A 224,025-nucleotide genomic window follows, 5' to 3' on the forward strand; every position below is an offset into this window, starting at 1 on the left:
GTGGAGAGATAAGCAGGATAGAAATGAAGTCAATAAATAAAATAAAATACATTATTTCAATGAAGACATTTATTTATTTATTTATTTATTTTAAAGTTTTCTATACCGAGCTTCTCACCTCTTAGAGGGACTCAGCCCGGTTTACAACCATAAAAACATACAATTAGTAAAATATCATAGTTCATAATTACAATAACACATTTAAAATAACAACTATATTTAAAACTATGGTGGTCAGTCGTCATATTAAAAACAAGTATACCTCATCTTCCATCCACAATCCTAGGGTGTTGTCTCATTCATCGAAAGCCTGTCTCCACAACCACGTCTTCACTCGTTTCCTGAATGTCAGGATAGACGGGGCGGTTCTGACCTCCAGTGGGAGAGAGTTCCAGAGTCGTGGGGCCACCGCCGAGAAGGTCCTGTCCCTCGTCCCCACCAGGCGTGCTTGTGAGGCCGGTGGGACCGAGAGCAGGGCCCCTCCAGATTATCTTAGTAATCTTGATGGTACATAGGGGAGAATACGTTCGGAGAGGTAAACAGGGCCGGAGACGTGCCATCTGCTGGACGTCAAAGCAACACACGCTATACTACATATTTTATGATCCTATTCCAATGTCTCTGAAAGCACTGTTAAATCTTACCTACTTTGGGAGTGTGTTCCATAGGCAGGGGGGCACAGCCAAGAAGGCCCTGCTCGTCCCCGCCAGCCGCATTTGTCCTGTTGACGGGAGCAAGAGCAGGGCCTCCCCAGATGATCTTAAATTGCGAGGTGGGACGTAGGGGCAGATGCATTTAGACAAGTAAGCTGGGCCAGAACTGTATAGAGCTTTATAGGTCAAAACCAACACTTTGAATTGGGTTCGGAGATGGACCGGCAGCCAGTGGAGCTGGCATAACAGGGGGGTGGTATGCTCCCTGTATGCTGCCCCGGTTAGTAATCTGGTTGCCGCCCATTGAACTAACTGAAGTTTCTAAATCATCTTCAAAGGCAGCCCCATGTAGAGCGCGTTGCAGTAATCTATTTGGGATGTAACCAGAGCGTGGGCCACCATGGCCAGTTCAGACTTCCCAAGGTACGGGTGCCATCCCCGCCCTCACAACTGCCGTTGTCTATTATGAACTTGATTGGGGCTCCTTTGGGTGCCCTGTGCCTTTCTTTTAAGCCCCTTCCACACAGCTTTATACGATCCACATTGAACTGGGTTACATGGCAATCTGGATTCAGATAACCCAGTTCAAAGCAGACATTGTGGGTGATCTGCCTTGATGTTCTGGGTTATATGGCTGTAAAGAAGGGTCCTAAGTCTACACTCACATATAATCCAGTACAAAGCAGACACTGTGGATTATCTACCTTGATATTCTGGGTTGAAGATATGCTCATCCCTTGCATTCCCATGATTCCAATGGATATGCCATTTCAATGTAAGAGATTGCAATTCCCAATTCGACTGCCGTTTACAATTACCAACAACAATCTTTAAAATTCTGGAGTTCAGATCTAGACACGGATTGTTCTCACATGGACAATTATATGTTGTGTGTTCTAGAGTCGGCAAACTAGACTATCTCTATATCTGCACAGACAATGGAACAACAACAAATATTATATACCCACAATCATTGTGAAATTAAATTTATTAGAAACCTACTCTTTCACTTTTCTTTCTTTTCCATTTAATCAGACTCGGCCACAGCAATTTATACAGTTATTTAATATTTCACTGAATTATTGTATATTTCAGTGAACTGTAGATCTTTACTACCTAAGTGTTTCATGTTCCAAAGCTGATGAGGGGAATCTCAATGTGGCTGTGAATGAAGATTAATTTTCTTATGTTCATTATATTTCAGTTCTAGACCCAGAAAAATAAACACCAGGACTGTGGCGCAGCTGGCTGGGAGTCAGCAGCATTAGGATCACTACTGACCAAAAGGTAATGAGTTTGAAGCCAGCCCGGGTCGGAGTAAGCTTCCGAGCAATTTGTATAGCTTGCTGTTGAGCTTTGCAGCCCGAAAGACAGTTGCATCTGTCGAGTAGGAAATTTAGTTACTGCTTATGCGAGGAGGCTAATTTACAACGCCATAAAAATCACCAGCAACTATGCAAAGAATGAGGAAGTACTTAATCAGTGTCACAAATGGACAGTGAAGCGAGAGCTCCCCTGGTGGCCAGAATACCCTAATGAAAAAGCTGGAATGTAAATAGCCTCTGTGTGTCTGTCTATATATGTTGTGTGTCTATGGCATTGAATGTTTGCCATGTATATGTACATTGTAATCCACCCTGAATCCCCTGCAGGGTAAGAAGGGCGGAATATAAATACTGTAAATAAATAAATAAAATTAGTTATTCCATCATTTACATGTTACTGTCACATCATGGAAACACCTTTGCTGTGCCACAGATTGTAAAAGTGGCCAGAATGGGCCTTTCTTCAATATTTAAGCCCATCAGTAATTTTTACCAACATCTGAGAGAAAGCTGTGATAAGCCTGAGCAAAACATTACAAAAATGTAAACGTGTTCCTTTCTAACTTTCCTTTTTAACTTTCCTTTTTAACTTGTCACACCTGTGACACTTTTTAATCAGAACTCTTTGATATTTGGCACGGTTGTGGGACTATTAAATACAAGCAAAGTGGGTTGTCACTTTTATAAGCAACAAAATGCCAGCTTATACTGGAAAAAAATATTTCTTTTGGAAACCACCTTAATTCAAGGGGAAGTCTGTGTTGGAGTAATGAAAATCACACATAGTTCATGTTTTATCAGTCCACACACTGTCTTGCCAGTCAAAGAAAATATGCCAAGCAGATAATCAATAAAGAACAAGTAGTTTGCTCCTTGTAATGCAGACCAACATATTTACAATCATGAGATCAATTGCATTGACTCACACAATGTCCTTTAAGGGAGATATTGAAATGGTTTTTCAGTGTCCATGTGGAAAATCTTCTTCCAGCAGCTCATGAAGCAAGAACTGTCTCTCTCTCTCTCTGCAAGCACTTGCACAGCTCAAGCCTAAATATGAAACTGTTGCCAAAACTCCCAGGCTCAGCTAGCTCTCCGGATGTGGCCCAACCTTTGCATTTTACACTTAACACACTGTAAAATGGGTGGGGTACAAATAAAGTGGCAGGGTACAAATAAAGCTTGTTGTTGCTGTTCATTCGTTCAGTCGTCTCCGACTCTTCGTGACCTCATGGACCAGCCCACGCCAGAGCTCCCTGTCAGCCGTCACCACCCCCAGCTCCTTCAAGGTCAGTCCAGTCACTTCAAGGATGCCATCCATCCATCTTGCCCTTGGTTGGCCCCTCTTCCTTTTGCCTTCCACTTTCCCCAGCATAATTGTCTTCTCCAGGCTTTGCTGTCTCCTCATGATGTGGCCAAAGTACTTCAACTTTGTCTCTAGTATCCTTCCCTCCAATGAGCAGTCGGGCTTCATTTCCTGGAGGATGGACTGGTTGGATCTTCTCGCAGTCCAAGGCACTCTCGGAACTTTCCTCCAACACCTTATCATTGTATTATTATTATTATTATTATCATTATTATCATTATGTATTAAGAGGAAAATCAGACCAAGACATGCTAGTCCATCATTCCTCAAGGCTTCTGATGTGATCATGGGCTAGGCATTTTTCCTCCAGTGTACAATGAATTTGTATTATATTTGCATCCTGTTACTATTACATTTGTAGTTTCCTAGAAACTCAATACAAATTGGCAACCAATGTTTATAGGAATAGCATGAATCCACAAACTTTGAGTAGCCCCATCTAGTCAACCTTTCTTTTTACATTTGCTAACACGAGATGTTTTCAGGACATCTTTGACTAGAGTTTGCCAGCAGCAGAGCTCTCCTAATGCAAAAGGCATTCAGCATTAAAAGACATACAATTGGCCCTCCATATCCACAGATTCTGCATCCATAGATTCCACCACTCACAACTTGTAGTTTATTCCTTCTATGAATTAGCTTGGTTAAGAGGAGGCCTCTCTGAGATAAAGTAGGACTACATCTAAGAGTTTGAAGTTATAGGTTGCAATTGCACATTAGAAGGAACTTCTAGACCAGGGGTCCTCAAACTAAGGCCCAGGGCCGGATACGGCCCTCCAAGGTAATTTACCTGGCCCTCGCTCAGGGCCAACCTAAGTCTGAGATGACTTGAAAGCAAACAACAACAACAACCCTATCTCATCAGCCAAAAGCAGATCCACACTTCCCATTGAAATACTAATAAGTTTATATTTGTTGAAATTGTTCTTCATTTTAATTATTGTATTGTTTTTAAGTGTTTTTTGCACTACAAATAAGATATGTGCAGTGTGCATAGGAATTCATTCAAGTTTTTTTCAAATTATAATCCGGTCCTCCAATAGTTTGAGGGATTGTGACCTGGCCCTCTGTTTAAAAGGTTTGAGGACCCCTGTTCTAGACCAATGCTTCTTAAACTGTGGGTCCTGATCCCAACTAAATGGGGTGATGAAAAATGTGGCAACAGTAAAAGGTTTCTGAATGCCACCTAGTGGCTGTTTTAGACATTTACACAGATTGGTTGTGCAGAGTTTGCAGTGGACTCTGCGGAAGATGCTTCAACCAAAGTAAGTAAAAAAACAAATAAATAAAAGTATCACAATAAAAACAATTTATTTATTTATTTATTTACTTTGCTTCTATACCGCTGTTCTCAGCCCGAAGGCGACTCACAACGGTTCACAAGACACAGGACACAGCAGAATTCAAACACCAATATAAACAATTAATACCCTAATCTAATACACAATACACGATTACTATGATAACCATTCACTAGCGTCTCGTCACTAAAAACATGATCCAAATGTGTTATCCATTGTTCCATTCCTATGTCATTACCAGTCTTGCACTAATTATTCGAACGCCTGCACAAATAACCAGGTCTTTACTTTTTTGCGGAAGACCATTAGAGATGGTGCTAATCTAATATCTGTGGGAAGGGCGCTCCACAGCCGGGGGGCCACCACCGAGAAGGCTCTGTCTCTCGTCCCCGCCAGCCGTGCTTGTGAAGCTGGCGGGATCGAGAGCAGGGCCTCCCTGGAAGATCTCAAAGTCCTGGTGGGTTCATAGGCCGAGATGCGGTCGGAAAGGTAGCTTGGGCCGGAACCGTTTAGGGCTTTAAAGGTCAACACCAGCACTTTGAATTGAGCCCGGTAGCAAGTCGGCAGCCAGTGGAGTTGGCGCAATAATAATAACAGATAAAAGTATAATAAAATAAAAATATAATAAATATAAAAATAATAGTGTCACAATTAAAATAATTTTTAAAATCGTTGTTGTTGTTTATTCGTTCAGTCACCTCTGACTCTTTGTGACCTCATGGACCAGCCCACGCCAGAGCTCCCTGATGGCTGTGGCCACCCCCAGCTCCTTCAAGGTCAAGCCAGTCACATAAAATAATATAATGTAATAAAAATAATTGCATTGTGTCATGTTTGCTATCTGCAGCTTTGAGTCCGTAAATTGGGAGCAAGGCTGGACAATATCAAAGTATGTAAGTCAATCAATGAAAACAAGCATAATAATAAAAATAAGAAGGATAATAATAAAAAATAAAAAGTATAAAATAAAGATTAAAAATGAAAGTATCCTAAGACTAACTATAAGAATATTTTTAAATTAAAAAATCAAACAGATACTCAGTATAAAACATTATAATAAAACTAAATGCATTTGTATAAAAATAAGAAAAATGAAAAAGTATAAATAAAAAAACAAAATATAAAATATAACAAAACCAAAAGTATTTTATCAATAGAAAAAATGAAATTTAATGTACTGGAATAAAAATGAAAGCAGTATAAAGATAAAAATAAAGATATAATAAAACAAAGGTATTTCAATTATAAAACCAAAAACAACATGAAGATCAAAATGAAAGCATTCTAATATAATAATAATAATAATAATAATAATAGTAATAATACCTTTATTTGTAGACTGCCCTCTCTCCCTGAAGGGATTCAGGGAGGTTTCCACCATATATGGCAAACACTGAATGCCAATAAAAAGACATAAAAACAAATTACATCAAAACAGGATACATCAAACAATATAAGACAGCGTAACTATAAACTTAATACTAAATAAAAATTGACCAAAAATAAAACTTAAATAACTTAAAACTTAAATAAGTATCATCATAAAAATAAGAGTATTATTAAATGAAAGACAAAAACAAAAGATAATAAATAAAATATTATCATAAAAATAAAATTATTCCAATAAAAATAAGAACAATGAAAATAAAAAGATTATAAAGTTAATAAAATAAAAGTACCCTAATATCCCAATATAAAAGTATCCTAATATAGAAGTATCATAAAAGAAAAAAGAAAAGAAAAACTAAACATAATAAACAAAAATTATAATAAGCATAAAAGTATTCCAATAACAATAAGAAGAACAAAGAAAATATTATAAAATCAAAAATAAAGCTTAAAAAGTACCCTAACATATAAGCATCATAATAAAAATAAAAGCATTACAAAATCTCAGACAGAATAAAAACTAAATATAATAAATAATAAAAAATATTACCATAAAAGCAAAAAATGACTTAACACATTATCCATAAATTACCAATAATTGTGCATTGTAATTGCTTATTGGTAATTTATGGATAATGTGTTAAGTCAATTGTTATATGTTGTATGGAATCACTGCTGTTTCTACTGTTTTTACTGTTTGTGAACCGCCGTGAGTCGCCTTCGGGCTTGAGATACAGCGGTATATAAGCAAAGTAAATAAATAAATAAATAAATAAAAGTGTTACAAATAACAACAGGAAGAACAATGAAAACAAAAGTATTCAGAAGTAAAGATAAAAGTATCCTAACAGAAAAGTATTTCGTTGTTGTTGTTTATTCACCCAGTCGCTTCCAACTCTTCGTGACCTCACGGACCGGCCCACGCCAGAGCTCCCTGTCGGCTGTCACCACCCCCAGCTCCTTCAGAGTCAAGCCAGTCCCTTCAAGGATACCATTATTTGTATATTTATTAACTTTATTTGTATACCGCTCTTCTCAGCCCTTAGGCGATTCAGAGCGGTTTACAACAATTTAGGTATTTGTTGTTGTTCATTCGTTCAGTCGCCTCCGACTCTTCGTGACCTCATGGACCAGCCCACGCCAGAGCTCCCTGTCGGCCGTCACCACCCCCAGCTCCTTCAGAGTCAAGTCAGTCACTTCAAGGATGCCATTCATCCATCTTGCCCTTGGTCGGCCCCTCTTCCTTTTGCCTTCCACTTTCCCCAGCATAATTGTCTTCTCTAGGCTTTGCTGTCTCCTCATGATGTGGCACAATACAAAATCATTAAGCATTTAAAAGCAATAGCATCACAAATCATTAAACATCAATATCAATACATCACTACATCAATATAACAAATCCATCAGGTCTCCTCAATGAAATCAGAATCCAAACTCGTTATCCGATATTCCGTGTTCCGATAGTCAGTCAATCAATCACAGTGCTTAGTTGAATGCCTGTTCAAACAGCCAGGTCTTTACTTTCCTCTGGAATGCCAGCAAGGAGGGGGTCGATCTAATATCTGCAGGAAGGGCGTTCCACAGCCGAGGGGCCACCACTGAGAAGGCCCTGTCTCTCGTCCCCGCCAGGCGTGCTTGTGAAGCCGGCGGGGACGTTTTGCTGTTGTAATTTTTGCGTTTTTTTTTTAAATACTCAATCAAAGGATTGTAATTTTTTAAAAAAAAAGATGGGGAAAAAAGAGGAGGAAAAAAAATGAAAGTATGGTAATAAAAAAATTAGCATCCTAATATAAAGGTATTTAGAAAATAATAAAATAAAATAAACCTAAATATAAAATATTCTTAAAAGTGTTTTTTAAAAAGTGAAAATAAGAAAAACGAAAGGATTGTAATAAAAAAAAGTTGGGGAAAAAAGAAAAATAAGAAAAAACAAAGGTATTGTAATAAAAAATAGTATCCTAATATCAAAGTATTGAAAAAAATCATAAAATACAAAACTAAATCTAACATATTCTTAAATGAGGGTGTTTTTTTTAAAAAATGTGAAAATAAGCAAAATGAAAGGATTGTAATTTTAAAAAGATGGGAAAAAGAGAAAAATAAGAAAAATAAGTATTGTAATAAAAAATTAGTATCCTAATATAAAAGTATTTAGAAAATAATAAAATAAAAAAACTAAATATAAAATATTCTTCAAAGCGGTTTGTTTTTGTTTTTTTTTAAGTGAAAATAAGAAAAATGAAAGGATTGTAATTAAAAAACAAAAAAGGATGGGAATAAGAGGAGGAAAGAACAGGCGGGCGTTAGGACCGCGCGGACGCCGTCGGGGGGCGGGTGGAAGAGGGAGACACGCAGACACACTCACCCAGGGCGCGAGTGAGTCAAAGGAGGGAAGCGGGAGGAACTGGGATCCGCCGCAGGAGCCAAGGCGGCAGAGGCAACAAGAAGGAGGAGAAGAGCGGCAGCAGCAGCAGCAGAGACCCGCAGCGCGCGCCGCCTGCCTGCTTCCTTTGCTGCCTCCCTCTCTTGGCTGCTCTGCTCTGCTTTCCATGGGCTGATCCCTCGCGCCGGAGCCGCAACTGCAGCAGCAGCAGAAGGAAAGGACGAAGAGGAGGAGGAGGAGGAGGTTGCAGCCCTTCCTTCCTTCCTTCCCTCCTTCCTTCGTTCCTAGGCCTCAGCTCCTCTTCTCCTCCTCCCTCGGCGGCATGTAAGTGGGCCCGGGCCTCCCTCCCTCCCTCCCTCGGGGTGATTCCTTTGGCTCCCTCCCTTCCTATTTTGGTGTCCCTTTGGTGCATTCATTGTCCAGGAGGAGGGCTGGATGCAAAGCTTCGGGGGAAAGGCCTAGATGCTTGGAGATGGGTGTGTACACACACACACACACACACAGACACAGAGGCATGCTTTTCTATATATATATATGCATGCACCTTTAGACACAAACATGCATGCACATGCATACACACAAGGCATCTCTCTCTCTCTCTCTCTGTGTATATACTCTCACAAAAACAATGCACAAGCATGCATAGATCTGTACACACATGCATGCACGTATACACAATGCATATATATCTCTGTAAATATATATACTCACACAAACACACAATGCACAAGCATGCATAAATCTATACACATGCATACACACAATGCATCTCTATATATATACTCACAAACACCATGCATGCACATACATCTCTCTCTGTATATATATATATATACTCACACAAACACACAATGCACAAGCATGCATAGATCTATACACGTGCATGCACATACATACACACAATGCATTTCTCTGTATGTATATATATATATACACACTCAAACACAATGCACAAGCATGCATAGATCTATACACACATGCATGCACATACATATACACAATGCATATCTCTCTCTCTGTAAATAATATATACTCACACACAATGCACAAACATGCATAAATCTGTACACGTGCATGCACATACATACATACACACAATGCATCTCTATATATATACTCACAAACACCATGCACATGCATGCACATACATCTCTCTGTATATATATATATACTCACACAAACACACAATGCACAAGCATGCATAGATCTATACACAGATGCATGCACATACATATACACAATGCATCTCTCTCTCTCTGTAAATAATATATACTCACACACAATGCACAAGCATGCATAAATCTGTACACATGCATGCACATACATACATACACACAATGCATCTCTATATATATACTCACAAACACCATGCACATGCATGCACATACATCTCTCTGTATATATATATACTCACACAAACACACAATGCACAAGCATGCATAGATCTATACACAGATGCATGCACATACATACAATGCATCTCTCTCTGTATATATATACTCACACAAACACAATGCACAAGCATTCATAGATCTATACACACATGCATGCACATATACACAATGCATCTCTCTCTGATATATATATATATATACTCACACAAACACAATGCACAAGCATGCATAGATCTATACACACATGCAAGCACATACATACAATGCATCTCTCTCTGATATATATATACTCACACAAAAACAGAATGCACAAGCATGCATAGATCTATACACTCGGGCATGCACATAGATACAATGCATCTCTCTATATATATATACTCACAAACACAGTGCACACCCATTGTATGCACATGTCTTTAGGCATAAGCTATATACACATGCATGCATGCGCATAGATACAAACAATAGACACATACACAATGCATATATACTCAGAAAACAAAACACACACAATGCACGCACATTGTATGCATATGCCTTGAAATACAAGCTATATGTGCATGCATGCACATAGATACAAATAATGCGCACATACACTACACATGCATTGTATGCACATGCCTTTGGATACAAACGTGCATAAATCTATACACACAATGCATATATACTCAGAATGCAAACACACAATGCACATGCATTGTATTCACATTACTCACATGCCTTTGGACACAAACATGCATACATCTATACATATAATGCATATATATAGACTCATAATGCACACACATTGTATGCACATGCCTTTAGACACAAACATACATGGATATATACACACATGCATACATGCACATAGATACACACAATGCATATATTATATATACTCACACAAACACAATGCACATGCATTGTATTCACATACATTTAGACACATACATGCATACATCTACAGTATATATATATAATGTATATCTCTCTTACACACAATGCACACACATTTTATGCACACGACTTTAGACACAAACATGCATGGATCTATACACACATGCATGCACATAAACACAATGCATATATCAACATACATATTCTCACACAATGCACACACATTGTATGTACATGCCTTTAGACACAAACATACATAGAACTATACACACATGCATACATCCACATAGATACACACAATGCATATATATATATACTCACACAAACACAATGCACATGCATTGTATTCACATACTTTTAGACACAAACATGCATACATCTACAGTATACATATAATGCATATCTCTCTCACACACAATGCACACACATTTTATGCACACGACTTTAGACACAAACATTCATGGATCTATACACACATGCATGCACATAAACAATGCATATATATATATATTCACACAAACACAATGCACATGCATTGTATGTGCATGTCTTTAGACACAAACATGCATAGATCTATACATACAATGCGCGTGCGCACACACACATATATATCTCACACATGCATTGTATACACATGCATTATTTCTTTATTTATATACCACTTTTCTCCCATGGGCATACAGTAGTTGGAAGCAACAAACATTACATAACATACACAGTCAAAGAAATTAAATTAAAAACATCACAAACTTAATAAATAACTTGCCCCTACATAAATCATAGATAACTTACAACCTATCAAATTAAAATTCACTGAACCTCAGGTCACTGGGGTTGTGGCCTTTAGACACAAACATGCATAGATCTAAGCACACAGGCATGCACATACACACAATGCATATACACACATACTCACACATATATACACACAATGAACACTCACATATATGCACATGCCCTTAATATACAAACATGCATAGATCTATACGCACATAGATGTATGTATTAGTGGAGTATAAATATACATCTGTCTTTAGACACAACATGCATAGATCTATACAACACATATGCATGTACATATATTCATACAATGTATATGTGTGTGTGCACAGACATGCGCATATATATATATATATATATACATACACATACACACAGAATGCCTTTATACACATGTATATACACACAATGCCAGTATATACACAGTCACATGCATATATGTATATACACAGACATGCATATACACATAGATGTATATATACAGTCATATGTACATATACACACAGATACATATGGGCATGTATGTATATACACAGATGCATGCATGCATATACATACATCTATAGAGATAAAGGATAGGTCAAAAGTCACAAAGGGATTTCAATATTTAGTAACTCCTTTACTTTTTGTTTTTAATTTAGCATCATATATATGTATAGGAAATAAAATTACACTAGATATTTATATACGTACACAATGCACATATATTCACATGATGCACACACATTCATACATATATATATACGGATGTATGCATATATACACACATACGCATGCATATATACACATACACGCACACTTGTCTCTTTATATGTACACACACACACACATATACAGAGTGGGTCAGAAGTCACAAAGGGATTTCAATATTCAATAATCCCTTTCTCTTTTTTGTTTTGTTTTTGATTTACAGAACCGTAGTACGATATAAAGTATATCTAGGAAATAAAATTACATTGCATTACATGTAAAATCTTTCCAAAACAAACTTCAAAAATTCAGACACCTTTGTGACTTTTGACCCACCTTGAATATGTGTATAGTGTGTGTGTTTGTGTTTAATACACACCCACATGCATGCATATAAATATGCACATAATTCATATGTATACATTCAGACACATGTATATATATAAATATATATACACATACACACACTTATACACACAATATTGATTTACACACACACACACACACCCTTTAGTGCATTGCAGTGTGCCTTTTGCTCCGCAGATGTAAGCTCAGGTTGAGAGAGAGAGAAGGGGCAAAACCAAACAAAAACAATGCTGACGCTGATACTGGAAGGGGGGGTGTTGGGGGTGGATTTTACTGGCTCGCTGTATCTCTGTGATGAGGAAAACGCCCCTCCGCTACCATCTTCAATGGGTTGTTTTCATCGCAGCTTGAAAGTTGGCATCCTTTGGGCTGTTGTTGTTGTTGCTGCCCTTTCTCTCTTGCCACTGTGGCAGCGGTGGTCTGAAGGGGCGAAATTTGAAATAAAACCCACACCTATTTGCCTGGCAGGGGTGCTCAGGGTGTTTGCAACATTGGGGAGCCAAATATTGCCATGACCCTCTTCCTCTTCTTCTTCCTCCTCCTCCTTTTCTTCCCGGCTGCCTTGTTTGTTTACCTCCAGCGGCTTCCCCTTTTGCTGCCCGCAGCTGCTGGAGAAGGAAGAAAGAAGGCAAGCTGGAGTTCGGCTTGCTTTACTTGTTTACTTCCTAGGTAGCCAGATCCCATTCTTGCTTGCCCCCCATTAAATTAAATCCAGAAAGGGTACTTTAAAGTAACATCCAGCCTTCTTCTTCTTCCACCCCAAATCCTCCCAACTCCGTGCAATGGCTCCTCTTTTCTGTTTGGATATGCCAACCAGTTATTTCATTGATTTTATGTCCTAGTGCATTATTGTTTTGGGTTGGGAACCTCATCACAGGGTGAGTGACGGAGATAATACTGTGTGTTTAATAACAACAACAACAACAACAACAACAATAATTCAGGCTGAGAAAGGTGGGATATTTGTTGTTGTTCATTCGTTCAGTCGTCTCGGACTCTTCGTGACCTCATGGATATAAATACTGTAAATAAATAGTAACAACAACAACAATTTGGGCTGAGAAAGGCAGGATTTAAATACCGCAAATAAATAGTAGTAGTAGTAGTAGTAGTCCTTGAAGGAACGGGGTGGTGGTGACGGCCGACAGGGAGCTCTGGCATGGGCTGGTCCGTGAGGTCACGAAGAATCGGAGACGACTGAATGAATGAACAACAACAGTAGTATTAGTAGTAGTAGTAGTAATAATAATAATAATAATAATAATAATGGACCACAAACAGAGGCACAACTCTGTGGCCCAAATGATTCATTGGAGCTTATGTCACAAGTCCCACCTGACAGTAGTAAACGACTAGTGGGATCATAAACCTGCAAAGGTAGTAGAAAAGAAACACACAAAAATACTGTGGGACTTTCAAACCCAGACTGACAAAGTTTTGGAACGCAATACACCAAACATCATGATTGTGGAAAAGGAAAAAAGTTTGAATTATTGATGTCACCATACCAAGTGACAGCTGAATTGAAAAAAAACAACAGGAAAAACTCAGCCATTATTAGGATCTCAAAATCGAACTGCAAAGGTGGTCCCAGTGGTCATCGGCACATTGGGTGTCGTGCCCAAAAGGCCTTAGCTAGCATTTGGAAACAATAAACATTGACAAAATCACAATCTGTCATCTGCAAAAGGCCACCTTACTTGGATCTGTGCACATCATTGGGAAGTGTTCGACTTGTGATTTTGAGATACGAAATCCAGCATATATATCTAATTTGCTGTGCCATACTGTGTTTTTGTGTCAGTAAAATAATAATAATATGTAGTAGTTGTAAAAATAATAATGGCACTCCACGTAGTCAAGCCGGCCACATGACTTAAAAGGCTTCTGCGGACAACGCCGGCTCTCCAGCTTTACCTTTACCTTAGTAGTAGTAGTTGTAGTTGTTGTTGTTATTATTATTATTATTATTATTATTATTATTTAGAACATTTGTATCTCATCCTTCTCAACCACCGAAGGGGGACTCAGGACGGCTTTCCATTGGCAGTCACCGACAAAGAAACAGAGCACAACAATTAACATAAACAGGTCAACAGCAGTAAAAAAATACATTAAAAAAGCAATAAAATCATTAAAAATATTGGCCCTTAAAATATTAACACAACCAAGCCTGAGTCCATAAATCCATATCATAGTCCAGAGCTCCAGCTCTCTATGTTCCTTTTGAAATCCTCTAAGGATGCATCTACACTGTAGGATTGATGTGATTTGACACAACTTTGACTCTCGTGCTTCAGTTCTATGAAATCATAGGAGTTGTCGTTTTTCATAGATAGACTTCTCTGCCAAAAAGTGCTGGTGACTCACCAAACTGAAACTCCTATGATTCCATAGCATTGAACCAAGGCAGCTAAAGGTGGTATCAAACTTCATTAGCTTTACAGGAAAGAGGCACCTTTAAAGGGTTACAGAAGTGGTGACAATTATAGTAGAGTCCTGTATATCCAACATAAATGGGCCGGTAGAACGTTGGATAAGCAAAACTGTTGGATAATAAGGAGGGATTAAGGAAAAGCCTATTAAACGTCAAATTACGTTATGATTTTACAAATTAAGCACCAAAATACCATGTTTTATAACAAATCAACCGAAAAAGCAGTTCAACGCACGGTAACATTATGTACTAATTACTGCGTTTACGAATTTAGCACAAAAACTTCTCAGTGTATCAAAACAGCTATAGATCTGGGTGGGAGGCAGACTGCATTGGATAATACAGAACGTTGGATGAGCCAAGATTGGATAAGCAAAACGCTACTGTAATCCAGATTATCAAAGTAAATAATCCTGCTATGAATTGTATTATATGAGTCTACTAGCTGTCCCCTGCCACGCGTTGCTGTGGCCCAGTCTGGTGATAGGGAAAATAAAGTAACGAGAAAGTGTTGGTTTCTAATATATGTAATTTCTTTATGCTTGTGGGTAAACAGTATTTCTTATTGTTTCTTTGTCAGTGTTGATGTGGAGAGTGTCTGGTTTGCCTAGTCTGGAATATGCAACATATAGTCCTTCTTCAGGGGCCCCTTTCAAATCTATGATACTATATCTGTGTGTATGTGTGAATCATATCTATCTATCTGTATCTATGGCTGGATGGCTCTTTGTCAGGAGGGCTCTGATTACATTTTCTTGCCCTGGTGAAGAGAGTTGGATAGGATGGCCTTAAGTATTTTCTGTTGGTCATGGGGGTTCTGTGTGGGAAATTTGCCCCCAATTCTGTCGTTTGTGGGATTCAGAATACTCTGTGATTGTAGGTGAACTATAAATCCTAGTAACTACAAATCCGAAATGTCAAGGTCTATTTCCCCCAAACTCCACCAGTGTTCATATTTGGGCATATGGAATATTTGTGCCAAGTTTGGTCCAGATCCATCATTGTTTGAGTCCAGAGTGCTCTCTGGATGTAGGTGAACTACAACTCCCAAACTCAAGGTCAATGCCCACCAAACCCTTCTAGTGTTTTCTGTTGGTCATGGGAGTCCTGTGTGCCAAGACTGGTTCAATTCCATTGTTGTTGGAATTCAGAATGCTCTTTGATTGTAGGTGAACTATACATCCCAGCAACTACAACTCCCAAATAACAACATAAAAAAATTGACTGAAGGACATACATTTGGTTGTTAGGTGTATGCTACCCAAATTTGGTGTCAATTGGCCCACTGGTTTTGAGTTCTGTTAATCCCACAAACGAACATTACGTTTTTATTTATATAGATGCTGCCATATAATGCAGTTCAGAGCAGATAATCTGAATTTTATATGATACTGTTTTCAGTTTAAGATTTCTTTTCAGTCTTACTTGGAATTACTGAGAAAGTCTACATGGAAAGTAGACTCAGTATGGCCACTTTAAAAGTTTGCATGACCACTTCAAAAAGTGCCCTTTACAATTCAATGTTGATAAGCTATCTAATGTTTTCCATACTGTGACTATCTTAACCGGATAAACAGAATGTGCACCAAAACATCGCAGTGTATGGGAGGGAGGCTGCGTTGGACAATACAAAACGTTGGATGAGCAAGGCTTGGTTAAGCGAGACTCTACTGTATTTCTGTTCTCTCCAGAATCCACTTAAGGGTACAACTACACTGCAGTATGACACGACTTTAATTGCCCTGACTTAATTATATGCAATCTTGGAATGTGTAGTATGATTGAGGCACCAACACTCTTTGACAAAGCATGGAACCATGAAGGTTAGACTGCAGGGTAGATGCACCTTTAAGTAGTTGTGCAGCGAACTACTGTCAAACTTTATTTTGTATGTTTTTGTTTTAATTTTTTTACTTTATTACATTTCCACAATATATTCACCATCACAGCATAGCAAGAAATCATAATCTAAAATCTTGCCTTATCCCTCCCTCCCCTCATCAAGTCACAGACATACTCAAATTGCTTCCCTATTATCCTCTTATTAGTAAATTATCTTCTACTGCATTATCTAATTTTACTAATAACATCATATCTGATTTTACTAATAATGCCATAACTATTATTTTATCCAAAAACTCAATACATCTGAGAGAGGCTTAAATTTATCATTAATTAGGCACATATGACTGATAAAGGGTTTCTCTATAACCTAAAACAATCCTTCCTTAGGCGATCCCTCATTTTCCGAGGATGATTGTCTTCCAGTGTTCTTGTGGGTCCGTATGTGGCTGTGGATCCCTTGTTGTCCGGGTAGGATTGTCTTCCAAGATTGGTGTACTGGCGGTGGGTCCGTAGGTGACTGTGGAGCCCTATTCTTGATCTGCATGTTCTCGCGCAGTGAGGGCATTGGTTTCCAGGTGGAAGGCGGTCCCGGTCGAGGTTGGCTTGACATGCCATCATCTTGGCACGTTTTTCCCTTTCACCCTCTATTCGTGCCTCTTCAAATTCTGCAGCACTGCTGGTCACAGCTGACCTCCAGCTGGAGCGCTCAAAGGCCAGAACTTCCCAGTTCTCAGTGTCTATGCCAGAGTTCTTAAGGTTGGCTTTGAGCCCATCTTTAAATCTCTTTTCCTGTCCACCAACATTCCTTTTTCCATTCTTGAGTTTGGAATAGAGCAACATATACATACACACACCAGTGGAGTAGAGCAACTGCTTTGGGAGACCGTGGTCGGGCATCCGAACAACATGGCCGGTCCAGCGGAGTTGATGGTGGAGGACTATCATTTCAATGCTGGTGGATCTTTGCTTCTTCCAGCATGCTGACACTTGTTTTCCCAAGAGATTTGCAGGATTTTTCGGAGGCAGCGCTGATGGAATCGTTCTAGGAGTTACATGTGACGTCTGTAGATAGTACCCGTCTCGCAGGCATATAGCAGGGTTGGGAGGACCATAGCTTTATAAACAAGCACCTTGTTATCCCTATGGATGTCCCGGTCCTCAAACACTCTGTGCTTCATTAGGAAGAATGCTGCACTCGCAGAGCTCAGGCAGTGTTGTATTTCAGTGTCAGTGTTGACTTTTGTGGAGAGGTGGCTACCGAGGTAGCAGAACCTCAAACAATATTGCTTATATTTCTCCTGAAAACAACAATAAACTAAGATTGGTCTTTGCTTCTTCCACACGCTGACATTTGTCCGCTTGTCTTCCCAAGAGATTTTCGGAGGCAACACTGATGGAATCATTCTAGGAGTTGCATGTGACGTCTGTAGATAGTCCACGTCTTGCAGGCATATAGCAGGATTGGGAGGACCATAGCTTTATAAACAAGCACCTTGGTATCCCTACGGATGTCCTGGTCCTCAAACACTCTCTGCTTCATTTGGAAGAATGCTGCACTCGCAGAGCTCAGGCAGTGTTGTATTTCAGTGTAAATGTTGACTTTTGTGGAGAGGTGGCTACCGAGGTAGCGGAACCTCAAACAATATTGCTTATATTTCTCCTGAAAACAACAATAAACTAAGATTAGAAAATATTTTCATATTTTCAAGTACTAATGATTATCAGTTGGCGGTTTGCAGTTCAACCAGCACAAGAGTTTAATGCATTGCATCACTGGGTGTTCCAAGAAACAAACATGCAAACACTATAGTATAGTATAGTGAAGTACAGCAGGAAGCAGAGGATGTGTCTATAGCAGGCATGGGCAAACTTCGGCCCTCCAGATGTTTTGGACTTCAACTCCCACAATTCCTAACTGGTTAGGAATTGTGTAACTGGTTAGGAATTGTGGAAGTTGAAGTCCAAACTTCCTATAGTGTAGCTTTAAAGCAGTTTGGCACCACTTTGACCCCCATTGCTCAGTGCTATGGAATTGTGGGAGTTGTAGTTTTACAAGACCTTCTCTGGCAGAGAGTGCTGGTGTCTCACCAGACTACAACTCCAAAGATTCCATAGCATGGAGCCATGGTAGTTAAATTGGCGTCAAATTGCATTCATTCTATGGTGTAGATGCACCCAAGTGCTCATAATTTTGCTTCAGGTGATTTTGGGCCAGCTGCTATTTCTTTAAAAGGATAAACAGCAGTGGAAGGGGGAGAAAGAGCTTTGTTTGTTGTCCTTTTGTTCATGTGGAAAGGAAACAGATTTGCCCATGCCTGCCTGAAGTTGATCTGCTTTGTTTTTGTGGAGGATAACCTAACTTTGCAAACAGGGTAGGATTGCTTTCAGATGCTTTCTAATGCTTTTGTTTAGGTAAGGTATATTGGTTTGGTCTCCTGGTTTCCTCTGGCTTGAACATTTAGAAGATAAACCTCTGACTATTAAAGACATGGAGCCCTTTCATACTATGAAATTATAGTGCTGTGTGGGTGTCAGAGGGGTCACCAAAGACCATCAGAAAACACAGTATTTTCTGTTGGTCATGGAGGCTCTGTATGGAAGTTTGACCCAATTCTATCATTGGTGGGGTTCAGAATGCTCTTTGATTGTAGGTGAACTATAAATCCCAGCAACTACAACTCCCAAATGGCAAAATCAATCCCTCCTCCACCTCACCAGTGTTCACATTTGGGCATATTGAGTATTCGTGACAAGTTTGGTTCAGAGCCATCATTGTTTGAGTCCACAGTGCTCTCTGGGTATAGGTGAACTACAACTCCAAAACTCAAGGTCAATGCCACCAAACCCTTCCAGTATTTTCTGTTGGCCATGGGAGTTCTGTGTGCCAAGTTTTGTTCAATTCTATCATTAGTGGGGTTCAGAATGCTCTTTGATTGTAGGTGAAGTATAAATCCGAGCAACTACAACTCTCAAATGTCAAGGTTTATTTTCCCCAAACTCCACCAGTGTTCACATTTGGGCATATTGAGTATTTGTGACAAGTTTGGTTCAGAGCCATCATTGTTTGAGTCCACAGTGCTCTCTGGGTATAGGTGAACTACAACTCCAAAACTCAAGGTCAATGCCACCAAACCCTTCCAGTATTTTCTGTTGGCCATGGGAGTTCTGTGTGCCAAGTTTTGTTCAATTCTATCATTGGTGGGGTTCCGAATGCTCTTTGATTGTAGATGAACTAGAAATCCCAACAACTACAAATCCCAAATGTCAAGGTCTATTTTCCCCAAACTCCACTAGTGTTCACATTTGGGCATATTGAGTATTCGTGACAAGTTTGGTTTAGAGCCATCATTGTTTGAGTCCACAGTGCTCTCTGGGTATAGGTGAACTACAACTCCAAACTCAAGGTCAATGCCACCAAACCCTTCCAGTATTTTTTGTTGACCATGGAAGTTCTGTGTGCCAAGTTTTGTTCAATTCTATTGTTGGTGGGGTTCAGAATGCTCTTTGATTGTAGGTGAACTATAAATCCCAGCAACTACAACTCCCAAATGACAAAATCAATCCCTCCTCGACCTCACCAGTGTTCAAATTTGGCCATAGCAGGTATTTGTGCCAAATTTGGTCCAGTGAATGGAAATACATCCAGCATATCAGATATTTACATAACAGTAGCAAAATTACAGTTATGAAGTAGCAACAAAAATAATTTTATGGTTGGGTCACTACAACATGAGGAACTGTATTAAGGGGTCGCGGCATTAGGAAGGTTGAGAACCACTGTTATAGTTCTGAGATTACACTTGAACAGCTGTGGAATCCTGGGATTTGTAGTTTTAGAGCCAGAAAGCTCTAGATTGCAAATTCCAGAGAAACTCCCAAACTCTAGGATCCCATAGGCTGCAACCGTGGAAGTTACTATGCTGTCATTCCTAGCTTTGAGTAGTAGTAGTAATAATAATAATAATAATAATAATATCATAGCGTTCTAACTCTGTGATACAACAGGTCCCATCATGCATCTGTATATTAAATATATCTTAATGCTGTAGTGTTTAATATTTACAGTCTTTCAGTTTTCTTTACAAACACTCGGCAAGTTAATGCCGTGTTTGTTTACAGGTAAATGTGTTTGCCACTTAGCTTCTTACTCCAAGTGTTCAACTATTTGGTTATCATGAGTGGATTGTGTTTTGTAAGTACAAAACTTGGGTGTCAGAGTACATTAATTGCTTCCAAAATGATATGAACAGGAATGGCAGTATTTAAATTAGAAGTGACCAACACATGACCCTCTGTGTTGATGAATTGAGATCTCTGTAGGATTATGGGAGTTAAAGGTCCAGCAGCACCTTTCAAGCCAAAAGCACTCCCCCTTGTTGAAATCAAAGGAAGGTATGTCAGTCTGCTCTACTAGTATTGAACTTTTATTCTGCCAGCTTTCAATAGCACCAATTAAAATATATCAAAATATTTCTCAGTTGTATTTTTGCCCTTTAAGATGAGCCATGCAGAGAACATATCTGGCCCAGCTGAGCTTCGACTTAAGCAAAGCTAAGGGACCTTCCACACAGCCCTATATCCCAGAATATCAAGACAGAAAATCCCACATTATATGTGTGTGGACTCAGATAACCCAACTCGAAGCAAATATTATGGGATTTTCTGCCTTGATATTCTGGGGGCCCTTCCACACAGCCCTATATCCCGGAATATCAAGACAGAAAATCCCACATTATCTGAGTGTGGACTGAGACAACCCAGTTCAAAGCAGATATTGTGAGATTTTCTGCCTTGATATTCTGGGATACAGGGCTATGTGGAAGGGCCCTAGGACTCTCTGTGAGCCCTTCCACACTGCCCTATATCAAAGCAAAAAATCCCACAATGTCTGCTTTGAACTGGGTTGTCTCAGTCCATACTCAGATAATGGGGGATTTTCTGCCTTGATATTCTGGGATATAGGGCTGCAGTTCCCAACCTTTGTTTGACCAGGGACTACTTGAACAGGGACCCCTCTTCAACATCTGTACCAAAAGCTATTCATGGAAAATGTTGTGTCAACATGCATTTCATTGCCATAATTTATGTATGTGTCCATATCTCTGATAAGAGGTTAAATAAATTATTATTATTATTATTATTATTATTATTATTATTATTATTTGAAGCACAAGATGAGTCCACAGCAGACACTCTGCTGGCTGTTATATTGGATCACACGTCGGACACTTCCCAAGTGCCTAGGACTGTGTGATGTATCAGCGAATAATGCGTGCAGATCCCAGTAAGGTGGCAGCTGGGAGATGGTAATTTTGTCAGCGCTGATTGTGTTTAAGTGCCGGCCAAGGTCTTTAGGCACTGCACCCAGTGTGCCGATCACCACTGGGACCACCTTGACTGGCTTGTGCCAGAGTCTTTGCAGTTCAGTCTTTAAATCCTCATATCGTGTCAGCTTTTCCTGTTGTTTCTCTTCAATCCTGCTGTCACCTGGTATTGCAACATCGACAATCCATACTTTGTTTTTTAACACGATCTTTAGATCGGGAGTATTGTGCTCCACTCTGTCTGTCTGAATTCGGAAGTCCCAGAGTAGTTTGACGTGTTTATTCTCTGTAACTCCTCCTCCTCCTCCTCCTCCTCATTTGTTGTTGTTGTTATTGTTATTATTATTATTATTATTATTATTATTATTATTATTATTGGTTTAACTCAGTGGTTCGCAACATTTTTGACCAGGGACCACTTTGACCAGGGACCACTCTCCAACATTAGTACCAAAAGGGTTACGAATCAGTTTTTGGTCAACTTTAGATTTGGTTTGGTTATTTGGGGTGCTGATTCAAAAAATTGCATTGGATAGACCACATCAGCTCTAGTTTCTGATACAGAACATATGCCATCCAATAGTCACCATCTGCTTGCCCACAGAAAACCGTATTTAATAATCCAGAGGTGATGTGGTAGTAGTAATCTTCTGTGGGTACTCAGCCTCTCCCTTCCCGACATCCCTGCTGTCTTGGCACTATAAGAGGGTTTCGCGAGACCAGTTGCTCTCATTGCCGTGTGGTTTCAAGGCAACGGTGTAGTAATGGTGAGGTTGTGGGAACCACTGTCTTAAACAAATTCAATTTTTTCTCCTTTGTTATTCTTACTTTGTGTTAATTTTTCAAATAAAGCTGTAGCCCACATTCTGTTTATCCAATTTAGATAGTCAAAATATGGAAAACATTAGTTTATCAGCATTGAATTATAATGGGCACCTTTTGAAGTGGTCATGCAAACTCTTAAAGTGGCCATATCGAGTCTACTTTCCAGGTCCTAGGTTCAGTTCTCGATATTTCCAAGTAGGACTGAAAAGGAATCTTAAACTGAAACAGTACCGTATAAAATTCAGATTATCTGCTCTGGACTGCATTATATGGCAGCATAGACTCATATAATTCAATTCAAAGCAAGATTATCTGTGTTATAAAACATGATGTTTTGGTGCTTAATTTGTAAAATCATAACATTATTTGATGTTTAACGGGCTTTTCCTTAATCCTTATTATTATCCAACATTTTCGCTTATTCAACGGTCTGCCAGCCCGTTTATGTTGAATAAGTGAGACTCTACTACAGAGGTCCTCAAACTAAGGCCCGGGGGCCGAAGACGGCCGTCCATGGTCATTTACCCGGCCTTCGCTCAGGGTCAACCTAAGTCTGAAACTACTTGAAAGCGCACAACAACAACAACAACCCTATCTCATCAGCCAAAAGCAGGCCCACAGTTCCCACTGAAATACTAATAAGTTTATATTTGTTTAAATTGTTCTTCATTTTAATTATTGTATTGTTTTAAGTGTTTTTTGTACTACAAATAAGATATGTGCAGTGTGCATAGGAATTCATTCATGGTTTTTCCCCCCAAATTATAATCTGGCCCTCCAACAGTTTGAGGGACTGTGACCTGGCCCTCTGTTTAAAAAGTTTGAGGACTCCTGCTCAGTTTGAGGACTGGATCTACAGCAATGTAGATCCAGTCCTAGGAGATGGATCACTATTCCGGTTCCATATAAAGCTTTTAGGCTGCTGTTTTTCATGTGGGTTCCCTGGTGGCGCAGTGGGTTAAACCGCAGAGCTGCTGAACTTGCTGACCGAAAGATTGGCAGTTCGAATCTGGAGAGTGGGGTGAGCTCCCACTGTTAGGCCCAGCTTCTGTCAACCTAGCAGTTTGAAAACATCCCGATGTGAGTAGATTAATAGGTACCGCTTCTGCAGGAAGGTAACAGCGCTCCATGCAGTCATGCTGGCTACATGACCTTAGAGGTGTATATGGACAACGCTCTTTGGCTTAGAAATGGAGATGAGCATCATCCTCCAGAGTCGGACATGGCTAGACTTAATGTTAGGGGAAACCTTTCCCTTTATTTTACCTTGATCTGCTGGTTTTTGTGGTTCTGAGATTGTTAGAGTGGCACAGTGTGATTTCTGAAAATCTGCCCTGGCGTCTCTGCAACACCTCCAGAAGGCCACTGCAGTGCTGGCGTCGTGCCGTGATCTGTGATGTGCTGGAGCATCGTTTGCTTCCCTCCCTCTTTTGCGTGGGGAAGTTCATCGTGACTGTACGCAATTGCATGGTGGTACGCATAGTGAAGTGGACAGCGTATTCTCACACGTAGATTTGTTTTGGATGGTGGCAGCCTCTTTTAACTTCTTTTTCCAGCTTCTTTTAACTTCTAATCTCTTTTTAAAATGCCTGCGTGAGGCGTCTCGATGTTGAGCCAGTTTGCGCTCTTCAAGTCCTCCCACTCTGTACTCACGTCTCTGTCCGTAACTACTCATTGCTGGTCTCTGCCCCCTGTTTTTCTTGTCACTGAATGAAGAGATATTCCAGAAAGCCTTCCCTGCCCACACAACAGAACGAACATAAGTGGGAATAAAGTGACAGATAATGTTCTCGAGTCTGCGGGTGTCGTACCTGAAAATATACCTTTGTGTTAAAAAGCACTGTACATGTACTAAAATGAAGGTCGCAGGTAATGTACAGGTTGAACACCCCTTATCCCGAAATACATAATAATGCTTTTACCAGGCTTGTTGTAATATATTTTGCATTGACTGTCATGGACATGTGCCAGGGTGTGTTTGTGTGTGTTTATTTGTTTGTTTGTTTGGTGGCAAGGAAATTGCATTAATTGCAAGGCTCAGCTGATGGGATTTTGATTAAAATGGGCAGAAGACCAATCTAGTGGTTTCAATTAGGTTTGGTTTCCTTAAAAGCAGGCCCCGTGAGGCTCATATTATGCTCCACTCAGATAGAAACATCAGCTCTTGGTGGTTAATATTCACTCAGCTATGGAAGCTTGCACAAATTATAGTGCCAAGAGGAAGGTGTTGAGTTGTCCTTTCCTTCCAGAATATTTTGGAACTCAGGAGACCTCTAATTTTTGTGAGCAGTAAGTCAGGTTTCCTTAAAATACAATGCTCCCCCCCCCCCCAAAAGTCCGAATTATATGAAAGATTTGGGTGTTAACTCTTCCCTATGCTATCCAAAGGAGATAGATAGATAGATAGATAGACAGACAGATAGACAGATAGACAAATAGATAGATAGATAGATAGATAGATGGAGTTGCACTTAAAATGTACCTCTTCCAACTTACATGCACATTCAGCTTTAGAACAAACCTACAGAACCTAAGTAGTTCATAACTTGGGGACTGCCTGTAGAAGAAATGTTGGTTGTTATCAGAAATTGAGAGAGTAGAAATAGGTTAAGTAGAATCCTAATGCTATAATGATACAGTTTGAATCTTCCCTTAGATCAGTGTTTCTCAACCTGGGGTTGAGACCCCTGGGGGGGGGAGGTTGTGAGGGGGTTTCAGAGGGGTTACCAAAGACCATCAGAAAACATATATTTCTGATGGTCTTAGGAACCCCTTTGGCAAAGAAGGTTGAAGATCCCTCCACCTGTCCTTCTCTTCCTTTATGGAAACAGACAGCGAATCCTGAGACTCCCAAGTGGGTAGGGGAGAGCAGGCGTGGTGTGAATATGCGGGCAAGGGAAGAGGGTGTGAGGCTAGAGGGAAGTTCGTGCCAGCGAGTCCCTTCAAGGCATGGGGGTTCTGTGTGGGAAGTTTGGCCCAATTCTATCATTGATAGAATTCAGAATGCTCTTTGATTGAAGGCAAACTATAAATCCCAGCAACTAAAACTCCCAAATGTCAATATCTATTTTCCCTAAACTCTATCAGTGTTTACGTTTGGGCATATTGAGGATTTGTGCCAAGTTTGGTTCAAATCCATTGTTAGTGGAGTTCAGATTGCTCTTTGATGGTAGATTAACTATAAATCACAGCAACTGTGGGGGTCACCACAACATGAGGAACTGTATTGAGTGGTTGTGACATTAGGAAGGTTGAGAACCACTGCCTTAGATGTTTGGGCGCATGTGACAGAAAACTCCCATGTCCCCCTACCAGTGTTAGTAAACATAGACATAGCACATCTCCTATAGGCCCTATAACATTCGTAGAGAGGCTAATTTTATTGGACATAGGTAGCATTATCTGTATTCAATAAAATATGTCTCTACAAATGTAATAGGTCTTCCAGGTCATACTATGGTATGCTTTCATTGAACGTTACCATAGACTTGCACTGGAGGACCAAACAAATTTCAGGAGAACATAACTATGAATGTTTAGGTCCTGCAGGGTGATTCTGTGGCAGTTGTTCATTTCAAAAGGGTTCATGATTTCTTGTTTCCATGTTCAGAACTGTATCTCCTGCAGATATGTGGGTTGTATTGTGTTATGTTAATTATTTGCTACTTGAAGTTTCATTCACACAGCTTGTCTAATGGTAGTACAGGCTAGATATTGAGTCAGATGGCTAGATATCTGGACATGGTGTAAAGCATCTCCTTTATAAGTGACTGACACATGGGAAGCGCAGTGTCTGTTCAGTCCTCCCCATCACCTATTCCTGTGTCATTATTTCAGTTCCACCGGCTTCTCAGGTATGTGGATGCAAATAAAAGGTCCTTTGGTGAAGGTTACTTCTAGACTTTGGGACTCCCCATGGAGGTTAGGATGGATCCTTTCTTGTTTTTGTTCCCCAAGCCAGTGAAAACTTTCTTGTTCCAACAGACGTTCAGTGATTAACTACAATGGGCATTTCTTTCGTGCCACGCAGTCTTGTTTTCGTCTTCTTGAGTTTGCATATGGTTCTAATTTTATAGATTGTCTAATTGCTTTTTGAAATCACACCCTTTTTAATTACTTTAACGGTCCTTAAATCCCATCTTGGGAGAAAGATGGGATATAAATTCAAGAGTTAGATAGCTAGATGGATGGCTTTGGTCTGCTTTGGTTTTAATGTTTTGCGAGCTGTCTTGATGGAACCAGCGTGGTGTAGAGGTTTGAGTATTAAAATACAACTATGCAGACCAGGGATTGGATCTTCACTCAGCCAGTTATATATATATATATATATATATATATATATATATATTTGTCGTGTCAGGAGCGACTTGAGAAACTGCAAGTCGCTTCTGGTGTGAGAGAATTGGCCGTCTGCAAGGACGTTGCCCAGGGGACGGCCAGATGTTTTGATGTTTATCATTTTTGTGGGAGGCTTCTCTCATGTCCCCGCATGAGGAGCTGGAGCTGGTAGAGGAAGCTCCTCCGCTCTCCCCGGATTTGAACCAGCGACCTGTCGGTCTTCAGTCCTGCCGGCACAGGGGTTTAACCCACTGTTCCACTGGGGTCTCCAACAACAAGAACAACAAGAACAACAATAACAAAACTTTAATAATAATAATAATAATAATACTTTATTTATAACCAGCTCTCTCTCCCCGAAGGGACTCAAAGTGGTATACAAAAAATTACAAAATGGGAAGGAAACATTCAATGCCCAAAAACAAATAGACAATCAAAGCAAAATATAAAATAACATCAACTCAGTACAACTTAACAAGCTAACTTTGTATATACTTTGTATATACTTTGTGTGTGTGTGTGTGTGTGTGTGTGTGTGTGTGTCATTGTCAAATACTGTCCGGAAGTATGGTCTGAGATTCTTGCCCACAATATCGCATAAGGGAACTTTTCCAATGTTGGAGAGATCTTCTACATCCCGAATTTCTGGCATGTTGCAGCCAGGATTAGGTCTCTTTAGGCAGTAGAAATCTTCTAAAATGTAATAATTCATCCCCATCTTTACCAATTCCCTTGGTTTTCCACTATACATGGAATAAACTGTCTTCGTTCTTGCCCGTAAACCTGCATCTTCATAATGAGGCTGATTCACAATAGGTCGAAGAGTAGACACTTTTACACTTGCCATTGTAGGCATTACACAAGCAAAAACAGCATCTTGTTTAGTAGGCCTGGGTAACAACGCAAAAATTTGTTTCTAAAATCGATTTGTAATTCGGGGTTTTTTTTGTTTCGATATTTAAAATAATTACAAAACTTTCCCCAAAAAAAGTTTCGGTATTTACGAAATTTCGTAAATATTTACAAAACATTTTGTAAAGATGGCGCCCTTTTTTTTCCAATATTTTTTTAAATATTTTTTAAATTTAATTATTAATTTAGTAGAATAGGGATTAATTATTATTAATTATTATTAAGGAGGGAAGGCAGGCACTCACTCTGGCGGGCCCTCTCGCTCGCCGCTCGCTCGCCCCTCTCGCTCCAGCAGACAAGAGTTCTTCCTCCCACCCTGAACATTATTCCACAGATATATCAACCCCACTTGCCTAGTTTCCAACAGACCTCACAACCTCTGAGGATGCCTGCCATAGATGTGGGTGAAATGTCAGGAGGGAGTGCTTCCGCCCCTCTCGCTCGCCGCTCGCTATTATTATTAATAGGCAATGCTAAGCAAGCTGGCCAATTGCAACATTCAGGCAGGAAGCAGCCAGACCATGAAGCTGCAAGGCCATTCGATGCTCATCAAGCTGGCCAGCTGCAACATTCACGCTTGCCTCCAGCAGACAAGAGTTCTTCTTCCCACCCTGAACATTATTCCACAGATATATCAACCCCACTTGCCTAGTTTCCAACAGACCTCACAACCTCTGAGGATGCCTGCCATAGATGTGGGTGAAATGTCAGGAGAGAGTGCTTCCGCCCCTCTCGATCGCTGCTCGCTCACCCCTCTCGCTCGCCGCTCGCTATTATTATTAATAGGCATTGGCAATGCTAAGCAAGCTGGCCAATTGCAACATTCAGGCAGGAAGCAGCCAGACCATGAAGCTGCAAGGCCATTCGATGCTCATCAAGCTGGCCAGCTGCAACATTCACGCTTGCCTCCAGCAGACAAGAGTTCTTCCTCCCACCCTGAACATTATTCCACAGATATATCAACCCCACTTGCCTAGTTTCCAACAGACCTCACAACCTCTGAGGATGCCTGCCATAGATGTGGGTGAAATGTCAGGAGAGAGTGCTTCCGCCCCTCTCGCTCGCTGCTCGCTCACCCCTCTCGCTCGCCGCTCGCTATTATTATTAATAGGCATTGGCAATGCTTAGCAAGCTGGCCAATTGCAACATTCAGGCAGGAAGCAGCCAGACCATGAAGCTGCAAGGCCATTCGATGCTCATCAAGCTGGCCAGCTGCAACATTCACGCTTGCCTCCAGCAGACAAGAGTTCTTCCTCCCACCCTGAACATTATTCCACAGATATATCAACCCCACTTGCCTAGTTTCCAACAGACCTCACAACCTCTGAGGATGCCTGCCATAGATGTGGGTGAAATGTCAGGAGAGAGTGCTTCCGCCCCTCTCGCTCGCCTCTCGCTCGCCGCTCGCTCGCCCCTCTCGCTCGCCCCTCTCAGCAAGCATCGGCAGGCGGCCATCTTACGTATTTCCGAAATGGACGGAAATACAAAATTTTTTGGCGCCTGCCGTTTCGATATTTAAAAACACTTCCAGGTTAAAAAAAATGTTTTGTAATCGTTTCGTAATTCAAAAATTAACGAATTTTTTAACGAATTACGAATTAACGAAACTAATTGACCAGCCCTATTGTTTAGTGTTCCCTTGTTGAGTCATCTCACCCATCTTCAGCCCCAGAAAACCCTGTTCGGATTTCCATAAATCAGAAATGATTTGAAGGCACACAACAACATAGTTGCCTTGAACCCCAGTACTGGGAAGAAAGATAAGGTTTTCCCCTGACATTAAGTCCAGTCGTGTCCAACTCTGAGGGTTGGTGCTCATCTCAATTTCTAAGCTGAAGAGCCAGTGTTGTCCGTAGACAACTCCAAGGTCACGTGGCCAGCATGACTGCATGGAGTGCCGTTACCTTCCCACCGGAGTGGTACCTATTGATCTACTCACGTTTTTGAACTGCTAGGTTGGCAGAAGATGGGTCTAACAGCGGGAGCACACCCCAGTCCCCGGATTCGAACCTTTGACCTTTCGGTCAGCAAGTTCAGCAGCTCAGTGGTCTAACCCATTCAGGTTAGAAGGCTAGGGTGAATCTCCCCTTGCAATCGTAGAAAGCTGCTTTCTCTCAGGATGGATAGATCGGCAGTCTGTCTTGATGTACATCTATTATTTTATTGCATAGTTATTCTTTCTGGTTGGAAGTAGAAGGGTTTCTTTATATAAAAAGCCTTTAAAATCAATTTATAGCTCTTAAAAAGCAGCCTTGTGTAAGTGCCATATAGCATAATGGGCACAGTGGAAGGAATAGGTATTTTGGAAAATTCAATTATTGTGGCTCGCATTTTGAGGGAAACCTCATGACAACCTATTTGCTTATTCGACAGTGATAACTTCATTATGGTATCAGTGTACAGTGGGCCCTCCAGATTCATGGGATCCTGATCCATGATTTCCAGTAATTGTGGATCATTACATCCCGTATTATTGATTGGCAGCAGCATGAATGCGGATCCTCTGAAGCTTGAATGCTCACCTCACCACCATTTAATAATATGTCATGATTGTGTCATATTTATTTATTTATTTACTGTGTTTTTACAGTATGCGTTCGGACAGATAAGCTGGACCGGAACCGTTTAGGGTTTTTATAGGCTAAAGCCAGCACTTTGAATTGTACACAGTAGCAGACTGGCAGCCAGCGGAGCTGACACAGCATGGAGATTATATACTCCCTGTATGCCATTCCAGTAAGGAACCTGGCTGCCGCACGTTGGATTACTGGAAGCTTCTGAACAGTCTTCAAAGGGTTGTTGTGGGTTTTTCCAGGCTATATGGCCATGTTCTAGAGGCATTTTCTCCTGACATTTCGCCTGCATCTATGGCAAGCATCCTAAGAGGTAGTGAGGTCTGTTGGAACTAGGAAAAAGGGTTTATATATCTGTGGAATGACCAGGGTGGGACAAAGGACTTTTGTCTGCTAGAGCTAGGTGTGAATGTTTCAACTGACCACCCTGATTAGCATTTAATGGCTTGGAAGTGCCTGGGGGAATCTTTTGTTGAGAGGTGATTTGATGTGTCTGATTGTTTACTCTCTCTTGTTTTGCTGCTGTATTTCTGAGTTTTTTAATACTTTCCTTTCTGTTGAAATTGTCCACATGCTTGTGGATTTCAATGGCTTCTCTGTGTAGTCTGACATGGTGGTTGTGAGAGTGGTCCAGCATTTCTGTGTTCTCAAATAATGCTGTGTCCAGGTTGATTCATCAGGTGCTCTGCTATGGCTGACTTCTCTGGTTGGAGTAGTCTGCAGTGCCTTTCATGTTCCTTGAGTTGTGTTTGGGCAATTCTGCGTTTGGTGGTCCGTATGTAGACTTGTCCACATGGAATACAGTAGACTCCTGCGTGGGTGAGAGGATCCTTCTTGTCCTTTGCTTAACATAGCATTTGTTGGATTTTCTTGGTGGGTCTGTAGGTGGTTTGTATGTTGTGTTTCCTTATCAGCTTCCCTATGCTGTCAGTGGTTCCCTTGATGTATGGCAAGATCACTTTTTCTCTGGGTGGATCTTTGTCTTTACGCTCGTGGCTTGTTCTCAGTCTTGCAGCTCTTCTGATGTCTGAGGTGGCGTATCCATTGGCCTGTAGAGCCCAGTTTAGGTGGTTCAGTTCATCTTGGAGGAGGTGGGGTTCTTTAAACCCAGTGGGAAGCAGATTCTTTTTGCACGGTCTGCCAAGGCTTTAATGGTGCTTCTTTTTTGACTTGGGTGATGGTTGGAGTTTTTATGTAGATATCTATCTGTGTCTTCTATAGTCTATCTATAGTCTTCAAAGGCAACCCCACGTAGAATGCATTGCAGTAGTCTATTTGAGATGTAACAAGAGTGTGGACCACCGTGGCCAAGTCTGGCTTCTCAAGGTATCTGCAGCAGGTTCCAGAATGGAGCTCTCATGGATATGATGGGTCTGTGGTATATCCCCTCTAAAACTGGTTCACAAACTGTTAGTCCAGAGTAATGTTTGAATGTGTTGGAATGGATGGCCAAAATATGTTACAGACAAAGTTGAGAACCCCACCTCTATCAAGGTGGCCAACGGTCAGACGATGGTTTCAGAAAAGTTCTCGGAAGCCTGCATTCCTTTATAAGTGGGCCAAAGGCAAAAAAGGGGTGGTTTGACATATTTGAGCTCTTATTGCCAGTAACTCAGCCTTAGGAAAGAAATATCTAGCCTTTTAAAAATAGGGACAAAATGTACCTATAAAAGCTGTAATAGGGACAACATGCACCTATAAAAGGGAAGCATCCTAGATTTGATGTGTTTGATCTCATGTCCTGAGGTTCCCTCCCCTGTTTTACAAGAGCCTGGCCATCTTGTAAGGACAGGACTCAAGGTTCTCAGAAGTATAGAATAAATAGCCTCCTGAAAATACAAAAGCTTGTTTTGTAGAATACAGTTGGCCCTCCACGTTCGTGGATGCCCTTGAAAGTAAAATATATATATACTACTAGCTTTCCCTGCCACGCGTTCCTGTGGCCCACCTTACCTCCCTCTTTCTCTCCTTCTTTCCCCCATTCCCTTTTCTTCTTTCCTTCCTTCCTTCCTTCCTTCCTTCCTTCCTTCTCTTCCTCTTTGCTTTTCTTTCCCTTTCCCTTTCCCTTTCTTCCTTCTCTGCCTCTTTCCTTCCTTCCTTCCTTTGGTTTTTGTTTCCATTCTTCCTTTTGTCTGTCCTTCCTTCCCCCCTCTCTCTCTTTCTCTTTCTTTCTCTTCTTCCTTCACTCATCTTTCCTTCCGTTCTCCAAGAACTCTCAAAGATGATTGCCAGTGGTTCCGAAATGACTTCCGCTAGTTCCTTCAATACTCTTGGGTGTAGTTGATCTGGCCCTGGGGACTTGAACTCATTTAGAACGGCCTGGTATTCCTGGACGACTTGTTTCCCAATTTGGGGTTGGATGTCCTCTAATCCCTCATCCACTCAATCTTACTGAGTTTGAAGATGACTCTTTTTGTGAGAAGACCGAGGCAAAGAAGGTATTAAGTAGTTCTGCCTTTTCCCTATCCCCTGCCTGCAAGTATCATGGGGCATGCAAAGATGCTGGGGAAAAAACTGAATTGTGTTACTACTGTATTGTCGAAGGCTTTCATGGCCGGGATCACTGGGTTGTTGTAGGTTTTTCCGGGCTATATGGCCATGTTCTGGAGGCAATTTTTCTCCTGACGTTTCACCTGCATCTATGGCAAGCATCCTCAGAGGTAGTGAGGTCTGTTGGAAGTAGCAGAGCACCTGATGAACCAACCTGGACACAGCATATTATTTGAGAACACAGAAGTGCTGGACCACTCTCACAACCACCATGTCAGACTACACAGAGAAGCCACTGAAATACACAAGCATGTGGACAATTTCAACAGAAAGGAGAAAACCATGAAGATGAACAAAATCTGACTACCAGTATTAAAAAACTCAAAAATTACAACAGCAAAACAACAGAGGGGAAACAAACAGGCAATAAAATCACTCTCAACAAGAGATTCCCCCCAGGCGCTTCCAGGCCATTGAATGCAAATCAGGGTGATCAGCTGAAACATTCACAGCTAGCCCCAGCAGAAAAAAGTCCTTTGTCTCACCCTGGTCATTCCACAGATATATAAACCCATTTTTCCTACTTCCAACAGACCTCACTACCTCTGAGGATGCTTGCCATAGATGCAGGCGAAACATCAGGAGAAAAATTGCCTCCAGAACATGGCCATATAGCCCGGAAAAACCTACAAGAACCCTGTGTTACTACTGTTTCCTTCAAATTTTCAGTCTTAATAATAAAACCCTCTTCCTTGTGAGGATTTAGTTGCTTTACAGAGGTTCTGTTTGGCTGGGCTGTCTTTTCCAAACAACTCTGTTTGATATTATTTGCAGTCTGAAGACTTTGGCCAACTCATGAATACATTAACACAATATAAAACCCACAAGGAGGCCAAAGCAGCACCTTGTTGACAATTGCACTTTATGGAGCTCTAAGGCTGGGGAGAGAACGGTTTCCTTTTTTCCCCCCTTCCTTCTTCCCTGAGCAACCTCTAGTAGAGACTTCTTTTACATCTTTGCACTTTGATTTACTTTGATATCTTTAGCAGGGCTGCGTCACGTGGCCGCTGGCTAGACAAACAGGCCACGCTTACCTTGGGTGCCCCCTATTCACTGGAACTCTAGGAATGGTTCCCAGATGAGGTCATTCGCCCGGCCACTTTTATTTATTCACTTATTATTCACTTATTTTTATAATTTGTGCCGGCCCCCTGCTCCCCTCCCCTTGTGAAAGTGTTCTCTTTTATGCAAAATAAATGACGGCAGAGAATGTTTTCCGGTGGTATGTCCTGCGTGGGAAACGCATGGTGCACTTCTAAGGCCCGGCGTTTTAATTTTGCACGGTTGCATATTAACGAACGTACTCTTTTATAGCCTATTCAGGAGAAAGGATTGCTGTTGGCCAGCGCGTTGCATTGATTCTGCGGCATTGTGGCTCTGAAGCTGTTTCTTCTCCGGGGTGAACTCTGTTGACCCTTGTAAACTATTTAATTTAGAGCAGGGGTTCTCAAAATGTGTTCCTCTCCAGTCTAGAGCAAAGGTTGCTAATACAAACAGAAGGCTAGTGGGACAGTCCAGTGGCTTCGCTTCTTCGAGGTAAGAATCCCTCTAGCTCCTGTGTATCTTCTCCCAAATAAGCGTGCACGAGATTGCGACCTTACAATGAAGACGCGTCGGTTTTTTCCTTGCAGCCTTTCGGATTTATATGAAGTTGAACTCCTAGCACGACCCAATTAAGCAGTGCTTCTCAACCGTCCTAATGCCGTGACCCCTTAACACAGTTCTTCGTGTTGTCGTGACCCCCAACCATAAAATTATTTTTGCTGCTACTTCATAACTGTAACTTTGCTACTGTTTTGAATCATAATGTAAATATCTGATATGCGAGATGTATTTTCATTCACTGGACCAAATTTGGCATAAATACTTGATACATCCAAATCTGAATACTGGTAGGGTTGTGAGGGGGATTGATTTCGTCATTTGGGAGTTGTAGTTGCTGGGATTTATTTATTTATTTGGTTTACTTTTACCCCGCCCTTCTCACCCCGAAGGGGACTCAGGGCGGCTTACACAACCAAGGCACAGTTCGATGCCTGTAACATACAGCAACAATAAAACAGAATAACGCAAATTACAATCAGCAGCAATACATTACATCTATACTCACTAAAAACAATAAAACCAATAAAAAATTCATACAAACTGATATAAACCAATTACTCCTTATTGCTGGTCAATGTTCGCTATCTCTTAGTTCAGAGTTAACTTACAATTGGAGTATTCTGAATTCCACCAACCATGGAATTGAACCAAACTTGGTACACAGAACTCCCATGACCAACGGAAAATACTTACTGGAAGGGTTTGTTGGGCATTGACCTTGAGTTTTGGAGTTGTAGTTCACCTACATTCAGAGAGCACTGTGGACTCAAACAATGATAGCTCTAAACCAAACTTGTCATGAACCCTCAATATGCCCAAATGTGAACACCGGAGTTTGGGGAAAATAGAATCTTGACATTTGGGAGTTGTAGTTGCTGGGATTTCTAGTTCACCTACAATCAAAGAGCATTCTGAACCCCACCAATGATAGAATTGGGCAAAACGTCCCACACAGAACCTCCATGACCAACAGAAAATACTGTGTTTTCTCAAGGTTTTTGGCAACTCCTCTGAAACCCCCTCGTGACGTGCCTCTGGGGTCCCGACCTCCAGGTTGAGAAATGCTATGTTAAAGCAACTGCATATATTTTAAAGGGTTTCTTAGGCAAGGAATACTCAGAGGTAGTTTTGCCAGTTTCTCCTCTGAAATATGGCCTACAGCATATGGTTTTCATTGGAGATCTTCTAATGAAGTACAAACCAGGAATGACCCCTCTGAGCTTCCAAGAGCAGGTGGAATCCTGGTCCCTTTACAGCAATGATTCTCAGCCTGTGGGTCTCCAGATGTTTTGGCCTTCAACTTCCAGAAATTCTAACAGCTGGTATACTGGCTGGGATCTCTGGGAGTTGTAGGCCAAAACAGCTGGGGACCTACAGGTTGAGAACCACTGTTTTACAGCATCATAAGCAAATTACAACCCTCCGGGTGTTTTGGACTTCAGCTCCCACAATTCCATACAGCCGGTTTTGAAGTCCAAAACATCTGGACGGCCGAAGTTTGCCCATTACTTATCTAGTGAGTCACATATCCTTCATCTCTAGGTTTGTCTTCTGTTTCTATGTCAGTGTTTACATCACTTGCAGTTGAGTGATTGTAGCAGGAAAGCATGGGTGGAAGTGTTGCTCTATTTTGCATAGACATGTGTTGATCCGTGTTGCAGTCATGAGCCAATGAATGCTTGGTCATGAGTGAAACAGTGCAACTTTGGAAAGATTTCAGGAATTATGTGGAGTTTTACTGCTTCTTGTCTGTTTGAGATGTATAGTCAGGGAACAAAGCCGTGTTGGCTCTGACAAGTAGAAATTCATTTTTTTAACCATATATGGTGGAGTTTCCCTGAGATGCTGCAATTTTGGAAGAAAATAGTAAACACAATGAAACTTATTTGAGATTGTAACATACCATGAGGTCACTATAACTTAACCTTTTTTTTTTGGATAACATACCCTTTCTGAATCTGAGGAAAGCTGTGGACTTCCTCTCTTGACATACTCTCATAAAATACAGGTTGTGTATCCCTTATTCAAAATGCTTGTGACAGAAGTGTTTAGATTTTGGACTTTTTTTTTAGATTTTGGAATACCGGCATTTGCATATACATACATAATGAGATGTCTTGGAGGCAGGATCCAAGTCTAAACATGAAGTTCATGTATGATTGATTATACACATAGCTTGAAGGTAATTTTCTATACAAGAGTTTAAATAATTTTGTCCATGGAACGAAGTTTGTATTCATTGAACCTCCTGAAAATAAAGGGGTCTCTATCTGAGCCACCCAAAATTGTGTACAATTTTGGTCTGTTTTGGTTACCCAAATTCTGGATAAAGGCTGCTCAAACTGTCACACTTGAAGATGAAAATGTTATTTATTCATTTATTTATTTATTTCGTATCCAAAGAATTGGATAAATAAGCACAAAAATAGAAGGAGCATAAGTGGCTAAATATTTTTTGACAAAAAACGGGCAACAGCGATCGCATTGTCTGTAGCTTTAATCAATTCATCTTCTGTACATGAGGCAGGACATTGTGGACAAGCATAGAGATGCGGAGTTGTTTGTTCTACTCCACAGTTACACAAGGTAGAGGATTCTTCTAGGGAGTGCCATTTAGCCAGGTTGTCTTTTGATCTGCCCACTCCACTTCTGAGTCTGTTCAGGGACTCCCAAGTTGCCCATTCGTGGTTTGCCCCTGGAGACAGACCCTCGTGGGGGATGATCCAATTGCGATTTCCTGGTTTAGCTGCCCAGAGGGATACTTTTGCTGCTACTGGGAAAAAGTTAAGAGGAGTGGAGGTTCTCATGAAGCTTTTCCTTAGTCTGAGTCTGCTGGGAGTAAAGTAAAGGTAAAGGTTTCCCCTTGGCACTAAGTCTAGTCAAGTCCAACTCTGGAGGTTGGTGCTCATCCCCACTTCGAAGTCGAAGACCTGGCATTGTCCATAGATGCCGCCAAGGTCACGTGGCTGTTGTGACTGCATGGAGCACTGTTACCTTCCTGCCGAAGCGGTACCTATTGATTTCTCTTGGGAGGGAGTTCCATAGTTGAGGGGCCACCACTGAGAAGGCCTTGTGTAGCACCTGTGAAGGAGGTGGGATCGAGAGCAGGGCCTCCCTAGAAGATCTTAACCTCAGAGATGGTTTATAGGGGAGATACGTTTGGACAGGTAAGTTGGGCCGGAACCACTTGAAGTTTCCGAACAGTCTTCAAAGGCAATCCCATGTTGAGCACGTTGCAGTTATTATGCTAGTCAAAGGCCATGACAAAGATCCAAAATAGTATACAGAACAAAACATTAAAAAAAATTAAAGTACAGAAGATACACTAACCGAAGTTGTTATCGAGCTCATATAAAGACTAAAAGAATTTCAAGTTACAGATAAATTTCTGACATGAAAATCCAATTAATCTACTTTGAGTCTCCATAGCAATTTGGTATTTGTTTAAAGAAATGATGCAGTGAGTGAAATAAATGTTTTGCACTATTAACATTTGGGAAATCCCGCAGCTTGGAATTTCGTGCTTTGTTTGGGGTGTGTACTCATACAATTCTTGAAAACAGACTTGGTTCTTTTCCTTAGTGGATTTACATTCATTTGCATTCACTTGTGCTAACAAGCACCCGTTGGGAAGTTTCCTTTTATGGAAAGAAGTTACAGCCAGGAATTATTGTTGCTAAGGTGTTGAGATGTGTTTTGTGTCATGTTGTGTGGTTTCTTTAGATTTCTAAAGTAGTAACTATGGGGAAAGAATCCGCTTTCCGTCACATAATGTTTCTTAAAATGACTCTTGTCTTTCTACCAAGTAGTGCAATCACTTTTGGAGACGCTCTTCTATGCCTCTTTGAAGTTTGTCTTATAAAATCTGAAGTTATTTCAAACCTATCAACCATTTTTTTTTGCTGCTACATTACTATAAGTGTTCTCTTCTAGTACAATGTTAAGTCTCACCGTAGTTTTGCCTAGCCCACATTGGGACTGGCAAACTAACTAGTCCAAAGTGGGCTAGATGGATCTGTAGTTGGTTAAATGGACGAACACAGAGAGTGCTCACTAATGCTTCCTCTTCATCTTGGAAAGAAGTGACGAGCGGAGTGCCATCAGCAGGGTTCCGTCCTGGGTCCGGTCCTGTTCAACATCTTTATTAATGACTTAGATGAAGGGCTAGAAGGCATGATCATCAAGTTTGCAGACGATACCAAATTGGGAGGGATAGCCAATAGTCCAGAGGACAGGAGCAGAATTCAAAACGATCTTGACAGATTAGAGAGATGGGCCAAAACTAACAAAATGAAGTTCAACAGTGACAAATGCAAGATACTCCACTTTGGCAGGAAAAACGAAATGCAAAGATACAGAATGGGGGACAATGCCTGGCTCAAGAGCAGTACGTGTGAAAAAGATCTTGGAGTCCTTGTGGACAACATGTTAAACATGAGCCAACAATGTGATGTGGCGGCAAAAAAAGCCAATGGGATTTTGGCCTGCATCAATAGGAGCCTAGTGTCTAGGTCCAGGGAAGTAATGCTACCCCTATATTCTGCTTTGGTTAGGCCATACCTGGAATATTGTGTCCAATTCTGGGCACCACAATTCAAGAGAGATATTGACAAGCTGGAATGTGTCCAGAGGAGGGCGACTAAAATGATCGAGGGTCTGGAGAACAAGCCCTATGAGGAGCGGCTTAAGGAGCTGGACATGTTTAGCCTAAAATGAGAAGGCTGTGAGGAGACATGATAGCCATGTATAAATATGTGAGAGGAAGCCACAGGGAGGAGGGAGCAAGCTTGTTTTCTGCTTCTCTGGAGACTAGGACTCGGAACAATGGCTTCAAACTACAAGAAAGGAGATTCCATCTGAACATGTGGAAGAACTTCCTGACTGTGAGAGCCATTCAGCAGTGGAACTCTCTGCCCCGGAGTGTGGTGGGGGCTCCTTCTTTTGAAGCTTTTAAACAGAGGCTGGATGGCCATCTGTCAGGGATGATTTGAATGCAATATTCCTGCTGCTCGGCAGGGGGTTGGACTGGATGGCCCATGAGGTCTCTTCTAACTCTTTGATTCTATGATTCTATGAATGTTAAGTCTCTTGTTTTGGAAAATCCCCATACTATATTTCTCCTTTGGTCTCACTTCATCGTGTGATTTTAGGTAAGCCAGTTAGTGCTGCTTGGCCTGAGCCCTCCAGGTATATTACAGGAAAAATAAGGCTCACCCGTATGTTTAGGACCACTGCTTAGCAGACTTAATAACTTAACAACATTGAAGACAGTTCATTCTGTTATTGCTGTCCCCGCCGAGATCTTGCCAGTAGGTCTCCTGGTAGTGAATGGGACTATTATTACCCAAGCATTTCATAACTTTGGTTAGAAGTTCATGCCATCTGAATTTATGAAGACAGCTTTTCCACTGAGGACTGGATTTTGGAGGCAAACAGTAGTGAAAGTATGAATACCAGCAAATCCCAGCCCTTTTTACTAAGCTTATCCCTTTAAACAGAGCAGTTTAAAGTGTGATAGAAATTAATATGGGTTGTTGTAGGTTTTTTGGGGCTGTATGGCCATGTTCTAGAGGCATTCTTTCCTGATGTTGCTCCTGCATCTATGGTGGAGGCTCCTTCTTTGGAAGCTTTTAAACAGAGGCTGGATGGCCATCTGTCAGGGGTGCTTTGAATGCAATATTCCTGCTTCTTGGCAGAGGGTTGGACTGGATGGCCCATGAGGTCTCTTCCAACTCTATGATTCTATGATAGCATTTGTGCTTCTAGAGAAGACGTTCTTTCATTTGGTCATTGGATCTCTGTGACTTAGAAGGCTGAAAATATGGAAGAAGAACAGAATTTTGATGTGGCCTGTCCTGTGTTAACGCTTCACACTTAGGGCAATTTGCTTAGAGAATCTCAAGCTAGAAATGGTAGAGAGTGTAGAAGAATTGGGCAATGTATCTAAGATTTGTGGGGTTTGAATATTTGTATACAGATTTCAGAATCTAGTTCATGGCACAGAAGTCAAATTACATTACTCTAGAATTGTCAGGGATCCCTTCTCCATAAACCAGTGCATACAAATCAAATGTTTTCCAAACCTGTCTTCTGCCTTTGGTCTTCTATGTCTTCTTTTGCCTCCTGTTGGGTTCTACCGCTCAATTTATGCCAGAACAAGACATTGCTTTTTGAGTATGTGGCTCTAGGAAGCTGGATGGGTGGGTGGAATGTACTAAAAGTAAACATGTGCCTTTCTAATTTGCATGTACCAGGCTGCTTTGGAGCAGAGTCCAGGCAGCTCTCTGCTTAAGTCCTGATGTGCTTGTTTACCAAGTGACTCATAACTTGGTATTTGCCTAACTTGGGATGGCAGGTGAGATAGCTCAAAATTCAGTTTTCAGGTGAAGCCAATTTCAGTAGTTTCATAATAAGGAGCTTTTGGGACAAGATCTTAAATTGACAACAGCTATGGAAGTTTCAGCCAAATTGTTCATCACACAAGTCTTGTGTACGGTCATTTGAATGTTGGAACCAGGGCTCTTTTGTACTGTCTATGGAAGGGGTTGGACTGGGGACTGGATGGCCCACAAGGTCTCTTCCAACTCTATGATTCTATGTATACCACTATGATTCCACTTTAGCTGCCATGGCTCCATCCTTTGGAATCCTAGGGGGATTTGTAGTTTGAAGAAGGGCTAGAGATATCTGGCAGGGAATTCTAAATATAGAATCACAGAGTTGCTGTAAAGTTTTTTGGGCTCTATGGTCATGTTCCAGAAGTATTCTCTCCTGATGTTTTACCTGCATCTATGGCAGGCATCCTCAAAGGTGGTGAGGTCCTTACAGACCTCACAACCTCTGAGGATGCCTGCCATAGATGCAGGTAAAACGTCAGGAGAGAATTCTTCTGGAACATGGCCATACAGCCCAAAAAAAAAAACCCAGAGTGATTCCGGCCATGAAAGCCTTCGACAATACATAGAATCATAGAGTTGGAAGAAACCACAAGAGCCGTCTAGTCCAGTATCTTCTCTAGATCTGCAAATTCTGGGATTCTGTAGGACATTGCCATAATTGTCTATGTGGAATCATAGTTCAGGTTGAGCATCCCATATCTGGGATTCTGAAATCAAAAATATTTGAGCAGTGCAAGAAGGGTCAGCAAGTTAAGTAAGAGAGGATTGGCTTCTTCTAAAATTGCTTCTCTGAAGGTTTCCAAGAGAGGAAAATGGCTCCTTGTTTTGGATCCAGACAAAGGATGGTTCGGGATGTTTGGAGAGCCCCAAATCCCGTGTTTACTCAGGCTATATGCAGTCTTACGAGTTAAGCTTTGCTCACCCAAGACATGTTTTCTTACAGAAGATTCAATCACTGTATCTTCAGGTTCATGTAGTTGCAAATGTCGGGAATTCTTGCCATGTGTTATGACCACCATTTGGCTTGTTGGTATTCAAATACGTGATTTAAAGGTTTTTACTGGAGAGACTATCTAGAACAGTGGTTTTCAACCTGTGGATCCCCAGATGTTTTGGCCTTCAACTCCCAGAAAGCCTCCCAGCTGGTAAAGATGTAGATCAGGTTGAGAACCACTGATCTAGATCTGGTTCTCAATGAAGCAGTCTCTCTTTGTGATGCAGCTTGTACAATTAAAATATTTCAACCTTTTGAAATCCCCAAATAATTATATTTTTTCTTTATAGTCTTGCTCTCTGCATTTGTGTGGTCGTAGTGGTATCTCAAATACCAAAAGAACTTCTGCTATAACTGAATTTAATGCTACCTGTAAAATTGCTAAGTGTTGTCCTTCTTTCTCCATATCTTTCTCTTTAGGAGGAGCTGAAAAAGGGGAAGGAGGAGGAAGGGGAGAAGAACTACTTTCTGTGGGGATCAAGGAGTGATCTGTAGTCATTGAACGCTCGCTGAAGAGACATTTTCGCCATTATGAATGAAGTAGCAATAGTGAAGGAAGGCTGGCTCCACAAACGAGGTAAGTGCCTTCTTCTCCCATATCTAGAGAAATACCATAAATGTCTTTTTGTCTCTCTGTTTGCATTTTGGAGGAGTGCATGTTGGGCATTATGCAACATAGAAATGCTGTGTAAATTTCACAAAAAAAGAATGAAACCGCTGAACTGTACTCCAGTAACCCAGTGAAATAGTAGAACACTAATATTCAATGGCTTGAATGCTTTATTACTCATGCAGTTCCTGTATTCCATGGGTCGGAAGTCATGTGGCCCACCAGATGTTGTTGTTGGACTGCAAAACCCAGCATTCCTTGTTGTTACCAGCATTGGCTAGGCTGCTGGTAGTTGTAGCATATAGACATTTCTACGATTGCTAGGTTTACTGTTAATGCACTTCTGTGCAATGACAGATAGCTGTAGTAGGATAGAAAGGGCAGTTATCTCTTTTTCTTTACACTGGAGGGGAACTCTGATCTTGCTGCTACTTCAGTAAATTGGTCACATTTCTAAGAACTGGCAACCACAAATAAACAACAGAGGTTTCAAAGCTCACAGCAGGATTCCTCTGAAAAGCAAAACAAAAAACCCCTGCTGAAATGGTAATGTGTAAACTCTGGCCTTATGGAGAAAGCAAACTCATAACATCAAGAGTACTGTTACTGCTTCTTAATGAATTTGCAGTAAAATAATTTCAGTGTCAGAAAGTTTAGAAGAGAGAAGTGTTTATACCACTGGTCCCAGGTAGGCTCTGGTCATGGACTTAAACTATAAGTAGTGGGAGATGGGCTACATTTTGGTTTTAGGTATGACTAATTCTGTTTTAAACTGTACTTAAACTGTATAGTTTTTAAGGTTATGAGATGCTTTGGGTCCCAATATTGGGAGAAATTTTTTTACACTATAGTTTTCAAGGTTGTGGGTTTTTAAATTATATAGTTTTTAGGATTATAAGTTTCTAAATTGTGTTGTTTTTAAGTTTGTGAACCGCTTTGGGTCCCAGGCCTGGGAGAAAAGTAGGGCACAAGTACATGATGATGATGATGGTGATGATGATGATGATGATGATGATGATGATGGCGATGGTGGCAAGAGAACAAGACCAAAAATTATAGCACCAAATTCCCCAGAAACCTAGGGTTCTTTTATCCCATGCCTTTGCTCATTAGCTACAACTTGCGCTATCCTATTCCTTTGTTCTTGTTTACAGTTGGCCATGTTTTACAATAGGGTCCACTTTGTCTAGGGACCACTTTGTCCAGGGACCACCTTGACCAGGGACCACTTTGACCAGGGACCACTCTCCAACATTAATACCAAAATCAGTGGGACTGGCCATCTCTGTGAAAAGGAACAGAAATAAAATAAAATAAAGATGAAGGAGGTTTGCAGACCGGATTTCAGCTCTCGCAGCCCACTTCTGGTTTGGAATAACAGACAGACAGACAGATAGATAAATAATCTGTGCGTGGTTGAATCCATAGATTTGGAGGGTTGACAGATTCCCCTTTCCTGAGAAAATAAAGTGGAATTCATAGGGTTGCCATATGTCAATCGATGGGTGATTTGAAGGCACACAAACATACATATAGTGCAGCCCAGAGTGCGGAGAAGAGCAAGCCACTGACCACCTGCTGCAATGCACCCTGAGCCCTGCCACATGCACAATGGAGGACCTTCTTGCGGCAACACCAGAGGCACTCCAAGTGGCCAGATACTGGTCAAAGGACATTTAACCAACTACCAAGTTTGCAAAATCTGTGTTTTTTTTAAAAAATCTGTGTGTTTGTTTTGTTCTGTTAGAATTGTAACACAATGGTATGGTTGCTGATGACACGATAAATAAATAAGCCCAGAAATGTTATTTCCAGAGCAAGACTCCATTGCATTGCATTTGCCACCCCCTGTCCAGATGTCAGATTTCTTGAAATTCCTCAGTAACCCAATATTTCCCCAATATAATGTGACCTTTGTGATGTGAAATGTTCCTCTTCTGGAATGCAGTGTTCCTCTGAAGCAGTGGTTCTCAAGCTTTGGCTGTCCAGATGTTTGGGGCCATAAAACTCAGAAGCCCCAACCTAGCATGATAGATAGGAATTCTGAGAGCTGAAGTCCAAAAGAGAGGTGAGGAGAGGAATCGCTTGTTGGCTATAATTTATGGCTGGAGTAGATAAGGGTTGGAGTCCAGACACATCTGGAAGGCGAGACTTACTTTGTCCCGGCTGTTAGCAGCTTAGGGATGATGCACACGGGTTCATCCCATTTTGTCTTTTTATAACTAAATTCCCGTGAGGCAAGTTTGGCTGAGTTTTATGAGCTTCATAATTGAGGAGATATTTGAACTCAGGCTTTCCTGGTCCCAGTCCAAAGAACTCTGTGTTATACAACTCCAGTTTTTCTCAGCTTGGCTGCCTAGGAGACCACACTTGTGTTGCTCTATTCTCTTTCTGGTTTGGCTTTGTAACGTGATTTTAATTATTGTGCTAACAGTGTCCAGGATTGTGAGCCATGTCCCGTCCCCCCATCCCCCTTTGTATTTCTGTGAGTGTGCTCTTTTTTTTAATGTCTCTTTCTGTTCACAACAATAGCTGTTCAAAAATATACTGTACTCCGAAAGAGTGGAAGAAAGAGAGAGAAGAAAGAGTGGGTTTGAAAAGGCATCAAGGTTTTAAGTACATCGACCACAGGATGTTTCTAAAACCAGTGTCTGATATTCTGAGCTTGTGAACAAGTTCAGGCTATAATTACAACAAGGGCGGCTTACAGAAAGAAATCTCTTTCTTGGAATCTCTGAATTTCTCAGAATCTCTTCCCCCTTTTTTTTTTAAAGTCAAGAAAAGAAAACCAGTAGTTTAAAAGTTAACATTTCAAAAAGGACAATACCCTATTATTATTTATTATTTTTATATTAATTTCTATCCCCCCCCCTTTTTTTCCCCTAAGTATTGCAACTCAAAGGGATTCCAAAATTGTGGCTGCTCAAGTCCCACTGTGTAGTAAAGTATATAAAGTATAGTAAAGTATATATATATATTTATATAAAAATACAAAATGGCAAAAGTTTGCTGTTTGGAATAACAACGACAATAATAATGCATTTTATTTGTTATCAGTCTCTTTATTGCTCGAGGTAGTAAATGATCAAGGGTCCGGAGAACAAACCCTATGAGGAGCAGCTTAAAGACATAATGAGTTCCTTAAAAACAAAAGAACCAATGAACGAAATCACACCAAATTTGGCAACAAAACGTCTCACAACACAAGGAGTGACCATCACTCAAAAAATTATGATTTTGTTATTTGGGAGTTGTAGTTGCTGGGATTTATAGTTCACCTACAATGTTTAACCTGCAGAAAAGATGGCAGAGTAGAGACCTGATGGCTATGTATCAATATTTAAGAGGAGGTCATGGGGAGAAGGGAGCAAGCATGTTTTCCGCTGCCCTGGAAACTAGGATGTGGAACAATAATAAAATAATAAAACTTTATTTATATACCACCCAATCTCCCCAAGGGAACTCATGCGGTTTCCACAAACAATAGCTTAAAACTACAGGAAAGGAGATTCCATCTGAACATTAGGAAGAACTTCCTGATTGTGAGAGCTGTTCAGCAGTGGAACTCTCTGCCCCGGAATGTGACAGAGGCTCCTTCTTTGGGGGCTTTTAAACAGAGGTTGAATGGCCGCGCCTCACATAAGCACCTTACTTACTTACTTAGGCGATCCCTCGTTGGACGAGTAAGATGGTCTTCCTTGATGACTATTTTTGTGGGTTTGTGGGTGGCTGTGGAGCCCTATTCTTGACCCACAGTGAAGGCATTGGTTTCCAGGTGGAAGGCGGTCCCAGTCGGGGTTGGCTTGACGTGCCTTCCTCCTGGCACGTTTCTCTCTTTCACCCTCCACTCGTGCCTCCTCGAATTCTGCAGCACTGCTGGTCACAGCTGACCTCCAGCTGGAGCGGTCAAGGGCCAGGGCTTCTGAGTTCTCAGTGTCTATGCCAGAGTTTTTAAGGTTGGCTTTGAGCCCATCTTTATGAGACATAAGCACCATACAATGCTATCATCATACAAGAATAAACAATTACATTAAAACATTAAAACAGTTCATTAAAACAGTAACTTAGTTACACCAGTTAAAACCAATTCCAAGTCTGGGGATTAAATCAATGTTGCAGTATCCAATTCATCTTTCGAATTACCGCTATCCACTAATTGAACACCTAACTGAACGCCTGGACACAAAGCCAAGTCTTCAATTTTCTTCCAAATGACAGGAGGGAGGTGGCCAACCTAATGTCCCTGGGGAGAGAGTTCCACAGATTGGGGGCCATTGCCGAGAAGGCCCTGTCTCTTGTCCCCACCAATCGTGTTTGCGATGGTGATGGGATCGAGAGCAGGGCCTTTCCTGAAGATCTTAAACTTCGTGATGGTGCATAACAGGAGATATGTTCGGACAGGTAGTCTGGGCCGGAATTCAATAAATAACACATTTTGATTTTTCAATAAATATTGACTGGGCTTGGAACTCCACATAACTGTTCATTAAGATCATTCCAGTTAATTTAGGATTTGATTGATGATTAGATTTATCTGCTGTTTGTGGTAACCCTAAGATATTTGACTAAGCAGAAGATACCCGGGGCAGTGGAGATGTACCCTTTTCATAGTTGTTGTATCTTAACTTCCTTTATATCCAGATTTTTCCAACAGTGGCTTGCACATTAAAGAGTTAAAAGAGTTAAAAACATAATAAAATTAATATTGAATCCAAATTGAACTTTTAACCACAGTTTTACCAAAGTTAAGCCACATTGGAAGCCAGGGTTTGAGTCCCTACGGGGCCATGGAAACACATTGGGTGACTCTGGACAAGTCATATAAGTGACATAAATCATTATTAACTTGAATTCCCTTATGAACCTGTTAGGACTTTAAGATCGTCTGGGGAGGCCCTGCTCTCGATCCCGCCTGTGTCACAAACACGTTTGGTGGGGATGAGAGACAGGGCCTTCTCGGTGGTGGCCCCTCGGCTTTGGAACGGCCTTCCTGGGGACATTAGATCGGCCCCCTCTCTCTTAACATTTTGGAAAAGAGTCAAAACTTGGTTGTTTGAACAAGCATTTGAAAGTGCAAGGTAAATGAAATAGGAATTGAAACGACTGGATGACGAAATTGGACAACGTTTTTATTAGGAGTAATTGATGTATGTTTTTAATACTATTGTTATGGTTTTATATTATGTTTTCATGCTTTTAAATGCATGAACATGTGTATTGGGCATCAAATTGTTGCGTCTGTAAACCGCCCTGAGTCACCTGTGGGCTGAGAAGGGCAGTATACAAATACAGTAAATAAATAAATACTTCCAAACTCTTAAAAGTTTTCCATTCAAAAATCTCACCTGAATGAAAAAGTATTTGCATGCTGATGGAGAGAAAACAAGGAGGGGCCCATATTAGCCTCCCTGCAGAAAGGAGTTCCAAAGTTTTGGAACAACCAATGAGAAGACTCTTTCTCATCTTCCCACAAACCGTAAATGTGAAGGAGATGGAACTAAAAGAAGAGCCCCTCTTGTGGATTTCGTGGTCTGGACCGGCTCATGTCAGATAGCCTTGGCCTAAGCCACACAGGACTTTCTATAGTTGGGTTGTTGTAGGTTTTTTCGGGCTATATGGCCATGTTCTAGAGGCATTCTCTCCTGACGTTTCACCTGCATCTATGGCAAGCATCCTCAGAGGTAGTGAGGTCTGTTGGAACTAGGAAAAAGGGTTTATATATCTGTGGAATGACCAGGGTGGGACAAAGGACTCTTGTCTGCTGGAGCTTGGTGTGAATGTTTCAACTGACCACCTTGATTAGCATACAATGGCCTGACTGTGCCTGGAGCAAACTTTTGTTGAGAGGTGATTAGATGTCCTTGTTTGTTGTGCTGTTGCAGTTTTAGAGTTTTTTTTATTACTGGTAGCCAGATTTTGTTCATTTTCATGGTTTCCTCCTTTCTGTTGAAATTGTCCAGATGCCTGTGTATTTCAATGGCTTCTCTGTGTAGTCTGACATGGTGGTTGTGAGAGTGGTCCAGCATTTCTGTGTTCTCAAATAAAATGCTGTGTCCAGATTGGTTCATCAGGTGCTCTGCTATGGCTGACTTCTCTGGTTGAAGTAGTTTGCAGTGCCTTTCATATTCCTTGATTCGTGTTTGGGCAATGCTGCTGCGTTTGGTGGTCCTTATGTAGACTTGCCCACAGCTGCATGGTATCCGGTAGACTCCTGCAGAGGTGAGAGGATCCCTCTTGTCCTTTGCTGAACAGAGCATTTGTTGGATTTTCTTGCTGGGTCTGTAGATATATAGTTCATAAGCAGGACTTTTTAGGTTTTGACCGGCAGCCAGTAGATCTGTTGGAGCAAAGGAGTTCTGTGATAGTTCTGTAACACTCCAGCTGGAGCTCTTTATTGAAACATTTTAAATATATTGCGAGACTTTGCTTTCAAGTGTGACTGCAGCAGAAGTTTCCACTGTGGCCTTCTGTGTGCCTTTCGCCAGCGCCAAATGGAGAAATGAAATGAGACTCCTTCCTCCATGTGTGTGTGTGTGTGTCTTGGTCGTTCCTGGCAAGGCTGTGAGTCAGTCGCTTAAAGGAAGTGCGACTTCCAGGACAGCAGATGTTTTGTTTGTGGAAAGACCAGTCATCTCCCTGACCTCAAGCCCTGCAGCTTGCAGATCTTTATGAATGAACGCTTCAGCTCTCAATGGGCGCTGCGTAGCCCTGTGACCCTGGCTGCAATTTCGTCATCGAATGATACAGCAGCACCAGTTACAAATCACTTCCTCCTCTTCTCTTGCCAAATCCGTAGCACATGAAAGCAGGCATGCAGCAAAAGCTGAGGCAGAGGGAAGTAAAAAAGTGAGCAGGAATATTCCCGGGGCTGTTAAGTGTGGGAAATGCTGGGTTTTGATGGATTCAGGCAGTTTCACTCTCCTGCCCCTGGATGCTTATCAACAAATATCTCATGTGTGTTTAAGGACAGCACATTTGATTTTTGCCTTTTGTGCGCTATAATCAATGCTGTAATCATTAGAGCATCATTAAAATCATTAAAAACAGTCAGATGTCTTTTATGGGGAGAATGGCAAACTGACTCAAAATGCAGATATTGATTAGTACATGCCACATAGAGCATTTTACACCAACTTTGTAGCAACTTCACATGACCTTTAGTTAGATTGGAGGGGTCCCCTGTTTGAATATTTGAAAGCCAGCTAGTACTCAGTTTTGGGGAGAGGAAAAGATGTCGCAGGTTCGATTCCGGGGAGCGGCGTGAGCTTCCGCTGTCAGCCCTAGCTTCTGCCAACCTAGCAGTTCGAAAACATGCAAATGTGAGTAGATCAATAGGTACTGCTCCGGCGGGAAGGTAACGGCACTCCATGCAGTCATGCCGGCCACATGACCTTGGAGGTGTCTATGGACAACGCTGGCTCTTCGGCTTAGAAATGGAGATGAGCACCACACCCCAGAGTCAGACATGACTGGACTTAATGTCAGGGGACTACCTTTACCTTTACCTTTAAAGATGTCACTGAAATAATAATTATATGGTATTAATGCAATTTTTGCGGTCCCCTGGTCTTAGGCTTCCAATTTAGACAACTCAAAAGAAATAGAAATGGGGAAGGAGGAGGAAATTGCTCCAACACCATAGCAATAAAGTACAGTAGGATCACCATTGGCCAAAAGCAACGTCTAGACACACAACAAGAACAACAACAACAACAACAAAGTGCCTTCACATCACCAGTAAATGTATGATGACTCTCATGAATTTCATATGTTTTAATTGTGTTTTGCAAGGCCTTCTTTTAAATATAGCCTATATCACTTGGTATTCTCAACTGTTCCTATTGATCCAAAATTGCGGCCAACTGTATTCAGGAGTAGTTATACAACCTCTGTGATGGGGTTTGAGGGGCAGCAAACTCTTATTTATTTATTTATCCTATTTATACCCTGCCTTTCGGCAGCCTACATGTATAGGCAACGATTCAATGCCATATATAGTAAAATTAACAGATATATTGAAATGATCATTAAAAAAACTTTAAAACACTATTTAAAATCACATCCAAAACCATAGTCCATGGCCCTTCCAAATTGTCATTGCACTATTCCATAGTTTTCTAATGGGTTACTAACTGAACACTAGATCCCACATCCACGTCTTTAGCCTTTTCCTGAAGGTCAGGAGGGAGGGAGCTAATCAATTTTTGTTAGGGAGGGAGTTCCATAATCGAGGGGCCACCACTGAGAAGGCCCTGTCTTTCATCCCCACCAGCTGCACCTGAGAAGGCAGCAGGAATTAGAGCAGGGCCTTCCCAGACTATCTTAACCACCTAGCTCTTCCCACATCAAGGGTATTGCCTGCTTCTGCCCTAAACGAACTAGACATGGGAGTATCCTCCCATGTGAACCCCTCTATACTTCCTCTTTGTGCTTCCCACAGTCTAAAGTCTGTTGGGAAGGGCAAGTGTAGCCCCATAACCGTGGAACACTCTATAAGTGGTGGTTTCATTGCTCTCTTTCCATGTTGCCATTTAATTTCCTGACTGAGGTAACTCGTCTCCATGAGACTTTTTGGCGTGTGTTGACTGAACTCATCCAGAAAGTGGTGGTAGCAGGTGTTTCATTTCTTACTGAAAATATTTCTTACTGATATTTGTCTCGCTTCAAACAAACAAACAAACAAAAATAATTGTGGTGGGGGGTGTTCTATGAGTTTACATAAATATGCAAAACTTTGGTAATTGTCAGTCCTACTGAATGAACAACAGCTCTCTGGACATTGTATTGTCGAAGGCTTTCACGGCCGGAATCACTGGGTTGTTGTAGGTTTTTTCGGGCTATATGGCCATGTTCTAGAGGCATTCTCTCCTGATGTTTAGTCTGCATCTATGGCAAGCATCCTTAGAGGTAGTGAGGTCTATTGGAACTAGGAAAAAGGGTTTATATATCTGTGGAATGACCAGGGTGGGGCAAAGGACTCTTGTCTGCTGGAGCTAGGTGTGAATGTCTCAACTGACCACCTTGATTAGCATTTGATGGCCTGGCAGTGCCTGGGGCAATCTTTTGTTGAGAGGTGATTAGATGTCCCAGAATGTTTCCTCTCTGTTGTTTTGCTGTTGTAATTTTTGAGTTTTTTTAAAATACTGGTAGCCAGATTTTGTTCATTTTCATGGTTTCCTCCTTTCTGTTGAACTTGTCCACATGCTTGTGGATTTCTCTGGACATTGTTAGGTCCTCTAGCATGACTCTATGGTCATCCTCCAGTAGAAACATGAAGGATTTAGAAAAAGCCTAGAAAGGACATAGCTTGTCAGATAAAGTAAACGAAACTGCAGGTACTGGTTCAGTAAATATGGGATAGTAGTGTGTACATAAGTAAACCTACCATTTCACAAACTTTGTGCAGACTACATACTTGGGTTAGGTCCTGACTTGGTTAGGGAAGCACTAAGCTGAAAGGCATGTCTGGAAAGTGTCAGAGGAAATCTAAAGTGGTGGGCAAGGGAGGTGGACTAAGATATAAAGGTCAAATTAACTGCAAAGGAATGTGACCTTTTTATAACAAAAGGGTTTAAGGAAATTGAGCCATTACTCAGACGGTGGCAGCTCCAACGGAACCTCAGATAAACTGGCTAACCACCCAAAGGGCTTGTGGCCACAATGACTCACTAAAGGACTGCTGGACAGGCTCTCTGATACTTGATGTGAAAGTGGGTTGTCCTTCTGTTGGTCTGTGAGATAGCAGAGTTTGTATGCAGGTTGTTTGATAGCGAGAATGAAGAGAGTTATTGCAACCATTTCACTGGGAAAGTAAGAAGCTTGTGGTTTCCTTGCCTTGTTATTTCAAAGACTAAAACAGAGTTCTGGAAACTGGGGCAAGATTTTGGAAATATTAAGTGAGGATGTGGTCATCAGAAAGATGACCTGATAATGGCCAGACTTGACAACTCATCTCCATGTTGGAAAGGTCAAAGCTTGCTTCAGATGTTCAGTTTAACGGACACCTTCATTCATAGGCATATCTCAGGTGGATTAAGCCAGTGTTTCTCAACCTTCCTAACGCTGCAACCCCTTAATACAGTTCCTCATGTGTGGTGACCCCCAACCATAACATTATTTTCGTTACTATTTCAAAACTGTAATTTTGCTAGTTATGAATCATAATATGTGATATGCAGTCTGTATTTTCATTCACTAGACTAAATTTGGCACAAATGTCTGATACAACCACCAGTTCACCAGTTCAGAAAGATAGGACACCTCTCTTAAGGCAAAGTTATTGCCAATTGAAGTTTTAAGCTTAAAAAGTTGGCATTTTGGTCTCCCCACCCCAAACAGTTTGAGTGCCCCCCCCCCCCACAACTAGAATGTAGTTTCTGTGTTAAATTGTGGTCGTGTGTCCTTTGTGTTTTTTCTTTAAGAGTTTATTTTATTCACTTCCATCTATATTTTATGTTTTACCAAAATTACTCAAATCTGTACAAGCAAATCATAGTTTCCCAGAATAATGCTGTGCCTAAAAGCACACAATCACAGACTAATATGAGAAACTGGCTTCCCCCCTTCCTGATGTGCAAGGGGCTGTTGCCATATTTATGCCCATTGGCTCCATCTGTGTCTTCCTTTCCTGGAAACTTGCTGCCGACTGGGAGTTCATGGATTGTGGATTGGCACTTGTCCACAGACCACCACATAAGCTGTACTTGCTTTAAAAAAACACCACACTCATGTATTTCATTCTGCCTTTCAGTAATAGTTTATACTTAATTACAGGGAAGACTAACAAGACAAATTAAGGCTGATGACTTGCAAAGCTGACTCACAAAACACAGAGGGAAGGCTTTTTGCCCCTTAAAATATTTCAATATTTCCACAAACTTTGAATTCTCTTTTCCTCTGATGTTTATATTTGCATGCATTCAGAGAATGAGTTTGATAGTAATATGTAGGAAGTGCAGTAGTAAATAAATGCATAGTATGTGTATGTGCCATCAAATTGGCTATAGACTTACGGTGACTCCATAATTTTGTGGGATTTTTTTTAAAGGCATGGAATACAAAGGAATTTGTTGGTGGTCTCCCATCCAAGTACTTATCAAGGATCACCCCATTTCACTTCCAAGATCACACCAGATCTGGGGCAGAGCATTCCGAAGTGCGTGTCGCAACATGTTAGTTTGTCTGTGTGTCACATCAATATAATGAGAAATGACAAAAAGTAGGAAATGCAAGCTATTGTCTTACATATCGTATATTTTAAAAATATAAATGAAAGGTTGTTATGAGCTATGTTGTACCCCCATACATTTTGTTGTTGCAAATTATGTATGTGTCTGCATCTCTTATAAGGGGTTGGTTTAATCTATGGTTTGCTAATAAAACGGAATTACTGTGTTGCGAAATGATGCTGTCCGAACGTATCTCCTCCTATGAACCACCTCGGAGATTAAGATCGTCTGAGGGGGCCCTGCTCTCGGTCCCACCTCCTTTGCAGGTGCATCTGGTGGAAACGAGAGACAGAGCCTTCTCAGTGGTGGCCCCTTGGCTGTGGAACTCTCTCCCCAGTGACATTAGAGCAGCTGTCTCCATCCTGGCTATGGGGTCAAACCTTTGGAGATTAACTACAGTGTAGTGATAACTACGAAATATGTGCAATGATTTTTGGATCTGCCCCGGATTACAGTTGTGGATGGCATGATTTTATTAGTGATTGCAATACTTTATATGTTTTAATGTGCATTTAATTTTAATTTTAAAATTTTAACTTAAATGCATTTTAACTGTTTGTTGTCCAAAGGCATTGAATAGTTGCCATATGTAAAGCCGCCTTGAGTCCCCTTCGGAGTAGAGAAAGGTGGGATACGAATAGAGTAAATAAATAAATAAACGTAAGCGTAAAAAGTGTGTCACCAACATGAGATGTTTGAAAGCTTTGATCTGGTATAAATATCTAATTGCTCTTTAGTATTATCATACTAAACTGTGATACACATAAACATATGAGAGAAATTTAATAGCATATGTTTGTTTGGTAACAGTTGTTCAGAAAGTGGAAACTGGCATCTTGTTTTGGAAACAGCAGTATCATCGTCAAAGACATGCAAGTGGTTTCAAAGCTCAACGCTGATCAAGAATGGCTTGTGATTCCCATGTTAGAGGGGTGGTGAATCCGCTCTGGGTTTTAGTCCAAACTTTCAATAAACTATCTTAAGCCATGTGGAAACCTAGATGGATTCACTTTTCTTCTGCTCTTATCAGAAGGACTTGGGACTGATTTCTAGGCCTGGCAACATGTTGGCAGCAAACATGGTAATTCGTTACTTTGGGCTCTGTAAATCAACATTGATTGTAAATATTAAGTGTGAGAGAGAGAGAGAAAGCAAGAGAGATAATATCCTTGTTTGCATGCTGCAGTCCTATGTAGATAATATACAACAAATAAGTAGCAGAATTCCTAACAAAATGTAAATTGATTAAGAGAAATATTTTTGGCTTTGTTCTGTTTTTGTTGTCACATTTTGAATGTGTTTGAATAGACCTACTCCTTTAGGCAGGATTAGAAATAGATGGCAGTCCAATTGCTGAAGATTTTTCAGGTCTGCCAAAAGGTTATATCACAGTCATTATTTTTAATGTTATTTTATATCTTCAAGTTTTTGCAACATTCAATTTTACTAGCAAACTAGTTAAACCAGTGGTTCCCAACCTGTGATTCGTGGACCACCAGTGGTCCGCAAGAACTAAAATATGGTCCGCGGTCCAACCGTTACTACACCGTTGCAACAAGAGTTACTGGTCTCTCAAAACCCTCTTACTGGTCTCGCAAAAACAGGGTCTTCTCGGTGGTGGCCCCACGGCTGTGGCACTCCCTCCCTAAAGAAATCAGATCTGCCCCTTTCCTCATGACCTTCCAGAAGAAGCTCAAATCTTGGTTATTCTGTGTTTGCAGAATAGATTGTTTTAATTGTAAGATTGTTTTTAGCGGATGGCAATGGATTGATTTGGAAGACAACTTGAAATGGTGAACTGTTTTTAATGTACACATATTTACAATTGTTTTTAATGTATGCTAAGCATATTTTATGATTGTTATTTATTGTTCGGCACAAATGGTGCCTGTTGGTAGTCGTCCTGAGTCCCTCTTCGGACGTGAGAAGGACGGGATAGAAATGCTCCTAAAAAATAAATAATAAATACATAAATTATAGCGCCAAGGCTTATTAAATGTGGTTTTCTGCGGACAAGCAGATGGCGTCTCCTGGATGGCATATGTTCTGTATCAGAAGCTAGAGCTGATGTGGTCTATCCAATGCAATTTTATGAATCAGCACCCCAAATAGCCAAACTGAATCTAAAGTTGACCAAAAACTGATTTGTAACCCTTTTGGTACTAATGTTGGAGAGTGGTCCCTGGTCAAAAAAAAGGTTGGGAACCACTGAGTTAAACCAACCCCTTAAAAGAGATACGGGCACATAATAAATTATTATAATGAAATGTATGTTGACACAACATTTTCCATGAAAACCTTTCATTTATACTTTTCAAAATATATGATTTGTAAGATAATAATATTTCCAAGATTTTTGTCATTTCTCACTATGTTTGCGTGATCGTTAAGGAAGTAGTATGCAAACACTTAGAAACGAATGCGGTCATAGATAATAGTCAACACATATTTATCAAAATCAAGTCATGCCAAACTAATCTGATCTCTTTTTTGGTAGAGTTACAAGCTGGGTAGATGTGGGGAATGCCGTGGATGTAGCGTATCTTGATTTCAGTAAGGCCTTTGAAAAGGTTCCCCATAACCTTCTGGAAAACAAACTAGTCCAATGTGGGCTAGGCAAAACTACGGTGAGGTGGATCAGTAATTGGTTAAATGGACGAACCCAGAGGGTGCTCACCAATGCTTCCTCTTCATCCTGGAAAGAAGTGACGAGCGGAGTGCCATAAGCAGGGTTCCGTCCTGGGCCCGGTCCTGTTCAACATCTTTATTAATGACTTAGATGAAGGGTTAGAAGGCAGGATCATCAAGTTTGCAGACGACACCAAATTGGGAGGGATAGCCAATACTCCAGAAGACAGGAGCAGGATTCAGAATGATCTTAACAGATTAGAGAGATGGGCCAAAACTAACAAAATGAAGTTCAACAGGGACAAATGCAAAATACTTCACTTAGGCAGAAAAAATGAAATGCAAAGACACAGAATGGGGGACGTGTGGCTTGACAGCAGTACGCGTGAAAAAGATCTTGGAGTCCTCGTGGACAGGAAGATGAACATGAGCCAACAATATCATGCGGCGACAAAAAAACCAATGGGATTTTGGCCTGCCTAAATAGGAGTATAGTGTCTAGATCTAGGGAAGACATGCTACCCCTCTATTTTGCCTTGGCCAGACCACACCCTGGAATACTGTGTCTAATTCTGGGCTCCGCAATTTAAGGGAGATGTTGACAAGCTGGAATGTGTCCAGAAGAGGGGGACTAAAATGATCAAGGGCCTGGAGAACAAGCCCAATGAGGAGCGGCTTAAGGAGCTGGGCATGTTTAGCCTGCAGAAGAGAAGGCTGAGAGGAGACATGATGAGAGCCATGTATAAAAATGTGAGAAGAAGTCATAGGGAGGAGGAAGCAAGCTTGTTTTCTGCTTCCCTGGAGACTAGGATGTCAAACAAAACAATGGCTTCAAACTACAGGAAAGGATATTCCACCCGAACATTAGGAAGAACTTCCTAATTGTGAGAGCTGTTCAGCAGTGGAACTCTCTGCCCCGAAGTGTGGCGGTGGCTCCTTCTTTGGGGGCTTTTAAAGAGAGGCTGGATGGCCATCTGTCAGGGGTGCTTTGAATGTGATTTTCCTGCTTCTTGGACTGGGTGGCCCATGAGGTCTCTTCCAACTTTAGGATTCTTTGTACCTACACGCTGCAACTGAGGGGCATTTTTGGTTTTAAAAACTACTGAAAAGTTTTGTAGGGTGCTAATTGGTTCTGACTTAGATATACAGAGATGAGCCCACACATTGAGTCTCTTAGCTGTAGAGCAGAGTTTGGGTCCCACATGTATAATAAACTCTTAATTAATTAAAAAAACTTGCAAAACCAAACTTTGTAGCAATGGGTGGTTTTGGAGAAAAAAAGTGCTCCCTCTATAAGAGGAAATCGTGAGTAAGCTTACAACATAATGGTCTTTTGTGACACTAGAGCAGTGTACTGTGCCAAAGTTATGGTAAGAATTTTGTAGGTTTTCTGGCTGCTGGGAACAGTTCCTTCCTCTGTTGCAAGTTTTTCCAGTGTTAAAACACATCCGAGTAGAATAGCTTATTTTTCTTTGGAATAAGAAAGAAACATGCCCAATGCAACCAAACAGTGCAAACATTCATTTCTGAAATGAATCTGGGCATACATGGCTGGCTGGTCTTGGTTTTTGCATAAGGATTCTTTGGATTCCTTACACCATTCAGAAAGGAATCCCACTAGAATGGTCTTAGAACGGTAGAATAAGTGAAGGCTGGGTGAAGAAAACATAGCATTTAAACTATATTTGCTCAAGGGTCTTTCCTGGCTAATTTTGTAAGTGAAGAACTGCCTGGAATACTGTGTCCAATTCTGGGCACCATAATTGAAGGGAGATGTTGACAAGCTGGAATGTTTCCAGAGGAAGGTAACTAAAATGATTGAGGGTCTGGAGAACAAGCCCTATGAGGAGCGGCTTAAAGAGCTGGGCATATTTAGTCTGCAGGAGAGGAGACATGATGAGGACCATGTATAAATATGTGAGGGAGGAGTGAGCAAGCTTGTTTTCTGCTTCCTTGGAGACCAGGACATGGAACAATGGCTTCAAACTACAGGAAAGGAGATTCCACCTGAACATTAGGAGGAACTTGCTAACTGTGAGACCTGTTCAGCAGTGGAACTCTCTGCCCAGAGTGTGGTGGAGGCTCCTTCTATGGAGGCTTTTAAACAGAGGCTGGATGGACATCTGTTGGGGTGCTATGAATACAATTGTCCTGCTTCTTGGCAGGGAGTTGGACTGGATGACCCACGAGGTCTATTCCAACTCCTATGATCCATACCTGTGACAAGGAGTAAAACATCCTCAAACTGGTCACCATGGATATTATTTAGATGTGGTTTTAATATCAATAACATATCGGTATTCTGCATTATATTAACATTCCCATCCCCTTTGTAGAATTCTTCTTCGGTTCTTGCTCCATCAACCGCAAGAGGATCCCAGGGACAGAAAATGGGCTTGTGCATCATCTGCAGTTGTCTCTGTTGGAAATAGCAACCTTCTACAAGCCTCTTATACTAGTTTTTTTGTTATGTATATAATTCAGATTGCTTTCTTTGTTATATATGTGTGTGTTGGTATGTAGTTTTCCATAACTCTGTGTTGTGGGAGCAACTACAGGCCATGTGACCATCCCAAAACAATGTTGGCACAACTGCGTGGAAACCGGAACATACACTCACATGTGGTGGGATTGTGAAAAAATACAAAAGTTCCATAAAATAGTGAAGAAAGAAATGGAGGAACTATTAGGGATAAAAATAGATTGGAACAAGACACAGTTTTTCCTCCTGAAAATTGCCGCCGAAGGAGAATCTAAAGAATGAGCGGGATTAATAAATTACATTTTTGATGCAATTAAAGCCGTGGTATCTTTAGGCTAGAAGGTCCAAAAGAAATGGGACACAAAAAATTGGTATACACTATTCCCTCCATTCCAGGACCACCCACAATAAGTGAAAATCCGCAAAGTAGGGACGCCATATTAATTTCAATATTTATACATTATTTTGTATATTTTATATATTATTTTCTTACCTGCATTTCCTTATCCACCTCCCGACTCATCCCAAGGGCACCTACCTGGCCTCCACTAGACATAAATATTTAATATTTTTATTAATATTTTCAAAAAACCGCAAAACAGCGAGTCCACTAAAAGCTAACTGCGAAGTAGCGAGGGAACAGTGGAAATATTTACTAGACTACCTCCTCCAAGACTGCATTAGCTAAAGGACAAGTTACTACAGGATGGGCCAAATTAGAAAGTCATGGGAGGCAAAATGGAAAGGCTTAATTTACAGAATAAAGGGGAAAATAAATATAAAGAATTAAACAAGATTATCCTCATGATCAAACAATCGTAATTAGTACAGCAAAATTTGTAAACTGTTCCCGGGGACTGTAACTGGATTGACAAGTTGTATAACTGTATCCGCCTAGTCAAAGCCATGGTATTCCCTGTAGTCACCTACGGATGTGAGAGCTGGACCTTAGGGAAGGCTGAGCGAAGGAAGATCGATGCTTTTGAGCTGTGGTGTTGGAGGAAAGTTCTGAGAGTGCCTTGGACTGCGAGAAGATCCAACCAGTCCATCCTCCAGGAAATAAAGCCCGACTGCTCACTGGAGGGAAAGATACTAGAGACAAAGCTGAAGTACTTTGGCCACATCATGAGGAGACAGGAAAGCCTAGAGAAGACAATTATGCTGGGGAAAGTGGAAGGCAAAAGGAAGAGGGGCCGACCAAGGGCAAGATGGATGGATGGCATCCTTGAAGTGACTGGACTGACCTTGAGGGAGCTGGGGGTGGTAACGGCCGACAGGGAGCTCTGGCGTGGGCTGGTCCATGAGGTCATGAAGAGTCGGGGACGACTGAACGAATGAACAACAACATAACTGTATGCTGACTACATGAAGGTTGTGAGTAAACCAGATATGTTACTTTTAATGAAGACTACTTATTTTTGTCTCTTGAGGGCATGATTTAAAACCAAATATATTTTATGGGAGAAGAGATGTTTTGGGGCACTGAAAATAACACTTTTGAAACTCTGCTGTTTTTGCTCATTGGCATAACCTTTTTTCCTAACAGTTCAAAGATATAATCAGGTATATCATCTAACAACCGTGGAGGCCGTGACAGACTTTGTATTTCTAGGTGCAAAGATTACTGCAGATGCAGACTGTAGCCAGGAAATCAGAAGACGCTTACTTCTTGGGAGGAGAGCAATGTCCAGTCTCGATAAAATAGTGAAGAGTAGAGACATCAGACTGGCAACAAAGATCCGCCTAGTCAAAGCCATGGTATTCCCTGTAGTCACCTACGGATGTGAGAGCTGAACCTTAGGGAAGGCTGAGCGAAGGAAGATCAATGCTTTTGAGCTGTGGTGTTGGAGGAAAGTTCTGAGAGTGCCTTGGACTGCGAGAAGATCCAACCAGTCCATCCTCCAGGAAATAAAGCCCGACTGCTCACTGGAGGGAAAGATACTAGAGACAAAGCTGAAGTACTTTGGCCACATCATGAGGAGACAGGAAAGCCTAGAGAAGACAATTATGCTGGGGAAAGTGGAAGGCAAAAGGAAGAGGGGCCGACCAAGGGCAAGATGGATGGATGGCATCCTTGAAGTGACTGGACTGACCTTGAGGGAGCTGGGGGTGGTAACGGCCGACAGGGAGCTCTGGCGTGGGCTGGTCCATGAGGTCATGAAGAGTCGGGGACGACTGAACGAATGAACAACAACATAACTGTATGCTGACTACATGAAGGTTGTGAGTAAACCAGATATGTTACTTTTAATGAAGACTACTTATTTTTGTCTCTTGAGGGCATGATTTAAAACCAAATATATTTTATGGGAGAAGAGATGTTTTGGGGCACTGAAAATAACACTTTTGAAACTCTGCTGTTTTTGCTCATTGGCATAACCTTTTTTCCTAACAGTTCAAAGATATAATCAGGTATATCATCTAACAACCGTGGAGGCCGTGACAGACTTTGTATTTCTAGGTGCAAAGATTACTGCAGATGCAGACTGTAGCCAGGAAATCAGAAGACGCTTACTTCTTGGGAGGAGAGCAATGTCCAGTCTCGATAAAATAGTGAAGAGTAGAGACATCAGACTGGCAACAAAGATCCGCCTAGTCAAAGCCATGGTATTCCCTGTAGTCACCTACGGATGTGAGAGCTGGACCTTAGGGAAGGCTGAGCGAAGGAAGATCGATGCTTTTGAGCTGTGGTGCTGGAGGAAAGTTCTGAGAGTGCCTTGGACTGCGAGAAGATCCAACCAGTCCATCCTCCAGGAAATAAAGCCCGACTGCTCACTGGAGGGAAAGATACTAGAGACAAAGTTGAAGTACTTTGGCCACATCATGAGGAGACAGGAAAGCCTAGAGAAGACAATTATGCTGGGGAAAGTGGAAGGCAAAAGGAAGAGGGGCCGACCAAGGGCAAGATGGATGGATGGCATCCTTGAAGTGACTGGACTGACCTTGAGGGAGCTGGGGGTGGTAACGGCCGACAGGGAGCTCTGGCGTAGGCTGGTCCATGAGGTCACGAAGAGTCGGAGACGACTGAACGAATGAACAACAACAATCATCTAACAGCTGAGAAACCTAATTTGCCTTTTATGAATACTAGTGGATATATACCACTAAAGAGAAGATTTTACTCAAATGAGATTTTGGCTCTTGTCTGGAAGATCATACTTTACAAAAGGGTTATGATTTTCCAAATGGTGTGAATGCCAATTAATCTCCAAAAGATTATGATTCCAAAAGGCTTTGGAGATTCTGGTTTTCCAAAAGGTTATGATCTCTAAAAGGCCATGCCTTTCCAAAAGTCTCCCCTCTTCATAATCTAGTGATCGCAACAATAAGTAAAACCTGTTTGATCTCCACTAAAGCCAAATCCCAGCAAATGGAAAAGCATGGAACTCTTCCATGGCACTTTGCACTGCTGACAGCTCTTATCAATCCTGTGATGGAGTTTGTATTAGTGTGAAATGTCACAGCTTGTATTCATTCCCCCATCTTTGTCCCAATGAATGTGAAGCACCTAAGTTGCCATGCCTTTCTTGGTCTTTATCTATTTCCTTTCCTTCTAGCGTACTTGGTGAGCAACTAGCCAGGTGAAGCTATCAGGTGAAAGGGGTAGAAGGAGAAGCAAGACATTGAGAAGGATCTGTTTGAGACGATTTGGATTCATATGCAGTGCCAAACCATAGTATTCCTGCTTTTATGCCAAACCACAGGTTACATTTTTTATTAGAAGGGACAAACTTCCTCTTAGGCTTGTCTCAAAGGCTGGGGTTGTAACTGGGATAATAACTTGGTTAACAGCATAAACTACAGTTGGATGGTTCAGCTGAAGTTTGCTGAAGAACAACAACTACAATATTGGGTTGTAACATTTTAGATGTGTCAAAATGATGAGGGAATCTGAGGAGAGACAAACAAATGGATCCCAATCAGAAGAAACCTTTGCCTTTTATCATGTTCAGTTTGATGAGAACTCTTCAAACAGAGAAATAAGGTTGAACACTGTGAAAGCCACTCACTGCATGGCTATCAGCCTCCTCCCAGTAGACTCAAATAAAGGGAAAGTCTCATGAGAACCACCACTCCTCTTAACTTTCCTCCAGCAACAGCAAGGGTATCCCTCTGGGCAACAAACCAGGAAATCCCAACTGGATCCCCCCCCCCCCTCCCCAAGGGTCTGCCTTCAGGGGCAAACCAAGAATGGGCAACTTGGAAGTCCCTGAACAGACCCAGAAGTGGAGTTGGTAGATCAAAAGACAAGCTGGCAAAATGGCACTACCTAGAAGAATCCTCCACCTCCAACTGAGATTCGAATTCAAATCCGAGTACTTTTTGCTTGGGATCACAGACTTTGAAATGAATAAAAATTAAATGAGATCTTCTTCTATCTAATAACGGTAGCCAGAATAACTCTGGCGCAACTATGGAAAAACACCAAAAGTACCCACAATGGAAAAATGGATCCTGAAAGTGATGGATATCAGGAATATGGACCTGCTCACCCAAAAACTTCCGCAGAACAATATGCAACACCAGGAAGCAGACTGAGGAAAATCTGTGGAAATTTTTTAGAAAAGGAATAAAGAGGAAACGATAGAAAAGAAAATTAAAAGAAACTCAAAGGACAGGGTGGAAAATAAGAAACAGATGCTACAAGGACTGAAAGACCGCAAAATTGAACCTGGAAGCAAATGCACTGTGAAACCTACCTCTTTTTTCACCTTTTCTTTTTCTTTTCTTTTTCTCCTGTTCCTTGCCTTTTCTTATTCAATTTTGTAACTTTTCCTTGATTTCAATGTTCTCCCATTTTAGATGTATCCTTTATGAATCTATTTTTTTATTTTATGCCCAACTTTCATTAAAAATTATTTTAAAAAAAGAATCCCCCACCTTGTGCAATTGTGAAGCAGAACAAACAATGCCACATCTGTATGCTTGTCCACAATGCCCTGCCTCATGTACAGAGGAAGAATTGTTTAAAGCTGTTGCTCTTTTTGGCTCAAAACATATTTAGCCGCTTGTGCTCCTTCTATTTTTATCAGTTTTACACTTATTTATGCAATGCTTTTGACATGAAATATATAAAAAGTTTGATGAGAACAGAAAATCGTGGCTTTGCTTGCTTTTGGAACAGACGTTGTAAGAAGAAGGTGTTTTTCTCCTCTGTTTCTGTAATTGAATTTTATTTGGTGGATAGTCCCGGTAGGTTAGTTTGTTGACAAAGATAAGGAGCCAATATAATAGATGAATTTATTAGAGGTGGGATTGTGATGCTTATTGTTCCTTATGTAAGGTATTTGCTGGCACATTTTTATAGATTGTCAGATGGGTGGGCTGGAAATAGGGTGAGCAAGAAATGGTGGCAGATATTCATGTCTCTTTGGCGGCTGCTTTCTGCTGGTTTGTTTCACTGGGAATGGCTGGTCCATGAGTACCAAAGAATGCTCTTGTTGACTTGCATGGAAGAATGCTCAGGAATTGTTACCAAGAATGTTTGCAGGAGTTTACACCCCCATTTTCCTTTCATGTGGTGGCCATAAAACAAAGAAGCTCTTGAAGGACATTAATTATTTTACAGTGCAAACAAAAACAACAAGGGCTTTGAAACATTTGGAAGAAGAGGCAGGCATTAAAACAACTTTGTCTTCTCACCATTCTCACTAGGAACCTCTGGTAGTACAATGGGTTAACCCTTGTGCCGGCAGGACTGAAGACTGACAGGTCAGAGGTTCAAATCTGGAGAGAGCACGGATGAGCTTCTTCTGTCAGCTCCAGCTCTGCATGCAGGGACATGGGAGAAGCCTCCCACAAGGATGGTAGAGCATCAAAACATCTGTGCATCCCCTGGGCAACGTCCTTGCAGATGGTCAATTCTCTGACACCAGAAGCGACTTGCAGTTTCTCAAGTTGCTCCTCACACACACACAGAACCAAAAATGAAAAACCTCCCCACTGAAATGCTCCAAGGCATCATGTAATCTTTTTCATACTTTTGAACTTCAGCGAGAATGCAGAGGGAAGCCAGGATGCCTCATCAACATCTGCTTTTTCTGCCGATTGCATCAACCCTGCTCTCTTCCAAACTGTAATTTTCACTGTACTGATGGATTAAATTTGTCATATTTCACAGAAATCTGGCCTGCATGTTAGTTTTTTCTCCCATTTTTCCTCTCTCCAGACCAAACTTCCACCCTCCCAACCCAGCCACAATTCCAAGGTTGGTTTGTTTTCTTTCTTTCTTTCTTTCTTTCTTTCTTTCTTTCTTTCTTCCTAAAACATTGCAATGGGATTCTCTTACTTACGACTTCAGAAAGTCAAATAAATCTGAAACGAAAGCTCAACTCGGGCAAGAAAAACTGCTCTTTAATTTTGTGATTGTCTGATGGGACCTGGCATCTTAGCGATTTATTTGTTGTTCCTTCCCTTTTAACGATGCCGCAGTCAAGAAGCGCGCTGTTTTGCTAAATGTTGTGTAAAAAGTAAATCGTGGCATAGCAGATGTTGGTATTTGGATGGATGTCTGTACAACGGGGGACGGCCACAGTCGTCTCTGTCAGCTGTCTCCCAACTCCACAGGCCTGCTGCGTGGTTACTTTGGTGTGTAAAAACAGCTCATTTTCGCAACTGGGGAAGTTTGGCATTACGTTTGGCACCGAGCCATCCTGCCTTGGTTTAACACAAGCGTTTATCCAGCAATTTTCTTAACGCTGGTAGCTCCATGATAATGTGTATTAAACTTCAATAAGGAAGAGAAGAGAATTAGAGCAAAAGGCTGTTCGGTTTTTGTTTGTTTGTTTGCTGCCTGCTTATTTGTGTATTTTTCCTCTCTCTTCCTTGTTTAAATGGCCCATCAAGAGCATTTGTCGCAATACAACGTTCTTGCTCTCTTTGGTGGTTCTTTTATGGCCAAACTTTCATGTAGATAGATCACAACTCTCTCTCTATCTCTCTTGCTTGAAAGGATTGTGTATTTTTGCATGGCAAGGGGGTTGGACTGGATAGCTGTTCTGATCTCTTCCGATTCCATGATTGAAAGAAAGAAAGAAAGAAAGAAAGAAAGAAAGAAAGAAAGAAAAGGCCTGGTGGTCTGTTTGGTCCGGCATATTATTGACAGAATGGTCAGCTAGTTGACTTTGGGAAGCACACCAAAGAAACATGAGTACAACTTTGCACTCAAGATACGCAACTGGTACTTTACTTTACTTAGGTGATCCCTTGTTGTCTGAGTATGATGGCCTTCCAAGCCAATCTTATTGACTATTCTAAAGCCTTTGACTGTGTGGATCATAATAAATTGTGGCAAGTTCTTGGTGGTATGGGGATACCAAGTCACCTTGCCTGTCTCCTGAGGAATCTGTATGAGAACCAAGTAGCAACAGTAAGAACAGACCACAAAACAACAGATTGGTTTGAGATTGGAAAAGGACTATGGCAGGGATGTATACTCTCACCCTACCTATTCAACTTATATGCAGAAAACAACATGTGACGTACAGGGCTTGATGAATCCAAGGCTGGGGTTAAAATTGCCGGAAGAAACATAACAACCTTAGATGATATTACTTTGATGGTTGAAAGTGAGGAGGAGCTGAGGAGCCTTCTAACCAAGGTGAAAGAAGAAAGTCCCAAAGCTGAGTTGCAGTTAAACATTAAAAACCCCAAAATTATGGCAACAAGAGTGTGTGATAACTGGCAAATAGAGGGAGAAAGCGTAGAGGCAGTGACAGACTTCGTATTTCTAGGCGCAAAGATTACTGCAGACACAGACAGCTGCTAGGAAATCAGAAGACATTTACTTCTTGGGAGGAGAGCAATGTCCAATCTTGATAAAATAGTGAAGAGTAGGCATCACACTGGCAACAAAGATCTGCATAGTCAAAGCAATGGTATTCCCCGTAGTAACCTATGGATGCGAGAGGTGGACCATAAGGGAGGCTGAGCGAAGGAAGATAGATGCTTTTGAACTGTGGTGTTGGAGGAAAGTTCTGAGAGTGCTTTGGACCGCGAGAAGATCAAACCAGTCCATACTCCAGGAAATAATACCCGGCTGCTCACTGGAGGGAAGGTATTAGAGGCAAAGATGAAGTACTTTGGCCACATAATGAGAAGATAGGAAAGCTTGGAGAAGATAATGATGCTGGGGAAAATGAAAGGAAAAAGGAAGAGGGGCCTACCAAGGGCAAGACCACACCTGGAATATTGTGTCCAATTCTGGGCACCACAATTGTAGAGAGATATTGTCAAGCTGGAATGTGTCCAGAGGAGGGCGACTAAAATGATCAAGGGTCTGGAGAAGAAGCCCTATGAGGAGCGGCTTAAGGAGCTGGGCATGTTTAGCCTGAAGAAGAGAAGGCTGAGAGGAGATATGATAGCCATGTATAAATATGTGAGAGGAAGTCACAGGGAGGAGAGAGCAAGCTTGTTTTCTGCTTCCCTGACTAGGACGTGGAACAATGGCTTCAAACTACAAGAAAGGAGATTCCATCTGAACATGAGGAAGAACTTCTTGACTGTGAGAACCATTCAGCAGTGGAACTCTCTGCCCCGGAGTGTGGTGGAGGCTCCTTCTTTGGAGGCTTTTAAACAGAGGCTGGATGGCCATCTGTCAGTGGTGCTTTGAATGCAATATTCCTGCTTCTTGGCAGGGGGTTGGACTGGATGGCCCATGAGGTCTCTTCCGACTCTATGATTCTAAGATGGATGGATATCCTTGAAGTGGTTGACTCGACCGTGAAGGAACTGGGGGTGGTCACAGCCGATAGTAAGCTCTGGTGTGGGTTGGTCCAGGAGGTCACGTAGAGCCGGAAACAACTGAATGAATAATTAACCCTGGTACATTGTGAGTTGTAGTTGGCCTTACTCTCTGCTTTATGAACAGAATCAAGTTCATTTTGAAGATCTCAGTTAATTTCTACTGTTCTTGTGGGTTTTTTCGGGCTATATGGCCATGTTCTAGAGGCATTTCTCCTGACGTTTCGCCTGCATCTATGGCAAGCATCCTCAGAGGTGAGGTCTGCTGGAACTGGGGAAAAAAGGGGTTTATATATCTGTGGAATGGCCAGGGTGAGACAAAGGGCTTTTGTAAGTTGGACTAGGTGTGAATCTTTCAACTGACCACCTTGATTAGCATACAATGGGCTGACTGTGCCTGGAGCAAACTCTTCTTGAAAGGTGATTAGATGTCCCTGCCTGTTTTTCTCTCTGCTGTTTTTGCTGTTGCAATTTTAGAATTTTTTAATACTGATAGCCAGATTTTGTTCATTTTCAGGGTTTCTTCCTTTCTGTTGAAATTGTCCCCATGTTTGTGGATTTCGACAATACAATTTCTACTGTCTTTTTTGAGAAACGAGTGTGTTCTGTGTTCATCTGAATTAATGTCCCACATTTTACACAACCAAGTCTCTAAATAAGTTGTTTATGCTCCTGCCTTGTGTGCTTCTGCTAGCAAAATCCATGCTGCGGTCAGCAAGCCGGTAGCGGTTAACCTTCTGGTTTTCCCTCACTTTCCTCTGTAAAGCATCCCAGAAGTGCAGCTGACAGAGTCAAAGGGCTGGAGTTCCAAAGACAGCAGATTAAATATCTTGTGCTTCTGGGCAGCAGCTGCAGTCAAAAAGACATCTTTTTTTTGGAAGCAGGGAGATTGCACTTTGTCTGAGAGGTCTCTCTGTCTCTCCCTTTTCACTCATTCCTTGTTATCTTTTGTCTGGCTGCAAAAGCAGGCATCCTGGTGCAGCCCATCCCAGCTGAAGAAGCCACAGCAGCAGTGGGAATATCGTAGTCTTGTGTGGCTTCTTTTTTCTCAGTCTCTCCCCACCTTCTGCCTCTGAAATTTCTGGCACAAGGAAGATCCTTCAGGGTGGCCTCTGTCAACTTGACCCCTGAAGCAGCGGCAGCAGGAAAACCTGTGAGCAGCTGCAAATGAGGAATGTGGGGAACAGATGCTGAGATATTGATAAGAGGAGGACATTGGGCCTACGTGACAATTATAAATAGCCTTTCATTGCGATCGATTCAGCTATTCACAACTTGAAGATATGTTAAATATCCAAAAAAGAAAACCTTGATTTGATTTAAGAGATGTGTTATTTTACTCTGCACCATTACACACTGGGTCTTTTGAAATGACACACGCAATTTCAAAGCAGTATATTTCACGATGGCAACATGTTACAACTACACAAAAAATTACAAGCCATTTAGCAATTTATAATGTTTTACTAACTATTTTACTAGCCTAAAGTGACCCATTTAAGGTAGAATCAGGTGTCAAACAAGGATGTGTTATTGTCCCAACCTTATTCTCCATCTTCATCGCTATGATACTTCATCTTGTTGATGGGAAGCTTCCAAGCAGAGTGGAAATCATCTATCGGACAAATGGCAAGCTGTTGAACCTCAGCAGACTGAAAGCCAAAACCAAGGTTACAACATCTGTTATAGAACTCCAGTATGCTGATGACAATGTCATCTGTGCGTATTCAGAAGAAGACCTACAAGCCACTCTAAACACCTTCACAGAAGCATACGAGAAGCTCTGCCTGACATTGAACATCGAGAAAACCAAAGTTCTGTTCCAGCAGTCCCCATCCAATCCCTCTCCAATGCCAGATAAAGCTTAATGGTATCACATTAGAAAATATGGGAATGATGAGGTTTTCTTAGGAAATCATTCCATCTATATAAACCTTTGGGCTTGACTCAAAATAGGCCCCAATTTTTGGGGCATGTGGAATACCTGTGTACTCTGTTTATTTTAGCTTTGTAATCTTTTGATATTTCCCAATTCTGTATACCACAGGCAAGCATAACACCTGCATGTGTGTTTTGAAAAGGACAAAAAAAATCACAGCTCCTGATATCCTGAAGAAGGGAAATGAAAGAGAAGTCCTCATTTTAGCAGTTAACGAGCTTCATTTGCATATTTTCCCATTGGAGGTTAAGGAGTAGTCTGAGTAAGCTGTGTGAAAGGGAAGCGTCAGGAGTTTTGTATGCTGATTAATTCTCTTTCGCTCCTTTGGGGATATCTTGTGTTGGTGAAAATTGATTGCTGTGAGCAATATGGCACAGGTTGGAGGTGTTGTTATTTTTTTCTGACCTTCTAAGCCAAAACACTGCAGAAAAACAACACACACACACATATCCCTAGATGTAGTGTTTATCAATTGACTGGAAAACAGAATGACTTACCTTGAAGTTGAAATGGATCCTGACAGTTTGTTGGAGTTTGATATTTGTTCATTCTCTCCATGCCCCAAATATTCAGAGTTTTGGGGGGGGGGGTTTCCATGTCAGGAGCAAGTTGAGAAACTGCAAGTCGCTTCTGGTGTAAGAGAATTGGCCGCCTGCAATGACGTTGCCTAGGGGACGCCAGGATGTTTTGGTGTTTTACCATCCTTGTGGGAGGCTTCCCTCATGTCCCTGCATTGGGAGCTAAACCTGACACGAGCTCATCTGGACTTTACTGGATTCGAACCTCCAACCTATAGGTCTTCAGTCCTACCATCACAGGGGCGGCTTGTCCATTACGCGAAGTAAGCGGTCGCAGAACACTTTTTTTGCCAGGGGCGCAGAGGCGCCTCTGTAAATGCCCTCGACCGCCACTTGAGGAGCGCCCCCTCAGCTCACAACAGCCCCAGCAGTCCGGGGGGAGCCTCGGCTTTCTTGCCTTTCTGCCGGGCGATCCTCTTCCCAAAGGGGCCGGGCCCTTGAGCCTCGCCTCGCCCCTCTCGTTCCTGATCCACCTGGCCACCGGGTGCGCAAGCAGAGCCAGCACTCAATCGTTCTCCGCGTTCGATCCCTTCCCCCATTACCGGCTCCCTTTCCCAATCCCCCGGCGGTCCACCCGCCTCCTCTCCTCTCCCCAATCCGCGGGTGGGTCAAGGGGCGGAACCGCCGTGCCTGGCCCGCTTTGGGTCTGGAGGCGTGTCTGAAGACCCCAGCGTGCGCACCAAAAGTCGCCTCTTCTCCTGACTTTCTCTTCAGCCATTGGGAGCAAGAGAGAGAGAGAGAGAGAGAGCCCCTCCGGCTGGAGGTATCTCCCACCTCCGCTCCCTCCTTTGTTTTTGTGCCTACCTTCAGGAAAGGTGGGCATTTCCACCTCTCTCTCTCTCTCTCTCTCTCTCTCTCTCTCTCTCTCTCTCGGTCCCAATGGCTGAGGAGAAAGTCAGGAGAAGAGGTGACTTTTGGTGCACATGCTGGGGTCTTCAGGCATGCCTCTGGACCCAAAGCGAGCCAGGCAAGGGAGCAAGTGCGGCAAGTGTAGTTACTGGGATGTATAGTTCACCTACAATCAAAGAGCATACTGAACTCCACCAATGATGGAATTGAACCAAATATGGCACACAGAACTCCCACGACAAACAGAAAATATATATCAATGATTGGGTGGGTGGGGGGCAAAATACTGTTTGCTTACCATTGAAAATTACCTAGGGCCGCCTCTGTACCAGCACAAGGGTTTAATCCACTGTGCCACTGAAGGCTCAGATTCAGAGTTGAGTTCTGGAAGTAAATGACACCAGTTATGTCTTGTTTTTGCCTGGACGCTGCTCACCTGGCTCTCTAGTTCTCGATGATAGCTGCAGATCCATGAAGCATTAGGACAGTGGTTCTTAACCTGTCCCCAAGTGTTTTGGCCTACAACTCCCAGAAATCTCAGCCAGTTTATCAGCTGTTAGGATTTCTAGGAGTTGAAGGCCAAAACATCTGGAACCCACAGGTTGTGAACCTCTGCTCTAGGGTTCCTGATCAGTAGAAGCATAATTCAAAATGATCTTAACAGATTAGAAAGATGGACCAAAACTAACAAAATGAAGTTCAGTAGTGACAAATGCAAAATACTCCACTTAGGCAGAAAAAATGAAATGCAAAAATACAGAATGGGGGTGTGGTGGGGGACTTTTTCAACCTTAAAAAAGTGCTGAAAAACTAGGCTTATACTTGAGTATATACAGTACATTTAGATTAATTCTGTGCTTAGATTCCTTGGTGTTGGTGTTTAACCTGGCATTTTTGGATTACTTCTTTCAAACCCTGGTTTCTTTGGTGTATTGTATTTTATATCCTGACTGTATATTTTGGATTTGCCCTTTTCCCCTTTTTATATACTTTAATAATCATTCTCTTATTGGATCACTGGACTCAGGTGTGGTGCTGGGTGAAAGGGTGTTCCAGTACTAGGGTGCAACACTCAGTCAGAATGGTTATCAGGGATTATGGGAACTGCAGTCCAGTGCATGCATTCCCCAATTCTAATACAACGGGGCAGCTAGCACGATCCTTAAATGCAGATGTCAGCTGATGCCAGATGGGTTGTGTCCCCTGTTTTTTAATGAGTTCCTTTCTGAATAAAGTTGCCCCCCCCCCCCACCTGCCCTTTTTGTTAACACTGCTCTGAACTTGAGACCATTTAATCATCCCGCTAGTCCTAACCCTCCTCGCAGCCCCTTCACCCCCTGCCCTCAAATTCCCGGATGGTATGATAATGAAGCAGGTGCCAACTATATTGTTAGCCTTGCACAGTCTGGGCCGTGAGAAATAGCGGTGGGTTCACTATCTCCAGTGCAGACACGAGGTGGAGGTTGTTGTCCTTCTTAACCTGTGGCCATTGCTGTCAATCACGGCCACGTGGGGTTGGCATCTCAGCTGTATTACAACCATTGCCCCTTTATAGATTGTGCAGGAATCATATAAAGAAAAGGAAAGAAAGAAAGAAAGAAAGAAGGCAAAGGATTGGGAATGTTTGACCAAACCACTTGTATTTGTAGCCAATGTCAGGTGGAAGACATTGTGTATCACATGCTAAATTGTATAGTTACCCCAGAGATACATTTCTGAAATTCTCCATGATAGATGGAAGTGGGAACTCTCTTGTAGAATCAGTTTGGGTTTTTTTTCCCCTGAGTGATTCTCAAAATTATGTAACACCTAAACTGTCCGTTTTTGCTTTGGCCTGAAAAAAAAAATATCAGAAAGAGAGAGCTAGATAAAATTGCAATGAAGACTAAAATATTAATTTGATTTTCTGTTGACAACTTAGACATTCTGTCTTGCAATATTTTTGTTCTTTATATGAGTTTGGTAATAACTTGGGTGATTGTCTTTTGTAGTTTTTATTTTTATTTTGAATGGCCTGTATGTTTTAAAGCTCATTGTCATGGCCTTCATTTTATTTATTTTATTTATTTACAGCTTTTATATTCCGCCTTTCTCACCCCGCAGGGGACTCAGGGCGGATTACAGTATACACATATATGGCAAACATTCAATGCCAATTTTTGACATACAAACATATACAGACATAGACAGAGGCTATTTAACTTTTTCTGGCCACCAGGGGAGCTGTCGCTTTCATCATCCATCTGCAATGCTGATGAAGTACTTCCGCATTCCCCACATGCTTCCCCGCTGGAATGCTTTGCTGGAATCTTCTTTATGGCCTCATAAATCATTTAATTTAGCCTCCCCACACTTTAAAGTGGTACCTTATTTTCCTACTTGACAGATGCAACTGTTTTTCGGGTTGCAAAGGTCAACAACAGGCTACACACAGATGGAAACCCATTCCAACCTGGACTGGCTTCAAACTCATGACCTTTTTGGTCAGAGTGATCTTAATGCAGCTGACACTCAGCCAGCTGCGCCACAATCCCTTTGGCTAGCACAATGGCTCTCAAGCTTCCTAATGCCGTGACTTATGTTGTGGTGACTCCCAACCATAAAATTATTTTCGTTGATACTTCATAACTATAATTTTGCTACTGTTGTGAATCGTAATGTAAATATCTGTTATGCAGGATGTATTTTCATTCACTGGACCAAATTTGGCATACTGGTGTGGTTGGGGGAGGATTTATTGTAGTTGCTGGGATTTATAGTTCACCTACAATCCAAGAGCATTCTGAACTCCACCAACAATGGAATTGAGCCAAACTTGGCACACAGATCTCACATGACCAACAGAAAATATTGGAAGGGTTTGGTGAGTATTGGTCTTGCATTTTGGAGTTCACTTACATCCAGAGAGCACTGTAGACTCAAACAAACTTGGCAAACTTGATGGATCTGGACGAGACTTGGCACAAATACTCAAAAAAGCCCAAATGGAAACACTGGTGGAGTTTGGGCAAAATAGAGCTTGACATTTGGGAGTTGTAGTTGCTGAGATTTATAGTTCACCTACAATCAAAGAGCATTCTGAACCCCACCAATGATGGAATTGGGCCAAACATCCCACACAGAACCCACATGACCAACAGAAAATACTGTGTTGTAGGTTTTTCCAGGCTATATGGCCATGTTCTAGAGGCATTTTCTCCTGACGTTTCGCCTGCATCTATGGCAAGCATCCTCAGAGGTAGTGAGGTCTGTTGAAACTCACTACCTCTGAGGATGCTTGCCATAGATGCAGGCGAAACGTCAGGAAAAAATGCCTCTAGAACATGGCCATATAGCCCGGAAAAAACTACAACAACCCAGTGATTCCGGCCGTGAAAGCCTTCGACAATACAGAAAATACTATGTTTTCTGATGGTCTTTGGTGACCCCTCTGAAACCCCCTCCTGGCCCCCACAGGGGTCCTGATCCCCAGGTTGAAAAATGCTGGGTTAGCACAACCAACGTACTGAACATGATTTTAAAAACACTTGAAAATAAAAGTATAATGGCAAAGTCTACACATCAACTTCAGTAAAAGACAGCCAGACTTCCAGATGAATATCCGTACAATCCACATGCCGCACATTCAAAAAATTGAAAGAGTTTGAAAGTTGACCATTTTTTTGGAGAAGACGTGGACATCTGTCTTTCCAGCATTGCAGTTTAGATTTTTATCTAGTGGTATGTAGAAAGAGTGGACAAAAATGTGTCTGTATTAATTAAGATACAACAGAAAAGTCTACACATCAACTTTAGTAAAAGACAGCCAGATGTCCAGATGAATATCCATACTTGATCTGTCTGCACGCCACACATTCAGAATATTGAAAACGTTGAAGATTTCTCAGTTTTTTGGAGGAGAAGAGGCGGACGTCTGTATAATATGAGCTGTATCCATAGTGGGATGTAGAAAGAGTGAATAAAACTATGTGTCCATATTCTTTTGCTGTTGCGCTGAGTTAGTCTGTGGGAACAAGAGTCTCCCATATATGGTCCTTGAAAGGCAAAGAGACAAGTTAAGCTTACTGTGGGTAGGAGGTGGGAAGAGGAGGGCCGCTTTGGGGGCAGACAATGGGCTGGCTTGGGCTTGACCTCCCCTTTTTGGGGGGCACCCTCGACTGCCGTCCGTCCGTCTGGAGGGGCTCATTGAAATGCGGAGCACACCAGCCAAGGCGTCCGCAGCTGTCTGCTGGAGGCTAAATCCGTACGGGCATCCGAAGGGGGACAAACCACAGCAGGAATAACAATGATGATAATGATAATAATCTTAACAACAAACACAAAAATATAGTCATGATATTGTCATCATCTTAGTGCCGTCACTTTTGCTTGCCCCTTTTTGATTAAGTAGCCCCGAGCTCTTCATCTCTTCAAAAGCCTATGTGGATCAATATTAGCATGTTTTGGTCTCTCCCCTCGTGCCCCCACCCCTTCCTCTCCCCATTTCCAGCTGCCAAGACAAAACAAGTCTGAATAGTTGTGCAGATTGGGATTTTTCTCTCTCCAGCCACTCATGTTATATCAGCAAGGGTGGGGTGGAATGTGACGGGGGAAGAAGCGAACATCCCTGTAGTCTGGGTGAAAGCAAAATGCAAATGCGAACAAATCTTTGGAAAGGAAGTGGTTTACTTTTACTGAGTGAAGATAATCTGATCTGGGAACCAAGGAGTCCCCCGTTCTGGACTTGTGTCTCTTTGGATAAAGAGGAGTCTAGAGCAGAGCTTTCCAAGCTTTGTGTTGCAACGCTTTTGTGTGTCTACTGCAGTGTATAAGTGTGTCTTGCAAATGTAACAAGAAACCTCATTCAATGTAAAATAAGCAATAAATCATATAGTTTTAAAAGTATGTGCCGTCACATCCAGACACTATGAAGTTAAAACTAAGATGTGCTTTTCTCTTTATCTGGGTGAACTGCGGGTGCCTTTCTTAGAAGCTCAAAATTCTCAGCAACTGAGGCCAGTCCAGAATTAAACATCAATAAAACATTTATTTTTCAAAGTCCATGACAAACTTGGCACAGCTTGATGAAGTTACAAACGCAAATAGTCAACTTGTGAAACCATATAGATGTTCTTTCTTTTCTTTTTCCTTCAGTTACTGAGTTAACTTATCCCCAACGGTAGAAAAATCCTGGGACCTTTCACCCTAACCCTGAGCTGTTATCTTCCAGAAAGAGCAGGACTTCCCCTATCTAAGCTCAAGATTTGTTTTGGAGATGAAGTAATGGAGCCTTTCTCAATGACAGAGAAATCCAGATATATCCCCTGTCCCGGCACTGAACTACTGTCCTTTAGAAAGAGCAGGTCTTTCTCTATTTGAGCACAGCGCCAGTTTCTAAGGTGAGAGGGTGACTTTAACCTTAACCTCAACTCTCAATCGTACTCACAATGGCTTGTCCGAGCTGCCTAGCTTGGCCACCAGCATATCTGAGGCTTTTTCTATACTAAAGAAAGCAGGAGAGCCTTTCCAAAATGGAAATCTCATCCCCAGGAAAAAGGGCGGTCTCTAAACCAAAAGGATACTTTTTAAACCAATAGCTGCAAAAGGCTTGCAGACTGGCTTCCAGCCTCTGTTAACGTTTGATTATTAGGGTGCTGCTAAGACTGTAGCAACCCTCGGGAAATGCAAAGGGATGCTATTTCAAGCAACTAAAGGGCAATGCAAACCAAACTCCTGGAAGACGGAACAAAGTATAAGTGAAAGGTTGTCACAAAATGTGTTGTCTCCCCATACATTTCTTTGTATGTATTCATATCTCTTATGAGAAGCTGGGTTAACCTATGGTTTGCTAGTAAAACTGAATTCCTGTGCCGTGGAATGATGCATGTCTCAAAAGTGTGTCAACAACATGAAAAGTCTGAAATGCTCTGGTCTAGAGGTTACAGTGGTGATTCGTTTTATTTATTTATGTACTTGCTGTATTTAGATACTGCCTTTCTCACCCCTGGGGGGACTCAAGGTGGTTTACAGCATACTAATGGCAAAAATTTAATGCCAACATACAGTAAACAAAGAAATCATAATAACGAATTACTACATATAACTATGACTTGAAATCATTAAAACCATTAAATATGAGACATATCGTATATACTCGATTATAAGCCGACCCGAATATAAGCCGAGGCACCTAATTTTACCATAAAAAACTAGGAAAACTTATTGACTTGAGTATAAGCCGAGAGTAGGAAATGCAGGAGTTACTGATAAATTTCAAAATAAAAATAGATACCAATAAAATTACATAAATTGAGGCATCAGTAGGTTAAATGTTTTTGAATATTTACATAAAACTGTAATTTAAGATAAGACTGTCCAGCGCTGATTGAATCATTATTATAATCTTCAGTGTAAATGTGCTTATGTATCCTTCCAATAATAATAAAGATAGTAAAATAATAATAATAATAATAATAATAATAATAATGAAATCCAGCATATATACCTCATTTGCTGTGTCATACTGTGTTTTGTGACAGGATAATAATAATAATAATAATAATAATAATAATAATAATAGAGTAAAATAATGGAAAGGTAATAACAGTGATAACAGAGTAAAATTATAAATGCATAACAATATAAATAAAGTAAAATAATAAAAGTAATAATAATAAAGAGTAAATAATAATACTAATAATAAATAGAGTAAAATAATAAATGTAATAAAATAATAGAGTAAAGTAATGTAAATACATCATGCGATGTGCGGGGCTGGATGAATGCAAAGCTGGGGTGAAAATTGCTGGAAGAAACATTAACAACCTCAGATATGCAGATGACACCACCCTGATGGCCAAAAGCGAGGAGGAGCTGAGGAGCCTTCTAATCAAGGCGAAAGAAGAAAGCGCAAAAGCCGGGTTGCAGCTAAACGTCAAAAAAACCAAGATTATGGCAACAAGAATGATTGACAACTGGAAAATAGAGGGAGAAACCGTGGAGGCTGTGACAGACTTTGTATTTCTAGGCGCAAAGATTACTGCAGATGCAGACTGTAGCCAGGAAATCAGAAGACGCTTACTTCTTGGGAGGAGAGCAATGTCCAGTCTCGATAAAATAGTGAAGAGTAGAGACATCAGACTGGCAACAAAGATCCGCCTAGTCAAAGCCATGGTATTCCCTGTAGTCACCTACGGATGTGAGAGCTGGACCTTAGGGAAGGCTGAGCGAAGGAAGATAGATGCTTTTGAGCTGTGGTGTTGGAGGAAAGTTCTGAGAGTGCCTTGGACTGCGAGAAGATCCAACCAGTCCATCCTCCAGGAAATAAAGCCTGACTGCTCACTGGAGGGAAGGAGACTAGAGACAAAGTTGAAGTACTTTGGCCACATCATGAGGAGACAGGAAAGCCTAGAGAAGACAATTATGTTGGGGAAAGTGGAAGGCAAAAGGAAGAGGGGCCGACCAAGGGCAAGATGGATGGATGGCATCCTTGAAGTGAAGGAGCTGGGGGTGGTGACGGGCCGACAGGGAGCTCTGGCGTGGGCTGGTCCATGAGGTCATGAAGAGTCGGAGACGACTGAATGAATGAACAACAACAAAAATGTAAATATAATAATAATAATTAATATGTTAAAACAATTCATATAATAAAATGATATTAATAACAAAGTAAAATAATAAATAACCTTGACTCGAGTATAAGCCGAGGGGAACTTTTTCAGCCTAAAAAAGGGGCTGAAAAACTAGGCTTATACTCGAGTATATACAGTAAACAAAATTGAGCCCTGCCATGCACAGTGGAGGACTTTCTCACAGTGACACCAGAGGTACTCCAAGTGGCCAGCTTCTGGTCAAAGGACATTTCGCATAATGTCAAGTTTTTCAACTTCGTTTGTGTTTTCAATGCATTTTAACTGTACTCAATAAATGAATAAATAAACCCTGATGTGCAAGCTGTGCTTGGGACTAGAGACCCACCATCAGGACAGAATAATTAGTGCATTTAGTTATTGCTCAAAAATAGTGATAACAATGTCTAGCCCCCTGCCCCAATCATCAGCAAAGGAAGCAAGTTATTGTTAAGTAGCTTCCTGTGGCTGATATTATCCCTCTAAATCAGTTGCTGGGGAACACAAATCTAGACTGATGTTTTGTTTTTATTCATATCTTTCTCTTGGACATGCTCTCTTAATCTGGTTCACTGTCATATGAATTGTAGAGTAGTGTAAATTGATATTTGATCTGCTATCATAGAGTTATGATTATGTTTGTGTATGTATAGATTTTTATGTTCTGAATATGTGGAGCTCCTTAGAAACTCATTCTAATTTCCCTGTTTTTGTTTAAGTAGCCGTCAAAAGTATTAATTCTTTCCTGTGGGATTGGTAAAGAATATGTGCCAGAGTAGAACTCTTAACAAAGTTTGATACCCAAGTTTTACATCGCTATGAAGGTTGAATGAAAAGTAATGCCTCCATCTTCGTAACTCCTCAACAGATGGCAGTACTGGTATGTGGCAGGTACTGGCTTGTTCAGTAGACTCTCCTCTACAGTTCCATTTTGGCGGGAAGCCTTAGCATTGGACAGTTGTGTTGTTAAAGTGCAAAGTATGGAACACTGTGCAGATGGTCGGTCAATGCGACTTAAGCAACGTGCAGTCATTGAATTCTTGACAGCAGAAGGTGTCACCCCAAAGGAGATTCATCAGAGAATGCAAGCTGTTTATGATGATTGTGTTGATGTGAGTACTGTGTGTCATGGGCGAGTAAGTTTAAAGATGTTGAGGTGGGAACATCTGACTTGCGTTACAAACAAAGAGTTGGACGTCCTGTGTCAGCAACCACCAAGTTTCACAAGCAGAAGGTTGATAGATTGATTCAGGACAATCGTCGTATCACTCAGAGAGAAATTTCAAGCATAATCGGCATTTCATAGGAACGTGTAGGTCACATTATTGTTTTGCTTGGCTATTGGAAGATCTGTGCACGATGGGTTGCGGAAACAGTGTCGACTTCTTCCATGATGGCTTCATTAGACTTGTTCATCGTTGGCAGAAATTTATCCAATTGTCTGGTGATTATGTGGAAAAGTGAATAGTGGTAGTTAAAGAGCATATTCTAAGTATTTATTAAAATATTCCTATCCAAACCTAAGTAACGAAGGTGGAGGCATTACTTTTCATTCAACCCTCATATGTAACTTGTACCATTTGAATAAAGAAAGACATAGAAGTGCTTGAGAAACAGCACAGAAACCCTTGCCCTAAGCATTCCTGCCTTAGTGGGATTTGTGAATGGGTGTGTCTGTGGAGTTGTAAACAAGCAAAAAGGATCCAAATTCATAATAAAAAACATGAACTTGATGCCAGGCTTTGTTAGAAAAGTACTTAACATCTTACCACTTCTCAGCTGTAGGATCTGTAGATTAATTTCCTTGATATGAGCTAACCTTAAGTATGGAAAGTTTACAAACATTTTAATTAATCTGAAGTTTAAATAACTGTCAGTGCACACAGCCTGGGGAGGCAGGATTAGGAGGGGAAGTCAGTTATTCAACTTCATAGTGTGGATGGATTTCTGTTGTCTCTGTCAGGCAATTGTGAGTGGAGATCCAGTAGAGAAAAAATATCGGAATCAGCACTCACATTTTGACATTTCTACTTTTCTCTTGAGCTTAGTATTTATTTATATAACAGTTTGCAAAGGTCTTAATGTGATTTTCATGTGTTCTGCAAAAAATCCTTAACAATGACTTTATAAGATAGGTAGGTTTTATTTATTTTGTGTCAAAAGCATTGCATAAATAAGTAGAAAATGCGACCCGCTTATTGTTATGTTATGTTGTGTTATTTTACTGTGTATGATTTTGCTTTATCGTCTTTGCACTCATATGTTGTATGTATTTTACTGTGTTGTTATTGTGTTTTGGTTTTACTTTATTGTAATATTCTGTTGGGCTTGGCCTCATGTAAGCCGCCCTGAGTCCCCATTGGTTAGTCAGTGGTTCTTAACCTGGGGTCCCCAGATTTTTTGGCCTACAACTCCCAGAAATCCTAACAGCTGATAAACTGGCTGAGATTTCTGGGAGTTGTAGGCCAAAAACATCTGGGGACCCCAGGTTGAGAACCACTGGGTTAAATGGTGGCAGGGTATTTAAAAAGGTTCATATTATTATTATTATTATTATTATTAGGTTCTTGTGGGTTTTTTCGGGCTATAGAGCCATGTTCTAGAGGCATTTCTCCTGACGTTCCGCCTGCATCTATGGCAAGCATCCTCAGAGGTAGTGAGGTTATGACCTCACAATCTCTGAGGATGCTTGCCATAGATGCAGGCGAAACGTCAGGAGAAATGCCTCTAGAACATGGCTCTATAGCCCGAAAAAACCCACAAGAACCTAGTGATTCCAGCTATGAAAGCCTTCGACAATACATTATTATTATTATTATTATTATTATTATTATTATTATTATTATGCAGTATGCCATTGCCATCCACACTGAGGCTGAGAGAGTGTGACGTGTCCAAAGTTACCTAGTGTGTCTTGAGGCCAATTGGAGATTTGAATCCTGGTCTACATCCAAGGTTGTAGTTCAGCATTCAGACCACTACATTCCCTGAAAGTAAGTTAAGGCAGTACATTTTCAAATAGCAGAATCCTTGGTGGTTTAAATGTACTTTTCTGCAGAGTTTTCTTGTTCAAGATCATGGTCGTAGTATGGATAAGCGTCTATTTCTTAAATGCTCTCTGCTTTGAATTGGAGCGTGTGGGTTTGGGGCTTTGAAGTTGTCTTGATGCTACAACAAGCTTGCAGCAGTTGGTAAATAAAGATGGATTTGCTTTTGTTCTGCTGGTGCTTTGCTGTTCATTATTCTCTACTTACTTCCCAGGGAGTGGCAGCTGTTTCCGATGTTCAGCACTCCATCAGTTGTAGACAGCTCCCAATTTGGTTAATACACTTGTGGTGGAAAGTTGGGTGCGAGAGACCGTGATACAACCCGGCGATATTACCCAATCCTCTCCAGAATTAACTTTTCATGGAACAGAAAGAGTTTCCTGTTCTTGAAATATTTAAGCGCATGTGTACATTCTCATGCATAGATAGCACATGTTATTATGTTTTCCCTTTTAGTTTACTAAGACTGGCAGAAAGCATGCGTTTGAAAATTTAATGTGCAGCACTTAGAGGATGAATGCGAGAGTGGAAACAGAGTTATTGTGTGTATGTGAACGTATTCCTGGAAATGCATATTTTCAAATATGTTTAGTAAATCACAAATGGCTTCAGGCAAACTGCAGCAATTTTAAATCTTCTCTTTAAAAGCAGGCAGGTTGGGAGAGTACATTTCAAACAAGCGTTTTATCATCTACACATTATAATCCGTCCTCTCTGTTGGTTTCTTTGCATGGTTAGCATTTTGCTTGTGAAAACAAGCCAAGACATTACAAAACCATGAATCATAGAGAAAAATGTATTTTATTTAGTAAACAGTTCAGCTTTTTGTAGTCGTTCGCGAATAATATGATTGCCTTTGTTTTACAGATGCTGTTCAAAATAGTTTCTTGACTACTTTTTTTCTGCTTCAGATCCACCCCCCACATGTGGGTCCATTTCCACATGGCCTCTGACTTATTTGTCACTTTAATACTTCAGTTCTCAACCTTCCTAATGCTCCGACCCCTTAATACAGTTCCTCATGTTGTGTTGACCTCCAACCATAAAATTATTTTTGTTGCTACTTCACAACTGTAATTTTCCTACTGTTATGAATAGTAATGTAAATATCTGATACGCAGGATGTATTTTCATTCACTGGACCAAATTTGGCACAAATTCTTGATATGCTCAAATTTCAACACTGGCGGGGTTGAGAAGGATTGATTGTGTCATTTGGGAATTGTAGTTTCAGGGATTTAGAGTTCACCTACAATCAGAGAGCATTCTGAACTCCACGACTCTGGAATTGAACCAAACTTTGACACTCAGAACTCCCATGACCAACGGAAAATACTGGTAAGAATTGGCGGTCATTGACCTTGAGTTTTGGAGTTGTAGTTCACCTGCATCTAGAAAGTACTGTGGACTCAATTATGGATCTGGACCAAACTTGGAACAAACACTCAATATGCCCAAATGTGAACACCAGTAGAGTTTGGGGGAAATAGATCTTGACTTTTGGGAGTTGTAGTTGCTGTGATTTATAGTTCACCTACAATCAAAAGTATTTTGAACGACACCAAGGATAGAACCAGGCCAAACTTCCCACACATAACCCCCATGACCAACAGAAAATACTGTGTTTCTGATGGTCTTTGGTGACCCTTCTGACACCCCTCACAACCACCCCCACAAGGGTCCTGACCTCCAGGTTGAGAAACACTGCTTTAATACTTATTACTAACTGAAATCGAATTTTAAAAACTCATGACTGTTTGCCTATATTTACCTTTGTCACTATTTAGACTGGATCTATACTGCCATATAAAGAAGTGTGGGACTGGCCTATACGGTCAGTGTAGGCCCATATTATGCACCGTTACAGCACTGAATTTATTTATTTTTTCATTTGCGACATTTATATGCCACCCTTCTCACCCCGAAGGGGACTCAGAGCAGCTTACAATATATATATATATACACACACACACACACACACACACACACACACAATATGTTATATTATATTATTATTTTATTATTTATTTATTTCCAGTATTTGTATACCGCTTTGAGCCCCCCTCACCCCGAGGGGGGCTCAAAGCGGTAGTATAATATCAGTATTATATATTACTATATTGTACTATATCATTATATTCTAATATTATTAGTAATATTACATGTAATATAAAATATATAATTATAATATTGCATTAATATTATTAGTATTATATTGTATTACATTATAATATTAAAAATATTATATGAACTGCATTTTATGGGCCTACAGCAGGCATGGGCAAACTTGGGCCCTCCAGATGTTTTGGAGTTCAACTCTCACAATTGCTATCATCCGGTAGGCTGTTAGGAATTGTGGGAGTTGAAGTCCAAAACACCTGGAGGGTCCAAGTTTGCCCATGCCTTGTCTACAGTATCCAAGCTGCATTATATGGCATCGTAGAGCCAGCTTTCGATTGCATTTAGTTTTGGGAAACAGCAAAAACTCTTTAAGGATCCAAATACTCTTTTTCCTCATTGGGCTATTTGGAACTATGTCTGCCTTTTCTTTCTACCACACTATATTTCTCTTGATAAGTATTAACTGTATTAAGAAAAACATAGACTCATTGTGATTTCGTTCCAAGAGAACAGGGAAGCTTTGAATCATTTTGCAATTCAGAAAAGAGCTCTGTCTCCAAGCACACCTTGGCAAATTCACCTCCATGGTCTTGGGCGGAGGCGTTCTCTCTTACCTGATCCATTTTCATTGGAGATTCAGGAGATGGTGTCTGGGATTTCCTGAGTACAAAGCATGTGGTCTACAAGCGACCTCGGGTCCTTCCCTTAATGCAAACTCAGCTTTGAGTCATTTCCTCAGATGAGAACATTTTTTAGCTGTATCATGCTTAGGCTACATTTAAAACAAAGCAAAATAAACATTGCCTTGGCCCATGCTGCAGTTTTGTGTTTTTCAGGTAGAGTGAAGGTGAAGTTACTTTGTGAGGTTGGATGACACTAAACCAAAGTTACATACGTCCCATATATGATTACAATGCAGTGGCTGGGATCAAAAGTTGCTGCATTTTGGCATGGGGAGGAATTAATCCTTGCAACTAAATGGATGTATTTTAAAATACCAGTTTTCTCTTATAAGACGGAAGAGTCTCAGGGTGGTTTCCAACACATATGGCAAACAGTGAATGCCAGGAAAAGGGGACTCTTTTGGGAGGGAGTTCCAGAGGCCGGGAGCGATTATGGAGAAGGTCCCCTCTCTCATTCCCACCGATTGTACTTGAGACTGTGAAAGTGGGACTGAGAGTTGGGCCTCCTCCACGGATTGCAGTGCTTGAGCTAGATTGTAAACAGAGATGTGGTTCTGCAAACCCTCCTTCCCTTTCTTCTGTGAAAACTGCTGAATAGAAACCAGCAATCAGGTGTCTGGAAATTCTTGGTAGAACATGATCATGATTTGAGATTTTGGCTTATAATATTTATTTATTTATTATTTACAGCATTTTTATCCCAATCTTTTCAGCCCAAAGACAACTCAGGGCAGCATACTGATTGGCAACAATTAGATCCCATAAATATACATACAAACATATCAGTTAAAAACATTTAATATCACATAATAAAAATCCATATAAAAACAATTAAAACTATAATAATTAATGTCTACCAGTTCGACTCCTTATCCATTTGCATCGTCTAAGCCGTATCGTGTTTGTTATTTCATCATATGGTATTTATCCATCTCTGGGAAGACTTCAGATCTTCTTTCTTTGCTGGAACTTCCTTTGCCTAATTTACCCAGTAGATATTGGTGCAAAAGATGTATACTTAGAATTAATTTCTGGAAAAGATACAGACTTAGGCCCCATCTACACTGTCATATCCTGTAATCCTCAGGTTATCTGCTTTGAACAGGATTATATGGCAGTGAAGACTCATATAATACAGTTCAAGACTCATATGATCCAGTTCAAATCAGATAATCTGGATTCAGAAACTGGATTATATAGCAGTGTAGATCCAGATCATGTCTTGCTTCTCCTTCTATCCCTCTCACCTGATAAGTTTCACCAATGTTTTCTGTTGGTTCAATGTACACAAATGTTGCTTCATGTACCAGACATACTAAAAACATCAGGCTGCATGTATAAAGGGCATGTAATTTAACTTCATCATGGTGTATACATATACAAATACAGGTACTCCATAATCCGAGGAGAAAATCCAAAATATTTGGATATCTCCCTCTATGAGCTAGCTAGGTGGTTAAGATCGTCTGGGGAGGCCCTGCTCCCTGTCCCACCTCCTTCATAGGTGCAACTAGAGACAGGGCCTTCGCAGTGGTGGTCCCTCAGCTATGAAACTCCCTCTCTAATAAAATCAGATCAGCCCCCTCCCACCTGATCTTCAGGAAAAGGCTAAAGAGGTGGATGTGGGACCAAGTATTCAGTTAGTAACCCACTAGAGAATTATGAAATAGTGCAGTGACAATTTGGAAAGGCCATGGATTACAATTTTGGATTATGTGATTTTAATAACTGTTTTCAGGTTTGATATGTTTTAATGATTGTTTCAATATATATGTTTATTTTATTATATGTTTACATGGCATTGGATCGTTGCCTGTATATGTAAGCCGCCTTGAGTCCCCTGTGGGGTTGAGAAAAGCGGGGTATTTATTTATTTATCGTGTCAGGAGCAACCAGACATTTGTATTACATTTTTAACAAAACAAGCAAACAAACAGACAAAACACAAAGTTTGCAAGCTTGGTAGTTGATTAAATGTCCTTTGACCAGTATCTGGCCACTTGGAGTGCCTCTGGTGTTGCTGCAAGAAGGTCCTCCAATGTGCATGTGGCAGGGCTCAGGTTGCATTGCAGCAGGTGGTCAGTGGTTTGCTCTTCTCCACACTCGCATGTCGAGGATTCCACTTTGTAGCACAATTTCTGAAGGTTGGCTCTGCATTTCGTGGTGCCAGAGCACAGTCTGTTCAGGACCTTCCAAGTCACCCAGTTTTCTGTGTGCCTAGGGGAGTCTCTCATTTGCTATCAGCCATTGATTGAGATTCTGGGTTTGAGCCTGCCACTTTTGGACTCTCGCTTGCTGGTGTGTTCCAGTGAGTGTCTCTGTAGATCTTAGAAAACTATTTCTTGATTTAAGTCGTTGACGTGCTGGCTGATACCGAAACAAGGGATGAGCTGGAGATGTCACTGCCTTGGTCCTTTCACTATTGGCTACTACTTCCCGCCGGATGTCAGGTGGTGCAATACCGGCTAGACAGTGTAGTTTCTCCAGTGGTGTTGGGCGCAGACACCCCGTGATAATGCGGCATGTCTCATTAAGAGCCACATCCACTGTTGTAGCATGGTGTGATGTGTTCCACACCGGGCATGCATACTCAGCAGCAGAGTAGCATAGCGCAAGGGCAGATGTCTTCACTGTATCTGGTTGTGATCCCCAGGTTGTGCCAGTCAGCTTTCGTATGATATTGTTTCTAGCACCCATCTTTTGCTTGATATTCAGGCAGTGCTTCTTGTAGGTCAGAGCGGGGTATAAATAGGGTAAATAAAATAATAAAATAAATAATATGATAGGTTTGCTTTTTAAAACATGAGTCACAGTAATGTTCATTTCTACTGATGCCACTCACTTTGACCACCCTGTTGAGGGTATTTATTAATCTGGGACAAATATTTGGGCTTCCCAGAAATGTCTCTTAGATTGTTTATGTGTGTGTAAGTAGGCCTTGAATGTGGTTGTTTCTCATTGGTGTCCTGGTAGAAGCCGTGTGCAAGAATTGAGCTCAGTGCAGCGTATTTTAACAAGGCTATGCAAATTGTATCATTCTAATAAAGGAACACACAAATTCTTGAGAGAGACAGTGCCAAGGCTCCCACATCAAGTGTTCTGGTTGAGCAGGTCTTGTTGACTTCTAGTAGGGTTGTGGTTGTGCGTGTATCAGTGATGCAACCAGAATACCCCATTGCTAGAAGTTAATTAACCTGCAGTTCAGATGTGGCCAAAACATAACATGACATAACGGGTTTCTGAGTGTCTCATCTGGTTTTGTTTCCTCATCCTCTGCTCCCCCCCACAGTCAAAACTGATGGCCAGTTTGAAAAATGAAAGGCAACGTTTTTATAGTGCTATTAAAATATTTAAAAGGAAGACAATTTAAAGGGTGAAAAATTGCTGGAATGGGAAGGAAGGGAGGAGTGCTAAGGAAAAACTGCAGTGCTGAGTCTGCAGAAATGACCTCTGCAAGGCTGAACTCTCTTTCAGATCCATAGCAAGCAAAAATACTCGATAGTTAGATGATAAAGTAGAAGATACAGATGTTGTAAGTCAATGCTTCTCAACCTTCCTAATGCTGCGACCACTTAATACAGTTCCTCATGTTGTGGTGACCCTCAACCATAACATTATTTTCATTGCTGCTTCATAACTCTGATTTTGCTACTGTTATGAATCGTAATGTAAATATCTGATATCCAGGATGTATTTTCATTCACTGGACCAAATTTGGCACAAATACGTGACATGTCCAAATTTGAATATTGGTGAGGTTGGGAGGGGATTGATTTTGTCATTTGGGAGTTGTAGTTGCTGGGATTTAGAGTTAACCTGCAATCAAAGAGCATTCTGAACTCCACCAACAATAGAATTGAACCAAACTTGGCTCACAGAACTCCCATGACCAACAGAAAATATTGAAAGAGTTTGGTGGGTATTGGTCTTGAGGTTTGGAGTTCACCTACATCCAGAGAGCACTGTGGACTCAAACAAACTTGGCAAACTTGATGGATCTGGACTAGACTTGGCACAAATACTCAAAAGGCCCAAATGAGAACACTGGTGGAGTTTGGGCAAAACAGAGCTTGACATTTGGGAGTTGTAGTTGCTGGGATTTATAGTTCACCTACAATCAAAGAGTATTCTGAACTCTACCAACGATGGAATTGAACCAAACTTGGCACACAGAACTTCCATGACCAAGAGAAAATATTGGAAGGGTTTGGTGGGCATTGACCTTGAGTTTTGGAGTTGTAGTTCACCTGCATCCAGAAAGTACTGTGGACTCAATTATGGATCTGGACCAAACTTGGCATAAACACTCAATATGGCCAAATGTGAACACTCGTGGAGTTTGGGGTAAATAGATCTTGACATTTGGGAATTGTAGTTGGTGAGATTTATAGTTCACCTACAATCAAAGAGCATTCTGAACTCCACCAACGATAGAATTGGGCCAAACTTCCCACACAGAAACCCCGTGACCAACATACTGTGTTTTCTGATGGTCTTTGGTGACCCTTCTGACACCCCCTGCCCTCCTCCCCAGGGGTCCCGACCCCCAAGTTGAGAAACACTATTGTAAGTGAACTCTTTATATGAGGTAATTTCCTAGGGGAAATATGGGACTGTAATATAAAATGTACCTGATTTAATGTTCCTGGGTGATACTACATATCTTTCTAATTCTCAGACCAGTTTCAAATGTGCACAAAGGGAAATTTCTCTATGTTCTCACACACGTACAGGTGACTTGCTAGGTAGGAATGAATTCATCTGTAGAGTTCAATTTCATCCTTTTTCTGCACCCATTTATGGACATATTACAAAAATATTTACAAAAATTCACGCATTTTATGAGCTAATTTGCTTAGGCGATCTCTCATTGTCCATATATAATGGCCTTCCAAGTGTAGTGTCTTGGCGGTGGATATGTAGGTGACTGTGTAGCCCTATTTTTGACCCGCATGTTCTTCCACTGTGAGGGCATTTGTTTCCAGGTGGAAGGCAGTCCCAGTCAGGCTTGGCTTGACATGCCTTCCTTTTGGCACGTGTCTCCCTTTCATCCATTCATGCTTCTTCGAATGCTGCAGTACTACTGGTCACAGCTGACCTCCAGTTAGAGCACTCAAGTGCCAGGGTTTCCCAGTTCTCAGTGTCTATGTCAGAGTTTTTAAGGTTGGCTTTGAGCCCATCTTTAAATCTCTTTTTTCTGTCCACCAACATTACGTTTTCCGTTCGTGAGTTGGGAGTATAGTAACTGTTCTGGGAGACGGTGATTGGGCATCCGGACAACGTGGCGAGTCCAGTGGAGTTGGAGTAGGAGCTTTGCTTCAATTCTGGTGGTCTTTGCTTCTTCCAGCATGCTGACATTTGTCCGCCTGTCTTCCCAAGAGATTTGCAGGATTTTTTTGGAGGCAATGCTGATGGAATCATTCCAGGAGTTGAGTGTGACATCTGTAGACAGTCCACGTTTCGCTGGCATATAACAGGGTTGGGAGAACAATACCTTAATAAACAAGCATCTTGGTGTCCCTACAGATGTCCCAGTCCTCAAACACTCTCTGATTCATTTGGAAAAATGCTGCACTTGCAGAGCTCAGGTGGTGCTGTATTTCAGTGTCAATGTTGACTTTTGTGGAGAGGTGGCTGCCACTGTAGCGAAAATGGACAACACTTTCTAATGTTACACCATTAAGCTGTATTTCTAGCATCGCAGAAGTAATGGCTGGTGACAGCTGGATTACTTTGGTTTTCTCGATGTTCAATGACCGGCCAAGCTTCTCATGTGCTTCTGCAAAGGTGTTTAGAGTGGCTTGTAGGTCTTCTTCTGAACTCCGATGGTTAAGCCTGCAGGTTCATTAGAACTGGTTCTCAACCTAGGGTCCCCAGATGTTTTTGGCCTTCAACTCCCAGAAATCCTAACAGCTGGTAAACTGGCTGGGATTTCTGAGAGTTGTAGGCCAAAACACCTGGGGACCCACAGGTTGAGAACCACTGCATTAGAACATGCAAACCCCTCACCATGACAAGGGGACAATCCATCAAGGGGGATTTTATGAGCATGTTTCTGTGTTTTAGTGTTGTTTCCTGATCTACTGGGTTTTTTCGGGTTCTCAACAATTTCCTACCCTTTCTGCATTCTGCATTGCAAAGGTTGGGAAGATATTTATTGATAGAATCATAGAGTTGGAAGAGACCTTGTGGGCCATCCTGTCCAATTCCCTGTCAAGAAGCCAGAAAATCACATTCATAGCATCCCCGACTGATGGCCATCCAGCCTCTATTTAAAAGCCTCCAAAGAAGGAGCCTCCACCACACTCTGGGACAGAGAGTTCCACTGCTAAACAGCTCTCCCAGTTAGGAAATTCTTCCTAATGTTCAGGTGGAATATTCTTTCCTGTAGTTTGAAGCCATTGTTCTGCGTCCTAGTCTCCAGGGCAGCAGAAAACAAGCTTGCTCCCTCCTCCCTACGATTTCCCCTCACATACGAGGGGTATTTTTTAAGTAAGGTCCATTTGAACATAAGTACACAACAAAAGTTTATTTCAAAAAAGTAAATTTATTTTCAGAAAGTACATACTTTACTCTATTTTTCGACATAGTTGCCAAGTTTGTTCAAACACTTATCATACCTCTGAACCAATTTTAAAATACCCTCTTCATAAAAACTTGCCGCCTGCTCCGATAACCAAGAGTTCACTGTAATCCAAGAAGGGCGACCGGAGCGGTCCTCATCATGGACGTTGTCACGGTCATCTTTGAATTGTCGTACCCACTTACGCACTTTGCTTTCACTCATAACAGTATCACCGTACACTTCACAAATCTGTCGATGAATTTCTGCAGCAGGCAGGTTCCTTGCTGACAAAAACCGTATCACTGAGCGAACCTCACATGCGGAGGGTGAGTTGATAGTCTTAAACATTTTTAAAGCACAGAACAGAACCGTACAGGTTAGCTACAGAGCGGAAACTGAGCACAGTTGTTCCCGAGGCATGCCGGTACACGATGCACACGCTCATTGCGGTATGCGCGCGAACTATTAGTGTCTACAACAAAACAGACCTTACTTTAAAAATACCCCTCATATTTATACATGGCCCTCATCGTGTCTCCTCTTGGCCTTCTCTTCTGCAGGCTAAACATGCCCAGCTCTTTAAGCTGCTCCTCATAGGGCTTGTTCCCCGGACCCTTGATCAATGGTCGCTCCCCCTTCCAGCTTGTCAACTTCTCCCTTCAATTGCAGTGCCCAGAATTGGACACAGAATTGCATTTTGACGTGTACATTACATTAGTTTGAGAGGTGCAAAATGTGGTTGAATAAGAATGGAACAATTCTCCATCATTGACGGCATGGCTGCTTTTATGTTTTATTTATGTTGTGGCTTTGATCTCACACCTTTGTAGTAATCTGGTGTTTTGTTGACATAACTCTGCTCAAATTCTACCATGTTTGTGCTCATTTGTACCGTTTGTAAAAGAAAACAGTCTATTTAAGTCGGGTTTTGTTTTCATTATTATTTTCCATTTCCTTTGGCTGCTTAATTTCCAAGAAGCAACATAAAGCAGTAGTGGATTGCTTTATTTAACTTTTAGAATGAAAATACTGGTTTTCTTGATCAAATTGTTGCTGCCGGAAAGGCTTCCCACTTCCCTTTCCCCCTAAGAATATTTCTATCTAGAAGAGGAACTTTTGGATAGGTTTGTACTTTATCTTTGCTCCATGGTTCAAAGCTATCCAGTCTCGGTATTTCCCTCATTGCGAAAAAATGAGAGCATATTTTTCCCACACTGCTGGAAGCTGGGGACAAACTGTGAAAAGACTGCACATTTTATTCCTTAAAATAAATGCTTTCCCTTCCTGTATCTTGGATGACAAATAACATGAAAAGTTCAGGAATGCATCCCATGCGGATATTGTAGTCATACTGAATTTGGAATTCTCTTAGTCTTTGCAAATATTTTGGTAAAATGATGCTCACCTAAAAGCATTGAATGTTATATGAATATAACATTGAAACCAAATGTGCTAAATATGATAACACTGTTAAGGAAATTGTCCAGTTCTATTGTCTAGGGCCTTCTCAGCGGTGGCACCACAGCTATGGAACTTCCTCCAACAGCCCCCTCCCTCCTGACGTTCAGAAAAAAACCTAAAAATTTGGATGTAGGACCAAGCTTTTGGTTAGTGACTTATCAGTACAATAAGTGAACAGAATAGAGTAGTGACAACTGACTATGATATTGGACTACATGATTTTAAATAAGCAGTTTTTAATGTTTACATGTTTTTAGTGGTTGGTTTCATGCTTATTTTGTTGGATGTTTGTTTGTGTGGCATCAAATTGCTGCCTATATTTAAGCTGTTCTGAGTCCCCAATGGGGTGAGAAGGGCGGGGTATAAATATGGTAAATAAATAAATATTGTATTTTATGTTTAGTTTTTTTAAATTATATATTGTACTGTTGTAGTGTTGCCCACTTTGGATCTCCTTTTGGAGAGAGAAAGTAGGATATTGCTGTTATTATTATTCTAGCAATGAAGATCTGCATAGTTAAAGCAATAGTATTCCCCGTAGTAACCTATGGATGTGAGAGCTGGACCATAAGGATGGCTGAGTGAAGGAGGATAGACGCTTTTGAACTGTGGTACTGGAGGAAAATTCTGAAGATCCAACCAGTCCATACTCCAGGAAATAAAACCCAACTGCTCATTGGAGGAAAGGATATTAGAGGCCAAGATGAAGTACTTTGGCCACAATATGAGAATACAGGAAAGCTTAGAGAAGACAGTGATGCTGGGGGAAATGGTAAGAAAAAGGAAGAGGAGCCGACCATGGGCAAGACGGATGGATAGTATCCTTGAAGTGACTGGATTGACCTTGAAAGAGCTGGGGGTGGCCAAAGCCGACAGGGAGCTCTAGTGTGGGCTGGTTCATGAGTTCTCGAAGAGTTGGAAGCTACTGAACAAATAATGAGTTGTTGTAGGTTTTTCAGGCTGTATGGCCATGTTCTAGAAGTATTCTCTCCTGACGATGCAGGCGAAACGTCAAGAGAGAATACTTCTAGAACATGGCCATACAGCTCCAAAAAGCCTACAACAACCCAGTGATTCCAGCCATGAAAGTCTTCGACAATACAACAGCAATAATCAGGTGCTCTGCTATGGCTGATTTCTCTGGTTGAAGTAGTCTGCAGTGTCTACCGTGTACCATGCAGCTGTGGACAAGTCTACATAGGGACCACCAAATGCAGCAGCATTGCCCAAACACGAATCAAGGAACATGAAAGGCACCGAAGACTACTTCAACCAGAGAAGTCAACCATTGCAAAGCACCTGATGAACCAACCTGGACACTGGATTTTATTTGGGAACACAGAAATGCTGGACCACTCCAACAACCACCATGTCAGACTACACAGAGAAGCCACTGAAATCCACAAGCATGTGGACAATTTCAACAGAAAGGAGGAAACCATGAAAATGAACAAAATCTGGCTACCAGTATTAAACAACTCTAAAATTGCAACAGGACAACAACAGAGAGGAAGCAGGCAGGGACATCTAATCACCTCTCAACAAAATATTGCTCCAGGCACTGCCAGGCAATCAAATGCTAATCAAGGTGGTCAGTTGAAACATTCACACCTAGCTCCAACAGACAAGAGTCCTTTGTCCCACCCTGGTCATTCCACAGATATATAAACCCTTTTTCCTAGTTCCAACAGACCTCACTACCTCTGAGGATGCTTGCCATAGATGCAGGTGAAACGTCAGGAGAGAATGCCTCTAGACCATGGCCATACAGCCCGAAAAAACCTACAACAACCCAAACAAACACCTTGTTTTGAAACTATTCCATCTTTTGTTTCCTATCTACTATGGGCAGACTTCCTATGTACTTTTGGGTTTTTGTGCAAAGCTCTCCCCAGAGCTTTGCAAACATTTCATGTTGGTGACACACATTTTAGACACACATCATCCCACAACACAATAATTTTTATTTTGTATTAGCTAACAGGAGAGTAAGTTCTTCCTCATCTGAACATGAGGAAGAACTTCCTGACTGTGAGAGCCGTTCAGCAGTGGAACTCTCTGCCCCGGAGTGTGGTGGAGGCTTTTTCTTTGGAAGCTTTTAAACAGAGGCTGGATGGCTGTCAGGGGTGATTTGAATGCAATATTCCTGCTCCTTGGCAGGGGGTTGGACTGGATGGCCCATGAGGTCTCTTCCAACTCTTTGATTCTATGATTCTAAGTAAACCCCTTGTAAAAGATACAGACAATTCATAAAAACAGCCAAGGGGGAAATGCCCCAAAGCATTACTTTGCCCATTACTCCTGCTTTAAAAGCAGCACATCAAATATGCACATTGTTCAGTTTGATAGCCAGAACCTGTGTTTCTATCCTTGTCTTTCTTCCTCCAACTCTCCACTCCAGCTGTTCTATCATCCTCCATGCAAAGCCTCCCCAAGGAACATGGACTCTGCCCTAGACACACCCCTACAGATGGGCCTTCTTCTTCCCGCCCCCCACAGCCTCCCCTCCCTCTGCGGCTCAGTCTGCCACCAATCTTTCCACCTGCTGTAGGGCCATTTCCTCCTCCTTCAATGCTGACCCTCTTTGCTCCTTTCAACGCACATAACCAGCTGGCTTTGGTGTGCTCACTCGAGTAGCACATTACTTTTTTTATTTGCAGCTTTTCTCTCAAATCATAGTTACAAAGAATGCGCACAGCATTCTGTGCGCATTCAGAAGACCTACAAACCACTCTAAACACCTTCGCAGAAGCATACACGAAGCTTGGCCTGTCACTGAACATCGAGAAAACCAAAGTGCTGTTCCAGCAGTCACCAGCCATCCCCTCCCCAATGCCAGAGATACAACTTAATGGTGTAACATTAGAAAATGTTGACCATTTCCGCTACCTTGGCAGCCACCTCTCCACCAAAGTCAGCATTGACACCGAAATACAACAACGCCTGAGCTCTGCGAGTGCAGCATTTTCCCGAATGAAGCAGAGAGTGTTTGAGGACCGGGACATCCGTAGGGATACCAAGGTGCTTGTCTATAAAGCTATTGTCCTCCCAACCCTGCTACATGCCTGCGAAACGTGGACTGTCTACAGACGTCACATGCAACTCCTGGAACGATTCCATCAGCGCTGCCTCCGGAAAATCCTGCAAATATCTTGGGAAGACAAGCGGACAAACGTCAGCGTGCTGGAAGAAGCAAAGACTACCAGCACTGAAGCGATGGTCCTCTGCCATCAACTCCGCTGGACCGGCCACGTTGTCCAGATGCCTGACCACCGTCTCCCAAAGCAGTTGCTCTACTCTGAACTTAAGAATGGAAAATGGAATGTTGGTGGACAGGAAAAGAGATTTAAAGATGGCCTCAAAGCCAACCTTAAAATCTCTGGCATAGACACTGAGAACTGGGAAGCCCTGGCCCTTGACCGCTCCAGCTGGAGGTCAGCTGTGACCAGCAGTGCTGCAGAATTCGAGGAGGCACGAGTGGAGGGTGGAAGAGAGAAACGTGCCAGGAGGAAGGCGCATCAAGCCAACCCCGACCGGGACCGCCTTCCACCTGGAAACCAATGCCTTCACTGTGGGAGAAGATGCAGGTCAAGAATAGGGCTCCACAGCCACCTACAAACCCACAAAAATAGTCATCAAGGAAGACCATCTTACTCGTCCAACGAGGGATCGCCTAAGTTACAAAGAAAAAGGGACACTCTTTCCTGCATCTTCAAGGAATACATTTTGTTAAAAGGATCTTAACAGTACATTATGTTTAGAGGATGATGGACTAGATAAGAGCTTCCAAACTGCGTGTCACAACAACACTAATGTGCCGTGACACACAGTTTGGAAGCTCTGATCTCGTCCATCATAGAATCTATGATTCTATGATGGACTAGAACAGAGCTTTCGTATGATATTGTTTCTAGCACCCATTTTTTGCTTGATATTCAAGCAGTGGTTCTTGTAGGTCAGAGCACAGTCCAGAGTAACTCCTAGGTATTTTGGTGTTCTGCAATGCTCCAGTGGGATTCCTTCCCAGGTAATCCTCAGAGCTCAAGATGCTTGTCTGTTCTTAAGGGAAAAAAACACATGTCTGTGTTTTAGATAGATTAGGAATCAGCTGGTTTTCCATGTAATAGGCAGTAAGAGCATCTAAAGCTTTGAAGAGCTTTTGTTCAACCATTTCGAAGCTCTCTGCTTGAGTGGTGATGGCACAATCGTCAGCATAGATAAAACTTTCTGTACTTTCTGGCAGTGGCTGATCATTTGTGTAAATGTTAAACATTAATGGAGCAAGCACACTCATTGGGAAATCTGACTTGGCCATAGTAGTCCACACTGTGGTTACATCCCGTATAGACTATTGCAACACGCTCTACATGGGGCTGGCTTTGAAGACTGTTCAGAAGCTTCAAATGGTTCAAAGGGTGGCAGCTAGGTTATTAACAGGAGCGGTGCTCAGGGAGCATACAACCCCTCTGTTGCTCCAACTCTACTGGCTGCCAGTTTGCTACCAGACACAATTCAAAGTGCTGGCTTCTGGCCTAGCTTACCTGTCCGAACACATCTTTCCCTTGAACCATCTAAGAACATCTGGGGAGGCCCTGATCTTGGTCCCGCCTCCTTCGCAGATGCGACTGAGAGACAGGGCCTTCTCAGTGGTAGTCCCTCAGCTATGGCACGTCCTCCCTAGGGATATTAGATCGGCCCTCTCCCTCTTAATATTTTGAAAAAGTGTCAAAACCTGGCTTTTTGATCAAGCATTTGCAGATGCAGTGTAACAGGCTATTTTAGACCCATGAAACGATTGGACGATGCAACTGTAAATTGATTTAGTAATGAGACGTTGAGGACTTGTTTTATTGTTTTTATTGTTTCTATTGTTTTTATATGGTTTATATTATATGTTAATGTTTTAATATTGTATGCATTGAATTTTGTAGTTTGTAATCCGCCCTGAGTCGCCTCTGAGCTGAGAAAGCTGGTATATAAATATGGTAAATACATAAATGGTAATAAAATGAGGTCAAAACTGCATCAGTTCTACAGTGTAGGTGCATCCTTGAACTCCCCAGTTTTTCTCACCAAAACAAAGTAATTGCCAATCTTGAGGCACCCCAAGAGTGACATTGCCCCTTTAAAATAGGTTGCAGCTCTATTTTATAACATTAGAAAAGTAGCAGAAAACAGAAGCAGAATTTCATGTGATTTCTTCAGATTTGAAAGGGAATATTTGGACAGTATTGAACCTGCCAGTGTCACCCAAGATAGTCATTGCAAGCAATGCAACATTCAATTCACACAGTGCACATTGGGGTGGAGGGTGAAAGTGTATTTTTGCTTTTTACAGTAAAATAGAAATTGTGTTTGGAACGCAAACATAGCTGGCAAAATAACCAGCATCCCAGAACCTGCATGGGCATGTTATGGGACTGATTGGTTTTCTAATAAAACCTCATTCTGCATGTTATGTTGTGTACACTCCCATATTCATTCCTCTTTGTTCTTCCTTTCCAACATTTAAGGAATGGACTCTTGCCTTTTTGCTGTAAAAAGTACCTGATGCCCTTTTGTTGACCAGGTGTTCTTACTCTCTGGAAGCACCATGGTTTTCTTGCTTAGTTTCTCAGAGAGGGAATTGCAAAGGTCTTTGAGTAAGGAAGTAATTTTGGGTGCTTCCCAGTGGCGCACAAGAACTCCTGATAAACATTGCCCTAGGGAAGTGTGAAGTTAGTATCAATTGCTTTGATTCCATGTGTGAATTATTTGCCCCCTGGTGAATTCACAGCTGCTGCTTCGTTGTTCTTATGCACAAATATATAGAATGAGATACGAAATGGGGACCGAGCAGGCAGCACTTCTATCTAACAGAGCTCACAGATTATTAGTAAATCTCCAGATTGAGCAAGAAGAAAGATGGTGTATATTGACTGCATAAAAGCCATCTCAGATAACACCTGCTTTTCATCTAGTTTTAAAAATGTTTGAGGTTTCATATGTAGGGAACGAAGGTTCAATGTCTGCTCTTACAGGGCTCATTAGGAATGGGAAATTATCTGGAATATTGAGGAGCCAGGGTTGTTTTGTTTTGTTTTGTTTTTTTGACATGTCAGAGAATTGTGAGAGAATTGGCCATCTGCAAGGACGTTGCCCAGGGGACGCCTGGATGTTTTGATGTTTTTACCATCCTTGTGGGAGGCTCCTCTCATGCCCCCGCATGAGGAGCTGGAGCTGACAGAGGGAGCACATCCACGCTTTCCCCGGATTCGAACCTGCGACCTGTCGGTCTTCAGTCCTGCTGGCACAGGGGTTTAACTCACTGCGTCACCAGAGGCTCCATAGGAGCCAGGTTGATTTAGTGGTTAGAGCAGTGGTTCTCAACATGTGGGTCTCCAGATGTTTTGGCCTTCAACTCCCAGAAATCCTAACAGCTGGTAAACTGGCTGAGATTTCTGGGAATTGTAGGCCAAAACACCTGGGGACCCACAGGTTGAGAACCACTGGGTTAGAGCACTGGACTGTGACTCTGAAAACCAGATTCAAATGTCCGCTCTGCCATGAAAGCCACTGGGCGACTTTTGGGCATGCCATACATTGTGGAAAGTACCATTAAGTCAGCTTTGATTTATGATGACCCCATGAATGGGATATCTACAAGTCACCTGATCATCAAGAGCCCCACTCAAGTCTTGCAGACTCAAGATTTGTTGCTTCCTTCATTGATTCTATCCAACTGGAATTCAACCTTCCTCTTTTCTATTCTGTTCTACCATGCCACGTAGTATTGTCTATTCTAGGGAGTCATTTCTTCTCATACATCCAAGTCATTGAACCGTTGTATTCAGGGTTTTGGTCACCTTTTACTTTTTCTTCTCCTCTGTCATTAACTGTGTGAAGAGTTTCATCTGTCATCCATTGAGACTCCTCTTCCTTTTTGGAATTCTTCTTTTACATTTCTCCATGTCCCTGGATTCAGTCTAGATATTTTCAAACTCCCAGTCAAATTGACGTAATAATGTAAATCATATTTTATACATTATCTTTACATCCTATGATATGTCCTTCAGATTGTATTTTGGCATGATGGTTGGTTTACTATTTAGCTTTACTTTGTATTGTTTATTTATTTATTTACAGTATTTATATTCTGCCCTTCTCACCCCAAAGGAGACTAAGGGGAGTTCACAATGCACACATAAACGGCTGACATTCAGTGTCGTTTTTAGACATACAAGACACAGACAGATAGAGGTATTTTGGCATTTCAACTTTGGCGCCTGGAGGTTATGCTCAATTCCGGCCACAGGGGGGTGCTGTCATTTCATCCACTATGATGGCGAGTCATTTTGATCGTTTTTCCTCCTTGCTCTTCGATCGCCAGCATTTTTATCATGTCGTAAAATATCTCCCCGCTTTAAGTGGTCCCTAATTACTCTACTCGCAGCTCAGCTAATTTCAAACTGCATAGGTGGACAGTAAGCTAGGCTTAAAAGTCAGGTGCTCAATCAGACTTGGGATTCGAACTTGCCACCTTCTGATCAGCAGTGATTTGTCACTGCTTGTGATTGATATTTTTAGTACAGATTTTGTGCCACAATCTGCTCCTGGTCTTGTTTTTGCAGAAAGGAATGGAGCTTCTATATTTTCTACTTTTAGTTACATGTGCAGTCTATTTGATTTCTTTTTTATTTTGCCATCAGGTTGATGTCCATGTATAGAGTCATTTCTTTTTTTTCTTTTTTTTAACCAGGCTAAAAAATATTTTATTTGTTCATTTCTTGCACTTGAAGTACTCTTCGATGACTTTTTTAGCCTGAGATTAGAGTCATTTCTTGAGCTGTTTGAAGAATGTGTTTTATGATTTACAGATTGTTGACCTAGCACAATTCAACCAGTTGATCCTCCTGCTTCATTTCTTGTTCCTCGGTTGATTTTTCATAGTCTTTCGGTTTTCTCTGTTTCCTATTTTTGCATTCCAATTGCTTATGCTTACCAAGAAGTCCTGCTTTGGTGTTTGATCATTTTTCTTCTGGACTCTCACATAGAATCTTCCAATGTCTTCTTCTGCCTCAGTAGCTGGAGCATAAACATGGAGTAAGGTTATATAGATAGGCATCCCCTGGAGTCTTGTAGACATGATGCAGTCAGACTTTGCATTAAATTGTGGGGTTTTTTCCCAGACAACCCTCTTGCCCTCTTTGTCTCCAAAGGTGTTGTAAATTGTAAACAATAATTTCAGTAGTAAATTGCTAGGGGATAGAATTATTGCATATGAGGAAGAATTTTTCCCCTTTGGACCTTGGGGAAAATGCTGTTGCCAGAAAAAAAAGAAAAAGAAATGAGCCAACATGGAACATAGGTGTGTTGTTGTTGTTGTTGTTGGTTTTAGATTTAAAAAAAATAATCCTTAACATAATGCACACTGTTGCTCTTCAGAGGTCAGGCTTGCATGTTTCTTACTTGCTTACATTTGACTGTTAACTTGAGAAACCAACGGGCTAATTAATGAAACGAACCATTGTTTTAAAACACTTGCACTGCAAAATGTAAATGTAAAAAAAATCCTCTCCTTGTCAGTATGAAAAATGACAATAGCAGAAAAATAATATGTAGGACATCTGCTGTGACTTCTTTTTCGTTTTTGTTGTTGATTACAAAGGAGAGGGAGGGGAGCTTATACAGGATGTAAAAATGGTGTTCAGGGCAAATCGTGCAGAATTCAGATCTTAGATCACAAGCAGAATCAATAAATAAAAGCTGCTTTGTTAACGTTTCAGAAGATCTGTTTGTTAATTGACACCACTATTATTTATTTATTTATTTATTTATTTTATTTACTTTGCTTATATACCGCTGTATCTCAAGTCCGAAGGCGACTCACGGCGGTTCACAAACAGTAAAAACAGTAGAAACAGCAGTGGTTCCATACAACATATAACAATTGACTTAACACATTATCCATAAATTACCAATAAGCAATTACAATGCACAATTATTACGAAAAACAACCGTACCCAATCTTCTCATTATCCAAGCGTAGTCCAGGTTCGTCGTCCATTGTTCCATTCCTATGTTCCATTACCAGATTGCACTAAATTACTCAAACGCCTGCACAAACATCCAGGTCTTCACCTTTTTGCGGAATACCATTAGAGATGGTGCTAGTCTAATGTCCGTAGGAAGGGCGTTCCACAGCCGAGGAGCCACCACCGAGAAGGCCCTATCTCTCGTCCCCGCCAGCCGAGCTTGAGAAGCAGGCGGGATCGAGAGCAGGGTCTCCCCGGAAGATCTCAAACTCCTGGTGGGTTCATAGGCAGAGATGCGGTCAGATAGGTAGCTTGGGCCGGAACCGTTTAGGGCACTATTAACATCAAAGACGTAACTGATACTGTAACTTATTATAATTATTATTAACTTTATTTATACCCCGCAAAATCTCCCGAAGGACTCGATGCGGTTTACAAAGGCCAAGACCGCCGACAACAACAACATACAATACACAATAAACTCATATGCAAATAATAAACATCAAGCAAAACAATAACACCGTGACACAATTAAAACCAAGGCCGGGCCAAATGTAATGGACAAAATTTAAAAAGTGCTGTCGTGACAGGTAATATGTAGAGGTATTTGGGGTAGGTGCAATGTGCAGATAATCCTAAATCTCTAGCAACATGCATTTGGGACTTGAAACCAGGAGTTTCCTATTCTGGAAAGGCATGCTGGAACAGCCAGGTTTTCAGGCGCTTCCTAAAGACAGCCAACGTTGAGGCTTGTCTGATGTCCTTGGGGAGAGAGTTCCAGAGTCGGGGGGCTACCACAGAGAAGGCCCTGTTCCTCGTCCCCACTATTTTCTTTTTGCAATATGAGAATTATATATGTTTCATCTCATGTTATTTATGCTAAATATTTTTGTTTTTATGTTGTTGGGGGCATTGAATTGTGCCATTTGTAAACCGCCCTGAGACGTGTAGGCATGTAGGCATTGAGAAAAATGACTAAGTAATCTCCCATTTTGACCCTTTTGGATTGCCATATATAGTCATGTACAAGTTGTCCTCATATATAAATCAAGGGCAGGATTTGGGAACAACATTGTGGATTTCACAGAATTGGAAGAGACCTCATGGGCCATCCAGTTCAACCCCCTGCCAAGAAGCAGGAAAATAGCATTCAAAGCACCCCCGACAGATGGCCATCCAGCCTCTGTTTAAAAGCCTCCAAAGAAGGAGCCTCCACTACACTCCATGGTAGAGAGTTCCACTGCTGAACAGCTCACCTAATGTTCAGGTGGAATCTCCTTTCCTGTAGTTTGAAGCCGTTGTTCCTCATCCTAGTCTCCAGGAAAGCAGAAAACAAGCTTGCCCTCACATATTTATACAGTAGAGTCTCACTTATCCAACCTTTGCTCATCCAACGTTCTGTATTATCCAACGCAGTCTGCCTCTCGCCCGGATCCACAGCTGTTTCAATACATTGCGATGTTTTGATGCTAAATTCATAAATACAGTAAGTGCTACATAACATTACCATGTATTGAACTGCTTTCCCTGTAAGTGAGGTTTATTACAAAATCGTAACAAAGACTGGACAGTGTTTGAGCTGAAATAGACTTCATTCAGCTTCATGAATCAACAGGTGTTTGAACTTTAGTGAACGTTATACTATCTTCCCTTTTGATGTTTTGTAATGGATAGGTATTTCAGTATTGGAGGAGGGGCGAAGGGTATTGTTCTTTATTTGCATTGACCATTTTGGCTTTCTATGAAATGTTCCACATGTAGACACTATTTTATAAAAAATATTTCTTTTCATCCCACCAGGAGAATACATTAAAACATGGAGGCCAAGGTATTTCCTACTGAAGAACGATGGAACGTTCATTGGTTACAAGGAACGACCACAAGATGTGGACCAACGGGAGTCCCCCTTGAACAACTTCTCAGTGGCTCGTAAGTACTTTCTGGCAATAACCTTCCAGGTCCCCCACTGAGTAAAACGTTTTCAAGTGTGATTTGTGCTCAGTAGTTTGATAATATGCCATATCCATAATATAGTTGAGTCTCGCTTATCCGACATAAACAGGCCACCAGAACATTGGATATACAAAACTCTCTGATGATTGGGAGGGATATAAAACTGCATTATTTTATGGTGCAGATGTAACCAAGAATGTATAGAACGAGAAATCATGTGATTAGCAATGTAATATGTGTTGTAACATCACCTACAAAAAAGGTTGCAGGTTCTAATCCAGGGAGCGGCGTGAGGTCCTGCTGTCAGCCCCAGCTTCTGTCAACCTAGCAGTTCGAAAACATGCAAATACGAGTAGATCAATAGGTACCGCTCCGGTGGGAAGGTAACTGCACTCCATGCAGTCATGCCAGTGGACACATGACCTTGGAGGTGTCTACGGACAACGCCAGCTCTTCGGCTTAGAAATGGAGATGAGCACCAAACCCCAGAGTCGGACACAAATAGACTTAATGTCAGGGGAAAACGTTTACCTTTACTTATTTTGTGGCTCTTCATCTCTCCTATCAAAATATTGTCGAAGGCTTTCATGGCCGGAATCACTGGGTTGTTGTAGGTTTTTTCGGGCTATATGGCCATGATCTAGAGGCATTTTCTCAAGATGTTTCGCCTGCATCTATGGCAAGCATCCTCAAAAGACCTCACTACCTCTGAGGATGCTTGCCATAGATGCAGGCGAAACGTCAGGAGAGAATGCCTCTAGACCATGGCCATTTAGCCCGAAAAAACCTACAACAACCCATCTCTTATCAAAGTTTCTTACATTCGGGTATCAGTTTGTGAGTCCTGCTAGAAATCTTTCTTATGAGTTCTTGCTCTGGAACTGCCCTCCAGCTTATATTAAGACGGTTTGGACTATTGTTTTTTGATGTAGTTGTAGTAGAGTATTTATGTGATGTTTATAAAAGCAGCCGACGGTAACAAGTGGATTTCACCATTTGCTTGCCGTTTCCAAAGCAGCCGGTAGCAGTGCTTTGTTGCTGCCTTCCGCCACCTCTCTCCGTGTCCTTGAACATCCTCTAGTGACAAATGAAGACTGAAGTTTCCTTTCTCAGCATTATTGATTCATGTCGTGGTGTCATCAGAAGCGGGAGCGGAGTTTGACACCTCCATCCCGTGAAATCCGACTCTCTTCTCGCTTTAAGCGCTTGGAGGAGAGTAAATATTTTGACATTCTAGGAAGTCGCTAGGATAATACTGGATGCCTCTCACCACCACCACAGCCATTTGCATCTGAATGCCTTGGTGTCTGCTCACATCAGAAACGCTTGCACTGTCCTACTTACTTTTGAAAGACCCAAAACAACAAGAGGGAAATGTGAAAAAGGCTCTTTGGAGTTGTTTACAATTTCATGCCTTTCAGATTTATGCTTCCACGCCTTGGCGAGAGAAATATGAAGTGAGGTGGCGATAACCAGGAGTCGTAGTAGTTTATAATAAGCCCATTAAATGTCGCGCTACTTGCTCTTGCAAGAACATTATAAGTTGATACAAAAATAGTATATTTTCATGACTTGGAGCTCTGAGTTGTTTAATGTTTAACGTTTTAACATATTTGGATAGCCGCAGTGGCTTGGGTTTTTAATGATAATGTTATCTGTGATTATTTTGATGTTTATTTATATTTATGTAACATATGTTTTATTTAATGTCTGGATTTACTGTTTACATGTTGGGTGGGTGGGATGATTGGGTGGATGGGATGATTGCTTTTGTATTATGTAGTTGTCTTTTTGCTATTTGTATGCCGCTTTGACTCCCATATGTGGGAGAAAAGTGAAGAAGAGGGGGAGGAGGAAGGAGAAGGAGAAGAAGAAGCAGCAGCAGAGAAGAAGAAGCAGGAGGAGGAGAAGAAGAAGCAGGAGGAGGAGGAGAAGAAGCAGAGAAGAAGAAGCAGGAGGAGGAGGACGAGAAGCAGGAGGAGGAGGAGGAGAAGCAGAAGCAGGAGAAGAAGAAGCAGGAGGAGGAAGAGAAGAAGAAGCAGGAGGAGGAGGAGAAGCAGGAGGAGGAGGAGAAGCAGGAGGAGGAGGAGAAGCAGGAGGAGGAGGAGAAGCAGAAGCAGGAGGAGGAAGAGAAGAAGAAGCAGGAGGAGGAGGAGGAGGAGAAGCAGGAGGAGGAGGAGGAGAAGAAGCAGGAGGAGGATGAGAAGCAGAAGCAGGAGGAGGAAGAGAAGAAGAAGCAGGAGGAGGAGGAGGAGGAGAAGCAGAGAAGAAGAAGCAGGAGGAGGAGGAGGAGGAGAAGCAGGAGGAGGAGGAGGAGAAGAAGCAGGAGGAGGAGGAGGAGAAACAGCAGCAGCAGCAGCTGACAAAAGAAAGTTCTCCATGAACAATTTCTGGAAAAAACTCAGATCCAAATTGACAAGGAAAAAACATGGATGTGGCTCACGGAGGCAGACACAGTGAAAGAAATTGATAAAAGTTATTGGTGATTACCCTAAAGCAGGCATGGGCAAACATCGACCCTCCTGGTGATTTGGACTTCCTCCTGGCTGTTGGGAATTGTGGGAGTTGGGGTCTAAATCACCAGGAGGATCAATGTTTAGGGTAAGTGTCTGAGCATGCAAGATACAATCACTAAGGCAAACCCTAGTGATCACTAGGGCAAGCGGAGCTCCTGGTGGCACCGTGGGTTAAAACCCTGTGCCGGCAGGACTGGTCGAGGTTCAAATCCGGGGAAAGCGCAGATGAGCTCCCCCTATCAGCTCCAGCTCTCCATACGGGAAAGAAGCATCCCACAAGGGTGGTAAAGCATCAAAACATCCAGGTATCCCCTGGGCAACATCGTTGCAAACGGCCAATTCTCTCACACCAGAAGCAACAATTTCTCAAGTCACTCCTGACACAACCAAAAAATAAAAATAAAACCCCAATGGTGCAAAGAACAAGCAGCCATCTGATCATCCCAACTCATTTAGGGGGGCATTTGTGTGCAACCTGCAATCGATGTGTCAGGACGCTAATGGCAGTTTTAAACCAAATGCTACCGATGCATGAATCTAAGGACAAAGAAGTGTCCAAGCTGTTGGAAGGATGACACAGAAACATCTGTTGTTCTAAGAGGCTGCCCCATATTTCTGGGAGTGCCAAAACACTTGATTCCTATGATATTTTGATGTCAATTTGATCAATAGATCAACAGCCAGTAGGAATTGTGGGAGTTAAAGTCCAAATCACCTGGGGGGCCCAAGTTTGCCCATGCCTGTCCTAAAGCCACCAGATTCCACCTGATCTTGGAAGCAGAACAGAGTCACCCTGGTTAGTACTTGGATTATTTTTTTTGTCGTGTCAGGAGCGACTTGAGAAACTGCAAGTCGCTTCTGGTGTGAGATAATTGGCCATCTACAAGGATGTTGCCCAGGGGACACTAGGATGATTTGATGTTTTTATCATCCTTGTGGGAGGCTTCTCTCATGTCCCCGCTTGGGGAGCTGGAGCTGACAGAGGGAGCTCATCCGCCTCTCCCCGGATTCGAACCTGCAACCTGTCGGTCTTCAGTCCTGCCGGCACAGGGGTTTAACCCTCTGCGCAACCGGGGGCTCCATGTACTTGGATGGGAGACTGTCAAGGAATACCAGGTTTTGCTGTCTATATTTCAAGGGAAGGAACTCGCAAAAACATTTCCGAAAATCCGATGCCTAAGGAAAATGTATGAAATCCATGGAGTTGACAGGCGACTCGAAGGAGCATGCACACACATATATTGGTTGAAGCTATTCCTTTGTTTCTGTTAATGAAACCTTGTTCTTTACTTAGTCAAAAGCCATCTATTTCGGTGAGATATGGTTCAGGACGTAACCGGCAGCGCGTGGCAAGACTTTCCTTGCTCTTTGAAGTACTGTACAAGTTTTCCCCCTCCTCAAATGAAGCTTTTCTTCCTTTCTTGATGTGTTTTGCAATGATTGAGCAGGGTAATTAGACAGCATATTGTTCACTAAACAAAACATTTCTGTGTGACACACTTGAATTATAGTGGTTATTAACTGACAAATCTCTTATTATTCATCTTGCTGTGTGCTTTTGAAGATTGCTGGATCAGCAAGCTTAGCAAATATCAACGGGGCTATGCTGATTTAGAGGAAACGTGTCGATTTTAATGGGCCTCATTCCTTTCGTTGTATCGAAAAACAATAATGGAATGTCACACTTGAGGTCAGAGTCATTCCGGGTGTTTGCTCAGTCCCTGCTTATGTCACTCCCTCTTTACTCTCTTAAATTTAGGACTGAGGATCCTACAGCCCTCACAGTCCTTTACTGTTGGCTAGGCTGAGGAAGACTGAAGGCAAACTAGAGTATGCCAAGTATTCTCCACTTCAGTGTGTTGTCGAAGGCTTTCATGGCCGGAATCACTGGGTAGCTGTGAGTTTTCCGGGCTGTATGGCCATGTTCCAGAAGCATTCTTTCCTGATGTTTCATACATATGTGGCAGGCACCCTCAGAGGTTATGTGACCTCACAACCTCTGAGCATGCCTGCCATAGATGTGGGAGAAATGTCAGGAGAGAATGCTTCTGGAACATCACCATACAGCCTGGAAAACTCAACAGCAATCCAGTTCTCCACTTCAGCTTTAGATTATAGCAGTCTCTCCACATTTGCACGTTCATCTTTTATGGGTTTGATTATTTATGTATTCCATGAGTAAATTCTCTGTAGGAACCTTTAGGACTTCCATTGTGGCCTTGTGATCAACTCCTAGTGTAGTCCTAATGGGAAACCTATAGATTCCTAGAGAATACATTTCTGTAGGTTATTGTAGTTCTTCTTGCTTGGTGATAGAAGAACAGCAAGAACTCCCTAGGAAGAGAATTCAAGACGAGATCCTATCTTGTGTTCCTACCAGCCATACCTTGGCAGCCACCTCTCCACAAAAGTAAACATTGACACTGAAATACAACACCGCCTGAGCTCTGCGAGTGTATCGTTTTTCTGAATGAAGCACAAAGTATCCGTAGGGATACCAAGGTGCTTGTTTATAAAGCTATTGTCCTCCCAACCTTGCTATATGCCAGCGAAACGTGGACTGTCTACAGACGTCACATGCAACTCTTGGAACGATTCCATCTGCATTGCCTCCGAAAAATCCTGCAAATCTCCTGGGAAGACAGGTAGACTAATGTCAGTGTGCTGGAAGAAGCAAAGACCACCTGCATTGAAGCGATGGTCCTCCGCCATCAACTCCACTGGACCAGCCACGTTGTCTGAATGCCCGACCATTGTTTCCCAAAGCAGTTGCTCTACTTGGAACTCAAGAATGGAAAATGTTGGTGGACAGGAAAAGAGATTTAAAGATTGGCTCAAAGCCAACCTTAAAAACTCTGGCATAGACACAGAGAATTGGGAAGCCCTGGCCCTTGAGCGCTCCAGCTGGAGGTCAGCTTAGACCAGCAGTTCTGTAGAATTTGAAGAGGCACGAATTGAGGGCGAAAGAGAAAAACGTACCAAGAGGAAGGTGCATCAAGCCAACGCAGACCGAGACTGCCTTCCACCTGGAAACCGATACTGCGGGACAACATGCAGGTCAAGAATAGGCTCCACGGTCACCTACGGACCCGCCACCAGAACACCGAACTTGGGAGACAACGAGGGATCGCCTAAGTAAGTAAGTAAGTACCTGTGAAGATGGTGGAACTGAAAGGAAGGCCTCTTATGAGGATCTCAAGACTCCAGCAGGCTTATACAAGGAGGTTGAAGTTGTCAAATTGGATTTAAGGCGACCGCATGAATGACAGAACTCCCAAGTCACCTGCTTATCAACAGATTCAGGTCTTGCAGATCCAAGACTCTGGTTTCCTTCATTAAGTCCCTCCAGCTATTTTGCAGTTTTCTTCTTTTCCTACCTCGGCATGCATTCTTTTATAGTAAGCAATGCCTTCTTATGATACAACCAACGTATGACAGTCTCCATTTAGTAATCTTTGTTTCTTTTGAAGCCTGATTAGCTCTAGGATGCATTCATTTGTCTTTTTAGCAGTCCTTCGAACAGGCATCCTCATACTCCGACCCTCCAGCTGTTTGAGCCTCCAACTCCCAGAAGCCTTACCCAACTTGTTCAATGGTCAGGAATTCTAGGAGTTAGAGGACTAAACAGCTGGAGGGCCAGAGTTTGAGGCTGCCTACTTGGAGGTCACAAAAGAGCCATGCAACTGCAAGCAACTATGTGAACTAAGGCTACAACAAATGGGATGACAGAATATGCACTTTGCAAGTGCTTCTTACTTATTGATTTCTTATGATGTCCTATTGATTATATGCTTTGTTTTATTGTATCCTTCATGAGCTGTGTGAAATGTTAGGTGTAAATATTTGAGGAAGCCAAATAAATAAAACAAATGATTCACGGCCTAAAAAGAATAAATAAATCTTGATGTCTTGGTTTTTAGGCCTGTTCCAGGGGTTTTTGAAGAGGCACTGATTCAGAAAATTGCATTGGATAGGCTGCACCAGTTCTAGTTTCTTAGACATGGTTATCGTGGTTTTCTATGGGCTGGGCTTTAGCACAGCTGGTAAATCACCAGCAATGATAAGATTTACTAATGAAAAGGTTGCCAGTTTTAAGGCCTGGGTCTGCGTGAGCACCCAGCTGTCAAACCAGATCAGTGTTTACCTAAGCAGTTCGAAAACAGCTTGAGCTGCAAGTAGAAAAATTGGGTACCGTTTATTAGGATTTGAAAAAGGACGCCATAATATGGTGGGTTAACTGGAGGGATATGTGTCAGCAGCCGATTAGCTGAGCGTGCCAGGGGGCAGGGTTCTGATTGGCTGGCTGCTGAGGCCAACGGTTCTAACTGTCATTCTACCTTTTGTTCTCACTTTGGACAGTGAATTGATATTGCGGGCTGCCAATTATCTTAAGGACTGATCATTTTAAGAAGGCATGAGACTTATTTCAAAGACTATTTAAAAAGGGCTATTTTATTCCTCTGATCTCTTCTTGTATTCAAAGAAACCGATGTATATATTGTTACCATGTTTGAACCTTTGAACTACAGTAAAGATGCTGTTATTTGTTTCACAATCCTGAGTGGCATTTTATTATACAGCAGGATATACCTTGGTTTAAATACTGTGGCAAAGCTTCTGCTTTTTCTGCTTATACCGATTTACCAACCCTCACACCACTGAAACAAGTGGGGGAGATATTTTACAACACCATAAAAAAAAGATTTGAAAATGCCCGGCAATCAAAAAGAAGGAAGAAATCCCGATGGCTCTTTGTCATAGAGGATGGAGCGACAGCACCCCCCTGTGACTGAGTTTGAGCACAGTCTCCAAGATACCAAAAAACTGGACATCGACACAACATACCTCCTTTCCGTTCTGTCTGTCTCTGTCCTGTCTGTCCAAAACAGCATTGAAAGTTTGCCGTGTATGTGTACTGTGATCCGCCCTGAGTCCCCTTTGGGAGATAGGGCGGAATATAAATTAAGTGTTGTTGTTAACTAGTATATGGCATACATCCTGTTACATGGCATGTGTTCTGTATCTCAAAAACTAGAACAGCTGGGTGAAAACTGGTGCCATTTTTGGAATCAGCAGGTCAGATAGACTCAGAAGCAGGGCTAATATTTAAGGTACCAAATGTGTGTTGGGCAGTGTTATCTATATCATTGCAAAAGGTAATTGCAGCTTTACTTGGGATTAATGCTTTCAGATGTACTGTTGAAGGTGGATTCATTGTTCCTTAATTCCCCTCGTTCCTGGTGGAGTTGGCATTTGCCTGGCAAGAGGAGAATGCTGTATGATAATCCAGAATTTGGTAGAAAGTTTTTTTAAGACTATAGTTCCCAGATCCCTGTGAGGTTGTAGTCTACTGGGTTGTAGTCTACTGGGGAGGCCCTGCTCTTGATCCCACCAGTGTCTCAAATGCATCTGGTGGGGACAAGGGACACGGCTTTCTCGGTGGTGACCCCCGCTTATGGAATTTGCTCCTCTGCGAGATTAGATCGGCATCCTCCCTCCTTACTTTTAGGAAAAAAACTAAAGACGTGGTTTTGGAGCCAGGTCTTTGGCTAGTGGGCACAACAGCACTTTAGGCACTGAACTTGGACAATAGGATTGTTTGAAAATTGGAAATGGCTTTATGACCTGTGATTATGTAATATTTTCTATGTGGTTATGTAATTTTAATTAATTATGTAATGGATTTTATATTGCTGTTTTATATTGTTGTTTAGATACTGTTAGCATTTAATTGTTGCCTGTATTAGCCGCCCTGAGTCCCCCCTCGAAGTTGAGAAGGGCGGTGTAGAAATGGTCTAAATAAATAAATAGTCTAAGTAGGACGTTAAGATCTTCTGGGGAGACCCTGCTCTCGGTCCCGCCTTCCTCGCAGATATGTTTGGACGAGAGACAGGGCCTTCTCAGTGGTGGCCCCTTGACCGTGGAACGCCCTGCCTAGGGATATAAGATCGGCCTCCTCCCTCCTGACTTTTCGAAGAAAGGTGAAAACCTGTTTTTTTTGAGCAGGCCTTCCCAAATATGGCATAGTTATATGAAATCATGGAACCACTTGACAACACAATTGAATAATGACTTAACATGGAGACGCTCACGATAACATTTTTAAGGCTTTGTATGGTTTTTTATATTCTTACTAGCTGTACCCGCCACGCTTTGCTGTGGCCAACCTTCCCTATTTCTCTCCTTTTCCTCCTTCCTTCACTCCCTCTTTCCTTCCTTCCTTCCTTCCTTCCCGTCTTTCCTTCTCTTCTTCCTTCCTTCTCTATCTCTTTCCTTCCTTCCCCCTTTTTCTTTCTCTTCTGCTGTCTTCTTTTCTTCCTTCTCTCTTTCCTTCTTTCCTTCCCTCCCTCTTTCTCTACATCTTCCCCCCATCCTTTGCTCCCTCTTTCCTTCCTTCCTGCCTTCCCTTTTTTCTTTCCTTTTCTCCTTCCTTCCTTCTCTAACTTTCCTTCTTTCCCCCTTTTTCTTTCCATCCTTCTTTTTCACCTTTCTTCCTTATCTACCTCTTTCCTTCCTATTTTCTCTCTTTGCTTCCATGCTTTCTTCCCCCTTTCCTTCTTTCTTTTTTTCTTTCCCTCCCTCCCTCTTTCTTTTCTTTTCTTTCTTTTCTTTTCTTTCTTTTTTTCCCCCTCCCCTCCCTTTCTTCCCTTTCTCTGTATTGTCATTTAGCTTTTCGCCATTTAGCTTTTGGGGGCTTTTTAAGTCCCTTCTACTGTGTTTTTCAGTGTTTTTATGAGTGAAGGACATACATTGGCCTGTTAGATGTATTGTGTCCAAATTTGGTGTCAATTCCTCTAGCGGTTTTTGAGTTCTGTTAATCCTACAAACGAACATTACGATTTTATTTATATAGATGTTGTATGCTAATGTTTTTAACATTTTTTATGATTGTTTAATTGTTATAATTGTTGAAGCATCAAATTGTTGCCAATTGTGAACCTCTCTGAGTCACCTCTGGGCTGAGGGGCGGTATATAAATATGGTAAATAATCTATATATATAAATCTGTAAGGGGCGTCCAACGGGACAGCAAAACTAAAAAAAAACTCCGATGAAAATTTACCAAAATTCCCATGCACATACCTCAACCCACAAGGTATGCACAAATCTCATCAAAATAGCAAACAACATTTTACCAAACCCACAATTTCCAAAACAAAGGGAGCATGCGCAGGGCCCAATCAAGGAAGAGGAAAAACATCGAAGGAAGGAAACAGAGAAGGAAACATGGAAGCAAAGTGTGAAGGAAAGAAGGAAAGAGGTAGAGAAGGGAGAAAAGAGAGAAAGAGGAAATGAAGAGGGATGGAAAGAAATGGCTAGAGAAAGAAGGAAGGAGATAAGGAAGGAAAGAGGAGTGAAGGAAGAAGAGAAAGAAAGAGAAAGAGGGGGGAAGGAAGGACAGACAAAAGGAAGAATGGAAACAAAAACCAAAGGAAGGAAGAAAGGAAAGAGGCAGAGAAGGAAGAAAGAGAAAGGGAAGGAAAAGAAAAAAGGAAGAAGGAAAGAGGAAGAGAAGGAAGGAAGGAGAGAAGGAAAGAAGAAAAGGGAATGAGGGAAAGAAGGAGAGAAAGAGGGAGGTAAAGGTGGGCCACAGCAACGCGTGGCCAGGTACTGCTAGTAAATAGATAAATAACTTGACAAGCTTCATTTTAAGATCACAGACTTCTTGATTATCTGTAAACGGACCAATGAGCAGAGTCACTCTTTTAGAGTAGAATAATTTTTATGCACCGCTCTTTAGTTTGTGAAGTCGCAACATACTCTTGTAGTATCAACACTTTCTTTATTGTGTCTTTTCTTACTTTCCTTGTGATGCTGGTTTGAACTAAATGGGGGAAGTGAGTTGCTTATCTCATTGCAACTTCTCCTTTTCATTACTTGTTTAATACGCTCTTTAAATCTAATTGTGTTCTTTTAGTAGGATGTGGTATAACCTTGGCGTGCCGTGAATGAAAATCCAGATCTTCTGGATGATTTTTTCTTTTAAAAAGCAGATACAAAAGTAGTCATTGAGAACTTCACAATTTCAGCAGCAAATGAGGCAGAAAGTATGTGCCCCGAATCGCAGTAACTGAGAATGAAAGAGGAGATGAGGGGTGGGAAAGGGACGTGGAGATGAAATCCAGCCAATGGCAATAAATATTTAATCTCGTTGTAAGTATGCAGATTAAAAGCTTTTAGTTTTAAAAGCAAGCATGCTCTTTAAGTTGCCGCACTAATAATGTTACCCTTGACAATGCCAGAGTAGAAGTGGCAAGCGTCCAAAAAGATGTGCGACTGCAAGTCCAAGTGAATTGGATTCTCTTGATAGTGGATCATGTTTATGTCTTCATTAATGCCCTGAGATTTCAAACCTACTGTGTAAGCAGGACTGTTTCCCTGAAGGCCAGGTTAATTTAGCACTTAGTGATAACTCTTTTAAATGAATATTTATTGGCTGAGAGTGATGCAGAGTTATGTGGTATGTGCAATGTTTCTGACGCTACTCACTGTAGGGAAGAGGATAAGTGACCTGGCATGGGCTAGCTTCATATTTCTCATCAAGTCAGCTTTCAATCAGCTAATCATCATAGACTCATAGAATCAAAGAGTTGGAAGAGACCTCATGGGCCATCCAGTCCAACCCCCGCCAAGAAGCATGAATATTGCATTCAAATCACCCCTGACAGATGGCCATCCAGCCTCTGTTTAAAAGCTTCCAAAGAAGGAACCTCCACCACACTCCGGGGCAGAGAATTCCACTGCTGAATGGCTCTCACAGTCAGGAAGTTCTTCCTCGTGTTCAGATGGAATCTCCTCTCTTGTAGTTTGAAGCCATTGTTCCGCATCCTAGTCTCCAAGGAAGCAGAAAACAAGCTTGCTCCCTCCTCCCTGTGGCTTCCTCTCACATATTTATACATGGCTATCATATCTCCTCTCAGCCTTCTCTTCTTCAGGCTAAACATGCCCAGCTCCTTAAGCCGCTCCTCATAGGGCATGTTCTCCAGACTCTTGATCATTTTAGTCGCCCTCCTCTGGATACATCACCAGGCTAGTACTTTGCTACGTTGTCCAAATGCCTGATCACCGTCTCCCAAAGCACTTACTATACTCCCAACTCAAGAATGGGAAATGTAATGTTGGTGGACAGGAAAATAAATATAAAGAAGGGCTTAAAGCTAATCTTAAAAACAATAGCATCGACCACAAGAACTGGGAATCCCTGGCCCTTTTGTGCTCTAACAGGAGGTCAGCTGTGACCATCAGTGCTGCAGAATTTGAAGAGGTACGAATAGAGGGCGAAAGGGAGAAACGTGCCAAGAGGAAGGTGCATCAAGCCAATCCTAACCGGGACCACCATCCACCTGGAAACCAATGTCCTCAGTGCAGGAGAACATGAGGATCAAGAATAGGTCTCCACAGCCACCTATGGACCTACCGCCAAGACGCTACACTTGGAGGAACATCATCCTCAGACTGTGAGGGATCGCCTAAGGAAAAGGAGTACTGGGCCATAAATGAGGGTTTTGTTTGGTTTCCGTATCCGGAGCAACTTGAGATACTGCAAGTCGCTTCTGGTGTAAGAGAGTTGGCTGTCTGCAAGGGCGTTGCTCAGGGAACACCCAGATGTTTTACCATCCTGTTACAGGCTTCTTGCATGGGAAGCTGAAGCTGACAGACAGGAGCTCATCCCGCTCCCCGGATTCGAACTGCCGCCCCAGCACAAGGGTTTAACCCATTGCACCACCAGGGACTCCTCTGAGTTATTGGGATTTGTGTACTTGTTTTTTTGCTCCTCATTGTTGGTGGGATGCTTTCTGATCTCAGGGTCTCACCCTCTGGCACTGTCTTTTGCTTCATTTTGGATTGTCTCATCATAAGATTATCAAGATACATTCAGACTGTGGATTATACATTCCTGGACAGAACCACAAACATGAGCAAATGTCAAATGCCTTGGGATCCTTCAAGTATGGCGATGCATACTTTCAGCAATACCACCTTTCTTAAGCTTTGCTCTACTATTTGAATTTCTTTAAATGGCTATTCCAGCTATTGAAGTTGGAAACTTTTAAACACAAAACGTAAACTCTGCCACTTGATTCTGGCCCAACCCTGTACCAAAAATGCCCTTGCTTTGTTTTCTTCAAGCCGCTACTTCACTTCTTCCTACTTCTTCCTACTCAAGTTAATACAAAACTTATTCAGAGAAAAGTGGGCTATCCTTGCAACAGTTACTTCCTTCTCCACAAGCTTAGTTGCGTAAAACCATCCAGCTGCTTGTGTCTTTCCCCAGGATGACTTTTCCAAAAATCCAGTTTCTTTGTATCTTACTATACTCAGTTTCATGCCCTTTGAGTTGTCAAAAGCAAATTCGAGTGTTTCCATACCCTGCCACCTGAAGAAACAATCTTGCTGTCCAGCAAAAAACTCGGTTTAACAATTAATGCTGCCTGAGTGAAGTCGTGCTAGTAATCCATTGATTTTGAATTGTTTTTCTATCCCTCAACCATGGTCCATGGAATGGATGCTATTTGTTCTCCAGCACAGTAAGCTTGAGATGCACTAATACTTCCTAAGTAGCTGCATCAGTAGGAATACAATATCTAGATCAGGTATGGGTAAACTGAGGTCTGGGTGCTGGAGGAGGCCCCTTGGGTTCTTTTCTCTGGCCCTCCTTTATATTACAATCCTCTCTTTCCTTCCTTCCTTCTTTCTTTCCTTCCTTCTTCCCTCCTTTCTCCTTCTCTTCCACCCTTTCATCCTTCCTTCTCTCTTTCCTTCCTCTTTCCCTTTCTTCATTCCTTTCCACCCTTTCGCCCTTTCTTCCTGCTCTCTTTCCTTCATTCTTCCTTCCCTCTTTCCCCTTCCCTTCCAGCTTGCGTCCTCCCTTCCTTCTCTCCTTCCTTCTTCCTTCCTTTCTTTCCATCCATCCCTTCCATCTTCCCTTCTTCCCTCCCTTCTGTCTTTCCTTCCTCCCTACCTCCCTCCCTTCTCTCTCTTTCTCCTTCCATCCTTCCCTTTCACCCTTTCGTCCTTTCTTCCTTCTCTCTTTCCTTTCTTCTTCCCTCCCTCTTTCTCCTTCCTTTCCACCTTGCGTCCTCCCTTCCTTCTCTCTTTACTTCTTCCTTTCTTATTTATTTATTTACTTACTATGCTTCTATATCGCCATTCTCAGCCCTAGAGCGACTCATGGCGGTTTACAAAACGGCACAATTCGATGCCCACAACAGTACAAAAATAATTTAAACATTAAAAACATTTAATACAGGTAAAAATTCATTACAATTAACATCAATAACACAATAAAAACCATAAGTCCTCTGCATTTCATTACGAGTCATTATCCAGTCACATTGTCCAACTTTCTTTCTTTCCATCCATCCCTTCCATCTTCCCTCCTTCCCTCCCTTTTATCTTTCCTTCTTTCCTCCTCCCTCCCGCCCTACCTTCTCTCTCTCTCTTTCTCCTTCCATCCTCCCTCTCTCCCTCTTTTTCCTTCCTTCCTTTCATCCATCCATCAATTCATCCCTTTCTTCTTTCTCTTTTTATGTCCTCCTTCCTTTCTTTTCTTCCATACTTGCCTTCCACTGTTTCATCCTTCATTCCTTCCCTTTTGTCTTTCCTTCCTTCCCTCTTTCCTCCCTCCTTCCCTCTCTCCCTGGGCCCTTCCACATAGCCATATAACCCAGAATATCTAGGCAGATAATCTAGGCAGACAATATCTGGTTATCTGAGTCCACAGTGCCATATAATCCAGTTCAAAGCAGGTAATGTGGGGTTTTATTCAGCTGCATGGAAGGGGGCCCTCTTTCTCCCTCCATCCATCCTTCCCTTCCTCCCTTTCGTCCTTCCTTTCCTCTCTCTTACCTTCCTCCTAGCAAGGAGTGCTAGCATGCGCCCCCCAAGTTAGAAAGCTTGCCTATGCCGGGTCTAGATCAAGGGAAATAATAGCCCTACTCTATTCTACTTTGGTCAGGCCTCATCTAGAGTAATATTGTGTCCAGTACTGAGCACCTTAATTCAAGAGGGATATTGACAAGCTGGAACGTGTCCAGAGAAGGGCCACCGAAATGATCAGAGGTTTGGAAACCAAGGCTCGTGGGGAATGGATGAGGAAGCCGGGTCTGTTTAGCTTGGAGAAAAGAAGCTGAGAGGACACATGATAGCCAATAAGTTGCCGAGCCAAATTCAAGATGCAGGTTATGACCTATACAGCCCTAAATGGTTCGGGCTCCACCTATCTTCACGATCGCATCTCCCTCTATGAACCAGCATAAACTTTAAGATCTTCCGAGGAGGCCCTACTCTTGCTCCCATCACCGTCACAAGCATGGTTGGTGGGGATGAGAGAGAGGGCCTTCTCAGTGGTGGCCCTCCACCTCTGGAACGCCCTTCCTAGGGAAACAAGACAGACCCTATCCCTCCCCTCATTCCGTAAGAGCTTGAAGACCTGGTGGTTTAAACAAGCCTTTGAGAAGGACTAGTTCTAGCTCAGCCCCAGATGCTGTTGAATATGGCCATATCTTTTTCTACCACTTATCCAGGTCACTTCTTCCTATTAGGCCCCGGAAATGAGCAGCCATAGACTATACTTATTATTGTTGTTGCCTGCTATAGCATTGCACCTAATTTCCTGAGCCCTCTAGAAATTGCACTTGCCTCGGCCTGGCAACGCCTCATCCATAGTTTTTCTTTTTCTGATACGAGAATGCCTTGAACAGGCAGGATTATTTTAAATATATATGTGCTATTGTGATTTTTATGCATATATTGCTTAGTTAATTTTATGTTTATGTTGTTTACTCTGTATGTATTGATGATGTTACTTGGAGAGATAGAGCGGTATATCAATAACGTTTTGTTCTTCTTCTTAAGGCGGGACTGGATGGACATCTATCGAGGCTGCTTTGATTTTTGTGTACCTTCTAGAATATGTTGGTGGCTTGTCAAAGTTGCAGGATTCATGTTTCCTTGTTGCATGATTTACGTTGCAGCAGGCAAGACTGCCTTTATGGGTCAGGGGAGCAAGTTTAGCTTGCTCCCCTGGCCCAAAACTGCCTTTTACTCATGAATACATCTTGGAGCTGCTGGGTAGATACAGGAATTCAATGCAAATTTGTGACCTCTTTAACTTTCCTACACTTCTGTCCTGCAAATAGTGAACTTTATGAAATACACATGTATTGATCTGATGTTTGGGGCCAAGTCTGAAGGGTCTTCCATAACATCAAAGATTCTTCCCTCTAAGTTGCTCTGTTCATCGGCAGCCCCGTTTACCGCCTCTTCTGAAGAGCTACTTATGGAGATTTCCATGCCTGATTAATCGCAACAGTTTGCGAGATAAGAATAAAGACAAATGATTATTTAAACCTGCTTACTTACCATGACTTTCCTCTCTCGATCTGCGCTAGAGTGCCAGCTGATGAAGACAGAGAGACCTAAACCAAACACATTCATCATCAGATGCCTCCAGTGGACCACAGTAATTGAAAGGACGTTTCATGTGGAGACTCCGGAGGAGCGGTATGTTTCCTTCAGATTTAAATACAAGAGCAACTTGCAAAAGCAGATGTAAACGTTCAGCGTTATTAGTGTGCAGCTCCTGCTCAAAGCTTTTTTGTATTGCTTTGGGACTGTGGGCTTGAGAGTCTGGTTTTCTTTGGAGTTCACTTTTGTCTCCCGCTGAGTGGGTGGCAGAAGAGAGGTCCTCATATGAGGAATTGGGGTTTTTTTCTGTGTGCATGTGTGAGTATTTATTTATTTACTAGCTGTACCTGCCATGCGTTGCTGTGGCCAGCCTTCCCTCCCTCTTTCTTTCTCTCCTTCCTTCGTTTTCTTTTTTTCTTTCATTCTCTCCTTCCTTCTTTCTCTTCCTCTTCCTCCCTTCTCTACCTATTTTTGGACTGCAACTCCCAGTAGTCCTTCTGATCTACCTACCTACCTGTCTCGGTCTAATCCAGTGGTTCTCAACCAGAGGGTTCCCATGTGTTTTGGCCTACAACTCCCAGAAATCCTATCCAGTTTACCAGCTGTTAGGATTTCTGAGAGTTGAAGGCAAAAACTTCTGGGGACCCACAGGTTGAGAACCACTGATCTAATCTATCTATCTGGATAATTGCTAGGAGTTGCAGTCCAGGAATAGGGGATTGGAAATATGGAGGAATTGGGATGCTCTCAAAGAAATCCAAAGAGAAGAAAGGTAGCAGCTTGGAACCAGTGCATTTGGATCATCCTCCTCTCCTAAAGGGCCTGGTCTAGGGGATGCTGGGAGCTGTAGTCTGGAAGAGAATGTGGATATGCTATTTTGTGTTTTGGTTGCCATGCGCTATAGCATCTCTTTGGGTTATTTTTTATTTTATTTTTTTGCTTTTAAGTCCTTTCTGCTGTGTTTTTCAGTGTTTTTATGAGTGATGGTTACTCGTTGGCCTGATAGCTGTCTTGTGTCCAAATTTGGTGTCAATTCATCCAGTGGTTTTTGAGTCATGGTAATCCCACAAACGAACATTACATTTTTATTTATATAGTTTTACGATATTTGTTCTCCGCCCTTCTCACCTGAAAGGGGACTCAGAGTGGCCTTACAATAGACAGCAATTCGAGTACACACAAATTTGTATGTACAGTAGAGTCTCACTTATCCAAACTTCACTCATCCAACATTCTATATTATCCAACGCAATCTGCCTCCTGCCTGGATCCACATCTGTTTCAATACATTGCAATGTTTTGGTACTAAATTCGTAAATACAGTAATTACTACACAATGTTACCATGTATTGAACTGTTTTTTCTGTCGATTTGTTGTAAAACATGATGTTTTGGTGCTTAATTTGTAAAATTGTAACATAATTTGACGTTTAATAAGCTTTTCCTTAATCCCTCCTTATGATCCAACATTTTCGCTTATCCATAGCCTCATTTTCTTGCTTTCTCTTTCCTTATTTGAGATTTGTCTATTATTGTCAGTCGCAACAAATGTTTTGTTTTTTTTTTGCTATGACCATCAGATGTTCTTGACCAGGGGTCCTCAAACTTTTTAAACAGAGGGCCAGGTCACAGTCCCTCAAACTGTTGGAGGGCCGGATTATAATTTGAAAAAAACATGAATGAATTCCTATGCACACTGCACATATTTTATTTGTAGTGCAAAAAAACCACTTTAAACAATACAATAATTAAAATGAACAATTTTAACAAATATAAACTTATTAGTATTTCAATGGGAAGTATGGGCCTACTTTTGGCTGATTTTTTTTTTGTCGTGTCAGGTTGTTGTTGTTGTTGTTATTTATTTATTTATTTATTTCAAAGTTTTATATACCGAGCTTCTCACCTCATAAGAAGGACTCAGCCCGGTTTCCAACCATAAAAACACATACAATCGGTAAAGTATCAAAATACACATTACAATAAAACATTAAAAAAGCACATATATTTAAAACTATAGTGGTCAGTCGTCATACTAAAATCGAATATACACCGTCTTCCATCCAGATCATTGTCTCATTCTTCGAAGGCCTGTCTCCATAACCATGACTTCACCTGTTTCCTGAATGTCAGGATTGTTGGGGCGGTTCTAACCTCTGGCGGGAGAGAGTTCCAGAGTCGTGGGGCCACTACCGAGAAGGCCCTGCCCTCGTCCCCACCAGCCGCGCTTGTGAGGCCGGTGGGACCGAGAGCAGGGCCCCTCCAGACAATCTTAGTAATCTTGATGGTTCGTAGGGGAGAATACGTTCGGAGAGGTAAACCGGGCCGGAGTCGTTTAAGGCTTTATAGGTTAACACCAGCACTTTGAATTGTGCTCGAATTGTGCTTGAATTGTGTGTTGTGGTGGTGGTGGTGGTGGTGTGCTTTCAAGCCATTTCAGACTTAGGTTGACCCTGAGTGAGGCCCTTGGAGGGCAGTATCCGGCCCCCGGACCTTAGTTTGAGGACCCTTGTTCTTGAGGGTCTCTGGCAGAAAGGTATGTCACATCACTTGCTAATTGTGCAATTCCTTTTCACAACTACTTCTGGTGCTGTTTGTTTTTCTCAGGGAAGAATGGACAAAAGCCATCCAAACAGTAGCAGACAGCCTTAAAAAGCAAGAGGAGGAAATCATGGACTTTAGATCGGGTTCCCCCAGTGATAACTCGGGTGCCGAAGAAATGGAAATTTCTATGACGAAACCAAAACACAAAGTAGTAAGTATTCGGTTACAGTGAGTGGATGTTTCCCCACTCCTCCCAAAAAGACCTGCTGATTCCCTGGGGCAGCCTTGTCCAACTTGGTGCCTTCCAATGTCACCAAAAACTCCCTCCATCCAGCTGCCATAGCCATTGGCGAAGGATATTGTGCTGCCATACATCTGTGATGTCTTGAGATTCCTTGGAACCTTTGCCGATGTGATACCATCCCAGTGCTACTAGACTTCCTCTCATCTTTCTGGCAACTGGCATGCAGATATTGCATGTTGAGTATTCAAGAACTGAGAACTCATTCCTCATTCCTCTCTCTATATAGGAGTCCCTCCCCACCTTTCAGCTGGCCTGATCAACTATCTTGTTTGCCTTCTCATTTTCTCTCTCTTACAGATGCAATTAACCTTTTGTTTTTGTATCTATTGCCAGCATGACCTTGTTGTTGGCTTGCCCCCCCCTCCCCCCCCCCCCCCCCCCGGTTATGGGACTCCCTTCCTGGCAATATTAGATCAGCCCCCTCCCTCCTGTCCTTCAGAAGGATGGTGAAAACCTGGCTGTGGAACCAAGCCTTTAGGCTAGTTCAGTGAGGCAAAATGGTGTCCTGAGATGGTTTTTAAGCAACTTTTAATGTGAATAAGTGATTTTTAATGTTTCTATATATATTTATGGTATATATTTATGTCCCGGCATTGAATGTTTGCCGTATATAAGTTGTGCTCCGCCCTGAGTCCTCTGCGGGGTGAGAAGGGCGGAATATAAATGTTTTAAATAAATAATAAATAACTCTGGGTCTGCCTGTACAGCTGAAGCATTTTATTCAGAGCACACTGTGAACATTGCACATTGTTGCTAATGGATTTTTGTAAATTGGCGGCATTCTGAAACATTTTGTTGTTGCCAATTTTTTCAGTACCCCAACATTGAGCTAAAACAGTGTTTCTCAACCTGGGGGTCGGGACCCCTGAGGGGGTCGCGAAGGGGTGTCAGAGGGTTCGCCAAAGACCATCAGAAAACACAGTATTTTCTGTTGGCCATGGGGGTTCTATGTGGAAAGTTTGGCCCAATTCTATCATTGGTGGGGTTCAGAATGCTCTTTGATTGGAGGTGAACTATAAATCCCAGCAACTATAACTCCCAAATGTCAAAGTCTATTTTCCCCAAACCCCATCAGTGTTCATATTTGGGCATATTGAGTATCCGTGCCAAGTTTGGTCCAGATCCATCATTGTTTGAGCCCACAGTGCTCTCTGGATGTAGGCGAACTACAACTCCCAAACTCAAGGTCAATGCCCAACAAACCCTTCCAGTATTTTCTGTTGATCATGGGAGTTCTCTGTCCCAACTTTGGTTCAATTCTATTGTTGGTGGGGTTCGGAATGCTCTTTGTTTACATGTTAACTGTAAATCCCAGCAACTACAATTCCCAAATGACAGAAGTAATTTCCCCACCAACCCCACCAGTATTCAAATTTGGGCATACCGGGTATTTGCTCCAGTGAATGAAAATACATCCTGCAGATCATTATTTACATGGCGATTCATAATGTTAGGGTTATGGTTGGGGGTCACCACAACATGAGGAACTGTATTAAGGGGTCACGGCATTAGGAAAGTTGAGAACCACTGAGCTAAAGGGACCCCATGTGGGATCAGGACCCACCATTTATGAAGCAGTGCTCTGTAAGGAACAAGAGCCTAAACTAGTTGGATTTTGGTCTTCACCCAACAAGGCTCTACTTCAGCTCTCATAATCATTTAAACAAGTTTGATTTGTATCTCTAGATTTTGTGATAAGCTCTGTTATGGGGATCCTGCTCTTCCCCGAAAGGACAATTCACAGAATTGGCTTGATCTCAAAGATAACTGGCAATAGCTGGTCTCCTTGTAGTACAGGATCTTCAAGGATATCAATCCTTCTGCTTAGTTTGTATATAGTTTTGAAAGTGTCAGCTGTAACTTCCTTTTAAATTGTGTTTCCAACAGACTATGAATGAATTTGAATACCTTAAGCTACTGGGGAAAGGTACTTTTGGAAAAGTCATCCTGGTGAAAGAAAAAGCCACAGGACGATATTACGCAATGAAAATTCTGAAGAAGGAAGTAATTGTTGCAAAGGTAGGAAGATTTGGAGGAATGTTTTCACTTTGAACTCTGAATATGTTTTAATGGTTTTTAACTGGGAATTTTTGAAATACTGTTTATATTTAATGTTTACATATTTGTATATTTTAAATTGTATGCTGATGCTTTTATTATAAGCTGCTTTGAGTCTCCTGCAGGAAAGCTAAAGCAGGGTATAAATAAATATAATAATTATTTTGTTTATTGTGTCAAAAGCAAATTGAGGATACAGTTATAATGTATAGGAAAACCACAAACAAAGTTAAAAACTTGGCATTATACTAAATGTCCTTGCCACTTGGAGTGCCTCTGGTGTTGCAGTAAGCAGGTCCTCCATTGTGCATGTGGCAGGACTCAGACTACATTGTGGTAAGTGGTCTGTGGATTGGTCTTCTCCACACTCGCATGTCGTGGACTCCACTTTGTAGCCCCATTTCTTAAGATTGGCTCTTCATCTCATGGAGCCAGAGTGCAGTCTGTTCAGCTCCTTCCAAATCGCCAATCTTCTGTGTGCCCAGGACGGAGTTTCTCATTTGGTATCAGCCACTGATTGAGGTTCCGTGTTTTAATCTGCCACTTTTGGACTCTTGCTTGCTGAGGTATTCCTGTGAGTGTCCTGGTAGATCTTAGGAGGCTGTTTCTTGATTTGAGGCATTGGTTTGCTGGCTGGTATCCAAAAAGGGGATGGCCCGGAGATGTCACTTCCTTGGTCCTTTCATTACAGGCTGCTACTTTCTGACGGTTGTCAGGTGGTGCAGTACCAGCTAAGCAGTATAATTTCTCCAGTGGTGTTGGGCGTAGACATCCTGTGATAGTGCAGCATGTCTCATTAAGAGCCACATCCACTGTTTTAACATGGTCAGATGCAGGCCTGTAGCCAGGATTCTGATTTGCTGGGGGGGGGGGGGGGGCTCTGAGGATCTACCCTAGCAAACATTTTGTATCGTTACCCCAATACCCCCATGCATATGGGATATATTGAGCATGGTGATCAGATCATGATATGAATAAACATAACAGTTTAAATAATGTACCAGTAAGGCCTTCTCGCGGACCACCCTGAGAATTTCAGGGGGGGGGGGAACTGAAGCTCCTCAAGCCCCCCCCCCCCCCCCCCCGCTACATGTCAGATGTATTACAGCACTGGGCATGCATATTCAGCAGCAGAGTAGCAAAGCACCAGTGCAGATGTCTTCACTGTATCTGGTTGTGATCCCCAGGTTGTGCCAGTGAGCTTTCATATGATGTTATTTCTAGCACCTGCTTTTTGCTAGATATTTATGCAGTGGTTTTATAAGTCAGAGCACAATCCAGAGTAACTCCAAGGTGTGTTGATGTGCTGCAATGCTCCAGTGGGATTATAGAATCATAGAGTTGGAAGAGACCTCATGTGCCATCCAGTCCAGCTCCCTGCCAAGAAGCAGGAAAATTGCATTCAAAGCAACCCTGACAGATGGCCACCCAGCCTCTGTTTAAAAGGCCACAAAGAAGGAGCTTCCACCACAGAGGGTTCCACTGCTGAACAGCTCTCACAGTCAGGAGGTTCTTCCTAATGTTCAGGTGGAATCTTCTTTCCTATAGTTTGCAGCCATTGTTCCGCATCCTAGTCTCCAGGGCAGCAGAAAACAAGTTTGCTCCCTCCTCCCTATGACTTTCCCTCACATCCCAGGTAATCTCCAGAGCTTGAGTATTATTATTATTATTATTAATAATAATAATAATAATAATAATTGTAGCAGTAGTAGTAGTGGTAATGTCAGCCTTGGTTTCCGTTCAGTTGAGAATGGAGTGAAGGTGGAGGGATACCCTTCAGCAGGCCCTCACCTTCACTGGGGTTTGGGGCACAAGACCCCCACGAAAGTGGGGAAAGCATGAATTGGAAAAGTGTATGTGTGTGTGGGAGGGGTGTTACTCAAGGAAACCCTTCTATACAAATTATAGAAACTGTAGACGCTCCATGACAATTCTGTGATTCCTGCAAGTTCACGTTCTGACATACTTCCAACCTTACTGCCTTTTGAGTGAGAGTTTTATGATGAGAGATACTTTGACTTTATTTTGTAAGACTTCTAGGAATGCTACTACTCATAATGTGATTTGTGAACTTTATTTGTGCCTCTGTCAAAATCCTATCACTCTGGTTGTGGCTATATATAACCCATCACTTTTTTGATTGTGCTGCAGGATGAAGTGGCGCATACCCTGACGGAAAACCGGGTTTTGCAGAACTCTAGGCATCCTTTCTTAACGGTAAGCATCTTACATTTAAGTCTCAAAGAGTGGCTCATCTTGGTTGTTTTCGTTAGCAGAGGTGGGATTCAAGAAATTATGTTCTTTCCAGATTGGATTGTGACGAAGTGAAGTGCAGTTGGTCCTCCACTCTTGCAGGGATCCTGTGAGAAGATTTCTCTATGGACTGCCAAAGGTTGACAATGGAATAGCATTGGAGGACCTACAAATGTCCAGAGAAGAGCTCTCTTTAGGAATCTCTAGGTTCTTCAGCACAAGTCTGTGGCAAACCTTTGCTATAGAGTAGGCATGAGTAAACGTTGGCTCTCCATATGTTTTGGACTTCAACTCCCACACCTCCTTTTGGGAGGAGGCTGACCTTTGAGATCATAACCTTTTGGAAAACCAGATGCTCCATAGCCTTTTAGAAGCATGACCATTTGGAGATGAATTGTCATTCGCTACCATTTGGAATGATCATAACCTTTATGTAAAGTATGATCATTCTGAGAAAAGCTAAAAACTTGTTTGGGTCAGTTTTCTCTTTAGTGGTAGATGATTATAGTATTCATGCAAAGTAAATTAGGTTTCTCAGTTGTTAGACTGATATACCTGGTTGTCTCCTTGAACTGCTAGGAACAAAGATTATGCCAATATACAAAATATATAGCAGATCTTCAGAAGTGTTATTTCAGTTGCCCAAAAACATCTACTCTCCCATAAAAAAATGCTTTCAAGAAACAAAAATAAGTAGTATTCTTTAAAAGAAACATATCTAGTTTACTCACAACCTTCATGTATTCAGCATAGGTAAAAGGTAAAGGTTTCCCTTGACATTAAGTCTAGTTGTGTCCAACTCTGCGGGGTGGTGCTCATCTCCATTTCTAAGTCAAAGAGCCAGCGTTGTCCGTAGACACCATCCTAGGTCAGGGGGCCAGGTTTTGAAGTACTTGGCAGAAGCTGGGCCTAACAGTGGGAGCTTGCCCTGCTCCCCAGATTTGAATCACCGACCTTTCGGTCAGCAAGTTCAGCAGCTCAGCGGTTTAACCTACTGCACCACTAGGGAGCCCTATTCATCATACAGGCGTATTGCTTGTTAATCCAGTTATAGATAGATTTTGAAGTAGTTTTTCTCTACAGATAACACAGAACATCTTTTTTTAGAATCAACAGCAAAATCTTTCCTTTCTGAGTGTCAAATGGAGTCTCAGTCTGAATAGTCCCAGATCTGATCATGTGGTCTGCAGCCCCTCCCACAACCTCAAAAACATAGATAAGAAGCTGCATACCAGAACATACATACACAATACAGTAAGCAACAGGATTATATACAAATTACTAATGCAGGCTTGAAGAAAGTTGCTATTTCCAACAATTCCTAACATCTGGTGGCTGTTAGGAATTGTGGGAGTTGAAGTCCAAAACACCTGAAGGGCCAAAGTTTGCCCAGGGCTGCTATAAAGTCATTGTGGAGTATCTAGAAATTTCCACAGAGAACATATTAATAAAATTTATGACTAACCAAATCAGAGAGTGTTAGACTTGTATATGTGGAGGGTTGACGGTACTTGATAGTTTGATGTTCTCCATTATTCGGAATTGGAACCACTTCATGGAGGAATAATATTTGCTGTGATTAGATTGTGGAGATTAAAAGCCAGTGTTTTGTTTACTGTCCTGATTTTAGAGTTGTTTTTTTTAATTCTGGTTGCCAGATTTTGTTCATTTTCATGCTTTTTCCTTTCTGTTGAAATTGTCCACATGCTTGTGGATTTCAGTTAGGATAAGTACACTCAGGGCTCCATATCAATGTCATATAATTTATAATATTATAATGTAATACAATATAATACTCATAATAATATGATATTATCATTATATATTTATATTACATGTAATATTACTAATAATATTACAATATAATGGTATAATATAATATAGTAATATTTAATATTGATATTGTACTATGCTAATAATATATATTGTGTGTATATATATCTTGTAAGCCACTCTGAGTCCCCTTTGTGGTGAGAAGGGCGGCATATAAATGTCGTAAATAAATAAATAAATAATATCCACAGATCTTAAAACTTTGGATTCCACAGTCCAGTGGATTCCACAAACAGCAACCTGATTAATAACAACTAGTGGATTCCCAATGAGATTTACCAGAGTTGGATAAAGTAAATAAAGTCTTGTTATGAATCCTGAAAACAGTGTCTTCTAAAACTCATTCATACTTTGGGGTGTCATTTATTATCTGAGTCCAAAGCTGTGACTTCTTCTGAATACCCAGCTGAAGCTTTGAGGCTGGTGGCCAAGGCAAACAAGGTGGAGTGTGTCCTAACAAACTGCTGGTTCTCGTGATGTAGGAATGTGTGTGATGTTGGAAACAACCACTTCCTGTAGGGGAGGGGTGGGAGGAAACAAGTAAGAGAGAAATCAACCCCCCCCCCCCCCCACTATCACCTTTCCTAATGTTTCTCTGCACATTCTGTGCTTGCAATTTGAGTGCAAGTTTGTTTTGGTCAAGTGCTTTGGCTGGCTGCCATCCATGAAACTGCAGCAAAGAGCCAGAGGAAAGGGGAGGGCAGTGTGATGTTTTCCTTGATGCCACTGCGTCACATAGGACTGGAAATATCCATTCTAGACCTTGTGGGCTGTGACTTAGGGATTAGTCTTGAAAAAGTTGTTTTTCCAAGCTCTGCAGCTTTCTCCTTGTTTTGATTCCTGGACCCTGCGTGGATACCCAAATCCATGGATGCTCAAGTCCCATTATGTATACAGTGGTGTGATAAAATTGTGTCCCTTATTTAAAATAGAAAAATTGAGGTGTACTTTGAGGAAACCCCCAGTGGTGCAGCAGGTTAACCCGCTGAGCTGCAGAACTTGCTGAATAAAAGGTCAGCGGCTCGAATCTGGGGAGCAGGGTGAGCTCCTGCTGTTAGGCCCAGCTTGGCAGAACTTAGTAGTTCAAAAACATGCAAATGTGAGTAGATCAATAGGTACCGCTCTGATGGGAAGGTAATGGCGCTGCATGCAGTCATGCTGGCCACATGACCTTGGAGGTGTCTACGTACAACACCGGCTCTTTGGCTGAGAAATTTATTTATTTCGTGTACTTCTACCCCGCCCTTCTCAACCCCCCCCCCCCCGAGGGGGGACTCAGGGTGGCTTACAAAAGGCACAATTCGATGCCTGCACAATAATAATGGAGATGAGGAGCACACCACCCCCAGAGCTGGACATGACTAGACTTAATGGTTAAGGAGAAACCTTTACCTTACTTTACTTTTGGGAATTTATTTTATTTTGGGGCATATGTTCAAGCTGTGGATTGTGGAATCCAATGATTCAGGATCTGTGGATATGGAGCACTGACTGTACTTATCCTGGTTGAGGCACTGAGCCCTTCCTCAAACGTAAGCCCTATCCTCCATACTTCACAGATGCCCCATTCTCACCTTCCCTTTAGTACATCTACCTGCGTTCTCCTTGTTGCCTGCTGTTCCCATTCTCTCTCCCCACTTGGCATCCTATATAGCAAATCTACCTGGCCACATCTCTCTCTGGCTATTTTCCATCACTGGTAGCTAGGTGTCATCTGCGCCTTTGTTGATAGATTCAAGTAACTATATTTAATGATAATTGGAACGAGTGGGTTAGAAAACTATCATTGTAGGCATGCCAGAATCAGAATTGCCCATGCCATAGGTAATTTCTGATTTCTATATATGCTTGTGAACGTTGATAGGAAGAGAACTGGTCCATTCTTAAATGTGACACAAGAGGACACAATTTTCCTGCATCTTGGCAAGGGGTTGGACTGGATGGCCCACAAGGTCTCTTCCAACTCTATGATTCTATAGGAGAAGTTTTATAGGTATCATGGACTTCCATAAAGACCAGTTCAATGCATCCTAGAACAAATCAAGGCAGAACTTGTCAGAAATATTTATTTATTTATTTACTGTATTTATACCCCGCTCTTCTCAACCCGGAAGGGGACTCAGAGCGGCTTACAGATTATGGCAACATTCAATGCCGCATCATACAACAAATAATAAATAAAACATATCAAATTATAAAACAATTAAACCATATAAATGCAGTGAGTGCAACATCAAATAATATAACATATCAAATTATAAAACATTCAAAACCTCTAAATTCAATAAAATATATTAAAAATAGTTTTAATGGAGCATATGAAATATTAACTAGGTATTTTTAATTACCAAAATGTGAGTCAATCACTGAAAGAGTTAAATGGATGCAATGACTCAGCAAAAGCTGCAGTTCAATACAAGCAGATGTGTCTGTATCTTAGTAGACCTCAGTCTGGGAGAGGTCTCTGTGGGAGAAGGGCCTCAGTGTGAGGTAGTCCTCAGTGTGAGTTAGTCCCCAGTGTGAGGTAGTCCTTAGTGTTAGTAGGCCTCTGTATTAGGAAGCCTGGTATGAGAAGCTTCGGAAGCTCCAGTGTGAAGGCTGCTGTGTGTAAAAAGCCACTGTGTGAAGCTCCTGTGTAACTTCGTTGTGAGAGAGGCTCTGTGAGAGCAAAGCTGTTTAATATCTGCATGAGAAAGAAGCCCAGCATGGAAGCAAAGAAGGAAGTATAAAGAACTTAGTTCGTGTTATGGAAACCTTGTTTTTGTAAATAGTGAAACCATATTGTAAAGAAATGCCTCCATGGAAGAGATAACATTGGTCTGTGTGTTTTTGTTCTTTTTATCACTTTTGATATGACTTTTGCTGGGTCACGCTGCTACTTAAAAGTTACTCTATATATGGGAAGAAACACCATATATATTACAAACTGTGATGAGCTCTGGGGGGAATGTATTGTCGAAGGCTTTCATGGCTGGAATCACTAGGTTCTTGTGGGTTTTTTCGGGCTATAGGGCCATGTTCTAGAGGCATTTCTCCTGACGTTTCACCTGCTTGCCATAGATGCAGGCGAAATGTCAGGAGAAATGCCTCTAGAACAAGGCCCTATAGCCCGAAAAAACCCACAAGAACCTAGCTCTAGGAGAGTTTACTTGCTCCTCTTGGAAATAGCTTGTCAAATAATATCAAATGGAAGTGTACTTAGTAGATACAACTTCTCTGCTTCCTGGCCATACACAAGGAGATGAGAAGTTGTATTGACTAAGTACACAGCTTGTGTCTCTTCTCTTGAGAATCACATAGATGCTTTCCAAGTTTGAAATGCGCTTCGATAGATGTCCCTGTGCTAGACAAGCCTCTTGGAGAGGACAAACCACATGGAGGATGTCAACCGTTGACAAGCTTCTCCTTGGGTCTGTTCTCTTGGGTTTCTTGGAATTGTTTGGCTTGGTTTTTCGAGAAGTAAGCTGATACATAGACCCTACCCTGATACAACAAGAGTGTTCATCTGCTTTATGACTTTTATTGGGATACACTTTTGCGTAATCTTGGGCGGTTTTTCTTGGTAAAACCACCCAGTGTCCTTGTCACACGCTTGTGTCTTATCTCTTCTTCTCCAGCTTCTGAATGTACTTGGGTTCTCGAAGGTTTTCTCTGAATAGAAATGCCCAAGATAGTATTAGGTCCACTTCATTTTGCTTTTTTATTATATATGTTTGTAGACTACTCTTATTATGGGTTGACCCTCCTTACCTCAGAATCTTAAATGCTTCGAAATTATTGTTTGAGAATATGACGCCTTTTCTTTCTGATGGCTCGGTGCATACAAACTTTGCTTCGTGCTCCAAATTATTTAAAATATTATTTATAAAATTACCCTCAATCTAAAGTACCATATATATTCAAGTATAAGCCGACCCAAATATAAGCCGAGGCACCTAATTTTAACACAAAATACTTGGAAAACATATTGACTTGAGTATAAGATGAGGTTAGGAAATGAATCAGGTAAATTTCAAAATAAAAATAGATCCCAATAAAATTACATTAATTGAGGCATCAGGAGGTTAATTGTTTTTGAGTATTTACATAAAACTGTAATTTAAGATAAGATTGTCCAACTCTGTTTTAACCATTATTCTAACCTTCTTCAATGTAAATGAATTTACGTATCCTTACAATAATAATAAAGGGAGTAAAATAATGAATATAATAATAGAATAAAATAATAAATATAATAATAATAACAATAATAATAAATGTAATAATATTAATAATAAATAGAGCAAAATAATGAATGTAATAAAATAATAATAATAATAGAGTAAAATAATATAAAAGTAATAATAACAATAATAATTAAGTAAAATAATAAATGTAATTGTAAAAATAGAGTAAAATAATAAATGTAATTATAGAGTAAAATAATCCATGTAATAATAAAACAGTAAAGTAATAATGCAATCATAATAATATAGTAAAATAATGTAAATTTAATCATAATAATATTAGAGTACAGTAACAAATGTAATAATAAAAATAAAATAATGAATATAATAATAATAAATAATAAGAGTAAAATAATGTAAATGTATTAATAACAATAATAATTAAGTAATAAATGTAATAATAAAAATAGAGTAAAATAATGAATGTAATAATAATAAGAGTACAATTAATTGTAAAATTAATAGCGTAAAATAATAACTGTAATAAAAATAATAGAGTAAAAGAATGTAAATGTAATAATAATAATAGAGTAAAATAATAAATGTAATATAATAATAATTATAATAATAATAATAACAACAACAACAACAGAGTAAAATAATAAATAACCTTGACTCGAGTATAAGCCAAGAGGGACTTCATCAGCCTTAAAAAAAGGGCTGAAAAATTCGGCTTATACTCGGCTATATCGAGTAAATGAATTTTGTGTTGAGACTTGGATCTCATTTCCCACATACCTCATTATATATATGCAAACATTCCAGTATATATTTTAAAAGTAAAATCCTGTAGTTTGGGGCTGCACCAGCATTTTTTGGCCAAGAAAGCTGAAGAACGTTTAAAACTCGCAACTCCCCCGATTCCATAGCATTGAGCCATGGCAGTTAAAGTATTAATCCTACAATGTAGATGCACCCCTAAATCTACCCCAATATGGGATGCTGGCTGGAAATGGTGGTGAGAGGATTATAGTCTGTCGTATTGTACCATTCAGGGGTTCTGTGACTGATGCTAAAATATATTAGTGTTGAAAGGATCTTCTAATTTTTTTGAAAATAAGTGGGCTAGAGAATCAACTTTATTATTGTTTTTCAGTTCTGATGCCATCAAAATAATTACTGATGATGAAAAAGTCCCAGAGTCCTGTAAATGGAGAGATGTTCTCAGAGTTATAATCTTTCCAAGCCATGCTAATAACTTGTTCTTAGTTATTTTTTTAAAACAAGGATTTCTTTTTTTATGTAGGCTTTGAAGTATTCCTTCCAGACACATGACCGGCTGTGCTTTGTGATGGAGTATGCTAATGGAGGCGAGGTAAGTATCACATGCACTGCAGTCAAACAGCCTTATGTGCTTCTTGATGTGCTATGTCAGTGGGCAGTGGGTTGCATCTCGAGGTCTGAGGATTAGCAGGGAAGGAATCCCAATGGAGCATTGCGGCACACCAAAATACCCGGGAGTCACTCTGGACCATGCTCTGACGTATAAGAAGCACTGCTTGAATATCAAGCAAAAAGTGAGTGCTAGAAATAATATCATATGAAAGCTGACTGGCACAACCTGGGGATCACAACCAGACACAGTGAAGACATCTGCCGTTGCGCTTTGCTACTCTGTTGCTGAACGCATGCCCAGTGTGGATCACATCTCACCACATTAAAGAGTGGATGTGGCTCTTAACGAGACATGCCGCATTATCACAGTATGTGTCTACACTCTACACTGCTGGAGAAATTATACTGTTTAGCCGATATTGAATCACCTGATGTCCGCCGGGAAATAGCAGCCTGTAATGAAAGGACCAAGGCATTGACGTCTCCGGCTCATGCTCTGTTCAGATATCAGCCAGCAAGCCAATGCCTCAAATCAAGAAACAGTCTCCTAAGATCCTAAGCAGACAAAAAAACCCAGCAGAATGGACTTTAAACCCCCCCCCCAAAATAAACCATATATACATATACACATACATTCATATACATATACACATGCACATGTAATACATACAGATACACACATATATATATGCCAGCGCACACAAATATACACATATACGCATATATACATATACCAATACATACACACATATATGCATATACACAAGCACACACATATACACAATATACATATACACATATAAACACAAATATATACACACGTATACACACACATATATAATATAATATATATTATTATTATTATCACACACACACACACACACACATATATATATATATATATATATATACATACATACATACACACAAACACACATATATACACAAATATACACACACATAAACACATGCACAGACTGGGTCACAGCAATGCATGGCAGGAGACAGCTAGTTAAAAATAAGAGTTCTAACAAGTGGCATTAACAAAACAAACTGTATAAGGTAGTATTGCAGAAGGGCTGGTATAAAAAAGCAAATCTATGCCAGTTATTTTATGCTTCATCATTTGCAAAAATGGACTTTTATGAGTGTGTAATTTGAATTACCCTTAAGGCAGAACTGTAATTTCCCTGATGCAGAAAGGACACAGCCTTGCTTGTATATAGCTCTGTATAAATCTATCCAAAATTAAAATGAAGGGGAAAGAACCTGATCGGTGAGTTGTGTTCATATGGTAGAGGATAGTTCAAGATCCCAGACTGAGTCGCACATCTCTCACTGTTATTTTGTGTGAATTGAAGGAGTTTGAAAGAGTATACAGGTAAATGCTTTATGTTAGATCAGATCGTTTTTCGAGCCTAGTGATGTCTGTCCTGATTGGCAGCACCACAGTCTCAGGTCAGAAGACTTTCCTGTTGTTTGCAGATTAAAAAAGAGAGAAACATTCAGGTGTGAAGCTGCATTGTGATCTACTATCGAACAATGATCCCTCTTTAGTTGCACATTTATGGGGGAAATGTGTGCAAACTTGCTGCTAACCAGTGTGTGCCTTTCAGCTGTTTTTCCATCTGCAACGTGAACGTGTCTTTTCTGAAGATCGTGCCCGGTTCTACGGAGCTGAGATAGTATCAGCGTTGGACTACCTACATTCAGAAAAGAATGTGGTTTATAGAGACTTAAAGGTAAGTAGAGATATTATTGCAACTTTGTTATAAGTAGCATATCTGGTTTACTCATAACCTTCATGTATGAGATGTTTTTAAAGCCACTTTTAATGTCAATATAAGTGATTTTAATGTGTGTGTATATTTATGGTTTTATGTCCTGACATTGAATGTTTGCCGTATATATGTTGTCCTCCGCCCTGAGTCCGCTGCGGGGTGAGAAGGGTGGAATATAAATGTTTTAAATAATAAATAATACATAAATATTCAGCATAGGTAAAAGGTAAAGGTTTCCCCTGACATTAAGTCTAGTTGTATCCAACCCAGGGAGGTGGTGCTCATCTCCATTTCCAAAATGAAGAGCCAGCATTGTCTGTAGACACCTCCAAGGTCATGTGGCCAGCATAATAATAATAATAATAATAATAATAATAATACTTTATTTATACCCCGCTACCATTATTATTATTATTATTATTATAATTATTATTATTATTATTATTATTATTATTACGGTCGCTTATACCCCTCCCTTCTTACCCCAGCGGGGACTCAGGGCGGCTTACACAAGCAACACGCAGTTCAATGCCTGCATTACATGACAACAAAAACACAACATCAGTTAACGACAACAATTATAACAGTGATGACAATTAACATAAGCAATAATTATTATCGATAAAACAACCATAAAACCTGTAAAAGCAATAAAACAATAAAAACAATACAAACCTCATTGCTGGTCAGCGTTTAACAGACTCATAGTTTAGGTTCTACTACCACACATTATCGGTCTTATCCATCTGGTTTCCATATCTAATTGTCAGGATGCCCAAAGGCCTGGTCCCATAGCCACGTCTTTACCTTCCTCCTGAAGGCAAGGAGGGATGTAGATGCCCTGATTTCCCCCGGGAGTGAGTTCCACAGGTGGGGGGCCACCACTGAGAAGGCCCTGCTCCTCGTCCCCCACCATCCTCACTTGTGATAGCGGTGGGGTCGAGAGCAGGGCCTCCCCAGATGATCTCAAATTCCGGGATGGGACGTAGAGGGAGATACGTTCGGACAGATACGCTGGACCGGAACCGTAAAGGGTTTTGTAGGTCAAAACCAGCACCTTGAATTGTGCTCAGAACTGAATCGACAGCCAGTGGAGCTGACACAACAAGGGGGTGGTGTGTTCCCTGTATGTCGCTCCGGTAGTCAATCTGGCTGCCGCTCGTTGGACCAGTTGAAGTTTCCGAACAGTCTTCAAGGGCAACCCCACATAGAGTGCGTTGCAGTAGTCTATACGGGATATAACAAGAGCGTGGACCACTGTGGCCAGATCAGACTTCCCGAGGTACGGGCACAACTGGTGCACAAGTTTTAATTGCGCAAAAGCTCTCTCGGTCACCGCTGAGACCTGGGGTTCCAGGCTCAGCGATGAGTCCAGGATCACTCCCAAGCTGTCAGGATCACTCCCAAGCTACCATCTCCCCAAGGGATGCGGTGCGGCTTACATGAGGCCAAGCCCACAATACATCAATAATAAAAACAATAACAACAAGTAATACAAAACAATAAAAATAAAACTCATAACAGAAAATAAGCATGACTGCATGGAGCACCATTACCTTCTTACCTTCCCGCAGAAGCGGTACCTGTTCATCTACTCACACTTGCATGTTTTCGAACTGCTAGGTTGGCAGAAGCTGGGGCTAATAGTGGGAGCTCACACCGCTCCCCGGATTTGAACCGCCAACCTTTGGGTCAGCAAGTTCAGCAGCTCAGCGGTTTAACCCGCTGCCCCACCGGAGGCTCCTATATATATAAACTTCCCACCTTCCTGAATAAAGACTATTCAACAAATATATGTTAAACCTTTCTATAATACATCATTTAAATTGTATCTTCTGAATGAAAGTTTAAAAAAATGTAATCTTTAAATCCTGCAAGAATAATATCCCCCTTTTTTCTTAAAAATAATACAAAAACAAATCCCAATCCGTTAAGAAATTGTCCAATAGGCTTTTCTCCCTCACTAAACAAAGTAGATAATGTGCTCATTTCCACCATTTCAACCTCTTTAAATTTCTTTAAATCAGCATATGCAAATTAGCAGTGGTCAGTTTCATCTCAGCATGGGTGAAAGCCCTTTATGGTGTGCGGAGAAAGCACGCTGAGACATTTTGGATCATTTGTGGTTTTCTGCCAATTAAGGAAATCCCATTTAATCAAAAAATTTCAAGGTGTCAACAAGTTTAGATGAATAATCATTTGCCTTTTAACAACAACAAAAAGTGCATTTGTGAAGTTGTACGTAGGTACTGGGCACCCTGGTAGCGCAGGAAGTTAAACTGTTGAGCTGCTGAACATGCTGATCAAAAGGTTGGCAGTTCGAATCCAGGTAGCAGGGTGAGCTCCCATTATTAGCCCTAGCTTCTGCCAACCTAGCAGTTCGAAAACATGCAAGTGTGAGTAGATCAACAGTTACTGCTTTTGCGGGTGGTAGGAAGGTAACGGTGCACCATGCAGTCATGCTGGCCACATGACCTTGGAGGTGTCTATGGACAAAGCTGGCTCTTCAGCTTGGAAATGGAGATGAGCACCACTTCCCTGGGTTGGACACAACTAGACTTAATGTCAGGGGAAACCTTTACCTTTTAGGGGAGTGGGGTGAGCTCCCATTGTTAGCCCTAGCTTCTGACAACCTAGCAGTTCGAAAACATGCAAGTGTGAGTAGATCAACAGGTACTGCTTCTGCGGAGGGTAAGAAGGTAATGGTGCACCATGCAGTCATGCTGGCCACATGACCTTGGAGGTGTCTATGGACAAAGCTGGCTTTTCAGCTTGGAAATGGAGATGAGCACCATCTCCCTGGGTTGGACACAACTAGACTTAATGTCAGGGGAAACCTTTACCTTTTAGGGGAGCGGGGTGAGCTCCTGTTGTTAGCCCTAGCTTCTGACAACCTAGCCCTTCAAAAACATGCAAATGGGAGTAGATCAATAGGTACCGCCTCTGGCTGAGAAAGGCAGTATACAAATGCGGTAAATAAATAAATACCGCTTCGGTGGGAAGGTAACGGCGCTCCATGCAGTCATTCCAGCCACATGACCTTTGAGGTGTCTATGGATAACGCTGGCTCTTTGGCTTAGAAATGAAGATGAGCACCACACCCTAGAGTTGGATGGGACGGGACGGGACGGGACTTAATGTGAATCATCAGGATACATATATCGATAGAATATGAAATACATGTACCTGAAAATAACTGAACAAGAAAATTTACCTAAATTGGTATGAAAATAAATATGCAAACAAGTTAGGCATTTAAGATTTACGATCCACCACATTTGTGGATATAATTTTAGCTGAATTGATTATTCGTGGATTCAATTAATATGGTCCCTTAAGTCCTCCAATGTAACTTCCACCAGAAGTTGACCATTCCTCGTGAACACCTGAAACTATGGATAATAGAGAACCATATAAACAAGCTAGGCATTTGATATTTGCGGTCCTCCACGTTTGTGGATATAATTTTAGCTGAATTGATTATTCATGGATTCAATCAATATGGTCCTTGTAGAAATCTCTTAAGTCCTCCGGTGTAACTTCCACCAGAAGTTGACCATTCCTCGTGAATACCTGAAACTATGGATAACAGTGAACCATATATTTTGACTATACTTTGGCTGGAAATATGTCATAAAATCACTCTGGAGGACCTAGAGAGGTCCACAAACATTTCAAGTGCTGGAGATATTTTTGGAAGTATGGGTAAGTGAAGCCATGGGTATTGAATGTGTGGATAAGGGGACTGTATTGTCTTCCAAAAGCGCTAAGGCAAGCATGGGCAAACTTCGTCCCTCCAGGTGTTTTGGACTTCAACTCCCACAATTCCTAACAGCCTACCGGCTGTTAGGAATTGTGGGAGTTGAAGTCCAAAACACCTGGAGGGACGAAGTTTGCCCATGCCTGCACTAAGGTATCCAGGAGGAATTGTGTCAACTTTTTGCAGCAAAAAAGCAATACAGAAGCCTTGAAGCCTCTTACTTGGTTTTATTTGGCATGCGCTTCCAAGGTCGCCAGCCCACTTGATCAGATGCGCACTCTTCTTCTCTCCTCCGCCACCCTCTCGCTTTGTGTTTGGCTCCCTCCCGGATAAAGCCAAGCTGTGCTTTTTTTGCTCAGGAAAGACAGGCAGTTGCATTCAACACCTGCGTACGCTGGCATTGTCATCCCTGGCTGCCATGGATACACCTCCTCGGCCTTGGAAAGAAGTGGTGAAGAGGCAGCTCACCCCGCGTACACAAACCCACGCGAACGCTCCCTGTTCTTTCTGCCCACGCAATTATTATTTCCCTTCCTCAAGTGGGGCAGCAGTTGCCATTGCCAGCTAATCTGCTTTCCCTTCTCAGGTCCCTGACTAGGCGACTGATAGTGAAGACATTCATGCATCCATCATCATGTCTTTCTTCGTCAGAGAGAAACCCACTTGGCAAATCAATGATGGTGGGATTCATAAAATCATAGAAACATAGAGTTGGAAGAGACTTCGTGGGCCATCCAGTCCAACCCCCTGCCAAGAAGCAAGAAAATTGCATTCAAAGCACCCCCGACAGATGGCCATCTAGCCTCTGTTTAAAAGCTTCCAAAGAAGGAGCCTCCACCACACTCCAGGGCAGAGAGTTCCACTGCTGAACGGCTCTCACAGTCAGGAATTTCTTCCTAATGTTCAGGTGGAATCTCCTGTCTTGTAGTCTGAAGCCATTGTTGTTGTTGTTGTTGTTGTTGTTATTATTATTAACTGCATTTCTATACCGCTTTTCTCACCCCTGGGGGGACTCAAAGCGGTTAACAACATAATAAATGGCAAATTCAATGCCTCACATACATATAAAAAATATCACATATCTAAATCAATAACCTATAACTCTAGGTAAAAACCATTAAAACTATAAAAACATCAAACATAGATATAAGCAAAAAACATTATTGCTGCAATTAACAATCCCCACACTCCCCAACTCTCTCAAAGCATTTCAGCTCATTTTTATACCCTTGTCCTAGTCTCCAGGGCAGCAGAAAACAAGTTTGCTCCCTTCTCCCTATGACTTCCTCTCTCATAGTTATACATGGTTATCATGTCTCCTCTCAGCCTTCTCTTCTTCAGGCTAAACATGCCCAGCTCTTTAAGCCGCTCTTCATAGGGCTTGTTCTCCAGACCCTTGATAATTTCAGTCACCGTCCTCTGGACACATTCCAGCTTGTCAGTTGTTGCTGTTGTTCATTTGTTCAGTCCTTTCTGACTGTTCGTAACTTCATGGACTCCTTCAAGGTCAATCCAGTCACTTCAAGGATACCATCCATCCATCTTGCCAAGCTTGTCAATATCTCTCTTCAATTGTGGTGCCCAGAATAGGACACAATATTCCAGACGTGGTCTAATCAAGGTGGAATAGAGGGATAGCATGACTTCCTTGGATCTAGACACTAGACTTCTATTGATGCAGGCCAAAATCTCATTGGCTTTTTTGCCACCACATCACATTGTTGACTCATGTTTAACTTCCTGTCCACGAGGACTCCAAGATCTTTTTCACACGTACCGATCTCGAGCCACGCGTCCCTCATTCTGTATCTTTGATTGTTCTGTCATAGATCACAACATCTTCTGATTTCTTGACTTGGAAGAGTGGCTCTCAGTGACCTCTTAGATATGATCCTCTAAGTCTACTTTAAAGCTACATCCCTGAATAACAAAATCAGAAGTGTACATAACATAGAATCATGGAGTTGGAAGAGACCTCGTGGGACATCCAGTCCAACCCCCTGCCAAGATGCAGGAAAATCTCATTCAAAGCACCCCCAACAGATGGCCATTCAGCCTCTGTTTAAAAGCCTCTAAATAAGGAGCCTCCACCACACTCCGGGGCAGAGAGTTCCACTTCTGAACAGATCTGGTCAAGGTTAAGTTCTGTCACAGACAACTGATTTTCGTGTTTTCATGAGTGGAAAGTTTGACCTTTTTTGTAAGATACTAGTGGTCCCCTGCCACATTTTGCTGTGGCCCAGTCTGGTGATCTGGAAAATAAAGCAATGAGAAAGTGTTGGTTTCTAATATATGTAATGTCTTTATGCTTGTGGGTAAACAGTACTTCTTGCTGTTTCTTTGCCAGTGTTGTGGAGAGTGTCTGGTTTGCCCACTCTGGAACATGTAACATATCATTGTCCTTCTTTAGGGGTCCCTTTCAAATCTTTGATACTGCATCTGTCATATACATATATGTGTGTGTGTGTGAATAGCAGGATGGCCCTTTGTCAGGAGGGCTTTATGTTTTCTTGCTCTGGTGAAGGGAGTTGGGCTGGATGGCCTTAAGGCAGCATTTCTCAACCTGGGGTTTGGGACCTCTTGGGGGGGTTGCAAGGAGGTGTCAGAAGGGTTGCCAAAGACCACAAGAAAACACAGTGTTTTCTGTTGGTTATGAGGGTTCTGTGTTGGAAGTTTCCCCCAATTCCGTCATTGGTGGGGTTCAGAATGCTCCTTAATTGTAGGGGAACTATAAATCCCAGTAACTACAACTCCCAAATGTCAAGGTCTATTTCCCCCCAGCTCCATCTGTGTTCACATTTGGGCATATGGCGTATTCATGCCAAGTTTGGTCCAGATCCATCATTGTTTGAGTCCACAGTGCTTTCTGGAGGCAGGTGATCTACAACTCCAAAACTCAAGGTCAATGCCCACCAAACCCTTCTAGTGTTTTCTGTTGGTCATAGGAGTCCTGTGTGCCAAGTTTGGTTCAATTCCATCATTGGTGGAGTCCAGAATGCTCTTTGATTGTAGGTGAACTATAAATCCCAGCAACTACAACTCCCAAATAACAAAATCCTAACTTTTTAAGTGATGGTCACTTTTTGTGTTTTGTGGCAAATTTGGTGTGATTTCGTTCATTGGTTCTTTTTTTTTTTTAAGGTACTCATTACGCACAGAGCATTTTTATATATTCGTATATAGATGAATGAATAAGTGTATTCCCCATTTAAGCAAGCAGCAGAAGTAAACCTGCATGGTTTCAGTACAGATAATCCACAGATTATTGTCGCAGGTGTTTCTTTGCAGGAGAAATACAAGCACTTTGCTGTACAAGGGAAATGTGGCACTTGGGCCAACTTTCCCTGAAGTAGGTTGTTTACTACTACAACTAACTGCTTATATTGGTAAGAGTTCTGAGAGGACTTTAACCTTTATAGAGGTGGAGGACGGGCTGAGATGTTCTTGAACGAGTTCCAAAATCTTCTTTTGTGCAGCTCTGATTCTCTGAAGTGCTGGAAAGTCGGTACAGGTTTAACCAAGAGTTAGCATGAATTGTTCATTGTGCTTTACTGATAGGCTCTTCTGGGCAAATAATTGCTTTCCTTGGTTTGGGTGCCTCCTCGTTCATTGGAAAACGTTTTCTTAAATGTTTATTTACCTCTTATTGCAAATTTCCTGCAAAATCTCTTATTAGCATATTTGGAGTCTACTAGGGTGGTATAGATATTTGATCTGGATCTTGATCCCTTGTTAACAGCTAGTTTATTTTAACTTTCATTGTAATGTGTGTTGTATGTTGTATGTCTACGTTTCAGGTGTGTTTGTCAAGTGTTTTGATACAGCCGCTGGGCTAAGGAGGCATTTTTATGTTTGAACACTCCCTCTCATTAGGTTATTATTATTATTTTTAATTAATTTTTAATCAGAAATAGAGAAAAACAAATTGAAGAAAACGGCAACAACACAAAATGTTTTTTATAATATTTAAAACTAAACTATGACAACTAACACAACTATATTTCACAATAGCACCCTAACAATAGCATTGTTTTTTTTTTAAAAAAAAATAAACTATTACATTTGGCCTGGCCATGTGTGTTATTGTTTACATGTGATTTATATTAATTTGTATTGCATTGTGCTGTCTTGTTTATTGCTTTCTTGTTTTATTCATGTGTTGTTGGGCTTGGCCTCATGTAAGCCGCTTGAGGAGATGGTGGTGGGGTATAAATAAAGTTGTTGTTGTTATTATTATTATTATTATTATTAACATACATTCAAATTTCAATACTGGTGGGGTTGGGGTTGGATTTATTTTGTCATTTGGGAGTTGTAGTTGCTGGGATTTATAGTTCATCTGCAATCAAAGAGCATTCCAAACTCCACCAACAATGGAATTGAACTAAACTTGGCACACTGAACTCCCACGACCAACAGAAAATACTGGAAGGGTTGGTTGGGCATTGACCTTGTGTTTTGGAGTTGTAGTTCACCTCCATCCAGAGAGCACTGTGGACTCAGAACAATGATGACTCTGGACCAAACTTGGCACGAATACTCAATATGCCAAAATGTGAAGACTGGTGGATTTTGGAGAAAATAGATGTTGACATTTGGGGGTTGTAGTTGCAGGAATGTATGGTTCTCCTACAATCAAAGAGCATTCTGAACCCCAACAACAATAGAATTGGGGCAAACTTCCCACACAGAACCCCTATGACCAACAGAAAATACTGTGATTTCTGATGGTCTTTGGCGACCCCTCTGACTCCCCTCACGATCCTCCCAGGGGTGCCAACACCCAGGTTGAGAAACGCGGTTCTGGATACACAATCACTACAACTATTCTACAAAATTCAAGCTCATTGCCTGTTGATTCTTAATTTCTTATTTCCTTTTTGCCCATATTTCTGCTTTTAATAATGCTCCTCTAAATCATAAATCCAGTAGTTTGTTTGTCCCCAATGTTCAAATTTGATACCACTAACTGTTAAGTGATTAAGTGCTATAGGATTCTGGGAGTTCTAGTTTTCCAAGATATTACTATTCCCTGCCGAAAAGCACTAGTGCCTCATTAAACACTAAATCTCAGAATTCCATCAAGTCAGGCCGTGGCAGTTAAAGTGAGGCTGAATTGCCTTAATTCTACAGCAGGGGTCCTCAAACTACAGCCCGGTGCCCGGATATGGCCCTCCAAGGTCATTTACCCAGCCCTTGCTCAGGCTTAACCTAAATCTGAAATGACTTGAATGCACACAACAACAACAACAACAATTATATCTCATCAGCCAAAAGCAGGCCCACACTTCCCATTGAAATACTAATAAGTTTATATTTGTTAAAATTGTTTTTCATTTTAATTATTGTATTGTTTTTAAGTGTTTTTTGCACTACAGATAAGTAAGATATGTGCAGTGTGCATAGGAATTCAGTGTAGATGCATCTAAAGAAATAGGAGGATCCGGTTTTATTTATTTCATGTCAAAAGCATTGCATAAATAAGTGTAATACTGATAAAATAGAGGGAGCCCAAGTAGCTAAATAATTTTAGACCAAAAACGGGTAACAGCAACCCCATTGTCTGTAGCTTTAAGCAATTCTTCCTCTGTGCATGAGGCAGGGCATTGCGGACAAGCGTACAGATGCAGAGTTGTTTGTTCTGCTCTACAGTCACACAAGGTGGAGGATTCTTCTAGGTTGTGCCATTTTGCCAGGTTGTCTTTCGATCTGCCCACTCCACTTCTGAGTTTGTTCAGGGTCTTCCCAGTTGCCCATTCTTGGAGGATCTGGTTATGAGTTTCCTTGGCTTGACTCGTTTAATTCTTGGAGAATGAGCCAGGGCATCCCTGCTGCAGCCTGACTGTTCCAAGGATTCATGCCTTTGCTCCCTCGGCCCCTTAATGCCCCCTGGCTGAAATACAGGGAAATAATTTTGGACTGGCCGACAAGAGTATTGCAAGGCTTCCCATGAATGCAGTGTTTTGTCATTGTTTTTTATTTTATTTCTGTCACTTTATTAGTTCTATTTCTGCAATAAAAACATCAAGAAAGGGAAGGGTTTCGTTTATTTTTCATGTCAGGAGCGACGTGAGAAACTGCAAGTCCCTTCTGGTGTGAGAGAATTGGTTGTTTGCAAGGATGTTGCCCAAGGGATGCCTGGATGTTGTACTTTTCTTGTGGGAGGCTTCTCTCATGTCCACGCATGGGAAGCTGGAGCTGACAGATGGGAGCTCACCCCACTACCCAAATTCGAACTGCTAACCTTTCGATGTGAGAGAATTGGTCGTTTGCAAGGATGTTGCCCAAGGGATGCCTGGATGCTGTACTTTTCTTGTGGGAGGCTTCTCTCATGTCCACGTATGGGAAGCTGGAACTGACAGGTGGGAGCTCACCTCACTCCCCAGATTTGAACTACTGACCTTTCGGTCAGCAGTTCTGCCGGCACATTGTGCGTCCAGGGGAAGGTCAAAGTGTTTGATAGGAATATAATTTTGCAAACGTCTTGAAGATTATGCATGGTAACCAAACCCTCTTTATTTTCTTCTAATTTCAGCTGGAAAACCTAATGCTGGACAAAGATGGGCACATAAAGATAACAGACTTCGGGCTGTGCAAAGAAGGGATCAAGGATGGAGCGACGATGAAGACTTTCTGCGGCACACCGGAATACCTCGCCCCAGAGGTACCTTTGCATTCTCTTTGTTGTGTAAATAATTTATAATACGTGTTGTGGGGTCTTTATTGTACACTAGTTGTACCCGCCACACGTTACTGTAGCCAACCTTCCCATCCTCTTTCCTTCCTCCCTCCCTCCCTTCTTTCCTTCTCTCCTTCCTTCATTCTTTACCTCTTTCCTTCCTTCCCCCTTTTTATTTCCATTCTTTTTCTCTGCTTTCTTCCTTCTCTACCTCTTTTCTTCGTTCCTTCCTTCGCTCTTTGCGTCCATCCTTCCTTCTCTCTTTCCTTCTTTTTCCCCCTCCCTCTTTCTTTCTCTCCTTTTTTCCCTTCTTTCCTTCCTTCCCTTTTTTTCTACCCTTCCTTCCTTCTCTACCTCTTGCCTGGGTGTCGGCAGGAAGGGAGCCTTGCAGGGAGACATTTTCGTGCATGTAATGTCTTTTTGGGTTTTTAAATCTTTTCCACTGTGTGTGTGTGTAATGTCTTTTTGGGTTTTTAAGTCCTTTCCACGGTGTGTTTTTGTTTTGTTTTGTTTTGATGAGTGATGGTCACTTGTTGGCCTGATAGGTATATTTGGTGTCAATTCATCCAGTGGTTTTTGAGTTATGTTAATCCCACAAACATTACATTTTTATTTATATAGACTAGCCGTCCCCTGCCACACTTGCTGTGGCCCAGTCTGTGTATATGTGTTTTGTGTGTGTAAATATATTTTTGTGTATATATGTGTGTTTGTGTATATATATGTGGTTTTGTGCATGTGTTGTAATGTGTGTGTGTATGTATATGTATATATATATATATATATATGGCTTTTTAAGTCTCTTCTGCTGTATTTTTTAGTGTTTTTATGAGTGATGGTCACTTGTTGGCCTGATAGGTGTATTGTGTCCAAATTTGGTGTCAATTCGCCCAGTGGTTTTTGAGTTATGTTAATCCCACAAACAAACATGACATTTTTATTTATATAGACTAGCCGTCCCCTGTTGCTGTGGCCTACATGGGGGTTCTGTGTTGGAGGTTTGGCCCATTTCTATCGTTGGTGGGATTCAGAATGCTCTGTGATTGTAGGTGAACTATAAATCCCAGGAACTACATCTCCCTTTGTCAAGATTCTGTTTCCCCCAAACTCTACCAGTGTTCACATTTGGACATATTGAGTATTCGTGTAGAGTTTGGTCCAGATCAATTATTGTTTGAGTCCACAGTGATCTCGGGATGTAGGTGAACTACAACTCCAAAACCAAAGGACACTGCCCACTAAACCCTTCCAATATTTTCTGTTGGTCATGGGAGTTCAGTGTGCGAAGTTTGGTTCAATTCCATCGTTGGTGGGGTTCAGAATGCACTTTGATTGTAGGTGAACTATAAATCCCAGCAACTACAACTCCCAAATGACAAAATCAATTTTTTTTAGTGAAGGACATACATTGGGTTATTAGGTGTCTTGTGTCCAAATTTGGTGCCAATTCGTCCAGTGGTTTTTGAGTTATGTGAATCCCACAAACGAACATGACATTTTTATTTATATAGCTAAGCAAAATGCTTGTGGGAGCGCAGCTGTATTACCAGGAGTTGGGAGAGTTTCCATTATTACTGCTGAGAAAACTAAGAATACTCAAAGCAACGAGGAACAGGTTTTGCGTTGAATACAATAAAGTTCCTGGATGTTTAGCTTCATTCCTTCCTTTTGAACCATGTCCTTTGTGTGACCTAGGTTTGGCTTAATGGGTAAATTTCACAACTCTTGTGTGGTTGAAGGCTTTCATGGCAGGAATCATTGGGTTGCTGTAAATTTTCCGGGTTGGATGGCCATTCTCCAGAAGCATTCTCTTCTGATGTTTCGCCCAAATCTATGGCAGGCATCCTCAGAGATTGTGAGGTCTGTTGGAAACTAGGCACGTTAGATTTATATATCTGTGGAATGTCCAGAACCCTTGTCTGCTTGAGGCAAGTGTGAATGTTGCAGTTGGCCACCTTCATTAACGTTGAATGACCTTGCAGCTTCAAAGCCTGGCTGGTTGCTGCCTGGGGATCCTTTGTTGGGAGGTGTTAGCTTGATTGTTTCCTGTCTGGAATTCCCCTGTTTTCTGAGTGTTCTTTATTTATTGACTTGATTTTAGAGGGTTTTTTTTAATACTGGTAGCCAGATTTTATTCATTTTCCTCCTTTGTGTTGAAATTGTACACATGCTTGTGGATTTCAATGGCTTCTCTGTGTAGTCTGACATGACTGTTGTTAGAGTGGTCCAGCATTTCATAGAATCATAGAATCACAGAGTTGGAAGAGACCTCATGGGCCATCCAGTCTAACCCCCTGCCAAGAAGCAGGAATATTGCATTCAAATCACTCCTGACAGATGGCCATCCAGCCCCTGTTTAAAAGCTTCCAAAGAAGGAGCCTTCACCACACTCTGGGGCAGAGAGTTCCCCTGCTGAATGACTCTCACATTCAGGAAGTTCTTCCTCATGTTCAGATGGAATCTCCTTTCTGTGTTCTCAAATAGTATGCTACGGCTGGTGGTGAATAACCAGCTGTGTTAAAGCCCGGCCCTATCATCATCATCATCATCATCATCATAGCCCCAACATCCCTATAATTCTGGCTCAAGGGCAGTGGAACTCTCTGCCCCGGAGTGTGGTGGAGGCTCCTTAGAATCATAGAATCAAAGAGTTGGAAGAGACCTCATGGGCCATCCAGTCCCACCCCCTGCCAAGAAGCAGGAATATTGCATTCAAATCACCCCTGACAGATGGCCATCCAGCCTCTGTAGAAAAGCCTCCAAAGAAGGAGCCTCCACCACACTCCGGGACAGAGCTCACTTCTTTGGAGGCTTTTAAACAGAGGCTGGATGGCCATCTGTCGGGCGTGCTTTGAATGCAGTATTCCTGCTTTTTGGCAGGGGGTTGGACTGGATGGCCCACAAGGTCTCTTCCAATTCTGTGATTCTAAGAGAGCGAATGAGCTCTCTCTGTCAGCTCCATCTCCCCATGTGGGGACATAAGAGAAACCTCCCACAAGGATGGTAAAAACATCAAAACATCCAGGCATCCCCTGGGCAACTTCCTTTCAGATGGCCAATTGTCTCACACCAGAAGCAACTTGCAGTTTCTCAAGTCGCTCCTGACACGAAAAAAGAAAGTGTTGGCTGTTATTCCATCCGGAGAGTGCACACAGGGAAACGTCCTCTGTCCCATGAAAAAGAGAAATGGGGAGGAAGGGCCGGGCTTGAGTTCCCGGCATTTGTTTGTAATCGGAACCCGGGCTCGGAGCCTGTTTGTACAGTTGCTGCATAGTTGTTTTAGGGTCATGTTGGAATTCGGTACAGGGATGGCAGGGACTGCACCACGTCAGCTTTGATGTGTCAGATGCATCAGTCACCGAGGTGTTTACAGCTGTTGTGCCCTTCTTGTGTAAATTCCTCTCACACAGCTGTTGACGTTGTTGGCGCTCAACCTGACAAGCCACTTATTTTAAGCAAAATGACCTTCTCCACCCTCCTCTTCCCTTTACTTTGCTTACTGCGGTAAATCACGACTGGAGAACAATTCAGAGTACTAATAATAACTCCTGTGTGTTTTTTCTCCTTCCTTGTTGCCGTGTTCCAAATTAGGGCATGGTTGTGATATGGGGTGTTCTCATTCTAAGGATGGGTCACGGTGACCAGAATCTTTTTGTTCTTTTCCCACCTTTAGCATGAGTCACTCTCTTCCATATAGGGCTGCTCTATAGTCATGACATCATCAGTAAAATTTGGATCCATGTCATAATAAAGACACCAGGGAGACAATGGAAGCTAAAACGAGAAACTACTGTCTGCTTCCTGACTAGCTCATGCTCGTCAGAGTCATATGACTGGTGTCCGCTGTTGGGAACATTACACGGAGTAGAAGGGCACACATTGCCTGAATCAACAGGATTCCTGATGTCATCCTGTGAGAATGTTGTTTGGGGGCATGAAGCCAGGAAGGGTTCAGCGATGTCTCATGGAGCGTGGAGCTGCTGTTCCCTTGCTTCCCAATTATCTCACTCATGGAAGGTCTTCTCCTTTGCACCATCATGTTGTTGTTCATTCGTTCAGTCATCTCCGACTCTTCGTGACCTCATGGACCAGCCCACACCAGAGCTCCCTGTCGGCCGTCACCACCCCCAGCTCCTTCAAGGTCAGTCCAGTCACTTCAAGGATGCCATCCATCTATCTCTCCCTTGGTCGGCCCCTCTTCCTTTTACCTTCAACTTTCCCCAGCATACTTGTTTTCTCTAGGCTTTGCTGTCTCCTCATGATGTGGCCAAAGTACTTCAACTTTGTCTCTAGTATCCCTCCCTCCAATGAGCAGCCGGGCTTTATTTCCTGGAGGATGGACTGGTTGGATCTTCTCGCAGTCCAAGGCACTCTCAGAACTTTCCTCCAACACCACAGCTCAAAAGCATCTATCTTCCTTCGCTCAGCCTTCCCTAAGGTCCAGCTCTCACATCCATAGGTTACTACAAGGAATACCATGGCTTTGACTATGTGGATCTTTGTTGCCAGTCTGGTGTCTCTGCTCTTTACTATTTTATCGAGACTGGACATTGCTCTCCTCCCAAGAAGTAAGCGTCTTGTGATTTCCTGGCCACAGTCTGCATCTGCACTCATCTTCACGCCTAGAAATACAAAGTCTGTCACAGCCTCCACAATTTCTCCCTCTATTTTCCAGTTGTCAATCATTCTTGTTGCCATAATCTTGGTTTTTTTTATGTTTAGCTGCAACCCAGCTTTTGTGCTTTCTTCTTTCACCTTGATTAGAAGGCACCATCATAGCTAGAAGTAAAGTTGGAGGTTGCAGTGCTATTGTCCTGTGTCTCAAACCACACAATGGGAGAGGGAGTTCCACAGCTGAGGGACCACCAGTGAGATGGCCCTGTCTCTCATTCCCTTCAATTGCACCTGTGAAGGAGGTGTGACCAAGAGCAGGGCCTCACTGGATGATCTTAATCTCCGAGATGATTCATAGAGGGATAAACGTTCGGACAAGTAAGCTGGGCCAGAACTGTTTAGGGCAGTGGTTCTCAACCTGGGGTCCCCAGATGTTTTTGGCCTTCAACTCCCAGAAATCCTAACAGCTGGTAAACTGGCTGGGATTTCTGGGAGTTGTAGGCCAAAAACATCTGGGGACCCCAGGTTGAGAACCACTAGGCTATAGGTTCTTGTAGCTAGAGTCCCTGTTAAAGGCAAATTCCCAAGATAATAATCCAGTATGTCCATCGTCCATCTCACTTCTGGGTCCCTAGCTAGAGCACATGTGTCAAACACAAGGTATGTTTACAATAAAGACAACAGGGCAGCGATGCCGAGAGGGACAGGGAGACACTGAGGCACATACACACAGGACAAGACAGTGTGATTCTGCCGCTGTATATTATATATTTCTTTGGTGACACCATTATTTATTACGATTTCTTCTACTGCCACCATTTAATGATTCATAGGCCACCTCCTTCACTAGAATGTTCAGGAAGGCACACACACTCTTCGGGTAAAATGAAACAAGAATACGTTGTTTATTTTGTTCTTGGAATAGTAAAGATGCATAATGGTTTCAATAAATTTGACAAGCTTTACTTGTACTGAGAATGATTCTATAACCTGAGTTCCTTGAAAGCAATGTTCCACACACAGGAATACAAACAGGTTATTTTGAACCCTCTTTCCACACCAGCACTCTTAACACTATAGAGGCCTACTATATTTCTTACTCCTTTTCCCTAAAGATTTAACTATTTTCCTCCAAGAGGTATCTTCCTAAGAAACAGTTCCCAAATCTCTTCCTTTCCCTTCAAATCTCCTAACTAACTCTTCAAAATCCCCAACTGAAAAACTATGGCTCCCTTAGCTCCTTTCGGACATTTCCCAGGTGTTTGGGACTGTGTGATGTATGGGTGAATAATGGGTGGATGGCTTTTTGCAGCTTACAGGTGGTAATGTTGTCAGTGGAAATTGTTTTTATGTGCCAGCCAAGGTCTTTAGGCACTGTACCCAATGTGCCGATCACCACTGGGACCAGCTTTACTGGATTATTATTATTATTATTATTATTGTATTGTATTGTATTGTATTGTATTGTATTGTATTGTATTGTCGAAGGCTTTCATGGCCGGAATCACTGGGTTGTTGTAGGTTTTTTCGGGCTGTATGGCCATGGTCTAGAGGCATTCTCTCCTGACGTTTCGCCTGCATCTATGGCAAGCATCCTCAGAGGTAGTGAGGTCTGTTGGAACTAGGGAAAAGGGTTTATATATCTGTGGAATGACCAGGATGATATAAAGGACTCTTCTCTGCTGGAGCTAGGTGTGAATGTTTCAACTGACTACCTTGATTAGCATACAATGGGCTAACTGTGCCTGGAGCAACCTTTTGTTGAGAGGTAATTAGAAGTCCCTGCCTGCTTCCTCTCTGTTGTTGTGCTGTTGCAATTTTAGAGTTTTTTTAATACTGGTTGTCAGATCTTGTTCATTTTCATGGTTTCCTCCTTTCTGTTGAAATTGTCCACATGCTTGTGTATTTCAGTGGCTTCTCTGTGTAGTCTGACATGGTGGAGTGGTCCAGCATTTCTGTGTTCTCAAATACTATGCTGAGTCCAGGTTGGTTCATCAGGTGCTCTGCTATGGCTGATTTCTCTGGTTGAAGAAGTCTGCAGTGCCTGTCATGTTCCTTGATTCGTGTTTGGGCAATGCTGCTGCGTTTGGTGGTCCCTATGTAGACTTGTCCACAGCTGCATGGTACAAGGTAGACTCCTGCAGAAGTGAGAAGGTCCCTCCTGTCCTTTGCTGAACGTAGCATTTGTTGGATTTTCTTGGTGGGTCTGTAGATAGTTTGTACAACATACAAACTATCTACAGACCCACCAAGAAAATCCAACAAATTCTACATTCAGCAAAGGACAAGCGCTAAAGCATCCTTTTTCTAGCCTGACCTTGGAAGCTAAGCAGGGTCAGCCCTGGTTAGTACTTAGATGAGAGACTTCCAAAGCATAACAGATTCTGTAGGCTATGTTTTGGAGAAACTGGCAAAATCTGTGTATTATTTGGCTAAGAAAACACTATGAAATCCTTAAGTCACCTTAAGTTAGTAGTTAACTTGAAGGCGCATACACACACACACGGTAACTATTTACTCCTGAAATGAACGGCACAGCTGTTAGCATGATGCTTGGGATAGTCTGCCATGATGTATGCACTGCTTCTTTTAGCTTACTGCCAAATGTTTTCACAAATAAAATAGAGAAAAGCATCTCTTGGCTCAAAACCGATCTTATTCCCCATCTCAGGCGAGTCTGTGCGGGTCATCCCAAGAGCACTAAACAAATTTAGGAGGAGTAATATAGCCTCGTAAAAAAAAAGCTTGTAATACAGCCTTGTAAAAAACTTTTGGATACTCTTTAAAGGGAAAGTGGTTTGGATGTTTTCTTGTTGTTTATTAAGCACTGCATCTCTTATGATGGGGAGGGGGGGGGACGGGGACAGGGGCTTTGGAAAGGCCAACTGTTACAGAGCCAAGTGGAAGAGGCTTGGGAATGGGAAGCCAGTGCTCTCCGGAAAAGGGCACAACTGGCTGATAGGCGCAGGCAAGTCTTGGGCACACGGAGCCCCAGCCGTCCCCCGCCTTCCTTCCTTCCCGGTTGCTCATAAAGGAGGATGAGGCTGGCTCCTGGAATCCTGGCAGGCCAGCAGCTGTGTTGGTCTTCTACATATATGGGGCAGCTGCAGAGCCAGCTGTCGCTCGGTGTGCGAATCAAACGGCAGAAGATGCTGGAAATAGACCTGCGTGGGGTAATCCAATACCTGGCAGCCTCTGCCTTTTCACTGTAGGCTGTCTTCCAGGTTCCAGCAGATCCCCCCCTCCTTTCTCCCTCTTTTTTTTCAGATCACTTAATGTACTGACAACATTGGAGAGCAAAATCGTAATATTTGCTACCTTGGCCCTATTTTTCCACATAATCACTATTTAGTTCAATATATTTTGTCATCTGTGGGACGATTTTTGATGCCTGTGTAGTAGAAGTTTCCCTCCGCCTTTTTCAGCCAGTTCATCGCATCGATTTTCACCTTGTCGTCGTTAGAAAAGTGTTTTCTATTGAAGTGTTCCTTCAATTTAGTGAACAGATGATAGTCACTGGGTGCAAGATTCGACTGAGGGAGGGGTGGCTTAAAACATCCCAACCAAAGGAAGTCAACAACTCTTGTGTTGCATGAGCGGTGTGCGGACGTGCATTGTCATGAAGGAGATAGACCCTCACCGTCAGCATCCCACAACGTTTGTTTTGGATGGCTCTGTGAAGTTTCTTCATGGTCTCACAATATATTCTGTACCCATTTTGTCACATGCTGTCTTGACATTATTTCCTCTCCATAAACTGAAACGATTTCGTGATGAGTAGTAGTTAGGTAGCGTATTACAGCGTGAACTTCGCACTTGCAGGGAAATGGAATGAGGATGCTCATCTCTAACCTTGACCACAACACCAGTTGATGAGCTACTGCCGACTGGCACTGCTCGTTCACTTCTGCTACCAACTCCCCCCGAGAAAACTCCGCGAGAGCTACATGCCTTGTAACCTTACTTTCCGGATCACCCTCGTAGTATATTTTCCCCTTTACGGAACAAAGCATAGGCACAACTGGCAAAGGAGAGCTGGCTGATCGATCAAAATAACATAAACGTTAGGACTGACTCTTCCCATTTTTGAATGGAACAAAGCTTCAGTTTTAGGCTTGCATAATTTATTCAATTTGCACCAAAATATTTCTTGTGTGCACTGAAAATCTGGAGACCATAAAAAACATATCTTGCAAGTGGAGGAGCAAAAAATGTGGAATTTATATGGAAGAGTGAGATGTGTGAAAAATGTTATCCACAGGTAGGAGAACAATATACCATATACTTGGAATAGAATCATAGAACCATCTAGTCCAAGCCTCTGCCATGCAGGAAAAGCACAAAGCATCCCCCCAACAGATGGCCACCCAGCCTCTGTTTAAAAGCCCCCAAAGAAGGAGCCTCCACCACACTTCAAAGCAGTGAGTTCCACTGCTGAACATCCCTCACAGTCAAGAAGTTCTTCCTAATGTTCATGTGGAATCTCCATTCCTGTAGTTTGAAGCCATTGATCCGAGTCCTAATCTCTAGGGCATCTGATGTCATTTCATCCAGTGGTTTTTGAATTATTCAAATCCCACAAACAAACATTACATTTTTATTTATATTGATGATGATGATTATTAAATAATTATTTTTATTATTATTATTATTAAAAACCTACAACACCCCAACTTTCTTTTTGTTGTACTTGAATCCCATTGTAGGGGAAAAAGTAGGATATAAATAAAACGAATGATTAATTGATTAAATCTAACGAGTACACTTTTCTCTGTACCACAGGTGGGTTTCAGGCTCAGTTACAAATTAATGACCTGAAGCTCTGACGTTCTGGTTTCTGCAGGTGCTGGAGGACAATGATTATGGCCGCGCCGTGGACTGGTGGGGCTTAGGCGTCGTCATGTATGAAATGATGTGCGGGCGGCTCCCTTTCTACAATTCAGACCACGAGAAGCTGTTTGAACTCATCCTCATGGAAGAGATTAGGTTTCCGCGCACATTGTCGCCTGAAGCGAAATCCCTTCTGTCGGGCTTGCTGAAAAAGGATCCCAAGCAGAGGTGAGGTTTCAGCATTTGATCTTTCTGACACAAGAGCTTTGTGTGTTTATCCTGGAGTGGTGTGCTACGTTACTATGTACAGTCCTAGCATCACTGCTTAAGTATGGACTCTGCTGACCAAACCTACATGTAAAAACCCAAGCTGGATTTCCCAATCCATCCGAGAAAGCCATCCTTTGGGCAGAGCTTAGAAACATCAGTATTGAGGACATACAAGGAACTAGGCTCTACCACACCAAAGTCATATTTAGTCTAACAATCTGTTTCCAAGCCACATGCTCCCAAGCAAGATGGGAATGACATACAGTAGAGTCTTACTTATCCAACATAAACAGGCCGGCAGAACGTTGGATAAGCGAAAATGTTGGATAATAAGGAGGGATTAAGGAAAAGCCTATTGAACATCAAATTACATTATGATTTTACAAATTAAGCACCAAAACATGTTTTACAAGAAAGTGACAGAAAAAAGCATAGAATCATAGAATCAAAGAGTTGTAAGAGACCTCATGGGCCATCCAGTCCAACCCCATTCTGCCAAGAAGCAGGAATATTGCATTCAAATCACCCCTGACAGATGGCCATCCAGCCTCTGTTTAAAAGCTTCCAAAGAAGGAGCCTCCACCACACTCCGGGGCAGAGAGTTCCAGTGCTGAACGGCTCTCACAGTCAGGAAGTTCTTCCTCATGTTCAGCAGTTCAATACATGGTAACATTATGTAGTAATTACTGTATTTACAAATTTAGCACCAAAACATCACAATGTATTGAAACAGCTGTGGATCAGGCGAGAGGCAGACTGCGTTAGATAATACAGAACATTGGATGAGCGGAGGTTGGATAAGTGAGACTCTACTGTAGTAACCTTCCTTTAGAAAGGACAATAAATGCCTATGTATCCAGTGTTTTGCTAACTATATATTTCAGAACTTTGACAGCTCTTTTTGCATACCTTTTCTCACCCTGAAGAGTGGCTCACAAAAAAGGCAAAAATTGATTATTATTTTTTGTTTGTGTCAGGAGCAATTTGAGAAACTGCAAGTCCCTTCTGGTGTGAGAGAATTAGTCATCTGCAAGGACATTGCCCAGGGAATGCCCGGATGTTTTGATGTTTTAACATCCTTATGGGAGGCTTCTCTTATGTCCCCACATGGGGAGCTGGAGCTGACAGAGGGAGCTCAACCCGTTCTCCCCAGATTTGAACCGCTGACATGTTGGTCTTCAGTCCTGCCGGCACAAGGATTTAACCCATTGCACCACCAAGGACTCTGGCACAATTCAATGCCACATATACATACATAGGATAACACCAAACATATACATTAAAGTCAAATAACTTCGAACAAATCAATCTTAAAACAAGTTAATTAAAACCATGCAATCAAATCCATTTTTTTTTCACTTTTGCAGGAGTCCTGCACCTCTTAACCCCCTTAAAAGTGATGAACCCAAACCATGAGGACAAAATAACCATTTTGTACTAAGTGTCGGTCTCTTTTCTCCTAACAGGTTAGGGGGCGGATCGGATGATGCCAAGGAGATCATGCAGCACAAATTTTTCTCCGGCATTGTATGGCAAGATGTATATGAAAAAAAGGTACTTCTTCTCTTAAGTTGCGGCTTTTGGGTAGTTGGCGCAAAAGGTAGCAAAATCTTCTGTCGTCTAACATTCCTATGTCATCTATATCATGTATATTATACAAATGCAGGAGATTTAAAGTTGGTTTCATAGTTGTCACGTCTGTGCGAGATGCCCTGTTGGCATGACCTTGGAGTTAGCAGAATATTTACATTTTTGAACAGACTTAAACCACTGTATTCTTTCAAAATTATTTTTGGTTTGAATATATAAGTTGCATTTCTTCGGCTCCTGGTTTCCTCTTCTTCCTCCTCAATCCACACAGCCATATCTTCCCTACCTCTCAATATTGCATCCAAAGATGTGAAAATTAAAAATAAAAGCCAGTTAGTCTCAAACGATCTATTACTTAACTTTGCTCCCTACCCACCCTGCTTTCTCCCTCTTTCTCGGTTTCTTTACCCTAGTGTGGTTCTCTACTGCCCTCTAGTGTCACCACCTAAAAATATTTATAACTGGTACACTCTGTGTACTGCCTAAATATCCGTAAGGTGCCAGATCCTGTCTAATCTTGGAAGCTTAGCTGGGTCAACTCTGGCTAGTATTTGGATGAGAGACTGCCAGCAAATACCAGGTGTTGTCGAGTATATTTCAAAGGAAGGAACTGGCAAACCCAGCCCTGAGTATTCATTTGAAATTTATAGGGTTGTCATCAGTCTGCATGTGACTTGAAGGCATATAGAATCAAAGAGTTGGAAGACACCTCATGGGCCATCCAGTCCAACCCCATTCTGCCAAGAAGCAGGAATGTTGCATTCAAATCACCCCTGACAGATGGCCATCCAGCCTCTGTTTAAAAGCTTCCAAAGAAAGAGCCTCCACCACACTCCGGGGCAGAGAGTTCCACTGCTGAACGGCTCTCACAGTCAGGAAGTTCTTCCTAATATTCAGATGGAATCTCCTTTCTTGTAGTTTGAAGCCATTGTTCCACGTCCGAGTCTCCAGGGAAGCAGAAAACAAGCTTACTCCCTCCTCCCTGTGGCTTCCTCTCACATATTTATACATGGCTATCATGTCTCCTCTCAGCCTTCTCTTCTTCAGGCTAAACATGCCCAGCTCCTTAAGCCACTCCTCATAGGGCTTGTTCTCCAGACGCTTGATCATTTTAGTCGCCCTCCTCTGGACACATTCAAGCTTGTCAATATCTCTCTTGAATTGTGGTGCCCAGAATTGGACACAATATTCCAGGTGTGGTCTAACCAAAGCAGAATAGAGGGGTAGCATGACTTCCCTGGATCTAGACACTATGCTCCTGTTGATGCAGGCCAAAATCCCATTGGCTTTTTTTGCCACCACATCACATTGTTGGCTCATGTTTAACTTGTTGTCCACAAGGACTCCAAGATCTTTTTCACACGTACTGCTCTCGAGCCAGGCATTGTCCCCCATTTTGTATCTTTGCATTTTGTTTTTTCTGCCTAAGTGGAGTATCTTGCATTTGTTCCCGTTGAACTTCATTTTGTTAGTTTTGGTCCATCTCTCTAAACTGTCAAGATCGTTTTGAATCCTGCGCCTGTCCTCTGGAGTATTGGCTATCCCTCCCAATTTACCACACTGTGTATTGATGGAAGACACATTCTTTTGGCTTCAGTAGCACAGACAATTTCATCTAAAAGGGCTGAGAATGGATTTTCCATTAACATTTCATTGGGTTTTGAGGTCAGCATAAAGTCTTCCAAGTGCATTGCCATTTAGGTAAATTGAATGGGACTTGTAGTGAAATTTAAACACCAATGATGATTTGCATGCCTTTCCCTACACTTTGGAAGTTTGGTTAATCTGATATCAACCAGTTTTATATTGGGAAGTGCAGCAAATGTCATTTGTCATCGCCATTTTTACTGAATCGGTGTGTTCTGTATATGTTTATGTGGCTGAAATCTCCGCAGAATGCCGTCAAATTCACATTGAATCAGGAGGTCAAAAATTACTTTACTTTTACTTAGGCGATCCCTCGTTGGCTGAGTAGGATAGTCTTCCAGGATCAGAATTCTAGTGGGTCCGTAGGTGGCTGTGGAGCCCTCTTCTTGATCTGCATCTTCTTCTGCAGTGAGGGCATTGGTTTCGAGGTGGAAGACGGTCTTGGTCGGGGTTGGCTTGATGCGCCTTCCTCTTGGCACGTTTCTCTCTTTCAGCCTTCATTTGTGTCTCTTCAAATTCTGCAGCACTGCTGGTCACAGCTGACCTCCAGCTGGAGCGCTCAAAGGCCAGGGCTTCCCAGTTCTCAGTGTCTATGCCAGAGTTTTTAAGGTTGACTTTGAGCCCATCTTTAAATCTCTTTTCCTGTCCACCAACATTCTGTTTCAAAAATACCCAGAAACAGGATTAACATTTGAGACATCAAAACATAGGGGCCCCTGGTGGGTTAAACTACTGAACTGCAGAACTTGCCAACCCAAAGATTGGCGGTTCAAATCCAATGCATGGGTAAGCTCCTGCTGTTAGGCCCAGCTTTTGCCAACCTAGCAGTCCGAAAACATGCAAATACGAATAAATCAATAGGTACTGCCTTGGCAGGAAGGTAACGGCGCTCCATGCAGTCATGCTGGCCACATGACCTTGGAGGTGTCTGCGGACAAAGCTGGTTCTTCGGCTTAAAAATGAGGATGAGCACTACTCCCAGTGTTGGACACGACTGGACTTATTGTCAAGGGGAGACCTTTACCTTTAACATCATAACATGCAGTAGCCAGATAACAATTGCCTTTTAGACTTAGGGTTCCCCAAATGGGCTGTTTATCCCCCCCCCTTCCTCGTTTAAATTAGCAAATTGTTACAGGAGGAAACCCTTGGCACAATATGGTCGCATCATTTATTTATTTATTTATTTATTTATTTGCATTATTTTTATCCCGCCCATATCAGCCCGAAGATGACTTAGGGCGGCTTCTGTAAAGGAAGGTGTATCCATTGCTTATCTTCTGGAGAAATCCTTGCCTCCTCTTCAGTTTCAGTTTCCTCCCATTGAAACCGATGTTGTGCCTATGGGCAACTCATCCAGCATATTGGATTTGAGAGCTTACCTCCCTTACCTTCGTCACACCACTGCCTTCCTGTTTCGAATAAGATTTAGCATCCCTGGCGCTCTGGCTGGATTGGGAATTTGCCCAGCATTTTTATGAGTACAGAAAGTACACTGAGTTCATGCAGATACGTTCAATCTGCAGAAGTAGAATGGAAGATTAAGGTAGTTGTGTCCCTCTCGTTGTATTTTTTCCCTTTCAGAGGCCTCATGGTAGTTTGTTTTGGATCTTATACTGCTGTTTCTAGTACTTTTGTTGTAAAGCAGTGGTTCTTAAACCTTTCTAATGCCACGATCCCTTCATACAGTTCCTCATGTTGTGGTGACCCCCAACCATCAAATTATATTCGTTGCTACTTCATAACTGTAGCTGTTACAAAGTAGCAACAAATAACTGCTACTGTTATGAATTCGTAAAGTAAATATCTGATATGCAGAATGTATTTTCATTCACTGGACCAAATTTGGCTCAAATATCCAATACACCCAAATTTGAATACTGGTGGGATTGGTTTTGTCATTTGGGAGTTGTAGTTGCTGGGATTTATAGTTCACCTACAATCAAAGAGCATTCTGAACTCTACCAGTGATGGAATTGAACCAAACTTGGCACACAGAACTCTCATGACCAGTTGTAAATACTGGAAGGGTTTGGTGGGCACTGACCTTGAGTTTTGGAGTTGTAGTTCACCTATATCCTGAGAGCACTGTGGACTCAGACAGTGGTGGATCTGGTGGTGGATGTGGAACAAACTTGACACGAATACTCAGTATGCCGAAATATGAACACTGGTGAATTTTGGGGAAACTAGACCTTGACATTTGGGAGTTGTAGTTTCTGGGATTTATAGTTCACCTACAATGAAAGAGCATTCTGAACTCCACCAATGATGGAATTGAACCAATCTTGGCACACAGAACTCCCATGACCAGTAGAAAATACTGGAAGGGCTTGGTGGACATTGACCTTGAGTTTTGGAGTTGTAGTTCACCTATATCCTGAGAGCACTGTGGACTCAGACAGTGGTGATTCTGGACCAAACTTGACACGAATACTCAATATGCCCAAATATAAACACTGGTGGATTTTGGGGAAACTAGACCTTGACATTTGGGAGTTGTAGTTGATGGGATTTATAGTTCACCTACAATGAAAGAGCATTCTGAACCCCAGCAACGATAGAATTGGGTCAAAATTGCCATACAGAACCCACATGACCAACAAAAAATACTGTTTTTTTCTGATGGCCTTTGGTGACCCCTCTGACACCTCCCTCGCAACCCCTTAAGGCATTGGTTCAACCTGGGGTCCCCAGATGTTTTTAACCTACAACTCCAAGAAATCCTAACAGCAGGTAAAATAGCTGGGATTTCTGGGAGTTGTAGGCCAAAAACATCTGGGGACCTCAGGTTGAGAACCACTGCCTTAAGGGGTCCTGACCCCCAGATTGAGAAATGTTGTTAGAAAGATTTCCTGCCATAGAGCAGAAATGTCAAACTTTTTGACACACCAGACTTTTTCAACTTCAACTCCCAGATGTCCCTGCCAACATCGCCAGTTGCAAAAGCTGGTGGAAACTGCAGTCCAATTTATATAGTCCACCCCCCAAAAAAATGTTACCCACAAAAGAAGCCAGTTTCTTCCCATTGATCTCTCAGAGCCTGAGGCTGTTAGGAATTGTGGGACTTGAAGTCCAAAACATCTGGAGGGCCAAGGTTTGCCCATGCCTGATCTAGATCCTGCCTGCACTTTGTTTCCCATTTTGATTCTGACCTAACTTGGATAGTGCTTTTAAAAAAAATCAGAAGTGGCCAAGATATTTTTGTATTTGTCAGCAGTCTGCTGCCAACCAGTCTGAAGCAAAAGGTTAATGTGTCTGCTCTTTGGGGCCTTGGATTCTGAATCGCCCATAATTCTTTCAACTTCATTGCATCAGACAGTCATTTGCAAAGTCAACAGAGATCAGACCAAATGCCAAAACTGCCATTATGTTAAGTGGAAGCCGCAGAACAAACAAGCTAGATATATAAAGCAGGGAAAAAAGCTCCATGTTTTAGGATGACAAGCTTTAATTAGAATGGAAAGCAAATTGCTTACTGCGGCTTTAAATAATTTTGGTGATCGTGTCATTAGGAGCCAGTGTGATGAAGTGGTTTAAGCATTGGATTATGACTCCAGAGACCAAGGTTTGGATCATGCTCTGCCTTGGAAGCCCATTGGGTTACTTTGGACAAGTCACACTACAGGAAAGGAGATTCCCTCTGAACATTAGGAAGAACTTCCTGACTGTGAGAGCTGTTCAGCAGTGGAACTCTCTGCCCCAGAGTGTGGTGGAGGCTCCTTCTTTGGATGCTTTTAAGCAGAGGCTGGATGGCCATCTGTCAGGGGTGCTTTGAATGCGATTTTCCTGCTTCTTGGCAGGGGGTTGGACTGGATGGCCCATGAGGTCTCTTCCAACTCTTATGATTCTATGACACTCTCTCAGCCTCAGAGGAAGGCAAAGGCAAATCCCCTCTGAACAAATCTTGCCATGAAAACCCCACGATGAGCGTAAATTGGGAATAATAAATATAATAATAATAATAATAATAATAATAATAATAATAATAATAGCTACCTTACTGGGATCTGCACGCATTATTCGCCGATACATCACATAGTCCTAGACACTTGGGAAGTGTCCGACGTGTGATCCAATACAACAGCCAGCAGATGCAGGCGAAACAACAGGAGAAAATGCCTCTAGAACATGGCCATATAGCCCGGAAAAACCTACAACAACCCAGTGATTCCGGCCATGAAAGCCTTCGACAATACATTGAACATTACATTTTTATTTATATAGATTTATTATTTACCACATTTACATACCGCCCCTCTCAGCCCAGAGGCGACTTGGAACGGTTAACAATTGGCAACAATTTGATGCCTCAACAATTATAACAAATAAAACAATCATAAAATAGTTAAAAAATTAGCATACAATATAAGAATATAAAAAAAACATACAAATCCTTAAAAACATTATCGTGAGCATCTCAATGTCAAGTCGTTCTTCAATTGCGTCATCAAGTGGGTTGCATGATTTCGTATAACTTTGCCATATTTGGGAAGGCCTGCTCAAAAAGCCAGGTTTTCACCTTTCTTCAAAAGGTCAGGAGGGAGGGGGCCGATCTTGTATCCCTAGGCAGGGTGTTCCACAGTTGAGGGGCCATCACTGAGAAGGCCCTGTCTCTCGTCCCTGCCAAACGCATCTGTGAGGAAGGCCTCCCCAGAAGATCTTAATGTCCTAGATCAGTGGTTCTCAACCTGGGTCCCCAGATGTCTTAGGCCAACTCCCAGAAATCCCAGCCAGTTTACCAGCTGTTAGGATTTCTGGGAGTTGAAGGTCAAAAACATCTGGGGACCCCAGATTGAGAACCACTGTCCTAGATGATTCATAAGGAGAGATACCTTGCATTAATGGTGGATAGATTGCATTCATGGTGGATAGATTCAGTTGAAGAAGCCATAAACCTGGTCTCTCTTTCATAGGATTACAATAAGCATATATCCATGAATATGTGTGTATATGTGTAGTTAAAAAACGTGTAATTGATTAGTTATAGCATGTATGTTGCTTAAAACCGCTCCCGTTAAATTCACCAGAAGCACCCTGCAAACTCACGCCACGTTTTATTTTTCCTTTCCTTTTTGCAGCTGGTACCTCCCTTTAAACCACAGGTGACATCTGAAACAGATACACGCTACTTTGATGAAGAATTCACAGCCCAGATGATCACAATTACCCCACCTGACCAAGGTAGGCATCACTGTTATGATATTTCTCTGTTTTCACCCAGATTGTCCCAACAACAAACCCTTGAGCCTGACTCTCTTGGGAAACAAAGTAAATCCATTCCTAAGGAGCTGCTGCCTAAAGCCAATTGGAACCCTTTATCACTCTGGATATTAATCCGTGCCAAGCTATTTTTAGTCCTAAAAATGGCCAACTTGACCTCCCAGAAAGCTGCACTTGGCTGTAGTTTGTTTGGGAACGTGGGGCGAGACCTTCATTTGCCCTGAAACGACCCTTTCAAACGAAGGGTGACATCAACAGCTTCCTAGCTCTGCTGTGGGTGGTTTCTCGCCTTCTACCTGATGCCATTAACATTACCACTCTTATCAGTGTTACTCACACAAAAACACAGTATGACACAACAAACGAGATACATATGCTAGATTTCGTATCACAAAATCACAAGTCGAACACTTCCCAAGCATTTAAGACTCTGATGAATTTCCGAATGATGCACACAGATCCAAGTAAGGTGGCCTTTTGCAGTTGACCGATCCTGATTCTGTCAATGTTTATTGTTTCCAAATGCCGGCTCAGATCTTTTGGTACGGCACCCAGTGTACCGATTGCCACTGGGACCACCTGTAGTGGTTTATGCCAGAGCCTTTGCAGTTCAATTTTGAGGTCCTGATAATGGGTTTTTCCTGTTGTTTTTCGTCAATTTGACTGTCACCTGCAATGGCGACATCAAAAATCTCTTAATTTGATGGCCATAGCTCAATGCTGTGCAATCCTAGGATTTGTGGTGTGGTGAGGAAAGTAAGGTTGTTTACCTGTAACCATGTTACTTCGAGTGGTCAACTGTGAAATTCACACCTGTGGTATTTCCTGCATCTACACAGCTGATTCAGATCCTTATTGAAAAGCTTTTGCCAAATCAGGGACTCCAGCCCCGCCCATCCACAGCGGGGCTTGAGGCCTTAAATCTGTACTGCAAAAAAGTCGGAGATAGAAGGCATGACAGAGTGCGGGGAGGATGGGCGAGTTGTGTGAATTTCACAGTTGACCACTCGAAGAAACATGGTTACAGGTAAGCAACCTACTTTCTTCAGCGTGGTCACTGTGAAATCCACACCTGTGGTAGACTAGTGAGCAGTCCCATGGATGGTCATGCTAGTGCAGAAAAAATAATTGCTCTCCCAAAAGCCGCATATTTTTTGGCGGCCAAGTCCAGTTTGTAATGAGAGACAAATGTGCGGTGTTGACCAAATGGTCGCCCAACAGATGTCATCCAGTGGCACACTGTGCAAAAATGCCGTAGAGGCTGCCACTGCTTGAGTGGAATGAGCATGGACTTGAACAAGTAAGTCCAGTCCTGCCATCTGATATGCTAGCCAGATAGCTGCAACTATCCAGGCTGCCAATCTCTGGGTAGAAACCGGAAGGCCTACAGAGTCCTTACAGCACTTGACAAAAAGTCTAACTGGACTCCTTGAGTCAAACCAATGATTGTTTTAGGAGAGTAGAAAACACCGAATTGTTGCTGCTTTCGTGGACAAAAGGAACTAGGGCCTCAAGCCCCGCTGCCTGGCTTTATTACTGAAGTGGATGGGTGGGGCTGGAGTCCCCGATTTGGCAAAAGCTTTTCAATAAGGATCCGAATCAGCTGTGTGGACGCAGGAAATACCACAGGTATGGATTTCACAGTGACCACGCTGAAGAATCAGCATTGTTTGCCAGAGAAGGCTCAAGAACCTTGTAAAACTACGGCCCCATCATTCCATAGCATTGAAACAAAGCAATTAAAGTGGATTCATTCTACAGCATAGATGCATCCAAAGGTTTTCTTTTCGATTGCTGGAAGCTTTGGTGCTCTTAACAGTTTTGTTTTTGAAGGAATCTTAAGCATGCAGCAACTGTAATGCGTAACTTTTGTGGCCAAAATACAAGTGCATTTTTTGCTGCTGTGCATTATGCACAGAAATACTTTATTTTGTTTTGTTTTATTGGTTTCAGGGTTTTGAAAATTGAGGTGCGCATTAGACTCGAGTATATACAGTATTTGACCCTGCAGTTTTTTATTCAGTTTCGATAAATATTTTTACTTCCTTCCCATTTGTTGACACAAGAGACATGTAGATTTGTAAGCTATTTGGGTCAAAGAGCTTTCGTGGTCTCATTTGGGTGTGTTAAAATCTTTGAAACTCTAGCATATTTTTGAATTCTTTCCTTCTTTCTTCTTCCAGATGATAGTATGGATTGTATTGACAACGAACGACGACCGCACTTCCCTCAGTTCTCTTATTCCGCCAGTGGAACGGCTTAATGTTTCGCTTGTTTCATTCACAGCAACCAATCAAGACTGCATATTTGGGGACCTTTAATTTCAACGGACACTAGAGAACTCTCTATGAAACATGAATTACAAACTATGTTTGTACTACGGTTTAGCTGAATTTGTAGGAAGCCTCACAGGCTGTGTATTTAAAAACAATCCTGATGCATTTTTTGAGTCAGAATCTCTGATAAAAAAAAGACATAATTTGGAGAAGGAAGACAAGAAGTCATTCTTTAAAAGCATTAAAAATAAAAAACGCTTTTTTTCTTCTGGGAAAAATGGCATTTTAGGTTTTTAAGAATATGCACCAAAACTGTTTTCTTGCTAGATGTTTTAACATAGCAGCAACATTCACATTTTTTTAAAAAAAGAAATCCTCATTTTTTATTTATTCCATGATTCCTTATGTAAGTAGAATCCCTGCACTCTGAACTATTAGAATTATTTAGGACGAGAAGCAGAGTTATAGGTAGTGCAATAATACGAGCGACACGAAACAAAAAATAAATGAACAAGCCTTGCAGATGTGGCCTCCCATTTGGGCAGAAACATTAATGTTGACATCTTTAAGAAACTGCATCGATAGGAAACGGCATCGATGGCAGAATCAAACACAAGAGTTAACATTAGCAGACTTGCTGCCAGAAAGTGACATATCAGGCGAAAATAGAAGCTAGTATGTTTCTAAATTGCACAGAAGTGTTGCATGTATACCGGTCCATTTAATTATTCCATATTTGAGTAGGTTTGACATAGCCAAAATTTGGCAGGCACCCACTGGTGATTTCTCTTGTGTGGGCAACTAATAGGGGTTGTGCATCTCAGCCTTCCACCACTGTATCCTTGTCCTGGAGAGTCTCCCAATAGTCATGCCTTGAAGAAAATACCATATTTCATCGCAGAATAGTGGTACTATTTTCCACCCAAAAAGAGGGGTGCGACTATTACACAAGGAAAAAAAATGCCGTTGATTCTCGAGGGGTTCTGTTTTCTTTCTTCAAAAAAGGAAATGCCTTACTTCCAAAAGGGAAAGAGGAAGAAGGATGATTTAGCCCCAGATGTTTCTATTTGTGTTTTCAAACTGCAGAGCCACTTGGGGCTGATCCTTCCTTCCTTCCTCCCTCTGAGGCAAGGCAGTTTACAAAATCTGAAATTGAGCTCTTTGGAGAAAGGAGGGAGAATCTGAGTACTAAAGACTTTCATTGTATAGTTTTTAAACTGTCTTCACTTTTAAGAAGAAAAGAAAGGAGAATCAGCCCCAAATGGCTCGGCGACTATTATGCGATGAACACAAAATACCAATGTTGCCACCCCAAAAATGGAGGTGCGACTATTACGTGGTGTTGACTATTATGCGATGAAATACAGTAATCGGTTTTAGCCATTTCAACAGAAAAAGCTTTGCAACTGCAAAATAATAACAACAATGGCCAGGATGGGGAGCATAGATAAACGCACAACACTTTTCAAGAGGTGGCATATCCTACCAAACAATTTGTTTGGCAGTCAGGTATTGTTTTGGCACTGAAGTGACTGGCCTTGTTCATATATGTATAGAAACAACATGTCGTGCACGTTTGAGAATGCATCTATATGTATTTTTTCACTTCAATGTAGATTTTCACCATTATCGAGGCAGGGAGGAGCTAGTCTATGGCGCTGCCTTCAGGTTTAGAGGAGATTCCCATCTGTGGATGCAGCAGCTGTATATAAAAAAAATAAAGAAGAAAATTAGGGTGAAATTTCACATTATCACAAAAAAGATGATGTTAAGTAGTTGATTCCCCCCTCTCCCAGATGTCACACTTCCCCATCACTTTGTTTTGTATTTTCATAGCCAACTCATTCTGGATCTGCCAAACGTTGTGACAGAAATTGTTGATTCGCCTTTTGAGGCGAGCTACGATTTTAAGCTCTCTTGTGCTGCGAATGAGTTTATTCAGTTGTGGCTTTATGTTCTTTTAGATATGCTTTTGTTTCTCTTCTCTTATCTGTATAAAATTGGACTGTACAGCAGTTCCTTAACTTTTTTTTAATTCGAAAGGGAATTTATTTAAAATATTTGCCACTTTCCCTCCACATGAAACCCCATTGTTGTGTGTGTTGTGGTTTTTTTTTTTTTTTACAACATTCATTCTAGTATTTTTACTTATGATATGAAAAGCTTCCCTTAAAAATTACTTCAATAAAATGTGCTTTAACAAGTAGTTTGGTCTTGGTTTTGGTAGAATGTACAGAAGAATCGAAGCTGGTAAGGCCATCTTCTCCCTCCTCCTCCTCTTCCTTTCTCTAATAGAGGATGAGGACAATACATTTGACCTGATGGACATGAACAACCGTCATGGAAAAGGAATGGCAGGAGGCAAGTCGGTGTGCAACTGAATATAAGTTGAAGGTCAGAATGCAGCATTAACCTCTACAGTGCAGTGTCAGAAAAGAATAGTTTACCTGGTGGAATAAAAGGTGTTTAAGGTAGTCTTGTGCATTTGTATCTGTTTCTGTTTGTTTCATTTTGGCCCTGTTTTTGTTTTCAAGCCTCTCTCCCGAAAACGGCCGCCTTTCTGAATGAGCTTTTCATCCCTGGTCTGAAAAATATGAATATTTTCATGCCATTGGTGGACTGCAAGCTACACATGCACTCTCTTTCCAAGGAGGTTGAGGCTGTTGCACACCTCGCCATCTGAATCGGGGTTTGTGGCCAAAAGTTGGCATAAGGAGCTGCCTACAGCTGCGTTGTCTCTCACCTGGACTCTGAATTCACTTTGGCCAAAAGCAGGGGCGTTATCGTTCTTGTCTAGGATGTGGATTTGGACCCGTAGTCAGTCGTTGCGCCTCCCAGGGTCTGCAGCTGAGCGCCGAGGGGCCTCTTACCAGGTGTTTGGTGCTAGGCTGCAGGCCATGGCAGGCACACACACTTTGGGCCTACAAGCCACACATACTCTCCTTGGAAAGAGAGTGCGTGCAGGTCCAAAGCACCAGGGCCTGCAACCAAGTGTCAAAAATCAGGCAACTAAACAGTTACCAGGAAATCAGAAGACGCTTACTTCTTGGGAGGAGAGCAATGTCCAATCTCAATAAAAATAGTAAAGAGTAGAGACATCACACTGACAACCAAGATCCGCCTAGTCAAAGCCATGGTATTCCCTGTAGTCACCTACGTATGTGAGAGCTGGACCTTAGGGAAGGCTGAGCGAAGGAAGATAGATGCTTTTGAACTGTGGTGTTGGAGGAAAGTGCTGAGAGTGCCTTGGACTGCGAGAAGATCCAACCAGTCCATCCTCCAGGAAATAAAGCCCGACTGCTCATTGGAGGGAAGGATACTAGAGACAAAGTTGAAGTATTTTGGCCACATCATGAGGAGACAGCAAAGCCTAGAGAAGACAATTATGCTGGGGAAAGTGGAAGGCAAAAGGAAGAGGGGCCGACCAAGGGCAAGATGGATGGATGGCATCCTTGAAGTGACTGGACTGACCTTGAAGGAGCTGGGGGTGGTGACAGCCAACAGGGAGCTCTGGCGTGGGCTGGTCCATGAGGTCACGAAGAGTCGGAGACGACTGAACGAATTAACAACAACAACAAAACAGTTACCGTTCCCACTTTCCTTTCGTTTCACTGATATTTCCATACCAGAGGGAGGTGTACGATTTTGTGCTATCTGAATGAAACAAACAGTACGAAAATATGAATTAAGCAGCTGAAACGGTTACTGGGCCCATGACTAGTTTGAGGTTATACATTCACACCCAGTACTGCTTTAAAACCTCCAGAGAAGGAGTCTACCACTAGACAGCAGCATATTCTTCTGAACAGCTCTTACCATCAGGAAGTTCTTCCTAATGTTTAGATGTAATTTGACTCCTTTGCTCTGTGTCGTAGTCTCCAGAGCAGCAGAAAACATGTTTGCCCTTCTCTCAATGTGACATTCGTCCAAATATTAAAAAGTGGCTATCCTGGGCCCTCTCAGCCTTCTGTATCTCATGCAGCAACTGGTGAGAGAGCAGAGTTTGGTGGGATAACAAAGATTTTATCTAGGTAAAGATCTTATCTTTCTGTGTGGATGGCTATGCAAAAAGGAAACTACAAAATGGCACTGAATCCTATTTACACTTACTTAATTCCTTTTTAAAAACTCAAAAACATTTTCCCCAACATATCAGCCTGGGGAATACTGCAAGAGTGTGCCTTCAATGTATCGTGCAGAGAAATAAATATATGCATATATCTGCCTTGTAAACGTATATGATGGAGTGCAGGCAAAAACGTGCCGCTTTAAGGAAGAATTCCTTGCCAAGCAGATATTGGGAAGGAGGGGGATGCATTCAGAGAGCCTGGTGGTGGCAACAAAGCTCTCTTGATGGGAGGCTTGTCAGACTCGGTGCGAAAGCCTGGGCAGGGTTAACCGTTGAGGTTAAGCGAGAGAGATTGAAAGAGAAAAGAGTGAAGGAGAAAGCTGTTCAGGGGAAACAGTGCTGGAGCATGAGAAAAAGCCTCTCTCAAAAGAGTTGGTACAAAAGGTTTGCTTATGCAATAAAATCGGTCTTAAAGCCGCAAATCAGAAATGGACAGGATTTACATTCAGAAGGCTGGATATCAAACCCAGAAGTTGCTTTCCATGATAAAATTCTCTTTGCTAGTAAATCACTGCTGAGGTTAAGACTGTTTCAGTTCATGTGTCTTAAAAGGCTGTTTCAATTTAATTTGTGCCAAAATGAAGTGTTTTAATGCAGGTTGAGTGAGATTCCCTGGAGACTAGGACTCGGAACAATGGCTTCAAACTACAAGAGAGGAGATTCCATCTGAACATTAGGAAGAACTTCCTGACTGTGAGAGCTGTTCAGCAGTGGAACTCTCTGCCCCGGAGTGTGGTGGAGGCTCCTTCTTTGGAAGCTTTTAAGCAGAGGCTGGATGGCCATCTGTCAGGGGTGATTTGAATGCAATATTCCTGCTTCTTGGCAGGGGGTTGGACTGGATGGCCCATGAGGTCTCTTCCAACTCTTTGATTCTATGATTCCGTTACATGAAAGATTTGGGATCAAAGGTTTATCAGATTTTGGAATTTTATTGTATTAGCATTTGCAATATGTAGTGAATGAGGGATTGGGGAATGGGGGTTAGTCCACTTCCAGCACCCACTGAGCCCTCTTTTAAGAAACCCCAACAATACCATTGCTAGAAACCATTCAGGAGAAAGCCGATCCAAATATGAGTCGAGGCACCAAATTTAACTCTGATTAAATCATTATTTTAACAATGTAAATGTGCTTACGTATCCTTCCAATTATAATATAGATAGTAAAATAATAAAAATAATAATAGAGTAAAATAATGGAAATGTAATAAAAATAGAATAAAGTAATAATGTAATAATAATAGAGAAAAATAATAACTGTAATAAAATAATAGAGTAAAATAATGTAAATGTAATATGAGTAAATTAATACATGTAATAATAAAAAGAGTAAAATAATAAAAGTAATCATAATAATAAGGAAAAATTATATATATAATCATGACAGCCAGCATGTCAACGACTTAAATCTAGAAATAGTTTTTTAAGAGACACTCGTTGGAACACCTCCGCAAGCGAGAGTCCAAAAGTGGCAGGCTCAAACCCAGAACCTCAACCAATAGCTGATACCAAATGAGAAACTCCCCCCTGGGCACACAGAAGACTGGGTGTCTTGGAAGGCGCTGAACAGACTGCGCTCTGGCACCACAAGATGCAGAGCCAATCTTAAGAAATGGGGCTACAAAGTGGAATCCTCGACATGCGAGTGTGGAGAAGAGCAAACCACTGACCACCTGCTGCAATGCAACCTGAGCCCTACCACATGCACAATGGAGGACCTTCTTGCAGCAACACCAGAGGCACTCCAAGTGACCAGATACTGGTCAAAGGACATTTAATCAACGACCAAACTCACAAATTTTGTATTTTGTCTGTTTGTTTGCTTTGTTCTGTTAGAAATGTAATATAATTGACTGGTTGCCCTGACACGACAAATAAAAAAAAATAACAATAATAGAGTAAAATAGTAAACGTAATAAAATAATAATAGAGTAAAATAATGTAAACGTAATAGCAGTACTGATAGAGTAAAATAATAGCTAATAATGGAGGAAAATAATAAATGTAATAAAATAATAAGATAAAATAATGTAAATTTAATAATAGAGTAAAATAATGGAAATGTAATAAAAATAGCTTAAAATCATAATGTAATAATAATAATAGAGAAAAATAATCTGTAATAAAATAATAGAGTAAAATAATGTAAATGTAATATGAGTAAAATAATAAAAGTAATCATAATAATAAAGTAAAATCATATATGTAATCATAACAATAATAGAGTAAAATAGTAAATGTAATAAAATAGTAATAGAGTAAAATAATGTAAATGTAATAGCAATAAGAATAGAGTAAAATAATAGCTAATAATGGAGTAAAATAATAAATGTAATAAAATAATAAGATAAAATAATGTAAATTTAATAATAGTAAATAGAGTAAAATAATGGAAATGTAATAAAAATAGAGTAAAATAATAAAGTAATAATAATAATAATAGAGAAAAATAATAACTAATAAAATAATAGAGTAAAATAATGTAAGTGTAATATAATAAAAGTAATCATAATAATAAAGTAAAATCATATATGTAATCATAACAATAATAGAGTAAAATAGTAAATGTAATAAAATAGTAATAGAGTAAAATAATGTAAATGTAATAGCAATAAGAATAGAGTAAAATAATAGCTAATAATGGAGTAAAATAATAAATGTAATAAAATAATAAGATAAAATAATGTAAATTTAATAATAAATAGAGTAAAATAACAAATGTAATAATAGTAGTACTAACAGTAAAATAATAAATAACTTTGACTTAAGTATAAGCCGAGGGGAGCTTTTTTAGCCTTAAAAAAGGGCTGAAAAACTCAGCTTATACTCGAGTATATACGGTATTTGGTTCTCAATGTAAACGTCCCGTTACTTCCAGCAATATATTCTACCTTGACTTTCCTGATGGGCATTGAAGTAAAAATGATCTTTATATCTATCAACTAACAGCTTTATATCTATCAACTACATGCTGTTCAGCGGCTCATGTGTCCTGGTTTACAGGGCAAAAGTCTTCTATTTAAAGAAGTATTCCATTCTGAGTGGTGTCTACTCAGTGGGTCCCTAGATGTTTTGGCCTTCAACTCCCAGAAATCCTAACGGTAAACTGGCTGGCATTTCTGGGAGTTGTAAACCAAAACACCTGGGGACACACAGGTTGAGAACCACTGGTCTAAAGCATATAATCGTATACAGAAAATGTATCCTAACAGGGAAGGTAAGAGTTGAAGTGTGGAAACCAAGATGATTAAGCAGAGACTGTCATACAAGGGGACATTTCAGGAGACAATGTGCCTCATTGGGAAAGGCACAATAATAAATGTAATAAAAATAAGGCAGAAGCAGTAGGAAGAGGAGAGAAATCAATTATATTAAAGTTGTGTAGATTCAATCAAGGGAGCCAGAGTCCTATGTTTGTAAGACCTGAGCAGAGTAACTGATGACTAGAGCTATTGGAGAGCTCTCGTTCATAGTTTTCATAAAGGTAAGGCCCTGGGAGTATCTATTTAAGCAATGCACAATTCCACAATTATGAAAGCAATTATTACTCACCCTTAACAGTGGATGTGGATGACCAAACCCTGACAACTGGGCACCACGATGAGATTGCAACCTCCAGTTCTCCCTCTGATGTGAATCACTTCCTTAAGGCATTTTGCTAATTGTTTATTAACCATCCTCACAGCAAAGGTCTTCTATTTAAAGTCTTCTATTTAAAGAAGTATTCCATTCTGAGTGGTGTCTACGGGGGTTGAATGAAAAGTAATGCCTCCACCTTTGTAACTCCTCAACAGATAACAGTATTGGTATGCAGCAGGTACTGGCTTGTTCAGTAGACTCCCCTCTACAGTTCCATTTTGGCAGGAAGCCTTAGCATTGAATGGTTGTGTTGTTAAAGTGCAAAGTATGGAACCCTGCGCAGAGGGACAATGCGACTTAAGCAACATGCAGTCATTGAATTCTTGACAGCAGAAGGTGTCACCCCAAAGGAGATACATCAGAGAATGCAAACTATTTATGGTGATTGTGTTAATGTGAGTACTGTGCGTCATTGGGCAAGTAAGTTTAAAGATGTTGAGGTGGGAACATCTGACTTGCACGATAAAGAGTTGGACGTCCTGTAACAGCAACCACTGAGTTTCACAAGCAGAAGGCTGACAGATTGATGCAGGACAATCGACATATCACTCAGATGATACAATGCCTCCACCTTTGTAACTTCTCAACAGATGGCAGTACTGGTATGCAGGAGGTACTGGCTTGTTCAGTAGACTCTCCTCTACAGTTCCATTTTGGTGGGAAGCCTTAGCATTGAACGGTTGTGTTGTTAAAGTGCGAAGTATGGAACCCTCTGTGCAGAAGTCATTGTTATTAAGTTTGTGTTTAACTGTTAGGGTATGTATTTGTGTTTGTAACAGTAGCTAAAACTGGAGTCATCTGGTTTGAATCCACAGTGAGCGTTGCCAAGGAGACGAGGCTGGCTAGCTCATGAGAGGGAGAAGTGGGCAGAGCCAAGCAGGAAAAGTGATGTGCGTTTTAAAAAAAGGCCAGAGAGGGAGGCTTGGAAAGGCCTGAGAGAGAGGCTTGTGTGTGAGCGGCTGGTGTTTTTTCAGTCTAGGAGGGCTGAAGAAAGAAACCTGGCCAGATTCTTTAGTCAAAGAAAACTAAAGGAAGCCTAGTTAAGATCCCTAGTTAAGGAAGGACTAGAGATCAGAGATTTGATCAAATTGAAAGGCTATTTATAGTAGTGAGACATTGTTCACTAGAGAGCTTCACCTCAGTGAAAGTTAGCCACAAGCTGTGTTATCTGGAAGAGTGGACTGTATTATAAACCACGTGATATTCAAAGTTCCACAAGTTATTTAACAGCCTGCAACCATAAGCTTTGTACACAATAAACTTGTTATCTTTTGTTGAAAACCGTCTCATCTCAACTAATCTGCGTCTGTAGAGCCAGATCTCATTGGTGGTAACTCAAATACCTCACGTTGGTGGCAGTTACCTTAATTTACAAATAATAATTGGTCTCCTCCATAATATACTCTTCTACACCATTGAGGCCTGAGGTAAATTCCCTCCATAACATCCACATCTGTACAATTGGTGGCAGCGGTGGGATTAAAAAGTGCCTGAGGTAAAATACCTCCATTATTAGGGCCTGCCGTTGCCAACCTCACCACAAGCACCTCCTCGCAATTGGTGATAGCGGTGGGGATCTTCAAAGATAAAATCCCTATACCCTTTCCATCGTTGTGTTCGCATCTTCCCACCTCCGCAGGACAGAACTGAAGCTTTATCTTTCCAGCTTTATCTTTCAATGCAGTACTTGCTGAAATACAAAGAATTATACATCCTTAGTTGTATGATAGGAAACTGCATCCCTTACCCACCCATAAGTAATGCTTACTGAACTTTCATGTGTGCCATGTCTTACCTCTATTGCCTGTTGCAGCTGTTGCTCTGTTATATCTCGCTCCTTTTTTTCCTCCCGTTGGTCTGAAGGCAAGGCTCGTGCCAGGTTTTTCACTCTCAAACACAAACTCAGACAGATGCTCCGCAGTCACAGGCCCTGAGCATCTGGCTTTGGTGGGCCAGCTTGTGTGCATCTGTCAGGAGGTTGCACCTGCCTGCAGGCACCACTAATAGAATACGAATCTGGAAACCCTACCATGAATACATACTAGTGTCAAGGAGAGGAAGAAAAGGGAATCAGACACAGTTAATCGTTTTTCCCTTAAGGGTCAAGCCATCTATAGGAGAATACCTTCATCTTAGAGATTTAAAAGCCGAACATGTCTGTGCCTGCGGACATCCTCTGCAAATTGTTACAAACAGAGAAGGTAGGTAGCTTTCACATACTTAGCTGATATCTCAAAGAGTTAGATACCACATTCACTAAACTTTTTACACTACAAAGCTGTGAAAGCCATGATCACAAACAGCTCTATAACAAGGAGATAACGAAGTGAAATCCACGACATGCGAGTGTGAAGAGCAAACCATAGACCACCTGCTGCAATGCAACCTGAGTCCTGCTACATGCACAATGGAGGACCTTCTTGCGGCAACACCAGAGGCACTCCCAAGTGGCCAGCTACTGGTCAAAGGACATTTAATCAACTACCAAGCTTGCAAACTTTGTGTTTTGTCTGTTTGTTTGTTTTGTTCTGTTAGAAATGTAATACAATTATCTGGTTGCCCCTGACACAATAAATAAATACAAGGAGATGAAGTAATTTGTTTAAACAGAATGCATCTACGCTGCAGAATTACCGTATATACTCAAGTATACAGTATTTTAACGTAGGGGAGTCTTACTCTGTACTATATATACTCGAGCATAAGCTGACCCAAATATAAGCCAAGGCACCTAATTTTACCACAAAAAAACCCTGGGAAAATATTGACTCGAGTATAAGCCGAGGGTGAGAAATGCAGCAGCTACTGGTAAATTTCAAAATAAAAATAGATACCAATGAAATTACATTAATTGAGGCATCACAAGGTTAAAATGTTTTTGAATATTTACATCAAACTGTAATTTAAGATAAGACTGTCCAACTCTGATTATACCATTATTTTAACCTTCAAGGTAAATGTGCATACGTATCCTTACAATAAAAATAAAAGTATAAATGCAATAATAGCAATAATAATAGAGTAAAAGAATTGAAATGTAATAACAACAATAATAGAGTAAAAGAATTGAAATGTAATAATAACAATAATAAGAAAAAGAATAATAGTAATAGTAATAATAATAATAAAGAGTAAAAGAATAAATGTAATAATAATAATAGAGAAAAAGAATAAATGTAATAATAAAGTAAAATAATAGAGTAAAGTAATGTAAATGTAATAATAATAATAGAGTAAAAGAATAAATGCAATAAAAAGAATAGTAAAATAATGTAAATGTAATAACAACAATAATAAAATAAAATAAATAATAACAAATAGAGTAAAATAATAAATATAATAAAATAATAGTAACAGTAAAATACTAAGTAACTTTATAATAATAATAAAAATGTAATAATAATAAAAATAATAGAGTAAAATAACAAATATAATAATAGAGTAAAATAATAAATGCAATAAAATGAATAGTAAAATAATGTAAATGTAATAACAACAACAACAATAATAAAGTAAAATAACTGGTCGTGTCAGGAGCGACCTGAGAAACTGCAAGTTGCTTCTGGTGTGAGAGAATTGGCCGTCTGCAAGGACATTGCCCAGGAGACACTTGGATGATTTTTGATTTTATCATCCTTGTGGGAGGCTTCTCTCATGTCCCCGCATGAGGAGCTGGAGCTTGATAGAGGGAGCTCATCTGCCCCTCCCCGGATTTGAACCTGCAACCTGTTGGTCTTCAGTCCTGCTGGCACAGGGGTTTAACCCACTGCGCCACCGGGGGCTCCTTAAAATAACATAACTAATAACAACAAATAGAGTAAAATAATACATGTAATAAAATAATAATAACACAGTAAAATAATAAGTAACTTTGACTTGAGTATAATCCAAGGGGGGCTCTTTCAGCCTTAAAAAAGGACTGAAAAACCCGTCTTATACTCGAGTATATATGATATAATATAGTCTGACACCACTTTACCCACTGGCACCCACAGTCAACCCAGGCATAAAGATTCATCATGCAATTAAAAAGATTAAGGTTGCAACCAGCTACATAAACACTAGTACGAGCCAAAGAATACCAGAAAAGCTGGATCTCTGTGTTAGGAAGCAGTCTCATATTGTCATTTCACGGACACTTGATAAATGTGAAATATAGTTAATATAGGCTTGCTTGTTTCTGCTCTGGCAATTTCTGGAGCAAATTTCATATCTGAATGTACATAACAAGCTTTCCTGGAACATTCTACTAAGAAAGTTGCAAGCTTCTGCACCCTACAATGCAATGGATGGACAGAGTGAAGATCTCTAAAGCTCTACTACACTCTGTCTTCACACAAACACATAATTTGCAGACACAGTAACCTATTTTAGGAAGATGTGGACATTCATCCCCAAGAAAGCAGTTTCAGTGTGACCCTGCAATGCCATCTGCTGGAAAAGATATTGCACAATGGGACCAGCAAGGGCTTTTCAATTAGAAGCTTTCAAAACTGGGTGCCACAGTGGCACAATGGGTCGAACCCTTGTACCGGCTGAACTGCTGACCTGAAGGTTGGCGGTTCAAATCCGCAAGACAGGGTGAGCTCCCATCTGTCAGTCCCAGCTTCCCATGCAGGAACATGAGAGAAGCCTCCCACAGGATGGTAACACAACCGGGCTCCCTGGGCAATGTACTTGCAGATGGCCAATTCTCTCACATTAGAAGCAAATTACAGTTATCTTAAGTCATTTCTGACATAAAAAAAAAGCTTTCAAAACTCACACCAGGTGCATCTGCACGGTACAATTAACACAGCTTAGCACCGTTTTAATTGTTATGGTTCCATACTATGGAACCATGGAAATTTGTAGTTTGCTGAGATTTGAGGAGGCTAAAACCTCATAAAACTTCAGCTAACCAAAATTTCATAAAATTGAACCATGGCAGTTAAAAGTGTTATCAGGTTGCATCAATTCTGCAATATTGATGCACCTTTACTTTCTGGAATATGGGGCTGACATAGCATAACTCTGAATTGTCCTCACTAAGAGCCTTTTTAAAAAGAGTGCTTGCTTTATAACTAATACTTTCACTAGAGATATATTTTGGTAGTCTGGGAAAACAGACAAGATCAAGCAACTTGTCTTGGTTTCAAATGGAGGATTATGCCCCAAGTAGGTAATATTCATGAACCAACTATTACTAACAGTCCACAACATAGTCTAGATCAAGCATGGGCAAACTTCGGTCCTCCAGGTGTTTTGGGCTTCAGCTCCCACAATTCCTAACAGCCTCAGGCCCCTTCCTTTCCCTCCACACCTGTTAGGACTTGTGGAAGTTGGAGTCCAAAACACCTGGAGGGCTGAAGTTTGCCCATGCCTGGTCTAGAAGTAGTTAGGTTTTATGTATTGTCGAAGGCTTTCATGGCCAGAATCACTGGGTTGTTGTAGGTTTTTTCGGGCTATATGGCCATGTTCTGGAGGCATTCTCTCCTGACATTTCGCCTGCATCTATGGCAAGCATCCTCTGAGGCCATATAGCCCGAAAAAACCTAGAACAACCTAGTTAGGTTTTATCTCTTTGAAGGCCTCTCTTCTAATAGATACTGTTTAATATGCAATGTCCACCCAAATACCCTGCAGGCACCAAATCCCGTTCATCTTGGAAGATAAGCAAGGCTAGTCAATTAGTAGAGTCTCACTTATCCAACACAAATGAGCCGCCAGTATGTTAGGTAAGTGAAAAAAAGAGGAAAAGCCTATTAAATCCGAGCAAAGGCAGGAAAGAGTGAGTGTGTGCTCTTGACATCACTCCCAGGCTCCTCACACGTGCACCCCCCCCCCCCTTGCCTCCTGCCTTCAGTGCCCGCACCCTCTCTCTCTCTCTCTTTCTTTCTTTCCCTTCCGTAAACATTTCCACTGCTGAAAAGAGAGAGAGAGAGAGAGAGAACTGGGTTGGGGCTGCAGGGAGTGGGGCAAGGCAAGGATGGGTGCTGAGGTCAAGAGCCCCAGCGAGCAATGCCAGCAGAGCAGCCAGGGCAGCGGCCAACCTTGATGGGGTTCCCCCTTTATCCGAAAGACGCTACTTCCCCGAAGCCTCACCTGGGCTGAATGCGAAGCCCCAGGAAGGAGAGAGACAGCAAGAAGAAAAGCGTAGTCCAGACCTGTAGCCAGAGAAGGAAGTAAGGAAAGGAAAAAGGGAAAAGAGAAAAGGGAAAGGAAAAGGAAAAGGAAAGGAAGCCTCGTTGCAATTCTCTGAGGAAGAGCCTTGTTTTTATTCTTCCAAGCCAGAAGCACCCAAGTCCTGTTGGATAATACAGAATGTTGGATAAGCAAGACTCTACTGTACTTGGATGGGAGACTACTGACCAAAACCCTGTGCTGTTGGGTATATTTCAGAGGAAGAACTGGCAAAACCACTTGAGTGTTCCTTGACTTTAAAAAACCCTATATCATCCATGGGATTTGCTATAAGTCTACAGGTTACTTGAAATGACATGCATACACATTCCTTTCCTGGAACCACCACCACTTTATCTTTCAAAGCAGGTTGCTGCTTCCATCTGTTAAGAATAGTTATCCTATCCAACACATGGAAAAGAAACCATCAGAATATGACTTATAAAGGTCTGTTTTTGAAAGAGAACAATATAACAGACTAAACATATACATGTCACCCCGGAACATGACTAAAAGACCGAGGCAACCAAATGTTTAATACAAACAGCAAGAACTTCTAGAGGCTGCAAACTCCACGCAACACACAAATTAATCCAATCCAAGGTGAACTGACCACCTAAACTGGACTCTACAGGCCAATGGAGACTCCACCACAGACATCCAAAGAGCTGAAAGGCCAAGAACAAGCCACGAGAGTAGAGGCAAAGATCCACCCAGAGGGAAAGTGTTCTTGCCATACATCAAGGGAACCACTGACCGCATAGAGAAGCTGATGAAGAAACACAACCTACAAACGATCTACCTATCTACTAAGAAAATCCAACAAATGCTACATTCAGCAAAGCACAAGAGGGATCCTTTCACCTCTTCAGGAGTCTACCACTCTGGAAAAGTCTACATAGGGAACACCAAATGCAGCATTGCCCTGACACGAATCAAGGAACATGAAAGGCGCTTCAGACTAATTCAACCAGAGAAGTTAGCCATAGCACAGAACCTGATGAACCAACCTGGACACAGCATAATAATTGAGAACACAGAAAGGCTGGACCACTCTCACAATCACCATGTCAGACCACACAGAAAAGTCACTGAAATCCACAAGCATGTGGACCATTTCAACAGAAAGGAGGAAACCATGAAAATGAACAAAATCTGGCTACCAGTATTAAAAAAAAAATTCCAAAATCAGGACAGTAAATAAAGAACACTCAAAAACAGGGGAATTCCAGAGAAGACACCATCAGGGCCAGCTAACACCTCCCAACTAAGGATTCTCGCCAGGCAGGAAGCAGCCAAGCTTTGAGGCTGCAAGGCTATTCAATGCTAATCAAGGTGATCAATTGCAGCATTCACACTTTTCTCAAACAGACAAGGGTTCTTTCTCCCACCCTGGACATTCCACAGATATATAAACCCCACTTGCCTAGTTTCCAATGGACCTCACAACCTCTGAGGATGCCTGCTACAGATTTGGGTGAAACGCCAGGAGAGAATGCTTCTGGAATACAGCCTGGAAAACTCACAGCAACCCAATCCAATCTGCATTTAAATTCAAGCTATGAAGAGAAGCCTGCAGCTTGCATTTAAATCAAATTTTGACTCTCCAGTATGAACCTCCCCTTCATATTTATAGTATGAACTATAGTATGAACCTCCTCTTCATATTTATTTACTAATAAAATGCACCCTTCAGACAGGATGCAAGATTCATGTTAAACAGGTCACACAAAAAGCAAGACTTAACAAAATATAAAACATTTATTTTATTACGCTATAGTTATAGAAATATACATTATTTCAGAAAAAGGCAATCCAGTAAGTCAGATATGATATATGTCCATATATTTAAAAAATATTCCTTGCAGGACCTTGAGACACTGTCCACAATGTTGTGAGCATTTTAATCCTTGAACATGGAGCACTCGTTGCAAAGGACTTGTTCTCCAACATTATCAGATCTAGAAAAAAGGAGGCAGAAATGAACTCGTTGTATTGTTATGTTTGGTACATTTTAAGAACAGAACATGGTCGTTTTTGTGACTACCATACACACAAGAAAGCATGTTGTATAAACAAATGGAACTGTAAGAAAAGAAATCTTCCTTGCGGATTAAATAGAGGCCCAACTTAAGTTGTTTGTCCCTGGAGAATCCATGGTAGTTCAAGCAGTGAGTTATAGCATGAGTGATATGCAGGAGACACAGCCTAATATTATGTTCACGTAGTTACACAGCAATTACACAATGGTTTAGGACTGGTAGATTTGAAAAACTGAAATGTAAAATCCTTTTTCAAATTGTATTTATATGTGTATGTATGATTTAAATTGAAGTTTTTGTAATCAAAAAAGAAGGGCTATGAGAAATATTAAATATTAACTAAGTATTTTTGATTACAAAAGTATGAGTCAAGCACTGAAAGAGTTAGTATGCCTTTGAGAGTTAGTGGGCCAAAGCTAGTATCGTCCAGAGGAGAGTAAGTACGCCAAAGCCTGTTAGAGTTAGTGGGTCAAACTAGTGTCATCCTGAGGAGTGTGAGGTAAATCTCAGTGTGAGAGAAACCTCGTGTGAGAAAGCTCCAGTGTGAAGGCTGCTGCGTGTAAAGCTATTTGTTTCTTTGTATTGTGGAAGCCTAGTTCTTGTAAATAGTGCAATTATATTATTTTACTACAAAAAAAGCCTCCTATGGAATAAATAACATTGGTCTCTGTGTTTTTGTTCTTTTTATCACTTTGGGCTACTGGTTCTGGGTCACGCTGCTGCTGCTGCTAAGTTACTCTGCTGTGCATTTATGAGGAGGTTTTTTTGATCATAAGTCCACTCACCCAACAAGCAATCCATTCGTGAATTGTGACACTGCAATCAAACGTGCAGGCACAATCATATGCACAATACATAATAATATGCATAATTTGTTGTTGGGTGCAGATAGATAGAGTCTGGAGGTCACACTATAATCACCCCTCCCTCCAACAGTGCCCCTAAAAGCCTTCTATACACACCCCAAGATACTAAAAAAAATTGTGTTAGGTTTTGTTCACTGTGGAGATACTGAAAATGAAGAGTGCTGCCACTAGCATCACATCGGATGTAGGCCCAAGCTCTAATAGTGAAAAGAGGAAAAGCCTCTGCATTCTCAACTCTTCCTGTTAAATATGTCAAAGCAATCAAAGATGTTCTTCTTACAGAAAAACTACAAAGGCTACAATAAAACTTAACGTTTAAAGTTGTAAAGCAAACAGTCATTCCCATTGGCAAGCACAACAATACTATGCTAAGCTAGACATGGCTATGTCTTTCTAAAACTGTTCAATATGAACTGGTCTCAAGCTGCAAATTCAGTGTTACTACCTCTGATAGGGTGTCCTGGTGGCACAGCGGGTTAAACCGCTGAGCTGCTGTACTTGCTGACCAAAAGTTCGGAGGTTCGAATGCAGGGAGTGGGGTGAGCCCCTGCTGTTAGCCCCAGCTTCTGCCAACCTAACAGTTCGAAAACATGCAAATGCGAGTAGATCAATAGGTACTGCTCCAGTGGGAAGGTAATGGTGCTCCATGCAGTCATGCTGGCCACATGACCTTGGAGGTGTCTATGGAAAATGCCAGCTCTTCAGCTTAGAAATGAAGATGAACACCATCCCCCAGAGTCGGACACGACTAGACTTATTGTCAAGGGAAACCTTTACTTATCTGTCAAAATATCATTTTGATATTTAAGGAAACTTCTAAATCTACCATTTTGTTCAAACAGTGGCATTTGCTATCTGGACAGACAACATCATTATAGTTTCAATAGTTTAATTCCGTGCTTCGCAATGACACTGTATAAGCATCTTTCTGATTTGTTATGAAAAGCAGGCGATATGTAATAAATGAGAAGGGGGAGAATATATACACTGCACTGAACCAGAAATTACTGTATATACTCGAGTATAAGCCGACTTGAATATAAGCCAAAGCACCTAATTTTACCACAAAAAACTGAGAAAACGTATTGACTCGAGTATAAGCCGAAGGTGAGAAATGCAGCCGTTATGGGTCAATTTCAAAATAAAGAGAGATAACCAATAAAATTACATTAATTACATTAAACAAAATTACATCAATAGGCTAAATATTTTTGAATATTTACATAAAACTGTAATTTAAGATAAAACTGTCCAACTCTGATCAAACCATTATTCTCACCTTCTTCAATGTAAATGAACTCATTATTAAAATAATAAATGTAATAAAAATAATAGAGTAAAATAATGAAAACGCAATAAAAACAGTAATAATAGAGTAAAATAATAAATGTAATAAAATAATAATAGGGTAAAATATTGTAAATGTAATAATAATAATAATAATAGGGTAAAATACTGCAAATGTAATAGTAATAATAATAATAATAATAATAATACAGCAAAATAAGAAATAGAATAATAGAGTAAAATAATACATGTAATAAAAATACTAATGACTAAAATAATAAATAACCTTGACTCGAGTATAAGCCGAGGGGAGCTTTTTCAGCCTAAAAAAGGGACTGAAAAACTAGGCTTATACTTGAGTATATACAGCAAGTTCTTACCATACAAGAATTGCAAATGAAAATGTCGCAAATAGCAACTGCGAAATATTTTCCGATGTTCAATAAAACTAAAGGAAGCTCAAGTTGTAAACACTTACTCTACGACTGAACATAAGAAGCAAGCAACAGCATTACAAGAGCTGCAAACTTTGCTGCAATGCTGACATATGTACCGATGGCACTGGGCACAAGCTCTGTTGGTGTCCACTGTTCTCACACACGAGGAGCAGGCCTTAGACCCTCCTATAGGCAGAGCTGTGCACAAACACAGAGAGATTCAACATCAGAACAGATTTCAGCAAGAAGGGTTGCTTTAGAAAAGTACTTCATTTAGAAAGCAAATTGCAGTACTCAAGTTATCTATAAAAGAAGCTGTCCATCAGACCATGTGAATCAAAATGGTTTGGTGATAAATACTGGCCAGAAATCAGGAAGGGACGTTCACATGCATGACTACCCTTTATCTATGTAGATAGGTTTCCGAGGACAGTGCAAAAGCTGGAATTCCCTTTCAGGAAACTGAACAGCTGGCGTAACTCAAGTCACCTGCTTCTCTTGCACTAGGCTGCCGAAGTTTCCCATCGTGTCCAATTAACATTTGTCCGTTGCATTTATGCTGCGAACATGCGTCCGGCCTGTCTGCAAGTGGTTCTGGTAACTCTGCTTTTAGACATTCTCCTGCTGTGCTCCCAATGCACGGATTCTCCATATACGTTTGGGCACCTCGGAAGAGAAGCTGTTTTGTTTTTTCTGCAAAACAAGGGACGAAAAGTAGAGGTGAGAATGTCATGGATGGTGGTCTGAATTAACATCCATGGCAGGCATGGGCAAACTTGGGCCCTCCAGGTGTTTTGGATTTCAACTCCCAGAATTCCTAACAGCCTACTGGCTGTTAGGAATTCTGAGAGTTGAAGTCCAAACACCTGGAGGGCCCAAGTTTGCTCATGCCTGCCATAGAGTAACAACAATGAATTTAGCATTTTCTTGGTAGCAAGCCTGCATGAAGTCATAACAATCCTGTGTAGCCAGTAAGAAAGTTTCAGCATTCTACTTGGAGTACTGTGTCAATTTCTGAGCACCACAGTTCAAGAAAGATATATTGACCAGCTGGAGAAGGCCGACCCAAATTGTCAGTAGTCTGGAAGCCAAGCCCTGTGAGGAGTGTCTTAAAGGGCTGGGCATATTCAGCTTGAAGAAGCAAAGATTAAGAGGTGACATGAGAACCATGTTTAAATATTAAAATATCATGATGGGGAGGGAGCTGAAGTTGAAGTCCAAAACACATGGAGGACTAAAAATATGATTATCAATATGTATATAAGGTAAAGGTAAAGGTTATCCCCTGACATTTACTCGTCATGTCCGACTCTGAGAGTTGGTGCTCATCTCAATTTCTATGCTGAAGAGCCAGCGTTGTCCGTAGACACCTCCAAGGTCATGTGGCCAGCATGGAGCGCCGTTACCTTCCTGCTGGAGCAGTACATATTGATCTAGTCACATTTTGAACTGCTAGGTTGGCAGAGGCTGGGTGGAGAGGAGCACCAATCCCCAGAGTCAAAAACCTTTACCTTTAATATAATAATATTAACATATTAAATATGATTACTCCTGATAATATATAATGATACACTGTTTTATTATTGTATATTTGAATATTTTAAGTTGTAATGTTTTTTTAATTGTGAGCTGCGTTGAGTCTCTGTACAGAGAGATAAAGCGGGATATAAATAAAATAACATAACTAAACAAATCCAGTTTTTTCTCAAAGCCACCAATGGCCAATGAGTTGAAGTCCCAAACACCTGTGCAGCCTGGAAAGGCCTTTAGCATCCTCAGAGGCCTAATCAGGATGTTGCCATGGCAACTAAATTGGGTCTTCCCCTTCTAACTAACTAAGCCAGTGGTTCTCAACCTGTGGTCCCCAGGTTTTGGCCTTCAACTCCCAGAAATGCTAACAGCTGAGAAACTGACTGGGATTTCTGGGAGTTGTAGGCAAAAACACCTGTGGACCCACAGGTTGAGAACCACTGATAAGCCCATTTGGAAAAACCCTATCTGACAAAGTATCAGAGAGAAAAGGCTCAAGTCTCGCGAGACTGGGAAAAACAAGGCTTGACCAAAGTTTCGCTGAGAGGGGGGAAAAAAAACCACTCCCTTTGCTCATGCGCAACATCGTGAAGCCTCCAAGAAGCGCATGCGCAACAGTGCCGCCCTCGTGAAGCCGCTAAGAAGCTCTGCTGCCCTTACCGAAGATGGCTCGCTGGTACTGCTCGCCCAGGACGCCTTGGCTCAGCTCCTTCAGCCTCACGCGGGTCTTCAGCTGCGCCGGGGCCGAGTCCCCGAACGGGCAGGAGCGCTTCGGCATTCCTTCGCCCCTCCCTCACTCACTCACTCACTCCAAAGGTACCCGGATGTGGACTTTCGTTCTCTCCTGCGCGGGAAAACCTCCCGAGCAACCAAACTCAACGCCCGCTTTCTAACCCGCTTGGCATGACGTCACTGAGATGTCAACCAATCGCGTAAGGGATTAAGTAAGAGGGAAAAAAAGGCGGGTCGGAATGTAGGCCCTGGAATGTGGGCGGGGACAATACCTAGCGGCGAAGCTGATTGGATGACTGATTTGTTAAAGTGACAGCCTGGGAGGAAGCGCCTCAGGGATGTTTTTTTCGCGAAAGGGGCGGGGACAACGCCTAGAGGCGAAGCTGATTGGAGGACTCGTTCTTAAAGTGACAGGCACTTCATTAGTTAGGAATGTTTTGCTCAGCAGGATATCCTCGATTTTGGTAACACTTTTAAGTCTATACATTTACAAAAAATGCAAGTTTTTTAATTCTCCAGAAGTCTTCATGAGCCCAAACCAGAAGTCTTTTAGAAGTCTTGGGCTGCATCTACACTATAGATAATATATTGTCTATACATATAATGTTTATAATATTATAATGTAATACAATATAATACTAATAATAATATAATAATATTACAATGTAATGGCAAAATGCAATATAGTAATATATAATACTGATATTGTACTATGCTAATAATATCTATATATATATAAATGCTCTGTGCATAATGAGTACCTTAAAAACAAAAGAACCAATGAACGAAATCACACCAAATATGGCAACAAAACGTCTCACAACACAAGGAGTGACCATCACTCAAAAAAAAATATGATTTTGTCATTTGGGAGTTGTTGTTGCTAGGATTTATAGTTCACCTACAATCAAAAGAGCATTCTGAACTCCACCAATGATGGAATTGAACTAAACTTGGCACAAAAAACTCCCATGACCAACAGAAAATATTGGAAGGGTTTGGTGGGCATTGACCTTGAGTTTGGGAGTTATAGTTCACCTACATCCAGAGAGCACTGTAGACTCAAACAATGATGGATCTGGACCAAACTTGGCACAAGCACTCAATATGCCCAAATATGAATACTGGTGGAGTTTGGGGGAAATAGAACTTGACATTTGGGAGTTGTAGTCACTGGAATTCACAGTTCACCTACAATCAATGAGCATTCTGAACCCCACGAACGACAGAATTGGGGCAAACTTCCCACACACGGCCAACAGAAAATGCTTAAGGCCACCCTATCCAACTCCCTTCATCAGGGCAAGAAAATGTAATCAAAGCCCTCCTGACAAAGAACCATCCAGCCAGAGAGAGAGATGAATCACACAGACAGATACAGTATCATAGATTTGAAAGGAACTCTTAAAGAAGGACAATGATATGTTGCATGTTCCAGGGTGGGCAAACCAGACACTCTCCACATCAACACTGACAAAGAAACAGCAAGAAATACTGTTTACTCACAAGCATAAAGAAATTACATATATTAGAAACCAACACTTTCTCGTTCCTTTATTTTCCAGGGGACAGCTAGTATATGTGTGTGTGTGTGTGTATAGTAAGCCACTCTGAGTCCCCTTCAGGGTGAGAAGGGCGGCATATAAATGTCGTAAATAAATAAATATAGAAATAATGTGAATTGAATCCACTTTAACCACCATGGCTCAATGCTAAGTAATCATGGGAGTTGTAGTTTGGTGAGGCCTCAGCACTCTTTGGCAGAGAAGGCAAAAGACCTAAAGCTACAGCTCCCAGGATTCTATAGTATTAAGCCATGGCAGTTAAAGTGGGATCAAACTGCTTTAATTTGACAGTGTAGATGTGTTTGATGATACTTTAGAGCAGGCAAGGGCAAACTTTGGCCCTCCGGGTGTTTTGGGCTGCAACTCCCACAATTCCTAACAGCCTACCGGCTGTTAGGAATTGTGGGAGTTGCAGTCCAAAACACCTGGAGGGCCAAAGTTTGCCCTTGCCTGCTTTAGAGATTTGAGTTGCCAGTGCATTTCGCCTAACATAACTGAACAGAAACATTGAACATTCCAGCACTACTAGCAGCATCTATGCTCCAAATATATTCTCCAAACTCATTAGGACCTAACTATGGAAGAAATACGTAGTGATGTGGAGATATTGCAATATATAGGCATTGACAAATATATTGTATGCACATTAGAAGTACTGAAATGTAGAAAAATCAGATTCTCTGTATTGGAAAGCCGACAGGACAAAAGGATGCTGAAGGAGATTTGTGTACAAGGCTCAAGTTAGAGGTGGTACGGGCCATACTCTCTCCATCTCTCCTGTCAGGTAAAAAATAGGCCCCTTGATTGATCTGTAGCCGAATCCTAGTATCTCTAACTTATTGTAAGCTGCTGTAGAAAGATATTTCTATGATGCTAAAGTGACATAGTGATTATGTTAACGTACGTAGGAGCATGTTTCTTTGTTTGCCTGTATTTGAAGATGTAAAAAAGGGAAAGTCAACACCTTTATCTTCACTTTGGTTTGCTTTTGGGGGGGAAATTCCACACCAGGCGCTCAGCTGAAAATAAAACTACTTCTCTGCCTCCACAAAGGATCACTCTTGGTATTCTCTATCCTATCGGCCACAATAGGATTGCAGTTTAGAAAATTTGTAGTCATACATATTGACATGTACTTTCTATTTTAATTCCCACCCACCCCCAGAATGGATTTATGTAAGCTCTTGATGTGTCCAGCGTTCTGACAAATATTTGAGATATATTAGTGAAATGACAAGACACAAAGGCAATTATGGTGTTTCCTGCCAAATATAAGACTGCCAAAAAAAGTATTGTTCAGAAATATGCTTGAAATCGAGCAACATATGTCACTTTTGTCACTGCTTTAAAAATCAAGGCAGGCAAACACTGTCAGCAAGACCTTCTGTTATGAATCTTCTGCAACTGCTGCCACTGCAGAGTTCTTTCTGATGAAAGTCTTGAAGGTGCTGATTAACAACACCTCCTCCTTAATTGCATCCCAGTCTTAGCAACACCTGCTGCTTTGTGGGTTGCTTTCTTTCCATTTGTGGGCTAAACATTTACAACAGCAACAAACCATTTTGTCCACATCCATGTTTCTGATGTGCTGTCAGGACTGCTGATCCATTGACACATTTGCCATCAATAGTTTCTGCAGTTTTTGGAAGCAGTTTTCAACCTGTTCTCAACAAAGCTATGAGTTAAGCAGTGGGTATTAGCATTTAGAGATTCTTGTAATATTATTTATTCCCTTTTTTGTTTTACTGTGTTTAGCTTCTCCTGATTCACGTGTTACATGTTCACATAATATGTGTTGTACACAGTACTGTCTTTCAAAAAGAAATTGACTTTGGCAGAAATTCTGAAAAGCAGTCCAGGCATGAGTATGGATCGATTTCCTATGTACGTATATGTACGTATATATGTACGTATATATACACAAAGGACTCAAGAGACCAAATTCTATACTCCCTGTCATGTAAGGCTTTATTAAGCAAAGAAAACTGGTGTACAATACGAGGATACAGCTTCATTTACAGTATACAAAAATAATCAAGAACACTATTTTGGTGCATTTAGTGACCAGTGTACTGCCAGCTGTATTCGTGTGAGAGCATCGTAAATGTTAATACACAAAACATGACTTTTCTACTGAAATCCTTGCATGATTACTTTTTCAGTTTCTGGCCATGCTGTTTCCCCACATTAATTCCACTCAATCATTTGAATTTCAGATTATCAATATTGCCTTTAACCTGTGTACAGAGCAAAGTAATGCTAAATGGTTATAACCAAATTCCAACTGAAGATTCAATGCATTATTTAGCAAGAAACATTCCAGAGAGCAACATGCAGTGTTCACATCAAACACATATCTTATTGAAGTCTGCATCACTGAATGGATTGCAATATAATTCCCTAATTTTGAATCTCAGTGCTTTTACTTTGAGAGAATAGAGATTTCTGTAAGAATAAAGCCAACAATTCAATAAAAATATTCTATAAATATCATCTAATAATAGGTTACAGAAACATTCAACTGTGATTTAGTGCCAGCTAAAAGTCCTGATGATCCAACAGAAATCCTTCATTTGCTGTAATGAAATGAGTGGGAAGTATTCTGAATAATCACTCTATTCATTTTACTGGCACTATAAATAGGAACATTTCCCAGTAGATTGCAATGCTGCTGGTTAAGATGCTCAACAGCCATTGCTCTGAACAGAATGTATGCAGTTTACCTTGAGTAGTAGTAGTAGTAGTAAAAAGGGCTTTGAATAAAATAGCCATGAGGCAGGGGTGATATGTATCTGCGTAACAACACGACAAATCATCCCCACCTTTCACAAGACAAAGATGACATTTCAAATAAAGCTACATTTGTTTACAAAGCACAGAAAGGAAGTCAGAGCATCTAGAGATCACATCAACTACTTAATGTCCTGGATGCATTCTTAGCATATCAGGATAAAGGCCACATTGGTGAATTTTACTCAAGTGCTAATGTGCTGAGGCACAGAGGGCCAAAGACAGGGATTCCCAAGAATTTTCTGGCAGGACTGGAACTCACCAGAAAAGCAAATACATTGGCAGTGATAGTGGTAAGAAGTGATCTATAAAACATTAAAAATCTCCAGTGTAATGAAAGACTGATCTCAACAGGATTGTCCTAAAAGCCTCTTTGCTGCCTTCCTGAGAGCTCTTATAGAATTTTGTGGTGCTTTGAATGCATTTCAAATAGTGCAAGTCTGGCCTAGAGGCTACTCTAGTTGTACAGCGTAGCTGAGCCACTAATCCGTATTACTGTTGGCAACACTGAAGTATTGGTCAAGGAAAAGGATGGCTGGAGATTGCTTCTGCTTAACTTACAGTGCTTTTTAGTCCTCAATGAAGCATAAGGGAAGAAGAGCAGAAGGGTGTCACATTTGAATACATACTTTTGAAAGCAAAATGCTTTCGGGAGTGCTTTGAATGCATATTTCTGCACAGCAAGGGGTTGGACTGGATGGCACCTGTGATCTCTTCTAATTATGATTTTAAAACATCTGAGATATTGGTTGTCTGTACAAAAAAACCCAGCCTTGCTTAAAATTAAGACCCCTGCCTTCATCCATATGCATGAATGGTATACAAACATTTGTTTCTCAGTATTTTAGGCAGTGAAGTTGTGTGTGAAAGCTGCCATGAGACTATGAACACAATAGTTCATACTCCATAAAGAGGCATATTAAGATTATTGCTGTTGTCCAAGCACTAAATTACTCCAAAAAATACTCCAAAAATTGCCATTGTTCACATACAGTGTGAAAAATTTGGCAGTATGCAGAGTTTATTGGCATTATGCTGACCACTTTCACTCTACATGGGCAATGGGGGGAGGGATGAGAGGGTTTATTATTGATCAAGCGGTTCCGTCCATGCAAAAAATCAGATGAACCTACATTACAGCATCAATGGGCTGATAACCGCTAGAAGGTTCTAAAGACCATTCCTGATCATCAGCATTTTTTTCAGGATAGCAGATAAAGAGAACTGCACAATGACTTTAATCATTTTCTTCCTGGAACAAGGAGAAGTGTTTTATATAAAGTTCTACATTGTAAGAATTAATTTGGGTACGACAATACAGGGAGCCCCCGATGGTGCAGCAGGTTAAATTGCTGAGCTGTTGAACTTGCTGACTGAAAGGTTGGCGGTTCAAATCCGGGGAGCAAGGTGAGCTCCTGCTGTTAGACCCAGCTTCTGCCAACCTAGCAGTTCGAAAACATGCCAATGTCAGTAGATCAATAGATCCCACTCCGGCAGGGAAGGTAACAGCACTCCATGCAGTCATGCCGGCCGCATAACCTTGGAGGCATCTACAAACAATACCAGCTCTTCGGTTTAGAAATGGAGATAAGCACCATCCCTCACATTTGGACACAACCAGACTTCATATCAAGGGGAAACCTTTACCTTACTACAATACATTGCCTGGCAGGTACATGAGGAGTACGAGGAAGTATATCACATTGTTTGTATTTCTTATGTACTAGTCCAGTTCATGTCCAGAATGGTGCATGACCAGAGATTACTCTAAAACCAATGGTAATTGTGGTCCTATTACCAACTGGTGGAGAATGCATGGGTGACATAGTAGTACTAAAACAGTGGCACTTTTCTCTTGTGACAGTTCTATTTCCTGGAAATGTTTGCCTACTTCCACTTTGATACTATCTTTAGTAATATAAGTAGCGACAAACTGTCCACATGCACCTTTATTTTTATTTAAACTTTGTGCTTCATTGCTCCATGACAATCTCATGCTCCTAGCTGCCACCACTATTGGCATTTCAAACAGGAAAATTAAGGCTAGACACAATAGTTCCATGTTGTTGCGCCCCTTTTGTCACAAAGGTAACAGCCTCAAGAAGAAGGCTGTGTTGTATGTTGTTGAATGTTTGCTTCATAAGTGTATATTGTAATCCACTCTGAGTCTCTTCGGGAAGATAAAGCGGAATATAAATAAAATGTATTTAAGTGTATTACTATTATCTTGTGGTGTTATCTTATCAGTAATAGGACTGTGTTTGTGGGAATTATGCATTGTATTTTAAAATCAACACTTCTCAAAGTAATAATCTGTGGTTTGGCAATAGTGCTTCAACAGCTGGTTGTGAGTATACACTACTATAGGAATAACTATGTTACCAGTTCCTGGCACATATGACAATAACCTGCTGGTCCTCACATTGGACAGCATGAGAAACATTGCTTTAAAGCTTTGCTGGAGTATAGCAGCTCTCTAGAATGACAGAAAACTGCCTAAATTAGTAGGAAGTAGAACTTGAATTTTTTTTTTATTCGTAGAAGGCTAATGGAGCAGTCACACAATTTTTCCTTATATTCGACTCGAAGGCTAAGTGTTATTTTTGTTATTGTCTTATTGCTATGTACTTGTTGTATTTTATGTATGTTGCGCCACTGAGTGCTTTTGTGAGCTGCCCCAAGTTCCTTCAGGAGATGGTGGTGGTATACAAATAAAGATTGTTGTTGTTGTTGTTATGTGGAGTAGTGATAAAGTAACAACTGCAGAAGAAAAATGTCTCTCTGGAAGATTAAAATCCTGAAGATCTTCTATAAAGATCGCAACCAAGGATTCAGTGAAGCTCTATACAGTAACGTACTGCAAGATGCTGTCCCATCTACATCCCTTTAGGAACACTTTCTGCATCTGCTGTCTTTCTCCTTTTAATCTATTGCCTATTGTATGATGGAGTAAGAACTCCACTTGAGCTGCCTAGTGGGAAACAAAAGAAGAGAAACTATTTATCCCCAGCTCAGACAGCCATCTGCAGTTTGACCGCTGCCAACAAATGATTGTAACTTATTTCTCTTCCTTTTTTGGATGTGAAAAGCTTTTATTGAAAATGTGCAGGCTTCAAAGCAATAGCATTTGCTTTGATGGCCATATTTTTATTGAAATGCAATGCTCACAGCCAGTCTAATTTTAAATACATGTTCAAGAGGTTGATGTGTTGGACTAGGACTCTGGGAGACCGTGATTCAAATGTCTGCTCAGTCATAAAAACCCAGTGGGAGACCCTAGGGAACACACACTTTCTCAGCCTCAAAGGAAGGCAAATGGCAAACCCGTTCTGAACAAATCTTGCCAAGAAAACTCTATGATAGAGTTGCTTTAAAGTCTAAATAATTTGGAAAAGATGTGAAGGTACATAAACATGTTATGTCACCTCTTCTTTTGCTTCCCAACACAGGAAAAGGAATATGCCATTATGTCTCTCTGCAATCTGGCATAATTTCAAATTTTTAGAGCAGTTTCAAATTTGAACTTAAGATTCCCTTACTCCAAATCTCACTCTTGATTGCTCTTATTCTGTGTTCTTGATATTTTTTATACTTGAAAACAACAATAGAAGAAGATACACCTAATCATATTCTAGGAAGAACGTTTTGATTTCAACAGCATCTTCATCTCAGATGGGGAAAAGAAAGGAACAGGTGGACACTCAACTGTGTTTCTTGGCACCAAAGTTCTTTCTGTGGTTAAAAAAGCTGAATCATCGATTCCCTTGATTTTCCAACTCCAACCCATTTAACTAAAGAGGAAAGAAAGAAATAATTATTGGATACTAAACTACAAAATATAACCCTTTTTAAACTAGTACCCTAATGCACACTCCAAAACAACAACAGTGAAAATGGGTAACAAAATTTAACGTAGTTTGTACACTTGTAAAATAGTACAACCAATTTATTCCTATATTTCAACTTCCATGCAAAACGTTAAGAAAACAATCCTAAAATATACCACAAATACAGACTTACAGAAAGCTACAGGTAGGGTGTGCTACACCCATCTTAACTATAGGGAGACTGAGTAATGGTATAATCTAGTAGAGTTGGGTCTGAATCACTGTTAATGAAAAGATTTGTCGTTTTCGGAGGGTAATTTTTGTGTAATTTCCAAAAACAGAAGATAGAGACTAAAAGACCAGTAAAACGAATTCAGAGAAATGACATTTTTTGAAAGAGTTAAGTCCACAAACTATAAGGGAGGTTTGTGGTGTCTTTTTTTCTTCCCTGCAGAAGAAGCCTCTTCCATTTCTTCTTGGAAAGTTTCCTCCTCCAGAGAGAGCCCTTAGAACTCACTTTCCCAGTGGCACTAGCATAGGGTTGAAAGTTCCTCTCTGAGGATGATGGGAGTTGAAGTTTTTCTCTCTCTGTCTCTCTCAGTTAATAAAAAGCTGGTGGTGTCCATGCTCTGATTGGCTGAGAATGGACACAACCAGCGACTGCAATTCCCAGAACCCTTTCTTGCGGTTTGTCTTATTTTAAAAAATGTTATGCTTAAGAGGCTGAGGGGGGAAAGGAAAGGGCCTGAGGCCAGGAATTGTGGGAGTTGAAGTCGCAAACACCTGGAGGGCTGAAGTTTGCCCATGCCTGGTCTAAAGTATGGCTACTCTTAACTCTGGGTGTGAAGCAGCAGGCAGAAGAGGTATCCATCATTAAAATACTGTTTAGGATAGTTGTACCTAGGAGACACCTATATGATCTACTAGAAAGCTGAAAAATCATCTCTGCCCGACTGATGTAAAGCTTTCCTGGCACACAGCTTAGTCTGCAAGTGACATGCCCTGATGAATAAGTGCTGAGAAGATGCCTACCTGCCACTCCAACATGGTTTTCCACAAACCGAATGTAATTTTGTGCCTTGGGTGGAAGTTCCTCCCATTTTCTTGCATTAGTTGTGTCTGTCTTCCATCCTGGCATTGTTTCATACTCCACCTCTACTTTCTGTAGTATTTCCTGGTTAGCTGTGAAAGTAAGTCAAATAAAATACAATTGTGCTCTGATGAGCAACATACCATCCTTATTCAAAATATAAACAACTAGCTTAATTATCAATAGATTTAAACAGTTTACATTAAACATGTATGTATACAAGCTTACATTAAGTTGTTTGTTGTCCCTGTGGACAGTTCTATTTACAAATTGTGGCACCTGTTTTACACATGCGAAGCTAATTCTTTCGGCTGGTTTACACAACTGGTGACACTACTGAATGGGCACAAACCTTGCAACTTAAAACATAGCAAGTGTTTACAAAAAGATGAAGTGGAAAACTTATATTAAGAATGTGGGGGGAAAAATCAAAAGGCCAAGATAATAAATTCATACCTGGAAAATAAGGAATCCTTTTTCCACCTAGCTTGTAAGCAACACCAATTTTGATTTCATCAAGGACATCCAGAATATCTAGTTTTGTTAATGCCAGACTGCCAAGAAACAATAAATAAAGTTACTGATAAAGCAGGCTTACAGCTAAACACTTTTTAATCCTCTTCACTTTTCAACCTTTTCCACTTAAAGGCAGAATGCTAATATACAAATTCAAATCATCACAGAATAATAAAATCATTGTACATGCACATTCCAGATACCTAAATGTATACATTCACACACCTCCTGAGATTGCAGTTATACATTATACATTAAACAAATATGTCATGTATTTGATTCTAAAATGTAGAATACATACCTAAAATGGCAGCTTGGCCTCAACCTATATGTGGCAAATGCCTCTTTAAAATGTGCAGCAAGTGAGACTGATCCATTTTCAGGCACCAAATGGTTTTTAAACTTTGCGAACCAAGAAAGTATCTGGTTGGGCCACTACAGAAATAATCTAGCTCTTCAATGACAGATTAGGAAATTACAAGTTCCATCAACCTTTCTGTCTCAAGAACATAATTTTATTGCCCTTCACTATAAGTTAACATTGGGTGAAAATTCCTGCTAGAGCGAGACTGAATTTTAAGCATCAATTCTGTATAATCTCCCCATGCCTTTGCTAAAGCAGCAAGGCAACTCTATACTATTCATTTCCTTCTCTGATCTCTTGGTCTAGATCTTGTACTGCTAGATATATTGGAATCTTATCAGCAGAGAATGTGTTACGTCCCACTGCAAGCAGCTATTTTTTTTGTGACAACAGGAGCAATTGTTCCTTATCAATATTATGATAATGGCACATTGCTATTTCCCTTAATCTTGCTGTGTGATGTAAACTGTCAGAGTGGGTTGCAACAAAACAGCTGCATATTTGATTCAGACCCAAGCTGACCAAAAAACTCATAAAAAGGACCGGTAGGCAAGCTCCCCCAAAGCAGCTTCAAAAGAGGTTGGAGACTTTAAAGTGTGGAGGATTAAAACATCCTCTGAATCTAGTTATTTGGGAGAAGGTTGAAATATAGTAGGCAAACCAGGACCAGAGATGTCATTATAATATGGGTAAGACCAGGGACTATTAGTTAAATTGGTGTGATTGTTTCACCCTGAAATAGCCAGTCACTGGCATAAAGCAAGGAAAACACAGGATGGCAACTGTGGGGGAGTCAGAGAACAATTCCCTCCATAGGCCACGCTCTTCCACAGTTTGCCCAAATACTTCTTGTTTTCCTCTGCAAGCCATCTCCAAATAGCAAGGGAAATCGATGTTGCCATTATGGTCTCCATATTAGAAGGCACTGCTATGGAAAATAGAGGTATTGGGGATAGTATGGAGTATTTGCATGTTTTCACACATTTTGAGAGTTTTCTGCATGACCTGGGGCAAAAACTGCCTGAAAATTGTGGTGGTATTAAAGAACTTGGGATGATGGATGGCATGAAGGAAATTAGAAGGGAAGTGACTTCACAAAATTGAGGTTTAGTGGCCATAATCTGCCCATCATAGGAATATTTAAAGTAACAGTTGAAAGTTCATTAACCCAGGACTGTTTACGGTCAACGGCTATGTCTTTATGTGATATGTGATGTTATTTTATGTGCTGTGTTTAATAATGTTTAATGTTTTATCAGTAAATGTTTTATACTTTTTTTTAATCAATGGCATCAAATTGTCACCAACACTGAGTCCCCTTCAGGGTTGAAAAGGGTGGTATACAAATACCACAAATCAATCAATCATTTAATAAAAGACAGTTAATCTGATTCTGTAATTTAAGAGAAGCCTCGTTATGTATCATACTGAACTTATGTGATATCATCTCTAAAGTTCTTTTTCCATTCACTTCTCACTTAACTCTCACTGGTGCCATTCCTCTTTGGACACATGGATGATATTTTCCACCCAAAGGCACAGGGGGAACTCTGAAGCACACTGACTCACTTCACTTGGATTATTCTACCTCTCAAGGGAAAGTGACAGCAAGCCCAGGTGGACATTTTTTGCCATCTATCCCGGTGGGATGTTCCAAAAGAATAGGGAGCAGCCTATTCAAAGAAACACATGTGTAATAGGATTCCCAACTTTAAGGCCCTTTAACTTAATGGATCAAAGTGGCAGATAACCCTTAACAAATACACATAACAATACTTTGCTTATCTAGTCTTAATGTTACCTACATATTTGCATTCCAGAGGATAAAAAATTATGAGTTCCAAGTGTAGCTCAAAATCTGTGATGCTTACGCAGTGAATCCGTTGATCATATGAGCATATCTCAAAATGACAAGGTCTAACCAGCCACAGCGCCTTTTTCTGCCTGTGGTCACTCCCCACTCGTGGCCTCGAGACTGTAAGAGGTCCCCAATTTCCTGGAAGGAGAAAGATGTTCATTATGGTTCTTCAGCAACACAAGTCCTCTGTATCAGGTGCTGAAAAAGACTTATAATCTTACAGCATGTGGGGGGAGAAGCTGCCCGAAGAATCACTATTTCTCATATTTGCATTCATTAATGCATGGAAATTCTCTAAATTACCTGCCACAGAAATAAAGGGAGCGGAAATCATAGAGTTGGAGGGGAAAGCAACGAGCATCTCATTCAACACCCTACATGCCGGAATACCCAACTAAAACACTTATGAAAGATTCCTACTCTACCTCTGTTTAAGCACTTCCAAAGATCGAAACCCCACCCCCTTTAAGGCAGTGGTTCCCAGCCTTTGCTCCTCCAGGTGTTTGTGATGTCAACTCCCAGAAGTTCCAGCAAACTTAACTAACATTCAGGAATTCTGGAAGCTGAAGTCCAAAATTTATGAAGGAACGAATGTTGGAAACCACTACTCCAAGGCAGTATTCCAGTATCAAACAGCTCTTGCAGTAAAAAATCGTCCTGATGTTTAGATGGAATCTCTTTTCTTGTTAATTGAATCAACTACTTCAACAAACTAACTCAATTTTCAGCTCAATATCCTTTCAGGTATCTAAAGATAGCCATCATGTCATCTCCCAGTTGTCTCTTTTCCAGACTAAACATGCCCTCATTCCTCAGAGGGCTTGATTTCCAAACATCTAATTATCTTCATCACCTTTCTCTAAACAGTTCCAGCTTGTTAACATCTTTCTGTAACGGTGGTACTCAGAACTCAGGGGTTCTGGACACCACTACGCCAGCTTCCAGGCTGGTATATGTTTTCTCCTTTAAAGAACGAGGGGATTTCTTGGACTGGAAACAGTCCAAGGGGAATGCAAGAACATGGAAAAATTGGCCCCAGGCTCTTAGCATTTTTTTATTTCTGCAAAACTGTATTTCAATCCATCTATATATATAAATTTGTCAGGGGCATCCAACGAGGAAACAAAACTCAAAAACCCCCCAACGAAACTTAACCAAAATTCCCATGCCCATAACACAACCCACAAGGTACAAACATATCTACTCAAAATGAAAAACAACACAACAACACACTCACAAAACGGCAAAACAACAAAACTCAAAAATCGCCCAACGAAACTTAACCCAAATTCCCATGCCCATAACACAACCCACAAGGTACAAACATATCTACTCAAAATGAAAAACAACACAACAACACACTCACAAAACGGCAAAAGAATAAAACTCAAAAAAACCCCAACGAAACTTAACCAAAATTCCCATGCTCATAACACAACCCACAAGGTATAAACATATCTACTCAAAATGAAAAACAACACAACAACACACTCAAAATGGCAAAAAAACAAAACTCAAAACCCCCCCAACGAAACTTAACCAAAATTCCCATGCTCATAACACAACCCACAAGGTACAAACGTATCTACTCAAAATGAAAAACAACACAACAACACACTCACAAAACGGCAAAACAACTGAGCATGCGCATTGGCGCCCAGCCGCAAGTTCCCTGGCGCGCGCACATGCCCTTCCGGCCAACGTTCCCTCTGCGGAAACCATGCCCACTCCAAGCCCCGCCGCGCCGCTTCCCGCACACACACACACCCCTGCCGCACACACACACACAACCCCACACTCCATCACTCCCCCCGCCGCCGCACACACACGCAACCCCACTCCCCCCGCCGCCGCACACACACACGCAACCCCACACTCCATCACTTCCCCCGCTGCCGCACGCACACACGCAACCCCACTCCCCCCGCTGCCGCACACACACACGCAACCCCACGCTCCATCACTCCCCCCGCCGCCGCACGCACACACGCAACCCCACTCCCCCCGCCGCCGCACACACACACACAACCCCACGCTCCATCACTCCCCCCCCGCCGCCGCACACACACACACAACCCCACGCTCCATCACTCCCCCCGCCGCTGCACACACACACACAACCCCACGCTCCATCACTCCCCCACCCCAATCTTACCTCCTTTTACTTCAGGCCACCTCCAAACCCCACCCCGCCCCTTCCCGCCCTGTCAAAATCTAGGAAAGACAGGAAGGAAGGAAAGAAGGAAGAAAGAGGAAGGGAGGTAAAGAAAAAGGGGGAAGGAAGGAAAGTTAGAGAAAGAAGGAAGAAGAAAAGGAAAGAAAAGGAAAGATGGGAGGAAAGAAAAGAGAGACAGCAGAAAAGAAAGAAAAAGGGGGAAGGAAGGAAAGAGATAGAGAAAGAAGAGGAGAAGGAAAGATGGGAGGGAAGGAAGGAGGGAAAGAAGGAGAGAAAGAGGGAAGATTGGCCACAGCAACACGTGGCGGGTAAAGGTTGTTATTTCTATTATTATTATTATTATTATTATTATTATTATTATTATTATTATGCTATTGTTCCTATGAGACCCTTTTAGGGGGAATGGGAGAGGTGTCAGGTCCCAGAGGCAATGCATTGCATTATTGTTATTGTTATGATGGTGGTAAAATAAAAGGAAATAAAAAGTGAAAGAAGGAAGCTAACAGGGAGGGAAGAAAGGCAAAGGAAGAAAGGGGGAGGGAATGAAGGAAAGAGAGAAGGATGAAACCAAGTAGTGAAAGAAAGAAAGAGGTAGAGAAGGAAGAAAGGAAAGAAAGGGGGAGGAAAAGGGGGAAGGAATAGGTAGGTACCTCTCTTTCATAATAGTCCAGATATCTACCTCAACTCTGATAAGTTTTACTATAGGCCACAGCAACGCGTGGCAGGGCACAGCTAGTTACCTTATATTTTGCCCTCTTTAAAGCTGAGGCTAAAGGAAATGTTTTCCTTAAGGCCTGCATGCTGCCCATGAGCTGCACCTACGTCAACTCTGCCCTAAAGCCCCGGTAGATTAACTGTAGCACTGAAGCCTAGTTTTATAACATAAAAGGGTTTTAGAAAATTAATTCTCATTTCCACTGTAATTTTGTTGCTTTTGTGTGGCTTCAAATGCTTACAAACCTAATGCAACCCTAATGTAAATTTATTACAAGGTTTGGCAAGATGTGTTCATACTGCACCATTATGAACATCAATCAAGCCTTTGAGAATATTTAGCCCCTAGTTGTCCTACGTAGCAGTCGCACAACCTGAACTTTATCCCATGCCCTCTCTCCATTAATGCAGCTGGCACTTATTTTATTCCAATGTTTACAACCAGGCCATGGTGCCAGTAATTTCCCATCATGGTTAAGTCTGAATTGAAGTTTTTATATGTGCATATGTCTTATTTTATTGTATTTTATATTGTGCTGACTTTTATGTTTGTTTTTAGGCACTTTGTGCCATCTGTAAGCTACCCCAAGTCTCTTCGGGGAGATGGTGGCGGGATAGAAGTTATTGTTTTTTTATTAAACAATGTGATGTGTTTTATAATTTCTTTAGAAAATGTACATTTGCTTAATATGGGGCAAGTAAAAAAATAAGAATTTAGACAAAAGGATAGCTAGATCTGACTGAAATTGGATCTACAAAAAAGAAATCTGATTGACATTACTTTATATTTATCAATTTCACGTTAATCACAAGCCTCTAATAAAGTTTTCTAGGTTGTCCAATATTGTTTTCCTTGTACATTCTGATTAGATTGTTTTCATATTTTTCTACTAATCCATGCATCATTTTAACAGCCCTCACTCACCCTCAATGACATCTTTGGGCAAATCCTGCAGCATAAGAAATTAAAATTAAGAGTTCTAGGAATTTTATAAGGATATTGACAAAAAACTTAAAACTAGGTTCAAGCCAGAGATAACGCCATAAAAACAGCATTTAATTTGTGCTAAGTGTGGTGTATATAATAATAATAATCTTTTATTTATTTATTTATTAACTTATATTTTTATTATGCTATAAACACAAATCAACAAGCCAAATTCCAAGTGTTATACGTATAAATCCTGAGTAATTCAATAATCTTTTATTTATACCCTGCCACCATCTCCCATAGGGACTTGGGACAGCTTACAAAGCACACAATGGTGCCAAACAACATATAAAATACAATATATCAACATTAAAACCAACAACACATTAAAACCAGACATATAAAATTAACAAGAGCAATAGAATCAATAACATATGGCAACAGATGTTAATTAAAAGATCCATACAATCAATGTGATGTAAATAAAAAGAACCAGCAATTAGTGTGTACCCTCTCATATTGCACTTGACAACTGAAATGTCTGTTTAATCTACTGCTGACTCAAAAATAGAATATGGCCATTTAGCATAGGCTGGTATCAACACAGCAGCAGAGGACAACTACCGTATCACAACTTTTGACTAAAGCACTCCTGACCTTGTGTGTTTAGCAACTGCCAAACGTACATTTATCTGTTCAGTGGGGAAGGCTCCAATTCCCACTCTCGTTGTGTAGGCCTTCACTACACCATATACCTCTCCGACATGTTGAGGAGGAATACCGAGTCCAGTGCATACACCTCCCACAGTACAGTTTGACGATGTCACAAAAGGGTATGTGCCTACAAATAACAAATATGGCATGAGAAGAAAACATATCAACACCTTGATTTGCTTATTTCAAAATGTTTTTTCACATGTGTTGTCAGTTAGCTAAAGAATAGTCTAATTAATAGTTAAAAAGATGCCTCTAGAGCAGTGGTTCCCAACCTTGGGTCCTCCAGGTGTTTTGGACTTCAGCTTCCACAATTCCTAGCAGCTGGTAAAGTGGCTGGGATTTCTGGGAATTGAGGTCCAAAACTGAAGGACCAAAGGTTGGGATCCACTGCTCTAGAGACTCAAGACAGACATTTCCCTTCAAACTTCCACCATTTTAGCTTGGTTTTTGAAAGAGATGAGCTACTCCCTGAGCAGCACAAGAATGAGGCAGATTCTCAGGCCATATCTGACACTGAGTTGAATCTAAACTAAGTATATCCACTAAAATCAATAATCACGACCAATTTTGCTTTCATTTATTTCAGTGAGACTACTATAAATATATCTCTCTGGAACCGACAAATTAATTTTAAGATGCGGGTAAACAGATGTTACAAGTAGGCTTGTTTAAGAACGTAACAAAAGCCCTGCTAAATCAGACCAGCCAGGAAAATTTCAGAGAAGTTTTATTCTTCTTCTAATGCAAGATCTTTGTTACTTGGTCAGAGATGCTCCTAAGTACACATCTTCCGTGTGAAGTAGGTGTGCAAGCCTTCCTACTTCTTAAGTACTAAGATAGTTTTTTCCAGTAGCAGACAGATCTTATACATACCAAAGTCAATGTCAAGCAGTGCTGCATTGGCACCCTCTACAAGAATTTTCTTCGGAGACCCATGAAGAGCTTCATACATAAAATAAACACCATCTCGGACCATTGGTCTTATTTTTTCAGCATAAACCTGTAAGATTAAAAATTGAAGGTTGATCAAAGGTTCCTATTGGACTCATTATAGGTCAAGGATAAATGTCCATTGAAAGCCAAACTAGTATGTGTGTAATAATTTCTAGGTCATTGGGAAAGGTCAAATTGATCCAGCTGAATATTATGATAGGTTTTTCAAAGATGAGCTGCTCCAGTGCAAATCTAGAACGACCTATACATGCATCCTGCTTTGCATTCAGCTATCTCAAAAGTGGAGCCCACGGTGGCGCAATGGGTTAAACCCTTGTGCTGGCAAGACTGCTGACCGAAAGGTCAGTGGTTCAAATCCAGGGAACAGGGTGAGCTCCTGTCTGTCAGCTCCAGCTTCCCATGTGAGGACATGAGAGAAGCCTCCCTCAAGGTGGTAAAACATCCGGGCATCCCCTGGGCAACTTCCTTGCAGATGGCCAATTGTCGCACACCAGAAGTGACTTGAGGTTTCTCAAGTCGCTCCTGACACAGAAAAAAAAAATCTCAATAGGAAAACATTACAGGACTCCCAGGTGATCTTTTAAGTTTTCAAACCATCTCCAATATGGTTTAAAATGTCAACACAGGCCCGTAGCCAGGATTTTGATTCGGGGGGGGGGGGGGCTCAGTTTGATGGGGGGGCTGTGTCTGGGTGAAAGAGGGTCTGCCCTAGCAAACCTTTTGCATCATTACCCCAATACCCCCATGCATATGGGGTATATTGAGAATGGTGATCAGATCATGATATTAATAAACATAACAGTTTAAATAATGTACCAGTAAGGCCTTCTCGCATACCACCATGAGAATTTCGGCTACATGACTTTATAGTAACTCAAACAAATGTAACATCAGTATCCAATAAATTCATATCCTTGGATGCGCCTACACTGCAGAATTAAAGCAGTTTGACCCCACTTTAACTGCCACAGTTTGGTGCTGTGTTATTCTGAAGTGTGTATTCAGCACTCTTTGTCACAGTAGGCTAAAGACTTTGTAACACTACAACGCCAATAATCCCATAACATTGAACCATGGCAACTAAAGTAGTTTCAAATTTTATTAATTTTACAATGTAGGTGCACTCCTTGTCTACCATGACTGAAAGTCCCAGCAGACTATTCTTGACACTCTCTTTACAATCCTAATGACACTAAGAGGCACTTACCATAGATTCAGACATTGTTACCTAAAGAGTCATTCAAACAAACCTAAGCAGAACTGCACAAGCTAGAGAGCAAAAACAAACTGTCTGTCAAACCTTAATGTCTAGCAAATAAGCAAACAGATTAGCACATTTATGGCTCCTGCTCTTCCACTTGCTGAAGGATGCTGTCATAACAGAGCACTCTGTTCTAAACACCGTCTATGTAAAGACTGGTTCAGACATGAAGATAGCTCATTCAATGGTTCACAGCTGGATGAAAATTCTTCTATGGTGTTAATCTGCATTACAAATGCATGCCATCACTGAATACTGCAATTAGGTTATGGGCATGAAAATGTGAACTCATCCAATTTCTCTGAAATGTTTTGGCTTAACTTCTATAGATATCCCATGCTTTTCCTGCATAATTTTGTTCCCTAATGAAGTACCGGTATCTAATGCACAAACTGTAAAGGGCATTTTAATAATGGAACGTTTCTCCTAATGTACTGCCATGAATACCTTTCTTACTATAAAAGTAGCATATAAATTCAAAGCACTATGCTGAGCTTGCCATTCCATTGACCTTTGTATTTTAGTTTCAAATACACCAATTCTATCTTCATTATTTTTAGAAAATGAAAAACAGTTCTACGTTTTATTATATTTATCTCCTCCAAACAGTAATTCCATCCTATCCCAACTCAAGCCTTAAAAAAAAGAATTAAAGGTTTACCTTCAGTTTTTTCAGCTGTCCTTCTATATCAATTTCTAAAGAAGGAAACATTGACTTGTACTGATGAGCCAGATTCTTAAATCTGTAAAATATCAATAACTTAGAAAAGCACATGCAGACTATTTCACAAGTGATTTTTCCTGTTTAACAGCCCCTGACTACAAGGCACAGAATGCCATAAGGCAAATTATTCTCTAACAAAGGTCATACAGGTAAGGAGGATGGTCTAACACTAGCAGAAGATAAGGAGACCCGAGTGGCGCAATGAGTTAAATCCTTGTGCCAGCAAGACTGCTGACCAAAAGGTTGGTGGTTCAAATCTGGGGACCAGGGTGAGCTCCTGTCTGTCAGCTCCAACTTCTCATGTGGGGACATGAGAGAAGCCTCCCACAGGATGGTAAAACATCCGGCTGTCCCCTGGGCAACATCCTTGCAAACTGCCAATTCTCTCACACCAGATACGACTTGCAGTTTCTCAAGTTGCTCCTGGCATGAAAAAAAAAAACCTAGCAGATCTGTTCTACGCAATTCCCAAAACTCAGTTCATATGAAATAACACTCTTATGTATTTAATGGATTTATACCCCATCTTTAATCTAGAATGACGCACACTTATATCTTGAGTAGATTCTACATCTTCCTCCCTAGGTTTAAACAGTTTGCAAGAAGGTTTTTTGAAAAAACCGCAAAGCAGAAATTTCCACCCCAGAACTATCAATTCTAGTTTATGTATTTCAGCAGGATACCTGGAAGAAAATTCATCAAAGTCTGCAAGAAGATCACAAACTCGAAGACCTGTTCGTGCCGCTTTGGAAGAATAGGTTGGTCCGATACCTTTCTTTGTTGTGCCAATGCTAGGGAAAGAAGAAAAATGAATAGCATCATACACTGCACTAAAATACCTCATGATACATTTTTGTTTTGTGATAAGAACAATTTGGAATGATATTTTTCAATTTATAATTAAAATCCTAAAACATAGGATTTTACCCTGACTTATTTCAGTGCTGGAATCATTTCAGATACTGGAAGGAAAGCAATGAGTCTTCAACCTCTTTAGAGCTATGAGACCCATGACACCTTGTATTTTAAATGGTGTGTGACTACTTTGTGACTTTTTGATACTAGGTGGGACTTCTGCATCTTCAACTATTCTACAAAGGAAGGAATTTGTGTTGGTACTCCAAGATGCAGAAGTAAAACACCATATTTGTCAGAAATATTAAAAATTAACTAGGTATTTTTCATTACAAAAATGCAAGTCAAACACTGAAAGCGTGCTTAAATTAATAGCTCAGCAAAAGCTGTAGTTCTATATAAGCAGGTGTGTCTGTAGCTTAGTAGACCTCTGTGTTAGTTTGCCTCAGTGAGAGAAAGGTCTCAGTCTATGAGAAGGCCTCACAGTATGAGGCAAGCCTTAATTTGTGAGAGAAGGCCTGTGAGAGAAGTCTGTGAGAGAAGCCTCTGTGTGGAGGTAGGCCTTAGTCTGTGAGAAAGCCTCAGAGTGCAAGAAGGCCTGGTGTGAGAAGCTTCGGTGAGAGAAGCTCCAGGTTTAACGCCTTGTGTGTAAAGCTGTGTGTAAAAAGCTACTGTGTGAAGCTCCAGTGTAAGTTCTGTGTGAGAGGAGGCTCTGTGAGAGCAAAGCTGTTTATCTGCACGAGGAAGAAGCACAGTGTGGAAGCAAGGAAGGAAGGAAGTATAAAGAACTTCATTTGTGTTATAGAAACCTTGTTCTTGTAAATAGTGCAACCATGTTATTTTACTACAAACAAAAGCCTCCCATGGAAGAGATAACATTGGTCTGTGTGTTTTTGTTCTTTTTATCACTTTGGGCTCCTGGTGCTGGGTCACGCTGCTGCTAATACGTTACTCTGCTATACATTCATGGGGAGGGTCTTTTGTTAATAAACACACTCGCTCAACAATATTTTCTATACAAGAAAAAGGCGACACTCCCTTGCATATCTGATTCCCATTTCTTTTGGGAGAAGATGAAATCCAATCAAAGTGGTAGTTCCAGTGGGGTACATTCCTGGCTTAGATTAGGGCCCAACTCATTATTTCAAGATCTATCATGTATAAAACAGGTAAGAGTCATTAAACACTGGCAGTAGGGTTCCCAACAAATTATCCTGTGTATTATCCGTTTCTTCAAGCAATGTATAGACCACTTCAGATAGATAAACAATATGTTGAAGCATCATCTTCAACCTTGCCGTTTTTTATATTTGGCACCATTCTATCTTGCAGAACAGTCAACAAGAAGCATAGGAATAAATTATAAAGTATGAAATATGAAGATTCCTAACCACTCCCACATTTCTATTGCCTAAACTACTTCCTAACCAGATCTGTGGGGCTCTAAGGAAGGCCGGATGACAGATTTCAGCCTTCCCTTTGCAACATCTTTCTCTAGACCTCATCTGCACTAGGGTAGAGCTTCCCAAACATTTCCTGATGGTGGCACACTTTTTAGACATGTATCATTCTGTGACACAGTAATTCAGTTTTACCGGCAAACCAGAGGTTAAATCAACCCCTTGTAAGAAATATGGATACATAAATAAATTGCAATAATGAAATTCAGTGGGACACAACAGATCTCATGAAAACCTTTCATTTATATATATTTTCAAATATATATAAATTTCATTATTTGTTTATTTCACATAGACTCAGGGCTTCCTGGTTACGTTCCTGCAACATATCTGCACATTGCAGCCAACATACTAAAGTGTCGCGACACAGAGTTTGGAAAGCTCTGCACTAGGGATTAGTCATACATATTCAGTTACATAAAGCTCTATTCTGCAGGCACAACTTATTTATTTCAGCAAATACACCACTAACTATCTTTACAGTACACTTTGTACACCACTCTATGCAGGTCTATGTCTGAGGCTGCTGCACATTTGCTTGTTTTCAGTACCTCAATGCCAGATTTTCAGGACTGTTCTAAATAGGTCAACAGGATATCACTTTCCAGCTCACTGACCTATCTAATGTAACAGGCAAAATAGAGGCTTGGCTGGCATGAGCCAGGAGGAAAAGAAACATGCATGTCAGTGCATCCACAGTCTTTTAAGACACCCGGAGCTCTTCCCAATCACCAGCAATGGAGGACAGGTTTGATCCTACACTGGAGAAATCCCTTCTTCTTACAGCTTGTTTTTTCTTAGCTTATGCATATCTTCATGCATAAAGAGAAAGAGGCAGAACAATCTGCAGACATACTACAACTAAACATGCAGAATAATACATGTGCTTAGGGAAATATACAAGCAGTAGAGTAGAATGGATGAAATGCATTGTTTTAGGGATTCTTCTTCGCAACTGCCAATGCAATGTTATTCCTGGATGCAGAAGGGCAGACTGGCTTCACATTAATTCTGGTTGAGCACTAGCAGCTCATAAGCTATGCAAAAATGTTTATGAAGACCCTATCTGATCTGGTTTCTCCAAGGTCCACATCAACTAACCAATGATGCAGCAATAATGCAGATTACAAGCAGGAACTGCACCATTTCAACAAATAGGCAGGCCAAGCATACTTTTTTTTAATTAATTCCAAATCTATATAAAAAAAAAACCTCTTGAATCTCTTCTATTGTAGCTCACAAAGTCTGCCTCAAGAGATGTAATCCATTTGTTTCAGGGCTTCTGCATTGGAAGTGTGTTGAAAATGTTAGAATTTCCCTCAACTCTGGATGAACGTATTAGTGAACCAATTCACCAACATCACCTACAACTCCTCCTGAGGTTATTTGTCATACATAACAACAGAACCTATAGGAGCAGGACTTTCAACTCTCCCAGTGCCATCCAACAATCTATAACAAGATTACTGTTTCAATAGAACATAGCAAATGCAGCCAGAAAGTGATGTGCTCCTTCTTGTTGTGTACCTTCATGTTATTTCCATCTTAGAATTATCATAAGGTGACTCTATTACTGGGAGTTCACGGCAAGATTTGATCAGAGGGAGGGGTTGTCTTTGCCTTCTTCAGAGGCTGATTGCAACTTGCCCAAATGCTGGAAATCAGGGTTCAAATACTATAGAAACCTTCTGGGTAAAAATATAGAAAAGGTTTCTATAGTATTTGAACCCTGTTTTCCTGCATTAAAGTCTAACACTCAAACCACTACACCACTCTTATCTTAGCCTATTCCTATTCAATATCCAGCAACTCCTTAATGCCCAATTTCTTCTTCGCAATCGGATAAATAATTTGTTACATTTTAGTTACAACAGAATAAATGACTACTGAAGGACAGTAACTAGTTCTCTAGCTCAAAAGTAAGCAGTTTGAATCCGGGGAGCGGGGTGAGTTCCCGTATGTCAGCTCCAGCTTCTCATGCAGGGGCATGAGAGAAGACTCCCACAGGATGGTAAATCATCCAGGCATCCCCTGGACAACATCCCTGCAGACAGCCCATTCTCTCACAACAGAAGCAACTTGTAGTTTCTGAAGTCACTCCTGACACAAAAAAAGCTCAAAAGTAGGCAACATGCAGCTTGTGTGTATTTCCCACCACCACCAGGTTTCTGTCACCATCTGAATTTCTGTATTTCTTTCAGAAAAACTTTGAATCCCAGCAGAATCAGGGACACATTGGGTTTGCAAGGAAACCATTAAGATTTAGGCAGAAACTATGACAACATTAAGGTACAGCTCTCTGTGCATTACAGAACCAGAGAATGAAGTTGCCCATCCCAGTTCTATGCGTGAAAACAATTTGGTACTTCAAAGAGTCTACCAGCAGAGGCTGAGGTCAAAGTAAATTCCTGAATAATGTGGCACAGAAGAAAGAAAATGAAAAGGCGAAGAGAAATCCAATCTCTACTGAATAAGTCTCAATAAAAACATTGGGATGGACCCTAGGGGACAGAGCTTTATGGGATCTATATAGGGAATGAAAGTATATTAAGTGTCAGGTGAAACAGTAGTACCACCATCAGCATTAAAGGAATCATGCAGGGTTTGAGGGAGAAAAATCTGAAACCCACTGCGCCCCTATTCCTGATCTATTTCTAGGAATGGCAGAAAATTAGTATCATATTTAAAAATCAGCAGGAGCCCTTCCCACTGGTTACCAATACTGAATAACTTATACCCAAACCAAGATCTAAGCATGCCACATTTAAGACCAACATGTTACTATGTCATCTGTGCTCCCTTGTAAATTTAGAACTTGTCCATGCGAAGGAAGTGCCTCTAAAAGGTTGTACAGTTTTTACATGATGAACATTAATACGTATGTTTGGCATTTATTTTTCTGACTTATGCCACATCTAGTAGCAAAATTCATGTATACCAAGATATATAATTACTTTTTCCCCTCTTGTGCTTGCCGCTGCACTTCTTGAAGTCCATCAACTGCCTGGTGAAAATCAAACACTGTATGGCAGAAGAAAAGCCACAGGGAAAAAGAGTCAAAGGACAGGAAAAATGCTTTTCAGGTATCACATGCACCATTACGATTTTGCCGCAACGAAGGAACTAAGTTAAATAAGCATAGGCAATTATTAGTAACATCATTTGTTAAAGTAAAAGAATTACAAATGATGTGGGAAAACTAATTCTGATGTATCATGTTGAATGAATTAATTATGGATTACTTAACTATGAGCATTCATAAGTATAACTCTACTTAGTTCAAATAATTGATCTGGATAGCAAATAAAATTCACAGAAAATTAACTGGATCAATTTTTTGTTTGTATAAAGGCTTTCTTGTCCTAGTCAATACTTACCAATGTGTGCTCTGTCGGATATAATGAGTCTTTTCTCCCAATCTCTTAAACCTGTCAGAAGAAAGGCAATGCCAATTACAAAGTGCCTGCCCCCAAAAGACCCAGAGCAGTGTTCATGCAGCTTTCTTAGCCTCTAATCATGAGCAGAAGCAGATAAATCAGCTGTGGGGTGCAGCCTTTAGGTCGCTTTGTAAAGAGGACAAAGTTCACAAAATTAGCTAGCAATTCAACCATTGCCCACAGATTTCCCCACAAAATGTACCAAAGCAGCCAAAGACTAATTCCCCAGAAAGCCTGCTTCAGAATTGGAGCTATACCATATGTTTTCCCCCCTTCTATATGCTTGAAATACTACTTGCTACATTCAAGTAGCAAGTAATATTTCAAGTGGTGCAGTGGGTTGAACCACTGAGCTGCTGAACTTGCTGACTAGAAGGTTGGTGGTTTGAGTAAGGGGAGAAGGGTGAGCTCCCACTGTTAGGCCAAGCTTCTGACAACCTAGGAGTTCGAAAACATGCAAATGTGAGAAGATCAATAGGTACCACTGTGGTAGGAAAGTAACGACACTCCATGCAGTTATGCTAGCCACATGACCTTGGAGGAGTCTACAGACAATGCCGGCTCTTTGGCATAGAAATGGAGATGAGTAACAACCCCCAGAGTCAGACATGACTAGACTTAATGTCAGGGGAAACCTTTACCTTAACCTACATTCAAAAAGCCAAACTCTGTGGCAGGACTATACAATTTGCAGATAGTTTTCCATAACATTAGGAATCACTATAATCAGTGGGTCAGTTTTTTCTGCTACAGAATTTATTAAAACCTCCACAAGAAGAGTAAAACTCATATGATAAAGAAAACATTATCCACGTATAAGATACATACCTTTTTTCTCATTTTTTTCAGCTTCTTCAAATAAGCCTGGAAGATGTATAACTACTCCATTTCCTAAAAGATACACACATGTTTGTTTTTTATTTTAGTTTTATTTTCCAATTTTTTAATTTTTTTAAACGATCATATTGCGGAAATTACAGTTTAATTGAGATCAAATACAAAACATTGGTATGATTGCTTTCTCTCCTTCCCACAAAGTTCAAAGACAGTTCCCATTCCTTAATAAAGTTTTTTTAAAAAAACAGGAAATCAAATAGTCATTTTTAATAGTCATACACCAAATATTTGAAAATACAATTGGGTCAAAAATGTTTTCCATCTCCTCCAAACTGAAATCTTATAATAAGGTGACTGGTTGTCTGAATGAATTAATAAATGAATGTCCCACCTTTCTCCCAAGGTGGAATTTGAGGTGGATTCAAGGTTGTTATGGAGTGGTCTTCTAAGAGACAACCATTCCCAAAACATCTGTCACAATACCCTACATTCCTACAAATATTTGCTTTCTTTCCACAAACCACTTTGCCAGCAAGGCTAGAAGACAAGACAACAATGAAATGAAAACTGCAAAGAGTAACCCTACATGAGGAATATTTCACTGGTCTTTACTGAGGGGATGGGACAGAGGGAGTCAATGCCCTGCAACACTAATGACCACTATACCTGTCCTTAAGCTCACCTTAAGACTTCTTTGCATGCTTAATATTAACCAACGTAATCACCAAGCCAAGGAAAACAGAGTCCCCATCACATATGAATCTAGTGCAAAACTCTTTAAAAAAAAACACTGATAGTGTCATTTCAAATGAGTCATTCATCCAACTTCAAATGAAATAACACATTCCACAGATCACAGTACAATATATTTGGCATCATGCTTAATGTCTGAAAATGAGTACAGGGATCAAACAAATGCCTGATTTTTGAAACAAATAATTCCATCTCACTTGTATATATCAAAATCTCATATTGCAAGAAAGCAATCTGGTTACAGGCAGCAAAGTGGGGAATTGCAGATGCTGTTGGATTGCAGCTTCCATTAGTTATATCCAGTTAACATGCTGGACCAAGATATCTGTGACTGCCAATTACAGATAGAGCTACTTGTGCCGAAACAAGCAAGGAACGGCCCAGCTTTTAACAAATTCAGTTTTAAGGTTATATAAAGCTGCTAATTAAATTACAGGAGCAACTGCAAATCATACTGAAGATACAGCAAGGAAAGTAAGAAAGTGGAATGATTCCTATCTTTTTGAATCTATGAGCAAGAAAAGGCTCACCTGAATTCACTTCTAACTGAAATTTCTTTGGAAAACAACATATGGCCATTAGAGAAATCACATTTGCTTCCACAAAACAGTGGGCAGGGATAGAGGGAATGAAAAAGAGCTGAGAGTTTAATCTCATCTTGCTGTTTAATAGTAGTAGTAGTAGTAGTAGTAATAATAATAATAATAATAATAATAATAATAATATATTTCTAGACTGCCCTCTCTCTCCGGAGGGACTCTGGGCAGTTTACACATAAAAAGGCAAACATTCAATGTCTCAAAATAGGTGGAAACACATCAAATAATACAAAATAATGAAGAGTAACAACTGAAAATTTACAAGGAATTAAAAATCAAAATAAAATAAAACACAAACAAAACCAATATGAATGCAATCTCAGTTGTCAAACTGCATAGAGTAACACACATCATCACTATTTATTTTCAAACTAGGGCCTAAAGTCTACAAACTGGACAGTAATACTTACCAATAAATGAAATGGCCTTTGGATTAATTATACCACTAGGAAAAAGGTGAAAATCATATTCTTTCCCATCAACAACGACAGTGTGGCCTGCATTATTTCCACCCTGCCAAAAGAAAAAGTTAAAGAATGTAAACTACTTTTTTCTATCAGTAAAGAACCAATCCATTTGGATCCCTAGTCTGTGGCCAAGTTTTCATTATTTTTATTATTTATTTATTTATTTATTTACCTTACTTATATACTTATATACTTTAAGTATACTTAAATACTTTAAATATTTATATCTTGAAATGGAATAATATAGGGGGAAGGTAGATGTATACATCACAAGTTAGTACAATTCCCTTTGAGGCAAAAGTATTATATTGAATATTAGTTCAATGAAATTCAGGGGAATCAATGTCTTACTTGTAATCTTGATATGTGTCTACTTAGAAGTAAGCTCTATTAAATGTAATGAGGTATACTCCTACATACAGAAGCATCGGATTTTTGTCTGAGTCTAGGTCCAGTCCACTGAGTTACATCATAGCCTTATGTTTTTAAAATTATTATTTCCAAAATATATATGCCACTGCTCAAGATGGCTCACACCAACTAATGAAACAGAATAAAACAGGACAATCTCACAGGCACTCTAGTCCAGTGGTTCTCTAATTTAGGTTTTCCAGGTGTTTAGTTCCCTTCTACACTGCCATATAAAATCCAGATTATCAAGTTTGAACTGGTTTATATGGCAGTGTAGACTAATACAATCTAGTTCAAAGCAGATAATACGGATTATCTGCTTTGATAATCTGGATTATATAGTAGTATAGAAGGGACCTCAGTCACCTTGGCCAAAAGTCAAGGATTTGGGAACCTGAAGTCAAAAAGAAAAAAGAACCACATTTTGAGAACCACTGGTTTTGTTCAAACCAGCCAAAGCAAGAAATTCCTCAGTACAACTCCCTTATTAGGTACTAGCTGTGCCCTGCCACGCGTTGCTGTGGCCTATAGTAAAACTTATCAGAGTTGAGGTAGATATCTGGACTATTATGAAAGAGAGGTACTTACCTATTCCTTCCCCCTTTTCCTCCCCCTTTCTTTCCTTTCTTCCTTCTCTACCTCTTTCTTTCTTTCACTACTTGGTTTCATCCTTCTCTCTTTCCTTCATTCCCTCCCCCTTTCTTCCTTTGTCTTTCTTCCCTCCCTGTTTGCTTCCTTCTTTCACTTTTTATTTCCTTTTATTTTACCACCATCATAACAATAACAATAATGCAATGCATTGCCTCTGGGACCTGACACCTCTCCCATTCCCCCTAAAAGGGTCTCATAGGAACAATAGCATAATAATAATAATAATAATAATAATAATAATAATAATAATAATAGAAATAACAACCTTTACCCGCCACGTGTTGCTGTGGCCAATCTTCCCTCTTTCTCTCCTTCTTTCCCTCCTTCCTTCCCTCCCATCTTTCCTTCTCCTCTTCTTTCTCTATCTCTTTCCTTCCTTCCCCCTTTTTCTTTCTTTTCTGCTGTCTCTCTTTTCTTTCCTCCCATCTTTCCTTTTCTTTCCTTTTCTTCTTCCTTCTTTCTCTAACTTTCCTTCCTTCCCCCTTTTTCTTTACCTCCCTTTCTCTTTCTTCCTTCTTTCCTTCCTTCCTGTCTTTCCTAGATTTTGACAGGGCGGGAAGGGGCGGGGTGGGGTTTGGAGGTGGCCTGAAGTAAAAGGAGGTAAGATTGGGGTGGGGGAGTGATGGAGCGTGGGGTTGTGTGTGTGTGTGCAGCGGCGGGGGGAGTGATGGAGCGTGGGGTTGTGTGTGTGTGTGCGGCGGCGGGGGGGGGGGAGTGATGGAGCGTGGGGTTGTGTGTGTGTGTGCGGCGGCGGGGGGAGTGGGGTTGCGTGTGTGCGTGCGGCGGCGGGGGGAGTGATGGAGCGTGGGGTTGCGTGTGTGTGTGCGGCAGCGGGGGGAGTGGGATTGCGTGTGTGCGTGCGGCAGCGGGGGAAGTGATGGAGTGTGGGGTTGCGTGTGTGTGTGCGGCGGCGGGGGGAGTGGGGTTGCGTGTGTGCGGCGGCGGGGGGAGTGATGGAGTGTGGGGTTGTGTGTGTGTGTGCGGCAGGGGTGTGTGTGTGTGCGGGAAGCGGCGCGGCGGGGCTTGGAGTGGGCATGGTTTCCGCAGAGGGAACGTTGGCCGGAAGGGCATGTGCGCGCGCCAGGGAACTTGCGGCTGGGCGCCAATGCGCATGCTCAGTTGTTTTGCCGTTTTGTGAGTGTGTTGTTGTGTTGTTTTTCATTTTGAGTAGATACGTTTGTACCTTGTGGGTTGTGTTATGAGCATGGGAATTTTGGTTAAGTTTCGTTGGGGGGTTTTTGAGTTTTGTTTTTTTGCCATTTTGAGTGTGTTGTTGTGTTGTTTTTCATTTTGAGTAGATATGTTTGTACCTTGTGGGTTGTGTTATGAGCATGGGAATTTTGGTTAAGTTTCGTTGGGGTTTTTTTGAGTTTTATTCTTTTGCCGTTTTGTGAGTGTGTTGTTGTGTTGTTTTTCATTTTGAGTAGATATGTTTGTACCTTGTGGGTTGTGTTATGGGCATGGGAATTTGGGTTAAGTTTCGTTGGGCGATTTTTGAGTTTTGTTGTTTTGCCGTTTTGTGAGTGTGTTGTTGTGTTGTTTTTCATTTTGAGTAGATATGTTTGTACCTTGTGGGTTGTGTTATGGGCATGGGAATTTTGGTTAAGTTTCGTTGGGGGGTTTTTGAGTTTTGTTTCCTCGTTGGATGCCCCTAACAAATTTATATATATAGATTAATACAGCTTCCGATTTAAAACCTCTATGCAAATATACAAGTATGAGAAAGGCAAACCATATGAATATGACAACACAGAAATCAGTTACTAGCTAGTCAATTGTTACCCAGGATAATAAACTTCTTTCTGTGATGTACACTGAAAGCCAGCCTTGTTTTCTTACTGCGCTCTGGTAACTTTAAACTTGACCTTCTCATATAATACTGGTGATCGTGAAGCAATTTTATCAGTACCCAAAGGAGAAGCCCGAGTTTAAAATAGCAGTGTCACCATGTAGTTTTAAATCCTCCACAGATGAAAGAACCCTCCACAAGTGAGTCTTGTTATTCACAAGCAACTTAGCGCCTAACAGGTGTTTTCTTTCTACTTTTCTACAGTTTTCTAGTTTTAAGAAGGACCCCTGAAAGAAAATGTAAAGTTATTGTATGTGTGGATAAAATGGGAAATCCCTGCATGACTGACTTCCTTAGAGGCAGGACAGATACAATAGGTAAATCTGATCAAATATATGAATACTTTGCAAGACATTTAATTTTTTCCAGTTCATTTAACATTAAGGAGACCACAGCCAAAAACGTTTTAAAAGGACTGAAACGACTCTTTGGCATTTTTTCTATGAACATCCACATCACATCATTCCCTATTTTATCCCTCTATCTTTCTGCCTTCCACTTTCAGAAAATACACTGCAACCTTTTTGCAGCAGATGTGTGGGATTTCTTATTTATATTTATTTATATATCACTTTTTGTTGTGGCTCAGTCTGAGCCTGAGCTTTGTGAACCTGCTCAGGACGAGGAGGCTGATGGGTTACAGATTTTTGAACAGTGAGTCAAATAAGGCAGACAGTGTCGATTCTGAGGAAGAGACAGCATTTCTGTTCCCTAGAGAAAGGAATGTGTTTTCAGATAAAGATAGTGAAACTTCGGAGCTCCAGGTGGAGGCTCCTTCTGAGAGCGCTGGGCCTCCTGGTTCCCAGGGCGACCAGGCCCAGCTGGGCGAAGATAATGAGCTAGGCAGCCTTAAAGATAGTAGTGGAGATTTTATTAGAGAAGACCAGTTGCAATTAAGAGTTCGAAGAAGCGCATACCTTGCCAACAAGCGTGAAGCTAGAGGTCAACGTAATGCTTTTATGTTGGGGAAACTTATTTAATGATTTGGCCGAAGGGCATTTGCTGTCAGTCCAATGTTGCTTCTTCCCCTGGTAACTTCTGTGGATTTACCTTGGCTTTTACGGAAAGCTTCTGTCTCTTTGGGAGTTTGATTTTAATCCTGACTTTTTGGAGACCTTGTCTTGCTGCCATGAACGCTTGTGTAACCCATGCTTAAAGGCTATGCTTCATGTTATTCGCCTTTGAAACCTGGATACCTTGCTTTTGCATTTAAGACTCTGTTTTGCTCATTGAACTTTACCTCTTTATTTCCCTGTTTTGATTTTGCTTTTTCTCAATAAAACTACAAAACCTACAGCCTTGGTGTGTGATGGTGTCTTGAGCAAAGTGAATCTATCCTAAGTTGCGACACTTTTTTCCTGGTTTGGAACTCAAGACAGCTTAGAACAATCAAGAGACATCACTAAAAGTTTAAAATAAGACTGCCCATAACGTTAAAACGAATTTTAAAAAAATTAATTCTTAAAAATGACAAAGCATAGTATAATTCTGCAAGACTTTATCCCCTTGAGTAGCCAGCCCTTAGTCCTCCTGATTTTATTTTTAAACAACCTGCCTGCAGAAGGATAACAGAGAAGGTGGCAATCTAACCTGTCTTGGAAAGAAGTCCCGAAGCCTGGGAGCAGCCACTAAGTAACATTCTAATGAATGCCTTGCAAACCTCTGGTAAATACATTTATTTTAGTAACAACTACAGATTTTGTTTGTCCACATTTCATATTTGTATTTTCTTTAACTAAGGCCTTCAGGTTACACTGTTACCCTCAAAAAGCATGTGTTTTCTATGTGTTTTCTTTTTGTTTGTTTTGTATGTGTAATCAATTTCCATTAGTTCTAATAGTATGCAGTCGTGTAGTTTTAATAGTTCTATACATCTAAAAACTTGTTTGTGTGTATTCTTTTGTTTTTTTCTTGAATAAAAATACTTTTTAAAGAAAGCACATTTAATCTATCTGTCTGACTTCCTTCTAAGTGAAAGCACATCAAGGAAGTCATTCAACAACCTGTCCAAACGCATCTCCCCCTATGAACCATCACGGAAATTAAGATCCTCCGGGGAGGCCCTGCTTTCCGTCCCGCCATTGTCAACAGCACGATTGGTGGGGACAAGAGACAGGGCCTTCTCAGTGATTGCTCCCTGGCTATGGAACTCCCTTCCTGGTGAGATCAGATCGGCCCCCTCCCTCCTGTCCTTTAGAAGGATGATAAAAACTTGGCTGTGGGACCAAGCTTTCGGGACAGGGCAATAAAGCAGCAATAAGAAAGATGACCAGGGCAATTAGATTTGATGCGGATGACTAGGACAGTTTTAAATGGTGCATTTTAATATTTCGATAAATGTTTTTTAATGTTTATGTATTGTATGTGAATTTGTGTCCCAGCATTGAATGTGTGCCGTGTATATGCTGAGTCCCCTTCGGGGTGAGAAGGGCGGAATATAAATGTTTTAAATAAATAAAATAAATAATTTCTTTCTTTCCTAGAAATGTGATGCAGACTGGTAGTCAATGGCTTCTGGACTGTTTAAACTACAAGTTCAAAAATATATATCATATAGGTTGCTGTGAGTTTTCTGGGCTGCATGGCCATGCTCCAGAAGCATTCTCTCAACTACTGAGGATGCCTGCCATAGAAGTGGGCGAAACATCAGGAGAGAATGCTTCTGGAACATGGCCAAACAGCCCGGAAGACTCACAGCAACCCAGTGATTCTGGCCATGAAAGCCTTTGACAACATGTATATCATATATTAACCTAAAAAGGGCTTATGGGGAAATCCTGCTAAAACAACATCTGCATGTATTACTGATTGCTTGTTTTAACCAGAATTAGTGCTTCTTTTTGTTCTCATTGTTCAGAGAAAAAGGCTCCTTGTTAAAACAAGGTCTTTTTCTAGCTTCCTTGAATTAATCATCAGCCAACTAATTTCCCCTTGGAGTGGTTTTTACCTTTTCTACTCTGTGGAATACATTCTATCTGCAATTCCATTATAGCTTTAAATTAAATTCAACATCATAAAGAGAATTAAACTCAATAACGGGCTGTAACTCACTCAAGTTTTCTGTTGAACTTTCATTTCTTTGTTTCTTTTTTATTAGAATGCTGCTTTGAGAGTGTATCTTAACTTCCTGCTGATGTTGTGTATTTCTCCATGCCACAAGACTAGTCAGAAGCATGCCTCACTTTCAGTCTGACATTTCTGGCACAACAGAACTGCATCACCGAGAGAAAAGGAAGTACATATTTTGAACTATGCTAAAAAAAAAATCACCTTATTCACATACTGACGACTAAAAATGTTCAATGCAAATCTGGAAGTACAGATTTACAGAAAACGTAAAAAGCTAACCAACAGATAATACAGACATGCCTCAATTAACAAAATCTCTGTCAAAGAAACTCATTTTCCAAAGTATTTTTACAAAAGCTCACATACCCCCTCCACCAGTTTCTTGTCTTCTGTCTAGACAAGAAACGTTTTGTTTTGCAACACTAGCACTGGAACGATGGTGAATGAGGGCTAGAAAAGAACAGACTTGCCGTGTCGGCAATAAACAATGCAATAAATCTTGACCTGGAAAGAATGGGATTCTGTTCTAGGTCACCCTAAAGTAGCTTACGTACCACAGACAAGGTGTAAACAGCTGACTTCAGAATCACTTACTGAAAATGTATAAAGAACAGGGGGAAAGAGGGGGAAAGCAGATTGGCCTGCCTCACCAGTGACCCTGGCATGTTGAGAAAGAATAGACCTGGAGGTTTCATCAACAAAATGGAAACCATAAGTAGAGGCTTTTGAATGAAAATAATCATCCTGAGATGCATTTTGGAAGAGGCCTCCAAGCAGTCTCTAGAATATTCAAAATGTTTTTCTTTGAGTTATCTGACTTTGCTGTTTTCATTGTTAGTTTGAATTAAAAATTGCTGAAACACATTGAGCTGCTCTTCTTTGTGATGCCTATTATGCCTATTTCTACCTCTGGTCCCAAAGTTCCTGTTAAAGAATAAAACCTGGGGACACAACTCCTTCCTTAACTGAGGCATACTTATATTCCTAAACCATGACTTCCGAAGTCACAGAATTAAAATTTGAAGAAATGTAATTTGGAAAATAAATCTAAGTCTTTTAAAATCCATGGTAAAAAGTGACTAAGGCCCCTTCTACTCTGCCCTATATCCTAGTAAGTAAGAGTAAGCATGAACAAAAAACAACTGATGGACAAATGACTAACAAACTGGATATCTAGAGATCACAAGCGGCCCTTGGGCAGACCTTGTACTCAATAGGACAAACCAACGGTTAAGATATTCGACTAGAAATGGAAAAGAAAAGCACTGGATCGTATATTTTGGCAAGAGTTAGATTTACATGAAGCCCAACAGAGTGGATCAACGACAAATCAAATTGAATTGAATCAAATAAACGACTTAAGATTTTTATTCTGCTCTTCTTTAAAGTTGCTAAGGGCTATTGATATTCTCCCCCTCATCACTGTGTTCTCAGAAACACTCTGGGAGGTGGGCTAGGCAGGGAGAACAGCCCACACAAAATCACCCTGGATGCATCTACATTGTAGAAATAATGAAGTTTGATGCCACTTTAACTGTCCCGGCTGAATGCCATAGCATCTTGGGATTTTAGTTTGGTAAAACATTAGCAGAGAAGACTACAGATCTTTTAAAACTATAAATCCTACGAACCTATAGGACTGAGCAGTTAAAGTGGTGCCAAGCTGCATTGACTGGCAGTACAGATGCACCCTAGGTGAACATCACAGTCTAAGAAGATGAACATCATTCTAACCAAGACTAATCTGATTATCAACATAACAGTCAAACCTCCCCACCCTTGCTTATATATCACCATTGCTTATACATCACACCTAGCTTAGTTCACAACAATGCAATTTATTCAAAAATGCTTTTACACCACTTGATCTTATTTTTTAAAAACAATCCCAAAGCACTTTTCAATCGTTAAAAGTAAACCAGCAAAAAAGAACGCATGGAGAAAACAATGCCAAGCAACCAATAAAACTTTTTATTAAAACCACACAAGGTAATTTTATGAATGGAAAAACTATCAGATTATTTGCAAGCCTCACACCAGCCTGTTAAACCAATTTCCTTTATTGAAAAATAGACTCCCATCATATAATAAACTAAATGAGAGCACCTGGCATCACCAGCCCACCACTTAAACCTCTAGAACAGAGCTTTCCAAACTGCACGTCACAATGCATACAGTCATCTGCAGTGGGTAGGTGTGCCGACGAACGTCACAAGAAACCTGAGTCAATATGAAACAAGCAATACAGAAATGAAAGGTTTTCATAAGATATATTGTGTCCCCATACATTTCATCATTAAAATTTACTCTATTTATGTGTCCATCTCACACACATTGGTTTAAC

The 224,025-nt window shown here is 41.2% G+C and overlaps 3 protein-coding genes across 5 annotated transcripts in view; 1 reads left to right on the forward strand and 2 right to left on the reverse strand.

The window, feature by feature from the left end:
• The first annotated feature begins 8,370 nt into the window (after positions 1-8,370).
• Positions 8,371-169,189, forward strand: AKT1 (AKT serine/threonine kinase 1). Of its 2 annotated transcripts, none has more exons than XM_060754619.2 (14): positions 8,371-8,741; positions 42,748-42,904; positions 103,682-103,810; positions 119,745-119,856; positions 122,368-122,515; positions 124,496-124,627; positions 126,818-126,883; positions 134,225-134,293; positions 135,930-136,055; positions 146,390-146,518; positions 155,991-156,205; positions 157,714-157,801; positions 164,566-164,668; positions 166,891-169,189. In XM_060754619.2, exons 2-14 carry the CDS (start codon positions 42,859-42,861, stop codon positions 166,968-166,970), a joined length of 1,443 nt encoding a protein of 480 aa, XP_060610602.1. In that variant the 5' UTR covers positions 8,371-8,741; positions 42,748-42,858; the 3' UTR covers positions 166,971-169,189. The 2 variants fall into 2 exon arrangements, with proteins under 2 accessions (XP_060610602.1, XP_060610610.1); XM_060754627.2 differs by lacking the exon at positions 8,371-8,741 and adding an exon at positions 34,849-34,866.
• Positions 169,190-182,654: 13,465 nt separating this feature from the next.
• SIVA1 (SIVA1 apoptosis inducing factor) lies at positions 182,655-188,054 on the reverse strand. Of its 2 annotated transcripts, XM_060754597.2 has the most exons (4): positions 187,735-188,043; positions 186,034-186,237; positions 185,586-185,742; positions 182,655-182,873 (listed from the first exon to the last, which is right to left on the reverse strand). In XM_060754597.2, the coding sequence occupies exons 1-4, from the start codon at positions 187,850-187,852 to the stop codon at positions 182,816-182,818; spliced, it is 537 nt and encodes a 178-aa protein (XP_060610580.2). In that variant the 5' UTR covers positions 187,853-188,043; the 3' UTR covers positions 182,655-182,815. The 2 variants fall into 2 exon arrangements, with proteins under 2 accessions (XP_060610580.2, XP_060610588.2); XM_060754605.2 differs by lacking the exon at positions 185,586-185,742 and having other exon boundaries at positions 187,735-188,054.
• A 3,259-nt stretch (positions 188,055-191,313) lies between these two features.
• Positions 191,314-224,025, reverse strand: part of ADSS1 (adenylosuccinate synthase 1) — a 39,796-nt gene continuing 7,084 nt past the window's right edge. Inside the window, exons 2-13 of the mRNA XM_060754581.2 lie at positions 215,645-215,747; positions 213,874-213,936; positions 212,986-213,036; positions 212,563-212,629; positions 207,977-208,084; positions 207,231-207,312; positions 205,228-205,354; positions 204,324-204,478; positions 199,830-199,954; positions 197,535-197,632; positions 197,021-197,170; positions 191,314-195,952 (exon numbers count right to left, since the gene is read on the reverse strand). Of these exons, the coding sequence (XP_060610564.2) occupies positions 195,900-195,952; positions 197,021-197,170; positions 197,535-197,632; positions 199,830-199,954; positions 204,324-204,478; positions 205,228-205,354; positions 207,231-207,312; positions 207,977-208,084; positions 212,563-212,629; positions 212,986-213,036; positions 213,874-213,936; positions 215,645-215,747 (1,182 nt within the window). The 3' untranslated portion in view covers positions 191,314-195,899. The remainder of the gene's footprint in view (positions 195,953-197,020; positions 197,171-197,534; positions 197,633-199,829; positions 199,955-204,323; positions 204,479-205,227; positions 205,355-207,230; positions 207,313-207,976; positions 208,085-212,562; positions 212,630-212,985; positions 213,037-213,873; positions 213,937-215,644; positions 215,748-224,025) is intronic.

Source organism: Anolis sagrei, chromosome 1 (genome assembly GCF_037176765.1).
Source record: "Anolis sagrei isolate rAnoSag1 chromosome 1, rAnoSag1.mat, whole genome shotgun sequence".
Lineage (NCBI taxonomy): Eukaryota > Metazoa > Chordata > Lepidosauria > Squamata > Dactyloidae > Anolis > Anolis sagrei.

What these genes read in the sequence shown, in the direction of transcription:
- AKT1 (XM_060754619.2), top strand. Translation starts at nt 42,859, where the DNA reads ATGAATGAAGTAGCAATAGTGAAGGAAGGCTGGCTCCACAAACGAG. An exon ending in CTAGGCATCCTTTCTTAACG is followed by an intron (nt 126,884 to 134,224) that starts GTAAGCATCTTA and finishes TTTTTTATGTAG; the next exon opens with GCTTTGAAGTATTCCTTCCA. An exon ending in CGGAATACCTCGCCCCAGAG is followed by an intron (nt 146,519 to 155,990) that starts GTACCTTTGCAT and finishes TGGTTTCTGCAG; the next exon opens with GTGCTGGAGGACAATGATTA.
- SIVA1 (XM_060754597.2), bottom strand. Translation starts at nt 187,852, where the DNA reads ATGCCGAAGCGCTCCTGCCCGTTCGGGGACTCGGCCCCGGCGCAGCTG. An exon ending in GCCTAGTGCAAGAGAAGCAG is followed by an intron (nt 185,743 to 186,033) that starts GTGACTTGAGTT and finishes GTTTGTGCACAG; the next exon opens with CTCTGCCTATAGGAGGGTCT. An exon ending in TTCTTATGTTCAGTCGTAGA is followed by an intron (nt 182,874 to 185,585) that starts GTAAGTGTTTAC and finishes CCTTTTTTCTAG; the next exon opens with ATCTGATAATGTTGGAGAAC.